The following is a 253,934-nucleotide window of genomic DNA, read 5'->3' as shown; positions in this document are numbered from 1 at the left end:
ACTCTTCAAAAGACTCAGTGTGAACAGATCCTTACTCTATATTTTAGAAATGTTTACTGCCCCATTGAGTGACTGGAACTGCCCTTTATCTTGCTCTTCCGCTTCCTCAAATATCCACCAGGTCTTGCTGCAACTTGTTGTTCACATAGTAGAATAGCCAATAATATAAAATGCCTTCGTAACAATATCTCACATAACCAATGAATGTCAGCAAAGTTTCAGAAAACCATTGCATCTTGTGTACTATTGTCTGTTTGGTCGCAGAATTTTTTTTTTTTTAATAAAAGCAACTTCTTCTCACCCGCCGCTTTGTCGTTTTGTAACATTAAGCCATTAATGCAGTGCAGCTGTGAATCCAGCACTTGGTTGATATAAGAAAATTACTAAAAAAACAGCAGCACAGAGGACAGTATTCTCATCAGTAGTGAGCAGTGTAGCTTTGAATCCAGCAGTGGGGTGAGATGAAACACTTCCTGGAAAGCAGCAGTATGGAGGTCATTATACAGCACTACTGAGCAGTGTAGCTGTGACTCCAGATCTGATATAACATTTACTAGAAAGCAGCAAAATTACTTGGCGATTCTTTCACTTTGCTTCCTCCTCCCTGTTCCTAGTCGTCAATAGACAAATGTAATCTGATCCCTCAGTCAATTGACAGTTTATATTTTTTCAAGCAAAAACACATTTTAGCCATTTATCAGAGGGAATGATCAGTTCAGGAAGCAGGAGAGAAGTGGCTAATTAGTGGAGAAAGAAGCAGATTGATGACTGATGGCTCACTAAGGGTGCTGTAACATTGCGTTTTGGCACCCGTGCAATGGCCCCATCGGGGCTCAAGTCCGAACCCCCCGCTAAACGGGACTCGGGCGTATGCGCCAATGGGGCCATAGACTATAATGGTGCCGACAGAGCGAACGTGCACTCTGATGTGCGTCATTTTCGGGTGTATTCACCTACTCTAGGAAACACTGATGCAGTCTATTACATCTGAGTGTCTGCCTCCAGTAGGCGTACACGCCCAAAAATGATGCACGTCAGCGTGCACATTCACTTTATCGGCACTATTATAGTTTATGGCCCTGCCGGCGAAAACGTCCGAATCCTGCTTAGAGGGGGGTTTGGATGTAAGCCCCCGACGGGGCCACTGAACGGGTACTAAAGCGCAATATGAAAGCTCCCTTAGCGATGTACCACCAAAAATGGCAGACTACAGTTGCAACTTCTTGTATATGACCAAGTAATGGCCGACACTCAGGAAATCCGTGTCACGCCTTCCAGGGCTCCAGGCGGCCGGAGGAGGAACATGACAAAGATCACAGACACTTTTAGCTCCTTTATTTTTGTACCATTTTGATCCCCAAAACAGGCAGCAATGTTTGAGTAAAATGTACAATATTCACAACAGAGCTGGAAAACTTGTGGAAGTCGCCATCTAAATCAATACTGCTCAACGTGCAATTTAAACGGAAATGAAAACCGCTGACAATTAAAACTTGTAGAATTGGAAGTAGCACAACATCCGGACGAGAAATAGATAGACCGTATTGTTTGGACTGGAAAAAAAAAAAAAAAATGTGCGAGTCTGACAGTCTGGAGGCAGCTGCCTATGATGGAGCAGAACGCCGACACAGCGTCCTTCCCGACATCAAGGAACAATGCAGCGGCCCGACACGGATCAGTGTGATCGGAGCAGGGCAGGAGAGAGGAGGCTACCAGGACCTGCACATCACTAAAGCTGTAGGTCTTCCAGGTCATTTGATCAGTCACATGCCTGGGAGGAACTTAAAGACGTGGTAATGTACATTGTGTGCCTGTAGCAGAGCAGTGTGTGTGTGAGGCAGAACTGTGCACGTATGCAGCAAAGCTGTGTGTGTGTATGTAGCAGAGCTGTGTATGTAGCAGAGCTGGGAGTGTGTGTACGTGTGTGTAGCAGAGCTGTGTGTGTGTGTAGATGAGCTGTGTGTGCATGCATATGTAGCAGAGCTGTGTGTATATGTAGCAGAGCTAGGTGTGCTTGCAGCAGTATTGTACATGCATGCACTACGGACAGTGTACATAATGCGTGTGCTGTAACGCTATGTGTATAACATTCATGCTGCAGAGAAACACTAATTATAGATCCATTACCTCCAGATTCTTCCCCAGTGCATTAACATGAATGATAATAATGACCCGTCCACTTGTGTAAACCAAAAGGAAAGTTTTAATTAGTAAGAAAAATGTTTTTCCTACTTTCAGCTGTCTAAACCTTACAGTTCAAAAAATCCAGTATCTCCGGTCATTACACACGATGGCTCAAGAATGAACCGATATCAGAAACCGTGCAGGTCATTACAGGAAGAAGAAAAATTCTATGCGAGTAAAACTGGAAAGAATTAAAGTCTCACCAACCCCTGTCCACAGGATACGATAACTGTATGATCACTGGGGGTCTAACTACTAAGACCCCCACTAATCCAAAGTCCCCTCTGTGAATGGAGCGGCCATTAGCACATACTCATTACTGCTCCATACACTAATGGATTTTGGGACCCCCATTCTTGTGATTGGTGGCACACCCAGCGAGCATGCATATGTCACAGGATAGGTGATACAGTTATGGGGCAGCCCCTATAAGCAGTACATGGGTTCTGCAGACACTACGTGGATGTACCGTTCTCCTGAGCTAGCACCATTCCTACCGTAGATATTAAGGACCGGAAGAACGCCGCCATTATTACCTACATAAGGACGGCCGACGATCCTTTTAACTAGAAGATACAAGAAAAGTCCCATATCTAACTCCCCAGTGTCCGTGCCAGTGACAGCGCCCCAGAGAGGCCGACAGCTCCGACTACACGCTTCAAATAATGGGCCAATATTAATTATGAGGTCATGCCCACCACAACCAATGCTGCAATGCTTTAACCCAGCTAAAATAAAACGTTCAGCAACTTTGCAAATAGTTTAGGGAATCTGTTGCTATTTTTGCACACAGCTCCTATGCAGACCTATGAGTCTCCATGACTGCAGACACACAGGTTGGATCCTGAAGTCCTCCACCATTACTACCTCTGTTTCCTACAGGTGGTGAAGGTAGAAGAGAGTAAAACGATGCTGCAGAATCAGACTGCAGTTTTGCTTGTCTGCAACCATAGAGACACATAAGTCTTCACAGGAGCTGTATACACGGAACGATTGTTTGCACAATTATATATATATATATATATATATATAAAAATGTTTGAAGCACTTAAGAGTTTAAAACAAGTTCTAACCTGCAGCATAACCCGCTGATCAGTAGGTTCCCCACTGCTGGGACCCGCACCGATGACAGACAGGGGAGCTTTTACCCCAGTTACAAGATGGCGTGGCAGGTCGGACGCCCATTCATTCCCTATGGGGCTACCAAAAAATGCGAAGCGCAGTTCTCGGGAGCCCTGTAGGAAGTGAATGGAGCGCAGCTTGGGCCGCTCCATTCTTACAGGAATAAACGTCCCCCCGGTCTGCCAATCAATGCAAGTCTGAGCGGCCGGACCCCCACCAATGTTATCAACAACCCCTTTAAATGTGTCAACTACATTTTTTTCTAATTAAAATCAGCAAGTTTCCCATTTCCCAGTATTTTCTTGTATCCTTAATTCCGCTTTTCACACATGATTATGGGGGCAGCCATCTTGGTCTGTTTTTGCAGCATCCAGAGATTTTCTTTACAGCAGCCACATAGATATAAGAAGCTGCGGTGTGGAGAGTGTAGTGAGCATGCTCTGTGACCAGTGCAGAGATCACTGCGCAGGGAGGACAAGTGCTGTATAGGGAGGCAAACAGGTCAAGCTGTACTGCGGCAAATCTCTAAATTGCTAAAAAATCTAAATTTCATTAGTCTGGAGATAGCCTGACCTGTGACAAAAACATGTCAGATTAATGGTCTGTAAGTCCAGGTCCTCAGGAGCGGCTGCACAGCATCTCACCTGGGACTTGGCACTGGTAATGGGTAGCCGGGCACAACATCGCCATGACATGTGGTCACCATCAGAAAGTCCTGACCGAAACTAGGAGAGAATGAGATTCTGGGGAGCCGTCACAGAGAAGGCTGCGGTGTTTTCTGATAACCCGGCACCTTAGCCGCCTCCGGGACGCCATGTTTAGGACATTTTACTACTTTTAGGTAATGACCCCTTGTAGGATTTAAAAAAAAAAAAAAAAAATAATACAAATTGTGTCTGGTGAAGAGAACAGTAAAGAATGGAAAACTGTAGAAGAAGCAAATGTTCTGGATAAGTAGGAATCTGCGGAGGGTTAATGTCCGGCTCCGGCTTCTCCGTCGCATTGCGGAGTCTGCTGAAACGTCGCGTCGTGTCCCTGGACAGAAAATAAATATGGCTCCTTCCCAACGCCCTTCGTCAGGTCTGGATTGTTGGGGTGATGTCGCTGTATATGTTTAACCACCTGGAACTTTTGCTTGGCCCGGTACGAGCAATACTGGCAGAAGAAGGGCTGCTGGTTTGTGTGGGTGAGGTAGTGATGGCGGAGGCCGGCGGGCCAGCGGAAGCCTCGTTGGCACACGTTGCAGACATAAGGTTTTTCCTCGCTGTGTTTTTTCAGATGGGTTTTGAGAAGGAAGCGGGTCTTAAATGCTTTTCCGCACTGTTCGCAGATGAAGGAGCGCACGTCTCGGTGGCGGGTCTCCCGGTGGACGCGCAGGGCGTCTGCTCTGTTGGTGCAATAGTCGCATTCATCGCACTGGTATGGCTTCAGGCCTGGAAATACAGAAGCACAAGACAATTAAAGAAACCCGATAGGTGGCGTCTGTGTCACAGAGACCTCTGAATCAAAGTCTACGAGCAGCTGCCCCCCTAAAACGTCAGAGCTTCCAACTCACGGACCCGCACCATAATATCCTCAGACGAGTCTACAGAAGTCGCCATTTTTCTAGTCTTTCATTCCCTTATACATTTTTTTATCCTTTATGTCCAACAAAACAGAAATTGGTAAAATTTTGTTTTTCAGTACACAGCTCCTCTGAAGACTCATGGGTTTCTATGGTTATAGGCTACCAACAATTCCGTGAAGTCTGATTCTGATGGCAAATCACCGCCCGTACTCTGCCCCTTACGTTCTGCGGACACGTAGTGACTTACTGAGGCTGCCACATGGCAATTTGATTGCAGGATCAGACTACACAAGGTATGTTTGTAGTCTGTTACCATGGAAACGCATAGCGCTTTATAAGAACTATAGACATAAAATGCGACCTACCGTACTATCATACCATGATTGGCTCTGACTAACAGTATAGTTCAACCTCAGCCATTTAACCCCCTCGGATGTTGCAGGTGCTACTGACTGTGACATCTAAGGAGGTTAGCAGCGGAAGGAAGACACTGTCAGCCGCCACAACGGTGCCCTTGCCGTACAATTGTGGGGTGCCGATGGGCTGTCATGGCAGCCAGAGGGCTTTCAATATTTATTTGCTTACAAGCACCTAAATCGGAATGATGGTCAGCGGCGAATACAAGAGTATTAACCCCTTCATGTCTAACGACGTATACTTATGTCATCGGCCGTGTCCATGCCTTCGATGCAGGCTCTGGCGCTGAGCCCGCATCTTTCCCTGCACTTAATGGCTGATTTAATCTACTTATAGGCACTATAGACGATGTCAGCTTCAAGTACCCTAAGAAGACTATTAAACACAGTAAAAAAATAAAGTTAAAATCTCCCCCTTTTGTCCCATAAATAAAAGAAACAAAAAAAAAAAAAAAATAGAAAAAAATACACATGTTTGGAGTCGTTGTGTTCAGAATGGCCTGATGTATGAAAATATAAACAAAATCAACCAAACACTAACGAGAAAAAAAAAAAAAAAAAATCAAAACGCCAGAATTACGTTATTTTTGGTCGCAGAAACATTGCAATAAGAGGAGATCAAAACATCGTATCTACCCCCAAAATGGTATCAATAAAAAACATCAGCTCAGGGCGCAAAAAATAAACCATCACCCGGCCCCAGATCCCGAAAAATGAAAACGCTATGGGTCTCGGAAAATGGCGACAAACACTACATTTTCATACAAATTTTGGACTTTTTTTTTTTCACCACTTAAATAAAAAAAGAACCTATACATGTTTGGTATCTGCGTACTCGTACTGACCTGGAGAATTATAATGGCAGGTCAGTTTCACCATATGGTGAACATGGTAACTAAAAAAGCCCCAAAAAAAACAAATTGTGGAATTGCACTTTTTTTTTTTTTTTACAACTTCATCGCACTTGGAATTTTTTTCCCCGTTTTCCAGTACAGTATGTTGTAAAATCAATGGTGTCATTCAAAAGTACAACTTGTCCCGCAAAAAGCAAGCCCTCATATGGCTATATTGAAGGAAAAATAATAATAATAATAATAATAATAATAAAAAAAAAAAAAAAAAAAAAAAAAAAAAACTTATGGCTCTTGGAAAAAGGGGAAAAATAAAAAATAAAAAAAGATTGCCCAGGGGTGAAGGCATTATTGAAGCAATCACAGGAAGTGTCGCTGTTTCCTTAGATGCACTAGACAAAGTACTCAAGGGGTTAAATCAACCACAGCGGCATTGGCCAATGGTGCCAGCACAGACCCCGGCGTTACCTGTGTGCTTGGTCATGTGGTACTTCAGCTGGTTCACCCACTTGCACTTGTAGCCGCACTCGGGGCACAGGTAGTTCTTCTCGTCCTTGTGGATGCGCATGTGGTACTACAGAAACAAGGAAACATTGTGCAATTACTCAGGGTCAGACGGGTCAGTATCCATTGTTATTGGGTTGTCCAGGTTTAAAGTTTTCCCTTTAAAGTGGAAACTACAGGATAACATACAGATCGGGGGTCTAATGGGATCCAGTTCTCTGCTTCTGAATGACTGACACACCCCCCCCCCACAGAAAACTTACTTTAAGACGTGAAGGGTCTGCGCAGGCGTAAGTGCAAAGGTGACACTTGTAGGGTTTTTCGCCGGTGTGGATGCGGCTGTGCCAGGTGATCTTCTGCTTATTCCGGGTGCTATAGTCACAGTCTGAGCACTTGTAAACACGAGTAGCCCCGTGGCCCTTCACGTGATGGTCGTACACTAGCTGATGACGACAGGAGAAGGAGCAGAAAGGACATTGCAGGGGGCCATCGTCCGCCTCTCCGTCGGGCAGCCCGGCGCTTTCATGCTCCTCCGCATAGTGATTGATCAGCTGCTGTCTGTCCTTGGAGGCATACTGGCACTGTTGGCAGTGGTGAGAAAAATGGCTTTTCCGATGTTCTTCCATGTCCTCCCTGCGAGAGAAAGACTCCTTGCAAGCCGTGCATTGCAGCTGGAGGTGCCGCTTCTGCAGGTGGCATCGGAGGGTGGCCTGGCTGTGGCAGGAGAACTGGCATAGTGAACATTCATGAGCGGCTTTTTCGTGGTGCTTCCTCAGACTGTGCTGTTTTAATGCAGCCTCGGAGCTAAAGCTTGCCTGGCATACAGAGCAGGGGTAGACGGCATCGCCGCTGTGGCAGCTGGCCATGTGCCGGGCGACGTCATTCTGACTGTAGCCGCTATAGTCACAGAGTTTGCAGAAGTGAGTGGGCGTCTTCTCGTGAACCCTCCTTTGGTGAAGCCTCAATTTAGAGTTTGTCCCAAAGGTTCTGCTACAAGAACCGCAGGATATCCGCCCGACGCCAGTGTGCAGAGACTCGTGAGCTTCGAGCCGGTAACGCCGGGTGGTGCTGAAATCGCAATATCGACAGCGGTGCGGTTTGATACCTTCGTGGCGAATCCGAACGTGCTGCTTCATGCAACGTGGCTGCTTGCAGGTGAAGTCGCACTGCTTGCACTGCAGCTGTAGTCTGTTCTGAGAGTATTTCTGGTGCAAATCTCGATGACGTTTCAATGCCCCGGGTGACATGCATCGAAAAGAGCACAAGGGGCACTGGAGCTCGCCGGGCTTTAAACAACCTTTCTTCTTGTGCGTCTTCATGGCTCGTTCCTGGGTGCAAGTAAAGACACAGGAAGGGCAAGAAAGCCGACGGGCGCTGGTGGAGTCATATGAGCCTTTGTCAACCCCTTTCCTGTCGATCTCTTGCTCTGCATTTTGGTGGTCTTCATCTAGAAGGGTCGCAGGGACGCATCCCACTTCTTGGGTGCTCTCTAGTTGTTTGTGCCTTCTTAGGATTGCCTCAGACCGTAAGCCTGCTGGACTAGGAGCCCTCTGTAAAGCCTGGCAGTTCTGGCTGACGTGGCAGCTTATGGTACATTCTCTGGAGCAGGAGTAGGAACAGAACAAGCAGTGAAACTTTCCCCCTTCGATTCGGTACTTCCCATTGGCAGTCGGAGAGTTCGGGAGGGCACCTGATGAAGGGACCACTGCATTCGTTTTTTCATCATCTAAAGACCTTTCTGGAGTTTTGTCCTTAATTGGATTTTGGACTAAACTTGGAGACGGGGACAAATGTTCGTCAGATCCTAAGGATTCCTCCCCAGAGCCCAAGTCTGCCGGACCATCTGCTAAATCCCTATCCACTTGTTGGCCTGCTCCCTCCACCGACATGGGCGTCCTAAGACAAGCTCTCTTCTTCCTAAGCCTCACGGGGCACTTCTTAAGGACGTGAGTATTGAGTCCCCTCTGCTGCTTAAAGCTGGCTCCGCACTCCTGACACACTAGCGAGGATTTGCGTGGGTGGCATCCGTTCTTGGCGTGTTGGATGATGCTTCCTTTCTTTTTAGTGACGTAGGAACACTTCTCACATTTGTAAACTTGGGCGTTGGACTGGACCACCAGCATTTGGACCCTCCCTTCCAAGACGAGCGTTTCTGCTTGCTCCTTGTCTTGCTTCCTCAATGCTTTCAAGATGGATTCTGGCTTACCGCTTTCATCGTCTGCTTCATCCAGAAGGACAGAGGTGGCTTCAACTTCTTGGATGGTGCCGTCATGAAGTTGGCTGGATTGGCATACTATGGTAAGCTGGACGCCGTCCTTCACCACATCCGCCCAGGACTCCTGCACTTCCATAGGGAAGTCTCCGGGCTGTAGCTCCAGATCAGTGTTCACATGGAGGGGCAGCTCGTCGCCTTTCTCACTCACTTCACAGAGGATTGCATCTTGGTTGTACTGCACTGTTACGCAGACCCCATTGTCATCCTTCTCCGTATCGTCCCCCATGTGCGGATCTGCTTCTTCCTCATAGTCTTGGCCACAGTTTGCATGGTCCTCCCCGGTCATGGACTCGGAGAAGCAGAGAATTTCATCACTGGTAGGGAGAGGATCTTCACAAGCAGAAGACTCTTTGGCCAAAAGTTCACTGGACTCGGAAAGCTCAAGTCTTACCGGAAAGTCCTCAATTTCAATACTGCAGGTTTCCACTGGCTCCAGGGTAATGGCGGCCAGTAAAGACTCATCTGTCACTGAGATACCTGGGTCCCCGGGCGGTTCCTGAAGACCATCCACCTGCATGCACTCAGAGGACTGATCATGCGCCGTCTCCGCAGGGCTGCTGCTCGGAGCCTGTTTTCCAGCAGACGATACACGTTTGCTAGGGGCTGGGGCCTCAATTTTGTAAGGAAATAGCAGATCTACGCTGCTGTTCTCCTGCTGCTTGCTGGCGTACCGCTCCAGCCAGTCCTGATCCCCGGGGACGTATCCGTGGGACTTTCGCTTGTGGAAGAAGAGGCTGGTATTACTGAACGTACGGAAGGAGCAGAGAGCACAGCGAAATTCCCGGTGCTTGGTGTGCTTGCCGTTTTCATGGTTGCGCAGGGTCTGCTTGTACTTGGTTTGATAGCTGCAGTGCTGACATTGGTACACGGTGATCTGCGGGGACTGAGAATGTTTCACCTGCATGTGTTTGTGAAGCTCGGCCTTACGCTTGCAGCCGAACCCACAGACTTCACAGATAAGAGTCTTCCCCTGATGCCGGAGCTTATGGCTGCTGAGCTGGTCTGCCCGATGACAGCGGTAGGAGCACTGGTTACAACGGTACCTGACGGAATAAGGACCGGACATTATACATCTGGAGTAAAAACAAATGCTAAAGAATTAATTTACTTTCATGTTTGTATATTCTGAGACTCCACCAGCAGAATAGTGAGTGCAGCTCTGGAGTATAATACAGGATGTAACTCAGGATCAGTAATGTAATGTATGTACACAGTGAGTGCACCAGCAGAATAGTGAGTGCAGCTCTGGAGTATAATACAGGAGGTAACTCAGGATCAGTAATGTAATGTATGTACACTGTGACTGCACCAGCAGAATAGTGAGTGCAGCTCCGGAGTATAATACAGTATATTATACTGTATCTATCTCAGTATGTGAGGTATTGTGCAGCGCTCACCTGAGGTCCCCGCTGTGTTTCCGCATGTGCACGTTCAGGTAATGCTTCCATTTGGTGATGTAGCCGCACTCTGTGCACATGTAGTTCTTGTCCGTGGAGTGGGTCAGCATGTGCTTAGAGAGGTAACTGATGTCCCGGCACATGAAATCACACTGGCTGCACTTATGAGGTTTTTCACCTGAGAATGGGAAGAAAAATGAGTAGCTTTACGTTTTCAGCTGTAAGTTAATAAGAAATAGAGGACAGGTGGAAAACGAGAGCGAAATGCCAACCAGACTACATAGGGTATATTTGAAGGATGTAAACATGGACACTCATAGGACTGCACAGGAGCTGGATACACAAAACAGTAAGGGCTTTCTTTATATTAAGGCTATTTAAAAAGTTTCTTATCTTTTTTCCCTTTTAGATGCATCAAAAAAAATGAGATGAGAGAACCGACTTGCAGGACCCCGAGTCGTCCGTGACTGCTGGACAAATGTCTTACATCTTCTGTACCGTGACTCCGTTGTTGCGGCTACTGATGTGGCAGATGGACCCGGGTCGATTGATTAATCTCCTGAAATTTCCCTTTAAGTTTATGTCACAATAAATGCAGCTCTTGGGCTGTACCGGTGCTCAGTGCGGAGGTCTCGCTGCTGTCCGGAGCGTTACAGCTTCAGACGCTAAAGGAGGGAAACCCCTCTAGTGACAGCTACCATATAGGTCAAGGGCTGACCCATTAATGAGCCCCAAAATGTGATCAGCCAAACAGGAGACCACCATCTGTAAAAAGTATTTCTGATCTTTTTCTCCTTGTTGTTTCACAGTACAGTTCTGGTCGTCTGGGTTATATGCCGCAGATTTAGGGGAGCAAAATTACCCTGCGCTGACTATCGGAAATAGTCAACTGCCACTGGTTGTCACATGTAAAGAATATGTATAAAATTACCCCCTAAAAGAGACCACCGTGTATCAACTATTGTTGTAGCGCTAACCAGTGCCTCATTACAACTCCTTGGGGCTGATCCGGTTACAGGGGATGCCCAGGACTTTGCCCATCCTTAGTATAGATCATCAATATTAGATAGGTGAGGGTCCCGCACCCGTCATCCTCCGATCTGCTGTTAGGAAGTCCGGCAGCCATGGAGCCAAACAGCACAGCTCCATACACAGCGTAGTGGCAATTGTCAGGTACTGCAGCTCAGCTCCCGTTTACTTCAATAGGAGCCACTAGTGTGTATGGAGCCGTGATGTTCCAGCTCTGTACATTTTGGACCTCTTAATAGCAGATCTGTTGCAATGAGGACTGCCACCAATCGGATATTGATGAATTATCCCATCATCGGTATCGTAGTCCTGGACAAGTCCTACAATCATAAGACAAGAACTAATTACAAAAGATCTGTAAAATACATAACATAAAAGGATATGTCCTGCACCTGTGTGTAGCAGCATGTGACGCATCAGGACCCTCTTGTGTGCTGTGGCAAAGTCGCAGTCTCCGCAGCGGTGGATCTTCTCATTGGCGTGCATTTTGCCCAAGTGGTCGTCATATGCCACCGGATTAAAGCTCTTGTAGGGGCAGAAACGGCACATCAGCTCCTCTTTTCCCGGATGGCCGCACTTCTTGTGCTTACGGAAGACGTGTTTGTTGGAGCACACGAAGTCACAGTCCTGGCAGTGGAAGGCGTAGTGGTTCTTCCGGTGGACTTCCATTTCTTCTCGGCTCTTGAAGAGCAGGGAGCAGGCGTGGTAGCGACACTCTATGGCCTGGATGCCGTGAGACTCCTTCACGTGTCGGAGGAAGTCCTTGCGATCTGACAAGGCTTGGTCACAACCTTGCTGAAGACATCTCATCTTCTGCTCCGTTTTGTGCCCTTTCATGTGATCCTTCAGAGCCTGACTCAGTTTGAAGGTTTCCTGGCACACCGGGCAGGAGTAGGTGTCGGAGTAAAAGTTGGACACTCCTTCGTGAATGCTCGCCATGTGCCGGTTGAGAGCGTTCTTCTCCACTGCGCTGTAGTCGCACAGGGGGCAGCTGTGGACTTTGTCACCGGCCTCCCGCATCATGTGGATCTTCAGCTTATTGCGGCTGGTGAAGAACTTGTGGCAGTTCGGGCACTGGAGGTTCGGGTCGGGGAAGTGAAGATGGAGGTGGTCGGCTAAGTGGGTCCTTTTCTTAAAGCATCGCTTGCACTCCGGACACATGTGGGTTTTATACAGGTGCTCCTTCCCGTTCTCTATGCCCCCTACATTCAGGGAGACAGATAAATGTGTGTCAATGCTATACGAGTTTATTCGGCTCCTGCAACGTGGGGTCTCATACTCATAAAGTGCTTGGAAAAAAACAACAACTGCAATTTATTTCTTCAAAAATTCTATTAGTTCAAGAACAGATTTTTAATTCTGTAGTTTATTGCTCGATGACTAGGTTATCGGCCACCTCTGGAAACTATCAGAGGTGGACGGTTACATAGGCAAGGAGTGTGCGCTTACAAGATTTTATTTTTACTACAAAGCTTGTAAGCGCTGCTCTGAAGCCGTCCGAATCACTGGATACAACAAGCTTCAGTACCCCCTGTGCTCCTCTGAGACAAAGCTGAGGAGATGCGCAGTTTGGGCCAGTAGTTCAGCCGTGCCGCTGGTCTGAACGCAGCCGCGACGCTGGTCTGAACGCAGCCGCGACGCTGGTCTGAACGCAGCCGCGACGCTGGTCTGAACGGACACTCCTCAGGTGCACAGTGTACCCTGGAGAGCTGGAAGCCGAGAGGTTGGGGTACGAAGCGCTCCTGAACGCAGGACATGGGAAAAAAGCTGTTAACTGTCCCAAAAATGTGCAGCTTGCACAGCTGCAGGGCTCGTCACAGTGTGTCAGAGCTCTCATTTCTAATGAACCTGGCAGCTGTCGGTCAGGATGGGACTGTAATCTCTAGTAGTAAATCAAGAAGGTTTTCATTTACTGACAGTGAGCAGAAATCTTAGGAGAAAAAAAAAAAGAAGAACAAAGCAAATGAAAAAAGTTTCACAATTCTACAGAGAATCAGCTTCATTTCCAGGAGACTGGACAGACCCTTTTTCAGCCATTTCTTTACAAGTTATAGAGATCTGCATTTTTTTTTATTTTGCGATATGTAGAAGTTCTGGATCCTTACGTGTAACCTGCTGTCGTATCAGACTCTTTTCTCTGCCGTTATTTTCATTTTCCTCATTGCTGTTGGATTCTGTTTCGCTTTTCCGAGTTGTTGTTTTTCTGCGTTTTCGGCATCTGAGCGACGGGACTGAATTGTGATCGACGACATCTGAAAAACATAATGAGATGTACATTCAATAGAAGCTGATGAATATAATACGAGTATAAACCAGGACCTGATAATCTAGAACTCTTGTTAATCTGGAATAGTCCTATTAACAGATTAGAAGGAGATGGTCATAAGTGCGTACAGAGGAGTTAAGAAAACGACAGATAAAAGAATTACAAACTTCCAGAATGTGCTCACTAAGATTCTCAGTTAACTCATTCAGCAGCAGAAAAAGTTTGTAAATGACAAAGGATGCAAAATGTTTTACTAAAACCCAATGGCAAAAAAATTATTTTAACCCAAAATACATCAATTTGACCATAAATTGTTCCCAACCTTTTGGTCCCCCAGGTTTGTGTTACAAGCTGACGCCAATACACACTTGACATCAGGGGTCCGTCACGCAATTAAGTCGAATGCGATATGAATGGGAGGCACGTTGTAAATATGGTAGATGAAGCATCCACTATATCACTGTACCCGTGTGCCCTTTACTTACTAGATGGTGACACAATCTCTAGGAAGTGATGTGCGGCTGGATGGTCGTCAGTAAGGGGGATGAGGGCTGAGGACGGCCGGGATTCAGACTCTTCTAAAGTAAAATATGGCTCCCCGGGACTAATGTGGGATTTCCGATGTTTGAAGAAAACCTTAGAATTGGAGCTGATGAAGTCACACTGGTTACAGTGAAAGGGAAAATGAGTCTGGAAGTGCTGAGACATCTCCTGGCATCCGGGGAAGAGGAGGCGGCAGGTCCGGTGAGAGCAGGGCACCGGCGTCAGCTTGTGCTCCCTCCGCAGATGAGACTGGAACCTTTTCAAGTCTTGAGCCAAGAATGGGCAGTCGCTCTGCCAGCACCTGAGGTCTTGTGGGGGAGACGGGTGACTTCGGAAATGTTTCTTCAGCTCACTCGGCGTCTTGAAGTCATTCCGGCAGATGGGGCAGGTGAGGGCGTCCGTCTCGGCTCGCTGACAGGTCTCATCCTGCCTGAGGACTGACTCTGTGATGAGGATTTGGGATTCGGTCAGAGATATACTGGCACAATCGGGCGCTGCTGGATCTCTAAGGTGATGGCAGATCTCCTGGGACAGCAGACTGGCAATGGGCACGGCCGATTTACCTGGATGGAGGCAAAGGAAATGGCGAATTACAGCTCAGCCACCAGTAGGGAAAAATCCCGAACCCCCAGATATGTATTTGATGCAGTGTAGACAGTATAGCTGTCACTTACAGATTTTGGCCAGGGGCCGCGGCGACACTACTGGGGCCGCGGCGTCACTACTGGGGCCAGGGACCGCGGCGAAACTACTGGGGCCGCGGCGTCACTACTGGGGCCAGGGACCGCGGCATCACTACTGGGGCCGCGGCGTCACTGCCAGGGCCAGGGACCGCGGCGACACTGCCGCGGCCAGGGCACGCGGCGACACTGCCGGGGCCAGGGCACGCGGCGACACTGCCGGGGCCAGGGGCCGCGGCGACACTGCCGGGGCCAGGGGCCGCGGCGACACTGCACAGCCGTGTGGCTGCTGTGCATGGGGAAACTTAGAAGATGGGTGCAGCCGTAAATCGGTACTGTGTCCCCTTCATTCCCAGAATCAGTGCAGGTCCCAAAAGTTAGAGATATAATACTACTATGTCATTACCTTACAAGATGGAAAAACTCCCTGTACACAAGCTCGTCACATAGTCCATTGCTTTAAACCCTCGCTATAAAAGAATCTGTAAAAGTGGCATTTAATTAACACAACCAGTTGTTCTGCTGTTTTGGGCGCCAATTGCACAGCCGCAAGGTAAACGTGGGGTGACGATCATTTTCTTTTCTTTTCTATGAGCTTTTGCACCTGAAATGTTACCAAGTCCTATTTAGGTGTCTGCATTGTACATGTTCAGCTTTGCACTGACTATTGCAGCTGCTTGTAGGTGGTGCAGGTTTTTTACTTTCTTTACTATAATATAAAACAGTTTACTTTGTTAGGTTAAAGTAGGCCCAATAAAATATTTGTCACCATAGGGGACCTTTTAACAGTCTCTTCCTGTAACTTGGGCTCATACAATAACCAACAACAAAATAAAAGACAAGTGAATATTTAATAATCTCATGGGAAAGTAAAAATAAAAATAAAATACAATACAAATAATAGAGTAAATGCTGCAGCTCTGCTATAGTTGTGTTTTTTTCCAACACTTTATTTTCTTGTCAAAAAAAGCCCCCCAAAAGAGCTTGTGCCTTACCAATGTCATCAGGACATTCCGCACCACAAGTCCCAAATATCGTCTGCTCGTCTGAATTCACCGATGTGGTGTCCATCTGGGACGAGTCTTTGCTCTGCAGATAGATGGACGGTAAATGCAGGGTGTCCTCAGAGGGAGCATGGTCTTCAGCAAAATCTTCTATTTGGCTCTGGACACAAGGAGACGTCTGAAGAACCAGCTGCTCACATGACTGTGTGCTCCAATCAGAAGCCACCAATAGTCCGTCCTCTGACATCTCCTACACAGCGGCGTCTGCTGCGGCATGATCTACTAACACCGCGCGGGAACCTCGTGGAGGAAGACTGAAAAGAAATATCTCAGAGTAACAAGTGACCACAGACGAAAAACATCTCAGGAGGAAATAGTGACAAAAACAATAAAGATTACAATACTGGCTAATGAGTAGAGTATTATAGTAGTTATATTCCTGTACATAGGGAGCAGTATTATAGTAGTTATATTCTTGTACATAGGAGCAGTATTATAGTAGTTATATTCTTGTACATCGGAGTAGTATTATAGTAGTTATATTCTTGTACATAGGGGGCAGTATTATAGTAGTTATATTCTTGTACATAGGGAGCAGTATTATAGTAGTTATATTCTTGTACATAGGAGCAGTATTATAGTAGTTATATTCTTGTACATAGGAGCAGTATTATAGTAGTTAAATGCCAAATCCAAGCGACACTACTCCATCCTCCTCCTTCTGGACCTGTCATCTGCCTTTGACACAGTGGACCATTCCCTCTTACTCCAGATTCTCTCATCTCTTGGCATCACGGACTTGGCTCTATCTTGGATCTCCTCATACTTAACAGACAGGACATTCAGCGTCTCCCACTCACAGACCACCTCCTCATCTCGCCCCCTATCTGTCGGTGTCCCCCAAGGTTCAGTTCTAGGACCTCTGCTCTTCTCCAGCTACACCTTCGGCCTGGGACAGCTCATAGAGTCTCACGGCTTTCAGTATCACCTCTATGCTGACGACACACAGATCTACCTCTCTGGACCCGATATCTCCTCCCTACTAACCAGAATCCCACAATGTCTGTCCGCCATCTCATCCTTCTTCTCCGACAGGTTTCTAAAACTCAACATGGATAAAACAGAGTTCATCATCTTTCCACCCTCTCATTCACAACCCCCATCCGACCTATCCATCAACGTCAATGGCTGTTCACTCTCCCCAGTCCCACAAGCTCGCTGCCTTGGGGTAACCCTGGACTCTGATCTCTCCTTCAAGCCACATATTCAAGCCCTTTCCACCTCCTGCCGACTCCAACTCAAAAACATCTCCCGGATCCGTGCATTCCTCAGCAAAGACTCTGCAAAAACACTAGTGCACGCCCTCATCATCTCTCGACTCGACTACTGCAACCTCCTGCTCTGTGGCCTCCCCTCTAACACTCTCGCACCCCTCCAATCTATCCTAAACTCTGCTGCTCGACTAATCCACCTGTCCCCCCGCTATTCCCCGGCCTCTCCTCTCTGTCAATCCTTCACTGGCTCCCCATTGCCCAGAGAATTCAGTTCAAAACTCTAACCATGGCATACAAAGCCATCCACAACCTGTCTCCCCCATACATCTGTGACCTAGTCTCCCGGTACTTACCTGCACGCAACCTCCGATCCTCACAAGATCTCCTGCTCTACTCCCCTCTTATCTCCTCCTCCCACAATCGTATACAAGATTTCTCCCGTGCTTCCCCCCTACTCTGGAACTCTCTACCCCAACATATCAGACTCTCGCCGACCGTGGAAACCTTCAAAAGGAACCTGAAGACCCACCTCTTCCGACAAGCCTACAACCAGCAGTAACCACCGCTCCACCATACCGCTGCACGACCAGCTCTACCCTCACCTACTGTATCCTCACCCATCCCTTGTAGACTGTGAGCCCTCACGGGCAGGGTCCTCGCTCCTCCTGTACCAGTCGCTGACTCGTTTTGTTAAGATTATGTAAATGCTTTTGTTATGTATATCCCTATCACATGTAAAGCGCCATGGAATAAATGGCGCTATAATAATAAATAATAATAAAATAATAATAATAATAGTTATATTCCTGTACATAGGGAGCAGTATTATAGTAGTTATATTCTTGTACCTAGGAGCAGTATTATAGTAGGTATATTCTTGTACATAGGAGCAGTATTATAGTAGTTATATTCTTGTACATAGGAGCAGTATTATAGTAGTTATATTCCTGTACATAGGGAGCAGTATTATAGTAGTTATATTCTTGTACCTAGGAGCAGTATTATAGTAGGTATATTCTTGTACATAGGAGCAGTAATATAGTAGTTATATTCTTGTACATAGGAGCAGTATTATAGTAGTTATATTCTTGTACATAGGGGCAGTATTATAGTAGTTATATTCTTGTACATAGGGGCAGTATTATAGTAGTTATATTCTTGTACATAGGGGCAGTATTATAGTAGTTATATTCTTGTACATAGAAGCAGTATTATAGTAGTTATATTCTTGTACATAGGGACAGTATTATAGTAGTTATATTCTTGTACATAGGGGCAGTATTATAGTAGTTATATTCTTGTACATAGAAGCAGTATTATAGTAGTTATATTCTTGTACATAGGAGCAGTATTATAGTAGTAATATTCTTGTACATAGGAGCAGTATTATAGTAGTTATATTCTTGTACATAGGAGCAGTATTATAGTAGTTATATTCTGGTACATAGGGACAGTATTATAGTAGTTATATTCTTGTACATAGGAGCAGAATTATAGTAGTTATATTCTTGTATATAGGGGGCAGTATTATAGTAGTTATATTCTTGTACATAGGGGGCAGTATTATAGTAGTTATATTCTTGTACATAGGAGCAGTATTATAGTAGTTATATTCTTGTACATAGGAGCAGTATTATAGTAGTTATATTCTTGTACATAGGGAGCAGTATTATAGTAGTTATATTCTTGTATATAGGAGCAGTATTATAGTAGTTATATTCTTGTACATAGGGACAGTATTATAGTAGTTATATTCTTGTACATAGGGGCAGTATTATAGTAGTTATATTCTTGTACATAGGGGCAGTATTATAGTAGTTATATTCTTGTACATAGGGGCAGTATTATAGTAGTTATATTCTTGTACATAGTAGCAGTATTATAGTAGTTATATTCTTGTACATAGGGAGCAGTATTATAGTAGTTATATTCTTGTATATAGGAGCAGTATTATAGTAGTTATATTCTTGTACATAGGGACAGTATTATAGTAGTTATATTCTTGTACATAGGGGCAGTATTATAGTAGTTATATTCTTGTACATAGTAGCAGTATTATAGTAGTTATATTCTTGTACATAGGGAGCAGTATTATAGTAGTTATATTCTTGTATATATGAGCAGTATTATAGTAGTTATATTCTTGTACATAGGGACAGTATTATAGTAGTTATATTCTTGTACATAGGGACAGTATTATAGTAGTTATATTCTTGTACATAGGGACAGTATTATAGTAGTTATATTCTTGTACATAGGAGCAGTATTATAGTGGTTATATTATTGTACATAGGGAGCAGTATTATAGTAGTTATATTCTTGTATATAGGGAGCAGTATTATAGTAGTTATATTCTTGTATATAGGAGCAGTATTATAGTAGTTATATTCTTGTACATAGGGACAGTATTATAGTAGTTATATTCTTGTACATAGGGACAGTATTATAGTAGTTATATTCTTGTACATAGGAGCAGTATTCTAGTAGTTATATTCTTGTACATAGGAGCAGTATTCTAGTAGTTATATTCTTGTACATAGGAGCAGTATTCTAGTAGTTATATTCTTGTACATAGGGGACAGTATTATAGTAGTTATATTCTTGTACATAGGGGACAGTATTATAGTAGTTATATTCTTGTACATAGGGGGCAGTATTATAGTAGTTATATTCTTGTTCATAGGGGGCAGTATTATAGTAGTTATATTCTTGTACATAGGAGCAGTATTATAGTAGTTATATTCTTGTACATAGGAGCAGTATTATAGTAGTTATATTCTTGTACATAGGAGCAGTATTATAGTAGTTATATTCTTGTACATAGGGGCAGTATTATAGTAGTTATATTCTTGTACATAGGGGGCAGTATTATAGTAGTTATATTCTTGTACATAGGAGCAGTATTATAGTAGTTATATTCTTGTACATAGGGGGCAGTATTATAGTAGTTATATTCTTGTACATAGGGGCAGTATTATAGTAGTTATATTCTTGTACATAGGGGGCAATATTATAGTAGTTATATTCTTGTACATAGGGGCTGTATTATATTAGTTATATTCTTGTATATAGGAGCAGTATTATAGTAGTTATATTCTTGTACATAGGAGCAGTATTATAGTAGTTATATTCTTGTACATAGGAGCAGTATTATAGTAGTTATATTCTTGTACATAGGAGCAGTATTATGGTAGTTATATTCTTGTACATAGGAGCAGTATTATAGTAGTTATATTCTTGTACATAGGGGGCAGTATTATAGTAGTTATATTCTTGTACATAGGGGCAGTATTATAGTAGTTATATTCCTGTACATAGGGGCAGTATTATAGTAGTTATATTCTTGTACATAGGGAGCAGTATTATAGTAGTTATATTCTTGTACATAAGGGGCAGTATTATAGTAGTTATATTCTTGTACATAGGAGTAGTATTATAGTAGTTATATTCTTGTACATAGGAGGCAGTATTATAGTAGTTATATTCTTGTACATAGGAGCAGTATTATAGTAGTTATATTCTTGTACATAGGAGGCAGTATTATAATAGTTATATTCTTGTACATAGGGGCAGTATTATAGTAGTTATATTCTTGTACATAGGAGTAGTATTATAGTAGTTATATTCTTGTACATAGGAGGCAGTATTATAGTAGTTATATTCTTGTACATAGGAGCAGTATTATAGTAGTTATATTCTTGTACATAGGGAGCAGTATTATAGTAGTTATATTCTTGTACATAAGGGGCAGTATTATAGTAGTTATATTCTTCTATATAGGGGCAGTATTATAGTAGTTATATTCTTGTACATAGGGGGCAGTATTATAGTAGTTATATTCTTGTACATAGGGGGCAGTATTATAGTAGTTATATTCTTCTATATAGGGGCAGTATTATAGTAGTTATATTCTTGTACATAGGGGGCAGTATTATAGTAGTTATATTCTTCTATATAGGGGCAGTATTATAGTAGTTATATTCTTCTATATAGGGGCAGTATTATAGTAGTTATATTCTTGTACATAGGGGGCAGTATTATAGTAGTTATATTCTTGTACATAGGGGGCAGTATTATAGTAGTTATATTCTTCTATATAGGGGCAGTATTATAGTAGTTATATTCTTGTACATAAGGGGCAGTATTATAGTAGTTATATTCTTCTATATAGGGGCAGTATTATAGTAGTTATATTCTTGTACATAGGGGGCAGTATTATAGTAGTTATATTCTTGTACATAGGAGCAGTATTATAGTAGTTATATTCTTGTACATAGGGGGCAGTATTATAGTAGTTATATTCTTGTACATAGGGGCAGTATTATAGTAGTTATATTCTTGTACATAGGGGGCAATATTATAGTAGTTATATTCTTGTACATAGGGGCTGTATTATATTAGTTATATTCTTGTATATAGGAGCAGTATTATAGTAGTTATATTCTTGTACATAGGAGCAGTATTATAGTAGTTATATTCTTGTACATAGGAGCAGTATTATAGTAGTTATATTCTTGTACATAGGAGCAGTATTATGGTAGTTATATTCTTGTACATAGGAGCAGTATTATAGTAGTTATATTCTTGTACATAGGGGGCAGTATTATAGTAGTTATATTCTTGTACATAGGGGCAGTATTATAGTAGTTATATTCCTGTACATAGGGGCAGTATTATAGTAGTTATATTCTTGTACATAGGGAGCAGTATTATAGTAGTTATATTCTTGTACATAAGGGGCAGTATTATAGTAGTTATATTCTTGTACATAGGAGTAGTATTATAGTAGTTATATTCTTGTACATAGGAGGCAGTATTATAGTAGTTATATTCTTGTACATAGGAGCAGTATTATAGTAGTTATATTCTTGTACATAGGAGGCAGTATTATAATAGTTATATTCTTGTACATAGGGGCAGTATTATAGTAGTTATATTCTTGTACATAGGAGTAGTATTATAGTAGTTATATTCTTGTACATAGGAGGCAGTATTATAGTAGTTATATTCTTGTACATAGGAGCAGTATTATAGTAGTTATATTCTTGTACATAGGGAGCAGTATTATAGTAGTTATATTCTTGTACATAAGGGGCAGTATTATAGTAGTTATATTCTTCTATATAGGAGCAGTATTATAGTAGTTATATTCTTGTACATAGGGGGCAGTATTATAGTAGTTATATTCTTCTATATAGGGGCAGTATTATAGTAGTTATATTCTTGTACATAGGGGGCAGTATTATAGTAGTTATATTCCTGTACATAGGGGCAGTATTATAGTAGTTATATTCTTGTACATGGGGGTATGATATTACAGATATTATTACATGTCTGCCCTGGTATGTCTGGTATAATATATATATCCTATGCTGTATATAACAAGTCTGTCCCGGGTTTCCTCACAGACAGCTGAGCTCTCGCTGTTACCCGGGTAACCATCTGTACCTGGTCTCTGGAGGCCTCTGGACATCTTTGCTCCACGTTTAGTTTCTGCTCTCACGGTTCCGGTTGATGCCACAGTCTATAGGAGTCTTCAGATTTTTTTTTTTTTTGCCTACAGTTTTTATTCCCCGGTCTCCTCTGTTCCTCTGACACCGGAGAAGACAGAAGTGTTGGAACGCAACCGGAAAAGCTGTGTGAAACGCAGAGGAAGTGACGCATACCATTGGATTAGGGCGAAATCATCTTAGAGAGGCGTGGAACGCAGATGAAAAATTCAAAAGAGGCGTGGAACGCACCGAGCAGGAAGCGGTGGACACGTCACGCTGGAGCAGAGACGGAGCTGTGACCTCTGCAGGCGGGATCCGGCCTCTCCCCGGACACAGGTGATGCCGCACTGGCCAGAGAGAGGTGAAGTCATGTACTAGGCTGGAGGGGCGCAGCCATGTTTTCTGGGGACTGCACTTTAATTAGATACAAATTGTTGCTATTTGTAACATTTACAGCGCTGTTTCCATGGCAATTAGTTTATTTTAACCCATTAAGGATGTAAAATGACTTTTTGGGGGACTTTTTTTTTTATACATATATATATATTTTTTTATTTAGCTTCTTTCATGAATTAAGTATTTTTTTAAGTCTATAACATTTTTTTTCTTTTTTTGGAGCCAGATGAGCGACTGTTTATTTGAGATACTGTGTTCATCTGTTTTCCCGCTACCAGTTTGGGGTCTATATGGCATTTTGATTTTTTTTTTTTTTTTTTTTGCAGGTGACGTGATGAATATAAACTGCTATTCTCTCAGTGTTTTTAGACTTTTTTATTATACCTGTGGTCATGAGGGTTATCTACCATCTGCATTGCAGGATGCAGCAGATTCTACCTAGACAGTTGTAACATCCTTTCCACATTGCTGTCCTGGATGAAAAATGTGCAGAAAATCTGCATGAAATGCGCCCTGTGTGCACGCAGCCGTACAGCGTTCGCCATGTGGTGTAATTTATAGCACTTGTTATAAGTACTTGTTTTTACTATTCTTTTTTTTGGGTCCTATAATGAAGCATTTTTTAGACATTTTTACTCTTTTTGCAGTTTAGATTAGTCTTGTTTATGAGGTGGTTTACGTACTTGTAGAGTGCAATGTGTTACCCCACTGCCGGGCCTGATGGGCTAATGTCCATGGCAAACTCAGGGGCCACATTCAGTCCCTACTGACCTGGCAAGCCATCAGCACCCCACTGCCCAATCTCAGGGGCACGACCGACCGATCCTTCTCCCTCTATCAAACCCCTTAGATGCCGCAGCAGCAATTGACCGCAGCATTTCTGGGGTTACACTGCCGGGATGGGAGCTAACTCTGATTCGGGCTGTTGCAGTCCGGTGTCAGCTGACAACCGCTGCTGGCGATGCAGGATCCTGAGTGGGTGCCCTTCCTTTGTGGTGTATTTTCGGCGTATTCTGGATGAAATGATTTCATTAAAATACGGCACATATATTAAGTCTACTGTAGAAATCCACTTTAAAGTGAGAAAGTGAGTTTTTAAAGGGGTTGGCTTACATTTTAGAAAATAAAAGATGTGAAATTCTTCATTCCAATTCTTCTGTTTCTCTAGATACCCCACATGTCCTGTATTTTTCCAAAATCTCAGTGCACTTGGTTCGCTATTGACGAGATCTTATGTGACGTCCGTCTGCCAGCCGATATTAAGTCACTTGCCACGATCATTTGACAAAGAAGCACCGTGGACCCAATGACACTGGGGTCTTGACTAATGCAGAACTTGGTAGAGACTATATCAGGAAGTTTATTTTTTTCTCCTACTGTAATGCTGACCCTTTTCTCCCGTTATCTTGACAGAATGAAGCAGAGAAGAGAATTGTAACTCCCATCAGCTTCGTCACCTGTCACAATGCCGCTATCAGATTTCCTGGCGGCGCTGAAGGATAACCCTTACTTTGGTGCTGGGTTCGGTCTGGTTGGTGTGGGCACAGCTTTGGCATTAGCTCGTAAAGGTGCCCAGCTAGGAATGGTGGCCTTCAGGAGGCATTACATGATCACGCTGGAGGTCCCCAGTAAAGATAAGAGCTACCATTGGCTGCTGAGCTGGATCTCTCATCACGCAAAACGCACGCAACACCTGAGCGTGGAAACGTCGTATCTGCAGCACGAGAGCGGCCGGGTCAGCACTAAATTTGACTTTGTGCCCAGTCCTGGAAATCACTTCATTTGGTAGGTGCCACCTGACAGGTTTATTATGAAGATAATGTAATGGCGGCTGTAGTTATTGTCAACCAATATGTCCAGAGGAAGCGAATAAAGTGCTAATGAGACAGAAAAGGCTAAAAATCTATAAATACTCAAAAAATGATTAATCAACTGCTGCAACATGTCCAGACAGGAATTCTAAAATGTCTCAATATGTCTTTATCTTAAGGTACCGAAATAAGTGGATTCGCATAGAGAGAAATCGTGAGAAACAGATGATTGACTTACACACAGGCACCCCCTGGGAGTCTGTTACCTTTACTGCAATAGGGACCAATAGGGACATTTTCTTCAATATACTACAAGAAGGTATAAAAAAAAAAAGGAGTCTGATATAATAAAGCTATGATACCTATGTACAAGCATAGAACTACTAGAATACTGCTGCTATATACAAGAATATAACTACTATAATACTGCTCCTATGTACAAGAATATAACTACTATAATACTGCTCCTATGTACAAGAATATAACTACTATAATACTGCTCCTATGTACAAGAATATAACTACTATAATACTGCCCCCTATGTACAAGAATATAACTACTATAATACTGCTCCTATGTACAAGAATATGACTACTATAATACTGCACACTATGTACAAGAATATAACTACTATAATACTGCTCCTATGTACAAGAATATAACTACTATAATACTGCTCCTATGTACAAGAATATAACTACTATAATACTGCCCCCTATGTACAAGAATATAACTACTATAATACTGCTCCTATGTACAAGAATATAACTACTATAATACTGCCCCCTATGTACAAGAATATAACTACTATAATACTGCTCCTATGTACAAGAATATGACTACTATAATACTGCACACTATGTACAAGAATATAACTACTATAATACTGTCCCCTATGTACAAGAATATAACTACTATAATACTGCCCCCTATGTACAAGAATATAACTACTATAATACTGCCTCTATGTACAAGAATATAACTACTATAATACTGCTCCTATGTACAAGAATATAACTACTATAATACTGCCCCCTATGTACAAGAATATGACTACTATAATACTGCCCCCTATGTACAAGAATATGACTACTATAATACTGCACACTATGTACAAGAATATGACTACTATAATACTGCCCCCTATGTACAAGAATATGACTACTATAATACTGCCCCCTATGTACAAGAATATGACTACTATAATACTGCCCCCTATGTACAAGAATATGACTACTATAATACTGCCCCCTATGTACAAGAATATGACTACTATAATACTGCCCCCTATGTACAAGAATATGACTACTATAATACTGCCCCCTATGTACAAGAATGACTACTATAATACTGCCCCCTATGTACAAGAATATGACTACTATAATACTGCACACTATGTACAAGAATATGACTACTATAATACTGCTCCTATGTACCAGAATATAACTACTATAATACTGTCCCCTATGTACAAGAATATAACTACTATAATACTGCTCCCATGTACAAGAATATAACTACTATAATAATGGTCCCTATGTACAAGAATATAACTACTATAATACTGCCCCCTATGTACAAGAATATGACTACTATAATACTGCCCCCTATGTACAAGAATATGACTACTATAATACTGCCCCCTATGTACAAGAATATGACTACTATAATACTGTCCCCTATGTACAAGAATATGACTACTATAATACTGCACACTATGTACAAGAATATGACTACTATAATACTGCTCCTATGTACAAGAATATGACTACTATAATACTGCACACTATGTACAAGAATATAACTACTATAATACTGCCCCCTATGTACAAGAATATGACTACTATAATACTGTCCCCTATGTACAAGAATATGACTACTATAATACTGCACACTATGTACAAGAATATGACTACTATAATACTGCTCCTATGTACAAGAATATGACTACTATAATACTGCACACTATGTACAAGAATATAACTACTATAATACTGTCCCCTATGTACAAGAATATAACTACTATAATACTGCTCCCATGTACAAGAATATGACTACTATAATACTGCACACTATGTACAAGAATATGACTACTATAATACTGTCCCCTATGTACAAGAATATGACTACTATAATACTGCCCCCTATGTACAAGAATATGACTACTATAATACTGCACACTATGTACAAGAATATAACTACTATAATACTGTCCCCTATATACAAGAATATAACTACTATAATACTGCTCCCATGTACAAGAATATAACTACTATAATAATGGTCCCTATGTACAAGAATATAACTACTATAATACTGCCCCCTATATACAAGAATATAACTACTATAATACTGCCCCTATGTACAAGAATATAACTACTATAATACTGCTCCTATGTACAAGAATATAACTACTATAATACTGCCCCTATGTACAAGAATATAACTACTATAATACTGCTCCTATGTACAAGAATATAACTACTATAATACTGCCCCTATGTACAAGAATATAACTACTATAATAATGGTCCCTATGTACAAGAATATAACTACTATAATACTGCCCCCTATATACAAGAATATAACTACTATAATACTGCCCCTATGTACAAGAATATAACTACTATAATACTGCCCCTATGTACAAGAATATAACTACTATAATACTGCCCCCTACGTGATTAAAGATTTCACTACCAGAAACTGCTTGTACTAGTATAAGAATATTACAGCCTCGTGTAGAATACGGGTTTACTTCTGTCCTTGTAATTTTATTTTGTAGCTAGAGAACTTGCTCTTCGTCAGCAGGAGGGGAAGACGATCATGTACACGGCTCTGGGTGCTGAATGGCGACCATTTGGTTTCCCAAGGCGCAGACGCCCCCTGACCTCTGTGGTGCTAGAAGAAGGGATTTCTGATAAGATTGTTCAGGATGTGAAAGGATTTATCGACAATCCCAAGTGGTACAGCGACCGAGGCGAGTACCCGATACTCCGAGATTGGGGAGATCACATTGTGTCAGTGAATCTGGGAAATTCTATTGTCATGTTTTCCTATCACCTTACTATAAATCTCAGGGATCCCGTACAGACGCGGATATCTCCTGTATGGGCCGCCTGGATGTGGGAAGAGCAGTTTTATGTAAGTACAATTGTGACTAATAGGTTGGGATTATGGATGTGACGTACTGGTGACCGCAGGACAGGGGGTCGTTATTTCAGGGGATGACGTTTGGAAAGTTCTCTGTTTTGCTCCCTGGTTACATTGTGTCATGGACGCCGCTGTCTCTATGTTCTTTCAGCACAGCTCTAGCCGGGGAGCTGGAGTATAGCATCTGTCTAATGAGCCTGAGCGACAACAGCCTCTCAGACGATCGCCTCAATCACCTGCTGAGCGTCGCTCCGCAGCAGAGCATCATCCTGCTAGAGGACGTGGACGCTGCTTTTGTTAGTCGAGATCTGGCCAAGCAGAGTAAGTGTCCAGGACTTGTATATCATATTGTTACCTACATTCTCCTGTGTCATATAACAACACATTACATAATGTGTGCAAATGGCACAGTCACTGTGTACATATATTACATTACTGACCCTGAGTTACATCCTGTATTATACTTCAGAGCTGCACTCACTATTCTGCTGGTGCAGTCACTGTGTACATACCACTGATCCTGAGTTATATCCTGTATTATACTTCAGAGCTGCACTCACTATTCTGCTGGTGCAGTCACTGTGTACACACATTACTGATCCTGAGTTACCTCCTGTATTATACTCCAGAGCTGCACTCACTATTCTGCTTGTGCAGTCACTGTGTACATACATTACATTACTGATCCTGAGTTACATCCTGTATTATACTCCAGAGCTGCACTCCCTATTCTGCTGGTGCAGTCACTGTGTACTAGTCCTGGAGCTGTAATCACAGTTCTGCTAGCTGTTTTTGGTGACAGTCAGTAAGCTGGCTGCTAGATACGTTCCTGACTGTTCCTCATGCACTGTCCGTTTTTCCTACGTCGGGGGCTGCAGATTATTTCCGTATCTCTTCTCTTTCAGATCCCGCCGCCTATCAGGGCTTCGGCCGGTTGACGTTCAGCGGTCTGTTGAACGCTCTGGACGGCGTCGCTTCCACTGAGGCTCGCATCGTGTTTATGACAACTAATCACATTGACAGGTGTGATAGTGAAATGTCCCTCATATACTTTGTTGTGGTTTCTAAACACACCATTTGTAAAATCTCTGCTTGCTGCCAGCGAATAGGAACATACTTAGAGGCTGATCGTTTATTCCAGCCTAACATTTCTCACAGCTGAGGGTTTGTTACTATTGTATGCAGTCTGGAAAATCCATAAGACTAAAATGCATGAGCATACGCCTCTCTCTGATAGTTAGTTACAATGTATCAGTCGGTTCAGTGCACTTAATCATCTGCATTTGCAGATCCTTTTGCTTTTTTTTTTCTTGTCTTTTACTGACCTTGTGCTACATTGTTTTATACATGTAATCACTTGCAGAGCTGCATTCAGAGTTCTGCTACCACTTGGAAGGCATCAACATACAAAACCTTCACGGATGTGCCTTCTAGGAAATCTAGTTCTTTTTTGGTACTGGTTCACTGCACCGAGCGCTGCTCTCCGCCATAGAGAATGAATGCAGCCGCGGAGGAGCATGTGCTCCGCTCTGGTGATCGGTGCGGGTCCCAGCAAGGAGATTTTCACCCATGCAGAAGTAATTAGCTACCCCCTTAAAGGGAATATTCTGGAATTTTAAAGGGATTGTCCACTTTCTCACTATTTTTCTAAATGTGCAGCAAACCTGGCTCATGACAAGGGAAAGTGGCGCAAGTGCAGAGTTGCTACATGGAGGCTGCAGATTGAGTCTCGTTGCATGCTGCTCCATCAATGGACCAAATCTGTTTAGTGTGGGGGTGGGGGGCACTTTAACAAAGCACAGAGCAGTAAGGGAACTTAATTAAAGGCAACTTTTTTGGGAAGTGAAGCAGAGGAAGTTTCGGATGGAATCAGCGTGCAACAATTTTAATTCTTGCACATTCGCTGCTCTTCCTTGGTCAGCGGATGAAGTACATCTGGTTCCCTAATCAAAATATTGCTGACTGTTCCCTTTAAATATATTTCCCACTGCTCCAGGTGCCGCTTCATTGATCCCCATCGGTCCATTTGCAATGATCCCAGGTCGTGCACCATCGGTCCTGTTAAATTGTATAAAATGCCTGGATTTGAGTCGTGCGTGGGACCTGACGCTTTTCTGTCTCTGCAGGCTGGACCCAGCGCTGATCCGACCAGGCCGGGTGGATGTCAAGCAGTTTATCGGACACTGCACCCGGTGGCAGCTCGCCCAGATGTTCCAGAGGTTTTACCCGGATCAGCCCGGTTCTGCTGCTGAGGAGTTCGCGGACTCGGCCCTTCGAGCCTTGGAGCAGATCAGTGCCGCCCAAGTGCAAGGTCATTTTATGATGCACAAAAATGACCCCCGGGCCGCCGTCAAGAACATTCCCTCCCTGACTGTGTAACGGACCTCCAGGGACACGTTTTACCAAGGATTGTCCAGTTTTGGCGAAATAGAATCAGACGTTGTTAATTGGGAGTTTTCGCCTCTCTTCAAATACACTGTGTTGCCATTTTCAAAATCATTGCTTGCTGTAAGTGAACGGAAACACTACTGCTTCCACCCAGGGGTTTAGCTTCAGTCCTATCCTGGACCATGTAGAACAGCGTACAAGACGCTGCACGTGGACGTCATCGGGACGGCTCTAGGGGTCAACTCTGGTTTGCTGACAGCAAGCAGAAATCTTGAAAATGGAGAGGAATTCATACACGAAGCCTATAAGAAAGTTGTTTCTTTTATTTTATGATGGTTCAGGTATTCCTACATGTGGACATCAAGAAGGGTGACTGCTGACCGCTCTGCTGAATACACTTCCCCTTTAAATGGTCCAGGCAGAGCGCAGTTGTGTTTATTACACCATCCTTAGGGCCAATGCATTATTAAAGGGGTTGTCAACGATTACAAAAACATGGCTGCTTTCTTTGACCTACAGCACCACCCCTGGCTACAGGTTGTCTAAGGCATTGCAGCTCATCCCCATTCAGCTTAATAGAGCTGAGCTGTAGTAAAACCTGTAGAAAAGGGGTGATGCTATTTTTTGGGGTGGAAAATGTACTATAGTTCTTCTGATAAGCTATGTCACCCCCATGTGCAGGGCATTGCAGAAGCTTAGGTATCCATAGTTACAACCACTCATATAGTGACAGTTCTCGTAACCATAGATACGAAGCTACTGCAGTGCCCTGCACATGGGGTAAGTGACACAGCTTATCAGAAGAACTAGACTACATTTCTAATTGGAGGTATTTGCTAATATTATTATATATTGGGATAGGATCTTGGAGATGGGTTTACCCCTTTTAAGGCTCAGTATAAGTAAGGTGAACAACCCAGAATTCTCTTCCATCCCGCAGCCGATCGGATGGAGAAAGAAACATCGGAATAATGCGGTTATAATCGGAAAAATATATATTTGGATGATCCATTTTAGCAGATAGTAACCTGCAGCCTCCATCAGTAATTAATGACCTCCAGACTATGAGCGCGGCCCTTCGGGGGCTGCGGGGTCCGGAAAGGAGCGTTCTGTTCCAGAAGGAACCATGGCTGCCTCATAATGAGGTTTTATTTATAGACGTGTATCGTCGCCTCGTCAGATAATAAAAGTGCATTTATTATTAACTGGATCCTGAATGTTTTATTTCCCATCCACGTCCTCTTCTCCCCCACCCCCCCTCTAATCACAAAAGACTTAAAGACTCGTCCAGAACTAATTTTTTTATTTTAAATGCCCAATATGTTGAAAAAAAAATAATATTCACACTTGCCTTACCAAAACCCACCAAGGTTTAATACGGCCGGTACTTCTAAATCCTGCCATTCCCATCTCTCGAGAGTGTCTATGATTAGAGAAACTCTTCCAAAACCACCACCATTTTGCAACTTGGGCCCCATTAAAGTGAATGGACCTGCAATACCATAAGCAGCCTGTGCACAGGGGTGGAGCTGTTTTTTTGGGAGAAGAAAGCATTTCGCTGCAGTTGAAAAATCATATCGTCACATTCCTCCATTATTTTGGGCCCCTCTTCCTTTTTTTTTTTTTTTTTTTTATTACTGGGGTCTGTATATTGTTTTCCCTTGCAGGCCACTATGCCACTATTTACTAGCAAGGGTTATAAGGTGTCCGAAATCCTAAAAAAAAAATAAAAGGATGTTTAGAAATCAATAGCGATATAAAGTATATGCATAAATATGCCACAATTTTTTTTTTTTTTTTTTTACTACGTATATAGTATAACTGCCTGTCTTTAAAAAGCAGAGGGATTAGAATTTTGGAAAAGGAAATTCATGAAAAGTTTTGTGTGTTTTTTTGTAATTTACCACTTTACATTATGTTCATGTGTCGCAAAAAAAAACATGAAATCTGAGAAACGATTGGATAAATGGCCTGACCACTGAGACCCCCAGTGATGCCAAGGGCAGGGGGGGATCTGGATAGAGAGAAGGTGGGCTTTCCCGATTTCTGCTCCATTCACTGCTTATGGGACTGCTGGAAATGACCACTTGATAAATACATAGATAATAAGTCGAAGGAAGATGGAGAATGTGCCTCTGCCCCATTCTTGGGTTCGCTGTTGGTCCAAGTGGTCAGACCCTCGGTGATCCTATCCAACGGATGAGGGATCACTTTTATTTTTTGGGAATTAACCTCTCTGGCCCAAAGTTGGCAAGTTATATTGTGAAATTAAAGCTGGCCTCAGGTCCTTGCTGTAAATTGGAGAACCCCAACCTACAGCTCTTGCAAAACTACACGTACCTGTGAGCCATGAGAGCGGCATTAACCGCGCTGGCAGCTGTAGGTCTGCAGCAGATGAAGGTCAGTCTGGACGTCTCGCTGCCATAGGATTCAATGTTAAGATTAATTGGAGGACACAGCAGGGTCTGTGCTTCTCTACGAAAAATCCTGTCTCCGTCGCTGCTTTCATTCAGACATTATATAGCGACAAGACGAAGAGGAGGAGAAACGGACGATCTGGTGAGAAAACTGCGCACGATGACAGATCACATAGTAACGTTTTTATTGATCATTAGTACGGTACTTCCTTTATGGCAAGTATTAATGCTGTAAGCAGTAGGGCTGCAAACATCTGACGCCCTCCTGAGACACAATCAAAATCACATTTACACCAACAGAAAAAGTTTGGGCTTCTCTGGATGTTTTTGGTGCCATTTGTGAAATTATATTTTATATATGCAGCAAAATCCCTTTAATTGAACTCTGAGCCAGAAATCTCACTGTATTTTATATATGATAAAGTTTTACAAATATAACCTTGGAAACGTTTGCGTGCGTCACATTCCTAGCACCGGTTATTACTTGGACCCTTCTTGAAATGGACTAGAGATTGTGGAGGATTGGAAAGTTTCGCCGCGCTCCTGTGCCGAGGAGAACGGCCCAAAATACTCTGCTGCAAAAGTAACAACGTCCTCCGGCTTCCTGAGGAGTAAGAACTGCATGAAGTCCCCAAGGAGAGTCTTCATCTCTGGATGTCGTCGCAGGTACGTCTCGTGATCGGACATTAGTTCTTCCTGTGGAAAGTACAAGCAATGCTGGAGGAATGGGGCAGTGGTCCACCATGAGGAAACATTACAGAAACAATATATTGCATGTTTTCTTGCGGTGGCCCCTCTGTACAGGGAAGTGCAGGTAACAGTAAGCAGCCGCACAGCGTACAGATGGAGGCTGAAAAGGAGGCACTTTTAGCCTCCATCTGGTAAAGTTCGCAGCCCAAAATCATACAGTCATCCATGCAAAAAAAAAAAAAACTAACGTGACAAAAAAACCTACAAATCTCAGCTCTCTGTGGCCAGTTTCTGGCTTACATTGCATGCTGAGCTTTGTAGTTCTCCGGCAGTTAAAGGGGGTATTCTCATTTTAATCTACATGTGACCGCTAGGATTATGAAAATGGTGGAGTTTACCACAATTACTAAAGAAGTGAACAGGAGTTACGGAAACAACGTTTGTCCTAGGACAATCTACTCAGCGGATTCTAGGTATTTCCATGTAAGCCTCGAATGGCTGAGATGGGAACGTCCCTCAGCAGTCCCACGTCTGCGCACCTTTCTCTCCAGGAACTGCGAGTACAGCTGAGCGTCCTCCTCCCAGATTAGGGGCTTCTTTACAAACACTGGTTTGGGATCTTCTTCGTCTGCGAACAGATTTGAGAGCATCAAGTCGTTGTTTTCTACAAAGTGGCGGAGTCAAAATATTACAACTTTGCCTAACTTTAAAGCCACAAGGCACAGTTCAGATGACTTAGGTGGCAGTAAAATTAAGGCGCTGTTCACATCTGCGTTACCGCCTTCGTCAGGAAAATGATAGACCCCATAACAGAAACCCAATAGACCCCATAATAGTCAATGGGGGTCTGTCGTATGCCGTTTACTTCTGTCATTTGTAGCCTGTACAAATTCATAACCCAGACCTGATACTTTGCTGTTTAGTGCAGCCACTTTTGTATCAGGCAAAGGTTCCTTTAGGCTGTGTGCACACATTGCGTTTCTGGCACGTTTTTTTTCCGCGTAGTGTTGTCACACAACCTGAAAGGGTTTCATGGTGCCAGCAAAAATGAATGAGAATCCTGAAGTCTAATGCATACGTTGCTTATTTTTGACGTGCAGATTTGGAGCAGACTTAAATTCTTTTGCTGCAGATTTCACCCATAATAATAAGTGGGGAAAAAAGCATCAAAAACGAGCATATTTTACGATGCGTCTTCTGGCCTAGAGATGCAGAAATTTCTGCACCAAATACATAACGTGTGCACATCCCCTAAGGTTCGCACATCTCTTGATAAAAGGATTAACTCGCTGACTTTCCGGCCGTGAAGATCTCTTAATACCTGGCTCTGAGAGGACCGGCATCTGTGTGATTCTCAGGGTAACAGGAGATCCGACCTGGATGCGACTCGTCATATGTCTGTAACCAAGTAAAGGTAAGAATGAACTGATGGCGACATGGGACACTAATAAAATCAGCACCAGCGAGGTGGGATATACAGTATGTACTCAATAATACAACTAGCACCAGCCAAGAGCCGGGTTCAGCTACCATCACCGGACGCATAATAATACAGACGAATAAATACAGAATTATTATTCATCGACAAGTGAATATAAAAAAAAAAGAATGAGAAAACAGAGTAATGAGAAAGCTGCGGGTGACGGAGCGCGCCCTGAAAATTGTGCGTTGTGTGAGTGGGAGTTTGTGACCGGATCAACAAATGGACATCTGTACATGCCTATAGATTATAAAGGATAACTTGAAAACTTTTATAAAAATTATAAAGTTTTGCATGCGTCTCATCCCTTGCTCTAGTTGTTACTTGGACCCATCTATCTTGAAATGGATTGAGAGTGTGAAGGATCGTAAAAAGTTTAGCTGCTTTTCTGAGAAACACGGACGTGTGAATGGGGTCTTAGGACGGGTGTTGGAAAACGCACCAGTCACATCCACATATTGCAGACATGACTGGCTCTGTGTGCAGCTCCGTGTGCCAGTCTGCATTGTGGACTAGGAGTAGTGCTTGCTGCAGTTTTTTCTATGATCGTCCATGTGTACTGTCACGTATAATGGGTCCGTACGCGGTTTGTGGCACACACTAACAGCGCACAGACCGAATACACACTCGTCTGAACAAGCCCTTACAGAAATAAAAAATAAATAATACAATTGATCCGATATCTGTTACCCGTCGGGTAGGAAGCAGCACTGCCAGGTGATGGGCAGATCGTCTGAGTGAATCGATCGCTCTATGCCATAAACTTCTACGGAGTTTTTCCCGATGATCTGAGGACGGGAGCCGAGCTCTCGCTGTAAAACACAAACCACATACGGTACGCTATAAAGCTCCGCAGGACAATGAGACAGTTACAGCTTGTGTCACACAACTTACATAGGACGAGACGCACAGGTTCATCTCCGCATCCAAGGTCAGAAAATCCAGGATTTTTGGGGTTTTCCTCCTTGCAAGAAGCCGCATGATCAGCAGGTTCGAGGCCTCTGAGATGAACCCAGTCAGCGAACTCAAATTGTAGGACTTTGATTCCTGGCGGGCTTGCTGCGGAGGGAAGCTTAAAGCTCTTATTATTGTACCAAAGGGTTGTTAAAGGGGTTGTCCGGTGTTGCTCACTTCTGTATCTGGAGGGTGACAGGCATTGATGATGTTGCATCCGCATGTACCTGGCCTAAACCTAACGATTACTGGATGCTGTTGTCCTAAAAAACCCAGGATATAATGGATGATGCCCAAAGCTATATTTGACTAAGGGGTCGTGATAGGGGTGACTCTTCCGTTATATAAGTTTGCTGTACTGACATCCCCTTTTTGAAAGTATTTCTAGGGGAAACAATAGTTTTCGGATTCCGTTGCCGTAATTTTTCCCACAGAATATTAACATTTTTTTGCAGCGTATGAAAATCAAAAAGTAAAAAATGTGTCAAAACTATAAATTACCCATATCATGTGAATATATCCTAACCTATAAAGGAATGGCCCCTATAGGGGTGCACATAGTGAGGGGGCGACTCCTCCGCACTCACCTGACCCTCGGTGATGACTCTGCTGATCACCATCTGGTCACCGCGTCTCTTCATGTCAGTTTTCTTATCCAGTGAATGTCCTGTCAGCTGAAAAATGGAGAGAAAACGGTCTATTGGGAGCACTGGACGATGGCGGTATAGAGTCATAAAAAATCTATCGTTTTGTGTATACAGCTCTTATGCGGGTCTATGCATCTACAGACAGCAAACCAACTTTGCAGCCACACTCCTTTTATTTGTTCCTCACTTTTTGCATTCACAAAAGAGGCTACAAAAGAGGCAGAGGTAGAAAAAAAATACCAAAATTTCACTTTTTTTTTGGCTTTTTAATTCCTTCACCCACTGGGCGATTTTCTGTTTTCTATTTTTTTTCCTCCCCCTCTTCCAAAAGCCATAAGTTTTTTTATTTTTCCGTCAACATGGCCGTACGAGGGCTTATTTTTTTGCAGGACGAGTTGTACTTTTGAATGACACCATTCATTCTACCATATCGTGTACTGGAAAACGGTAAAGACATTCCAAGTGCGGTGAAATTGCAAAAAAAAAAAGTGCAATTCCACAATTTTTTTTTATGGGTTTTCTTTATTTTACTTGTTCATTATATGGTAAAACTGACCTGGTAATATGATTCCCCAGCTCAGTTCCAGTTCGCAGATACCAAACATGTATATATATATATTTTTTTTATTTAAGTGGTGAAAAAAAATGTGCAAATTTGTAATTAGCTTTTATCGCCGAGACCCGTATGATTTTCATTTCTCAGGATCTGGGTGACGGCTTATTTTTTGAGCTGACGTTTTTATTGATACCATTTGGATGCCTCTTATTGCAATGTTGTTTAGGCCCAAAAATGTAATTCTGGTGTTTTGATTTTTTTTCGTTACATAGGTTACCGGATAAATTTATTTAATATTTTGATATATCAGACTTTTACGAACGCAGCGATACCAAATATTTTTTTTATTGTTTTATTTTTAATGGGGCAAAAAGGGGGTAAATTGAACTTTTTTTTCATATTTTTAAAAACTTTTTTTTTTTAAACGTTTTACTGTATTTAATACTTTGGTATTAAACTACAGAATTTATAGAATAGATAGAAGTTATCTGTGATCCTGGTCACTGCAGCCGGACGTTACAGCTGCTCTTCATGGTGCCGGCTCAACTCCACTCCAGCACTGAACATTTACATCTCTGCCACTTAAGGGAATCAATGTGAAAACTACAGATCAGGATGAGAAGGCGTTAAGGCTCTGTTCACACTTATGGTTTCCATTATTACGCGATCGATAATGAATGTGTTTCGCTGGGTTGTGATCTTATTTTTGGTCCCAATAATGCATTATTGATGGTGCGGTACCTTGATAAACTCGTGCTGCTGCTGCTCCAGCGTTTCCAGCTGTAGAGAGATATAAGCTGCAAAAATAAAAAAAGTCATAAATCTACGGGAAGAAATGTGCAAATATATACGATAACTCGGCCTTGTGGATCAATATGTGCGTGTGTTCTGCACTTACCGGTGATGGAGCTTCCGCAGGGAACGTCGTCCACTGAGTTGTGGCTGCTGATGTGGACGAGGAAACACTTCTCATCCTCCCGTCCGTCCTGCTCGTAGTAAGTGGACTGGACACTGACGGAGAAGGAGCCGAGCTCAGCCGAGGACTGTAAAGACTCGGAAAACAGACAGAGGCGCAGCTCATCCAGCCCTGGAGAAACATACATACCATCAATCTATGGGGCATGTTGGGAGTTGTAGTCCGGTGACAGCTGGGGGGATCTCAGGATGCACTCACCCACGCTGGACATGAACTCCACGGCCTCCGCATTCGCACGCAGAGGCTTCAGAGGCTCAGAAATCTCTACCTTGGTTGTGCTGCCGCCGGACGCCATCATGGGTGAGACCTGAGAGATAACGGCACCACTTACATAGGAACATAGAAGGGTCTGCGGCCTGACGGCGTGCCATCTGATAGATAAGTATGGACTAGGGAGGTACGGCGTCACACCTCTCCCTCCTTACAATATCTGGGGGTCTCCTATAAAAAGAGACAACACGAGCCCCCAGTAGTGAAAACAGCAGTCGTCTCTTATACTGGAGGGGTAACGGGATAATCTCTGCTGACACCAGAGCAGACGTGTGAACCGTGGCTGTCGTGGAAGCTCTGACTTGGGGCGCGATCACACCACCGATTTTTCTCATACGAGTGCCCTCCATGGTTCTCACTCGTAGCACTCGTACCTATGATATTCTATGGGGTTGTGTACATGACCAACATTTTACTCGGACCAAGAGGGTCGTGGAGAAAAATCGAAGATCTGTCCAATTTTGATAAGAGTGTTGGATCAAAATCAGCGATGCAAATGTACGGGGCCGTGAAAAGAATCGGACGGCATTCGGATGTCATCTGACAGAATGGAGACGGTGGAGACGCTTATTTTTCTCTTTCCACGTCTGAGAAAAACTGATGACGCTCTGATCAGTCTGGTCAGAATAATCAGACCGGTTTTAACAAATGTGGAGACATCGGGTCGTGTGAAACTACCCTAATACTGTATACGGGGCAAGAGGAGAAAATGATGACACTGCTTATAGGGGAACTCTGACCAGTACTGTGTATGGTGCCACGCTGACTGTGATCATTATGGGAAATTCTCCTTAAGAGTAAAACATCTGGCCCCATTATTATCCCCCGGTGTATAACATCCGGCCCCTCACCCCCCAATGTATAACATCCGGCCCCTCACCCCCCAATGTATAACATCTTTCCCCTCACCCCCCAGTGTATAACATCCGGCCCCATTATTATCCCCCGGTGTATAACATCCGGCCCCTCACCCCCCAATGTATAACATCTTTCCCCTCACCCCACAGTGTATAACATCTGTCCCCTCACCCCCCAATGTATAATATCCGGCCCCAATATTATCCCCTGGTGCATAACATCCGGCCCCTCACCCCCCCCCCAATGTATAACATCTGTCCCCTCACCCCCCAGTGTATAACATCTGTCCCCTCACCCCCCCCAGTGTATAACATCCGGCCCCATTATTATCCCCTGGTGTATAACATCCGGCCCCTAACCCCCCGGCGAATAACATCTGTCCCCTCACCCCCCAGTGTATAACATCTGTCCCCTCACCCCCCGGTGTATAACATCTGTCCCCTCACCCTCCCAGTGAATAACATCTGTCCCCTCACCCTCCCAGTGAATAACATCTGTCCCCTCACCCCCCGGTGTATAACATCTGTCCCCTCACCCTCCCAGTGTATAACATCTGTCCCTTCACCCCCCAGTGTATAACATCTGTCCCCTCACCCCGTAGTGTATAACATCTGGCTCCTCGCCCCCAGTGTATAACATCTTTCCCCTCACCCCCCAGTGTATAACATCTGGCCCCATTATTATCACCCGGTGTATAACATCCGGCCCCTCACCCCCCAATGTATAACATCTGTCCCCTCACCCCCTAGTGTATAACATTTGGCCCCTCACCCCCCAGTGTATAACATCCCGCCCCATTATTATCCCCTGGTGTATAACATCCGGCCCCTAATCCCCCGGTGTATAACATCTGGCCCCTCGCCCCCCCCAGTGTATAACATCCAGCCCCATTATTATTCCCTGGTGTATAACATCCGGCCCCTAACCCCCCGGTGTATAACATCTGTCCCCTCACCCCCCGGTGTATAACATCTGTCCCCTCACCCCCCGGTGTATAACATCCGGCCCCTCACCCTCCCAGTGTATAACATCTGTCCCTTCACCCTCCGGTGTATAACATCTGTCCCTTCACCCCCCAGTGTATAACATCTGTCCCTTCACCCCCCAGTGTATAACATCTGTCCCTTCACCCCCCAGTGTATAACATCTGTCCCCTCACCCCCCGGTGTATAACATCTGTCCCCTCACCCCCCGGTGTATAACATCTGTCCCCTCACCCCCCAGTGTATAACATCTGTCCCCTCACCCCCCAGTGTATAACATATGTCCCTTCACCCCCCCTGTGTATAACATCTGTCCTCTCACCCCCCTGGTGTATAATATCTGTCCCTTCACCCCCCGGTGTATAACATCTGTCCCCTCACCAACCAGTGTATAACATCTGTCCCCTCACCCCCAGTGTATAACATCTGTCCCCTCACCCCCAGTGTATAACATCTGTCCCAGTGTAAGAAGGAAGACTTGCCTAGGGACAGGTGCGGAGCTCCGGCGCCGGAACTGCCAGGGTCCTGCCCAGTGTTGCCAGGGAACGGGATTAAGAGTGCACGGGGGACTTCCTGGACAGTGCTGGGGGACAGAGGAGAGGGACGGAAGAGAGGAAGTCAGGTGTCTGGGCTCGCGCGAAAGAGACAGTTGGTTGTGGAGAGCAGACCGGCAGTTGGGGTGAAACAGTCTGACCTGCCGACAACGAGAGAGAGACGTGCTGCCCTGTCCTCGGTGAAATAGAGACGTGCTGCCCTGTCCTCGGTGAAATAGAGACGTGCTGACCTGTCTGCGGTGACGGATGAACGGGTGACACAGCTTGCCGCAAAACAAGGGGCGTGCGGTCTGTACCGGGCCTACAGAAAGTGATCGTTCAGTTACCTGCATCACCACAGTTTTCCAGACATCTGACGGTGACCTACGGGTGAGGACGCACCCGGGATTAGTGATCCTAACGCAGTTTGTTGTACGTCGGAGGAGCTTGCTGCGGCTCTTAAAGGAATTGTGACCGCTGTCGTGTGGTCAAAAGGACTGGGGGCCCAGTGGGTGAGACCCGAGACCGCCCACTGCCGCCAGAAGACGGACACCCTCCGGAGTGAGTGTCTGAAGACGGACGTAGTTATCGCTAAAGGACAGATAAGTGTAAGCCTCCAGTAATCAACCTTCTCTTATTCAGCCTGAACTTTTGGGACTGAGCCGTATTGTTCATCCTTTCCGTGTTATAGTTAAACCACAATCGTTTATTGCCCGATTTTACTGTTTTATTGTTGTGTTACTTAAATTTACACTCCCTGCGTGGAGAAACCAAATCTTGAATTAAACCTCTGCCATACTCTCTGCGTGCTGTGTGCGGCATCCGAGCCTTGTAACATTTGGCGTAGTCGGCAGGATGTCGTCCCCAGACGCAGTTGCAGGCATGGCAGAACAGGCCAGCGCAAGAGCCCCTACAGCTAGCCTGCCCCTGGGCGCCATGTTGAATAATCTCCCAAAGTTTACCGGAGACAACATGATGCTGTGGGATTGGGTAGAACGGGTTAAGAGCATGTTACGGATGCACCCAATGACCCCCGATATGCAAGCAGAGATAGCTTTGCTGGCTTTAGAAGGAGAAGCTAGTAATGTCAGTAATGTTTCGTTCCCCCACTGACCAAAATACAGTGGAAAAGGTGGTACGGATCCTAGAAGAAATGCATGGGGACCCTACTAATGTGGCAGAGTTAAGGATGCGACTGTTCCAACAGGCACAAAGGGAGGGGGAGACTGTGACCCAATATGTCAACGCCCTACAGAGTGCGTACACTTACATCACTAGGAAAACGAACCTAGAAGACGTGGGAGTGGGGCCCCCGGACCTAGTACTTCGGGACCAGTTTGTAGCCTCAGAGATGCGCAGCTAAGACAGGCCTTGCGAGAGCGCTTGCGCACCAACCCGCGTATGACATTTCTGGAGGCGGGGCAGAGGCCCGCGTGAGGGAACAGGAGATAGGGGTAGTGAGCCTGGCAGGGATGGTGCGGGGCAATGCAGTGCCCCCGTCGCCCACGGCCGAACCAGAATAGGCCCGAGAGATGCGGCGGGAGATCCAAGAAATGCGAGAAGAGTGGCACACCCCGAAGACTGTAAAGGACGTGCGGGCCTTCCTAGGACTCGCAGGGTATTACTGCAGATTCGTGAAAAATTTCACGCGCATCGCTAATCCGCTACTGGAGCTCCTTCAAGGGATACCTGCGGGCTCGAAAAATCGAACAGTGAAATTGGGAAGAGAACAGGAGGCCTTCAGGGCCTTGAAGATGGCCCTGATGGAAGCTCCCATACTGGCCTACGCGGACTTTTCTCAGCCCTTCGTTCTTCACACCGATGGAAGTCTCCTTGGTCTAGGGGCCGTGCTGTCGCAGTAGCAGGAGGGGAGAGAGCGGGTGATAGCATATGCGAGTCGCTCCCTCCGAGACTCGGAGAAGAACCCAGACAATTACAGCTCCTTTAAACTGGAGTTGTTGGCCCTAGTGTGGGCAATGACAGAAAAGTTTGCGGAGTACTTGTCGGGGTCTGAAGTGCTGGTGAAGACAGACAACAACCCGTCGGCTCATCTGGAGAACGTGAAGTTGGGAGCCCTGGAACAACGATGGGTGGCTCGCATGGCTCGGTACCGATATAAGATCACCTACCGGCCTAGGGCTGAAAACACGCATGCTGATGCCCTCTTCAGGGTGACCCATGAGGACCCCGACCGTGACCGAGACGAAGAACTGGAGGCCGAAGAGGTGCCCAGCTTCCGGAGGGTTGGCAGCCCGTTGTCCGCTACGCCGGGACAGATCGGGGAAGTGAAAGAAGGACACGTGTTGGGGCGGCCCAGGGACAAGTGGGTACGGATACAGCAAATGGATGGAGAGATTGCGCGGTTGCGACAGTGGGTGGCTTTGAAACAAGTCCCTAACCGTGAAGAAAGGGGGACCCTGACGCCAGAGGGGCTGAAGATGCTGCGGCAGTGGGAGAGACTGAGCCTGCAGGACGGCTTGTTGTACAGACGGGTCCAGGTGGTACGGGAGTTCGGCCCCACATGGCAAGTAGTGGTTCCAGAGTGTGATCGGGACACTGGCCAAGGAAGCACACGAGTGGGGAGCACACTTTGGACCCGAGAAGACCTTCCAGTGGCTGCAGACTGGTGTACCACCCCCAGCTAAGAGTTGCAGTGGAGAACGTCTGCCAGAAGTGCCGGAGTTGTGAGTTGGTGAAAACCCCAGAGCAGCGGGCCCCCGTCCAGACCATTTTGATGGCTGCGCCCTTAGAGGTGTTGATGATCGACTACCTGACCATCGGGCCGGCGCATCTCGGGTATGGACATTGCCTGGTCATGACCGACCACTTCACGAAATTTGCGGTGGTAACTCCGACCAGGGATAAGACAGCTGAATCTGCTGCCCAGGCTATTTGTCGGGACTTCATCAGGGTCTATGGCTGTCCGAAGAGAATTCACTCCGATCAATGAGCTTGTTTCCAAGGACGGGTGATGGAGGAGCTGCACCGGCTATACAAGATCGAGAAGTCTAGGACCACCCCTTACCATCCGCAAGGGAATGGGTCCTGTGAACGCTTCAACAGAACTTTGATCCAGATGCTTCGAACCTTGGAAGAATATTGGAAGGTACGATGGCCGGAGTTTGTGGCCGAGCTGGTGTGGGTCTATAATAACCGGGTACATAGTGCCACAGGATTCACCCCCTACACCCTGCTGTTCGGACAAAAGGGTAGGGAGATCACCGAGCTCGAACTAGATCCCGTGGAGGACTGGCCCCGGACGGGCCCATCTACCTGGGTCCGGGAGCATCGGCACCGGTTGCAGACTCTTCGGAGGTTGGTGCAGCAGAAGTTTAAGGAACATAGGCACCATGAAACGCCTGGAAGAGATGATAGTGGCTGCGATCCCCAGTCTCACATCGCCCACAGCTTCCCACACGAGAGAGAAGGGCCCACCGCTCCGTCAGTCTGGGCCGGGCGAAGTTGGGAACCCCAGCGACTCTCAAGTACCCTGCGCTCCAACTGCGTTAAGCCGGTCCGAATGATCCACGGCTGGTGTGCCGCCTATCCGCTACAATCAGGATCAGTTCATCTGGCAACGTATCATCCAAGAGGTCAGAGAGTGTGAGCGCCTGGTGAAAAAACTCTTGCCCGTGGAATGGCGAGCTCAAAGGGAGCGGGAGTGTAAAAAGGAAGACTTGCCTAGGGACAGGTGCGGAGCTCCGGCGCCGGAACTGCCAGGGTCCTGCCCAGTGTTGCCAGGGGATGGGATTAAGAGTGCACGGGGGACTTCCTGGACAGTGCTAGGGGAGAGAGGAGAGGGACGGAAGAGAGGAAATGAGGTGTCTGGGCTCGCGCGAAAGAGACAGTTGGTTGTGGAGAGCAGACCGGCAGTTGGGGAGAAACAGTCTGACCTGCCGACAACGAGAGAGAGACGTGCTGCTCTGTCCTCGGTGAAATAGAGACGTGCTGACCTGTCTGCGGTGACGGATGAACGGGTGACACAGCTTACCGCAAAACAAGGGGCGTGCGGTCTGAACAGGGCCTACAGAAAGTGATCGTTAGTTACCTGCATCACCACAGTTTTCCAGACATCTGACGGTGACCTACGGATTAGTGATCCTAACGCAGTTTGTTGTACGCCGGAGGAGCTTGCTGCGGCTCTTAAAGGAGTCGTGACCGCTGTCGTGTGGTCAAAAGGACTGGGGGCCCAGTGGGTGAGACCCGAGACCGCCCACTGCCGCCAGAAGACGGACACCCTCCGGAGTGAGTGTCTGAAGACGGACGTAGTTATCGCTAAAGGACAGATAAGTGCAAGCCTCCAGTAATCTACCTTCTCTTATTCAGCCTGAACTTTTGGGACTGTGCCGAATTGTTCATCCTTTCCGTGTTATAGTTAAACCACAATCGTTTATTGTCCGATTTTACTGTTTTATTGTTGTGTTACTTAAATTTACACTCCCTGCGTGGAGAAACCAAATCTTGAATTAAACCTCTGCCATACTCTCTGCGTGCTGTGTGCGGCATCCGAGCCTTTTAACACCCTCACCACCCAGTGTGTAACATCCGGCCCCTCACCCCTCCAGTGTATAACATCTGTCCCTTCGCCCTCCAGTGTATAACATCTGTCCCTTCGCCCCCCCGATGAATAACATCTGTCCCCTCACCCCCAGTGTACATGTCCCCTCACTCCCAGTGTATAACATCTGTCCCCTCGCCCCCCAATGTATAACATCTGTTCCCTCGCCCCCCAATGTATAACATCTGTCCCCTCGCCCCCCGGTGTATAACATCTGTCCCCTTGCCCCCCACTGTATAACCTCCGGCCCCATTATTATCCCCTGGTGTATAACATCCGGCCCCTAACCCCCCGGTGTATAACATCTGTCCCCTCACCCCCAGTGTATAACATCCGGCCCCTAACCCTCCGGTGTATAACATCTTTCCCCTCGCCCCCAGTGTATAACATCCGGCCCCTAACCCCCCGGTGTATAACATCTGTCCCCTCGCCCCCAGTGTATAACATCCGGCCCCTAACCCTCCGGTGTATAACATCTGTCCCCTCACCACCCAGTGTATAACATCTGTCCCCTCACCCCCCCCGGTATATAACATCTGTCCCTTCACCCCCCAGTGTATAACATCTGTCCCCTCACCCCCCCGGTGTATAACATCTGTCCCTTCACCCCCCCAGTGTATAACATCTGTCCTCTCACCCCCCGGTATATAACATCTGTCCCCTCACCACCCAGTGTATAACATCTGTCCCCTCACCCCACCCCGGTATATAACATCTGTCCCCTCACCACCCAGTGTATAACATCTGTCCCTTCACCCCCCCAGTGTATAACATCTGTCCTCTCACCCCCCGGTATATAACATCTGTCCCCTCACCCCCCCGGTATATAACATCTGTCCCTTCACCCCCCAGTGTATAACATCTGTCCCCTCACCCCCCCGGTGTACAACATCTGTCCCCTCACCACCCAGTGTATAACATCTGTCCCTTCACCCCCCAGTGTATAACATCTGTCCCTTCACCCCCAGTGTATAACGTCTGTCCCCTCACCCCCCCCGGTGTATAACATCTGTCCCCTCACCACCCAGTGTATAACATCTGTCCCCTCGCCCCCCGGTGTATAACATCTGTCCCCTCGCCCCCCAGTGTATAACCTCCGGCCCCATTATTATCCCCTGGTGCATAACATCCGTCCCCTCACCACCCAGTGTATAACATCTGTCCCTTCACCCCCCAGTGTATAACATCTGTCCCCTCACCCCCCCGGTGTATAACATCTGTCCCCTCACCCCCCCCGGTGTATAACATCTGTCCCCTCACCCCCCGGTGTATAACATCTGTCCCTTCACCACCCCGGTATATAACATCTGTCCCTTCACCCCCCAGTGTATAACATCTGTCCCCTCACCCCCCCGGTGTATAACATCTGTCCCCTCACCACCCAGTGTATAACATCTGTCCCCTCACCCCTCCGGTATATAACATCTGTCCCTTCACCCCCCAGTGTATAACATCTGTCCCTTCACCCCCAGTGTATAACGTCTGTCCCCTCACCCCCCCCCCCGGTGTATAACATCTGTCCCCTCACCACCCAGTGTATAACATCTGTCCCCTCGCCCCCCGGTGTATAACATCTGTCCCCTCGCCCCCCAGTGTATAACCTCCGGCCCCATTATTATCCCCTGGTGTATAACATCCGGCCCCTACCCCCCCGGTGTATAACATCTGTCCCCTCACCACCCAGTGTATAACATCTGTCCCTTCACCCCCCAGTGTATAACATCTGTCCCTTCACCCCCCAGTGTATAACATCTGTCCTCTCACCCCCCCGGTATATAACATCTGTCCCCTCACCCCCCGGTGTATAACATCTGTCCCCTCACCCCCCCGGTATATAACATCTGTCCCCTCACCCCCCCGGTATATAACATCTGTCCCTTCACCCCCCAGTGTATAACATCTGTCCCCTCACCACCCAGTGTATAACATCTGTCCCTTCACCCCCCAGTGTATAACATCTGTCCCTTCACCCCCCAGTGTATAACATCTGTCCCTTCACCCCCCAGTGTATAACGTCTGTCCCCTCACCCCCCCCCCCCGGTGTATAACATCTGTCCCCTCACCACCCAGTGTATAACATCTGTCCCCTTGCCCCCCGGTGTATAACATCTGTCCCCTCGCCCCCCAGTGTATAACCTCCGGCCCCATTATTATCCCCTGGTGTATAACATCCGGCCCCTAACCCCCCCGGTGTATAACATCTGTCCCCTCGCCCCCAGTGTATAACATCTGGCCCCTAACCCTCCGGTGTATAACATCTTTCCCCTCACCCCCTTGTGTATAACATCTGTCCCCTCACCCCCCTGTGTATAACATCTGTCCCCTCACCCCCCAGTGTATAACATCTGTCCCCTCACCCCCCAGTGTATAACATCTGTCCCCTCACCCCCCAGTGTATAACATCTGTCCCTTCACCCCCCAGTGTATAACATCTGTCCCCTCACCCCCGGTGTATAACATCCAGCCCCTCGCCCCCCAGTGTATAACATCTGGCCCCTCACCCCCGATGTATAACATCCAGCCCCTCGCCCCCCCGGTGTATAACATCCACCCCCCCCGACATGCCGCCTTTACTACCATGTGACAGAGCGGCCGGTGGTGCGGAGCTCCCTGATACAGCACGGTCCTGTAATAGGAGCCACCGGGGTGACAGTCCGTCCATGACATTTCTTCCTCCTGATTCTTCCCCCATCACCTGTGAGTGATATTACTGAGAAGTGGAAGGAACCGCAGCAACTCAGCCACAAAGTGGAGACCCCGTAACATTAGTGGGGGGCCGAGTGCTGAGGAGCAGAAGGCAGAAAAGTCCCCACCGCTCTGCTTACCCCATAACTGCAGAGTCCAGACCTCCTCTGGTATCAGCACAAACACTGCGCCCCCGCCGGGAGCTTCATGGCCGAGCAGCTGCATGCAGCCGTACATCACCAAGCACAATGCTGAGCGTCGGATGGAGTGGTGTAAAGCCGCCAACACTGGACTGGAGGAGACGTGTTCTGTGCAGTGACGGATCGCACTTCTCTATCTGCGTCTGATGGAGGGGTCTAGGTTTGGTGATTCCAGGAGGATGTTACCCCCTGACTGCATTGTGCCCCTGTACAGATGGTGGAGGAGGATAGTGCTATGGCGGATCAGCTCCAGTGATGGCAATTCTTAATCTTTAACACAAGACATTGAGGACAATTGTAGCTTCAGCTTTGTGGGAACAGTTTGGGGAAGACCCTTATCTGCCCCCCATGATGGTGCACAAGCTCCATACAGACATGGGGGGAGAACATGAGCGGCCGCACAGGGGGCACATACTTTCCTCCATATGTTGCACATGGCGCAGCTTTACCTCTGCTGCTCCTGGTGTGCACACAGCCTCACCTCCGCGGTGTCCTCTGCTCTGGCTGCGGGGGCCTCCTGTACTCCGGCTGTGGGGGCCTCCTGTACTCCGGCTGCGGGGGCCTCCTGTACTCCGGCTGCGGGGGCCTCCTGTACTCCGGCTGCGGGGGCCTCCTGTACTCCGGCTGCGGGGGCCTCCTGTACTCCGGCTGCGTCCGCTCCTTGGCAACCAGATCCGTCTCCATATCCACAATGCTCTGGGTCTGTCAGTGTCTGTGCAGCGCCGCCATCTTATGGTGAGAGTCAGAACTGCAATGGAAACATTCTTGCTTTAACCCCTTCCTGCCCATGATTAGACTTTTGCGCAGAGTGGGGTAATTTGTCCTCACAGTGCGGCAGAGCTGCGGCACCAGATAACGTGCAGGAAGTGAACATCAAGGCAGCGGATATGATGAGGCTGGAAGTAAGCTGCGGATCTATTAGCTGCTGATCTCACTCCATGCACTGCAAAGGGTTAACCTGCAATGAAAGTCTGCAGAAAGACTAGGACAGTGTGCTAGAGAACAGAAGTCCAGATCCTGCGGAGCAGCCCCACAACGACGCCATCCTGCTACCACCGCCACCGCCATCACCCTAGCAACACTATCACCATAGCAACACCATCACCCTAGCAAGGCTATCACCCTAGCAACACCATCACCCTAGCAACACTATCATCCTAGCAACACTATCACCGTAGCAACACCATCACCCTAGTAACACTATGCTCTTGCTAATGTCGTCACCCTAGTAACACCATCAACTTAGCAATACCATCTCCCTGGCAACACCATGCTCCTACTAACGCTATCACCATAGCAACGCCATCACCCTAGCAACATTATGTTCCTACCAATGCCATCACCCTAGCAACACCATGCTCCTACTAACACCATCACCCTAGCAACGCCATCACCCTACCAGCACCATCACCCTAGCAACGCCATCACCCTACCAGCACCATCACCCTAGGAACACCATGCTCCTACCAACACCATCACCTTATCAACCTTATCACCATAGCAATGCCACGCTCCTAGTAACACCATCACCCTAGCAACACCATCCTCTTACCAGGACCATCAGCTTAGTAACCTTAGCAATGCTATCACACTATCATCACCCTAATAACATCAGCACCCTAGCAACACTATTACCTTAGCAACGCCATCATCTAATGTCTTTACCACCATCATCCCTCCATTATCATCTCACTGCCAATGCTATCACACTACCACCACCATGCTGTCATGGCACTACTACCACCAGCATCCCTCCCCACGCCATCTTTGACTGTTGTCAATTGTCATGAGTGATAAAGCTGTGTACATACAGTACAGAATGGCGTCTCTGTGTCGCGTAGCATTGGGGGTCTGTGGGGCGCGGCTGGAGTGAATGAAAATCATCTCTCCAGCAAAAGCTGAAGTTATTGAGAACATGGCAGCCGCCCTCCAACGCCCGCCGCCCTCCAGCGCCCGTCGCCCTCCAGCGCCCGCCGCCCTCCAGCTCCCGCCGCCCTCCAGTGCCGTACTGCCTCCTCTCTGGGGCAATGGGGTCATTTATCTCCTTCTTCATTACAGCCGCTCGCACCATCCTGTGTATGACGAAGGCAGAAATATCCCTCATATGGCCGCGCCGCAGACTCATCTGTGTTTATATTCTTTTTTCTTTCTTCTTTATTTTGCTTGTTTTTTTTTATACTTCAAAACACATTTTTCATATATATATTAATATTTATTAATTAATTAATTTATAAATGTAACATCTACTAGTCCCAGAAGAATCGTTTGGGGTCTTTTGGGCATAAAAGTATTTACATAGCTTTTTCTCCCATCTCACATTACCATAATGTCATTTTTTTTTTATTATACACCACAATCCCCCGTCCCATGAGGAATTCTCACCAAGTGCTCCCCGTACTGTCTAGAAGGGACATAAAGGGTTAAAGAGTAACCACAGTTTAATTTTTTTTTTTTTCACCATAATCAATAATACACATGAAAATAAGAAACGTTATAATATATCTTAGAGTAATCCGCTTCTTTCTCCCCGTGGACTGATAAATTGATAACTCAATGCACTGGTAAACTCTGCAGTGAATATTGATTTTCTCATTACTGAAGTAGGAGATGACAGTTGGTGCTCAGAAAGTTCTATGGAGAATTTGCAGCAGAATGTCTGTATCAAACTAGCTGCACCCTCTCTGTATGTATCAGCCTCTAGCTCCTCCCTCTCTGTATGTATCTGCCTTTAGCTCCTCCCCCTCTGTCTGCCTCTAGCTCCTCCCTCTCTATATGTATCTGCCTCTAGCTCCTCCCTATCTGTATGTCTCTTTGCCTCTAGCTCCTCCCTCTCTTTCTGTGTCTGCCTCTAGCTCCGCCCTCCTCATAGAATCTTATGAGCACCAATGGTCACATCCTATCTCAGTAATGGGAAAGTCTATACTCAGTGAAGACAGATTTTAGATTTGGAATCTTTAGAATGGAGGCTCAGTCCAGGAGGAGAAAGAAGTGGGATTTTCTTACAAGATCTATTACAAAGTTACTTATTTTAATGCGTATTAATGATTATTATGAAATAAAACTTTATATGTCAGTTACTCTTTAAACAACCAGTATCAGCGCAAACACCCTTTGATAATGGCTCTTGAGCCTGTGACATCACTGTGCCGTACATGTCTGGGGCTTACACAGATGACTTATATATTATGTGTATATACAGTGGGAAAAATAAGTATCTGATACTCTGACGATTTTACAAGTTTTCCCACCTACAAAGAATGGAGAGATCTGTAACTTTTATCGTAGGTCACTTCATCTGTGAGAGACAGAATCTAATAATAAAATCCAGAAAATCACATTGTATGATTTTTACATAATTAATTTGCATTTTATTGCATGAAATAAGTATTTGATCACCGACCAACCAACAAGAATTCTGGATTTCACAGACCTGTTAGTTTTTCTTTAAGAAGTCCTCCTACTCTGCACTCATTACCTGTATTAATTGCACCTGTTTGAACTCGTTACCTGTATAAAAGACACCTGTCCACACACTCAATCACACTCCAACCTCTCCACCATGGCCAAGACCAAAGAGCTGTTTAAGGACACCAGGGACAAAATTGTAGACATGCACAAGGCTGGGATGGGCTGCAGGACAATAGGCAGCAGCTTGGTGAGAAGACAACAACTGTTGGCACAATTATTAGAAAATGGAAGAAACACAAGATGACTGTCAATCTTCCTCGGTCTGGGGGTCCAGGCAAGATCTCGCCTCGCAGGGTAAAGATGATTCTGGAAAAGGTCAGGAATCAGCCCAGAACTACACGGGAGGACCTGGTCAATGACGTGAAGAGAGCTGGGACCACAGTCTCAAACATTACGGTTAGTAACATACTACACTGTGATGGATTAAAATCCTGCAGGGCACGCAAGGTCCCCCTGCTCACGCCAGCACATGTCCAGGCCCGTTTGAAGTTCGTCAATGATCATCTGGATGATCCATAGGAGGCATGGGAGAAGGTCATGTGGTCAGATGAGATCAAAATATAAATTTTTTGTTTCAACTCCACTTACCGTATTTGGAGGAAGATGAAAGTGGAGTACAACCCCAAGAACACCATCTCAACCGTGAAGCATAGTGGAGGAAATATCATACTTTGCGGGTGCCTTTCTGCAAAGGTGACAGGACTGCACCGCATTGAAGGGAGGATGGATGGGGTCATGTATCGAGGGATTTTGGCCAACAACCTCCTTCCCTCAGTCACAGCATTGAAGATGGGTCGTGGCTGGGGCTTCCAGCATGACAATGACCTGAAACACACAGCCAGGGCAGCTAAGGAGTGGCTCCGTAAGAAGCATTTCAAGGTCCTGGAGTGTCCTAGCCAGTCTCCAGACCTGAACCCAATAGAAAATCTTTGGAGGGAGCTGAAACACAATGTTACCCAGTGACAGCCCAGAAACCTGAAAGATCAGGAGATCTTTATGGAGGAGGGGGCCAAAATCCCTGCTGCAGTGTGTGCAAACCTGGTCAAGAACTACAGGAAACGTCTGACCTCTGGAATTGTAACAAAGGTTTCTGGAAAAAATATTAAGTTCTGTTTTTCTATTGTATCAATTACTTATTTTATACAATAACATGCAAGTTAATTATGTAAAAATCATACAATTGGATTTTCTGGATTTTTTTTAGATTCTGTCTCTCACAGTTGAAGTGTACCTACGTGTCACGGGTGTCTCAGATGTGACAGACAGTCGCCCTGCAGTTGGTTGCAGAAGATCTCTTCGTTTGGCATTACAGACACCTTCCTAGCTGTTTTACTCTAGGACCCATCGGCTACTTCCTTCCTGCTAATTGACACCCTGGCCTGGGTGTTTAGTTTCACTTTGCAGCAGGGAGGTGCCGGTGATACTCACATGTTTCCTTGTGAATGCTTGGAGCTCTCAGAATACTATCTTCCTCTGTGGTGCTAGAAGGACGCTTGGAGTTATCTCTCTGAAGTCGGCTAAAGCTAAGCTACTTTCCCCCTTGTTTGTGCCCCTTGTTGTCTTTAGTTGTTAGTGGGGACTGACTAGTGCTCATCCCCCCTTCCCTATCCAGGGCCAAGCGCTAGGGAAATACAGGGTTTAGGTTCGCGTGCGGCGATTAGTGAGGAACCAATATAGGGACATTAGTGGAGACAGGGTGATATCAGATCAGCCTAGGAGGTGTCCACTCACCCCCCCCTTTCCCTAGAGTCTGGGCTCCCTTCCCCCCTTCCCTTTCTGTTGCACTTAGTCTTTCACACACCTTGCGTGACACTGCGATAAAAATTACAGATCTCTCCATTCTTTGTAGGTGGGAAAAATTGCAAAATCGGCAGTGTATCAAATACTTATTTTCCCCTCTGTATATACACATCCTGGCTGGTTCCCCTCTATAGATGACTCCCTGGGACGTGGAGCGGTCACGGTCTTGTTACTTTCGCCTCCTCTGTGCGCAGTCGTCCGGTTTCCACGCTGATCCTCATCCCAGTAATGAAATCCTCCATCATTTGTGTTCAGATCCTCTCTCTCCGGGATCAAATAATTTACAGACATTTTTATTTTCTCATCAATATTATTGCCGATCAATGAACTGCAAGTTGATTGGTTTGTTTGACACGAGGACAATGCGATTTTTGGCACGCACTTCTCCCAGGTCGGGGTCGGGCAGGACCTGGAACGTCTTTATTAACTACAGAGGGGAAAATAAACAACCATGAAGAATACCCATATCGTCTGTGTGGTATATAAAAATGACTGTCCTTTAACAAAAAGAGCGCCACACCTGTCCTTAGGTTGTGTCTGGTATTGCAGCCCAGCTTATGAGTGAGCAGCAATACCTTACACAACCTGGGCGCTGATTTTTGAAGAAAGCAGCCATGTTTAATCAGAAACAACAACCTTTAAAAGGGTTGTCATTAAATGCCCCTCAGGGCCATGGCAAACTTTCGGCACTCTTCAAATCCCTATGTAAAAGTGTGGGGTCAGCATTGACCATGACATCTAAGGGGGTTAGATTGACAAAGGACCCACTGGGGATTTCTCTAAAAGGGACTAAAAAACTGTAAAATATAATAAAAGAAAGTTTTATATATAAAAACAAACAAAAAAAAACCAAACAATTCTAACCATCCCACCGCTTTTCTCAATCCAGAAATTAAATAAATGAAAACTAAATAAACACATTTGTTAATGCGGAGTCTGTAAATGCCCAGTACACAAAAATATTACAGTAAGTAACCAATACAATAAATGATGTAAAAAAAAAAAAAAAAAAAGAAAAGCAAAAATAACCGTTTTTCAGTCACTGCACCTCTCCCTAAAAAAGGAATAAAGATGTCATGTGTATCTGTATATAGAATCACATGACTTTATTAATAGTGAAGTTGTGTCATAGACAAAACACAAAAAGCATAGAAAATAAAGCAGCTTTATTAAAACATTACGTACCAAAAACACAATGAAAAAAAAAATGCAATTAACCTAATTTGCAAGTTCAGAAACTCTGCAGAAAATCTGCAACAGCAAAAAGTCATCATGGGAACATAACTTTAAAAAATAAAAAATATATATATATACAGTTTGGCTGTAATCGTATAGGAACCTGGAGAATCATCTCACCAGAATGTTGTAAACACAAAACTATGGCAGATTTGCATTTTTTTCACCATTGTATCTCCCTTGGATTTTTTTCCTGATTTTTTTAATACATTGTACAGTAAAATGAACGGTGTCATTCACAACTACAATTCGCCCTGCGAAAAACGAGCTCTCGTACGACGACGATGTGAGTGCAAAAACAAAAAACATATGGATGTTGGAAGAAGGGAAGGAAAAAGCAAAAGTGCAAAAATGAAAATGGCCCAGTCATGAAGGGGTTAGAGGGGTATAACTTATCAATTATTAGCAGCAAATGCACAAATCTCTGGTGGTTTGCTACAATGTACAGTACAGACCAAAAGTTTGGACACACCTTCTCATTTAAAGATTTTTCTGTATTTTCACGTCTATGAAAATTGTACATTCACACTGAAGGCATCAAAACTATGAATTAACACATGTGGAATTATATACTTAACAAAAAAGTGTGAAACTACTGAAAATATGTCTTATATTCTAGGTTCTTCAAAGTAGCCACCTTTTGCTTTGATGACTGCTTTGCACACTCTTGGCATTCTCTTGATGAGCTTCAAGAGGTAGTCACCGGAAATGGTTTTCACTTCACAGGTGTGCCCTGTCAGGTTTAATAAGTGGGATTTCTTGCCTTATAAATGGGGTTGGGACCATCAGTTATGTTGTGCAGAAGTCTGGTGGATACACAGCTGATAGTCCTACTGAATAGACTGATAGGATTTGTATTATGGTAAGAAAAAAACAGCTAAGTAAAGAAAAACGAGTGGCCATCATTACTTTAAGAAATTAAGGTCAGTCAGTCCGAAAAAAATTGGGAAAACTTTGAAAGTGTCCCCAAGTGCAGTTGCAAAAACCATCAAGCGCTACAAAGAAACTGGCTCACATGAGGACCGCCCCGAGAAAGGAAGACCAAGAGTCACCTCTGCTTCTGAGGATAAGTTTATCCGAGTCACCAGCCCCAGAAATCGCAGGTTAACAGCAGCTCAGATTAGAGACCAGGTCAATGCCACACAGAGTTCTAGCAGCAGACACATCTCTACAACAACTGTTAAGAGGAGACTTTGTGCAGCAGGCCTTCATGGAAAAATAGCTGCTAGGAAACCACTGCTAAGGACAGGCAACAAGCAGAAGAGACTTGTTTGGGCTAAAGAACACAAGGAATGGACATTAGACCAGTGGAAATCTGTGCTTTGGTCTGATGAGTCCAAATTTGAGATCTTTGGTTCCAACCACCGTGTCTTTGTGCGACGCAGAAAAGGTGAAGGGATGGACTCTACATGCCTGGTTCCCACCGTGAAGCATGGAGGAGGAGGTGTGATGGTGTGGGGGTGCTTTGCTGGTGACACTGTTGGGGATTTATTCAAAATTGAAGGCATACTGAACCAGCATGGCTACCACAGCATCTTGCAGCGGCATGCTATTCCATCCGGTTTGCATTTAGTTGGACCATCATTTATTTTTCAACAGGACAATGACCCCAAACACACCTCCAGGCTGTGTAAGGGCTATTTGACCAAGCAGGAGAGTGATGGGGGGCTACGCCAGATGACCTGGCCTCCACAGTCACCAGACCTGAACCCAATCGAGATGGTTTGGGGTGAGCTGGACCGCAGAGTGAAGGCAAAAGGGCCAACAAGTGCTAAGCATCTCTGGGAACTCCTTCAAGATTGTTGGAAGACCATTTCTGGTGACTACCTCTTGAAGTTCATCAAGAGAATGCCAAGAGTGTGCAAAGCAGTCATCAAAGCAAAAGGTGGCTACTGTGAAGAACCTAGGATATAAGACATATTTTCAGTTGTTTCACACTTTTTTGTTAAGTATATAATTCCACATGTGTTAATTCATAGTTTTGATGCCTTCAGTGTGAATGTACAATTTTCATAGTCATGAAAATACAGAAAAATCTTTAAATGAGAAGGTGTGTCCAAACTTTTGGTCTATACTGTATCAGTGTTTGACTCACAGCATTGCATGCACCAGATACAATTGTATCTACTGCTCAGCGACTAGATATCTAAGGCTACCTTACCATGATCAGCTTTTGGTGAGTTTTTAATGTTGCAGATTTTCAGCCCAATTTCTGCACCCATTAAGTGAAACTATTTATTTGCATTTTTTTTGAAAATACACACAGTAAAAACTCACCAATAACTCATTATGGGAACTTAGCCTAAGGCTATGTCCACAAACGTGTTTTTTTCTGCTGCAAATCTGCTGACAACTTTTCTCTGGCAGGAAAACAGCTGCGTCAAAAAAAAGCAGGTTTTGCAGCTTTTTTTAAGCATTTTTTTCACTGTCCTTCTGTCTCTATTTAGGCATGTACATAAAGTTCTGTGAAAAAAAAAAAAATCCCATTCTATTTTGCCATCAAATACACAGCAAAAAAAGCAGGTGCGTTTTTTGCTGCGTTTTTAGTGCGTATTTGCAGCGTTTTTCTCACCACCCATTACTTCCTATGGGTGAAAAAACGCTGCAAAAACGCTGAAAGAAGTCACAGTCTCTATTTTCCAAATACGCAAGTAAGGCAGAAAATATGCAGCACACAAAAAGCAACGTGTGTGAACAGAGAATTCTGGTTTCTCATAGACTTTGCTGGTACTGCTAGACGCAGTTGAAAATTTGCAGAAAAATCTGCTGCAAAATACGCAGCAAAACACAACGTGTGTGAATATAGCCTTAGGGTTTACTGCCTCTGAATGGAAATAGGGGCGTCCGCATTCACTGACAGCAAACATGTATCTTGATGATGTCAAGATATTAAAAAAAAGTTAAATAATTTATAAAAATATATATGGTTTTAAGATCTCACCTGAGAAAGTGCCAGGTGCATTTCCAGCTCAGCTACCCGACGGCCTAAACATCCTCTCACCCCATAACCAAAGGGTATGGAGCTGAAGGGGTGATGCTTTACACCCTCGCTCCGCAGCCACCTCCGGGGGAGAAACGTGTCCGGTTCAGGAAAGCTTTCCTCGTCTCTGGAGAGCACATAGTGACACAGGATGAACTGAGTCTGCAATGGAGAAGAACATGATGATGCATTTCTTCCGTGCTGCTTTATAAAGTCGGCGTTCACCTGTTATTTTGTTTTAAATTTTGATGGTGATTTTTTACAAAACTCACATTTTTGGGGATTATGTAGCCGTCTAGAATGATTTCTTCGTCCAATCTTATTCTGCCATTCTCCGGAACCACAGGATACAACCTGCAGTTAAAAAAAAATCAATAAATTAAAAATATATCAATGTTTTTAATGGGTCACGATCGAGACATTTTTTTTTTAACACTTTTGCTTTTTTTCGTTGTTGTTGTTTTTTTCTCCTCTTCTTCCAAGAGCCATAACTTTTTATTTTTTTCCATCTACATGACCTCAGAAGGGCTTGGTTTTTTTTTTTTTTTTTTACAGAACAAGTAGTTTTGAATGACACCATTCACTTTACCATATAATGTCCTGGAAAATAGGAAATAATTCCAAATGTAGTGAAATAGTAAAATAAAAAAAAACACAATTCCACCATTGTTTTTGGTGTTTCATTTTATGGTGTTCATTGTGTGATACAAGAATGACCCGGTGACGTGATTCTTCTTGTGTAGATTTTAGGTTTTTGATTTTTGTTGTTAACAACTTGTTTAAAAAAAAAAAAAGTTTGTTTTTGTCACCATTTTCCGAGACCGGAAACTTTATTATACTTCCGCCAATGGAGCTGTATGAGGACTTGTTTTTGCACGGTGAGATGATATTATAATTGACACTATTTTGGGGAATATATAACACTTCGTTCCCTTTTTATTGTATTTTAGCGGCGACCATATGGGTTAAATTATTTTGATAGATCTGATTTTTACTGACGCAGCGATGCTGAATATGTTTTTTTTTTCAATCTGTAGATTTTTGGATGGGAGAACGGGGATGATTTGATCTTTTATATTTTTTTCTTAGATTTATAGAAATATATATTTTTTTGCTTTCATCTGACTTTTAGTTCTTCTAGGGCACTTGATGCTGTGACTGTTTCATTGCTTGTTCCATACGCTGTAATACTTTAGTATTTCAACACATGGTACAAATAATGATGTACCTATGAAGCCCTGCCTGCTTCTATTAGAGGCACGTGCCATCTGTGTACTACAGCCGGCTCCTGCCCTGTATAATGCCTATGACATACATATATATATCATGGAGTGGGAAAGGGTTAAAGGTGTTGTCCAGTATCGGACTTCTCCATGGGTTGAGTCTCGTATTCCAGCCGGGCTCTACTCAAGCAGCTGCAATACCGCACGCTACCTGTGGACAGGAGTGGCGCCGTTTTCTTAAGAAAGCAGCTATAACTTTCTAATCCTGTGCGTCCCCTCTAAATTACACTATGATTTAATTAGTGTACTCACCGCAGGGTTTCCTTGACAACTGCCTTTAGCAGGGGCATTTTGGAAATATCAGAAGTACTTGGAATATGATCAGGGATAACGCTGATCACCTCCTCATACAGGGACTGCTGAATTTCTGGGTTTCTTGCCAATTGATATAAGACCCAGGTGAGGGTATTAGAAGTCTGGAGAAAGGGAAGAAATCAGGTGGCGTTAGTGTTGCTCACAGCCGGGGGGCGCTATAGCAATCTGGACTCAGAGGTGCAGAGATAGCAGTAGTATCCAGGTCATGGCACCACATAAGAAGACATCAGCATTATAAACGGCACATGGCAGGGGTGACATTTGTTACAAATTTTGCATTAGGGGCCCCGGAGCTTGAATTTAAGCCTCTTCCCATAATTACTACCAGATATTACTCACTGTATCCACGCCAGCCTGCAGCATCTCCGGAAAAGCCCCATAGACCTCATTCACATTCAGATTTCCATTGGTGAGCAGGTGAGTGAGATAAGCACCGCCCAGGTCGTCACCGCGCCGCAAACGCCTTTCAATGTCCTTTATTTTATTATTTATTAAATTTGTCCCTAAAAAAAATCCAGAAATATATATAAATTTTAGTACCAATTAAAAAAAAAATGATGTTAACTAACATTTTGGAGACATTTGTTAAAAATAGTTTCCATTTTTTATTATTTATATTTAAATCGTTCTTATTAGTTATAAATATTATTTATATATATTTTTTTAATCAGCTGCAATACCCTCTCACATACTGGGGAGTTTTATGTTATTTTCCAGAGTCACATGACTCAATGTCACTTACCGTAATTAAATATTATATCCCAGGACTCCAGAAATCGTCCCCAGTATGGCGTCCAGTCCCTGGTCCACCTCGGGAGCCGATCGATCACGCTCTGACTCTCCAGCATTATGCCGATAGAATTGATAAACTTCTGGGTTTCCTCTGGAATCTCTTTTTGCAAACACCCGATACGAGTCTCAAAAATCACAGAACAAATACCTGGACGAATACAAAGTATCAAGTCAAAAATCATTGAAATGAATGGGAAAAGTTTTGGGATTTTTTAATAAGTTTTGCTTGCTAAGCTCCTTCTGTCCTGTAGACTTTAGTGGAGAGGACAATATTCAAGTACACACGTGGTCAAAATTGTTGGTACCCCTCGTTTAATGAAAGAAAAACCCACAATGGTCACAGAAATAACTTGAATCTGACAAAAGTAATAATAAATTAAAAATCTATGAAAATGAACAAATGAAAGTCAGACATTGCTTTTCTGCTTCCACAGAATAAAAAAAAAAAATAAACTCATGAAATAGGCCTGGACAGAAATGATGGTACCCCTGAAAATAATGTGACAAAAGGGACATGTTAAATCAAGTTGTGTCCACTAATTAGCATCACAGGTGTCTACAATCTTGTAATCAGCCGGTGGGCCTGTATATAGGGCTACAGATACTCACTGTGCTGTTTGGGGACATGGTGTGTACCACACTCAACATGGCCCAGAGGAAGCAAAGGGAAGAGTTGTCTCAGGAGATTAGAAAGAAAATTATAGACAAGCATGTTAAAGGTAAAGGTTATAAGACCATCCCCAAGCAGCTTGATGTTCCTGTGACTACAGTTGCACATATTAAGATTCATGGGACTATAGCCAACCTCCCTGGACGTGACCGCAGGAGGAAAATTGATGACAAATCAAAAAGACGGATAATACGAATGGTAGCAAAAGAGCCCAGGATAACTTCTAAAGAGATTAAAGGTGAACTTCAAGCTCAAGGAACATCAGTGTCAGATCGCACCATCCGTCGTTGTTTGATCCAAAGTAGACTTTATGGGAGACGACCAAGGAGAACACCATTGTTGAAAAAAAAATTATAAAAAAGCCAGACCGGAATTTGCCAAACGACATGTTGACAAGCCACAAAGCTTCTGGGAGAATGTCCTATGGACAGATGAGACAAAAATTGAAGTTTTTGGCAAGGCACATCAGCTCTATGTTCATAGATGGAAAAATGAAGCATATCAAGAAAAGAACACTGTCCCTACTGTGAAACATGGTGGAGGCTCTGTTATGTTCTGAGGCTGCTTTGCTGCATTTGGCACAGGGTGTCTTGAATCTGTGCAGGGTACAATGAGATCTCAAGACTATCAAGGGATTCTAGAGAGAAATGTGCTGCCCAGTGTCAGAAAGCTTGGTCACAGTCGCAGGTCATGGGTCTTGCAACAGGATAATGACCCAAAACACACAGCTAAAAACACCCAAGAATGGCTAAGAGGAAAACATTGGACTATTCTGAAGTGGCTTCTATGAGCCCTGACCTAAATCCTATTGAGCATCTTTGGAAAGAGCTGAAACATGGCGTCTGGAAAAGGCAACCTTCAACCACGAGACAACTGGAGCAATTTGCTCATGAGGAGTCTCCAAAATACCTGTGGAGAGGCGCAGAAGTCTCATTGACAGTTACAGGAATCGTGTGATTGCAGTGATTGTCTAAAAAGGTTCAACAAAATATTAAGTTAAAAAGAAGAACCATCATTTCTGTCCAGGCCGATTTCATGAGGTTAATTTTTTTTTTAAATTCTGTGGAAGCAGAAAAGCAATGTCTGACTTTCATTTGTTCATTTTCATGGATTTTTAATTTATTATTACTTTTGTCAGATTCAAGTTATTTCTGTGACCATTGTGGGTTTTTCTTTCATTAAACGAGGGGTGCCAACAATTTTGACCACGTGTGTATATGGAGAATGCTGCGACTAGAAATCCAAATCCCCTTTTTCCCCCAGGTGAGGGTCCTGTGGATAAGCCATAAATCTGACGAGATGACGCTCCGCACTTACTTTCAAAAGCAAATTTATACATCAAGCCGGCAACGTTTTGCACTGTGTGCCCCGATGGGCTCTTCGCTCTCAGCTCCTGGATCTTGTTGATCAGATCGGGGATAATCTCGTTCAGGGGGTCCGCATAGTGAGCTGCCTCGGTGGGTTTTATCATCTTCTGGTTCAGTTCTGAGCGCAGCGTTTGCCATCGATGCCCCTCTCTATAGGTAACGAAAAATTCAGTAGAGACATTACCATGACCAAAGCCAACATACTGGCAAGCACCCACTTACCAAGGGCAGGAAGGGCCATGAGCCAGATGATAGGGATGATAGGGCAGCAGGGTTATGACTATAGAGAGGGCAGAGGTTGTAGTCCTGGGGCCATATGATCAGACCAATACTACTAAAATTAGTTCGGGGCCCTATAGGAGACTTTGCATTGGGGCCCAAGAGCTTCTGGTTGCGCCATTGCAGGGCAGCATGGCCCAATATGTGCCGGACACCCGTCCTTCCTCACCCTCTCTATACCAGAGAGGGGCTTTATGCAGGGGCTAGGCTTTATGCTAATTAGCCTTTTAGAATTTTAACCTGCAGGATTATCTTTCAAGGCAAAAGTCCAAAAGATGATTTAAATCTAAAGACAAAAATAGCGTAACGTGAAGTTTATGGACCCCAATGCAACATCTGTAGCAGGGCCCCCAACTATCATATGTCTTTAGTAGTACTGGTATTCTCATATGGGACATAGAGCCCCCTAGAGTCCAGGTGCAACTACAAACCCTGCACCCACTATAGTTACGCCCCTGGATGCCCCCTTATTGACAGCATCATTTTAAGGAGAATCCCTCGACCCCTCCGCCGCTCATACTCACTCGGTCAGTGGTCCGTAGGAATGTCCCCTGAGGTTCCGGTGTTCCTTCCACAGGTTCATGTGAGCCCTCATTGGATACTTTCCTTCCTGTTTTAATAGGGCCTCCAGGAGATGGGGGCCGGTGATATTAACCATATGCTGGTCTCCAATGCGAGATACCCACATGGGTCCATACTTCTTTTTTTGCTTTCTCTTAAAAAAAAATAATTAAAGTCACATATTAGATCCCGGAGGAACACGGCACTTGTCATAAGCTGGAAAAATAGGGTGACTAGGATATAAGTCATTGGTTACAGACAGAACCTGAGCGGTACAGAATGGCACTCACGTTTTGGACAGGTGCAATGGAGAGAGGTCAGTGTGTGGTCCGCCCTACACAACACCACGGGAGATATGGATGTGGACGAGTGAGTGAGCGCCAAGATATCTCACCCCAACCTTGTCTAACTGCACCCAAAAAAAGTAGATTAAAAAATGTAACTTTTATATGAAACCTCTTTATTGCAGGGTGAACATCCACAACATCTCAGCCCAGCCTAAGATCTAACACATGATCCTGGTCAAAGAGCATCTCAGGCCTCAGATCACCCGGGTACAGCCATAAATACCGCACACTCGTGCACAAAAGCCCTGGCCGGCTGCCATCCAATGCTGATATGAATGATGGGAGGCAGAACGATAATTCACCATTCACATTCTCTATTCTCTGCTAATTTATAGGATACTTAATCTTTGTAATGCTCAAAGTTCTGTTATTTCTCTTACAGAGCTCCAAATCCTCTGCTTGAAGGGGTTATCCCACCATGACATATATCACATCCACGGTACAGGTCATAAGCACATGAAACATTTTTGCCATTTACTGCTAATTAAAAATTATCCAGTGAACAATTATGACATTTACTTACATATTATGCTGCCACCTAGTGTTCAAGGTGTATAGCAATGAGTACGTCCACCAGAACCGGACACAGACAGACGGGGCCCCTGGGCAAGAACAGTAAATGGGCCCTTGCAGTCCATAACTCATCATAATGCACAATTCCACCTGCTGTGGAGCTGGATGAGGCCCCCTGACTTCTTGAGCCCCTGTGCGGCTGCATGTCCACCCCTGATGTCCACCTAATATGGTGGAGGGCTGGTCACACATGCTCAGTCACAGCCAAGAGAAATGGCTAGCTAGTGAAGACGCCATATCTATTGGCAGCCTACCCACAAGCAGGAGGAGCAGTCGGCTCATTAGGAGGACGGTCTCATTGATATACACAGGTAGCACCATAGTATATAAGTAAATGTCAGAACTCTCCACTGAATCGTTAATATAACACAAAGTAAATTGCAAATATTATTCCCTTTTTTATGATCTATAAAAATAGTTTATTTTTATGAATTAGCAAAATGCAAAGTGAATGAAAAGAAGAGAACTGTAAATTCCATCTATACTGTATCTGGTGACTGCTCATCGCCTCCATCATCAGTATCTGGTCACCGCCCATTACCTCCATCATCAGTATCTTGTGACTGCCCTTCGCCTCCATCATTAGTATCTGGTGACCGTCCGTCACCTCCATCTGGTGACTGCCCTTCGCCTCCATCATCAGTATCTGGTGACCGCCCGTCACCTCCATCATCAGTATCTGGTGACCGCCCGTCACGTCACCTCCGTCATCAGTTTCTGGTGATCGCCTGTCACCTCCATCATCAGTATCTGGTGACCACCCTTCACCTCCATCATCAGTATCTGGTGATCGCCTGTCACCTCCATCATCAGTATCTTGTGACTGCCCTTCGCCTCCATCATTAGTATCTGGTGACCGCCCATCACCTCCATCTGGTGACTGCCCTTCGCCTCCATCATCAGTATCTGGTGACCGCCCGTCACCTCCATCATCAGTATCTGGTGACCGCCCGTCACGTCACCTCTGTCATCAGTATCTGGTGATCGCCTGTCACCTCCATCATCAGTATCTGGTGACCACCCTTCACCTCCATCATCAGTATCTGGTGATCGCCTGTCACCTCCATCATCAGTATCTGGTGACCGCCCGTCACCTCCATCATCAGTATCTGGTGACCACCCTTCACCTCCATCATCAGTATCTGGTGACCGCCCGTCACCTCCATCATCAGTATCTGGTGATCGCCTGTCACCTTCAACATCAGTATCTGGTGACCGCCCGTCACCTCCATCATCAGTATCTGGTGATCGCCTGTCACCTCCATCATCAGTATCTGGTGACCGCCCGTCACCTCCATCATCAGTATCTGGTGACCACCCGTCGCCTCCATCATCAGTATCTGGTGACCGCCCGTCACCTCCATCATCAGTATCTGGTGATCGCCTGTCACCTTCAACATCAGTATCTGGTGACCGCCCGTCACCTCCATCATCAGTATCTGGTGATCGCCTGTCACCTCCATCATCAGTATCTGGTGACCACCCTTCACCTCCATCATCAGTATCTGCTGACCGCCCATTGCCTCCATCATCAGTATCTGGTGACCACCCTTCACCTCCATCATCAGTATCTGCTGACCGCCCATTGCCTCCATCATCAGTATCTGGTGGCCGCCCGTCGCCTCCATCATCAGTATCTGGTGACCGCCCGTCACCTCCATCATCAGTATCTGGTGACCGCCCGTCGCCTCCATCATGTCTTCTCGTCACTTGTACACAGATTTTGAAGGATCTTGGCAGGAGATTGTACCAAACATCTTGGAGACCTGACCCCAGACATAACACTTCTATTTTTGAAACCATTCTGACATTGCAGCAGGTTTTCCATAGTTTGCACAGCGCTGTGTGTAATCCTGGGAGAACCCCTTTATGTTTACACTGTGCATCCTATGTGGCATCTTGTCAGCCGTCTTACTATGAGCACAGGCTGGATCATCAATGATGATTTGCAATCTTGTGATCGTCCCATCACAGACCCCTCGGATATTGGACGGGGTCCTGAGTGTGAACCTCTGCATCATGTCGCTCTCATTCTGGGAAGGACATTTTGCACCACATGAGATATGGGAAGGAGATGACGTGAGACGTGAGCCAGACGTCACACCATCCACATGGCTGCTTCTCATTCGGTTTTTGGAATTGTTCTGTATTGGCCCCCGGTAAATAGCAGGATAGTTTATCTCTGGTGGAATTTTTCTGCTGTTTCTGAACGTTACGGATCAGAATATTATATACTTTCCATATGAAGGTATTTTCTGATGTTGCATTATCGGTCTGTACCGACCTTTCTACCCTTTATAGATTGCCGTGCTCTGTGCCAGCTCTGTGTTGATCTTGTGCTTAGCAGTGCCAACCTGTCCCGTCAGGTTAATGAAATAAACAATAGCTAAACAACCCTCCATACAGAACACCTTGTCCAGAGAGACTCCGGTATGAACACTGAATGGCCACTTCACTAGAGACCCCCGTCTAGTAGCACATTGGACCTCCTTCTGCCTTCAGACCTGCAGCGATTCATCGAATCATAGATTCCACTAGGTGACAAGACTGTTCTAAAGGAACATTGGCCCAGGTACAATCTGACATGTTAATGGGACATCTGCATTGTATTTCACTGCAGTTTTCTTGACTTTGCACCGTCTGTTCATCAGAACAATTCTTCACATCCTCCTCTGACCCCTTTCATCGGAACAATTCTTCACATCCTTCTCTGATCCTTTCATCAGAGCAATTAATCACACCCTCCTGTAACCCCTCTCATCAGAATAATTCTTGATATCCTCTTCTGATCCTTTTATCTGAATGATTCTTCATATCCTCCTCTGACCACTTTTATCAGAACAAGTCTTCACATCCTCCTCTGACCCCTTTTATCAGAACAATGCTTTACAATCTCCTTTGATCAATTCATAAATATGATTCTTCACATCGTCTTCTGACCCCTTTCATAAGAACAATTCTTCACATCCTCCTCCGATCCCTTTCTTCATTCACTTGCCTACATCTCCTCTCACTGGATGTTCTTCCTTGATCACATCATTCTTGGTAGGTTCTCCATAATGCGGCACCAGAAAACCCCATATGTTTGGAGGTTCATGAGACACCGTCACTAGCCCCATGACAGATCTTGATTGAAATCATCACACGGATTTTATGCTGCAGCCTGAGGTCACGGCTTAATTTCCGTAAAGTGAAAAGTGAAAGTAGCAAGTCAGTGTATCTTACAGATGAAAATAATGGAGATGGTTAAAAAAGTGCAAAGAGGATCCGTGGGTACAACCCAAAATCTAAAAAGAGCAGAGACATTCCGCTGTGTCCTGTAATTATATATGAAGGCATCGAAAAGTATGTCTACAAATAAGACACTGGCGCTTCTCTTACCATAAAAATGGAGATATATGAAAACTACTGCGCTGAGGCCGATGGAAAAAACGCCAGGAAAAAGTAGATTAGAAGCAGAGAATAGTGCGAAAGTGTGGACATACAGTGGTTGCCAAGAGTATTGGCACCCCTGCAATTCTGTCAGATAATACTCAGTTTCTTCCTGAAAATGATTGCAATCACAAATTCTTTGGTCTTATTCTCTTCATTTAATTTGCTTGCAAGGAAAAAACACAAAAGAGAATGAAGCAAAAATCAAATTATTGATCATTTCACACAAAACTCCAAAAATGGGCCAGACAAAAGTATTGGCACCCTCAGCCTAATACTTGGTTGCACAACCTTTAGCCAAAATAACTGCGAACAACCGCTTCCGGTAACCATCAATGAATTTCTTACAATGCTCTGCTGGAATTGTAGACCATTCTTCTTTGGCAAACTGCTCCAGATCCCTGATATTTGAAGGGTGCCTTCTCCAAACTGCCATTTTGAGATCTCTCCACAGGTGTTCTCTGGGATTCAGGTCTGGACTCATTGCTGGCCACCTTAGAAGTCTCCAGTGCTTTCTCTCAAACCATTTTATAGTGCTTTTGGAAGTGTGGTTTGGGTCATTGTCCTGCTGGAAGACCCATGACCTCTGAGGGAGACCCAGCTTTCTCACACTGGGCCCTACATTATGCTGCAAAATTTGTTGGTAGTCTTCAGACTTCATAATGCCATGCACACGGTCAAGCAGTCCAGTGCCAGAGGCAGCAAAGCAACCCCAAAACATCAGGGAACCTCCGCCATGTTTGACTGTAGGGACCGTGTTCTTTTCTTTGAATGCCTCTTTTTTTTTCCTGTACACTCTATGTTGATGCTTTTTCCCAAAAAGCTCTACTTTTGTCTCATCTGACCAGAGAACATTCTTCCAAAACGTTTTAGACTTTCTCAGGTAAGTTTTGGCAAACTCCAGCCAGGCTTTTTTATGTCTCGGGGTAAGAAGTGGGGTCTTCCTGGGTATCCTACCATACAGTCCCTTTTCATTCAGACGCAGACGGATAGTACGGGTTGACAATGTTGTACCCTCGGACTGCAGGGCAGCTTGAACTTGTTTGGATGTTAGTCGAGGTTCTTTATCCACCATCTGCACAATCTTGCGTTGAAATCTCTCGTCAATTTTTCTTTTCCGTCCACATCTAAGGAAGTTAGCCACAGTGCCATGGGCTTTACACTTCTTGATGACACTGTGCGCGGAAGACACAGGAACATTCAGGTCTTTGGAGATGGACTTGTAGCCTTGAGATTGCTCATGCTTCCTCACAATTTGGTTTCTCAAGTCCTCAGACAGTTCTTTGGTCTTCTTTCTTTTCTCCATGCTCATTGTGGTACACACAAGGACACAGGACAGAGGTTGAGTCAACTTTAATCCATGTTAACTGGCTGCAAGTGTGATTTAGTTATTGCCAACACCTGTTAGGTGCCACAGCTAAGTTACAGGTGCTGTTAATTACACGAATTACAGAAGCATCACATGATTTTTCAAACAGTGCCAATACTTTTGTCCACCCCCTTTTTTAGGTTTGGTGTGGAATTATATCCAATTTGGCTTTAGGACAATTCTTTTTGTGTTTTTTCATTAAAGACAAATTAAATGAAGATAATAATACCAAAGAATTTGTGATTGCAATCATTTTCAGGAAGAAACTGAGTATTATCTGACAGAATTGCAGGGGTGCCAATACTTTTGGCCACCACTGTAGGTATGTGTTAGCAGAATCTCGCCTTCACGTGGGATCTGTTCACACTGCAGTTGCTACAGGCTCGATTTCAAAAAAGGCCGCAGTAAAAATGTGACTTACGTCATGCTGGGCATAAAAGATGTAACCTCCGTAATTACAGAGATATAATTCCCTAGTGACCTGGACTGAAGGCTGATCTAGATTAATGTTGTATCACAGAGAAATGGAGAATGAATCCATGATAGATAAAAAACAAACACACTGAGAATTAAAATAGTGACGACTGGCTACGTGTCAAGACCATTGCTGTATTACAGAGAAAAAAAAGGGAGGGAGGGGTAACTAATTACAGAATATAAAATACAATTATATCACAATGACCACGCTGGTATTGCACGCGGAGTACTGTGCAGTGATATAAAGACATAAAGTCACAATTTTGTTTTCAGAATTTTCAAAACAAACACTACAAAATCATCATAAATAAACGCTGTGCTAATTTGGTCAAAATCGACGTCGGTTCTTTGACTACTCCGGCACACGGGTGACGTCACACACCAGCTCCACGTGCCGACCGGAGCGCTCTACACATCAGCGAGCGACAGACGGAGGACGCTCCCGCAACTCAGCGCGACCAAGTAACGTTCAGTCCGACAGTCATCCATGGACCTCTCTCCTGTATGATCCTCGAAGTGTTGTAACCCCGTATTGATCTACTGGAGGCCGGGATATCATTGCCGCACTCCATGTGTTTATAGCAGGACCTTACAGTGGGTGCGGAAAGTATTCAGACCCCTTTAAATTTTTCACTCTTTGTTTCATTGCAGCCATTTGGTAAATTCCAAAAAGTTATTTTTTTTTTCTCATTAAAGTCCACTCTGCACCCCATCAGCATTGTCCTACATTAATGCACAATTATACCCGACGTCTTCTGCCTTCAGTCCAGCGCACATTTGTCACTGGAGGATACATCTGGGATAGGACGGAAGTCACATTTTTACTGCAGACTTTTTTGAAATACAGACTGTAGCAATTGCAGTGTGAACAGATCCCACATGAAGGCGAGATTCTGTTGACACATATCTCTGTCCACACTATTTTTTTGGCACTCGCACTTTTCTCTGTCCAAAATCTACTTTTTCCTGGCATAAATAAGTTATTTTTGGCAGAGGCAACTGAAAAAAGGAGCTGCCAGAAGTGTTGAACAACATAATACAGTGTCAGAGTAAGAGCCACAAGTGGAGAACCTACCGCTCCTCAAAACTGTAGAGACCCTCAGTGCTGCACATAAAGTAAACTAAGTAAAGAAAGGGCGCGGAATAGTGAGTGCTGCTCTGAAGTATAATACAGAAGGTAACACAGGATCAGTAATGTAATGTATGTGCACAGTGACTGCACCAGCAGAATAGTGAGTGCAGCTCTGGAGTATAATACAGAAGGTAACACAGGATCAGTAATGTAATGTATGTACATAGTGACTGCACCAGCAGAATAGAGAGTGCAGCTCTGGAGTATAATACAGGATGTTACTCAGGATCAGTACAGGATCAGTAATGTAATGTATGTGCACAGTGACTGCACCAGCAGAATAGTGAGTGCAGCTCTGGAGTATAATACAGGATGTTACTCAGGATCAGTACAGGATCAGTAATGTAATGTATGTACACAGTGACTGCACCAGCAGAATAGTGAGTGCAGCTCTGGAGTATAATACAGGATGTAACTCAGGATCAGTAATGTAATGTATGTGCACAGTGACTGCACCAGCAGAATAGTGAGTGCAGCTCTGGAGTATAATACAGGATGTAACTCCGGATCAGTAATGTAATGTATGACACAGTGACTGCACCAACAGAATAGTGAGTGCAGCTCTGGAGTATAATACAGGAGGTAACTCAGGATCAGTAATGTAATGTATGTACACAGTGACTGCACCAGCAGAATAGTGAGTGCAGCTCTGGAGTATAATACAGGATGTAACTCAGGATCAGTAATGTATGTACACAGTGACTGCACCAGCAGAATAGTGAGTGCAGCTCTGGAGTATAATACAGGAGGTAACTTAGGATCACTACAGGATAAATATTGTAATGTATGTACACAGTGAATGCAGCTCTGGAGTATAATACAGGATGTAACTCAGGATCAGTAATGTAATGTATGTACACAGTGACTGCACTACCAGAATAGTGAGTGCAGCTCTGGAGGATAATACAGGATGTAACTCAGGATCAGTAATGTAATGTATGTACACAGTGACTGCACCAGCAGAATATTGAGTGCAGCTCTGGAGTATAATACAGGAGGTAACTCAGGATCAGTAATGTAATGTATGTACACAGTGACTCCACCAGCAGAATAGTGAGTGCAGCTCTGGAGTATAATACAGGATGTAACTCAGGATCAGTAATGTAATGTATGTACACAGTGACTCCACCAGCAGAATAGTGGTGAGTGCAGCTCTGCAGTATAATACATGATGAAGATTTATATAAATAAATAATAATAATTAAAAAGTTAAACTGTAATAAAATGATCAAATGTAAAATTACTGTATATCTGTATATGAATTCTCAAATTTATCATAATGAAAATATTTTCACAGACTAATAATAATGTGATTTGGTAAAATCTGGATACTTGCAGCCATCGCACATTCCCTCTTAATACGAAGCAGTAACTTAATCTCCGTGCACTAATCTTTCCATGGTTGTCATGTTTTCCTTTGACGCTGTTCACACAGAGGGAACAATGATTGTGGTGTGTAACGTTCTCTTACCTCCAGTTCATGCATATAGGGGATGTACCCCCGCAGTATCATCCAGTACAGTGATTCCATTTGGGAGGGGCCGGGTAGGTCGTTAATAGTTTTGAGTCTTTTCCCATGATCAGTCTGCACTTGTGAGACCCCCAGAGACGCCTTACAGGTGTCTGTAGGGAGTCTGCATGTGGTTCTCAGTATGGAGCGGGCCCCCCTCCCAACATAGGCTGCAATCATCTTACAGGACTGATTGTTTCCTCTCTACACCCACATATTAATACCAAACAACCTGCCTCCTGAGTCCACCCCTGGGCTCACTATTATAAGGAGCGTTGTGTAACTCTTAACCCTTCCTATTACAAGTCCAGGGAAGAGGAAAGTTTCAGGAAAAGTTTGTCGAGAAGCAATGTGGCTGCCATTACATGTCCGATAGGGATGGTTGTCACCCAGCTTTTCTCATGGAGCAACCGTCCACCACAGCTATCATGGAGGTAGTCACCCAGCTTTCTTACAGCAAAGTCAGACGAGGAATTCACATTATTAAAAACTTTCCAAACTTGTGTGACTCCAGCCCAGAATGATTAACAGGAGTTCCTTCCCCCAATCCCTATGTTAAGTAATTTTCCAACATATAAAAAACGCTGATTTTTTTTCAGCTGCATTTTTTTGTAGGTGTCCGCACCAAAATACGCAGTAGCAGTCTGCTATGAATATTGCATTTTTGCAGCTTATTTTATGCATGTTCCCCTTTTTTGGTGCAAATTCGATGCAGCAGATTTTAAATGTAGAAACACTGGAATTCTTCGCTTAAAAACACAACTGCATTTTTTTGTGTGTACTTTTTTCACGTTCCTTATAAAACCCTATAGGGGAAAAATGCATCAGAGGATTCAATTCAACAGTGTTTTTAAATGCAGAATGGGCTTGAGTATTCACGAAACCACATCCACTTTGCTTCAATTATTATATGCAGCAAATGTTTTGCACAATAAATCTGCAACAGGAAAAAGACATTAGTTACAAAACCTGAGAACACAGCCTTACATACGGTATACACTTACATGTTCAAGTTCAAAACCTAAGATAAAAGCGAAAATAAGCAAATACCCTGCAATAAATAAATAGCAATAGTGCATGAAAATAATACAGGGTGCTTAATTAACATAATTTTGAAAAAAAAAAAACATTTATTCCAGTTCATCTCTTTATGTTTTTATTTTTGCACTCTGTATGGCTTCCCTTTTCCTTGAGCTGGACATTACATTCATATAGTTCCCCATGACTGCGTGTCCATTAGCCGGGTCTCAGTTCTTCTCAGCCCTTATTCACATTACGTCATTTGACACATCGTAAGATTTTAATACTAGATGTTAGGACCGTCCCGATTAGGGTCACCATCACGTGGTGGGATGGCTTTTAAGTTTTTTTTATCAAAATTATGTTAACTAAGTACCCTATATTATTTTCATACACTATTTGTTATGCGCTGTGCAGCGGGACCCAGCAAGACTAGCACCAAACCAGCAAAGGCGCAGCCACAGACGCACGTGGTAGAAGCTTCCCAGCTAGGCGAGCCCTTGAGTGCCGGAAATACTCTACACCCAGCTCCCAGTAAATGAAAGGGGGCTTTTGTCAGAGCCCTTCCCAAGCCCACTGTAGCTGGACAACAGGAGTCTGGTGATGCGGCTGGTGCTTAGTCAAGAACCAGGTGAGTACCTCTGCAAGAACCCCAGGAAGTGTAACCAGAAGAGAAAATGAGAAAACCCCTGAAAAGATAGCAACACTAATGCTAGCACCACTCACCACCAAGTACATAGGAACTGTAATTAACAGCAAATGACTGAGCAGGGAGCAGGATTAAATAGCCTGCCTAATGATTAGATGTTGAATACCTCCCAATCATCTCCAGACAGCTAATTCCACCACTGCTTAGTGCCAGACAAAGCAGTGTCCTGCGTTGCCTGGCAACCGGGAAAATCAGTGAGAGACACGATGTCCTGCGTCCTCACACATCCTGCAACACCAGAACGCAATGCTCCATAAGATTGGGAGAGTCTCCGTGCACGTGTAGCAGCTCTGCCTCCAGGGTCAGGACAATGGCGGCGCCTGCGACTGGAGTAGCGTAGCACTGGACCTGCTCCATTCCCAGGTGGGAGCACAGAACTACGATTCCTTACAGTTCCCCCCTCCCTAGGAGAGACCTCCAGTCTCTCACCACCCACCTTGTCTGGAAATCTCTTATGGAACTCAGTGATGAGACGATTGGCATGTATATTACCTCTCGAGACCCAGGACCTCTCCTCAGGACCGTATCCCTTCCAATGAATCAAATACTGAATGGAGTTCCAAACTCTACGAGAGTCCACAATACATTCTATCTCAACCTCCTCAGTATTATCTACCAGATTAGAAGGAGTAGGATACTGGGTCACAAGTGGGGTAACCACCTTCTTTAATAATGTCTTGTGAAAAACATTGGGAACCTGCATAGAGGAAGGCAGGCCTACCTGAAAAGCCACTTTATTGACAACCTCGATAATGGGAAATGGTCCTATAAACCTGGGTACGAGCTTAGGAGATGATACCTTAATCTGGAAATTCTTAGTAGACACCCAAACTCTGTCCCCCATTCTGAGTTTGCAACCTTATCAGCCTGCCTCTTCATGCTCTCCCCTGATTTCTTGAGATGGACATGGCTTCCTTCCAAACCTTCCAGATGTGATGGATAGTAGCAGAGACCGCCGTAAGGACATCATCCCTTCCATTAAAACAAGGAGACCTAGATTATAGAAGAAGGGAGACATTCCCAAGCCCTCGTGCTGTCTATTGTTTAGGGCGAACTCTACCAATGCTAAGTATGATCCCCAATCATGCTGAGTATGGGAGCAAAAACATCTTAGATAGGACTCAAGACACTGGTTGGTTCGCTCCATTTGCCCATTAGTTTGTGGATGGTATGCTGATGAAAACGAGAGTTCCGACCCGAGGCGTTTACAGAAAGCCCTCCAGAATCTGGAGACAAACTGGGACCGGCGATCAGAGACAATATTCATAGGAACCCCAAGTAATATTACCACCTGAACAAGGAAAAAATCTACTTAGTCCTGCGTACTTGGCAACTGAGCCAAAGGAACCAAATGGTATTGTTTAGAAAATCGGTCCACAATAACCCACACCGTAGTCATACCCTTGGAGGCAGGGAGATCCGTAATGAAGTCTATGGATATGTGTAACTAAGGACCTACAGGAATTGGCAAAGGGAGAAGTTTCCAAGCCGGGGCAACGCCAGGCACCTTGCTCCTGGCACAGATCTCGCATGTCTTAACATAAGCTTCAACATCCTTACCCAACCAAGGACGGCCACCAATACTTTCTGCTCAACAGGTGACAAGTCCCCTCTTAATGCCTGCGTGTTCCGCTGTGATCGAGTCATGACACTGAGTAAGTCCAACCGCAACTGCACCGGAACTAATAATTTATCATGAGGTGTGCTGGACGGAGCCATCCCCTGAGCCTTACCCATCTCCCACATTGACAGAAGAGACTACAATGCCCCTAGAAAGAATTAAATCAAGTTCCGTAATTTCAGACTCACTAGGACAAAGACTCTGAGAGAGCATCTGCCCGAACATTCTTGGTCCCAGGGAGGTAAGAGATCGAAAAAATTGAATCTGGTAAAAAAAAAAGGCCCATCGGGTTTGTCTCGAGTTCAGTATCTTAGCATTCTGTAAAAAAACAGATTCTTATGGTCAGTAAGCACCACGAATGGGTGCTTTTCTCCCTCAAGGAGATGCCTCCACTCTTCCAGAGCTAACTTTATGGCAAGAAGTTCACAATTGAAAATATCACAATTGAGCTCTGGAGGACAGAATTTACGAGAAAAAAGCTCACAAGTCCTCAAATGTGTTAGAGTGGTGGAACCCTGGGAGAGCACCGCTCCCACCCCTGCCTCAGAGGCATCCACTTCCACCACAAAAGGCCTATTGACATCAGGCTGGACCAAAACTGCAGCGGTGGAAAAGGCCTTCTAAAGTGTATTAAAGGCCTCAATGCCCTCCAGTCTATTGAGGCCATTAGACATGTCTGTCCCCTCATGGGTAAGATTGGAGAGAGGTTTCACCACCTTGGAAAACCCCTTAATAAACCTCCGGTAATAATTGACAAACCCCCAAAAATGCTGCAATCCCTTGTGGTTTACCGGTTAAGCCCATTCCAACACCGCCCTCACTTTCTCGGGATCCATCCGAAACCCCGTGGGGGACAGAATGAGTCCCAGGAATCCCAACTCCTGCACTTTGAAAACACATTTTTTCTTTTTTTGACATAAAGAGAATTGTGACAATACAGCCTAAAATCTTAAAAAGCCAGACATTTAGATTTGTTAATCCAAGGGAAATACTCTATTATCTTTGTGTATTTCTGTCTTGTCAATAAGAACAGATAAGTATTTGTATAACCCTGAATGTTGAATTCTATTCCTTTGGAAACAATCATGTTTACTATGATAATGACCAATTGTACTAAAAGCCAGCTAGATGGCTATTTACAACAGCCCCTGTGATACCAACTATGTAAATAGATTAGCTAAAACAATGATAGCTGAGCCCTGCACCTTTATCTCTTGACCTGTGGATGTGTACTTAAAAAGGACATGTACTTCTGTAGCAGTCAGACTTGGGACAGAGAATCAAGGAGCATCTCAAAGACTTTACAAGGAGAATGAGAGACATCCTTCAGGACAGCAGATGGATTGCATGGCATTACCCAAAGAGACACAGAATTGTATTTTACATGATTCTAGCCTAAGGGTACGGCCCTGACTGGAAAGATATGGATCTTCTCCGTCACCTGGCCCCATGGATATGTTGTTTGGGGCTGCCAGGAGGGACCCACCGGTCGCCTGCAACCCACAGAAACTCTCGCAGAGGCCAGGTTGGGACCCTCGGGTCTCCTGGTCTTGTACCTCGATGGACTGTTAGCTTCCTAAGCTTACAGCTACCTCTTCTCTGTGGGGGCCCACCAGAAGTGGGGGGCCACTGGTTGAGGTAGTCGGCCCTAGAAGTCTCCAAAGTTGCAGCTGTTCTATCCCAGGCGGACAGAGAAGGAAGGGTGAGACTGTGTAATGTTGTACCATCTTGGGTATTTGCTGGGACTGTTCTGTGTGTTTATTGTCCGCTTTGTGGTTCAATATAGTATTGCCACGCTGTTTTACCCTCACCCTGTATTGTCTGAGTAGCGTTATGCACACGGAAGACCCTGGGTCTTCACAATAATGATCCTTCAATCTTTTCAGGACGGTGCGCATATATGGTCACTATGTGCAGCCAAGTCACTGGAGAAGATGAGGATGTTATCGATGTAAACAATAACACAAATACCCAAAAGATCATGGAAAATATCATTTACAAGCATCTGAAGCATAGCTGGTGCATTAACAGAGCCCAAAGGGCATGACACAATACTCATAATGACCCTCAGGGATATTGAAGGCCATTTTCCACTCATCCCCCTCCTTGATGCAGACAAGATTGTAAGCCCCTCGGAGATCCAGCTTAGTAAACCAACTTTCCCCCACCAGTTGGTTAAAGAGGTCAGGGATGAGTCGAAGAGGGTACTGATTACGTATAGTTATGCGATTGAGCTCATGATAGTCAATACACGGTCTCAAGCCACCATCCTTTTTGGCCACAAAAAATAACCCTGCTCCAACCGGGAATTAGAAGGGCGGATAAACCCATTCTTCAAATTCTGCCCTTAGGCAACTTTGCCCACTCAATGATCTTGATGGAACGGTCATAAGCTCTATGTGGAGGTAATTTCTGGGAGGCCTCTTTGGAGAACACCTATGGGAATTCTGCCACATACCACGGGACCTGGGAGGTAGAACTTACTACTTTAGGAGGCTTGATAATGCAAAGGGTTTGGCAGTTAGAGGACCACTTAACATTATCCCCCCTTTGCCAGCCAATAATAGGGATATGAGTGCGAAGCCAAGGGAGACCTAACACCACAGCAGTAGGAAGATCCTGTAAAATAAAAAGGCATGCGTCTTCCTTATGCAGATAACCAGTGGTGGTAGATACCGGTTCAGCGGTGCGATACCCAATACTCTGGGCAAGGGGAGAGTTATCAAGAGAAGATAATGTATAGAAGCATCCAAGGAGATAAGATGTACCTCCAACTCCTTGGCCACGAAAGCATTTAAAAAAATTATCTCAGCTCCGCAGTCAACAAAAGCATAACCCTCCACACTCCTACTGCTAAACGTGATGACAATAGCTAACAGTAATTTCTGTGCTAGGGGTACATGAGCGCCTAACTGGGGATCCCCAAACCCAGCTAGGTGTGGTCGTTTCCCGCCGGCTCCAGATGTGGACACTCACGAACCAGATGGCGCGAGGAACTACATAAAAGACACTGTCACCGACGCCATCTTTGCAGCCTTGACTCCTGAGAGGTACCAACTCCACTAAGCTGCATGGGTTCTCCCTGGGATGGGAGCAGTAGTCCTCCGCAGTAAGGTCCTGCTGATACAATGCCTTAAGATGGGATTCAGCTAAGGCCACCTGGTCTGGTTCATCATAAATCTGCCCCATAGTCTTAAAAAATGAATCCACAGACGAAAGTATGAGGGTAATGAAAATGCCCAAGCCTGAGGATCCCCTCTAAGAAGGGAAATAACAAGACCTACCCAAGTACCTTCATTCCCGGAGGAGACAGGGCGAAGTTGGAAATATAATTTGCACCTTTTCTTAAAATTATTAAATAGTTTCCGATCTCCCTCCAAAAAATCTGTCAGGGGCACCTTAGGTTCTATATGAATGACCCCCTCAGCAGGACTGGGGTTAGAACTCGCCTGTGTTGGGGAGAAATCTCTGAGCCAGGGTCTGACTGTGCTGGTTCATGGTGCCCGCCAAATCCTGGAACATTCCCAGAAGACTCTGCATCTGGTCAGTAAGCTGCTTGACCGGATCCATATTTTAAAAAAATATATATATATATATATAATAATATATATATTATTTATTATTATATATGTGTATACACACACAGGTGCATCTCACTAAATTAGAACATCATCAAAAAGTTAATTTATTTCAGTTCTTCAATATAAAAAGTGAAGCTCCTATATTATATAGAGTCATTACACACAGAGGGATCTATTATATAGAGTCATTACACACAGAGGGATCTATTATATAGAGTCATTACACACAGAGGGATCTATTATATAGAGTCATTACACACAGAGGGATCTATTATATAGAGTCATTACACACAGAGTGATCTATTATATAGAGTCATTACACACAGAGGGATCTATTATATAGAGTTATTACACACAGAGGGATCTATTATATAGAGTCATTACACACAGAGGGATCTATTATATAGAGTCATTACACACAGAGGGATCTATTATATAGAGTCATTACACACAGAGGGATCTATTATATAGAGTAATTACACACAGAGGGATCTATTATATAGAGTTATTACACACAGAGGGATCTATTATATAGAGTCATTACACTCAGAGGGATCTATTATATAGAGTCATTACACACAGAAGGATCTATTATATAGAGTCATTACACACAGAGGGATCTATTATATAGTCATTACACACAGAGGGATCTATTATATAGAGTCATTACACACAGAGGGATCTATTATATAGAGTCATTACACACAGAGGGATCTATTATATAGAGTCATTACACGCAGAGGGATCTATTATATAGAGTCATTACACACAGAGGGATCTATTATATAAAGTCATTACACGCAGAGGGATCTATTATATAGAGTCATTACACACAGAGGGATCTATTATATAGAGTCATTACACACAGAGGGATCTATTATATAGTCATTACACACACAGGGATCTATTATATAGAGTCATTACACACAGATGGATCTATTATATAGAGTCATTACACACAGAGTGATCTATTATATAGAGACATTACACACAGAGCGATCTATTATATAGAGTCATTACACACAGAGGAATCTATTATATAGAGTCATTAAACACAGAGGAATCTATTATATAGAGTCATTACACACAGAGGGATCTATTATATAGAGTCATTAGACACAGAGGGATCTATTATATAGAGTCATTAGACACAGAGTGATCTATTATATAGAGTCATTAGACACAGAGTGATCTATTATATAGAGTCATTAGACACAGAGGGATCTATTATATAGAGTCATTACACACAGAGCGATCTATTATATAGAGTCATTACACACAGAGGGATCTATTATATAGAGTCATTACACACAGAGGGATCTATTATATAGAGTCATTACACACAGAGCGATCTATTATATAGAGTTATTACACACAGAGGGATCTATTATATAGAGTCATTACACACAGAGGGATCTATTATATAGAGTCATTACACACAGAGGGATCTATTACATAGAGTCATTACACACAGAGCAATCTATTATATAGAGTCATTACACACAGAGGGATCTATTATATAGAGTCATTACACACAGAGGGATCTATTATATAGAGTCATTACACACAGAGGGATCTATTATATAGAGACATTACACACAGAGGGATCTATTATATAGAGTCATTACACACAGAGGGATCTATTATATAGTCATTACACACAGAAGGATCTATTATATAGAGTCATTACACACAGAGTGATCTATTATATAGAGTCATTACACACAGAGGGATCTATTATATAGAGTCATTACACACAGAGCGATCTATTATATAGAGTCATTACACGCAGAGCGATCTATTATATAGAGTCATTACACGCAGAGCGATCTATTATATAGTCATTACACGCAGAGGGATCTATTATATAGAGTCATTACACGCAGCGTGATCTATTATATAGAGTCATTACACACAGAGGGATCTATTATATAGAGTCATTACACACAGAGTGATCTATTATATAGAGTCATTACACACAGAGGGATCTATTATATAGAGTCATTACACGCAGAGGGATCTATTATATAGAGTCATTACACACAGAGGGATCTATTATATGGAGTCATTACACACAGAGGGATCTATTATATAGAGTCATTACACACAGAGGGATCTATTATATAGAGTCATTACACACAGAGGGATCTATTATATAGAGTCATTACACACAGAGGGATCTATTATATAGAGTCATTACACAGAGTGATCTATTTCACGTGTTTATTTCTGTTAATGTTGATGATTATGGCTTACAGCCAATGAAAACACAAAAGTCATTATCTCAGTAAATTAGAATACTTTATAACAACAGCTTGAAAAATGTTTTTAAAATCCGAAATGTCTGTTCAGTAAATGCCCTCAATACTTGGTCGGCTCCTTGTGCATCAATTACTGCATCAATGTGGCATGGAGCGATCAGCCTGTGGCCCTGCTGAGGGGTTATGGAAGCCCAGGTTGCTTTGATAGCAGCCTTCAGCTCATCTGCATTGTTGGGTCTGGGGTCTCTCATCTTCCTCTTGACAATACCCCATAGATTCTCTATAATAGATTCTCTATGGGGTTAAGGTCAGGCGAGTTTGCTGCCCATCAAGCACAGTGATACTGTTGTGTGTAAACCAGGTATTGGTACTTTTGGCAGTGTGGACAGGGGCCAAGTCCTGCTGGAGAATGATATTTCCATCTCCATAAAGCTTGTCGGCAGAGGGAAGCATGAAGTGCTGTAAAATGTCCTGGTAGACGGCGGCGCTGACTTTGGTCTTGATAAAACCCAGTGGACCTCCACCAGCAGATGACATGGCCCCCAAACCATCACTGATTGTGGAAACTTCACACTAGACCTCCAGCAGCTTGGATTGTGGCCTCTCCACTCTTCCTCCACACCCTGGGACCTTGTGGAGTGTGTCAATGACTGCCTTCTGGACATCTGTCACGTCAGCAGTCTTCCCTATGATTGTGGAGCCTACTGAAACAGACTAAGGGACCTTTATAAATGTTTAGTAAGCCTTTGCAGGTGTTTTTTGTTAATTATTTTAATTTACTGAGATAACGACTTTTGTTTTCATTGGCCGTAAGCCATAATCATCAACATTAACAGAAATAAACACTAGAAAAAGATCACTCTGTTTGTAATGACTATATATAATATGTAAGCTTCACTTTTTGTTTTGAAAAACTGAAATAAATTAACTTTTTGATGATATTCTAATTTAGTGAGATGCACCTTTATATATGGCTGTTTATTCTGTTATGCGCTTTGTAGAGGGACCCAAAAAGACTGGCAGCAAACCAGCAAAGTTGCAGACACATACGCACTTGGCAGAAGCTGCCCAGCTAGGCGTTTTCTTTCTGAAAATGATTGCAATCACAAATTCTTTGGTCTTATTATCTTCATTTAATTTGCTTGCAAGGAAAAAACACAAAAGAGAATGAAGCAAAAATCTAATTATTGATCATTTCACACAAAACTCCAAAAATGGGCCAGACAAAAGTATTGGCACCCTCAGCCTAATACTTGGTTGCACAACCTTTAGCCAAAATAACTGCGAACAACCTCTTCCGGTAACCATCAGTGAGTTTCTTACAATGCTCTGCTGGAATTGTAGACCATTCTTCTTTGGCAAACTGCTCCAGGTCCCTGATATTTGAAGGGTGCCTTCTCCAAACTGCCATTTTGAGATCTCTCCACAGGTGTTCTATGGGATTCAGGTCTGGACTCATTGCTGGCCACCTTAGAAGTCTCCAGTGCTTTCTCTAAAACCATTTTATAGTGCTTTTGGAAGTGTGTTTTGGGTCACATAACATTGCTTGTTACTGTGGAAACCAGACCCCTGGGGTGCCACATATATATAATATGTAAGCTTCACTTTTTGTTTTGAAAAACTGAAATAAATTAACTTTTTGATGATATTCTAATTTAGTGAGATGCACCTTTATATATGGCTGTTTATTCTGTTATGCGCTTTGCAGAGGGGACCCAAAAAGACTGGCAGCAAACCAGCAAAGTTGCAGACACATACGCACTTGGCAGAAGCTGCCCAGCTAGGCGAGCCCTTGAGGGCCGGCAATACTCTTCACCCAGCTCACAGTAAGTGGAAGGGGGACTTTGGCAGAGCCCTTCTCAGACCCATTGTCGTCGTACAGCTGGTGTCTGGTGACGCGGCTGGTGCCTAATCAATGACCAGGTAAGTACCTCTGCAAGAACCCCAGGAAGTGTAACCAGAAGAGAAAATGAGAAAACCCCTGAAAAGATAGCAACACTAATGCTAGCACCACTCACCACCACAGCACACAGGAACTGCAATAAACAGCAAAGAACTGAGCAGTGAGCAGGATTAAATAGCCCGCCTAATGATCAGGTGTTGATTACCTCCCAATCATCCCCAGACAGCCACTCCCTGCTAGCTTCAGCAGCAGACTGAACATAATTCCACCACTGCTTGGTGCCAGACAAAGCAGCATCCTGCGTTGCCTGACAGCCAGGGAAATCAGTAAGAGACATGACGTCCTGCATCCTCACACATCCTACAACACCAAAATGCGATGCTCCATAAGATTGGGACAGTATTCTTGGACACATAGTAGCTCCGCCTCCAGGGTCAGGACAATGGTGGAGACTGTGACCGGAGTAGCATAGCATCGGACCTGCTCCATTCCCAAGTGGGAGCACAGAACCACAATTCCTAACAGTATTGCTATTTATTTATTCTTATTTATTCACTTCAAAGTATTTGCTTATTTTGTTTTTATCTTAGGTTTTGTCTGTTTAGTGGCCAGTGTGAACATGTGCCTTCATGCTGCATTCACACCAACTTATATTCCAGTTCCATCTCTTAAGGTTCATGTTCAAGCTCAGTACATTTATGCGCTAAGTACCTTCATTTTTATAGTTATACTCTATATAGCAGAAATGCAGTCCAAATTTCATAAGCTTAGTACAGAGACACCATGTCAGAACTAAGTTTCTAACAAAGTATCACAACCGTATTCATTACATAAATACAAAACTAGAACCAGCCTCAGTACATAAATACAGTGCTAGAAGCAAGTGAATAACATAAATTCAGAATCAGGATAATGCTCAATAAAGAGACACAATTCCAGAACCAAGTTTTTAGCAAAGTATAAGAACGGTGTTATTATAAAAAAAAATTGTGTCAGGCTGATTGAAACCAAGAGAAATTGAACCAAGCTCCTAACATAAATATGATAACAGAACTACAATCATATCAGCTACAGTACCAGAACCACATTCAATACACAGATACAGATTCATCTGTCTGAGGCTACAAGATCAAAAAGGCTACATAGAGTGGCTTGTGCCAAATCTGTCCTATCTGGCAGATTCCAGAGAAATCCCAACACCCTTTAACCCCTATACAGGGATTTGGTTTTACAACGGGGTCCAGTGGATTGATACCATGGAAGGACTGCCGTCTGGAAGTGCGAAGGGTCGGCAAGCAGGGTTAAAGCTGAGAAATCATGTCAATTACAAAATCAGGAGACAAAAAGGTAGTCAAAATACAAGTCGGAATCAGAACACGGGAAATACAAAACAGACCAGAGGCGTTAAGTCAGAGCCAACTCAGAGAGCCAATGTCAGTAGCCGCACCCAATCTAATAACTGGCAGCTAGAGTCAGTCTGCTGGGGTTAATATAGAAGGGAACTGCCCATGGCTCCTGGCATATGAAAAAAAACTGATGGAAAGCGCTTCTTCAGCAAATCAACAGATATATCTGAGTGAGGTGAGTGACTTCTCACCTGAATAGGTTGTGCAGCAGCAGGCACAACCCTGGTAATTGCAAAAGTGATCTTCCACGGCCGCAGCTACTCCCTCTGCACCTCCATCCGGATTGAGAATTTAGGAAAAAAGAAACAAAAATTGGGCTTTCAAAAGCACTGCCAAGGAGGCGAGGAAGAAATAATATTTTAAAAACTTTTGAGCTCAATAAAGTTTACATTTTTTTAAGCATTATTTTCTCTTCCTCGCATCCTTGGCAGCACTTTTGGAAGCCCAATTTTTATTTCTTTTTTTCCTAACAAGGCTCCCAGCAAAAAGCTAATTACCTACCAGCTCACTGCAGCAAAACACAGGAGTATTGCAAAGGGAAAACTAGTCTTTGCAATTTGAAACCTAAACACACACCCTGACGGCATCCAGCAGTAACCAGGGGCTGGTGTGGAGTGGGGGGAGGGTATATGCATTTTCCCCACGTTTTTGCTGCAAAAAATGCAGCATTTTACAGTATCAGCAAAGTAAATAAAATATCTGAAATCTCATGCACACGCAGCTTATTTTTTAATTGCAGATTTGAAGTAGTTTCAGATCTGCAGCATGTCCATTCTTTCAATGTTTTTCATCCATTCCGCTGTGTTTGAAAAAAAAAAACGCATAACAAACTGCATCAAAAACATGTGTATTTTATGCAGTATTTTTGCCTCATTTTTTACTTGCGTTTTTGTTGCGGATTTTTCCCCACTCATTAGTATGGGTGAAAAAATCTGCAAGAGTTGACATGCTGCAGATTTGAATCTGCTGCAAATCTGCTATGAAGAAATAAGCGACGTGTGCATTCACTCTGCTGGAACAGCAAAACGCATATTTTCCATGTCAAATTTGTGCTGAAAAAAAATGCATCAAACATGCAACATGTGCACATGGTACAACATTTGCACCACATTTTTAAATGTATCCAGGTCTACTACAAAGAAAGGATATATTAGATAGTGTAGGACTATCCCGAACGGGTTCACCTTGTCACGGTGGGATAGCTTTTATACTATTTTTGATCGAAAACAATGTTACTAAGAACCCTATTTTATTTAAATGCACCTGCTTTTTACTTATTTACAGCAGGGTTTATGTTCAATTAGCTTCTTGTAAGTTTTTACAAAGAAAGGATATAACTAGAGATGAGCGGATTGATATGTGGGACTCCGGTACAGCATTCAGTTCAGTGGTACCTGGCTGCTAGACAGGAGATCTTCGAATCTATTACCTGACGTCAGTTGTGGGGGTGGCACTGGTCTCTGCTCGCTCATTCTTTACTTACAATGTGCAATGACAGTGCGCTCTGTTTCTGGCTCATCACTTCTGACCAGAGCCAATGAGAGAGCGCACTGTCACTGTGCACTGAGAAGAACAGTGCACGGTGACAGGAATCTACTAAGCAGGATTGACAACCAACATATGCTCATTAGAGCAGGGACTAGCCCAGCCCTGAAACGGAGGTCACTGATGACACCCCCCGGGGGGGGGGGGGGTAAAGACTGTGGCAGTGATTGAGGCCTCTGGCCACCGATGACGATTTGTTTGAGTATCCCAACATGCGCTGGGATTCTCAAATGACGGGTCATCAAAGAGGAAGTAATAGAAAAAAAATAAAGCAGAGCAGTGAGGGAAGGATAGGGAATTATAAATTAAAGTATATTAGAAAAAAAGATCAGATTATGACATTACAGTAAATAGCTAGATTATTAAGAGTAAAATAAAATTTAGTTTCGGACCACCCCTTTAATGAATCAGAGCCAATAAGTATAGGTTGCTAATCATGGGCCACTGCTTTGTGCTTGCTCCTCAAGCCAAAATTTGCCAGCCAGCCCCCTGGCAGTAACCGTAGTGTTACTGCAACGCCACCTAGTGACCAGGACAGGGGTTACAGCAGCATGTGTAACAGTTACAGAGTGATAACCAAGGCTATAATAAATACACAACACTGGAGCCAAGCTCACTGCAGAGGTTCACTGCCAGAACTAAGCCCCTTACATACATACTCGCCCTCCCCAGCACAGGAACAGGGGAGGACGATTAAAGAACCGTTTGTTTCTATACTCTGCGATGTAGGGGGTAACGTTTCTCCTTGCGGAGAGTGACCAGCCAGGCCTGGCATGTCAGAGCGAGGAGACTTATACGCCATGCATGCTCCTGTAGGAAATTAAATATGCAGACCTCTAGCGCCACCTATTGGAAGCAGCGATCCTAAAAGTCAATATCGACTCTTTAACGAGCCTTGCTACATGACTTAGGATAAAAGCCAGTTTGTTTTTTTTTTTTTGCAAGGCTCATTAAAGGGTCGATACTGACTTTTCAGGTTTGCTGCTTCCAATAGGTGGCGCTAGAGTTTTAGTCCTCTTTGGGTATGTGCCGCCTGTGGCCCCCGACGCTGCAGAATGGCTGTGCGGCTTCTGCCCCCATTTTATGCAAATGAGTGATGCAATTTTTTTTTTTTTTTTACATGCGGACTTTCCTCATAGATGTTTAATCTATACGCAAAGTCCACATGCGGACCCGCAAGAGAAACTGACATGCTGCGGTCTGGATGTCAGTTTCTGCAGGTGATCCACAGGCGCCCAGAGACGCATCCACTGTGCTGTAACATCTGGACGCTGTGGGTCCGACGCTGCATAGACACGCAGCATCAAACCTGCAGCGGCTCCTGACCGTGAGCACAAACCTTTCCTCTGTGAAGAGACAATTTGCTTTTCTATAATCGGAAAACACAAACTGCCTTTAGGGTATGTGCACGTGACGTCTTTCAGAGACACAGGGTACCCACCAAGCTTTCCAAAGCAAAGACGCTTCTGGAAAATGCTGGAGGTGGTTTTTTCTGAACCGTCTTTATGGACTTTTTTCTCTGTCATTTTTGTAGCGACTGAATCGCTACAAAAGAAGTAAAAAGTGACAAAAGACAGAACATATCTGCAAGTCATCATGACATCACTATGCATATGTTCATACTTTGTAGCAGATCTCTAATGCTTCAGGCAGATTGTAAGTGGAATCCCCTTAATTGTGTCGTGTGCACATGCCAATAGCGAGTGCTTACTCCCCCCAATCCTAGATAGTTACGGCAGTGTCGCCTCCTCTTCCTGCGTCTCATCTCACATTATTTAAATGCTCGTAGGAATGTGATATAAACTGTGTGAGCGGACGGGGCTTTTCTGAAACTGGAAAACCCCTTTAAGGTGCCAAACCCTAAGGTGTAATATAGGACACAGCGGAGCTAGTCCACTAGCTAGTTGCTGTACCCCAGGGGTCTCAAACTCAGCTGGGTAAATGGGCCGCACATAGAAGAAATGTGAATATGATTGTCCGCGTTCTTTGCGGGAAAAGATGATGTTTTTAGTGATACCATTATTTTTCTATATGACTTTTTGAAAATCATCTTTTTTTTGCATGTTTTTTATTCTATTACATGGTGTTTATCATATGGGTTATGGCACAGATCTTCTCTTTTACTTCAGCTCTTACATAAAACAGCATTTTTAGTGGCCAATTATTATTCCATTATTTTTTCATTCTTTATTTTAGATTTTTTTTTTAGGCCGGTTTCATACATCCAAATATTTCCAGTACCGGAAAAACCGGTACCGGAGATATCCGTGTCCCGTGTATCTGTGTGTGTCACACGTGTGGCAACCGTGTGCCGCATCAGCATCCAATGGACGGCGCCTGGGAATCAGTGTACAGGTAGCGCTGTTCCCAAGTGCCGGGTGCTGATCACTGCCCTCATCATGGTTCCCTGCCGGCGCTGAGATCAGCAAGAGCAAGGGACAATGATGAGAGTAGTGGTAGTCTGATCCTGCAGTGTCCCCACCTGTAAAAATAAGAATAAAACAATAAAATTCATTTACTCACCTCTCCTAGGTGTCCCCTGCTGTAATCCATGCAACTGCTGACACAGTGGAGCCGGGGAGAATGAGCTGCTCCGGAGATGCAGCTCAGGAGCGGTGTCCTGTCACTCACTGAGTGCAGCTCCGGGCCGCTCATTCTCCCCGGCTCCACTGCAGCAGCGGGGGACACCTTGGAGAGGTGAGTACATGGATTTTATTGTTTTATTCTTATTTTTACAGGTGGGGACACTGCGGGAGCAGACTACCACTACCCTCATCATGGTCCCTGCTAGTGCTGATGACAGCGCCGGCAGAGGACTATGATGAGGGCAGCAATCAGCACCGTTGCTTGGGAACAGCGTAACTGTACCATTGATTCCCAGGCGCAGGTACTTGTCACACAGATGACACACAGATGTCATCCGTGTGCGTTCAGTGTGAGGCACTTTTGGGGACCGTGCATCTGCAAAAAACGGACTTGTCTCCATGTGGAGCACACGGACATACGGTCCATGAAAACACACCGAGATGTGCACAGACCCATTCATTTGAATGGGTCGGCATGTGTATGTGTCTCCGGTAGGTGTGGAAAGTGTCACCACTCGTACCGGAGATACTGACGTGTGAAAGAGCCCTTAATCTTTTCCTTTTTTTTACCCCCCAATCGGCCCCAAACATTTATAAAGTTTTACAATTAGAACTATATAGTAATTCTGGCCCCCATCCTGTAATAATGTCTTCAATGCGTAAGTCCCCTGTTTTGTAATAATGTCCTCGTTCTGTAATAATGTCCCTCACCCTGTAATAATGTCTCTTGTCCTGTAATAATGTCTCTGGTACTGTAAAAGTGTCCCTCGTCCTGTAATAACGTCTCCTGTCCTGTAATAATGTCCTCCATCCTGTAATAATGTCTCCAATACTGTAATAAGGTCTTCAATCCTGTAATAATGTCCCCTGTCCTGTAATCATGTCCCCTGCCTTGTAATAATGTCCCCAATCCTGTAATAATGTCCCGTCTTGTAATAATGTCCCCTGTCCTTTAATAATATCCCTCGTCCTGTAGTAATGTCTCTCATCTTGTAATAACATCCCCTGTCCTGTAATAATGTCCCTGTCCTGGTCCCATCTTATAGTAATGTCCCCAATCACCATCCTTTTCCCCTTCTTGTAATAATGTCCCCCATTCTGTTGCTCTCTACACACATAAAATAATAATTCTCCTCACCTGACCTCGCTCCCTCAGTGAACAGCATCCTCTTCCTCCTCCACTACCGGGGCGCTAAGCAATGACGTCATGTGCAGCCGCGCAGGGACGCCGACATCAGCTGCTGCCCTCTGATTGGCTGGTGGCTAGTATTGCGGTGTAGAGAGCCGGTCTCATCCGCTGCAGTACATTTCAATTGAGTGTGCATTTGAGGGCGCACATTCAGTTGAATAGAAGCGCTGACGTCGGCGGGCCCCTGGCTCGCTGGACACAATTGTCTCACTGGCTCAAAGACTGCGCAATGGAGCCACAGGGGCCACGTGTTTGAGACCCCTGCTCCAGCCTGAGCTGTAGGCAGTGATGTTTGCTCCAGGTTGGCGGAGACCATCCCAAGTAATCAGCATTAGAAAGACACAGAATGCCGCATCCGAGAAGAGGTTAGAGACTTATTCTTGCTTGTAAAGTGTATAATCACCTGTAACAGGAGAAGCCACAGCAGAAAAATAGGTAAGAAGATGCCTGAGAGTCAAGAAGAGCGCAACACCAGAGACGTTGTGAGAAAGTGATACCGAAACTGATGCAGTTTATAGGAGCAGACTGTCACAAATATAAGCCCAATCTGCTGGTGCAGTCACTGTGTACATACATTACATTACTGATCCTGAGTTACATCCTGTATTATACTCCAGAGCTGCACTCACTATTCTGCTGGTGCAGTCACTGTGTACATACATTACATTACTGATCCTGAGTTACATCCAGTATTATACTCCAGAGCTGCACTCACTATTCTGCTGGTGGAGTCACTGTGTACATACATTACATTATTGATCCTGAGTTACATCCTGTATTATACCCCAGAGCTGCATTCACTATTCTGCTGGTTCAGTCACTGTGTACATACATTACATTACTGATCCTGAGTTACATCCTGTATTATCCTCCAGAGCTGCACTCACTATTCTGCTGGTGCAGTCACTGTGTACATACATTACATTACTGATCCTGAGTTACATCCTGTATTATACCTCAGAGCTGCACTCACTATTCTGCTGGTGCAGTCACTGTGTACATACATTACATTACTGATCCTGAGTTACATCCTGTATTATCCTCCAGAGCTGCACTCACTATTCTGCTGGTGCAGTCACTGTGTACATACATTACATTACTGATCCTGAGCTACATCCTGTATTATACTCCAGAGCTGCACTCACTATTCTGCTGGTGCAGTCACTGTGTACATACATTACATTACTGATCCTGAGTTACATCCTGTATTATCCTCCAGAGCTGCACTCACTATTCTGCTGGTGCAGTCACTGTGTACATACATTACATTACTGATCCTGAGTTACATCCTGTATTATACCCCAGAGCTGCACTCACTATTCTGCTGGTGCAGTCACTGTGTACATACATTACATTACTGATCCTGAGTTACATCCTGTATTATACCCCAGAGCTGCACTCACTATTCTGCTGGTGCAGTCACTGTGAACATATATCACATTACTGATCCTGAGTTACATCCTGTATTATACTCCAGAGCTGCACTCACTATTCTGCTGGTGCAGTCACTGTGTACATACATTACATTGCTGAACCTGAGTTACATCCTGTATTATACTCCAGAGCTGCACTCACTATTCTGCTGGTGCAGTCACTGTGTACATACATTACGTTACTGATCCTGAGTTACCTCCTGTATTATACTCCAGAGCTGCACTCACTATTCTGCTGGTGCAGTCACTGTGTACATACATTACATTGCTGATCCTGAGTTACATCCTGTATTATACTCCAGAGCTGCACTCACTATTCTGCTGGTGCAGTCACTGTGTACATACATTACATTACTGATCCTGAGTTACATCCTGTATTATACCCCAGAGCTGCACTCACTATACTGCTGGTGCAGTCACTGAGTAAATACATTACATTACTGATCCTGAGTTACCTCCTGTATTATACTCCAGAGCTGCACTCACTATTCTGCTGGTGCAGTCACTGTGTACATACATTACATTACTGATCCTGAGTTACCTCCTGTATTATACTCCAGAGCAGCACTCATTATTCTGCTGGTGCAGTCACTGTGTACATACATTACATTACTGATCCTGAGTTACATCCTGTATTATACTCCAGAGCTGCACTCACTATTCTGCTGGTGCAGTCACTGTGTACATACATTACATTACTGATCCTGAGTTACATCCTGTATTATACTCCAGAGCTGCACTCACTATTCTGCTGGTGCAGTCACTGTGTACATACATTACATTACTGATCCTGAGTTACATCCTGTATTATACTCCAGAGCTGCATTCACTATTCTGCTGGTGCAGTCACTGTGTACATACATTACATTACTGATCCTGAGTTACCTCCTGTATTATACTCCAGAGCAGCACTCATTATTCTGCTGGTGCAGTCACTGTGTATATACATTACATTACTGATCCTGAGTTACATCCTGTATTATACTCCAGAGCTCCACTCACTATTCTGCTGGTGCAGTCACTGTGTACATACATTACATTACTGATCCTCAGATACATCCTGTATTATACTCCAGAGCTGCACTCACTATTCTGCTGGTGCAGTCACTGTGTACATACATTACATTACTGATCCTGAGTTACATCCTGTATTATACTCCAGAGCTGCACTCACTATTCTGCTGGTGCAGTCACTGTGTACATACATTACACTACTGATCCTGAGTTACATCCTGTATTATACTCCAGAGCTGCACTCACTATTCTGCTGGTACAGTCACTGTGTACATACATTACATTACTGATCCTGAGTTACATCCTGTATTATACTCCAGAGCTGCACTCACTATTCTGCTGGTGCAGTCACTGTGCACATACATTATATTACTGATCCTGTGTTACATCCTGTATTATACTCCAGAGCTGCACTCACTATTCTGCTGGTGCAGTCACTGTGTACATACATTACATTACCGATCCTGAGTTACATCCTGTATTATACTCCAGAGCTGCACTCACTATTCTGCTGGTGCAGTCACTGTGTACATACATTACATTACTGATCCTGAGTTACATCCTGTATTATACTCCAGAGCTGCACTCACTATTCTGCTGGTGCAGTCACTGTGCACATACATTACATTACTGATCCTGAGTTACATCCTGTATTATACTCCAGAGCTGCACTCACTATTCTGCTGGTGCAGTCACTGTGCACATACATTACATTACTGATCCTGAGTTACATCCTGTATTATACTCCAGAGCTGCACTCACTATTCTGCTGGTGCAGTCACTGTGTACATACATTACATTACTGATCCTGAGTTACATCCTGTATTATACCTCAGAGCTGCACTCACTATTCTGCTGGTGCAGTCACTGTGTACATACATTACATTACTGATCCTGAGTTACATCCTGTATTATCCTCCAGAGCTGCACTCACTATTCTGCTGGTGCAGTCACTGTGTACATACATTACATTACTGATCCTGAGCTACATCCTGTATTATACTCCAGAGCTGCACTCACTATTCTGCTGGTGCAGTCACTGTGCACATACATTACATTACTGATCCTGAGTTACATCCTGTATTATACTCCAGAGCTGCACTCACTATTCTGCTGGTGCAGTCACTGTGTACATACATTACATTACTGATCCTGTACTGATCCTGAGTTACATCCTGTATTATACTCCAGAGCTGCGCTCACTATTCTGCTGGTGCAGTCACTGTGTACATACATTACATTACTGATCCTGAGTTACATCCTGTATTATACTCCAGAGCTGCACTCACTATTCTGCTGGTGCAGTCACTGTGTACATACATTACATTACTGATCCTGAGTTACATCCTGTATTATACTCCAGAGCTGCACTCACTATTCTGCTGGTGCAGTCACTGTGTACATACATTACATTACTGATCCTGAGTTACATCCTGTATTATACCCCAGAGCTGCACTCACTATTCTGCTGGTGCAGTCACTGTGTACATACATTACATTACTGATCCTGAGTTACATCTTGTATTATACTCCAGAGCTGCACTCACTATTCTGCTGCTGCAGTCACTGTGTACATACATTACATTACTGATCCTGTGTTACATCCTGTATTATACTCCAGAGCTGCACTCACTATTCTGCTGGTGCAGTCACTGTGCACATACATTACATTACTGATCCTGTGTTACATCCTGTATTATACTCCAGAGCTGCACTCACTATTCTGCTGATGGAGTGCATTATTTCACTAGCTAGTCAAGGTTCTTCATTTCTGTAAGGTTATTCTTATGGATGTATCAGTACAATGTTTGCAGTCGTCCTCTAGATGCGGAATAAGCTGTGCACAGATTGTTATCTCTATTAATTATTTCACTTTTATCGTTTTCAGTTTAGTGTTAAATATTTTCATAAAAACATTTATATTTTAGCTTTTAAAAACAAATAGATAAAATATAAAATCAATGTTTTTCTCTTTTCAGTTTGTTACATAAAATGTAATTACTCCTCCTGTTTTCAGGTTCACAGTCCAGAGGAGATCCCATGGTAAAGGCTACTGGAAGCGTCTACCGCCTGTACATTCAGACCGCCATTATGCTGCCATTATGCCGCCATTATGCTGCCATTATACCGCCATTATGCCGCCCGCCGGTCATCAGAGAGATTTTCTTTCCAGGAACTCAAGATTGATCGGTTTACTTGGAGTCAGAACGATTCTCGACATCGGACTGATATCGCCACCTTGAGGATCTGGTCGGATCTCATACTTCTTGATAATCTGAGAGTAAAAGTTGACAAAATCGTCAGGTACACGGGTGCGAGGGATAGTAAAATCTGATGTCAACTGATGAAAACAAAGTAAGACCTCTACTTGCCGTCACTAAATGGAAACATTGTGTTTACGAGTTTCCCAAGTCCAGAAATTACTTTTAGATGTGAATATGAAGAATGGACTAATAAACATGCCGACAATAGAGCAGTGTGTGAAGGGGGCCGGCTGCTCATTCATGTGACGGACCCCTTTTTTTTTCTCACAGCCCAATTTCAGATAGAAGGGGCCTGGCTTAGTTCATGAAATTTACAAGCAAGCCAATTTCTGTTCATGCAATGACTGTGACAGCTAAGAGAGTTGAGCAGTTTGAATCATTTGGGGAGCTCCAGCTAGCCCCCTTATATCTATGACGAAAAAAGGTGGCTTACCTAGTTTTTGAATAGATGACAGCAGCAGTACAATAAGTCTGACAATCAGTAGGAGAAGATGATTGGGAGAGATGCACTTATTGATTATCCTTCGGGCACCTTAGTTTTAACCTAACCTTCTGGAAACAAACAGCACCACATCTGTGCACAGGTTGTGTGTGGTATTGCATCTCGGCCACATTCATATCAGTGAATCTGAGCCGCATTACCATGGAAAAGCCAAAGACGTTGTGGTGCTCTATTTGGACGAAAACTGTAATTTTTTTCCCCTATTCCTGGACAACCTCTTTAAGGCATTTGGATACCATTCGGTAAGAAATGGGAGATTTTACAGTATATAAGGGGCCAACCGGAAAATGACCACTTACCCTGGACAGGGCCAAATGCATCTCCAGTTCAGCGATCCGACGCCCAACACAAGCCCGGATGCCATACCCAAATGGGATGGAGCTGAACGGGTTGTTCTTTATCTTCTGCTCCCGGAACCAGCGCTGAGGGATGAACGTGTTTGGTTCTGGAAAGTTGTTCTCGTCCCGGGAAATGATGTAATGATTCAGGACAAACAAGGTCTACAATGAGAAGACAGAAGATGAGTCCAAAGAGGAACCAACTCGAATGTTAGACAAGACTCCAGGTTTTGAATTAGGGATGTAGGTGCCATAGAGGCAGCCAAGGAAGCCACGGAGGCAGCCAAGGAAGCCACAGAGGCAACCAAGGAAGCCACAGAGGCAGCCAAGGAAGCCACAGAGGCAGCCAAGGAAGCCACAAAGGCAGCCAAGGAAGCCACAGAGGCAGCCAAGGAAGCCACAGAGGCAGCCAAGGAAGCCACAGAGGCAGCCAAGGAAGCCACAGAGGCAGCCAAGGAAGTCACAGAGGCAGCCAAGGAAGCCACAGAGGCAACCAAGGAAGCCACAGAGGCAGCCAAGGAAGCCACAGAGGCAGCCAAGGAAGTCACAGAGGCAGCCAAGGAAGCCACAGAGGCAGCCAAGGAAGCCACTGGGATTTGGGTTCAGAAAAGGGAACAGTGCCGACCCGAGAGTCCTACCAGCCTACAAGTAATGGGAAAGTAGATGGTAACTCCAGTCTACTCCATCCCAAGGCGATGGGATCAATCTTACTGCTGACCGATGGGGTCCCCTCTGCTCGTATGGTAACAGCCATCCATACATGGACCAACTTTACTGTCCAGCAGAAGCCCTGAAGCCCTCACCATGACGCTGGGAGGATTTCTGCCATGTTGGGAAGTTTTCCCGACCCTTCACTTTAGGAACTTACGTCTTTGGGGAAGCAAAAGTCTCCAATGATGATCTCCTTCTCAGCAGCTAATCGGGAATTAGTCGGCACCACAGGATACATCCTGACGAAGAGAAGTCAAAGCATTATCAGATCAATAGGTCATTTACATCATTCACATGACAGAGAAAACGGATTCACTAAGGACTGAACTTCCAATCCCAAGTAGGGTTTTCCTTCCCTTCAGCCATTACTTTTGTTTACTTCTCTGTAAGATGGTTTGTTTTTTTTCGGCATGAATAGAAATTTTTTATCCCATATTTCAGTACATTGTACAGTAAAATGAATGGGGTCATCCAAAACTACAAAATGGAGAGAAATGGTGACAAAAGAAAAAAGCGATTCTACTATATGCCCCCCACCTCACCAACCTTCACTCTGCGGTAAAGATGTTACAGTAATAGGATGCTCCATGTCAGTACAATTACATCAAAAGAAAAAAACAACACTATTTTTTTATTCAAGGTTTGTAAATGCTGTTGTATCGCCATTTGAGACCCATAACATTTTTCCGTCCATGGAGCTGTGTGAGGAATTGTTTTTTTTTTTGTGCACCTTTTAGCTATTCCATTTTCAAGATACATATGACACTGATCGCTTTTTATTGTAATTTTTGGTTAAAGTATGACAGTGCTACATTTGTGGCTGCAGATGGAATCTTATCATGTATCTCTATATACAGGGAGCTCCCCCTAGTGGTGGCTGCAGACAGGATCTTATCATGTATCTCTGTATACAGGGAGCTCCCCCTAGTGGTGGCTGCAGACAGGATCTTATCATGTATCTCTGTATACAGGGAGCTCCCCCTAGTGGTGGCTGCAGACAGGATCTTATCATGTATCTCTGTATACAGGGAGCTCCCCCTAGTGGTGGCTGCAGACAGGATCTTATCATGTATCTCTGTATATAGGGAGCTCCCCCTAGTGGTGGCTGCAGACAGGATCTTATCATGTATCTCGGTATATAGGGAGCTCCTCCTAGTGGTGGCTGCAGACAGGATCTTATCATGTATCTCTGTATACAGGGAGCTCCCCCTAGTGGTGGCTGCAGACAGAATCTTATCATGTATTTCTATATACAGGTAGCTCCCCCTAGTGGTGGCTGCAGACAGGATCTTATCATGTATCTCTGTATACAGGGATCTCCCCCTAGTGGTGGCTGCAGACAGGATCTTATCATGTATCTCTGTATATAGGGAGCTCCCCCTAGTGGTGGCTGCAGACAGGATCTTATCATGTATCTCTGTATACAGGGAGCTCCCCCTAGTGGTGGCTGCAGACAGGATCTTATCATGTATCTCTGTATATAGGGAGCTCCCCCTAGTGGTGGCTGCAGACAGGATCTTATCATGTATCTCGGTATATAGGGAGCTCCTCCTAGTGGTGGCTGCAGACAGAAATTTAATTTATGACTTTTCAGTGAATGGATCTCTGCATCAGAAAAAACATAGGCTCAAATGTTATAATATATATTACAAACTAATCACATCATTACTTTGCACCTAAAAAATAACTGATCCAGATCCACTGAACTGAGCTATACAATGATTTTTCCACTCTTCTGGCTGTGACAGCACGGTCACTATACATTGTATGGAGCATTTTTTTTTTTCAGCTCTGTAAACATTACATCCGGCCTCAGTCAGATATTGATGACCCATCCTAAAGACAGGTCATCAATACAGACAATATATTAAAAAAAACAGGTGGAGGACAAAGCATAGGAATTTTGGACCTTTTGATCACGAAAGGAAAGTGGAAGGAATAGTATGGTGGCTGTGGTCCCGCAGATTCCGCAGTGTTTGCCCCACGCTGAGCTATCAGTGGTTCATTTCCTTATCTTGATGTAAATGAGTCCAGGACAGTTCCAGTAGGCGTTGCATGTCGTTCAGGGGACCTGTATGTGGCTAGGAGTTGCTCTTGTTGAGGCTTTTCAGATCTCATATACAGTGTTGGCCAAAAGTATTGGCACCCCTGCAATTCTGTCAGATAATACTCAGTTTCTTTCTGAAAATGATTGCAATCACAAATTCTTTGGTCTTATTATCTTCATTTAATTTGCTTGCAAGGAAAAAACACAAAAGAGAATGAAGCAAAAATCAAATCATTGATCATTTCACACAAAACTCCAAAAATGGGCCAGACAAAAGTATTGGCACCCTCAGCCTAATACTTGGTTGCACAACCTTTAACCAAAATAACTGGGAACAACCGCTTCCGGTAACCATGAATGAGTTTCTTACAATGCTCTGCTGGAATTGTAGACCATTCTTCTTTGGCAAACTGCTCCAGGTCCCTGATATTTGAAGGGTGCCTTCTCCAAACTGCCATTTTGAGATCTCTCCACAGGTGTTCTATGGGATTCAGGTCTGGACTCATTGCTGGCCACCTTAGAAGTCTCCAGTCCTTTCTCTCAAACCATTTTATAGTGCTTTTGGAAGTGTGTTTTGGGTCATTGTCCTGCTGGAAGACCCATGACCTCTGAGGGAGACCCAGCTTTCTCACACTGGGCCCAACATTATGCTGCAAAATTTGTTGGTAGTCTTCAGACTTCATAATGCCATGCACACGGTCAAGCAGTCCAGTGACAGAGGCAGCAAAGCAACCCCAAAACATCAGGGAACCTCCGCCATGTTTGACTGTAGGGACCGTGTTCTTTTCTTTGAATGCCTCTTTTTTTTCCTGTACACTCTATGTTGATGCTTTTTCCCAAAAAGCTCTACTTTTGTCTCATCTGACCAGAGAACATTCTTCCAAAACGTTTTAGGATTTCTCAGGTAAGTTTTGGCAAACTCCAGCCTGGCTTTTTTATGTCTCGGGGTAAGAAGTGGGGTCTTCCTGGGTATCCTACCATACAGTCCCTTTTCATTCAGACGTCGACGGATAGTACGGGTTGACACTGTTGTATCCTCGGACTGCAGGGCAGCTTGAACTTGTTTGGATGTTAGTCGAGGTTCTTTATCCACCATCCGCACAATCTTGCGTTGAAATTTCTCGTCAATTTTTCTTTTCCGTCCACATCTAGGGAGGTTAGCCACAGTGCCATGGGCTTTACACTTCTTGATGACACTGCGCACGGAAGACACAGGAACATTCAGGGCTTTGGAGATGGACTTGTAGCCTTGAGATTGCTCATGCTTCCTCACAATTTGGTTTCTCAAGTCCTCAGACAGTTCTTTGGTCTTCTTTCTTTTCTCCATGCTCAATGTGGTAGACACAAGGACACAGGACAGAGGTTGAGTCAACTTTAATCCATGTTAACAGGCTGCAAGTGTGATTTAGTTATTGCCAACACCTGTTAGGTGCCACAGGTAAGTTACAGGTGCTGTTAATTACACCAATTAGAAAAGCATCACATGATTTTTCAAAGGGTGCCAATACTTTTGTCCACCCCCTTTTTTAGGTTTGGTGTGGAATTATATCCAATTTGGCTTTAGGACAATTCTTTTTGTGTTTTTTCATTGAAGACAAATTAAATGAAGATAATAATACCAAAGAATTTGTGATTGCAATCATTTTCAGGAAGAAACTGAGTATTATCTGACAGAATTGCAGGGGTGCCAATACTTTTGGCCACCACTGTACAATCATTGATCTCAATGACAATGTTTAACAGCCGGATCCACAAGACCACAACCTTGATGTGCAGGCATCTTTAAGATTGGCAGCCTGGAGTTCACATTCCTCATCGCAGCCACATCTCCTCTGTGACCCGATTAATTGGCCGTTAGGAATGGCGTCGTCGTGTGTGCTAGTAGAACAGAATTGACGCTGGTCTTCTTGCCATGGAGAGTCGTGTGAGGCATTGTCCAAATCATCCATACAAATAATAGAGAATATCAACATTTCAGCAACTGAAGAAAATTATCCAGTGAAACTTTTGCGTCTTGCCAGATGTTTATTAGGAGGCCATCTTTTGCTCTCTCCATCACTTAGTTTCGGCCAAGTCTGGTGATAATTACCTTCTGGATCTTGACCTTCAATGTCTTCATTATTTAGGGTGCCCATTACAGGGGCCTCTGACTCATGCGCGGTGTGCCTCCACCCATATTTGGTTATTAGCTAGATCGCGTCCGTTTATGTTTGTACAAAGAATCTATTTACTTCTGTATTTCTTGCCTTTATTGTCATTTGGTTTCTTGGAGGCGTCCCAATGATAAATTTTCACAATTAAGTCCCAATGATAAATTTTCACAATTATAATGTGGTATTTTCCTCGGGTTTTTGGTGTTAATCATCCATACAGACGTCTCCCCATTACTGTTGTCTGGATGGCCGCGAGTATTGCAGCCTTGGTCCATAGACATCGCCCCCTCCGTCCTTAGAGCATTGCGCTGTACGGCAGGCAGCTGTGTCCCTGTTTGGGCGCCAACCTATCGGTCCTGAAAGTGTGAGGAATGTATACAAATATAACAAAACCAACCGCAGCGTCTCCTTAATGATGGCCTTCAGAAGCGGCATCTTGGAGAGATCCTCAGCGGTGGGAATACCTTCTCCTGGGACGATGGAGGTCACCTCCTGGTACAGAGATCGCTGGGTCTCCTGGTCTCTCGCGAGGTGGTACAGGGCCCAGGATAAGGTGTTTGAAGTCTGGGATGGGGGAAATAGAGAATATTATTACAGAGCTATGGAAGGTGCAGCAGCCGGGGATAGCGGGTTATTTTTTTTTTTTTTAATCTTTTAAGTTGGTGCTTTTCCAGTAAGAGGCACCAGACCCAACAATACTCAAATAATGGCAAACAGTACCACCATCCACTGCAAAAATAATATGCACACGATATGGTACAATTCCGTAGAGAAATTTACATTTTACTTTTAATGCTTTCACTCTAAATTTCAAAACGCCCAAATTACCCAGGCACCAGCAGCCGACATAACGTCACCAACATGTCACTCCTTACCGTGTCCACTCCAGCCAGCAGCAGCTCGGCCACGCTGCCGTACACCTCCTTGTTGGTCAGTTTCCCGCTGGACAGCAGATAGGTCAGGTACTCCCCCTGCACCTCCTCCCCGCGCTCCAGCCTCTCCTGGATCTTTTGCATCTTCTGGTCAATTAGTTTATTTCCTTGGAAAGATCATTAAATAGATTAGTCCCAACATTGCAAGGAATCATCGTGTGCAGGATCGGACCTGCTGCTGATCGATGAGGGTCCGATACTGGGATCCCCACAAATAATGAGAACAGGGCTCTAAAAAATGCCTCATCGGAAAGAAACAGTAGCCACTTTATTAATTATATAAGAGATTCCAGGAGCACTGCACTCGGCTTTCTCCAGCAGTCCAATAGACAGTGCATGGAGTGGTGGCATATGTGTGACTGCACGGCTATTTCGACAGTGAGTATTCCACCCCCATTGTTAGGATAGGTCAAGCCCCAACAGCTGGACACCACAGATGAGCAAGTTATCACCTATCCTGCTTATAGCTATTGAAGGGTTATTTCCAACATTTCTAGTTATTAAGATTTATACAGCACAGAGTATTTCAGGAGAGGAGTTGAGAATCTTGTAGCAGGTCACAATCTAGGAGTTCGGGCTTGATCACACGCTGCACTTTTTATTGCCCCGGAAAACAAAACAAAAACACAGCGGTTTACTTTACCAGTAAAATGAATGCGATTTCTGAACCCTCATGCACACGCTGCTTATTTTTTTTCTTTGCAGATTTGAACCATCACTGTATTGTTGTTTTTTTTTCAAATCTGCAGCATTTTAATTTTTTTAATGGGGAAATAAAAGTAAAAACGCATTTAAACCGCGCCTATTTTAAGCAGCATTTTAACGCTCAGGTTTTTACAGCAGAAAAATGTGTTGCAAATACTCAATATGTGCACGTACCCTTAGGCTATGTGCCCACGATGCAGAAATGAAGCAGAAAATTTCCACTTCATTTCTGCATGTCCTTGCCCGTAAAAACGTGTGCGTGCGGAATTTTACATGCGTTTTTCGCGCTTTTTTGAAGCGTTTGGGACATGCGGAATTGCCTTGCGGTTTTTTAATGCATTGAGAAGGCAATTCCGCATGCGTAAACGCACAAATAATGGACATGCTGCAGATTTTTCAGAGCATCAAAAACGCTGCGGAAAATACCGCAGCATGGGCATTGAAATTGCGGATTGTCATTGGGGACCATGGGGGACGGATTACCAAGCGTTTACGCTGTGCAAATTACGCAGCATAAACGCTTGAAAAACCGCATCGTGGGCACACAGCCTAAGAGTTTTTTTGTGGGGAAAAAAAAAAGAAATCAGCGTTTTACAGGACCAGCAAAGTGAATGAGATTTCACGCACCCGCTGCTTATATTTTCCGTGCAGATTTCAAGCAGGTTCACATCAATTCTTTCAGCGGTTTTTGGGAAGCGCATATATTTTACGCAGCGTTTTTCCTATCAACACTCCAGTATTAGCAGGAGATTTCTCTGCTGCAAAAACTGAACGTGTGGATATAATCTCTCAACAAATTGTTACATTTATAATTAAGGCAGCAATACAGATATTTTTCATAAAGAAAGCTTAAGAGCTTTAGAAAGCTTGAGACTATGTACCCATGTGCAAAAATCTTGCGTTTTTTTTCCGCAGATGTCCACAGCACCAAAATATGCATTAGCAAACTTCTCCGACAGTTGTGTTTTTTTTTTTAAATACATTTTTTATTGTGCAGATTTGAAGCAATTTTTTAGAACTTTTACTTGAATGTTTTTATATATATATATATATATATATATATATATATATATATATATATAAAAGGAAATAATAAAAAACAAAAACAAAGTAAAAACATAGTTCTAAGACATGAATGGACACTACAGAGATCTGTAAATTCTTATTACAAGAGGGCCTGTAATGATGTAAATGGGACAACCTTTATGTTTACAGAAAAGGTTTAATCATCATCACATAACAGGATTCTTTACTGTAAGAGCAGCAATATTATGGATCTGTGTCACACGGTTTGTTCATTGCACAGATACAAGAAGGGCCTTGATGCGTTTTCTGAACAAAAATATATTAAAAGCTACTAGATTCTTGCACATGGGGAATTGAAGAAGGGATTTATTCCCAATATTGGAAAATTCCCATGCACCTCATAGGAAGTTTAGCCTCCTGTGGACAAACACGTTCAGATTATATAAATTCAGAGGCATTTTCCCCCAGCTCGCGTCACATCGACCACTTGCCATATTGTAACTCACCAAATTCAAAGATGTTGTCCCAGTTTTTTATGTATAACTTGAAGTATGGAAGAATATTTTGTGTCCAAGCAGGTAAAACAGAGACATAAACTGAATATTTGAGCATAGCCCCTATAGAGTCAATGAATTTCTTGGTCTCGGGAGGAATGTTCTTCTCCAAGCAACCGATCCGGGTCTCAAACAGAATGTATGAAATCCCTAAAAATAAATAAATCATAACATATGGTACAATCCATGGATGTCTTTCCTTTAGTTCCTGCACATTCCATATATAAGAGCTTATCTTGTTGTTAAAAAAAAAAACACAACAGCTTTGTAATGCATCTTATCAGAGAAAGCGTCTTCTTTCTCCACTTATGAGCCACTTCTTCCTCTAAATGACCTGGATTCCAGACTGATACATTGTAGCAAACTAGAAGGATAGAGCTGCTGATGTGCAGCTCACAGAGCATTGTCTGGACTGGATACAATTATATCAACTTCTCAGCTGAGAGCAGAACAATTAGGCTATGTTCACACATCATGTATTTTTTTGAGTCACAAATCTGCAGCAAAACCTGATCTCTCAAGGGAGCTTTGCTGCAGATTTTTCTTGCAGTTTTGGTGCTTTTTTGATGTGTGAACTAAGAATTCTGAAATCTCATAGGCTTTGCTGGCACTGCACAAGGCAGCAGAAAATTTACATTAAAAAAACGCTGAAAAACCATGATGTGTGAACACAGCCTTAAAGGGGTTGTTTACTACTCGGCCAACTACAATATTCCCCCTTGTAGAATGATAACACCTTATACTCACCTCTGCGGCTGGTGCTGTTCCAGAGACCTGGGTCTCGCGGGGCTTGCATGATTTAGTTATATGGCAAGTAGAAGACGTTTTTATTCTAAATAGGGGAATATCATAATTGAGAGGAATTAGGCCGAGTAGAGGACAATCCCTTTAAGTTTTGTAACTCTACAAATAAGTAATTCATTAGCGACGGAGATCTACAACCAGCGCACCTTCAAATGCAAATCTATAAAAGGTGTTTGCAACGTCGTTGACCATGATTCCCGAGGGAGAATTCCTCCGATCATCGTCGAGCGTGTTCAGAAAGTCTGTTACCACTTCATTGACCGCCCCGGTGTACAGCATGGCCTCCGCCGGCTTCAGCATCCTCTTATTCAAGATGGAGCGGAGCGTGTACCAGCGGTGACCTTCCCTAAAGAAAGAGGAGGGTTTTGACACATTATGGTGTGCACACACACACGACGTAATTTTCCAAATTAGAACCAAATTAATGCTTAAAAAGAATGAACATCATCTGCACTGCAATTTTGACTGCAGCTCTGGCTGTGAGTACAATATAAGGACTCTACTCACAGCCAAAGCTGCACTTCCCCCTTCCTGATTTCTTATTCTTCTGCATGTTTGTAACTTAAATGTTTCGGGTCACAAAACAAATTTAAATATTAGACAAAGATAACACAAGTAACACAAAATGCAGTTTTTAAATGAAGGTCTTTATTATCGAGGGAAAAAGAAATCCAAACCTACAGGGTCCTGTGTGAAAAAGTGATTGCCCCCTAAACCTAATAACTGGTTGGGCCCTTAGCACCAACAACTGCAATAAAGCATTTGCGATAACTGGCAATGAGTCTTTTACAACGCTCTGGAGGAATATTGGCTGCTCATCTTTGCAGAATTGTTGTAATTCAGCCACATTACAGGTTTCCGAGCTTGAACCGCCTTTTTAAGGTCATGCCACAGCATCTCAATCGGATTAAGGTCAGGACTGTGACTAGGCCACTCCAAAGTCTTAATTGTGTTTTTCATAAGCCATTCAGAGGTGGACTTGCTGGTGTGTTTTGGATCATTGTCCTGCCGCATAACCCAAGTGCGCTTCAGCTTGAGGTCAGGAACCGATGGCCGGACATTCTCCTTCAGAATTTTTCGGTAGACAGCAAAACTAAAGGTTCCATTTACCACAGCAAGTCTTCCAGGTCCTGAAGCAGCAAAACAGCCCCAGACCATCACACTACCACCACCATATTTTACTGTTGGTATGATGTTCCTTTTCTGAAATGCTGTGTTACTTCTACGTCAGATGTAATGGGACATACACCTTCCAAAAAATTCAACTTTTTTCGTCAGTCTACAGAGTATTCTCCCAAAAGTCTTGGTGATCATCAAGATGTTTTCTGGCAAAACTGAGACGAGCCTTTATGTTCTTTTTGCTCAGCAGTGGTTTTTGCCTTTCAACTCTGCCATGCATGCCATTTTTGCCCAGTCTCTTTCTTATGGTGGAGTCATGAACACTGACCTTAACTGAGGCAAGTGAGGCCTGCAGTTATTTGGATGTTGTTGTGGGGTCTTTTGTGACCTCTTGGATGAGTCGTTGCTGCGCTCTTGGGGTAATTTTGGTCGGCCGGTCACTCCTGGGAAGGTTCACCACTGTTCTATTGTTTTGCCATTTGTGGATAATGCCTCTCACTGTGGTTCACTGGAGTCCCAAAGCTTTAGAAATGGCTTTATAACCTTTTCCAGACTGATAGATCTCAATTACTTTGTTTCTCATTTGTTCCTGAATTTCTTTGGATTGCAGCATGATGTCTAGCTTTTGAGGATCTTTTGGTCTACTTCACTTTGTCAGGCAGGTCCTATTTAAGTGATTTCTTGATTGAGAACAGGTGTGGCAAATATCAGGCCTGTGTTTTGCTGGGGAAATTGTATTCAGCCTCCCAAAAGCTTCCCACAAAGTTAATTTATGTTTTAAGAGGGGAGGGGGGCAATCACTTTTTCACACAGGGCCCTGTAGGTTTGGATTTCTTTTTCTCTAAATAATACAGACCTTCATTTAAAAACTGCATTTTGCGTTTGTTTTATCTTCATCTAATATTTACATTTGTTCTGTGATCTGAAACATTTAAGTGACAAACATGCAAAAGAATAAGAAATCAGGAAGGGGGCAAACACTTTTCCACGCCACTGTATGTTCGCTTTGCACGGTGTGACATCTTCAGTACATGTTCCACTGCAGTGAACGGCGCGAAGAAACTAATCAGAGCAAACTTCATTCACTCTATTCAATAAATGACCATTGAACATACTCAGTAAAAGGGCCGAGAGCGAGGTCTCGGAGTCGCCGATGCACTTTCCACAGCTCCATGTCGGTTCTCATCGGATACTTCCCCTCATGGCGCAGCACTGTCTCCAGGATATCAACATCCACAATATTCACTGATTTTATTGGTCCAAGGAATGATTTCCACATCGGGCCATACTTTTTCTTATAGACAAACTGCAAAACAAAAAAGAAAAGCTGCTAACCATCCGACATTAGTCTTTCCCTAAAATTCAAGGTCAACCCATGCAATCCCTATGTGGCCCAAAGCAGCGGCCAAGGCTCTAAATCACCCTCCTAATTGGGTGCTGAGAATGTAACTTTCCTCTTCTTCATCAGGGACACATCACAGGATCATGTCACCCAGGAGATGGAGAAGAAAAAATGTGCACTATGGGGGATGTGTGGTGCTCATACCTGCAGCCAGTGCCCCTTTTATTTTTGGGGGCCTTCTCTGCCCAATATACCCCTCTGTTAAATACTCCTTTACATAGGGTTACACTGACCCAGCAGGTACTGATCCAATGATGAAGTCCAGTCCATGAGGTCCATGGCGGATATTCTCACTTACTGACCAGATGCTGTTGGGGGTCAGTAGTTAGGGGGACCAGCTTTAATGTATGACACTTTACATCATAGATATAAATATGTTTGTAAAGTTTTAGGTTACTAAATCCTAATGAGAGAATAATAAGACGAGCTGAACTTTCTCATAGTGTTCAAGTTCTCATTATTTTCAGATCTCTGATCGCTGTCAATAAATGAGAAGAGTCTTGTGTACCTCCAGAAGATGAAAACCCCGAGACCAAATACATGTCTTCACATCTGAGGGATTTGTACAATCTACTCTGGGATAAATGCTTTGGACAACAGCCTGATACATTGTAGCAAACCATCAGGACAGGAGAGAGGTTTGCCCTGTGGGAGCAAAGAGAAAACCTTTCCAATCCTGACTGTTTGTTGCAATGTATCTGTCTGGTGTCCAAACAATTTAGTTTGCAGAGAATTGTCCAGATTGGGAATGATTGTAATTAACCCTAAACTCTGTATTTTATACAGTAATTTAAGCTTCATTAAAAAAAAAAAGTAATATAATAACAAAATCAGTCAGCTTCTAGAACAGGACTCTGGATGACATTTGGACTCTTCTGACTCCTTTTAGCCAATAAGGTTCCCATCTGATCCAAGAAATGCAAGGGGACAGCAAAATCAAGACGTGGGAAGTCCGAGGTACTGAATGAAGCTCATGATTCTGCTGATAATTCTCATTATTATTGTAATAAACAAACAAAATCCACAAATGAGAGAAAAAAAAAGGAAGGAGTCAGAAGTCGGCTTTATTGGGACATGATCTGATTTTTGTGATGTAACAACTTTTTTTTTTTTCCCCTAAGGGAAAGAGAAGAGTGACAATAAAGGTTTAGTTTCATTTGTAACAAATGTCACACGACTTCCCCATAAAACATAAGCTGCAGCAATCCATGAATTTACCATGACCAAAGGTCGCCCTGGTGTGTGAACCTATCTGCGCCATTTTCTTTAAATACCTTTTTACAGTCGGTTATTGACAGATTTGCAACACGTCCCCCAATATCTAAGAAACATTGCACCTAATGACCTTCTCTGGTGTCGCAATGCGACACAAGGGTTTCCAAATATCTTGCATTTTCTGTACCTGGTCGCAAAGTCACATGTGAGGGCAACTTATCTAGGAATTGGCAATTTTTTTTTCTCTTTCACAGAAAAAAAAAATTGTATCGCTTATGGATCAACTGTATAGTGACTCATTTTTACAGATGCGTTGCCATTCTTTAACATAGGAAATTGTATTTTATCTTGTACATTTTAAGAATTGCTGCTGTATAAAAACAAAAACAAAGGGATGATTGCTGTAGTTTTGATAAAATCACAGTTTTCTCTGCTCCAGATCTACCAGTTCTTGGACTGCTGCGCTCTGTATAACCCCGCCCCCCCACCACTGATTGGCAGCTTTCTGCCTATGCACAGTGTACACTGGAAGCAGCCAATCCGTGGCGTGGGCGGGGTTATACAAAGCTTAGCATTCAGAGAACTGCTAGATCTGCAGCAGATAAAACTGTGATTTTATCAAAATGACAGCAAGCAGCCCAGTAAGTGACACATCACTAGAATCAGGGTCCCTGACCCTACATTATGCTGCTCTCAGATGAAGTAGCAAAAACCTGGTGACAGATTCCCTTTAATGATATAAGCATAGTTATAATATGTTTGACCATTGGAGTGTATGGATCCGCGGAGCAGCACCAGGACCATCCTGTATATGCAGAGATCATGATGTGAACAACCCCTTAGTCTCCAAGATATCAGTGTGGAAATGTCTGCCCCCTTCTATGAAAGTGGAAGAACAAAAGGCAACAATGTAACAAGTCATACAAAGTAACACCCAGAAAGTGACAACAGAGGACCGACCTGCACTTCATGAGAATACAGCAGGTTTCCCTTGAGGAAGAACCAGTAGAGGTTGGTGAGCATGGAGGGACCTGGCAAATCATCAAACGTCTTCATCTTCTTGTTCCCTTCTTCTACTCCGGCTGCTGCAGCCCCATGTAAGGCCCTGCCCTGGGTGACCCTGGTGCTGCATGTCTGTAGCAGGGGACTGATTCTGCTCTTGATCCCTAGGTAATAGCAGCTCCTGACTGCAGCTTTTATCATGGCTGCAGGAACTGAGCCTCCCATGCACCTTGGTATGGCCGCTCTTTGCTTCTTTCCGAACCTCCTCCCCTCCCACCCCTTCATTGCCAAGTGCACAATAACAACAGCCGCCTGCAGACATGTGAGCACTGGGTGCAGCGGCTGAAGCAGAAAACCAGCAAAAGTTATAGCAAGTGAACCCCTGCAGAAAAAGGGTGAAACTCGCACCATAAACTGATAGGCTGCAGATCTTAAACTCTCAGCTCCCGTCAATTTACAGTAGTGTTCAAAATAATAGCAGAGTGTTCAAAAACACGAGTTAAGCGCAAAATCTTTCTACTAGTTGTTATTTCCAGCATTGGGAACATTGCACGCTGTTTTCTAATTCAAAACATGGAGAGAAATGCAGATAATTTTTAACTACTTTACAGAAAATAACAAAAAATGAACATTGTTCTGTTCTAAATAGCAGTGTCTGCATTTGTCTTTACAAACTCACAATATGTATTTTTGGAGGATTTAGCATTCCTGTGAATCACTAACCTAATATTTAGTTGTTACCCACAGTTTTTTAGAACTGCTTCACATCTATGTCGCATAGAGTCAACCAACTTCTGGCACCTGTTATTCCAGCCCAGGAGGCTTTCACTACATCCCACAGTTTTCTGGCATTTGTTGGCTTTGCCTCAGAAACTGCATTTTTGATATCACCCCACAAGCCTTGTATCGGATTAAGGTCCGGGGATTTGGCTGGCCATTGCATAAACTCAATTTTGTTGGACTGAAACCAAGATTTTGCTGGTTTACTGGTGTGTTTAGGGTTGTTGTCTTGGTGAAACACCCATTGCAAGGGCATATCCTCTTCAGCGTAAGGCAACATGACCTCTTCAAGTATATTAATATATGCAAACTGGTCCATGATCCCTGGTATGCGGTAAATAGGTCCATCACTGGTAAGAGAAACATGTCTATATCATTATGTTTCCACCATGCTTCACTGTCTGCAGGGTGTACTGTGGTTGAATGCAGAGTTTGGGGGTCGTCTGATGAACTGTCTGCAGCCCTTGGACCCAAAAAGAACAATTTTACTTTCATCAGTCCACAAAATGTTTCTCCATTTCTCTTTAGGCCAGTTGATGTCTTCTTTGGCAAATTGAATCCGCTTCAGTACATGTCTTTTGTTTAACAGTGGGACTTTGCGGGGACTTCTTGCTCAGAGATTAGCTTCACACAGGCGTCTTCTAACTGTCACAGTCCTCACTGGTAACTTGAGACTGTCTGTGATCATCCTGGAGCTGATCATTGGCTGAGCCTTTGCCATTCTGGCTATTCTTCCATCCATTTGAATGGTAGTCTTCTGTTTTCTTCCACGTCTCTCTGGTTTTGCTTTCCATTTTAAAGCATTGGAGATCATTTTAGCTGAACAGTCGATCATTGTCTGCACTTCTTTATAAGTTTTACTTTCTCCAATCAACTTTTTTAATCAAAGTACGCTGTTCTTCTGAGCAATGTCTGGAACGACCTATATTTCTCAGGCTTTCAAGGAGAAATGCATGTACAACATGTGCTGGCTTCACCCTATATAAGGGCCTCCTGATTCACACCTGTTTCTTCACAGAATGATTGACCGCTCTAATTCACCTCCACACTGCTATTATATTGAACACTCCCCTGTACAATTAATTATTCACAGACTCAGAAACCTGCAGATCATGAATGCGGAGGCTGGGGGTTTTCTTAGAATCTACTGCACCAACTGGTAAATTGTCTGACATGTGGTGATAGAATTTATACCAAAAACAGTGATTAATCTAGTTACTCATATTGGACTGCTAGTATTTTGAACACTACTGTAGATTGTGGATATATTTTCCAGAATGATCAGATTTCTTACAATCTCATACCTATGCGGCATTGGAAGATCTGCTGTATATTCACATTGTGGGAATGTGATCTGGTCTGAGAATGGATAGCTGTGCACGGACCGGCTGCGGGTTTCCTGACCTGAACTTGACAGCCTCACAGGTATAGAGATACACACACGTCTGAATTTGGCCTAAAGGAAGAGTCTGACGGCCGTATAGCTCAGACGAGGATCGCAACCCAATGCTCGGACTGGCCAGCGGCTCTCCTGTCCTGAGCATGACAGCATGTATTCCTATGTAGCTGTTATGCTTGGGTCAGAATAGCCGACGGCCAGTCCGAGCATTGATGTCCGATCCTCGTCCGAGTTATTTGGCCGTCTGACTCTTCCCCAAAAGTGAGTCGCACAGCCCGGATTTGGTCAATTCTTCTGAGACAAATCCTGGTGCGGATCTTGAATGGAAATGATAAAGGCCCTTCTGATGATTTGTTGTAGTATCGTAAGGTTTTTATTTCAAATCTATTTTTTTCAGAGCAGAAAAGGTAAAAGAGAATTGCACTTCAGAAAATATAAGAAAATTGCGGCTCTCTAGATGGTGCAAAACTATAACCTGTTGGGTGTTGTAGTTTTGGAACAGCTTCTATAAGTAGGGCATGCTGGGAGTTATAGTTTTTCTATAGTTGTATAGTCAGGGAATGCTGGGAGTTATAGTTTTTCTATAGTTGAATAGTCAGGGCATGTTGGGAGTTATAGTTTTTCTATAGTTGTATAGTCAGGGCATGCTGGGAGTTATAGTTTTTCAATAGTTATATAGTCAGGACATGCTGGGAGTTTTAATTTTGTATATTAGGGAAAAGTGGGGACTAGTTACTAATAATGGCACCAGCCTCAGCTACCAGACGCACGGTGCGGTTTTCCGTAGAGAATCCTTTGCGCTCGGCATGATGATGATGATGAAGCCATTCTCGTTGGCTCACGGTGTGAACATATTGATAAATCCGCCAATATAATCACTCATCATGGAGACATGAAGGGCCTGTGGGTTTGTAGTACTGAGCACGGTGTGGTGTCCATGCTGCACCATATTAGGGGTTATAATCCTAATACCGATTTATAGAGCATTTGGTTGAGTGCGATAGAAGCTCGTGGGCTCTAATGCAGAATTTGCCAACCTGCCATGTGCCATTTATAACACTGGTGTGTACCCATGTGGGAGAGGGACCATAAGGAACCAGGGCCCGGGTATGACTGCAACCTCTGCAGTAGCGTCAGTCAATGATTTCTCTAATATGGCTTCATACAATGAAGTAATATGACACTATAGGGCATAAACCCTAACAAGTTGTGCATCCTTATCAGCTGAACTACAATTCCCAGTAAACCCTGACAAACCTGAGTCTTGTAATTCCACAACAGGAACTGCCATTCCCTTAGAAGTGTCTGTTTTGCATCCTTTGAAATTTGCCATTTAATGTAAAGGGTTAAGGGAAGTGGAGCCTGAGGAACAGAAAAGTTACAATGTACTTGGAAAACTTCCAGATGAGGCACCAAGGGTAAAGGCCCCACTACTCCGACAGGACAAAATTCCTAGCAGGCACTACTGGGTTAATCCTGGGACCTGGCTCTCGTCACATGTACATTGTGGAGGGAGGGGCGGCGTATACTGTATATATATATATCTGGCCTATAGGCGATCCCGGATTACGTGTGTAAGGTGTGCTCGCAGCCCTCACGCTTGAACATGAACCTGATGGCAGTCTGGTAGGAAGACAACGTGTAATTAGTCAGGTGAAGCGGTGCGACATGATTAACCCTTAAAGGGGCCCTTTACTTTCATGTGAGCATGCTAGACTCTTTATATACATGTATATATAATATTGCATAAGTATTCACTCCCTGAAGCTGCTCCCATAGGTTGTACCAGCAGGGGGTGTACAAGCATCTTTTTCCATTTAGGTTCTACTATATCAAGGGGGAGGGGGATTAAATTTATGCAAGTAATCTTACATGTAAAATGTAATGTTCTGCAACTTTCTAATATACTTTGTGTTGCAATTCCATTCCAATTGTAAAATCTCGGCTCGTTGTCAGTGAATCTTCTTTACATCCAAAGGCTGCGGACCTGGGATGCAGATTGATACATTGTAACAAAAATCAATAAAATTAGGACACAAAGTGAAATGTAGCAAAATTTAATGGAAGTGCATTGAGGTGAAGGGTGCATTGCTGGAAAAGGGAAAAAAAAAACTCTTTAAATCTCTTAGTTTGCGAGTGTGAAAGAGCTGAGTGTGACCGGAGCGTAAGTGCGAGCGAAAGAAAGTGTGACTTGTTTTTCAGTGACTTGGATTCAGGGAGTTTGGAAGGGAGGACTTTGGACTGAATTGCTGTCTGTATTTCATTAATTCTTTACTTTTCTTTTTACTTAACATTCTGTATATTGCAATCCCCATTAGGAAATGAGCTCCATTATTGACAATGCTATCCAGTGTACATCTTGCCACATGTATGTATTCCTTGAACAGCCGGTCGAGGTTGCATACTGCTGCGCGAGATGTGTGCACGTTGTGCATTTGGAAGCCCAGATACTGGATCTAAATGAGCAGCTGGCAACACTGAGATCCATTGATAATATGGAAAGGAGTCTGCTGCTCACTGAGCAGCAGCTCACTGGGGTAGATGTGGGGGAGGGTGGTAGTCGGGAGCTGCAGGACAGTGAGGCCGCTAGTTGGGTGACAGTTAGAAGGGGGGGTAGAGGGAAGAGTGCCAGGGAGGCTAGTCCTGATCTGGCACACCCCAATAAGTTTGCAAAGTTGGCAGATGAGGGGAGTGACAGTACAGGGGTAGCACTACTGCAGCAAGGCATGTCCCCTGAAAGCCGGAGGAGTGTCAGCTCCAGTAAAGAGGGAAATAGGAGAGTAGGGCAGGCCAGGCAGGTGCTGGTAGTGGGGGACTCCATTATTAGGGGAACAGATAGGGCAATCTGTCACAAAGACAGGGATCGTCGAACAGTGTGCTGTCTACCTGGCGCTCGAGTCCGACACATCGCTGATCGGGTTGACAGATTACTGGGAGGGGCTGGTGAGGACCCAGCGGTCATGGTGCACATTGGAACAAGTGACAAAGTTAGAGGTAGGTGGAAGGTCCTTAAAGATGATTTCAGGGAATTAAGCTGCAAGCTGAAAGCAAGGACCTCCAAGGTGGTATTCTCTGAAATACTACCGGTACCACATGCCACGCCAGAGAGGCAACAGGAGATTAGGGAGATAAATAAGTGGCTCAAGAACTGGTGTAGGAAGGAGGGATTTGGGTTCATGGAGAACAGGGCCGACTTCTCAGTTGGCTACAGACTCTACGCTAGGGACCGGCTGCACCTTAATGGGGAGGGTGCAGCTGTGCTGGGGGAGAAAATGGCTAGAAGGTTGGAGGAGTGTTTAAACTAGGGATTGGGGGGGAGGGTATTCATTTTACAGGTGGGGAAGATAGTGCAGATAGTGACCTATTTTCAAATAAAGAAATTGGGGGTGGGGTTAGAACAGTCAATAAAGTAAGAAGGAATAGAGGTACAGAGAGATACATAAAATGCATGTACACTAATGCCAGAAGCCTCACCAACAAAATGGAGGAATTAGAATTAATTTTGTTGGAAAATAATTAAGACATGGTAGGGATATCTGAGACATGGCTGGACGAGAGCCGTGACTGGGCAGGTAATTTACAGGGCTATAGACTGTTCAGAAATGACCGTACAAACAAGCGAGGGGGGGGGGGGTGTTTATATGTAAAATCATCCTTAAAACCCATCTTGCGGGAGGATATATGTGAATCTAATGAAAATGTAGAGTCCCTGTGGGTGGAGATAAGGGGAGGGGGAGAAAATAATAAATTACTATAGGGGTTTGTTATAAGTCTCCAAAAATAATGGAAGTAGCGGAGAATATCCTCGTAAAGCAAATAGATGAAGCAGCGACTCAAGGAGAAGTCATTATTATGGGGGACTTCAACTACCCTGAAATACATTGGGGGACAGAAACCTGTAGTTCAAGCAAAGGTAATAGGTTTTTGACAACTATGAGAGACAATTACCTTTCACAACTGGTTCAGGACCCAACAAGAAGGGGGGCACTGCTAGACCTAATATTAACCAATAGGCCAGACCGCATATCAAATATACGAGTTGGGGGCCACTTGGGTAATAGTGATCACAAAATAATACGTTTTCATATATCCCTTAATAAGATGTGTAGCAGAGGTGTTACAAGGACACTAAACTTCAGGAAGGCAAATTTCCAACGGTTGAGAGATGATCTTAGTGCAATAAACTGGGACGATATCCTGAGACATAAAGCTACACAAAGCAAATGGGAGACATTTATTAGCATCCTGAATAGGACCTGTGCACAATATATACCCTATGGGAATAAACATGCTAGAAATAGGAGGAAACCACTATGGCTAAATAAAGCTGTAAGGGGCGCAATAAGTGACAAAAAGAAAGCATTTAGAGAACTAAAGCTAGTAGGTAGTAATGAGGCATTAAATAAATATAGAAAATTAAATAAATTATGTAAAAAACAAATCAAGGAAGCAAAGATTGAGGCAGAGAGACTCATTGCCAGAGAAAGTAAAAATAACCCCAAAATATTCTTTAACTACATAAATAGTAAAAAAACTAAAAAATTATAGTGTTGGCCCCCATAAAAATAGTCTGGGTGAAATGGTGGATGAGGTTGAGGAAAAAGCCAATATGCTAAATGATTTTTTTTCAACCGTATTTACACAAGAAAATCGCATGACAGAAAACATGATCAGTGATAACAAAAATTCTCCATTAAATGTCACTGGCTTCACCCAGCAGGAAGTGCGGCGGCGTCTAAAAATCACTAAAGGTGACAAATCCCCGGGCCCGGATGGGATACACCCGTGAGTACTGCAGGAATTAAGTAACGTCATAGATAGACCATTATTTTTAATCTTTAAAGATTCTATAATAACAGGGTCTGTACCACAGGACTGGCGTATAGCAAATGTGGTGCCAATATTCAAAAAGGGGACAAAAACTGAACTTGGAAATTATAGGCCAGTAAGCTTAACCTCTACTGTGGGTAAAATCCTGGAGGGTTTCCTAAGAGATGCTATACTAGAGTATCTGAAGAAGAATAACCTCATGACCCAATATCAACATGGGTTTACGAGGGACCGTTCCTGTCAGACTAATCTGATCAGCTTTTATGAGGAGGCAAGTTCCGGACTGGACCAAGGAAATGCAGTGGATGTTGTGTATATGGACTTTTCAAAAGCTTTTGATACGGTTCCACACAAAAGGTTGATACATAAAATGAGAACAATGGGGATAGGGGAAAATATATGTAAGTGGGTTAAGAACTGACTCAGTAATAGGAAACAAAGTGTGGTTATTAATGGAAAACACTCAGACTGGGTCTCAGTTAACAGTGGGGTACCACAGGGGTCAGTATTGGGCCCCCTTCTTTTTAACATATTTATTAATAACCTTGTAGGGGGCATACAGAGTAATATTTCAATATCTGCAGATGACACTAAACTCTGCAGGGTAATCAATACAGAGGAGGACAATTTTATATTACAGGAGGATCTATGTAAACTAGAAGCTTGGGCTGATAAATGGCAAATGAGCTTTAATGGGGATAAATGTAAGGTAATGCACTTGGGCAGAGGAAATAAAATGTATAATTATATGCTTAATTGTAAAACACTGGGCAAAACTGTAACTGAAAAAGACCTGGGTGTATTGGTGGACGACAAGCTCACGTTTAGTGGCCAGTGTCAGGCAGCTGCTGCAAAGGCAAATAAAATAATGGGATGCATTAATAGAGGCATAGATGCTTATGAGGAGAACATAATTTTACCTCTATACAAGTCATTAGTGCGACCACACTTAGAATACTGTGTACAGTTCTGGTCTCCGGTGTATAAGAAAGACATAGCTGAACTAGAGTGGGTGCAGAGAAGAGCGACCAAGGTTATTAGAGGACTGGGGGGTCTGCAATACCAAGACAGGTTATTAGAGGACTGGGGGGTCTGCAATACCAAGACAGGTTATTAGAGGACTGGGGGGTCTGCAATACCAAGACAGGTTATTAGAGGACTGGGGGGTCTGCAATACCAAGACAGGTTATTACACTTGGGGTTATTTACTGTGGAAAAAAGAAGGCTTAGGGGTGATCTTATTACTATGTACAAGTATATGAGGGGACAGTACAAAGACCTTTCTACTGATCTTTTTACTCTGAGGCCTGAGACGGGGACAAGGGGGCATCTTCTACGTCTGGAGGAAAGAAGGTTTAATCATAATCACAGACGGGGATTCTTTACTGTAAGAGCAGTGAGACTATGGAGCTCTCTGCCGCATGATGTTGTAATGAGGGATTCACTACTAACATTTAAGAAGGGCCGGGATTCCTTTCTTGAAAAGTATAATATTACAGGTTATATATACTAGATTCCTTGATAGGGCGTTGATCCAGGGAACTAGTCTGATTGTCGTATGGAGTCGGGAAGGAATTTTTTTCCCCAATGTGGAGCTTAGTGTTTGCCACATGGGTATTTTTTGCCTTCCTCTGGATCAACATGTTAGGATATGGGTTGAACTAGATGGACTTAGTCTTCCTTCAACCTTAAAAACTATACACAGGACTTAAGAAGGATCATTTGTGCCCGGCAGCCATTAAGCAGATACTTTGGCCTTTTCTCTCCGTTTGTCATTTAATACATTTGATGCAAACAAAACACCATGAAATAATATATATCCACATGTGATTCTCCCATTTAAGAGACAAATCAGCCAATCAAATGAGCTTAGTGAAGTGGCATGACACAGGAAGAGTCAAGATCAGGTTCAGTTCTTTGTCAGGTCGCCATTCGAGGGTGCAGCTGTGTTCACATAATTTAAAGGTATCGGCATGACTAAACGCCAAAACAAATACAGATCCCAGACCAGACCCCTGAAGAAACATAGACCCCAAAACCAGGACCAGAAGATTGGTTCGGCCCCTCCACAACAGTCACAGTCTCTCATGTGGCCCCTCTGGAAAATGAATTGCACACCCCTGCTCTAGTCACATCCAAAGCTGCATTCACAATTCCCTGACAAGTAGAAGTTACAATTTATTTTCCTTCAATGTAAATGTTTCAGGAAATGCTCTTTATGCTGATTCCTCGTTCTTCTCCTCTTCAGACAGCGAATACTTTATCCTGGATCATGTTTCATCTCTCAAGAAACATTGAAGTCCAGAACTCCCTGTAGCGAGAGGTGACGTTCGTTGTGCCCGGGGATGCTGCTCTTACCAGGGATGATATTGCCAAAATGCTGCTACTGAGGGCAGTGATTAAAGAGACATTAAGGAATCAATGGAGGCGCAACAAGTATCAAGAAGTTGTAAAATATTTGGCGCAGCTTGCAGTAAAATTTGGCCACATTTTGTTTCATAAATCCCCTTAGTTCCTTTCTTCCTGTTCTTTCTTATCTAGGATGTATCCTGTTGTGCCAATCAACTCCAGAATCGCAGTGCGGGATGATATGATCGGAGATTACTTCTTTCCTAAAAGTGTAAGTGAAGACTAAGAGCAGCATGAATGTTACAATGTATCAGTGAAGGTAGAATGTATCACTCGGGGGTATTTCCTTCTTTTCAGATGTTCCAATGCACTGAAATAAAAATATCTACAAATATTTATCTGGAGGCAGACCTACAGTATGTGTCTCCAAGGTTTGAATTGAACCCTCGTCCTTTCCATACTTTTTTTTACTGTTTGTAACTAACCAAGAACAGGGAGCAACATCTGCAAGATCAGACTACACAGAATTTGTTTGTAGTCTGTAACCATGGAAACACTTAGCTCTGCAAAGCAGCTGTATACAAATAGCAGGAAATGTATCGAAATTATTTGAAAAGTTGCTTCATTGCTTTATTGTAGATGCACCACAATAGGTATAAAGCCAGGAGCAGCTCGGCCACGCTAGTGTATATATCTCCCTCAGGGTCCGTGCCCACGATGCGTTTTTCAAACGTTTTTGCTGCGGAATTTTTGCAGCGTAAACACTTGTAAAACGCTTGGTAAGCCTTCTCCCATGGTCCCCAATGTAAATCCGCAATTTCAATGCTCATGCTGCGGAATTTTCCACTGCGTTTTTGATGTGCGGAAAATTCTGCAGCATGTCCATTATTTGTGCGTTTACGCATGCGGAATTGCCTTCTCAATGCATTAGAAAGCGCAAGGCAATTCCGCATGTGCAAAACGCTTAAAAAACGCACGAAAAACGCGTGTCAAATTCGGCACGCGTTTTTCCAGGCAAGGACATGCAGAAATGAAGCGGAAATTTTCCGCTTCATTTCTGCATCCTGGGCACATAGCCTCACGGTCAGTTTGTTGCTGGACAGCAGTTAAGTCAGGTGCTCCCCCTGCACCTCCTCACCTCCCTCCAGTCTTTCTTGTATATTCTGCATCTTTTTATCAATCAACTTGTTTCCTATAGAATTAATGCAGACAGCAGAAATCACAATGTCTTACTGACACTTTGATACAATGTTACCTTACATCATGTCTCCAGTTGAACCCAGAGCTGTATTCATAATTCTGACCTCCTCTACAGTTCTGAGATGGATTATGAAGACTCTTCACAGCACATGGCGGCTGCAAACACTACATGTCCCGCAAAGCCGCAGTAAACATACTGTAGCCGCAGAGGCTGCAGCGAGTACCTGTAGCCTGGAAAATAACAGGCTGCAGCTCTGGAAGTTTTTTTAGCGGTATGGGTTATAACTGATGATCACTACAAGATAAGTAAAGTATGGAGCTACAGACATCTTTCTACATAACGTCATTTTTGCAACGGCCCAATGCATTATGGTCCTTGCTACTTGAAACTCACGAAAGTCAAAGTAGTCCCAGCTCTGAATGTATCTTTTCCAGTAAGGTAAGGCTATGTTCACACATCATGTTTTTTTCAGTGTTTTTTGTGCCTAAATCAGAATGAGATTTTTTTTTTTTTTTCACTGAACTTTATGTACATGCATAACAGAAACAAAAGGACAGTGAGAAAAACGCACCAAAAAAAGCAAAAAGGCAAGAAAACAGCAACAAAAATCCTGAATAACCTCCTGGCAAGAGATCAGGTTTTGCTGCAGAAAATGAACGCTGAAAAAAACATTATGTGTGAACATAGCCTAAGATGTCATTGGTCCAGGTAGGAAGGAATCTGACATGCTCATAGTATTTCATCATATCCTCGATGGAGTTGATAAACTTTTTAGTTTTGTAGGGGGGGAATGACTTTCTGTAAACATCCTAAACAAGTCTCAAACAAGATGTATAAAACTTCTGGAAAAAAAATGAAACAGTTCTGAACAGGCTAAACTTAGTCCCTTTAACCCTTCGCCTGGTGTCAAGGAGAGGGGGTTGCTTTGTGCTGCTGTGTTTCGCTCCCAGGGGATTTCCTACATTGGTATAATAAGTGTTTATAGAAAAATGCCTCCTGGACAGTAGTCACGGCAGCTCCATACTGCTGGATGCCATGTAAAATGTTTTACTTGTCTTAAACTTACCTAATGCAGCCATGGAAGTGTGAAAAAAACACCCTAGAACCCACATAATACCACCACATAGTCTCACATAATAATACCGCCATGTACTGTAAAATAATGCTGGTGTTTGCTAGCTGTTGCACCCTTTTCAAAATTTGCCACATTTCAAAACAGTTTTGAAAGCTAAAATGTGTCTAAAATAGAATAACAGATCATCCGCCATTTACTCCAGCTTTTGGTGCAATATACTTGTACAAAGTTTCACTATAAATAATTCCTGCCTATCTCTATTTCTCCAAGGGTTTACCTCACCTTCAAAGGAAAACCTGTAGAAGTTATTTTGTAAGCTGTTCACTGTGACTCCAGATGGCAACGTCTTACTTATATTATCCAGCATCTCCAGGAAGTCGGTCACTACTGTACCTCGTTGATCTTGTCGGTGTAAAGAACGGCCTCCTTGGAATTCAGCATCCTTCTAATGAGCACAGACCTCATGTTGTGCCAGCGCTGCCCCTCACTAAGGAGACGAGGAGCTAAATTATATCCCTTGTATCAGTTTGTATATTATCATGTCAATTATTTGATTTACGGGACATATATGTATGGTTTACTTGTATCAATTAACAAAAAAAGCGAATGAAAAAATTAGAAATCTATATCCCATCAATATTTGATGACTGCCTCCATCATCAGTATCTGGTGACTGCCCGTCACCTCTATCATCAGTATCTGGTGACCGCCCATCACCTCCATCATCAGTATCTGGTGACTGCCCGTCGCCTCGATCATCAGTATCTGGTGACCGCCCATCGTCTTCGTCATCAGTATCTGGTGATTGCCTGTCGCCTGTATCACTTCTTCTCTCCACTTGTACACTGGTTATGGAGAATCTTGGCCGGAAGTTGTTACAAACATCTTAGAGGACTAACCCCAGATCTTCTGTGTATGAGGCTTATGCGGATCCTTCTGTCTCTTCATGTGATCCCAGACAGATGGGATGATGGGAGATCAAGGATCTGTGGGGCCGGATCATCACCTCCAGGACTCCTCATTCTTCTTTACCACTGTTGAGTGGTGCTCGGGTTCAGTGTCCTCACTTCGGCCGAGTCTCTTAGCACTGAACACTGTTAGAACCTTGCTCTTAGGTTTTTTCCTTTGCTGGTCACATGACCTTGTTGGCCTATTTAATCCTGCTCCGCCCTTCTGGCTTTGCTGGACTTCATTGTATAACTACTTTCTAGCTAGCCTGTGCTCTGTATCTAACGCTGTTAGTTTGCTTGGTCTACGGACCTCTATGTTCTATATATTTTGTTTGTTCGTCTGTCTGCTACTATTTCTGTTAGGAGGTGTCCCATTTTCCTCCCAGTCCTTAGTACTTGTAGGGATTCCTTCCCCATATCTATAGGTCTCCGTACAGACTAGCTTAGGACTTTAGCAGGTCTGATCGCAGGATCAGGTCCCCTGTTACATCGTAGGGATAAAGCTGACTTCTATCGTAGGGACAGATCTCCTCTCTTTCCTTAGCTCTGGTAGCAGAACATAACAGTAAGTCCAGCCTGCAAATTCTCTAAGGAAAGATTTTTCTGTTCCATCATGGTGTCGGTTCAGGATTTGGCTCATCGCCTGCAGGGACTCTCTCTGGAGGTGGCCGAGCTCCGTCAGCACGTGAGTAACTGTCCTGGAGCACATTTCTTGGAGCCTAAGGTATGTTTGCCGGATTTATTTTTTGGTAAACACCGAGAATTTTTTTCATTTAAAAATGCTTGCTTATTGTATTTTCGTTTGAGACCCAAGTCCTCTGGGGATGAATCCCAGCGCATAGGGTTCATAATGTCACTTTTGCGCAAAGAGCCTCAGGAGTGGGCCTTTTCTTTGCAACCTAGTGATACATGCTTCAGATCAGTGGATAGTTTTTTTTCTGCTTTGGGACTATTATATGATGATCCTGACCGTGTCGCATCAGCTGAGACTGAGTTGAGACGTTTGAGACAGGGATCAGGTAATGTGGAAAAATATTGTACTCATTTCCGTCGTTGGTCTACTCAAACAGGGTGGAACGATTCTGCTCTGAAAAGTCTATTTCTTGCTGGGCTCAATGAAAGGGTTAAAGACCTGCTAATTGCTTATCCTACACCTGAAGATTTGCAACAGGCTATGCAATTAGCTATACGGGTGGATAGGAGACTGCGTGCAAGGGTTAATGAGAGCAAATCCTCTGCTATGTCAGTTTCTGGTTATGAGAATGTGTGTACTAACAGTGGTGAATCGATTGAGATTGGAGCGATGGCACCTCGCTCTCAAGAAAAAGATCGCAGATTTTCTGAAGGCTTGTGTTTCTATTGCGGAAAATCTGGTCATTTGATTAAAGACTGTGAGCTTCGTATCAAGAAAGAAAAAAAAAATGGTCAGTCATGCCCGTATTGCCTGTTTAAATTCCAAGGGTGTATTTTTAGCTGCTTCCACGATTGCTCAGGAAAAATTAATGGAATTTCGGGTGTTTGTTGATTGTGGGTCTACTCTGAATGTAATTGATGGGGGATTCTTGGAAAGACTCAATTTAAAACCCGAACCTTTATCATCCCCCATTGCTGTGGTCTCTGTGGATGGTTCCCCTTTGAAGAATATTACTCTCAAGGTCTGTGAATTTCCTCTCACTATTAATGGTGTTCACCATGAGAAATTGGATTTGGTAGTGTTGAATAATTTGCCTTCTCCAGTAATATTGGGATTGCCCTGGTTAAAATTTCACAATCCTGTACTGGATTGGTCTACCAGTGAAATTAAATCCTGGAGCCATAAATGTTATGACAAGTGTTGTAACGGGCGTATTGCAGCTTTGGATAGGGGAGAATTGCCTGTTCCTATTCAGGATTTTTGGAGAGTTTTTTCTGAGAAGGGATCGCAGGTTTTGTCTCCCCATAGAGACTATGATTGTTCTATTGAATTTGTCCCTGGAGCGACTCTTCCTAAAAGTCGTTTATTTAACCTTACTACTCCTGAGAGGAAGGCTTTGGAGGAATACATACAGACAAGTTTGGCCGCCGGTCACATTAGGCCCTCTAAGTCTCCTGTGGCGGTTGGATTTTTTTTTTGTAAAAAAAAAAGGACGGCGGTTTACGTCCTTGTCTGGATTTTTGTGAGATTAACAAAATTACTGTACGCAATCCTTACCCACTGCCATTGATTCCTGATCTGTTTAACCAGTTATTGGGGGCCAAGTGGTTCTCTAAAATTGACCTTAAGGGGGCATACAATCTGTTGCGCATGAAGGAGGGTGACGAATGGAAGTCTGCTTTTAACACTCCTGTGGGTCATTTTGAGAATCTGGTGATGCCTTTTGGTCTTACTAATGCTCCTGCATTTTTCCAGAATCTTATTAATGACATCCTTAGACCTTTGATCGGCAAAAATGTGGTTGTGTATTTGGATGACATTTTGATTTATTCGCCGGATCTGGAGTCTCATTGGCGGAGCGTACGTGAGGTATTACAGTTATTAATGGACAATTCGCTTTTTGCTAAGCTGGAGAAATGTGAGTTCGCTGTACAGAGAATTAGTTTTTTGGGCTACATTATCTCCAGCGAAGGTTTTGAGATGGATCCGGTTAAGGTTCAGGCTGTACAGGAATGGCCTAGGCCTATTGGTTTGAAATCGATACAGAGGTTTTTAGGTTTCGCCAATTATTACAGAAAATTCATAAAAAATTTTTCTAGTATTGTCAAACCTCTGACTGATCTCACCAGGAAAGGTGCTGATGCGGTTCAGTGGTCTTCTGAGGCCATTGAAGCTTTTGTGTATCTCAAGGAGAGGTTCACCTCTGCTCCCATCCTTATGCAGCCTGATGTGACTAAGCCGTTTTTGGTTGAGGTTGATGCTTCCTCTGTGGGGGTTGGCGCAGTATTGTCTCAGGATAACGGGGATGGATTACATCCCTGTGCCTTTTTTTCAAAAATTTTTTCGGAGACTGAACTGAATTACGATATTGGTAATCGGGAATTATTGGCTATTAAACTCGCATTTGAACACTGGCGCCACTTCTTGGAAGGTGCGGAATTTCCCGTTCAGGTTCTTACGGATCATAAAAATCTGATATATCTTGATGCTGCCAAGCGCCTGAATGCCCGTCAGGCTAGGTGGGCACTGTTTTTCTCGCGGTTTAATTTCTCCGTTACTTACATCCCTGGTACTAAGAATGTTAAGGCGGATGCCTTGTCTCGCAGTTTTTCTCCCATAGTCGGTGCTGAGAAAGAGAACATTTTACAAGAAGGTGTTGTGATAGCTGCTTTGGACTCCGTTTTGGAAGATGAGATTCTTAAAGCACAGGAGAATGCTCCATCTAACACTCCCCATGGGAGGTTGTTTGTGCCTGGGACCTTTAGGAGAGATTTGTTTGTTGAGTGTCACGAATCTCGGTTGGCAGGTCATCCCGGAATCTCTGAGACCAAGAGACTGGTGGGTCGCAGTTTTTGGTGGCCTGGATGGCAGAAGGAAGTCATTAAGTGGGTGCGTCAATGTACTATATGTGCTAGATCTAAGTCCTCACATACTCCTGCTGCGGGGTTGCTTTGTCCTTTGGAGGTTCCCAGTGCTCCTTGGACACATTTGGCTATGGACTTTAAAACTGACCTTCCCCCCTCTGAGGGTTTTACTGTCATCTGGGTGGTCGTGGACCGTTTTAGCAAGATGTGTCACTTGGTTCCCTTCGTCAAACTGCCCTGCGCTAAAACTCTCGCTAAGGCCTTTGTCAAGGAAATTGTCAGACTTCATGGCGTTCCTACTGACATTGTTTCTGATAGGGGTCCTCAGTTCGTGGCTCGTTTTTGGCGTGCCTTTTGTGACAGGTTGGGAGTTCATTTGTCGTTCTCGTCCGGATATCATCCTGAATCTAATGGCCAGACAGAAAGGAAAAACCAGGATGTTGACCAGTTCTTGCGTTGTTTTGTGGCAGACAATCAAGAGGGGTGGTCTGAGTTTCTGCCACTTGCTGAATTTGCTCTGAACAATCATACATCTTCTTCTGCTGGTTGTTCGCCTTTTTTTTGTTGTTCTGGGAGACATCCGTCGTTTGGGTCGTTCTCCAAGTTGGGATCTGCCGTGCCTGAGGAGGAGAATTTTTCCGGTGATTTGGAGAGAGTTTGGACGGATGTGCGTGGTAATCTTCAGGAGGCCAACAGAAAATCTAAAGACTACTTTGATAGGAAACGACAGGAGGTTTTGTTCGCTGTTGGTGACATGGTTTGGTTGTCCTCTAGGAATCTGCGGTTGAGGATTCCTTCTAAGAAATTGGGTCCCAAGTTTGTAGGGCCCTTTAAGGTGCTTCAGGTTGTCAACCAATCTGCTGTTAGGTTGGAGGTTCCTACCTCCTGGAGAATTAATCCGGTATTTCATGTCTCTCTGTTAAAAAAAGCTGTTGTGTCGGATGGTGACGCCTCTGCCTCTGTTCCTCCGGTGGTGGAGGACGGGGAATATGAAATTTCTCGCATCCTTAACTCTAGACGGTATAGAGGTAGTTTGCAGTATCTTGTGGCCTGGAAAGGTTTCGGACCCGAGGATAACTCTTGGGTGAGGTCAGATGATGTTTCCGCGTCCAGACTTATCAGAGCGTTTCACAGGAGATTTCCTGATAAGCCTGGTCCTAGGGGATCCGGAGGATCCTCTTAGAAGGGGGGGTACTGTTAGAACCTTGCTCTTAGGTTTTTTCCTTTGCTGGTCACATGACCTTGTTGGCCTATTTAATCCTGCTCCGCCCTTCTGGCTTTGCTGGACTTCATTGTATAACTACTTTCTAGCTAGCCTGTGCTCTGTATCTAACTCTGTTAGTTTGCTTGGTCTACGGACCTCTATGTTCTATATATTTTGTTTGTTCGTCTGTCTGCTACTATTTCTGTTAGGAGGTGTCCCATTTTCCTCCCAGTCCTTAGTACTTGTAGGGATTCCTTCCCCACATCTATAGGTCTCCGTACAGACTAGCTTAGGACTTTAGCAGGTCTGATCGCAGGATCAGGTCCCCTGTTACATCGTAGGGATTAAGCTGAGTTCTATCGTAGGGACAGATCTCCTCTCTTTCCTTAGCTATGGTAGCAGAACATAACAAACACCTTGTACTTCTGCGCCCATATAACTACTATAATACTGCCTCCTATGTACAGGAATAAAACTATTATAATACTGCCCCTATGTACAAGAATATAACTACTATAATACTGCCTCCTATGTACGAGAATAGAACTACTGTAATACTGCCCCCTATGTACAGGAATAAAACTATTATAATACTGCCCCTATGTACAAGAATATAACTACTATAATACTGCCCCTATGTACAAGAATATAACTACTATAATACTGCTCCTATGTACAAGAATATAACTACTATAATACTGCTCCTATGTACAAGAATATAACTACTATAATACTGCCCCTATGTACAAGAATATAACTACTATAATACTGCCCCCTATGTACAAGAATATAACTACTATAATACTACCCCCTATGTACAAGAATATAACTACTATAATACTGCCCCTATGTACAAGAATATAACTACTATAATACTGCCCCTATGTACAAGAATATAACTACTATAATACTGCTCCTATGTACAAGAATATAACTACTATAATACTGTTCCTATGTACAAGAATATAACTACTATAATACTGCCCCCTATGTACAAGAATATAACTACTATAATACTGCCCCCTATGTACAAGAATATAACTACTATAATACTGCCCCCTATGTACAAGAATATAACTACTATAATACTGCCTCCTATGTACGAGAATAGAACTACTGTAATACTGCCCCCTATGTACAGGAATAAAACTATTATAATACTGCCCCTATGTACAAGAATATAACTACTATAATACTGCCCCTATGTACAAGAATATAACTACTATAATACTGCTCCTATGTACAAGAATATAACTACTATAATACTGCCCCTATGTACAAGAATATAACTACTATAATACTGCCCCCTATGTACAAGAATATAACTACTATAATACTACCCCCTATGTACAAGAATATAACTACTATAATACTGCCTCCTATGTACGAGAATAGAACTACTGTAATACTGCCCCCTATGTACAGGAATAAAACTATTATAATACTGCCCCTATGTACAAGAATATAACTACTATAATACTGCCCCTATGTACAAGAATATAACTACTATAATACTGCTCCTATGTACAAGAATATAACTACTATAATACTGCTCCTATGTACAAGAATATAACTACTATAATACTGCCCCTATGTACAAGAATATAACTACTATAATACTGCCCCCTATGTACAAGAATATAACTACTATAATACTACCCCCTATGTACAAGAATATAACTACTATAATACTGCTCCTATGTACAAGAATATAACTACTATAATACTGCTCCTATGTACAAGAATATAACTACTATAATACTGTTCCTATGTACAAGAATATAACTACTATAATACTGCTCCTATGTACAAGAATATAACTACTATAATACTGCTCCTATGTACAAGAATATAACTACTATAATACTGCTCCTATGTACAAGAATATAACTACTATAATACTGCCCCTATGTACAAGAATATAACTACTATAATACTGCCCCCTATGTACAAGAATATAACTACTATAATACTACCCCCTATGTACAAGAATATAACTACTATAATACTGCTCCTATGTACAAGAATATAACTACTATAATACTGCTCCTATGTACAAGAATATAACTACTATAATACTGCTCCTATGTACAAGAATATAACTACTATAATACTGTTCCTATGTACAAGAATATAACTACTATAATACTGCTCCTATGTACAAGAATATAACTACTATAATACTGCTCCTATGTACAAGAATATAACTACTATAATACTGCCCCTATGTACAAGAATATAACTACTATAATACTGCCCCTATGTACAAGAATATAACTACTATAATACTACCCCCTATGTACAAGAATATAACTACTATAATACTGCCCCTATGTACAAGAATATAACTACTATAATACTGCTCCTATGTACAAGAATATAACTACTATAATACTGTTCCTATGTACAAGAATATAACTACTATAATACTGTTCCTATGTACAAGAATATAACTACTATTATACTGCTCCCTATGTACAAGAATATAACTATTATAATACTGCCCCCTATGTACAAGAATATAACTACTATAATACTGCCCCCTATGTACAAGAATATAACTACTATAATACTGCCCCTATGTACAAGAATATAACTACTATAATACTGCCCCCTATGTACAGTACAGACCAAAAGTTTGGACACACCCTCTCATTTAAAGATTTTTCTGTATTTTCATGACTATGAAAATTGTACATTCACACTGAAGGCATCAAAACTATGAATTAACACATGTGGAATTATATACTTAACAAAAAAGTGTGAAACAACTGAAAATATGTCTTATATTCTAGGTTCTTCAAAGTAGCCACCTTTTGCTTTGATGACTGCTTTGCACACTCTTGGCATTCTCTTGATGAGCTTCAAGAGGTAGTCACCGGAAATGGTCTTCCAACAATCTTGAAGGAGTTCCCAGAGATGCTTAGCACTTGTTGGCCCTTTTGCCTTCACTCTGCGGTCCAGCTCACCCCAAACCATCTCGATTGGGTTCAGGCCTGGTGACTGTGGAGACCAGGTCATCTGGCGTAGCACCCCATCACTCTCCTCCTTGGTCAAATAGCCCTTACACAGCCTGGAGGTGTGTTTGGGGTCATTGTCCTGTTGAAAAATAAATGATGGTCCAACTAAACGCAAACCGGATGGAATAGCATGCCGCTGCAAGATGCTGTGGTAGCCATGCTGGTTCAGTGTGCCTTCAATTTTGAATAAATCCCCAACAGTGTCACCAGCAAAGCCCCCCCACACCATCACACCTCCTCCTCCATGCTTCACGGTGGGAACCAGGCATGTAGAGTCCATCCGTTCACCTTTTTTGCGTCGCACAAAGACACGGTGGTTGGAACCAAAGATCTCAGATTTGGACTCATCAGACCAAACCACAGATTTCCACTGGTCTAATGTCCATTTCTTGTGTTCTTTAGCCCAAACAAGTCTCTTCTGCTTGTTGCCTGTCCTTAGCAGTGGTTTCCTAGCAGCTATTTTACCATGAAGGCCTGCTGCACAAAGTCTCCTCTTAACAGTTGTTGTAGAGATGTGTCTGCTGCTAGAACTCTGTGTGGCATTGACCTGGTCTCTAATCTGAGCTGCTGTTAACCTGCGATTTCTGAGGCTAGTGACTCGGATAAACTTATGCTCAGAAGCAGAGGTGACTCTTGGTCTTCCTTTCCTGGGGCGGTCCTCATGTGAGCCAGTTTCTTTGAAGCGCTTGATGGTTTTTGCAACTGCACTTGGGGACACTTTCAAAGTTTGCCCAATTTTTCGCACTGACTGACCTTCATTTCTTAAAATAATGATAGACACTTGTTTTTCTTTACTTACAATTTGTATTATGGCAAGAAAAAAGCAGCTAACAGTCTATTCAGTAGGACTATCAGCTGTGTATCCACCAGACTTCGGCACAACACAACTGATGGTCCCAACCCCATTTATAAGGCAAGAAATCCCACTTATTAAACCTGACAGGGCACAAGTGAAGTGAAAACCATTTCCGGTGACTACCTCTTGAAGCTCATCAAGAGAATGCCAAGAGTGTGCAAAGCAGTCATCAAAGCAAAAGGTGGCTACTTTGAAGAAACTAGAATATAAGACATATTTTCAATTGTTTCACACTTTTTTGTTAAGTATATAATTCCACATGTATTAATTCATAGTTTTGATGCCTTCAGTGTGAATGTACAATTTTCATAGTCATGAAAATACAGAAAAATCTTTAAATGAGGTGTGTCCAAACTTTTGGTCTGTACTATACAAGAATATAACTACTATAATACTGCCCCCTATGTACAAGAATATAACTACTATAATACTGCTCCTATGTACAAGAATATAACTACTATAATACTGCCCCCTATGTACGAGAATATAACTACTATAATACTGCTGCTATGTACAAGAATATAACTACTATAATACTGCCCCTATGTACAAGAATATAACTACTATAATACTGCTCCTATGTACAAGAATATAACTACTATAATACTGCTCCTATGTACAAGAATATAACTACTATAATACTGCTCCTATGTACAAGAATATAACTACTATAATACTGTTCCTATGTACAAGAATATAACTACTATAATACTGCTCCTATGTACAAGAATATAACTACTATAATACTGCTCCTATGTACAAGAATATAACTACTATAATACTGCTCCTATGTACAAGAATATAACTACTATAATACTGCCCCTATGTACAAGAATATAACTACTATAATACTGCCCCCTATGTACAAGAATATAACTACTATAATACTACCCCCTATGTACAAGAATATAACTACTATAATACTGCTCCTATGTACAAGAATATAACTACTATAATACTGCTCCTATGTACAAGAATATAACTACTATAATACTGCTCCTATGTACAAGAATATAACTACTATAATACTGTTCCTATGTACAAGAATATAACTACTATAATACTGCTCCTATGTACAAGAATATAACTACTATAATACTGCTCCTATGTACAAGAATATAACTACTATAATACTGCCCCTATGTACAAGAATATAACTACTATAATACTGCCCCTATGTACAAGAATATAACTACTATAATACTACCCCCTATGTACAAGAATATAACTACTATAATACTGCCCCTATGTACAAGAATATAACTACTATAATACTGCTCCTATGTACAAGAATATAACTCCTATAATACTGTTCCTATGTACAAGAATATAACTACTATAATACTGTTCCTATGTACAAGAATATAACTACTATTATACTGCTCCCTATGTACAAGAATATAACTATTATAATACTGCCCCCTATGTACAAGAATATAACTACTATAATACTGCCCCCTATGTACAAGAATATAACTACTATAATACTGCCCCTATGTACAAGAATATAACTACTATAATACTGCCCCCTATGTACAGTACAGACCAAAAGTTTGGACACACCCTCTCATTTAAAGATTTTTCTGTATTTTCATGACTATGAAAATTGTACATTCACACTGAAGGCATCAAAACTATGAATTAACACATGTGGAATTATATACTTAACAAAGAAGTGTGAAACAACTGAGAATATGTCTTATATTCTAGGTTCTTCAAAGTAGCCACCTTTTGCTTTGATGACTGCTTTGCACACTCTTGGCACTCTCTTGATGAGCTTCAAGAGGTAGTCACCGGAAATGGTCTTCCAACAATCTTGAAGGAGTTCCCAGAGATGCTTAGCACTTGTTGGCCCTTTTGCCTTCACTCTGCGGTCCAGCTCACCCCAAACCATCTCGATTGGGTTCAGGCCTGGTGACTGTGGAGACCAGGTCATCTGGCGTAGCACCCCATCACTCTCCTCCTTGGTCAAATAGCCCTTACACAGCCTGGAGGTGTGTTTGGGGTCATTGTCCTGTTGAAAAATAAATGATGGTCCAACTAAACGCAAACCGGATGGAATAGCATGCCGCTGCAAGATGCTGTGGTAGCCATGCTGGTTCAGTGTGCCTTCAATTTTGAATAAATCCCCAACAGTGTCACCAGCAAAGCCCCCCCACACCATCACACCTCCTCCTCCATGCTTCACGGTGGGAACCAGGCATGTAGAGTCCATCCGTTCACCTTTTTTGCGTCGCACAAAGACACGGTGGTTGGAACCAAAGATCTCAGATTTGGACTCATCAGACCAAACCACAGATTTCCACTGGTCTAATGTCCATTTCTTGTGTTCTTTAGCCCAAACAAGTCTCTTCTGCTTGTTGCCTGTCCTTAGCAGTGGTTTCCTAGCAGCTATTTTACCATGAAGGCCTGCTGCACAAAGTCTCCTCTTAACAGTTGTTGTAGAGATGTGTCTGCTGCTAGAACTCTGTGTGGCATTGACCTGGTCTCTAATCTGAGCTGCTGTTAACCTGCGATTTCTGAGGCTAGTGACTCGGATAAACTTATGCTCAGAAGCAGAGGTGACTCTTGGTCTTCCTTTCCTGGGGCGGTCCTCATGTGAGCCAGTTTCTTTGAAGCGCTTGATGGTTTTTGCAACTGCACTTGGGGACACTTTCAAAGTTTGCCCAATTTTTCGCACTGACTGACCTTCATTTCTTAAAATAATGATAGACACTTGTTTTTCTTTACTTACAATTTGTATTATGGCAAGAAAAAAGCAGCTAACAGTCTATTCAGTAGGACTATCAGCTGTGTATCCACCAGACTTCGGCACAACACAACTGATGGTCCCAACCCCATTTATAAGGCAAGAAATCCCACTTATTAAACCTGACAGGGCACAAGTGAAGTGAAAACCATTTCCGGTGACTACCTCTTGAAGCTCATCAAGAGAATGCCAAGAGTGTGCAAAGCAGTCATCAAAGCAAAAGGTGGCTACTTTGAAGAAACTAGAATATAAGACATATTTTCAATTGTTTCACACTTTTTTGTTAAGTATATAATTCCACATGTATTAATTCATAGTTTTGATGCCTTCAGTGTGAATGTACAATTTTCATAGTCATGAAAATACAGAAAAATCTTTAAATGAGGTGTGTCCAAACTTTTGGTCTGTACTATACAAGAATATAACTACTATAATACTGCCCCCTATGTACAAGAATATAACTACTATAATACTGCTCCTATGTACAAGAATATAACTACTATAATACTGCCCCCTATGTACGAGAATATAACTACTATAATACTGCTGCTATGTACAAGAATATAACTACTATAATACTGCCCCTATGTACAAGAATATAACTACTATAATACTGCTCCTATGTACAAGAATATAACTACTATAATACTGCTCCTATGTACAAGAATATAACTACTATAATACTGCCCCCTATGTACAAGAATATAACTACTATAATACTGCTCCTATGTACAAGAATATAACTACTATAATACTGCTCCTATGTACAAGAATATAACTACTATAATACTGCCCCCTATGTACGAGAATATAACTACTATAATACTGGTCCTATGTACAAGAATATAACTACTATAATACTGCTCCTATTACAAGAATATAACTACTATAATACTGCTCCTATGTACAAGAATATAACTACTATAATACTGCCTCCTATGTACAAGAATATAACTACTATAATACTGCTCCTATGTACAAGAATATAACTACTATAATACTGCCCTCTATGTACAAGAATATAACTACTATAATACTGCTCCTATGTACAAGAATATAACTACTATAATACTGCCCCTATGTACAAAAATATAACTACTATAATACTGCCCCTATGTACAAGAATATAACTGCTATAATACTGATCCTATGTACAAGAATATAACTACTATAATACTGCCCCTATGTACAAGAATATAACTACTGTAATACTGCTCCTATGTACAAAAATATAACTACTATAAAACTGCCCCTATGTAAAAGAATATAACTACTATAATACTGCTCCTATGTACAAGAATATAACTGCTATAGTACTGCCCCTATGTACAAGAATATAACTACTATAATACTGCCCCTATGTACAAGAATATAACTACTATAATACTGCTCCTATGTACAAGAATATAACTACTATAATACTGCCCCTATATACAAGAATATAACTACTATAATACTGCCCCCTATGTACAAGAATATAGCTGCTATAATACTGCTCCTATGTACAAGAATATAACTGCTATAATACTGCTCCTATGTACAAGAATATCTTTATTGTTTCTAATTGAGATAAGGTATCAGCATCATTATCCCATACCCCGAGTGTCAGTGCCATTATCCTGCACCCCAAGTGCCCATGTAGGTTACTACTCCAATGCAGGTTCCTTTTCTTTGTAACCTCACTTGTGCATATTACACATTGAACCTTTTCCATTTTTGCTTTTTTGAGGATTTTATTCATATTTATTGACAATTGTACATTTTTGGGGTTTTTCATATCTAGAATCCTGATTTGTCCCTTGACATGTCATCAGAGGTCAGGATTCGGATCCTCCGCTCCCGTATGTGTCATCTCTCCACGAATTCCAGATTAATGGGTTTGCTGGGCACTAGAAGAATTCTCACCATTGGTTTTATTTTTTTTTCTTGGGAGTTGTAGTGAACCTCAAACATGTTTATTATCTGTAAGATATATTATATTGTTACTGCGACACTGCAACATAGAAATAATAACTGCTAAAATCCTTGCTGCTCTCTGAGTGATAAGATTACAGCAGTCTATTTACCTTTATAGAGAGAGGAAGAAGTGGAATGAGGAGAAGAGTGAGAGAAGCACGGGTGCACACAAAGGGGGTGCTGGTTTCTACTGTTTTTTCTTACCATAGTGCTGTATTCACTGCTACACTGCTCAGTACTGCTGTATAATAACCTCCATGCTGCTGTTTTCTAGTAAGTGTTTTATCTAATCCCAGAGCAGGATGCACAGCTACAGTGCTCAGCACTGCCATATAATAACCTCCATGCTACTGTTTTCTAGTAAGTGTTTTATCTAATCCCAGAGCAGGATGCACAGCTACACTGCTCAGCACTACCATATAATAACCTCCATGCTCCTGTTTTCTAGTAAGTGTTTTATCTAATCCCAGAGCAGGATGCACAGCTACAGTGCTCAGCACTGCCATATAATAACCTCCATGCTACTGTTTTCTAGTAAGTGTTTTATCTAATCCCAGAGCAGGATGCACAGCTACACTGCTCAGCACTACCATATAATAACCTCCATGCTCCTGTTTTCTAGTAAGTGTTTTATCTAATCCCAGAGCAGCATGCACAGCTACACTGCTCAGCACTACCATATAAGAACCTCCATGCTACTGTTTTCTAGTAAGTGTTTTATCTAATCCCAGAGCAGGATGCACAGCTACAGTGCTCAGCACTGCCATATAATAACCTCCATGCTCCTGTTTTCTAGTAAGTGTTTTATCTAATCCCAGAGCAGCATGCACAGCTACACTGCTCAGCACTGCCATATAATAACCTCCATGCTCCTGTTTTCTAGTTAGTGTTTTATCTAATCCCAGAGCAGGATGCACAGCTACACTGCTCAGCACTGCCATATAATAACCTCCATGCTACTGTTTTCTAGTAAGTTTTTTTTATCTAATATCAGGGCAGGATTCACAGCTACACTTCTGTATAATATTCTTCATTCTGCTGTTTTCTAGTAAGTGTGTTATAACACCCCAGTGCTGGATTCACATTTACACTGCTAAGTACTGCTGTATAATGTCTTCCATGCTTCTGTTGCTTTTGAACATGTGCTACATAGAGACATGAGAGCAGGAATCCCTCATGTCTGTGTGTGCTGTGCATGGGAGACATCATAGCAGCTAGTCTCTACCCACTAGCTCAGAGACAACTGATAATTTACGACAGAGCCCGCATAGGAGGTAAATGGAGAAAAATGCAGGATATAAGTCACATAATGGCCAGAAATAGTGTTATCCATCATGTACACACAGGACAGCTTATTCGGAACAGTCACATGAAATGACAGGTGCGCATTAGACCTACTTTTTAATATTATGTTTTACTTTAGTTTTGCCTTTAGATGAGCTATGAGTAATGGTATCATTATAATACTATGGCTTCCACTTTTGTTCTTTGGGAGGCAGCCATTGATGAGTACCGCTGCCGCCTCCCAACACTGTCAGAAACTAAAAGTGACTGCTCCGTAGCATGCATGCTCCTTGTTCATGTAGTGCAGACTATCATATGATGAATTTACCCGTGCTAAGGCCAAATACATCTCCAACTCGGCAATCCTCCTGCCAACGCAGGCTCGGATCCCGTACCCAAACGGAATGGAGCTGAAAGGGTGGTGCTTCATCCTTCCACCACGCAACCATCTTTGGGGCAGGAACTTCTCCGCTTGCTCAAAGTTGTTCTCATCCCGGGAGATGGCGTAGTGATTCAGAACAAATTGTGTCTGCAGGGTTAGAGATAGCATTAGGAGAAGTCATTGATCTGTATTCACAGCTACACTGCTCAGTCTTGCAGTATAATGTCCTCCATGGTGCTTTGTCCAAACATGTGTTACATAGAGACAGGAGAGCAGGAATCCCTCATGCCTCTGTGCTATGTATGGAGACATCACCAGCTCAGAGACAACTGAAATTAGAGTTAGAGCCTGCACAGGGGAAAAGTGGTATAAAATGCAGGATACAAGTCATATAATGGCCAGAATTAGTGCTATTTCTCATGTACACACAGTACAGCTTATACTACATAGCCACTGGTGATAACAGGTGTGCATTATATCTAGTTTTCAGTATTGGGTATCGTTCTGTACCGCACCTGGGGGTAAGGGGGGGTGAGAGTGGGTCTGCGATTTTCTTCTAATTTCATACAATAGCAAATACCTGATGCCACCACTAGAGGGAGCACAATACGTATTTTTTTTTACAACTCCCAATGAATAGTAGCTGTATAAATCCCTATGCAGTGAGCTCCCCCTAGTGGGATTAAACATCAAAATTCAGTTTTAGTATGAAAAAATGTATCGCACACGAACGTTAATAATAAAAAAAAAATCTGGTGGATCCCTCAGTGCAGCAGGACTGTCGGTCATCAGGCTGTTATAAGGAATATAGAGGTAAACCATGAAGCCAGTGCATTTAGAGGGTTAATAGAAGGTCCGGCATTTTTCCAGGAACAGTGCCAGGCCCGTGTATGGGACGTGTCTGGTATTGCAGTTTGGCTACACGGATTGCAGACACCATTGAACAGGAGATCACTGAGGTTTTTGCTGCTGACCGCCGCTGTGACTGCCATTGGAATCAGACACAAAGGTCGGACATCTGACCAAATCTCAGACAACCCCTTTAAGCGACTTGCCACAATACCAGCATTACTTACATTCTTTGGAAACTGATAGTCCCCAATGACGACTTCTTTCTCATTTATGATCCTGGCGTTGATGGACACGACGGGGTACAGTCTGCAGAAGAGATTGCGGAGTATCGATTATCTTCCCTACACGGAAGAGCGTTTGCTACAATTGTATCCAGAATTGTGAATGCAGCAATGGATGTGACTAGAGTACGAGATGCACCCTACAATCACACCCTAATATCACATTATACAAGAAGAGCTTATATGTGTTTTATCATTAACACCTTCCTGACCGATGACCCACATGTATGTCATCAGCGAGTTTAGTCCCTGGTGGCCCGGTGGTGGTGGCACAGGAGCTGTTGTCACATGATGACGACGCGAGTCCAGTAGTGACTGACGGCTGTAACAGGTGGGATTGGCGTTCACCCTATCGCCTTCACTGAGCTGATGGAGTGCTATGGCGGCTGGAGGCTTACCAATGGCTCCAGGTTTTGGCCTCTTAGTTTAGAGGAAACATTGGACCTGGTTTGCAAGCGAAATCCAGGTCAGAATTCCATGCATTTTTTGCATGATGACTCCACATTCAGGGCCGTATTTGGAGTTTCTGCTGCCCTAGGCACTGTCAGTGGTCGCCCCCCCCCCCCTGTCACGCCCACCCTCACCCCCTGTCATGTCCCCCCCCCACATCGTGCCCCCCTCGCATCCAATATCCCCCCCCCCCGTTGCGGCCGTTTCCCCAAGTTTCATGTAGCTTCTCCCCCCCCATTCCATGTAGCACATATAAAAGGTTGGGGTGGGGGTGGGAGCGGCCCACACAGACCACAGGGCTGCAGCATTGTATATGGGGGTGGGGGGGGATAGGAGCAGCCCACACAGACCACAGGGCTGCAGCATTGCATATGGGGGTGGGGGGGATGGGAGCGGCCCACACAGACCACAGGGCTGCAGCATTGCATATGGGGGTGGGGGGGATGGGAGCGGCCCACACAGACCACAGGGCTGCAGCATTGCATATGGGGGTGGGGGGGGATGGGAGCGGCCCACACAGACCACAGGGCTGCAGCATTGCATATGGGGGTGGGGGGGATGGGAGCGGCCCACACAGACCACAGGGCTGCAGCATTGTATATGGAGGTGGGGGGGATGGGAGCGGCCCACACAGACCACAGGGCTGCAGCATTGCATATGGGGGTGGGGGGGGGTGGGAGCGGCCCACACAGACCACAGGGCTGCAGCATTGTATATGGAGGTGGGGGGGATGGGAGCGGCCCACACAGACCACAGGGCTGCAGCATTGTATATGGAGGTGGGGGGGGATGGGAGCGGCCCACACAGACCACAGGGCTGCAGCATTGCATATGGGGGTGGGGGGGATGGGAGCGGCCCACACAGACCACAGGGCTGCAGCATTGCATATGGGGGTGGGGATGGGAGCGGCCCACACAGACCACAGGGCTGCAGCATTGCATATGGGGGTGGGGATGGGAGCGGCCCACACAGATCACAGGGCTGCAGCATTGCATATGGGGGTGGGGGGGATGGGAGCGGCCCACACAGACCACAGGGCTGCAGCATTGCATATGGGGGTGGGGGGGATGGGAGCAGCCCACACAGACCACAGGGCTGCAGCATTGCATATGGGGGTGGGGGGGATGGGAGCGGCCCACACAGACCACAGGGCTGCAGCATTGCATATGGGGGTGGGGGGGATGGGAGCAGCCCACACAGACCACAGGGCTGCAGCATTGCATATGGGGGTGGGGGGGATGGAAGCGGCCCACACAGACCACAGGGCTGCAGCATTGTATATGGGGGTGGGGGGGATGGGAGCAGCCCACACAGACCACAGGGCTGCAGCATTGCATATGGGGGTGGGGGGGATGGGAGCGGCCCACACAGACCACAGGGCTGCAGCATTGCATATGGGGGTGGGGGGATGGGAGCGGCCCACACAGACCACAGGGCTGCAGCATTGCATATGGGGGTGGGGGGGATGGGAGCAGCCCACACAGACCACAGGGCTGCAGCATTGCATATGGGGGTGAGGGGGATGGGAGCGGCCCACACAGACCACAGGGCTGCAGCATTGCATATGGAGGTGGGGGGGATGGGAGCAGCCCACACAGACCACAGGGCTGCAGCATTGCATATGGGGGTGGGGGGGATGGGAGCGGCCCACACAGACCACAGGGCTGCAGCATTGCATATGGGGGTGGGGGGGATGGGAGCGGCCCACACAGACCACAGGGCTGCAGCATTGCATATGGGGGTGGGGGGGATGGGAGCGGCCCACACAGACCACAGGGCTGCAGCATTGCATATGGGGGTTGGGGGGATGGAAGCGGCCCACACAGACCACAGGGCTGCAGCATTGCATATGGGGGTGGGGGGATGGGAGCGGCCCACACAGACCACAGGGCTGCAGCATTGCATATGGGGGTGGGGGGGGTGGGAGCGGCCCACACAGACCACAGGGCTGCAGCATTGCATATGGGGGTGGGGGGGATGGGAGCGGCCCACACAGACCACAGGGCTGCAGCATTGCATATGGGGGTGGGGGGGATGGGAGCGGCCCACACAGACCACAGGGCTGCAGCATTGCATATGGGGGTGGGGGGGATGGGAGCAGCCCACACAGACCACAGGGCTGCAGCATTGTATATGGGGGTGGGGGGGATGGGAGCGGCCCACACAGACCACAGGGCTGCAGCATTGTATATGGAGGTGGGGGGGATGGGAGCAGCCCACACAGACCACAGGGCTGCAGCATTGTATATGGGGGTGCGGAAGATGGGAGCGGCCCACACAGACCACAGGGCTGCAGCATTGCATATGGGGGTGGGGGGGATGGGAGCGGCCCACACAGACCACAGGGCTGCAGCATTGTATATGGGGGTGGGGGGGATGGGAGCAGCCCACACAGACCACAGGGCTGCAGCATTGCATATGGGGGTGGGGGGGATGGGAGCGGCCCACACAGACCACAGGGCTGCAGCATTGTATATGGAGGTGGGGGGGATGGGAGCAGCCCACACAGACCACAGGGCTGCAGCATTGCATATGGGGGTGGGGGGGGTGGGAGCGGCCCACACAGACCACAGGGCTGCAGCATTGTATATGGGGGTGGGGGGGATGGGAGCAGCCCACACAGACCACAGGGCTGCAGCATTGCATATGGGGGTGGGGGGGATGGGAGCGGCCCACACAGAACTGGGCTGCAGCAGGCACTGCAGCATTGCATATGGCCCATATGCAATGCTACAGTGCCTGATGCAGCCCATGTCTGGGATTCAGACCCCACTGTGTCCCTCCCTGCTGCTGCCTGCCATCATGTCTGACCAGTGACAACAGTCACAGACTAGTCAGAGACTCAGGCAGTCTGGGCTCTGTCAGGCTGGCACTGCTGCCCGCTGGCTGTACTGTCTGTACACAGCACAGAACACAGTACCGGCGGCAGCTGCTGACTGCGCGTCTGCGCCTAAACTATGATCCCGCCACCCGCCTGCCGCCCGCCATCATCAATTATGCTGCAGAGCAGACTGTCTGCAGAAGCGGCAGCTCCTCAGCCAGCATCATGCACCGGCACCACGGCCCGGGTCGCACATCACAACAGGACACAATTACCGGCGCTGCCTGCTGAGATGAGCCGCCGCCAGCGATGTGCTGCCCGGGCCTCCGCGGGAACTTCAAGTGCCCGGGCTCCTCCTCTTCTTTCCAGATCGCAGCAGCAGAGCAGACTAGAGAGGTGAGGTGGGTGGGCATGACCGGAGGGCGAGAAGGCGCGATCAGGGGTGGATTAAGAGTAGCAAGGGCCCCGAGCAGTTTAGAAGGCGCGGGCCCCCCCCCGCACACACACCTGATGTATCACATGACTTGTCACATGATCCCCTGTGATAGATCATGTGATAGTTCACGTGAAATTAATTTGGCACAATATTAATTATAATAATTTTTTTTAGGCAGTGTGCCCACTATGCGCTTTTTAAGCAATTCCACTGCAGAAACGCTTAAAAAACGCTTGGTAGAAGGTCTGCCATGTTCCCCAATGATAATCCCCATATGCTGTGCACATGCTGCGGAAATTTCCGCTGCGGATTATCATTGTGGAAAAATCCACAGCACTACCAATTATTTTGCGGGAGCTCTGCGTTTTTGCCGCCATTGACTTGCATTGGAAGGCATGTAATCCGCATCCCTGCATCTGTACATGCGGAATCCATGCGTTTCAATGTGCGGATGGTACCCGGGTTTGGAGAAGAGGAGACTCTCCTCCTGGCCCGGGTACCATAGTACCTGTAAAAAAAAAGAATAAAATAAAAAATAAATATCATACTTACCTTCTGATGGCCCCCGGTGTCTTTATCCGATGCGTCCTGGCTTGCCGGCAGCTCGTGATGGTCTGAAAAGGACCTGCCGTGACGTCATTTAGTCATGTGACAGGTCACGCGGCCGCTGACGTTGGCAGTCCATCAGAAGGAAATTATATTTTTATTTTTTACCATTCTTTTACGGTCACACTATATATGCCGGTTGCATGGATTTATATAGTGTGACCAAGTTGTCAAGCACTTTTCTAAGTGATGCTAAAATCGCTTGGAAAAGCGATTGATAACCCGCATGCGGAAATGCAAGTGAAGAACGCTTCACATCAGCATGTCCCTGTCAGGAAAAACACATGTACAATCCGCATGCACAATCCACATGTACAATCCGCATGTACAATCCGCATGTACAATCCGCATGCGTTTTTTCTGCCAGGGAGATGCAGAAACGCTCAGGAAAAATCCGAAGCATTTCTGCATCGTGGGCACATAGCCTTACATTAATTGTATGACTCAATATTGAGCACACGTAGCCATCTATACACAGCAGGAGGCACACATAGCCATCTATACACAGCAGGAGGCCGCACATAGCCATCTATACACAGCGGGAGGCCGCACGTAGCCATCTATACACGGCGGGAGGCCGCACGTAGCCATCTATACACAGCAGGAGGCCGCACGTAGCCATCTATACACGGCGGGAGGCCGCACGTAGCCAGCTATACACAGCGGGAGGCCGCACATAGCCATCTATACACAACGGGAGGCCGCACGTAGCCATCTATACACGGCGGGAGGCCGCACGTAGCCATCTATACACGGCGGGAGGCCGCACGTAGCCATCTATACACGGCGAAAGGCCGCACGTAGCCATCTATACACGGCAGGAGGCCGCAGGTAGCCATCTATACACGGCAGGAGGCCGCACGGCGCCATCTATACACGGCGGGAGGCCGCACGTAGCCATGTATACACAGCAGGAGGCTGCACGTAGCCATCTACGTCATGTTTACGTCATATGTCCGCTTTGACATATGACGTAAATGTACATCATATTTTTTTTTTAAACTTTTATTGTTTTTACTTTTTTTTTTTTTGTCACTCTAGGGTACGTGAACCTGCAATCATCTTGGTCTATAGGAAAATAAAGTGTATGTGTACACAATGTATTTTACATGCAGATAAATCTTTTTTAAGAGAGAGATGCTTCAGGACATGTCGGCGTTATTGTCCTGAAGTGTCTTTTTTACCGTTTCTTGAATGCTTCTTTGTCGTTTTTCTCTGCTGGAATTTTTATTCATATTTCCAGTATTTTTGTGGCGTCTTTTGTACTTTTCACCATCAAGAGACGGGTAGCGCCCTCTGAAGCACAAGTGCTGCCAAAATGCTAAAAAATGCATGTATGCTCGTCTTCTGAGCGTTTTTTGTGCCTTCCCATTGACTTCTACTACAAAGTGTAGAGCGTCTTTAGAGCGGAAGCCACCTGAAGAATGGAACGGCCACTTCTTTAAACCACTTGGCAACTTTGGAAACCTTAAGGGTTAAAAGATACTTAGAAGCCTGAACATGTGAACAGCAAGTCATTTTTAGATTGTGTAAGAAAGCAGGAGGTAAAGTCCTGGACGGGAGGTATGTGTCACCAAGGTGGCTAGCCTCGGTCATTTAAGTCCCGGAGATGAAGGCTCCAGGAACAATAGGTTGCTTAATGGTTTTCTTTATTGGGACTGGATTTTGGGTTCAGGTTTTAGGAGCGACCAGAAGAGCTTGGGTGGGAATGGTCACTCCCATATCACCAGTCCAGGCATTCCTGGTCCAATATAAGGCAGCTGAGCTGTTTTAGAAGCATCTGTATGTGGAAGGAGGAAAATTAACTAGCTCCTACACATGACTTGACAATTGGAACTTAGGGGGTGCAAACACGCCCCAGTTGATTTCCAACCTGGAGGTACCTCAGGGTCTCTTTGATGACAGCCCTTAATAAAGGCATCCGGGCAATGTCGTCTGCTGCAGGGATACGATCCACAGGAACGGCCTCTGTAACCTCATCATGCAGAGAATGCTGGAGCTCCGGATCTTGTGCAAGATGATATAGAGACCATGATAATGTGTTCGACGTCTGCAGAAATTTAGTAGGATTTGGATAAATTATTCAGGAAATAGGGTGAAATGCTCGTGCCCCGTTGAATGCTGCCCACCCCCCACTGACTACAGACTGACAGTAGCCGATTCTGGCTCTCATTAGTCGGTTACTAGGTCTCAAACCAGAAGTGAATGAGCAGCAGAACTTGGCAAATAGAATTATAGTTTTAATTTTTTGAGATCTCTCCTTGTTTTTAGCGAACAGTCTGAAAAAAAACCCTCTGTGATTGAAACACAAATTTCTGCCTTGTTATAATTTTGTCACAATGTATCAGTGCAGGAATTAGATCAGAATAGGTCTTCAACCCCTGGATATAAGGGGCTCCAATTCATCAATAACATTTTTTTTTTGTCTTTTGGTATTCATTAAGGTTTTTTGCGCCAAATTCTACAATATTGCACATATGGATCATGAATTTCATGCAAAACAAACAAAAAAAGATCTATATTTTTCGTCTCTGATCTGTTTTGTGACTTTTTAGTTAAAAAAAAGGTCACGTTTCCCTAAATGGTGTAAAATTTGCTTCAAAATAATTTGCGTTGAAACAACTGCTCCAGCGGGGACTGGATGACATTCATGCTCTATCGTACTCTATCGGACACTTTCGGCCGGCTGTGATTGGTTCCTTTGGGCAATAACGAAAGAGTTTAATGTAAGTTTTTGTTATCACTCCTGTGTTTGGTTTGAGAAACTGCCAGAAAACCTAAATGTGTGATTCCAGCCAAAGAAAAAATAAAACCCCCAGACCAGTAATGTATACGCACAGTGTCCACGCCGGCCAGCAGCAGCTCGCACACGCTGCCGTACACCTCCGCTACGCTCAGCTTCCCGCTGGACAGCAGGTACGTCAGGTATTCTCCCCGCACCTCCTCCCCGCGCTCCAGACGCTGCTGGATCTCACTCATCTTCTTATCCACCAGCTTCTTACCTGGAGGGAAGCAGAGTATATATGTATAAATCTAAGATAGATACAAAATAGATAAATATAATATCTATCTCATATTTATCATCCATCCATCAGACAGAAGAGGCCCCTGTGCAAGAACAGTAAATGGGCCCTTAGCAGTCCAATGTCTCATCATAATGCACAACTGCACCTACTTTAGAGGTAGAAAGGGACCCCTCATGTTGGACCCCTGTGCGACTGCACAGGTTGAACCAATGATATGTCCGCCCCTCTATCCATCCATCTACACATCCAACCATCAATCCATTCATTCACTCATCCATCCTTTCATCCATCTTTGACTAAATTCAAAGCCGTTCATATTATGTTCTCAATAGTTTGCATTATATGGGACATAATATTTTATATTAACAGACAATATTTTTCCCATGTGTTTTCTCTGTCGCATCCATTTTTTTCTCATCCATTTTTAAAAAGTGACGATAAAGAGTCTGACACTTTTTTTTTTTTCCATTGACACTTCACAATAGATCAGTATATCTTCTGGTTTTCTTCTCTTTTGGACATATCCGCATGGAGGACCCTGGGGCCTCATTGATTATTATGGGGTCTGTCTTGGTTCCGTTTTTAGAAAAGAAAAAAAAAATGTTCTGCATGTATAACTTTTTTTTTTCCATTTAAAAAAAAATGATCCAACACGAACCCCATAATGAGTGGGACTCCTCTGCTTCCGTTTGTATAACTGATGCCGTGTATTAAATATTCCGTTTATTTCTAGAACTGATTAACTTCCTGATATATCTTTCTAGCGATCCGAGCTCATTTTACTGATACAAAGCTCCAAATCTAAGGGGACATGTGACCAGAATGGACGTGAATGTGTATTGTTTTTCAGAGGGGTCACTTACTTTATCACTAAATCTCCTCTCTGCCCTAGTTACTTATAGCCGGTACATTTCCCTGTATCTCAGGGATCATTGATAAGAAGCTATATATATATATATATATATATATATATATATATATATATATATATATATATACTAGATGGTGGCCCGATTCTAACGCATCGGGTATTCTAGAATATGTATGCGGCCGACCGGGCGCAATCAGCAGAGCGGTGTTTAAATTTGCCGCCCATCTCGCTGATTGGTCACGGCCGGCCACCGCGACCAATCAGCACAGCGGCGTTTAAATTTGCTGCCCATCTCGCTGATTGGTCACGGCCGGCCACCGCGACCAATCAGCACAGCGGCGTTTAAATTTGCTACCCATCTCGCTGATTGGTCGCGGTCGGCCACCGCGACCAATCAGCACAGCGGCGTTTAGATTTGCCGCCCATCTCGCTGATTGGTCGCGGCCGGCCACCACGACCAATCAGCACAGCGGCGTTTAGATTTGCCGTCAATCTCGCTGATTGATCGCGGTGGCCGGCCGCGACCAATCAGCAGAGCGGCGTTTAAATTTGCCGGCCATCTCGCTGATTGATCGCGGTGGCCGGCCGCGACCAATCAGCAGAGCGGCGATTAAATTTGCTGGCCATCTCGCTGATTAGTCGCGGTGGCCGGCTGCGACCAATCAGCAGAGCGGCGTTTAAATTTGCCGCCCATCTCACAGATTGGTCGCGGTAGCCGGCCGCGACCAATCAGCAGAGCGGCGTTTAAATTTGCCGCCCATCTCGCTGATTGGTCGCGGTCGGCCGGCCACCGCGACCAATCAGCAGAGCAGCGTTTAGATTTGCTGCCCATCTCGCTGATTGGTCACGGCCGGCCACCGCGACCAATCAGCAGAGCGGCGTTTAAATGTGCCGCCCATCACGCTGATTGGTCGCGGCCGGCCACCGCGACCAATGAGCAGAGCGGCGTTTAAATTTGCCGGCCATCTCGCTGATTAGTCGCGGCCGGCCACCGCGACCAATCAGCAGAGCGGCGTTTAAATTTGCCGGTGATATCGCTAATTGGTCGCAGTGGCCGGCCGCGATTAATCAGCAGAGCGGCGTTTAAATTTGCCAGACATCTCGCTGATTGGTCGCGGCCGGCCACCGCGACCAATCAGCACAGCGGCGTTTAAATTTGCCGCCCATCTCACTGATTGGTCGCGGCTGGCCACCGCGACTAATCAGCAGAGCGGCGTTTAAATTTGCCGCCCATCTCGCTGATTGGTCGCGGTGGCCGGCTGCGACCAATCAGCAGAGCGGCGTTTAAATTTGCCGCCCATCTCGCTGATTGGTCGCGGTAGCCGGCCGCGACAAATCAGCAGAGCGGCGTTTAAATCTGCCGCCCATCTCGCTGATTGGTCGCGGCCGGCCACCGCGACCAATGAGCAGAGCGGCGTTTAAATTTGCCGGCCATCTCGCTGATTGGTCGCGGCCGGCCACCGCGACCCATCAGCAGAGCGGCGTTTAAATTTGCCGCCCATCTCGCTGATTGGTCGCGGCCGGCTACCGCGACCAATCAGCACAGCGGCGTTTAAATTTGCCGCCCATCTCGCTCATTGGTCGCGGCCGGCCACCGCGACCAATCAGCAGAGCGGCGTTTAAATTTGCCGCCCATCTCGCTCATTGGTCGCGGTGGCCGGCTGCAATTAATCAGCAGAGCGGCGTTTAAATTTGCCGCCCATCTCGCTGATTGGTCGCGGTGGGCGGCTGCGACCAATCAGCAGAGCGGCGTTTAAATTTACCACCCATCTCGCTGATTGGTCGCGGAGGCCGGCCGCGATTAATCAGCAGAGCGGCGTTTAAATTTGCCGCCCATCTCGCTGATTGGTCGCGGCCGGCCACCGCGACCAATCAGCAGACTGGCGTTTAAATTTGCCGCCCATCTCGCTCATTGTTCGCGGTGACTGGCCGCGATTAATCAGCAGAGCGACGTTTAAATTTGCCGCCCATCTCACTGATTGGTCGCGGTGGCCGGCCGCTACCAATCAGCAGAGCGGCGTTTAAATTTGCCGCCCATCTCGCTGATTGGTCGCGGCCGGCCACCGCGACCAATCAGCGTCGTATTAGTGTGGGCCCGGGAGCGGCGCTGCTTGTGCGGCTCCGTATTAGCGAGGACCGGGGAGCGGCGCTGCCTGTGCGGCTCCTTCTGCTGCGAGAAGCCGGGAGATGAGCGGCTGCTCGCAGCAGAAGCATCCCGGCGCCGCTCCCCGGTCCTCCGTTCACACTTGCTGTCGGGAGATCAGCGGGCCAAGCCGCTGATATTCCGACGTTAGCCGCATGGAGGTCAGCGGTGATGCAGCCGGGAGATGAGCTGCGCTAGCAGCACAGCTACCCCGACCGGCGCCGCTGACCTCCATGCGGCTAACGTCCGCCAGATGAGCCGCTAACGGCCGCCATCTTTTTTCAGAAATCCCGCGGCGCTGATTGGCCACTGCCGGACCAAAGAGCGACGCGGGATTTCCAAGACAGACAGAAAGACAGACAGACAGACGGGATGAGACAATTATATAGTAGATATATATATATATATATATATATATATATATATATATACAGTACAGACCAAAAGTTTGGACACACCTTCTCATTTAAAGATTTTTCTGTATTTTCATGACTATGAAAATTGTACATTCACACTGAAGGCATCAAAACTATGAATTAACACATGTGGAATTATATACTTAACAAAAAAGTGTGAAACAACTGAAAATATGTCTTATATTCTAGGTTCTTCCAAGTAGCCACCTTTTTCTTTGACTGCTTTGCACACTCTTGGCATTCTCTTGATGAGCTTCAAGAGGTAGTCACCGGAAATGGTTTTCACTTCACAGGTGTGCCCTGTCAGGTTTAATAAGTGGGATTTCTTGCCTTATAAATGGGGTTGGGACCATCAGTTGTGTTGTGCAGAAGTCTGGTGGATACACAGCTGATAGTCCTACTGAATAGACTGTTAGAATTTGTATTATGGCAAGAAAAAAGCAGCTAAGTAAAGAAAAACGAGTGGCCATCATTACTTTAAGAAATGAAGGTCAGTCAGTCCGAAAAATTGGGCAAACTTTGACAGTGTCCCCAAGTGCAGTTGCAAAAACCATCAAGCGCTACAAAGAAACTGGCTCACATGAGGACCGCCCCAGGAAAGGAAGACCAAGAGTCACCTCTGCTTCTGAGGATAAGTTTATCCGAGTCACCAGCCTCAGAAATTGCAGGTTAACAGCAGCTCAGATTAGAGACCAGGTCAATGCCACACAGAGTTCTAGCAGCAGACACATCTCTACAACAACTGTTAAGAGGAGACTTTGTGCAGCAGGCCTTCATGGTAAAATAGCTGCTAGGAAACCACTGCTAAGGACAGGCAACAAGCAGAAGAGACTTGTTTGGGCTAAAGAACACAAGAAATGGACATTAAACCAGTAGAAATCTGTGCTTTGGTCTGATGAGTCCAAATTTGAGATCTTTGGTTCCAACCACCGTGTCTTTGTGCGACGCAGAAAAGATGAAGGGATGGACTCTACATGCCTGGTTCCAACAGTGAAGCATGGAGGAGGAGGTGTGATGGTGTGGGGGTGCTTTGCTGGTGACACTGTTGGGGATTTATTCTAAATTGAAGGCATACTGAACCAGCATGGCTACCACAGCATCTTGCAGCGGCATGCTATTCCATCCGGTTTGCGTTTAGTTGGACCATCATTTATTTTTCAACAGGACAATGACCCCAAACACCTCCAGGCTGTGTAAGGGCTATTTGACCAAGAAGGAGAGTGATGGGGTGCTACGCCAGATGACCTAGCCTCCACAGTCACCAGACCTGAACCCAATCGAGATGGTTTGGGGTGAGCTGGACCGCAGAGTGAAGGCAAAAGGGCCAACAAGTGCTAAGCATCTCTGGGAACTCCTTCAAGATTGTTGGAAGGCCATTTGCGGTGACTACCTCTTGAAGCTCATCAAGAGAATGCCAAGAGTGTGCAAAGCGGTGATCAAAGCAAAAGGTGGCTACTTTGAAGAACCTAGAATATAAGACATATTTTCAGTTGTTTCACACTTTTTTGTTAAGTATCTAATTCCACATGTGTTAATTCATAGTTTTGATGCCTTCAGTGTGAATGTACAATTTTCATAGTCATGAAAATACAGAAAAATCTTTAAATGAGAAGGTGTGTCCAAACTTTTGGTCTGCACTGTATATATATATATATATATATATATATATATATATATATATATATATATATATATAATATATACAGTTGGTACGGAAAGTATTCAACCCCTTTAAATTTTTCACTCTTTGTTTCACTGCAGCAATTTAGTAAAATCTAAAAAGTTCATTTTTTTCTCATTAAAGTCCACTCTGCACCCCATCTTGATGGGAAAAAAACACAAATGTAGAAATTTTTGCAAATTTATTAAAAAAGAAAAACTGAAATATCACATGGTCATAAGTATTCAGACCCTTTGCTCAGACACTCATATTTAAGTCACATGCTGTCCATTTCCTTGTGATCCTCCTTGAGATGGTTCTACTCCTTCATTGGAGTCCAGCTGTGTTTAATTAAACTGATAGGACTTGATTTGGAAAGGCACACACCTGTCTATATAAGACCTCACAGCTCACAGTGCATGTCAGACCAAATGAGAATCATGAGCTCAAAGGAACTGCCCAAGGAGCTCAGAGACAGAATTGTGGCAAAGCACAGATTTGACCAAGGTTACAAAAGAATTTCTGCATTACTCAAGGTTCCTAAGAGCACAGTGGCCTCCATAATCCTTAAATGGAAGAAGTTTGGGACCACGAGAAGTCTTCCTAGACCTGGCCGTCCAGCCAAACTGAGCAATCGTGGGAGAAGAGCCTTGGTGAGAGAGGTAAAGAAGAACCCCAGGATCACTGTGTCTGAGCTCCAGAGATGCAGTAGGGAGATGGGAGAAAGTTCCATAAAGTCAACTATCACTGCAGTCCTCCACCAGTCGGGCCTTTATGGCAGAGTGGCCTGACGGAAGCCTCTCCTCAGTGCAAGACATATGAAAGCCCGCATAGAGTTTTCTCAAAAACACATGAAGAACTCCCAGACTATGAGAAATAAGATTCTCTGGTCTGATGAGATGAAGATAGAACTTTTTGGTGATAATTCTAAGCGGTATGTGTGGAGAAAACCAGGTACAGCTCATCACCTCCCCAATACAATCCCAACAGTGAAACATGGTGGTGGCAGCATCATGATATGGGGGTGGTTTTCAGCTGCAGGGACAGGATGACTGGTTGCAATTGAAGGAAACATGAATGCAGCCAAGTACAGAGATATCCTGGATGAAAACCTCTTCCAGAGTGCTCTGGATCTCAGACTTGGCCGAAGGTTCACCTTCCAACAAGACAATGACCCTAAGCACTCAGCTAAAATAGCAAAGGAGTGGCTTCAGAACAACTCTGTGACTATTCTTGACTGGCCCAGCCAGAGCCCTGACCTAAACCCAATTGAGCATCTCTGGAGAGACCTGAAAATGGCTGTCCACCAATGTTCACCATCCAACCTGACAGAACTGGAGAGGATCTGCAAGGAAGAATGGCAGAGGATCCCCAAATCCAGGGGTGAAAAACTTGTTGCATCATTCCCAAGAAGACTCCTGGCTGTACTAGCTCAAAAGGGTGCTTCTACCTAATACTGAGCAAAGGGTCTGAATACTGATGACCATGTGATGTTTCAGTTTTTCATTTTTAATAAATTTGCAAAAATTTCTAAATTTCTGTTTTTTTTTTCCATTCAAGATGGGGTGCAGAGTGGACTTTAATGAGAAAAAAAATTAACTTTTTAGAATTTACCAAATGGCTGCAATGAAACAAAGAGTGAAAAATGTAAAGGAGTCTGAATACTTTCCGTACCCACTGTATAATATGTATATATATATGTCCTCTGCAATCTCGCCCGGCCTTGAACTGTGTTAATATAATCAATCTCCTGTCGGTAGATTATAGACTCAGCTGAAAGGTCTCTCCATATCATAGATGAATGTGGAGGCAGAATCCATGAGCAATAGTTTGCTACATTATTCGTGCACTTATACAATGTATCAGTGAGTCCAGGCTGTTAAATCTCATAGAGGGTAGTCTACATTGGATACAATTGTAGCAAACCATCAGCTGTGAGAATTATTGTATCTATACATGCTGGATGTTTCTTGTAAACAAGTATGTTCTCATTCACTGACAGCAAGTAGAGATTCTGAAAATGGTAAGAAATTGAGGTAATATGTAAATAAATTCTGAAAACGGTACAGATCTCAAAGGTCTCACAGCTGAAAGTTTGTTACAATTGTTTCCAGTCTAGACAATCCTCTGTGAGATAAACTGAAGTTTTGTCACTTGTTTTTTAGCCAGGCGACACAATCCCTGTGTGAACAGGCAGCCTAAGACTGGAAAACTCCAACTCCAGGTCACGTGGAAAAGCTGGAAGACCCGTCCTCCGGTTACACGTCTGTGCCGGGACCTTCATTGTGATTCAGCAAATCTTTCAGGTTATTATGTTACAGCGATACAATGACACACTGTGCGGCTAGAAATATCTGTTAAGAGGTGGAGAAAATGCTGGAACGTCGCCTGTAGTATATTTACATTTATAGTGAATGCTCACAATTCAACATCATTTTATAAACTAAAAGTCCAAAATTCAACACCGATTAATTTTCTAATATATCTTTCTAGCATTCCAAGCTCCATTCTACTGACACAAAGCTCTAAATCTCATGAATAGAATTAAAAACCATGAAATCTACCTGCAGACCCCAAAGGGGAAGGGGGGGCTCCCTGCATACAGAAACTCCTATAATGTATCACAGGGAGCTCCCCTTAGTGGTGGCTGCAGACAGAATCTTATCATGTATCTCTGTATGCAGGGAGCTCCCACTAGTGGTGACTGCTGACAGAATCTTATCATGTATCTCTGTATACAGCGAGCTCCCCCTAGTGGTGGCTGCAGACAGGATCTCATCATGTATCTCTGTATACAGCGAGCTCCCCCTAGTGGTGGCTGCAGACAGGATCTTATCATGTATCTCTGTATACAGCGAGCTCCCCCTAGTGGTGGCTGCAGACAGGATCTTATCATGTATCTCTGTATACAGCGAGCTCCCCCTAGTGGTGGCTGCAGACAGGATCTTATCATGTATCTCTGTATACAGGGAGCTCCCCCTAGTGGTGGCTGCAGACAGAATCTTATCATTTATCTCTGTATACAGGGAGCTCCCCCTAGTGGTGGCTGCAGACAGTATCTTATCATGTATCTCTGTATACAGGTAGCTCCCTCTAGTGGTGGCTGCAGACAGAATCTTATCATTTATCTCTATATACAGGGAGCTCCCCCTAGAGGTGGCTGCAGACAGAATCTTATCATGCATCTCTGTATACAGGGAGCTCCCCCTAGTGGTGGCTGCAGACAGAATCTTAGCGTGTACAGTTATATGAAAAAGTTTGGGCACCCCTATTAATCTTAAGCTTAATGTTTTATAAAAATTGGTGTTTTTGCAACAGCTATTTCAGTTTGATATATGTAATAACTGTTGGACACAGTAATGTTTCTGCCTTGAAATGAGGTTTATTGTACTAACAGAAAATGTGCAATCTGCATTCAAACAAAATTTGACAGGTGCATAAGTATGGGCACCTCACCGGAAAAGTGACATTAATATTTAGTAGATCCTCCTTTTGCAAAAATAACGGCCCCTAGACGCTTCCTGTAGCTTTTAATGAGTTCCTGGATCCTGGATGAAGGTATTTTTGACCATTCCTCTTTACAACATCAGAAAGGCAGAGAAGAAGAATGGTGAGATCAGTCAAGGACAATCCTCAGACCACCTCCAGAGAGCTGCAGCATCAACTTGCTGCAGATGGTGTCACTGTGCATCGGTCAACTATACAACGCACTTTGCACAAGGAGAATCTGTATGGGAGAGTGATGCGAAAGAAGCCTTTTCTGCAAGCACGCCACAAACAGAGTTGGCTGAGGTATGCAAAAGCACATTTGGAGAAGCCAATTTCTTTTTGGAAGAAGGTCCTGTGGACTGATGAAACCAAGATTGAGTTGTTTGGTCATACAAAAAGGCGTTATGTATGGCGGCAAAAAAACACAGCATTCCAAGAAAAACACTTGCTACCCACAGTAAAATTTGGTGGAGGTTCCATCATGCTTTGGGGCTGTGTGGCCAATGCCGGCACCGGGAATCTTGTTAAAGTTGAGGGACGCATGGATTCCACTCAATATCAGCAGATTCCTGACAATAATGTTCAAGAATCAGTGATAAAGTTGAAGTTACGCAGTGGATGGATCTTTCAGCAAGACAATGATCCAAAACACCGCTCCAAATCTACTCAGACATTCATGCAGAGGAACAATTACAATGTTCTGGAATGGCCATCCCAGTCCCCAGACCTGAATATCATTGAACATCTGTGGGATCATTTGAAGAGGGCTGTCCATGCTCGGCGACCATCAAACTTAACTGAACTGGAATTGTTTTGTAAAGAGGAATGGTCAAAAATACCTTCATCCAGGATCCAGGAACTCATTAAAAGCTACAGGAAGCGTCTAGGGGCCGTTATTTTTGCAAAAGGAGGATCTACTAAATATTAATGTCACTTTTCTGGTGAGGTGCCCATACTTATGCACCTGTCAAATTTTGTTTGAATGCAGATTGCACATTTTCTGTTAGTACAATAAACCTCATTTCAAGGCAGAAACATTACTGTGTCCAACAGTTATTACATATATCAAACTGAAATAGCTGTTGCAAAAACACCAATTTTTATAAAACATTAAGCTTAAGATTAATAGGGGTGCCCAAACTTTTTCATATAACTGTATCTCTGTATACAGGGAGCTCCCCCTAGTGGTGGCTGCAGACAGAATCTTATCATGTATCTCTGTATACAGGGAGTTCCCCCTAGTGGTGTCTGCAGACAGAATCTTATCATGTATCTCTGTATACAGGGAGCTCCCCCTAGTGGTGGCTGCAGACAGAATCTTATCATGTATCTCTGTATACAGGGAGTTCCCCCTAGTGGTGGCTGCAGACAGAATCTTATCATGTATCTCTGTATACAGGGAGCTCCCCCTAGTGGTGACTGCAGGCCGAATCTTATCATTTATCTCTGTATACAGGGAGCTCCCCCTAGAGGTGGCTGCAGACAGAATCTTATCATGTATCTCTGTATACAGGGAGCTCCCCCTAGTGGTGGCTGCAGACAGGATCTTATCATGTATCTCTGTATACAGGGAGCTCCCCCTAGTGGTGACTGCAGACAGAATCTTATCATATATCTCTGTATACAGGGAGCTCCCCCTAGTGGTGGCTGCAGAAAGTATCTTATCATGTATCTCTGTATACAGGGAGCTCCCCCTAGTGGTGGCTGCAGACAGAATCTTATCATTTATCTCTGTATACAGGGAGCTCCCCCTAGTGGTGGCTGCAGACAATATATTATCATGTATCTCTGTATACAGGGAGCTCCCCCTAGTGGTGGCTGCAGACAGAATCTTATCATTTATCTCTGTATACAGGGAGCTCCTCCTAGTGGTGTCTGCAGACAGAATCTTATCATGTATCTCTGTATACAGGGAGCTCCCCCTAGAGGTGGCTGCAGACAGAATCTTATCATGTATCTCTGTATACAGGGAGCTCCCCCTAGTGGTGGCTGCAGACAGAATCTTATCATGTATCTCTGTATACCGGGAGCTCCCCCTAGTGGTGACTGCAGACAGAATCTTATCATTTATCTCTGCATACAGGGAGCTCCTCCTAGTGGTGACTGCAGTCAGAATCTTATCATGTATCTCTGTATACAGGGACGTCCCCCTAGTGGTGGCTGCAGACAGAATCTTATCATGTATCTCTGTATACAGGGAGCTCCCCCTAGTGGTGTCTGCAGACAGAATCTTATCATTTATCTCTGTATACAGGGTATAGGGAGCTCCCCTTAGTGGTGACTGCAGACAGAATCTTATCATGTAACTCTGTATACAGGGAGCTCCCCCTAGTGGTGTCTGCAGACAGGATCTTATCATGTATCTCTGTATACAGGGAGCTCCTCCTAGTGGTGGCTGCAGATAGGATCTTATCATGCATCTCTGTTTACAGGGAGCTCCCCCTAGTGGTGGCTGCAGACAGAATCTTATCATTTATCTCTGTATACAGGGAGCTCCCACTAGTGGTGGCTGCAGACAGAATCTTATCATGTATCTCTGTTTACAGGGAGTTCCCCCTAGTGGTGGGTGCAGACAGAATCTTATCATGTATCTCTGTATACAGGGAGCTCCTCTTAGTGGTGGCTGCAGACAGGATCTCATCATGTATCTCTGTATACAGGGAGCTCCCCTTAGTGGTGGCTGCAGACAGGATCTTATCATGTATCTCTGTATACAGGGAACTCCCCCTAGTGGTGGCTGTAGACAGAATCTTATCATGCATCTCTGTATACAGGGAGCTTCCCCTAGTGGTGGATGCAGACAGAATCTTATCATGTATCTCTGTTTGCAGGGAGCTCCCCCTAGTGGTGGCTGTAGACAGAATCTTATCATGTATCTCTGTATACAGAGAGCTCCCCCTAGTGGTGGCTGCAGACAGGATCTTATCTTGTATCTCAGTATACAGGGAGCTCCCCCTAGTGGTGGCTGCAGACAGGATCTTATCATGTATCTCTGTATACAGGGAGCTCCTCCTAGTGGTGGCTGCAGACAGAATCTTATGTATTTCAGTATGCAGAGAGCTCTCCCTAGTGGTGGCTGCAGACAGCATCTTATCATGTATCTCTGTATACAGGGAGATCCCCCTAGTGGTGGCTGCAGACAGGATCTTATCATGTAGCTCTGTATACAGGGAGCTTCCCTTAGTGGTGGCTGCAGACAGAATCTTATCATGTATCTCTATATACAGGGAGCCCTAGCTAGTGGTGGCTGCAGACAGAATCTTATCATGTACCTCTGTTTACAGGGAGCTCCCCCTAGTGGTGGCTGCAGACAGGATCTTATCATGTATGTCTGTATTAAGTGAGCTCCCCCTACTGGTGGCTGCAGACAGAATCTTATCATGTACCTCTGTTTACAGGGAGCTCCCCCTAGTGGTGGCTGCAGACAGGATCTTATCATGTATCTCTGTATACAGAGAGCTCCCCCTAGTGGTGACTGCAGACAGAATCTTATCATGTATCTCTGTATACAGGGAGCTCCCCCTAGTGGTGGCTGCAGACAGGATCTTATCATGTATCTCTGTATACAGGGAGCTCCCCCTAGTGGTGGCTGCAGACAGGATCTCATCATGTATCTCTGTATACAGGGAGCTCCCCCTAGTGGTGGCTGCAGACAGAATCTTATCATGTATCTCTCTATACAGGGAGCTCCCCCTAGTGGTGGCTGCAGACAGGATCTTATCATGTATCTCTGTATACAGGGAGCTCCCACTAGTGGTGGCTGCAGACAGAATCTTATCATTTATCTCTGTATACAGGGAGCTCCCCCTAGTGGTGGCTGCAGACAGAATCTTATCATGTATCTCTGTATACAGGGAGCTCCCCCTAGTGGTGGCTGCAGACAGAATCTTATCATGTACCTCTGTTTACAGGGAGCTCCCCCTAGTGGTGGCTGCAGACAGGATCTTATCATGTATGTCTGTATTAAGTGAGCTCCCCCTACTGGTGGCTGCAGACAGAATCTTATCATGTACCTCTGTTTACAGGGAGCTTCCCCTAGTGGTGGCTGCAGACAGAATCTTATCATGTATCTCTCTATACAGGGAGCTCTCTATACAGGGAGCTCCCCTTAGTGGTAGCTGCAGACAGGATCTTATCATGTATCTCTGTATACAGGGAGCTTCCCCTAGTGGTGGCTGCAGACAGAATCTTATCATGTATCTCTGTATACAGGGAGCTTCCCCTAGTGGTGGCTGCAGACAGAATCTTATCATGTATCTCTCTATACAGGGAGCTCCCCCTAGTGGTAGCTGCAGACAGGATCTTATCATGTATCTCTCTATACAGGGAGCTCCCCTTAGTGGTAGCTGCAGACAGAATCTTATCATGTATCTCTGTATACAGGGAGCTCCCCCTATTGATGACTGCAGACAGAATCTTATCATGTATCTCTGTATACAGGGAGCTCCCCCTAGTGGTGGTTACAGACAGGATCTTATCATGTATCTCTGTATACAGTGAGCTCCCCCTAGTGGTGGTTACAGACAGAATCTTATCATGTATATCTGTATACAGGGAGCTCCCACTAGTGGTGACTGCAGACAGGATCTTATCATGTATCTCTGTATACAGGGAGCTCCCCCTAGTGGTGGCTGCAGACAGAATCTAAAGCAGAGAACCTAACAATTTTTTTTATGACTTAGTTTTTATGCTTTAGTAACATAAAGAACTCATTTAATTGATTTATGATCCCCTGAATGATCATACTCTGGATAGTAGATCCTTTTAATTGGGCTGGGAAAAGCCTAAATGGAGAGTCTCTTCTCATGATCCTGACTTTTGGAACCATAAAAGTAAACTATCTTTCTTCTTATTTTTTTTTTACATGAAGTGATTGGGACAGGTCCACAATGACATGAGTCTTTGGTCTATTCCCGCTCATTACTAGGAGGGGGGACACCACAGTTAAGTACCTGAGACCCCTCCTTGGCCTCGTACTCACCGTAGTCCAAGATATCATCCCAGCCTTTGATGTAACGCTTCCAATACGGCAAAACCTTCCTGGTCCATGGCGGCAGGTAGGTGACATATACTGAATTCTTAAGCATAAATGCAATGGAGTCGATGAATTTCTGGGTCTCGGGAGGAATCTGTTCGCTCATGCAGCCAATCCGGGTCTCAAATAAAATATACGACACCCCTGTAGGAGAGACGAGATATTTGGGCTCACATGTGACAAGTATCTGATGGGGGTCGCAGAGTTTTATGAAATCTGAAACCTTCTAATTAATTGTATGTTTTAATTCCTCATAATCTTGGATATCTCTGGCTATTATCAGGAAAGGGAACCTTCCATATACAGAGGCAGAAAACCTCTACAGACCCAATACTGAAGGTATATAGCCAGTATAGACAACCCTCTGTGATATAAACTGTCTGATCAGGCTGATACATTGTAACAAGCTATCAAAACACTAAAAATATCTGCTGAAGGTTAGTCACAATTGTATCCAGTCTAGACAATACATCACAGCACAATTCTCCCTTCTGTTACTATGTATCAGTGCAGCTATGTATTAGTCTGGCGTCCAGACTGCAAACGATTTTCTGGATTAGATACACTTGTAACAAATGCCAACAATTATATTAGACATGGTTTTCATCCAATCTCTAAGTGGAAATATTGAATATATTGGAGGACTGACTTAGAAAGTTTCCATATCTCATACAATGATTACACTTTTTTTGCAGCTCTGTGATGTGATTTATATTTCAATTATCCATTCACCATTTCATTATCATTTCATAAGGCAGGGAATGGAAACGCTCTAGTTTACATCCTGAGGTTGTACAGATCTCATACTCATCGCAGCTGCAGGTTTGGTACAGTTGTATCCAGTTTAGACAATTATTTGTGAGCTCTCGTGGGAATATCTACACTAGTTACAACTGAAAACTGTTTTCTGTACTGGACCCAATTTCCATGCTCATTTTCCTCATACGCACTATTAGGGCATGCGCAGGGCCATATTCACTGCTCACTTTGACTTGAGCGCAAATCTTATATATGTTCTCATTTATGCTATACCATTACTAAATATTATCATAATACTGTGACTGGATAACATTATCATACTGTCCCTGGATAATTCTACCATATATTGAATAAATAACACCGCAGCACATTTGCAAGGTGTGAACAGAGGCCTAGAAGGAGGTAAAAGGAGGTTTCCAACTTGCAGACGGCCAGCCAAGTAAAACATGCTGGAGGGGAAGGTAAGGAAAGGAAGGAGTCTGCCAATATTTCTGTGTCATCCCTTACAGATTTGCACAGCTATGTGCTGTCTCAGTGTAAACCAATTTGAGTTTTCCGTACTGTCAATTCACACGCTGAAGAATTGGGTACAAACTTTTTCAGGTGCTTAACTGCAGCAAAACCCACGCTTGTTACATGCAGATTTTGGTGTGGATTTGTTTCAGATTTTACCTTTTATACTGCAAAGCGTGAAATCAGCTCTGAATTCTGCACAAAGAACTAACACGTTGCAGATTTTAGCACCAAAATTGTCAGCAATGTGTAACTGTGCGACGCTGCAATGTGCGAACTTATCCTCACGATTTTATAGCACCAGCAAAGTGAATGAGTTTTAAGTTAATCTCATCCCCATGATGCTTTTTTTTTTGTGTGCGGAGTTCATGCAGAATTTGACTTTGGCTGCGTTTTAAAATCGGCAGCTTGTACTTTTTTTTTTTGTGCAGAATCAGCACGGATTTTACCCTTTACAATGAAAACTTGCAACAAATCTGCTACAAAATCCATATGAAACACTGGCGTATTTTGCAGGTATGTTGTGGAAAAATCCACACCAAATATGAGATGTGTGAATTTAGCCTATGGTTGTGTTCCCACATCATATTCCCTGTGGAATTTTCCAAAGCATAAAAACCATAGAGGAATTAGCAGCAGTAAATTTTGCTGTGGATTTTACTGTGGAAAATGTGCGGATTTTATGCACATTTCACTTTATGAATTGCAAAGGATGAAATACGCATTGACATCAGTAATTTAAATTGACACAGATTTATAATTTGCGAAAGACTAAGTTAATTCTCATTCACAATGCCGCTTATGGTCTGATTCTAGCGGACATCCTGACCACAGCGTGTTATTTTATTAAGGTGACCATTTACCATCATCGCCTGAAAATAATGAACTCAAAAGTGATGACCAATATGGCGCTTACAATTAGTTATATGGGGTCTCCATGTTGACGCTCAGTGAATTCTCATACTCATTTATGAACAGTTTGATGCTATTTTTTTTTTTAGAAGGGAACTGCAACCAAGGTACAAACCTGCAAAACTAGGAAGACTGAAATTCCCCATGGACTTGATGGATTGCTGCTGCTGGTGCATAACTGGAATTGACTGGGAATATCAATCCATTTTGCACATAGTAGAGAACAATTACCCTTATCATTGTCGTTTCCTCACCTTCAAAAGCGAATCTGTAGAAAACATTTGCAATGTCGTTGACTGTGTTTCCGGAGGGACTGTCCCTGCGCAGGTCCTGAATTCTCTCCATCAGGTCGGACACCACTTCATTAATGCTCCCTGCATAAATTTTGGCTTCAGACGGCTTCAACAACCTTTTATTTAGAGTGGTCCGAAGGGTGTGCCACCGATGTCCTTCCCTTAGTGTGGAATATAATGTAACAATTAGTATTTTCTATTCTGGTTTTCTTCAAAAATGTGCTGCATATTTGTGAATTCTCCAAGGGCACATAATAATGGAGGCCAAAGCAAAAATCAGAAAGGTCTCCTCTGCAACATCTTCTCCATTACCTTATTTTGCTTCCTTCTCTCTCAAACTCCATGTAGAAAGTGCAGTTATAACTGCCTTGTTCATGCTCTTTTAGAAGCTGCTTTGAACTGCTGCTCTAGGAAGAGTCTGTACTCAGACACTATTTACAAACAATCTCGCTGCTGGAGCATGGGGGAGGGGAGCAAAGAATCGTACACTTGGAGAGTATTAGTAAATCGTGTCTGAGTAAGGATTCTTGCTAGAGCAGCAGTTCAAAGCAGCTTCTAAAACAGCACTTTCAGCATGATGAAGACAGAAAATTAAGGTAAATTATTACAAGGATTCATAACTTTGCAAAGGCTGATCAGTAAGTCAATATAAAAAAGGTTAAGATTCCCTTTAAAGGGATGTTCCAGAACTCATATATTGATGATCATAGGATAGGTCATCAATACCCAGTGACCCCACTAATAAGTTGTTTTCAGCACCCATACTGGATGAATATTCACACTGCACAGAGCAAGAACAGCACAGCTCCATATACTATGTAGTGACCAGTCTCAGCTACTGCAATAAGAGCCCCATGATATACAGTAGGTAATTGTAAAATCCTGGCTGCCTGTAACCACCTATAGGGGGAGCTCACCACAATCTGTATACAGTAAGCTCCCCCTAGTGGTGGATTTAGAATTCCGCCATCACTGTACATTCAGTAGCAGGTGAAGCAGTACAGTGCTGCGCCCCCTCTCATCATAGCAGTGGTGTATTCTCTCTGTACAGAACCACTTAATGCATCTACCACCAGGGGGCAATCTACATAGTACAGTTCGCCCCCTAGTGGTGGTAACAGGCTGGTGTGATTTTGTATTTGTGCTTTGGTGCTCCGGATCTTTTATGAACACAGGAGATTAAATGGGGCAGTCACATAACAGGAGAATATGGAACCTTCTTATAAAGAGCTCTTACTCCGTGAAGGGTCCATACGACAGATTCCTCTGGTTACGATGATCCTTCCAGATGTCCATATCGTTCCTCATGGGGTATTTTCCCTCCTGCCTCAGCACGAGCTCCATAATCTCTGGGTCCATTATATTCACTAATTTGTAACGCCCAATAACAGATCTGAACATTGGCCCGTAGCGTCTGTACTTTATCTATGACGAGACGCGATCAGAAATCGTCAATAATAATCAATTGGTCATACAATCAGAGTGTTATACGAAGTGGGTGGTGGACTATAATACGGACAGCATCTGGGCGAACCTATGGGCATCTCGACCACCCATCATTTATAGACAGACAGGTTGATGGTGTCTGGGTGAAGCAGGCATTAATGTACGGGTCTGGACTAGCATGTGCTGCTACAGAGGCTGGAGATGGCTGTAGAAATGTTCCATTAGAAGTGGTCATAGTGGCCTGGGCTAGATGGAGAAGAAAAGGAAAGAGCATGTCTAGAATCTTAGATGTCACCTGTAGGTGGTGGGAGATGGGAGTGATCATTCCTTTCCACCAAGTTTGCCTAGTTGAAGATTAAACTGTCCCACTGGTGAATCCTCTGGTAGATCCAGGCACTGACATAATAGCGGCGCTGGGATCTTCAGTGCAGCACTTAACTATTGTACAAGCTCAGTGCTTCTCCAGGGATCCAGAGTGCAGGTCTGATTGTCATATGTGGAGCCTGGAAGGAATTTTTTCCCTAATTTGGGAGAATTAGCATTTACCTCCAGGGGTTTTTGCCTTCTACTGTATCAACATGATAGGTTGAACTCAATGGAGTATGAAGCTGTGATAGGCTGCAAATCAGATCTGCAATCCGAACTGTGCAACTCAATAAGAGATATCTCCCCCCTGCATCCAGGGGCTCCTTATAATACACTATACACTGCACCCCCCTGTGCACTGCACCCCCCTGTACACCACTCCCCGTGCACTGCACCCCCCTGTGCACTGCACCCCCTGTGCACTGCACCCCCTGTACACCGCTCCCCGTGCACTGCACCCCCCTGTACACCGCTCCCTGTGCACTGCACCCCCCTGTACACCGCTCCTCGTGCACTGCACCCCCCTGTACACTGCTACCCGTGCACTGCACCCCCCTGTACACCGCTCCCTGTGCACTGCACCCCCTTGTACACCGCTCCTCGTGCACTGCACCCCCCTGTACACCGCTCCCCGTGCACTGCACCCCCTGTACACCGCTCCCCATGCTGCACCCTGTACAGTGAGTGCTGGAGCACTGCACCCCCCTGTACACCGCTCGCCGTGCACTGCACCCCCCTGTACACCGCTCCCCGTGCACTGCACCCCCCTGTACACCGCTCCCCGTGCACTGCACCCCCCTGTACACCTCTCCCCGTGCACTGCACCCCCTGTACACCACTCCCCGAGCACTGCACCCCCCTGTACACCGCTCCCCGTGCACTGCACCCCCCTGTACACCGCTCCCCGTGCACTGCACCCCCCTGTACACCTCTCCCCGTGCACTGCACCCCCTGTACACCGCTCCCCATGCACTGAACCCCCCTGTACAGTGAGTGCTGGAGCACTGCACACTGTAGATTATTGTCATGTGTGGCACATTTTGCATTTGTAAATGTTTATTTTTTGCTGCAGTTTATGGGTCCAGTGGTGACTGTTGCTTGTGCAGGGGTGGGGGGGGGGACCTCATGGATGGGCCATGTAACGCTGCCTCCTACTGGCCAATTACTGCTATGATTAGGCTTACTAGCAATATGAGGAGAACATGCAGACAGCGGGTCTGAGGGGTAACTGGTTTTCACTCTTTGAATTTCTGGGATCCCGGGGAATTCCCTGGTCACAGATTCTGGAGTAGTCACTGACTGCCAGTTTACAGCCGATGTGCAGAAGTCTGGTAGGTAATGTTGGCCAAGTATCCAGCAGTAGTACTACAAATCACAGAATGGCAGGAAATAGAGAAGACCTCCTGATTGTCATCCAGCCCAGTAATCAGATTGATGAGCGAGCAAGTAGACAGACGCACTGGGGGACCGTGCACATTGTGCGTGAGGGGTACGTCACCCCCACCATGGACTCTATTGGGGCAGCTGGTGCTAAATGACGGAGCAGGAGCGCAGCCACATAGGAATCACTTATTACACTTATGCAATGAATAGATCTGACCTGCAGCTCGTGTGTATGGAGCAGGTAGCCCCTGATGAAGAACCAGCAGAGGTTGGTGAGCAGGGAGGGTCCCGGCAAATCATCAAACGTCTTCATCTTCTTGCCCCCCTCTGCTATTCCTGCATGTCTGCAGCAGGGGTCTGATCCTTCCCCTTAAACGTTGGGATAAGCAGCGCACCATTCCTTCTCTGAATGATCCTGGCACCTTTTGCTGATTTTTTTTTGGGCTGGAGCACGGATTTTTGTTAAACCCATAATTAACTATTTGGCCGCTGGGAAGGAATTTCGCAACACAAAAATGTCAGGGAGACGTTTCGATCCTAGGCACGAAAGCCTCACGCTGGGAACGGGCTGCTAAGTGACGACCTGGTGATGGCGCCTGCTGAGCCCATTCCCAGGAGGCAGAAGATTGGATTACACCGGGTCTTAGGCTGTGTGCACACGCTGCATTCTTTCTGCGTGGAATTGGCTTCAAAAATGCAAGGGAATCCTTATGCCAGCAATGTCTATGAGAGCTGTGCACATGTTCAGTATTTTTCTTTTCAGGATTTGCTGTGCGTTCAAATCCGTAGCATATCAATACCTTGTGCGTTTTTGGCAGCGTTTTTCATATAGATTGCACAGCCAAAAAACGCAGGCAAAAAAAGCACAAAAAAACGTACAGAATTTCCGCAGAGTTTTTGCTGCTAAGACATGCAGAAATTTCTGCACCAAGATACTCAACGTGCACACATACCCTTACAGCTTTATATATATATATATATTGGAAACTTTTACAACTTTTTAGTGAACTTTATTTACAAGATCTCTGCTTGTGATCAGTGAATGGAAACATTCTTCTTTATATCCAGGAGCTGGAGACTGCGTCCAATCCTATAACTTCTCACAGCAGAGGGTTTATGTTCTACTGTTCAGGGATACAATAGATTCATTAAGGTTTATAGTTATAGATGGTAAACACGATCCCATCGACTATTGTAGAAAGTGGAAAATCTGGTTCTGCTGAACTTGACCCTGGAATACTTCTATAGCATATGGAAGAAAATAAAAAAACCCTAAAGTAACATCACTCCAGAGCTGATGGTTGTCCTAGAGAGGTCGCAGATCTCCAGAAAGGTGCACTTCGCCCTTGGAGTCATCCAAAACTACTTTTTTTTTGTAATAAAATTCTTTAAATAAGTGATAAGAGAAGATGTGATGGTGTATTAGAAGCAGTCTTTCTATTTTTTTCTCTCTCAGTTTTCTGGATGCAGCCAGCAGTGTAAAGCATGGAGGATTTCATATTGGTTGATATGGAGAAATCCAGGTGGTCAAAATGCAAAAGTTTTTTTCTTGCAAGAACGTAACAATAAAAGATATACTATGACATTAGAAAATGTAAAGTAGACAAGGGCATGGTAACCATTATGAAGCCTCCTTTCTTTACACTGCAGGCTGCGATTAGTGAACTGGAAAATGTTGCAAAATAGAAATAAGCTTCTTATTACAAGGTAGATTCAAAAGGTTTATAAACTTTTATTTCTATTCTTAGTAATTTTTCATTATGTAAACCTCCTTTCTTTACACTGCAGGCTGCGATTAGTGAACTGGAAAAGGTTGCGAAATAGAAATGTTTCTTATTATGAGGAAAATTCCATTTCTTTGTTTCCAGTCTGAATAGGGTTTATTTAATTTGAAGATATTGTATTTAAGCCTTATTTCTATTCTCAGTTATTTTTCAGTTCCCTGGATGCAGCCGGAAGTGTAAAGAATGGAGGGTTTCAATCTGGTTGCTATGGAGAGTTGGAATGCAAATGTTTCTCTTTCTTGCAAGAAATTATCGATAAGAGAAATACCATTACAGTAGAAGATGTGAATGGACGCTGCCATGGAAACTATTATGAAAACCTCCATTCTTTACACTGCAGGCTGCATTTTCCTATTACATGGTAAATGTATTTTTTTTTTTGCCAATCTCCCTTAATTGCAGCTTCCTTTTATTGAAACAAGTTTAAACAAGATCATTTTAATAAACCTTTGATGGTAATCACATAAAACAAACATAATAAAACAAATCATCGTGACAAGTAAAGCAAAGACTAAAAAAAAAAAGAAAGGAAAAACAAAGACGAACGCAGTGATAAATTAGAGTCTACCTCCTGTTTGAGCACCAGAGTATGGGGCGCTTAGGGCCGTTAGGTGTTTGTGGTTATAGTTAAGCAAAAAAAAAAAATTCCGAAATAATACCACCATGACAGTGCTAATATACCGCCATCCAGTGCTGAATTGTAGTAACACACAGTGTGGGTATCCTCTGGGCACTGACTGGTGGTAGTACTTATATACAGTATGTGGGTATTATTTGGGCACAGTGTGACACTTATTCAGCACTTAATGGTAATATGATATTATCACTATATGGCGGTTATATTTTAGCACAGTATGTCACATTATTTGGCAACCATAATATGAAATATATAGGCACTGCAGTGCTGAGCAATGCCATGCCCGTGCCCATAGTGGGCGCCAGGCGGATGAGTTACATGATATGATTTCAGCTTCTGATGAGACGAGATAAAAAGTCTCCGTATTTATATCCAACCTCAGACGGATTTTCTCTCTACAAACCGCAGGTTGATTTTCTTGCTCGGCGATAGGACGATGCGGGCGATGGATTTGACATTTTCCATTTTAGCGTCTGGTTTAATCTCGAACATCCTGATAATCTGCAGCAGAAAAAAAAAATTTATGAATCCTAAATCAGATGATAACTGTGTTTTTTAGCACTACTAGGTGGGCACTGTATAGCAGTGTTATATGTGCACTGCTATTGGGGAAGTGTATGGTGGTAGCTTTTGGCCACTAGATAGCACTATTACTTTTGGATACTGATGCTTTGAGCACTACATTGCGGCATTATTTGGCCACTGTATGGCACTATTACTTATAATAACAATAATCTTTATTTTTATATAGCGCCAACATATTCAGCAGTGCTTTACATACATATCATTGCTGTCCCCATTGGGGCTCGCAATCTAAATTCCCTATCTGTATGTCTTTGGAGTGTGGGAGGAATCCCACGTAAACACAGGGAGAACATACAAACTCCTTGCAGATGTTGTCCTTGGTGGGATTTGAACCCAGGACCCCAGCACTGCAAGGCTGCAGTGCTAACCACTGAGTCACCGTACAGTGCTAACTACTGAGCCCCCCCTGCTGCTGGTCATCTTATAGCAATTATCTGGAAGTCACATGATACAATTATTTGTTTACTGTTTGGAACCATTTAACATATGTTGTTATTATTATCTTATTTTACATGATACCGGTACTGTATTTTGGCACCATATGGTGGTATTAATTACACAGATTATTGTGCTTGTCTTGTATAACGGGGCGATTAATCAATAACATAACACCTTGGTGATTCTTTAACCCCTTAATGACAATGCAATGGTTAATTTTTGGTATTTTGTTTTTTCCTCAACTTCTTTAAAAGAGACATAACTTTTTTAGTTTTCCAACCACATTGCTATATCAGAGCTTGATTTTTTTTTACACGATGAGTTGTAGTTTTTAATGATACCATTGACATTACTATATAATATTATACTGAAAAATGAGAAAAAAATTCCAACTGCATTGAAATGGTAAAAAAAATAATGTTGCAATTTCGCCATTATCTTCATCTTCTGATCTTATTTGTACGCCATGCGATACTAAAGCTATAAAACTATAGTGTGTGTGTATATGTGTATATATATATTATATTATATACATATATATATATATATATATATATGTATATATATATATATATATATATATATATATATATATATACACAGTTGTGCTCAAAAGTTTACATATTCCGGCAGAATTTTTGCTTTCTTGGCCTTGTTTCAGAGAATATGAATGATAACGAAAAAACTTTTTCTCCACTCATGGTTACTGGTTGGGTGAAGCCATTTATTGTCAAACTTCTGTTTTCTCTTTTTAAATCTTAATGACAACTAAAAAGTTCACATACCCTGGTGATTTTGGCCTGATAACATGCACAGAATTTGACACAAATGGGTTTGAATGGCTACTAAAGGTAACATCCTCACCTGTGACCTGTTTGCTTGTAATCAGTGTGTGTGCATAAAAGCTGAGTGAGTTTCTGGGATCCAGATATATATATATATACAGTTGTGCTCAAAAGTTTACATACTCTGGCAGAATTTTTGCTTTCTTGGCCTTGTTTCAGAGAATATGAATGCTACCGAAAAAACTTTTTCTCCACTCATGGTTACTGGTTGGGTGAAGCCATTTATTGTCAAGCTACTGTGTTTTCTCTTTTTAAATCTTAATGACAACTAAAAAGTTCACATAACCTGGTGATTTTGGCCTGATAACATGCACAGAATTTGACACAAATAGGTTTGAATGGCTACTAAAGGTAACATCCTCACCTGTGACCTGTTTGCTTGTAATCAGTGTGTGTGCATAAAAGCTGAGTGAGTTTCTGGGATTCAGACAAACTCTTGCATATTTCATCCAGCCACTGACGTTTCTGGATTGTGAGTCATGGGGAAAGCAAAAGAATTCTCAACGGATCTACGGGAAAAGGTAGTTGAACTGTATAATACAGGAAAGGGAAAAAAAATATCCAAGGAATTGATAATGCCAGTCAGCAGCGTTCAAACTGTGATTAACAAATGGAAAATCAGGGGCTCTGTAAAAACTAAACTACGGTCAGGTAGACCAACAAAAATTTCGGCCGCAACGGCGAGGAAAATTTTTCGGGATGCAAAGAAAAGCCGGATTTTGGTAAGACCTTACCTGTAAAATCCTTTTCATCGAAGGAAGGAAGGGAGACACAGATCCATTACTAGTGGGTAGACAGAGCCCCACAGGATAGTTCACCTCAGATTTATAAAAAGTGACGACCGGCCCCTCCAGCTTAGGCTCCTCCTACTCCCATGATTCTCCAGTCCGTACACAAGCTAAGGAAGAGCAGATAACACCAGCGGAACAACACAACCCCTTCCGAAAAATCAGAAATGCATATAACAGAAAACACACACAGTCCCAGGCACTACTCACTGGACCTGACCACTGCGATGAGCTGGCAATGCTGGAACAGAGCCCTAGCGCGCCGATCCCAGCCCAGATGACCGCCATCAGAGAGGAGTCGCGCCACATCTGGAAAACAATAATACACTTCTGCCCTGGGAGGGTGCCGTGTCTCCCTTCCTTCCTTCGCTGAAAAGGATTTTACAGGTAAGGTCTTACCAAAATCCGTCTTTCAGCAGCAGAAGGGAAGGAAGGGAGACACAGATCCATTACTAGTGGGACGTCCCAAAGCAGTCCAGAACTCAAGGGTGGGAAACAGTGGCAGAATCGCCAACACCCCAACAACTTAGATAAGCGCGCAACAAGCGCCAAAACTAGAAAAAAGAGATAACCTAAACCACCGCCGCCTGCAGGACCCTGCGTCCCAAGGCCGCATCGGCGGAAGAACTCACGTCCACTTTATAAAATTTAGTAAAAGTGTGGACGGAGCGCCAGGTAGCCGCCCGGCAGAGCTGCGCTGCCGAGGCCCCCTGACGAACAGCTCACGACGAACCAACCGCTCTCGTGGAATGAGCTCGAACCTTAACCGGACAAGGCTCGCCCTTGAGCCGGTACGCCTCCAGGATAGCCGAACGTATCCACCGAGTTATAGTGTCCTTGGAAGCCCGCTGACCACGCCGACGACCAGCAGGAATCACAAAAAGAGAGTCCGACTTCCGAAACCCTTGCGTGATGGTAAGATAGAACTTCAAAGCCCGCACCAAATCCAATGAGTGCAAGGCCCGTTCCTTTGGATTCCTTGGTTTCGGACAGAGGGAGGGCAACACGATGTCCTGATTGACGTGGAAACGCGACACCACTTTAGGCAGAAAATCGCCACGGGTACGAAGCACCACGCGATCCGAGTGGAACTCCAGAAAAGGGGGCGAGCAAGACAGTGCCGCCAACTCAGAAACCCTTCTCAAAGAGGTGACCGCCACCAGGAAGACCACCTTCCAAGAAAGCAAGTAAAGCGTAGCTGAATCCATAGGCTCAAACGGCCCGTGCTGAAGAGCCTCAAAGACTAGATTGAGCCGCCAAGGAGCCACAAACGCCCTCCGGGGCGGGAACTGACGTGCAATCCCGCGAAAAAACGAACGCACATCCCTGCGCGAGGCAATAGCTTTCCGAAAAAGCACGGATAGTGCAGATACCTGACCCCGCAAGGTACCAACCGCCAGACCCTTGGCCAAACCACATTGTAGAAAAGCCAAGAAGTTGGGAATGGAAAAAAACCCTCGGGTTCCTTGACGATCCAGAACACCGTGAATAGAAGGCCTTCCAAGTTCTGTGATAAATCCTGGTCGTAGCCGGACCTCTGGCCGCCCGCAAGGTGGCGATGACTTCGGCCGAAAACCCACGACGGGTCAAGATCTCGGTCTCAAGAACCACGCCGTCAAACGAAGCGACTTCAGGTCCGGATGGCGATTGGGACCTTGGGTTAGCAGGTCCGGGCGAAGAGGCAGTGGAAACGGAGGCGCCGCCAGAAGAGACACCAGCGTTGAATACCACGCCCTCCGCGGCCAATCTGGCGCCACCAAAATCGTCGGAATACGCTCTAGTGTGATCCGCTGGATCACCAGTGGAAGTAAGGATACCGGCGGAAACACATAGATCAGCTCGAACTGGTCCCACGGGGCCACTAGAGCATCTACTGCCACAGCTTCCGGGTCCCTGTATCTGGACATGAACGTCGGACTCCTGGCATTCAGCCTGGATGCCATCAAGTCCACTTGGGGAGTCCCCCAGCGGGAGCACAGCAGTGCAAAAACTTCCGGATGAAGACCCCATTCCCCGGGATCCACCTGCTCGCGACTGTGGAAGTTCGCCGTGATATTCAGCACTCCTGGGATGTGAATCGCGGATATAGCCGGAACCCTGGATTCGGCCCAAACCAGGATCCGAGAGACCTCCATCATGAGTCTGGAACGCCTCGTCCCGCCCTGATGGTTGATATATGCGACTGCTGTCGCATTGTCCGTCTGAGTCTGGACTGGCAGACCGCTCAAAGGGACCGTCCAATGTCGGAGGCAGAGAAATATCGCTCTCAACTCCAAGATGTTGATCGGCAGAGACGACTCCTCTGACGACCAGACCCCCTGAACCCAGAGATCGTTCCAAACCCCCCCCCCAGCCAGTCAGGCTGGCATCGGTGGTAATGACCAACCACCGTGGGAGGAGGAAGGATTTCCCCAGGGATAAAGTCTCTGAACGTAACCACCATCCAAGAGACTCTAGCACCTTGCGGGAGATACCGACACAGCGATCCAGCGAAGCTGGCGATCGGTCCCAACGGGTCAGAATAAGATCTTGAAGACGGTACTGCTTCCATTGCCGCCACCATCAGACCCAGAAGGTGCATACACCTCCGAAGAGACATCATCATCGCCGACCTCATAGCCTGGACATGGTGACGAAGGTTCGCTTGTTTGTACGGAGGCAGGGACACCACTGCCCGTACCGTGTCGAAATGCATTCCCAAGAACAGGATTGACTGCGACGGCTCCAATGACGACTTCTTCCAATTGACCAGCCACAAAGTCCTCCAGGTGCTGAAGGGAGAGATCGCGAGCTGTCACCGCCTCCTCCGCTGTGGGTGACACAATTAACAGGTCGTCCAGGTAGGGGAGAATCGTAACTCCTTGCTTTCGAAGGAGCGCCATGAGCGGCGCCAGAATCTTTGTAAAAACCCTGGGCGCCGAGGGCAACCCGAACGGTAGGGCCACAAACTGGTAATGGGCCTGACCTATGGCGAACCGCAGGAAGCGGTGGCGAGCCCTGCCGATAGGGACATGCAAATAGGCGTCGCGGATGTCGATCAACACCAAAAAGTCGTGCTGCGACAGGGCCGCCACGACGGAGCGAAGATACTCCATACGGAATTTCCGGGTCCAGAATGGGGCGAAACTTGTCCTCCTTTTTGGGAACCACAAAAAGGTTGGAGTAAAACCCCCTTCCCTGGTCCTCTGGTGGAACCGGAACCACCACACCCTGCTGCAGAAGAGAGTCGACCTCCCGCAGCAGTGTGGCCGCTAACCTGGGCTCGGACAGGATGCGCGACTGACGAAACCTGTCCGGGGGTCGAGAATGAAACTCTATGAAATAACCTTCCGACATAACCCGCGTCACCCAGGCGTCCGATACGTGTGACGCCCAAATCGACCCGAATTGTAGCAGACGACCTCCCACCCGAGAGCCCTCGAGAGGGTTCCTGGCGTCAGTCCACCTTAGCGGGCTTTTTGTCAACCTCCCGCTTGTCCTGACGGAAATGTTGTTTCCAGGGAGTATGGGATTTCTGGGAGGTCTTTTTTCCGGAAGACGAGGGACGATCCGATCTCCAAGAAGGCTGACCGAACCGACCCCTGGGCCGAAAGGACCGACGACCACTACCGGCACTTGACTTGCCGGACGTAGAAACCGCTGCCTTTCGCTGCGGCAAAGCCGTATCTTTGGCCTTGGCCTTAGCAATCAGCTCCGTGAGGTCCGAACCAAACAGCTGACCGCCCTTGTAAGCCAGACTCAGCAAACCTTGTTTGGATACTGCGTCTCCGGTCCACTGTTTAAGTCACAGAGCTCTCCTGACAGTGACGGCCGAGGATTGAGCCCTGGACATCACCGAAGTAGTATCCAGCACTGCGTCCCTGCCATATCGGGCCGCCTCTTCCAACAACTGGAAGAGCCTTTCCACCTCAGACAGCGGAGTCCCATCTTGCCATGCCGTCCGCAGCTGATCCAACCACCGCAGCGAAGCCTCACCAGCCCACATGGCCCCCAAGGCCGCTCGGAATCCGTGACCCGCGGCCTCGTAGATGGACTTTGCCGCTAACTCCGTCCTTCTGTCCAGCGGGTCCTGAAGACTCGCCTTCCCTTTAACAGGAAGCAAAGAGTATTTGCTTAGCTGAGACAATGGCACATCCACTTCAGGAGAGGGGACCCAATTAGTGATCGTTTCCGTGGAACAGGGATACAGGGCATCAAACAACCGCAACCCTTGGAAATGTTTATCCGGACACAGGCGTTCTTTCTCCACCGCCTTGTTAAGTTCTCCGTGCATCGACAGCGTCGAGCGAGCCCGACACGACTCCTGATACAGCCGGGCCGATTTGCCCGGGCGCCCCGTCACCTCTTCAGACAGTTGTAACTCTTCCCGCCTAGTTTCAACAAAAGCGTCCACGCGGCCCGAAAGCGAAGCAGAGCGACCCCGCCGATTCTCTTCATCAGAATCGGAGACTCACCAGAAGAGTCTGTCGGCGATTCTGAAGCCCCCGACGCACTGCGCGGAGGAGACTGCGCCGCCACAGGCCTGTGACGCTTCTTGCTTCTAGAAGTCGGTTGGGACTTAGCAGAGACCCAATGACCCAGGAGGTCAGACAGACTGTCAATGGAGCGAGTGAGTGCCTCCACCTTAACATCACTGAGACCCCCAACTAGCGTTGAACCGGACGGCGTTGAAGACCTCGGCGTATCAGATACGTGTGACCGATCCTGAAGTGGACCGGGAGAGAGGTCCGCGCCCCCTGGTCCCTGATCCGACATGCCCCCAACACAGTTGCGAGCATCGCGGATAAGGCGGTAATAACCTTACAATGGGTACAGTAACCAAGGATGTGTGAATTCCACTACCACAGCCTGTTCTGGCACAATAAATCACCCGGCACTGAAGGGTTAAAGCTCCTCCTCGGCCTGCGGAGCAAAAGTTAACCTAACAGACTAGAGAGAAGCACCCTCTGATCCCAGAAGGGTGCACCTCCAGAGAGGGTTAACCGCCTGATGGGCCAGACCCCGTTCAGAAGGGGTTAATGCTACTGATCCGCACTACCCTTTTTGTGAGGTGTGCGTCAGAGCCATCTCAGCAGGGAAGAAGCAGCGCTGTATACAGCACACCATGTCAGCTAGGACATAAGGAAAGTGCTCTGCGCTGTAATACCCAAGAAGGAACTTTCTGCCTAAAAGGCAGGAGAGACTCACCAGCTGGCGTAGAGACTGCTCTTCTCGGTGTGTTGAGAGCGGGGAGCAGGGAGTAGGAGACGCTGCACGAGGATGGACGCTGGCTGGAAGAAGAAGGGGCTGGGACATCTCCAGCGCGCGCTTTCCCGGCACTTCCTGTCACGAGCTAAGAAGACCGACAGCAGAGAGACGCTAAGCCACGCCCCCCGCCGTGAACGGAGCGCACAAATCCTCCGTTCCCGCTCCCCTGCCCGCCGAGGATCAAACGCTGCATGCAGAGGAGAAATCCCTGCAAGCCAGAAAAAAACAGCAGTCACCACAAAACACATATACAGTGACAGCGGCTGCCGCAGCAGCCGCTGAAAGCACTCAATAAGAGCACTTACCCAGCTGAGCGCCACAGGGACGCCCAGGGATGTGTGGCACCGTGGCCCTTGCTCCCCCCCACGGCGGAGCGCGCAGGGACCCCACACGAGCGGTGTACGTCTTCGCCATGGAGCGCCCTGTATCCCCCGGGGCCAGCAGGGTTCTGTGGGGACATCCTTAGGGGGTACGCAGATCTGCCAGGGGAGGGTCAGGGTCCCAGCAGCGCTGAGACCCCCTGAGACCTCTAGACCACGGGGGGTCCAGGTCTCCGGAATAAAAATAAGAAAATCTTCTGAGGAGCTGCGAAGGCAGCGACTATCCTCTGCGACCTCAAATTTAAAACTGAGGAACATAGGAGTAGGAGGAGCCTAAGCTGGAGGGGCCGGTCGTCACTTTTTATAAATCTGAGGTGAACTATCCTGTGGGGCTCCGCCTACCCACTAGTAATGGATCTGTGTCTCCCTTCCTTCCCTTCTGCTGCTGAAAACCCAGAAATAACATCAGCTGAAATTCAGGACTCTGAAAACTAGTGGTTTGGCTGTTTCAAGATGCACAATAAGGAGGCACTTGAAGAAAAATGGGCTGCATGGTCGAGTCGCCAGAAGAAAGCCATTACTGCGCAAATGCCACAAAGTATCTCACCTACAATACGCCAAACAGCACAGAGACAAGCCTCAAATCTTCTGGAACAAGGTAATTTGGAGAGATGAGAACAAAATTGAACTTTTTGGCCACAACCATAAACATTACATTTGGAGAGAGGTCAACAAGGCCTATGATGAAAGGAACACCATTCCTACAGTAAAGCATGGAGGTGGATCGCTGATGTTTTGGGGATGTGTGAGCTACATAGGCACAGGGAACTTGGTAAAAGTTGAAGGAAAGATGAATGCAGCACGTTATCAGAAAATACTGGAGGCAAATTTGCACTCATCAACCCAGAAGCCGCGCATGGGACGTACTTGGACGTTCCAACATGACAAGGTTCTGGAGTGGCCATCTCAGTCTCCTGACCTCAATATCATTGAGCCACTCTGGGGAGATCTCAAGCACGCAGTTCATGCTAGACAGCCCAGGAATTTACAGGAACTGGAGGCTTTTTGCCAAGAAGAATGGGCAGCTTTACCATCTGAGAAGATAAAGAACCTCATCCACAACTACCACAAAAGACTTCAAACTGTCATTGATGTTATAGGGGGCAATACACGGTATTAAGAACTGGGGTATGTGAACTTTTGATCAGGGTCATTTGGATGTTTTTGGTTGTCATTAAGATTTAAAAGAGAAAACACAGTAGTTTGACAATAAATGGCTTCACCCAATCAATAACCAGGAGCGGAGAAAGTTTTTTTGTTCTCATTCATATTCTCTGAAATAAGGCCAATAAAGCAAAAATTCTGCCGGGGTATGTAAACTTTTGAGCACAACTGTATATATACATACACAGTGTGGAAAGCTGTTAATTTGCACTTTATTGCATGAAATAAGGATTTGATACAATAGAAAAACAGAACTTAGTATTTGGTCCAGAAACCTTTGTTTGCAATTACAGAGGTCAGATGTTTCCTGTAGTTCTTGACCAGGTTTGCACACACTGCAGCAGGGATTTTGGCCCCCTCTTCCATACAAATCTTCTCCAGATCTTTCAGGTTTCGGGGCTTCAGTTTCCTTCAAAGATTTTCTATTGGGTTCAAGTCTGGAGACTGGCTAGGCCACTCCAGGACCTTGAAATTCTTCTTACGGAGCCACTGCTTAGTTGCCCTGGCTGTGTGTTTCAGGTTGTTGTCATGCTGGAAGACCCAACCACGACCCATCTTCAATGCTATTACTGAGGGAAGGAGGTTGTTGGCAAAAATCTCGCGAATGTGACCCCATCCATCCTCCCTTCAATGCAGTGCAGTCGTCCTGTCCCCTATGCAGAAAAGCTCTCCCAAAGTATGATGTTTCCTCCACCATGCTTCACGGTTGGGACGGTGTTCTCGAGGTTGTACTCATCTTTCTTCTTCCTCCAAACACGGCGAGTGGAGTTGGTACCAAAATGTCCTATTTTGGTCTCATATGACCGACCAGATGACCTTCTCCTATGCCTCATATGGATCATCCAGATGATCATTGATAAACTTCAAACGAACCTGGACATGTGCTGGTGTGAGCAGGGGACCTTGCGTGCCCTGAAGGATTTTAATCTATGACAGAATAGTGTGTTACTAATGGTAATGTTTGAGACTGTGGTCCCAGCTCTCTCCAGGTCATTGACCAAGCCTGTGTAGTTCTGGGCTGATTCCTGACCTTTCTCAGAATCATCCTTATCCCACGAGGTGAGATCTTGCATGGAGCCCCAGACCGAGGAAGATTGACAGTCATCTTGTGTTTCTTCCATTTTCTAATAATTGCGCTAACAGCTCTTGCCTTCTCATCAAGCTGCTTGCCTATTGTGCTGTAGCCCATCCCAGCCTTGTGCAGGTTTACAATTTTGTCCCTGGTGTCCTTAGACAGCCCTTTGGTCTGGGCCATGGTGGAGAGGTTGGAGTGTGATTGAGTGTGTGGACAGGTGTCTTTTATACAGGTAAAGAGTTCAAACAGGTGCAATTAGTACAGGTAATGAGTGCAGAGTAGGAGGGCTTCTTAAAGAAAAACTAACAGGTCTGTGAAATCCAGAATTCTTGCTGGTTGGTCGGTGATTAAATACTTATTTCATGCAATAAAAGGCAATTTTTCTTATTTAAAAATCATACAATGGGATTTCCTTGATTTAATTTTTAGATTCTATCTCTCACAAGTGAAGTGACCTACGATAAATATTACAGATCTCTCCATTCTTTGTAGGTGGGAAAACTTGCAAAATCGACAGTGTATCAAATACTTATTTTCCCACTATATATTAGTGTTTAAAATAAAATTCAGATGTTGGTAAAAAAAAAAGTTTGTCTTTTGTCCAGGGCAGTATTTGCCCTTAGGCACTTGTAGGCACGTGCCTAGGGCGCCGGAATTCTGGGAGGGCGGCGCCTGAGCGTGTTTTTTTTTTTTTTTTTTCCGGGTGGCTCCGCCCCCCCCCAGGCAGTGGCGGGGGGCCCCCGGACTGCTCCCCCAGCAGCGGCGCACGGCCGCTGCTTCTTCTCCGGCCAGGCCAGCACTGCAGCAGTTAACTTCCCTGTGCGCTGGCCCGGCCGCGTCACTGCTAGGAGACACGACCCTGTGTGCGGCCGTGTCTCCTAGCTGTGACGTCACGCAGTGCGCACCCGGCCTGCAGTGCTACTTACCACCGGAGAAGACTGTCTGGAGCCGAGCCGGGGGATGGTGAGTCTGTGTGTGTGTGTATGAGAGTGAGTGTGTGTATGTGTGATTGAGTGTGTGTGTGTGTGTGCAGGCAGATATCATTGTGTGATGTCTGTTTATATGTATTTTTGTGTTTCAAATGTGTTTATGCGTGTATGTACAGTACAGACCAAAAGTTTGGACACACCTTCTCATTTAAAGATTTTTCTGTATTTTCATGACTATGAAAATTGTACATTCACACTGAAGGCATCAAAACTATGAATTAACACATGTGGAATTATATACTTAACAAAAAAGTGTGAAACAACTGAAAATGTGTCTTATATTCTAGGTTCTTCAAAGTAGCCACCTTTTGCTTTGATGACGGCTTTGCACACTCTTGGCATTCTCTTGATGAGCTTCAAGAGGTAGTCACCGGAAATGGTCTTCACTTCACAGGTGTGCCCTGTCAGGTTTAATAAGTGGGATTTCTTGCCTTATAAATGGGGTTGGGACCATCAGTTGTGTTGTGCAGAAGTCTGGTGGATACACAGCTGATAGTCCTACTGAATAGACTGTTAGAATTTGTATTATGGCAAGAAAAAAGCAGCTAAGTAAAGAAAAACGAGTGGCCATCATTACTTTAAGAAATGTAGGTCAGTCTGTGTGAAAAATTGGGAAAACTTTGAAAGTGAGACCCTGGCAGCTTTAGAAGAAGAGCCGCAGGGGGTCCGTTGGGTGCATATATTTTATCTTATTATTTCATAACATTTTGAATGTGCTTTAAATAAATATACAGGGGGAAAATACCAAATTTAATCACTACACTCACAATTCTGCAAAAATCAGAATTGTGAGTGCAGCTCTGCAGGTGAATGCAAAAAAATATCTTGAGGTTTATATCAAAAACAGTAAAAGCAAAGTTTTAGTAAAGTTACTTCTTCTCATAAACAGCCGTACCCGAGACAGTGCCAAGTGCATCTCAAGTTCTGCAATCCGTTTCCCCGCGCAGGCGCGCAACCCGTATCCAAAGGGTATGGAGCTGAAGGGGTGATGTGCCATGCCCTCATCTCGGAGCCACCGCTGTGGATAAAACTTTTCTGCGTCTTTGAAATTGGCTTCATCCCTTGAAATGGAATAATGGTTCAGCACAAAGAGGGTCTGCAAAGAGGAACATAAATCCGGGATTTGAACCCTGGGTAACTGAGCCGGAGACACATCTAAGACACAAAACTTACATTTTGGGGGAATTTATAGTCTCCAATCACCACTTCATGCTCATTAACAACTCTTGCATTTGTTGGAATAACAGGATAAAGTCTGCAGAGAGGGATGACAGCAAAACACCAACTCAGGGTCTCAGTGACAACCCAACGGGCCAGAATGGCGGTAAAGGTTGTCACCCACCATGTGTTACCTTCATACACATTTATTCTCTTATCTGTAAAAGTAAATGCTCCCACCTCAGGGTCTCCTTGATCACGGCCCTCAGTAAGGGCATGTGGGTGATATCGTCCGCCGCAGGGATGCGGTCCATGGGAACGGCCTTTGTGACCTCATCGTACAACAGTTGCTGCAGCTCCAGGTCTCGAGCCAAGTGATACAGGGACCAACATAATGTGTTTGATGTCTGGAAATGGGAATGAAAATTGTGACTATACAGCCTATAACCTTAATAAGGCAGATATCTAGATTTGTTAAGCCAAGAGAAATACACTATTATCTTTGTGTTGACTTATAAATGTATGCATATTTCTGTGGCTGGTCAAGAAGGGCATACGATTATTTGTATAACCCTGATCGTTGTCTCCTCTTGGGTTTGGAAACAATGATGTTTGCTACTATGCTAATGACATATTATACTAAGCTAGCTAGATGTTTATTTACAAGAACCCCCTACTATATCAATTATGTAAATAGATTAGCTCCAACAATGATACCTGAGCCCCGGGAGTAATGCCCTCCCTAACCCCTTACCTGTGAATGTGTACTTGCAAGGACAACTGTAACTATTTTAAGGGACATGTATTTCTGTTGCAGTGAGACTTGAAACAGAGATTGAAAGACACTTTACAAGGAGAAGCAAAGTTAAGACTCTCTTCACACCTTCAGCTTGGTAGTATGGCATTACCCAAAGAGACACAGATTTGGATTCTACATGATTCCGGGCTAAGGATATATGGCCCTGACTGGAAAGATACGGATCTGTTCCATTGACCATCAGAGAGCCCATGGATACATTTGGGGAGACCAGGTTGGGACGATGAAGTCACCTGGCCCCATGGATATGTTGTTTGGGATTGCCAGGAGGCACACTCCAGTCGCCTCGAACCCATAGAGACATTCGAAGAAGGCAGATTGGGACCTGATGGTCATCTATCCCCATGGAAACTCTCGGAGAGGCCAGGGTGGGACCCTCAGATCTCCTAGCCTTGTACCTCGATGGACTGCTAGCTTCCTAAGCTTTCCGCTACCTTCTCTCTGTGGGGGCCCGCCAGAAGCTGGGGGGCAATGGTTGCAGTAGCTAGCCCTGGAAGTCCCAAAGTCGCAGCTGTTCTATCCCTTGCGGGCGGAGAAGGAAGGGTGAGACTGTGTAATGTTCTACCATCTTGGGTATTTGCTGGGACTGTTCTGCGTGTTTACTGTCCACTTTGTGGTTCAATAAAGTATTGCTATGCTGTTTTACCTTCACGCTGTGTTTGAGTAGTGTTCTGCCCACGGAAGACCCCGTGTCTTCACAAACGTAAAAAAGTATTCTGGTGGAAAACTACTATATACATATAAAGTGCCATCACGTCTGTTTAGTTGCAGTACCACTTCTGGCCACAGTCCGCAACAAATACTTTCATAGAAGCCCAAGCAACAGCGCCCCCATGGTGTAAAGTTTTTAAAATGAATCAGCCCCTATTCATTCAGGCTGAAGAGCTCCATGGTAGCTACAGCAGAGGCAAATACTTTTCTTTTTTCTTGTATGTCTTCTGACATGGAGAACAAGCCCCAGTACAGCTCGTCCGGGTGCAGATTACAGCAGCACGGTGCTGATAGCTGCTGTTACCCAAAAATGTAATAGATCAGATCTGATCTCTCTGTGGATAGTTACACTGCAGGGAATGGAGAGCAGTAATGTATACGCACGGTGTCCACGCCGGCCAGCAGCAGCTCGCACACGCTGCCATACACTTCCGCTACGCTCAGCTTCCCGCTGGACAGCAGGTACGTCAGGTATTCTCCCCGCACCTCCTCCCCGCGCTCCAGACGCTGCTGGATCTCACTCATCTTCTTATCCACCAGCTTCTTACCTGGAGGGAAATAAATGAGGAATCAGATGAAGAAAATAATAATTATATGGCCACGTTCACACAGTCAGTATGTGATCAGTATTTATAATCCCAAACCAGGAGTGGGTGATAAATACAGAAGTGGTGATGTGTGACACTGTCTACGTAGCTGTGTATCTAATCCTATCCTGTGTGATACTGTCTACGTAGCTGTGTATCTAATCCTATCCTGTGTGATACTGTCTGTTGAGCCGTGTATCTAATCCTATCCTGTGTGATACTGTCTGCTGAGCCGTGTATCTAATCCTATCCTGTGTGATACTGTCTGCTGAGCAGTGTATCTAATCCTATCCTGTGTGATACTGTCTGTTGAGCCGTGTATCTAATCCTATCCTGTGTGATACTGTCTGTTGAGCCGTGTATCTAATCCTATCCTGTGTGATACTGTCTGCTGAGCAGTGTATCTAATCCTATCCTGTGTGATACTGTCTGCTGAGCCGTGTATCTAATCCTATCCTGTGTGATACTGTCTGCTGAGCAGTGTATCTAATCCTATCCTGTGTGATACTGTCTGCTGAGCAGTGTATCTAATCCTATCCTGTGTGATACTGTCTGCTGAGCCGTGTATCTAATCCTATCCTGTGTGATACTGTCTGCTGAGCAGTGTATCTAATCCTATCCTGTGTGATACTGTCTGTTGAGCTGTGTATCTAATCCTATCCTGTGTGATACTGTCTACGTAGCTGTGTATCTAATCCTATCCTGTGTGATACTGTCTGTTGAGCCGTGTATCTAATCCTATCCTGTGTGATACTGTCTGCTGAGCAGTGTATCTAATCCTATCCTGTGTGATACTGTCTGCTGAGCAGTGTATCTAATCCTATCCTGTGTGATACTGTCTGTTGAGCCGTGTATCTAATCCTATCCTGTGTGATACTGTCTGCTGAGCTGTGTATCTAATCCTATCCTGTGTGATACTGTCTGCTAAGCAGTGTATCTAATCCTATCCTGTGTGATACTGTCTGTTGAGCCGTGTATCTAATCCTATCCTGTGTGATACTGTCTGTTGAGCCGTGTATCTAATCCTATCCTGTGTGATACTGTCTGTTGAGCCGTGTATCTAATCCTCTCCTGTGTGATACTGTCTGCTGAGCCGTGTATCTAATCCTATCCTGTGTGATACTGTCTGCTGAGCCGTGTATCTAATCCTATCCTGTGTGATACTGTCTGCTGAGCCGTGTATCTAATCCTATCCTGTGTGATACTGTCTGTTGAGCCGTGTATCTAATCCTCTCCTGTGTGATACTGTCTGCTGAGCTGTGTATCTAATCCTATCCTGTGTGATACTGTCTGCTGAGCCGTGTATCTAATCCTATCCTGTGTGATACTGTCTGCTGAGCCGTGTATCTAATCCTATCCTGTGTGATAATGTCTGCTGAGCCGTGTATCTAATCCTCTCCTGTGTGATACTGTCTGCTGAGCAGTGTATCTAATCCTCTCCTGTGTGATACTGTCTGCTGAGCCGTGTATCTAATCCTATCCTGTGTGATACTGTCTGCTGAGCTGTGTATCTAATCCTCTCCTGTGTGATACTGTCTGCTGAGCAGTGTATCTAATCCTCTCCTGTGTGATACTGTCTGCTGAGCCGTGTATCTAATCCTATCCTGTGTGATACTGTCTGCTGAGCTGTGTATCTAATCCTATCCTGTGTGATACTGTCTGCTGAGCCGTGTATCTAATCCTATCCTGTGTGATACTGTCTACGTAGCTGTGTATCTAATCCTATCCTGTGTGATACTGTCTATGGAGCTGTGTATCTAATCCTATCCTGTGTGACACTGTCTACGGAGCTGTGTATCTAATCCTATCCTGTGTGATACTGTCTGCTGAGCCGTGTATCTAATCCTATCCTGTGTGATACTGCCTACGGAGCTGTGTATCTAATCCTATCCTGTGTGATACTGTCTGCTGAGCCGTGTATCTAATCCTATCCTGTGTGATACTGTCCGCTGAGCTGTGTATCTAATCCTATCCTGTGTGATACTGTCTACTGAGCCGTGTATCTAATCCTATCCTGTGTGATACTGACTACGTAGCTGTGTATCTAATCCTATCCTGTGTGATACTGTCTGCTGAGCCGTGTATCTAATCCTCTCCTGTGTGATACTGTCTGCTGAGCTGTGTATCTAATCCTATCCTGTGTGATACTGTCTACTGAGCCGTGTATCTAATCCTATCCTGTGTGATACTGTCTACGTAGCTGTGTATCTAATCCTATCCTGTGTGATACTGTCTACGGAGCTGTGTATCTAATCCTATCCTGTGTGACACTGTCTACGGAGCCGTGTATCTAATCCTATCCTGTGTGATACTGTCTACGGAGCTGTGTATCTAATCCTCTCCTGTGTGATACTGTCTGCTGAGCTGTGTATCTAATCCTATCCTGTGTGATACTGTCTGCTGAGCCGTGTATCTAATCCTATCCTGTGTGATACTGTCTACGGAGCTGTGTATCTAATCCTATCCTGTGTGATACTGTCTGCTGAGCCGTGTATCTAATCCTATCCTGTGTGATACTGTCTACGGAGCTGTGTATCTAATCCTCTCCTGTGTGATACTGTCTGCTGAGCCGTGTATCTAATCCTATCCTGTGTGATACTGTCTGCTGAGCCGTGTATCTAATCCTATCCTGTGTGATACTGTCTGCTGAGTCGTGTATCTAATCCTCTCCTGTGTGATACTGTCTGCTGAGCTGTGTATCTAATCCTATCCTGTGTGATACTGTCTACGGAGCTGTGTATCTAATCCTATCCTGTTTGACACTGTCTACGGAGCTGTGTATCTAATCCTATCCTGTGTGATACTGTCTGCTGAGCTGTGTATCTAATCCTATCCTGTGTGAAACTGTCTACGGAGCCGTGTATCTAATCCTATCCTGTGTGATACTGTCTACGGAGCCGTGTATCTAATCCTATCCTGATACTGTCTGCTGAGCTGTGTATCTAATCCTATCCTGTGTGATACTGTCTGCTGAGCCGTGTATCTAATCCTATCCTGTGTGATACTGTCTACGGAGCTGTGTATCTAATCCTATCCTGTGTGATACTGTCTGCTGAGCCGTGTATCTAATCCTATCCTGTGTGATACTGTCTACGGAGCCGTGTATCTAATCCTATCCTGATACTGTCTGCTGAGCTGTGTATCTAATCCCATCCTGTGTGATACTGTCTGCTGAGCTGTGTATCTAATCCTATCCTGTGTGATACTGTCTACGGAGCTGTGTATCTAATCCTATCCTGTTTGACACTGTCTACGGAGCTGTGTATCTAATCCTATCCTGTGTGATACTGTCTGCTGAGCTGTGTATCTAATCCTATCCTGTGTGATACTGTCTACGGAGCCGTGTATCTAATCCTATCCTGATCCTGTGTGATACTGTCTGCTGAGCTGTGTATCTAATCCTATCATGTGTGATACTGTCTGCTGAGCTGTGTATCTAATCCTATCCTGTGTGATACTGTCTGCTGAGCCGTGTATCTAATCCTATCCTGTGTGATACTGTCTGCTGAGCTGTGTATCTAATCCTATCCTGTGTGATACTGTCTACGGAGCTGTGTATCTAATCCTATCCTGTTTGACACTGTCTACGGAGCTGTGTATCTAATCCTATCCTGTGTGATACTGTCTGCTGAGCTGTGTATCTAATCCTATCCTGTGTGAAACTGTCTACGGAGCCGTGTATCTAATCCTATCCTGTGTGATACTGTCTACGGAGCCGTGTATCTAATCCTATCCTGATACTGTCTGCTGAGCTGTGTATCTAATCCTATCCTGTGTGATACTGTCTGCTGAGCCGTGTATCTAATCCTATCCTGTGTGATACTGTCTACGGAGCTGTGTATCTAATCCTATCCTGTGTGATACTGTCTGCTGAGCCGTGTATCTAATCCTATCCTGTGTGATACTGTCTACGGAGCTGTGTATCTAATCCTATCCTGTGTGATACTGTCTACGGAGCTGTGTATCTAATCCTATCCTGTTTGACACTGTCTACGGAGCTGTGTATCTAATCCTATCCTGTGTGATACTGTCTGCTGAGCTGTGTATCTAATCCTATCCTGTGTGATACTGTCTACGGAGCCGTGTATCTAATCCTATCCTGATCCTGTGTGATACTGTCTGCTGAGCTGTGTATCTAATCCTCTCCTGTGTGATACTGTCTGCTGAGCCGTGTATCTAATCCTATCATGTGTGATACTGTCTGCTGAGCCATGTATCTAATCCTATCCTGTGTGATACTGTCTGCTGAGCTGTGTATCTAATCCTATCCTGTATGATACTGTCTGCTGAGCTGTGTATCTAATCCTATCCTGTGTGATACTGTCTGCTGAGCCGTGTATCTAATCCTATCATGTATGATACTGTCTGCTGAGCCATGTATCTAATCCTATCCTGTGTGATACTGTCTGCTGAGCCATGTATCTAATCCTATCCTGTGTGATACTGTCTGCTGAGCCGTGTATCTAATCCTATCCTGTGTGATACTGTCTGCTGAGCCATGTATCTAATCCTATCATGTGTGATACTGTCTGCTGAGCCGTGTATCTAATCCTATCCTGTGTGATACTGTCTACGGAGCTGTGTATCTAATCCTATCCTGTGTGATACTCTCTACAGAGCTGTGTATCTAATCCTATCCTGTGTGACACTGTCTACGAAGCTGTGTATCTAATCCTATCCTGTGTGATACTGTCTACGGAGAAGTGTATCTAATTCTATCCTGTGTGATACTGTCTGCTGAGCCGTGTATCTAATTCTATCCTGTGTGATACTGTCTGCTGAGCCGTGTATCTAATCCTATCCTGTGTGATACTGTCTGCTGAGCCGTGTATCTAATCCTATCCTGTGTGATACTGTCTGCTGAGCCGTGTATCTAATCCTATCCTGTGTGATACTGTCTGCTGAGCCGTGTATCTAATCCTATCCTGTGTGATACTGTCTGCTGAGCCGTGTATCTAATCCTATCCTGTGTGATACTGTCTGCTGAGCCGTGTATCTAATCCTATCCTGTGTGATACTGTCTGCTGAGCCATGTATCTAATCCTATCATGTGTGATACTGTCTGCTGAGCCGTGTATTTAATCCTATCCTGTGTGATACTGTCTACGGAGCTGTGTATCTAATCCTATCCTGTGTGATACTCTCTACAGAGCTGTGTATCTAATCCTATCCTGTGTGACACTGTCTACGAAGCTGTGTATCTAATCCTATCCTGTGTGATACTGTCTACGGAGAAGTGTATCTAATTCTATCCTGTGTGATACTGTCTGCTGAGCCGTGTATCTAATCCTATCCTGTGTGATACTGTCTGCTGAGCCGTGTATCTAATCCTATCCTGTGTGATACTGTCTGCTGAGCCGTGTATCTAATCCTATCCTGTGTGATACTGTCTGCTGAGCCGTGTATCTAATCCTATCCTGTGTGATACTGTCTGCTGAGCCGTGTATCTAATCCTATCCTGTGTGATACTGTCTGCTGAGCCGTGTATCTAATCCTATCATGTGTGATACTGTCTGCTGAGCCGTGTATCTAATCCTATCCTGTGTGATACTGTCTACGGAGCTGTGTATCTAATCCTATCCTGTGTGATACTCTCTACAGAGCTGTGTATCTAATCCTATCCTGTGTGACACTGTCTACGAAGCTGTGTATCTAATCCTATCCTGTGTGATACTGTCTACGGAGAAGTGTATCTAATTCTATCCTGTGTGATACTGTCTGCTGAGCCGTGTATCTAATTCTATCCTGTGTGATACTGTCTGCTGAGCCGTGTATCTAATCCTATCCTGTGTGATACTGTCTGCTGAGCCGTGTATCTAATCCTATCCTGTGTGATACTGTCTGCTGAGCCGTGTATCTAATCCTATCCTGTGTGATACTGTCTGCTGAGCCGTGTATCTAATCCTATCCTGTGTGATACTGTCTGCTGAGCCGTGTATCTAATCCTATCCTGTGTGATACTGTCTGCTGAGCCGTGTATCTAATCCTATCCTGTGTGATACTGTCTGCTGAGCCATGTATCTAATCCTATCATGTGTGATACTGTCTGCTGAGCCGTGTATTTAATCCTATCCTGTGTGATACTGTCTACGGAGCTGTGTATCTAATCCTATCCTGTGTGATACTCTCTACAGAGCTGTGTATCTAATCCTATCCTGTGTGATACTGTCTACGGAGAAGTGTATCTAATTCTATCCTGTGTGATACTGTCTGCTGAGCCGTGTATCTAATCCTATCCTGTGTGATACTGTCTGCTGAGCCGTGTATCTAATCCTATCCTGTGTGATACTGTCTGCTGAGCCGTGTATCTAATCCTATCCTGTGTGATACTGTCTGCTGAGCCGTGTATCTAATCCTATCCTGTGTGATACTGTCTGCTGAGCCGTGTATCTAATCCTATCCTGTGTGATACTGTCTGCTGAGCCGTGTATCTAATCCTATCATGTGTGATACTGTCTGCTGAGCCGTGTATCTAATCCTATCCTGTGTGATACTGTCTACGGAGCTGTGTATCTAATCCTATCCTGTGTGATACTCTCTACAGAGCTGTGTATCTAATCCTATCCTGTGTGACACTGTCTACGAAGCTGTGTATCTAATCCTATCCTGTGTGATACTGTCTACGGAGGCGTGTATCTAATCCTATCCTGTGTGATACTGTCTGCTGAGCCGTGTATCTAATCCTATCCTGTGTGATACTGTCTGCTGAGCCGTGTATCTAATCCTATCCTGTGTGATACTGTCTACGGAGGCGTGTATCTAATCCTATCCTGTGTGACACTGTCTACGGAGCTGTGTATCTAATCCTATCCTGTGTGATACTGTCTTCTGAGCCGTGTATCTAATCCTATCCTGTGTGATACTGTCTGTTGAGCCGTGTATCTAATCCTATCCTGTGTGATACTGTCTGCTGAGCCGTGTATCTAATCCTATCCTGTGTGATACTGTCTGCTGAGCAGTGTATCTAATCCTATCCTGTGTGATACTGTCTGTTGAGCCGTGTATCTAATCCTATCCTGTGTGATACTGTCTGTTGAGCCGTGTATCTAATCCTATCCTGTGTGATACTGTCTGTTGAGCCGTGTATCTAATCCTATCCTGTGTGATACTGTCTGCTGAGCCGTGTATCTAATCCTATCCTGTGTGATACTGTCTGCTGAGCCGTGTATCTAATCCTATCCTGTGTGATAATGTCTGCTGAGCCGTGTATCTAATCCTCTCCTGTGTGATACTGTCTGCTGAGCAGTGTATCTAATCCTCTCCTGTGTGATACTGTCTGCTGAGCCGTGTATCTAATCCTATCCTGTGTGATACTGTCTGCTGAGCTGTGTATCTAATCCTCTCCTGTGTGATACTGTCTGCTGAGCAGTGTATCTAATCCTCTCCTGTGTGATACTGTCTGCTGAGCCGTGTATCTAATCCTATCCTGTGTGATACTGTCTGCTGAGCCGTGTATCTAATCCTATCCTGTGTGATACTGTCTACGTAGCTGTGTATCTAATCCTATCCTGTGTGATACTGTCTATGGAGCTGTGTATCTAATCCTATCCTGTGTGACACTGTCTACGGAGCTGTGTATCTAATCCTATCCTGTGTGATACTGTCTGCTGAGCCGTGTATCTAATCCTATCCTGTGTGATACTGTCTACGGAGCTGTGTATCTAATCCTATCCTGTGTGATACTGTCTGCTGAGCCGTGTATCTAATCCTATCCTGTGTGATACTGTCCGCTGAGCTGTGTATCTAATCCTATCCTGTGTGATACTGTCTACTGAGCCGTGTATCTAATCCTATCCTGTGTGATACTGACTACGTAGCTGTGTATCTAATCCTATCCTGTGTGATACTGTCTGCTGAGCCGTGTATCTAATCCTCTCCTGTGTGATACTGTCTGCTGAGCTGTGTATCTAATCCTATCCTGTGTGATACTGTCTACTGAGCCGTGTATCTAATCCTATCCTGTGTGATACTGTCTACGTAGCTGTGTATCTAATCCTATCCTGTGTGATACTGTCTACGGAGCTGTGTATCTAATCCTATCCTGTGTGACACTGTCTACGGAGCCGTGTATCTAATCCTATCCTGTGTGATACTGTCTACGGAGCTGTGTATCTAATCCTATCCTGTGTGATACTGTCTGCTGAGCCGTGTATCTAATCCTATCCTGTGTGATACTGTCTACGGAGCTGTGTATCTAATCCTCTCCTGTGTGATACTGTCTGCTGAGCTGTGTATCTAATCCTATCCTGTGTGATACTGTCTGCTGAGCCGTGTATCTAATCCTATCCTGTGTGATACTGTCTGCTGAGCCGTGTATCTAATCCTATCCTGTGTGATACTGTCTACGGAGCTGTGTATCTAATCCTCTCCTGTGTGATACTGTCTGCTGAGCCGTGTATCTAATCCTATCCTGTGTGATACTGTCTGCTGAGCCGTGTATCTAATCCTATCCTGTGTGATACTGTCTGCTGAGTCGTGTATCTAATCCTCTCCTGTGTGATACTGTCTGCTGAGCTGTGTATCTAATCCTATCCTGTGTGATACTGTCTACGGAGCTGTGTATCTAATCCTATCCTGTTTGACACTGTCTACGGAGCTGTGTATCTAATCCTATCCTGTGTGATACTGTCTGCTGAGCTGTGTATCTAATCCTATCCTGTGTGAAACTGTCTACGGAGCCGTGTATCTAATCCTATCCTGTGTGATACTGTCTACGGAGCCGTGTATCTAATCCTATCCTGATACTGTCTGCTGAGCTGTGTATCTAATCCTATCCTGTGTGATACTGTCTGCTGAGCCGTGTATCTAATCCTATCCTGTGTGATACTGTCTACGGAGCTGTGTATCTAATCCTATCCTGTGTGATACTGTCTGCTGAGCCGTGTATCTAATCCTATCCTGTGTGATACTGTCTACGGAGCTGTGTATCTAATCCTATCCTGTGTGATACTGTCTACGGAGCTGTGTATCTAATCCTATCCTGTTTGACACTGTCTACGGAGCTGTGTATCTAATCCTATCCTGTGTGATACTGTCTGCTGAGCTGTGTATCTAATCCTATCCTGTGTGATACTGTCTACGGAGCCGTGTATCTAATCCTATCCTGATCCTGTGTGATACTGTCTGCTGAGCTGTGTATCTAATCCTATCATGTGTGATACTGTCTGCTGAGCTGTGTATCTAATCCTATCCTGTGTGATACTGTCTGCTGAGCCATGTATCTAATCCTATCCTGTGTGATACTGTCTGCTGAGCTGTGTATCTAATCCTATCCTGTATGATACTGTCTGCTGAGCTGTGTATCTAATCCTATCCTGTGTGATACTGTCTGCTGAGCCGTGTATCTAATCCTATCATGTATGATACTGTCTGCTGAGCCATGTATCTAATCCTATCCTGTGTGATACTGTCTGCTGAGCCATGTATCTAATCCTATCATGTGTGATACTGTCTGCTGAGCCGTGTATCTAATCCTATCCTGTGTGATACTGTCTGCTGAGCCATGTATCTAATCCTATCATGTGTGATACTGTCTGCTGAGCCGTGTATCTAATCCTATCCTGTGTGATACTGTCTACGGAGCTGTGTATCTAATCCTATCCTGTGTGATACTCTCTACAGAGCTGTGTATCTAATCCTATCCTGTGTGACACTGTCTACGAAGCTGTGTATCTAATCCTATCCTGTGTGATACTGTCTACGGAGAAGTGTATCTAATTCTATCCTGTGTGATACTGTCTGCTGAGCCGTGTATCTAATTCTATCCTGTGTGATACTGTCTGCTGAGCCGTGTATCTAATCCTATCCTGTGTGATACTGTCTGCTGAGCCGTGTATCTAATCCTATCCTGTGTGATACTGTCTGCTGAGCCGTGTATCTAATCCTATCCTGTGTGATACTGTCTGCTGAGCCGTGTATCTAATCCTATCCTGTGTGATACTGTCTGCTGAGCCGTGTATCTAATCCTATCCTGTGTGATACTGTCTGCTGAGCCATGTATCTAATCCTATCATGTGTGATACTGTCTGCTGAGCCGTGTATCTAATCCTATCCTGTGTGATACTGTCTACGGAGCTGTGTATCTAATCCTATCCTGTGTGATACTCTCTACAGAGCTGTGTATCTAATCCTATCCTGTGTGACACTGTCTACGAAGCTGTGTATCTAATCCTATCCTGTGTGACACTGTCTACGAAGCTGTGTATCTAATCCTATCCTGTGTGATACTGTCTACGGAGAAGTGTATCTAATTCTATCCTGTGTGATACTGTCTGCTGAGCCGTGTATCTAATTCTATCCTGTGTGATACTGTCTGCTGAGCCGTGTATCTAATCCTACCCTGTGTGATACCGTCTGCTGAGCCGTGTATCTAATCCTATCCTGTGTGATACTGTCTGCTGAGCCGTGTATCTAATCCTATCCTGTGTGATACTGTCTGCTGAGCCATGTATCTAATCCTATCATGTGTGATACTGTCTGCTGAGCCGTGTATCTAATCCTATCCTGTGTGATACTGTCTACGGAGCTGTGTATCTAATCCTATCCTGTGTGATACTCTCTACAGAGCTGTGTATCTAATCCTATCCTGTGTGACACTGTCTACGAAGCTGTGTATCTAATCCTATCCTGTGTGATACTGTCTACGGAGAAGTGTATCTAATTCTATCCTGTGTGATACTGTCTGCTGAGCCGTGTATCTAATCCTATCCTGTGTGATACTGTCTGCTGAGCCGTGTATCTAATCCTATCCTGTGTGATACTGTCTGCTGAGCCGTGTATCTAATCCTATCCTGTGTGATACTGTCTGCTGAGCCGTGTATCTAATCCTATCCTGTGTGATACTGTCTGCTGAGCCGTGTATCTAATCCTATCCTGTGTGATACTGTCTGCTGAGCCGTGTATCTAATCCTATCATGTGTGATACTGTCTGCTGAGCCGTGTATCTAATCCTATCCTGTGTGATACTGTCTACGGAGCTGTGTATCTAATCCTATCCTGTGTGATACTCTCTACAGAGCTGTGTATCTAATCCTATCCTGTGTGACACTGTCTACGAAGCTGTGTATCTAATCCTATCCTGTGTGATACTGTCTACGGAGGCATGTATCTAATCCTATCCTGTGTGATACTGTCTGCTGAGCCGTGTATCTAATCCTATCCTGTGTGATACTGTCTGCTGAGCCGTGTATCTAATCCTATCCTGTGTGACACTGTCTACGGAGCTGTGTATCTAATCCTATCCTGTGTGATACTGTCTTCTGAGCTGTGTATCTAATCCTATCCTGTGTGATACTGTCTACTGAGCTGTGTATCTAATCCTATCCTGTGTGATACTGCCAGCTGAGCCGTGTATCTAATCCTCTCCTGTGTGATACTGTCAGCTGAGCCATGTATCTAATCTTACCATGTTTGCTACTGTCTGCTGAGCTGTGTATCTAATCCTACCATGGGTGATACTGTCTACTGAGCCGTGTATCTAATCTCCTCATGTATGACATTGTACAATGTATCTATGCTCATGTGTGATACGGTCTAGTTAATCTGAGTATGACATACGTGATACAGCATCAGGCAGCCGCCCAGGACTACATCCCCCATCATGTACTGCGGATATAATGAATGACTTACCGAAATTGAATATATTGTCCCAGCCTTCCATGTAGAGGTTCCAGTAGGGGAAGACTCGCCTCGTCCACTCGGGCATGTAGGTCACAAAGACCAAATTCTTGAACATTTGGCAGATGGAATCTATAAACCTTTGGGTTTCGGGGGGAATTTCTTTCTCCAAACAGCCGATCCTGGTCTCAAACACGATGTAGGAGACTCCTGGAGAGACGAGGTCAGAGAATAGTGATACATATCGCGCTGTCTGCAGCCACTAGGGGGAGCTGTGGAGCTTACTGCCTACTGCGTATACCGGGGCACCCTATAATAACACAGTACACAGTGAGCTCCCCTTAGTGGCAGCAGCCAGAATATTATGTCTTTAACCTATATCTTTTCCTGTGATTTGGAGATGGACTACAAAACCTGCTCCCATCACTCGGTAAGTTTTTGCAAACTGCATTCCAAAGTTCTAACTATCAGTAGCTAGGTGACAGGTTCCCTTGAAATTAATTACCATAAAAAGATACTGAAAAAGCAAACATACACAATAAATAGAATTTTGGGGTGATCTGGAGGGGTGAATGCTGATTAAAGAAGTGTTAATACTTACAATATGTATTTTTTTTATAGAGCAAATTCCCTTTAGGATATTTTCACACATACTTTTTGGGGTGTTTTTAGGGCATTTTTAGAAGGCTGTACCCATCATTTACAGTTTTAACAGAACCAAAGGAGCCTACTGATCCCAAGAACAGGGCTCCAAAATGCCCATCAGAATCAAGCAGTGACCGCGCATGTGTGATCCTCATCCTTTAGTGGACTGCCAAAAGTTTCCAACCTATGAGAGTGCTGGAGACGCTGAGTGTAGTCCCATATAGAATGAATGAAGAGCATGTGCAGGGTTTTGTTACGACCTTACACGTTTAACCTAAAGGTCAGTGTGGTTATGAAGTTAGCAAAAACTTTTTGATCACTTTTTGTTTTATATTTTTGGGAAAGCAATGCAGCCCAAAAAATGTGATTCTGGCTTTTTTTTTCTTTAAAGCGAGTTAAATAATCATATTTCATTACTTCATATTACTTATATACAGTATATTGTGAGCAAGGAGTCTGCTATAGACGTGCCTGTAGTGCATTGCCTTAAGTGTATTGCTTAAGTGTGAGAAATATGAATTATACCTGAATTGAACCTGAAGGGAACTGGATACTTGGACACAGTAAACAATGTTTGTGTTTGTTTTCACTCTCACCCCCATAATCCTTCACTTTTTACAACCACCCCTAATCCCTACACCTAGCAAAAAACTCTTCATCTCTCCCTCCATTCTCCCCATCCACCTCACCTCCTCCTCAGAACTATTCCTCAACATTCAGTTCTATGTCTCTAAGCACAAACAGCCATTTCATGCCCTCTCCTGCTCCCACCTAATAACACTTTCTCTGCTTCTCCTCACGGCTGGTGATTATCTCCCCAAATCCTGGCCCTCCTCACCACATCTCCACAGTCACTTCCACCTCCTATCCACGATCTATCACAAACTCTCACAACCCTTCTAACTTCATACACATCCGCCCAGCCCCCGCTTCCCCAGTCCCACTAACAGGAGTTCTATGGAAGGCTCGCTCCGTCTGTAACAAACTTTCCTACATCCACGATCTTTTCATCACTTTTCAACAAAATTTCCTTCCTCGGCATCACCGAAACCTGGTTCACCCCCTCTGACATGGCCTCTCCAGCTGCACTTTCGTACGGTGGATTCCACCTTTCCCACACCCCCCGCTCCATTGGCAAGCATGGTGGAAGAGTAGGTTTTCTCCTGCCAGATAACTGCTCCATCACCCAAATCCTACTGCCACCCTCCGTTACTCTCCCCTTTTTTGAGGTGCACTGGGTGCGAATCTACTCCCCCTCCAACCTCCAACTGGCTGTCATTTACTGCCCCCAGGACCAGCCACCACCTTCTTAGACCACTTAACCACCTGGCTACTTCATTTCCTTTCCACTGACATCCCCTCTATCATCATGGGTGACTTCAACATCCCCATCGACACTTCCCTCTCAGCTGCCTCTAAGCTTTTATCCCTCACTTCCTCCTTTGGTTTTACCCAATGGTCTTCCACAGCCACTCACAAAGATGGCCACACACTGGACCTCATCTTCACCCGCCTCTGCTCCCTGTCTCACCTCTCCCTCTTTCTGACCACAACCTACTTACATTCTCTACCCTCTCCTCTCCAGGGCAACAATCTCCACTCCACAAACTTGCACACCCTCGCAGAAACCTCAAACACCTTGACCTACACTCACTCTCTGAATCCCTCCTCCCTCTTATAGACATAAGTTCCTTACACAATGCAGATGTTGCTGCTGCTTTATATAACACTACAAAAGCTGCAGCTCTCGATTCGGTCTCCCCCCTCACACATACAAAAGCTCGCACTATCAACAGGCAACCCTGGCACACCAGCCTAACCAAAGAACTGCGACGGGCCTCCAGAGTTGCTGAGCGTAGATGGAAAAGGTACCACTCCAATGAGCACTTAATGCATTCAAACAGTCCCTCACTACCTTCAAGTCCACACTCACTGCAGAAAAACAAACATACTTCTCATCTCTCATATCCTCACTGTCTCACAACCCTAAACAGCTATTCAACACCTTCAATTCTCTCCTCCGCCCCCCCCCAGCGCCTCCTCCCTCTCCTCTCATCTCAGCTGAAGACTTTGCCTCATTCTTCAAGCAGAAGATTGACACCATCAGACAAAGCTTTTGCCTCAAGTCCCCCCAGCCCCTCCTCAGACCTACTCAATCCTCCTGCTCCAAAACCAGCTTCTCCACCATTACGGAACATCAACTTTCCTCCTTACTCTCCAAATCACACCTCACCACCTGTGAACTTGACCCAATCCCGTCCCACCTCATCCCCAACCTTACCACTATCTTCATCCCAATCCTAACCCACCTCTTCAACCTGTCACTAACAACTGGTGTTTTCCCCTCATGCTTCAAACATGCCTTGATTACACCCATCCTCAAAAAGCCCTCCCTTGACCCTCTGACAAGCTACTGCCCCATATCACTTCTCCCTTATGCCTCAAAACTACTGGAACAAAATGTCCACTCTGAACTGTCCACGTACCTCTCCTCCTGCTCCCTCTTTGACCACCTCCAGTCTGGCTTCTGACCGCACCATTCTACTGCAAATGCCCTGACTAAAGTCACCAACGACCTACTGACCGCCAAATCCAAGCGACACTACTTTGTCCTCCTCCTCCTAGACCTGCATCTGTCTTTGACACAGCGGACCATTCCCTCTTACTACAAACTCTCTCATCTCTTGGCATCACAGACTTGGTCCTATCCTGGATGTCCTCATACCTAACAGACAGCACATTCAGTGTCTCCCACTCACACACCACCTCCTCATCTCGCCCCCTGTCGGTGTCCCCCAAGGTTCAATCCTAGGACCCCTGCTCTTCTCCATCTACACCTTTGGCCTGGGACAGCTCATAGAGTCTCACGGCTTTCAGTATCACCTCTATTCTGACAACACACAGATCTACCTCTCTGGACCCGATATCACCTCCTTACTAACCAGAATCCCACAATGTCTGTCCACTATCTCATCCTTCTCTGCCAGATTTCTAAAACGTAACATGGATAAAACCAAATTCATCATCTTTCCACCTTCCCATTCATCCCCCCCATCTGACCTATCTATCAACGTCAATGGCTGTTCACTCTCCCCAATCCCGTAAGCTCGCTGCCTCGGGGTAACCTGGGACTCTGATCACTCCTTCAAACCACATATCCAAGACATTTCCACTTCCTACCGACTCCAACTCAAAAATATCTCCCGGATCCGCATATTCCTCAACCACAAATCTGCAAAAACACTAGTGCACGCCCTCATCATCTCCCACCTCGACTACCGCAACCTCCTGCTCTGTGGCCTCCCTTCTAACACTCTCGCACCCCTCCAATCTATCGTAAACTCTGTTGTCTGACTAATCCACCTGTCACCTCCGTTATTCCCCGGCCTCTTCTCTCTGTCAATCCCTTCACTGGCTCCCTATTGCCCAGAGACTCCAGTTCAAAACCCTAAGGGTATGTGCAATAGCAGATAATACTTCCAGTCACCTGGGCACCACCATCTTCGGTCTGTCTTCCACACGGTCAAGTGTTAGTAGCCGTGAGTCTCGACTGCATACTCCTCCTCACCCTGATGCTCCTTCATCCCATCATGCCGAGTGTCGTCAGACAGCAACTGATCCCACAGTTGGACACTCTGAAGAGCTGTTCACTGGTCCATTTCCATATTTGTGCCCCTCGCCTGCTCCGCTTGAAGTGGTGAAAGAGGAGATCCCATGTAGCGATAGCCAAATATTTGAACAGCCACGGCCACAGGAAGTCGACGCTGGCAATTTGTCACAAGAGGTGGATGATGACGAGACACAATTGCCACGAAGTGAGGAGGAGGACCGTGGTGCGGAAGTGGAAGAGGAGGAGGTGGTGGATGATCTAGTAACTAACCCAATGTGGCAGGAGGACACGCAGAGCGAGGCCAGCAGCACACAGGGGGAGGGAGGCAGAGTACCCCAACAGGCAGGAAGAAGCAGTGTGGTGGCCGCACACAGAAGGCGGGCAACAGTTCCCCGTAACACCAACACGAGGGACGTTGCCAGTACAAGCGGTAGGTCTTCCAGAGTCTGGAATTTTTTTAAAGACTCTGCTGATAACCCCAAAAAGGCCATTTGTACCACCTGCCAGGCCAGCATCAGCAGGGGTGACAAAACTACCAGCCTGACCACCACCAGCATGATCAGGCACATGGCAGCAAAGCACCCGACTTTGTGGGGTGAACCCCAGGGTCCACGACCAGTGTCAGCAGGTTTCACCACTGCTTCTTCCGCTGTTGTGCGTGTAAGAGAACCCCCTGTTGTGCGTGCAAGGCAATCCCCTGTCCATACTGCATGCAAAGATGCCCTCTCCTCTCAGTCTTCACTTGTTATGGCAGTTTTTCAAGAAACAGCATTAACTTCCACGTCCCACCGCAGCGTTCAATTGTCCATATCCCGGAGCTTTGAACGAAAGCGCAAATTCGCAGCCAACTCCCCCACAGGCCACAGTCTTAAATTCGCACATTTCACGACTGCTTGCATTGGAAATGCTGCCTTTTAGGCTGGTGGAGACGGAATCCTTCCGCAACCTTATGGCGGTGGCCGTCCCTCGGTACTCGGTCCCCAGCCGACACTATTTTGCCCGGTGTGCCATCCCCGCACTACAAAAGCACTTGTCCCAAAACAATCTGCCGTGCCCTCAACAACGCAGTTACTGGGAGAGTCCACCTGACAACGGACACGTGGACAAGTGCTTGTGGCCAGGGATGGTACAACTCCCTGACGACACACTGGGTAAACATAGTGGAAGCTGGGACCCAGTCGGACCTTGGGACGGAACACATCCTCCCCACACCGAGGATTGCGGGCCCTATGTCAGTAAGAATTGCCCCCACAGTGTACAGCTCCTGCGCATCATCCTCCTCCTCCTCCTCATGTTCAGCCTCCATCTCAGATATCACCACATTAGTTACAAGCTGGAAGCACTGCAGTACTGCCTCAGCCAAGCGGCAACAGGCTGTGCTGAAACTCATAAGATTAGGTGATAAACCTCACACTGCTTGTGAGTTGTGGACAGCTGTGAAAGAGCAGGCAGATCTGTGGCTGAGACCGCTGAACCTACATCCAGGCATGGTAGTGTGTGACAATGGCCGTAACCTGGTGGCGGCTCTGAGGTGAGGCGAGATCACACACGTACCATGCCTAGCTCATGTGCTTAACCTCGTGGTTCAGCGGTTTCTTAAATCATGCCCCGAGTTGCCAGATCTGCTTGTCAAAGTACGCCGCCTGTCAGCTCATTTTCGGAAGTCGGCTAGAGCTTCCGTCGCCCTTGCTGCGCTGCAGCAGCGTTTGCAGCTTCCCGCACACCGACTGGTGTGTGATGTCCCCACACGTTGGAACTCTACCCTCCACATGTTGCTAAGGATTTGTCAGCAGAAGAGAGCAGTTGTGGAGTACCAGCTGCAACAGGTCAGACTCCACACATAAGACCTCAGGAGTGGACCTGGATGTCTGACATATGTACCATCCTGACAAACTTTGAGGAGTCCACCAAGATGGTGAGTGGCGATGACGCCGTCATTAGCATCAGCATCCCACTTCTCAGTCTTTTGCAACGCTCTCTGCAGAGAATTAAAGAGGAGGCATTGCAGCCAGAGTATGATGAGATGGATCAAGAAGCCGTAGCGGGCGATTACACACAGCCCAGCCTCATCTCATCCCAACGTGCATAGGAGGACAATGGGGGAGAGGAGGAGGAAGAACAGGAGCTGGTATCATGTGCTGTAGATGGTAGTACCTGTACAACTGTCACTCTCTTATTCCTGAGGTGGAGAGGTCTACAAAAATGGGGCAGTACCAGAAGGCCCTTGCTGCAGAACTGTTAAAAAAATTCCCATCTGAACACGCTAGCAGCAGAGGTCACAGTTCGTTGACCAACCGAGGCGTACAGGCGAGAGAGACGCAACTCCAATCCAGCAGAGGCAGGGGAACACTGTCAACATTCTGGCACAGTTTTCTGAGACCTGCCCAGCTTACAGGCCCTGAGGCGCAGGGTACTCTCACAAGGAGTGGAACGTTTCAAAAGATGGTGAGGGAGTACCTTGCCGACCGTACCAGCGTCCTCCGTGATTCCTCTGTGCCTTATAATTATTGGGTATCCAAGCTGGACACTTGGAATGAACTCGCTCTGTACACCTTGGAGGTCCTGGCCTGCCCTGCCGCTAGCGTGTTATCAGTGCGTGTTTTTAGTGCCGCTGGGGGAATTATAACTGATAAGCGCACTCGCCCGTCAACTGACAATGCTGACAAGCTGACCCCTATCAAAATGAACAAGGGCTGGATTGGGCCAGACTTCTCATCACCAACAAATGACAGCAGAGTAACATAAAGTCAAATCCACTGTGTTGTTTCGGGAGGTGTATTCCCATGCACCGCTTCACACCCACACATGGGTATACGCTTCCTCATTTCGGCTGTATTTTGCTCTTCTCCTTATCCTCAGCCTCCACCACCACTATACCACCAGGGTGACCATGGTCCGTGTTGCCAGAATTGCAAGTTCCTCCGTCCTAATTTTTGGCAGCTTTTGCTTGGAAGGCATAAGCAAAGACTGTGGGAGACCCACTCCCCAATAATGGAAATAATGTTTTTCATATGCTGTACTGCATGGCTCTTGTAAGGGGCATTAAAATCGTCTTGTTAAGCTACTGTGACCTCCACGTCTCTTCCACGGGGCATTGATATTGTCTTTTTATTCCACTGTGACCTCCACGTCTCTTCCAAGGGGCATTAAAACCATCTTGTTAAACCACTCTGACCTCCACGTCTCTTCCAAGGGGCATTAAAACCGTCCAGTTAAACCACTCTGAACTCCACAGCTCTTCCAAGGGGCATTGAACTGTTGTTTTTAATTAACTCTAACCTCCACGACTCTTCCAACGGGCATTGCATTTCCTCCTAATTTTAGTCAGCTTTTGCTTTTCAATGCATAGGCGAACACTAAGGGAGACCCACTCCCCAATAATGGGTAGAAGGTTTTTAGTACGCTGTAATCCACGTCTGTTTCAAGGGGCATTGCAGTTCCTCATAATTTTTGGAAAGCCTTCCATTCACTGCTTAGGCCAACAGTGTACAGGAGACCCAGTTGCTATAAATGGAAAAAATGGTTTAGTTAAGGCCCTCTGACCTCCATGTCACTTCCAAGGGGTATTGGAGTGCCTCAAAATTTTTGGTAGTCATTGCACTCACTGTATGCCCTATAACTGTGTAGCCGAACCGCTCCTTTTGTTACAGAAACATATCCTACAAGACATGTGTGGTTGACTGGCCTGATATTGATGTGAATGGTCCCTGTTCCTCCTGCTCTTTCTCCTTTACCACCACCTCATCCATCATTCATCACCTGAAGCTTTGTTTTAACGGGAGTCATAGAACTGGGATAGTAGCAGGAAAACATCCAGCAATCCTCAGAGGAGGTAGGATATGCGCCAAAACGCTGACCACCTCAGGCCTAGCCGCTACTACATACATGCGCTTGCATTCTAAGGAACAGAAAGCTAAGGAGATGGATGGCCTCATGATCATGAATAATTTACTCGTTGTGTAGGAGGCCCACCACTGCTGCTGTCTACCTTCTGAACTTTGTGTTGAAGCCTGATTGACCCAGGACCCGCAATCCTCTATGTCTGGAGGACGTGTTGCATCCCAGTGTCCAACTGTGTCCCGGCTTCCACAATATTAACCCAGTGTGAAGGCGTCAGTGAGATGAACCATCCCTGGCCACATTCACTTGTCCACGTGTTTGTGGTTAGGCTGTCCTTCCCACTAAATGCACTGGGGAGGGCACAGGTAATGTTTTGGTATGTGCGCTTGTGTATAAGGCGCACCGGGACAAATAGGGGCGGCTGGGGACCGTTTATGGACACCCGGCCGCCCCCAGGCGGCTGGGGACCGTGTGTGGGCACCCGGCCGCGTGGCAGCTGGGGACTGAGTATGGACACCCGGCCGCCCCCTGGCGGCTGAGGACCAAGCGTGGACACCCGGCCGCAGGGCGGCTGGGGACTGAGTATGGATACCAGGCCGCCGACGCAGCCATGACGTGGTGGCCAGATTCCGCCTCCACATGCCTAAAAGGATCAATTTCAAGTGCAAGCAAGCTAGCAGTATGGTATTGCAGCCTGGGGGTGGGTGGGTGGCAGGCTGCATACTTGCGCTTGCATTGCAAGGAATGGGGGAGGTACAATTGAACACTGCCCTGGGACAAGGACTTGCACGGGGATAGTTGCAAGTCTGCATCTTCTGATGCGGCAAGGATCACTTCTGATGGGCACACTTTTAGGCAGTGACCTGGGTGTCAGAGATGCTTCCAGGGGTCTTCCCCATGCTGTTCCCATGTTTTTTCAGCACTGTATACATGTGTCACACAGCACTGATGGCTCTCTAACAACAGCGAGGGCCGACTGCTGGCCCTTTAAGAATAGTAAAGGCCGCCTGATGGCCCTATAACAATAGGCTTTGTGACTTTCAGAGTCCCTCCTTCATAAATGAAACACGATGTGTCTGATGTGTCACACACCACATTGCCAGATAAGGTTGTAAAATGTTAAAATGACATTTCCCAGTGAATGCATTTGTCACGGTTGAAAGCAATACAAAAGTGCAAAAACGCATAAAAAATGCTACTTGTGAACATAGCCCAAGGTGTGGAGGAGTATTTTTGTTTTCGGTTATTTATTTTACCTTATACGCAAGTCTTTATCCTGGAAAGGATGTTCCTTAACATATTTCACAGGAAAGCAGTTTCAGTTTCATTTTTGAACGTTTTATTGTGAGTCCGTAAAAGTGGCTTAATACCTCTGACCACGTTGTTGACAGCAGTGACCTGGGGGTCAAAAATGCTTCCAGGGGCGATCCCCATGCTGCCCCCATGTCATTTGAGCACTGTCACTATCGTCTTGGGCACTTTTTAGGCTTTCTACAGACTGCCGGGGCTGCCGCCGCAAAAATGCTCGGGTCTCCCATAGACTAACATTGGGCTCGTCGCTCGGGTCGAGCACCCGAGTATCAAGGTGAGCTCGGCCCGAGCTTCGAGCACCCGAGCATTTTAGTGCTCGCTCAACACTAATCCTCACCCATCCCTTGTAGACTGTGAGCCCACGCGGGCAGGGTCCTCGCACCACCTTTCCCAGTCGCCATCACGTTTTGTTAAAGATCATTGTAATTGTTTTTGTACCCTTTTTCACATGTAAAGTACCATAGAATAAATGGCACTATAATACTAAATAATTATAATAATAATAATATGTTGGTTTTTTTTTAATTTATGGTACAAGAAAAGAAGGTGATATTAATTTTTATCTTAAATTCCCTAGGACAGATGAAGCCTTTTACAATACTCAAAATGACAAACTACTCATACAGGAGCACTAACATGTAGACCTGGGGTGACAGGTCACTTTTAGGGCACCCTCAGGTGAAGAGCCCCTGCGGACCTGAGTCGGCTGATGTGATGTAGGTAAATATCTCTATAATGCCAAATACTTTTGATATTTTTAACGACTGATACCTTCAAAAGCAAATCTGTACAGCTCGTTATTCACATCGCTGACGGTCTCGCCGGACGGGCTCTGCCTGCGCAGGTCCTGGAGTCTGGCCATGAAGTCTGAGATCACCTCATTAATGCTTCCAGCGTAGCTCTTCGCTTCTTTAGGCTTCAGCATCTTCTGGTTTAGGACTGTCCTGAGAGCGCGCCACTTCTCTCCGTGCCTGGAGTGACAATAGATCGACATATCATTTCATACTTGGATATTAATCAAAGTATCGATTCTACTTGGAGAATTGCAAAACTAGCAATCGCATAAACTCCTCTAATACAATGAGTTCCTCTTAGTGTTGAGCATTCCGATACTGAAATATCGGGTATCGACCGATATTCGCTGTATCGGAGTTCCAATACTTAATTCCGATACTTTTACAATATCGAATACCGGAATCGGAAGTTCCCATAATGCCTGCGCTCTGCAGTGTCTCTGAAGGATGACAAGCTGGATGGCAGCGCTCAGCTGCGATCCAGCCTGTCATCAGAATGCCAGCCAAGCGTGGGAGAATTCTCCTGGTCAAGCGCTGACATTACATTATCTCCCTTACATTACAATTAAATGGAATAGCAGGAATTAATATTTTTTTAAGATGTTAATGCCACAGCCATGGTGGTTGTGGCATTACAGTGGTTGCCCAAATCGATGGGAACAGTGCTCACAGTGAAACATGAAAAGCCGGCAATTCATCAGCGGCATATACCGGTTCAATTTATAACAGAAAGAATAGAGCTTCACACATAGATTAGATAGATAGAAACATGTCAGTCACATATATAAGAAGTACAGTGATAGTGTTGGTTACTGTACTTGTCATTTAGTGTTAAAGGATTTATTTAAAAAAATAATAGTGTTTTCATGCACCGTCTCTTTAAGAAAGCCGGCCGGCAATTCAGCATCTGTACCCGACAATTTAGAATAGAAGGAATAGAGAATCATACATAGATTAGATAGATAGAAACATGTCAGTCACATATATAAGAAGTACAGTGACAGTGTTGGTTACTGTACTTGTCATTTAGTGTTAAAGGATTTATTTAAAAAAATAATAGTGTTTTCATGCACCGTCTCTTTAAAAAAGCCGGCCAGCAATTCAGCATCGGTACCTGACAATTTAGAATAGAAAGAATAGAGCTTCACACATAGATTAGATAGATAGAAACATGTCAGTCACATATATATGAAGTACAGTGACAGTGTTGATTACTGTACTTGTCATTTAGTGTTAAAATAAAGGATTTATTAAAACAAAAATTGGCGAGGGGTTCCCCGTAATATGTGACTGACATGTTTCTATCTATCTAATCTATGTGCGATGCTCTATTCTTTCTGTTCTAACTTGTCGGGTACCGGTGTATGCCGCTGCTGAATTGCCGGCTTTTCATGTTTCACTGTGAGCACTGTTCCCATCGATTTGGGCAACCACCTCCCCCAATACATTCTACATTATTGTTAGTTGTTTTCCTTCATGTAGAATTAACCTACAAGGAAAGAAAGGGTTTATTTTCATTCCGATATTTCTGTCCCATTGACTTGCATTGGTTTCCGGTATCGGAATCGGCGATATCCGATACTTTTTGGGTATCGGCCCGATCCAATCCGATCCGATATTTCCCGATATCGGAAGGTATCGCTCAACACTAGTCCCTCTACTATCTCATATTGTTCATGCTGTCCCTCCTATATCCCTGATCCCTTTCTTTTAAGTATCTAATATACTTTGTATCACATCTTCATCCTCTTCAGGATCTCTGCTGCTGTAGTACAATATTCTAGCTTATATCTGAGACCTAATACTTCTGGCAGCTGAGGTTGTATCCAGTCTATATAATTATTTGTGTGATAAACTCATAAGCAGCACAAATCTTTTCTTACAGTTTGTTACATTTTACCCGCACTGATACATTGTATCAGTCTGGAGTCCACAGAAGAATATCTAAACTGGATACAATTGTAGAAAACTCTCACCTGAGAGGCATATTCAGCTCAGTCTAGTCATATATTTAGCCCTTAGATCTAAACAGGAATCTCCATTCACTGACAAGAAGCAGAGGAACTAAATGTAAAGTGTATTGGAAAGTTGCAGACCTTTTATGCTTTTGTCACATTGTTTCCAAACCTCTCCTGAACTGAACTCACTCTGTGAAAGGTCCATAAGAAACGTTCCGAATTTCCCTGTGAAGCCTCCAGAGGTCGATCTCATTCCTCAGGGGGTATTTGCCCTCCTGTCGCACCATCATTTCCAATATGGCTGGATCTGCGATGCTGACCATCTTGTACTTGCCGATCTGTGACTTCCACCATGCTCCATAGCGCTTCTTGTATATTAGCTGATGTATATAGAGAGATTAAATATCAAAGGCTTTATATTTAGAAGGAATTCCGCTGAAGATGAAATCCAGACATTGCTATTAGGGCAGTGTTATGTGCGCACAGTATGTCACTGACATAGCAATACTGTATGGGCGGTATTATATAGGCACTATATGTCAGTATTATCTGTGCAGAATATGGCACCGTTTTCAAGCTAGTGGATGACAGGGCTATGTGGGCGCTATTTACCATCCTTATTTGTCTTCTACTCGTTTCATAGTTTGGCGCAGTCATTGTTGCATTATGTGTGTATTGTAAGCTACTGTTCTTTGAGTTTTGCCTGGCAGAATTATGTGAACACTGTAGGGCACTATTCATGGGGCAGTTTTATGTTGGTGCTCTATGCCACTGATTTCTGACCAATTTATGGCAGTACTGTGTGCACGCCATATTTTTACATCTTACTTTGCTATTGAAACAAATCATATATACGTGAAACTATTTTATTGCTTAGTGCTGGGTTTTCAGCAACTTTATGGCTATGTCCACACAATACGATCACACAGCATATTTTACAACAATTTTACAGCCATCTTAGAAAATCATGGGAAAAAAAAATCATAGTGTAAAAAAACTGCATTGTGTGAACATAGCAAAAGTATCATCTACTTATAAAGTGCTTTCCACATAGTTTAAATGCATTTTCTTTTGCTGTGTTTTATCTGCTTTGTTTTTTTGTGCACAGAAAATATGCAGCATTTAACATTTGATTTCACAAAAACTCCTGCCGCTGAGCATTCGAAGACGCTATTGAACACTGTGCTTTTTGGCAAGTTTCTGATAGGCTTTTATGTGGAGCCATAAGAAACACATGTAAAAAGAGCAATTGCTTTTTTAAGTGAAGAATCCCAATATGCCTGCATTAAAAATACATAAAAAAAATGCTGTGTCAAATCTACAAAAGGGAGAAAACACACACAAAAAATCTGGAGCAAAATCGCAGTACGCGGTTGCATATTTTGGTTTGGACATCTGCAGAAAAATGCAGCAGTGAAAACACAATGTTTCTGCATTTGGCAACATGGCCTTATGATCTCCTCTATGCTTTACACTGCAGCTGTGATTGTTCAGATTAGTTGGATGTAAGCATAAATTTAGCAGGGAAACAATACATAAAGAGCAGATTATAATCTACAGTAACTGAACCAATAATGAGTAAAGGAAGAGTATCGGGAGCTGACGCACAGCACATAGACTGAGCTTTGGAGTCTCATTAGTGATATCTATGTAAATCTATGGACAACAAATAATGTGTTAAAAATAGTGATGAGCGAGCATACTCGCAAGTACTCGGTACTCGCCCGAGCATCTCAGTACTCGAGATGCTCGGAGCTCGCCGCGTACTTATGAGATGCTCGGGCGGGAGCTCGGGTCCCCTCCCTGCATGTTTGGCGCTCTTTAGAGAGCCAATGAACATACAGGGATTGCCTGCCATGCACTGTAATGCCGTAGCCATGTTGGTTGTGGCATTACAGTGATTGGCTGGCCGCACAGCGTCATCGGGTCTATATCAGACCTGGCGCCGCCATGCTCGTCACAGTCACTCCCGATCAGACAGTGTAGGGAGAGCTGCTGCTGAGCTATGGAGAGATTTGCTTGTGTATTAGGTAGTGTAGGGAGAAAAACCGTACATTACACATATCCATCTTAACAAACAGTCCTTCTGAGGACTAATCCATCTGCAGGGATATCAGGCAGGCAGTGTATATAGGCAGGCAGGGTATATAGCAGACTGCAATGCACATAGCACAAGAGGCTCCATTTCAGTTCTGTCTGCTGCTGCTTTTACAGATAATTGTAGAAATAGCCTCAGCTCTCAGGGGCCAGGAATTATTTTTTTTTATCTTAATCCTGATTATTTGCTTAAAAAGCAATCCAGAGAACACAGTTTTTCTGTGCCATTTGCTTGTTGGCACTGCAGAATACAGCCAGGTCCTTTCCATATTACAGAGCTAGAAATCCAGCTATTTAACCACTTCGCGCCAGAGCCTGTTTTTGCCTTCGTGACCGGGCCAATTTTTTCAATTCTGACCACTGTCACTTTATGAAGTAATTACTCTGGAACTCTTCAATGGATCCCCCTGATTCTGAGACTGTTTTTTCGTGACATATTGTACTTCATGATAGTGGTAAAGTTTCTTCGATATCGCTTGCGCTTATTTGTGAAAAAATCGGAAATTTGGCGAAAATTTTGAAAATTTTGCAATTTTCTAACTTTGAATTTTCATGCCCTTAAATCAGAGAGATATGTCACACAAAAGAGTTAATAAATAACATTTCCCACATGTCTACTTTACATCAGCACAATTTTGGAACCAAAATTTTTTGTTTGTTAGGGAGCTATAAGGGTTAAAAGTTGACCAGCGATTTCTCATTTTTCCAACAAAATTTACAAAACATTTTTTTAGCGACCACATCATATTTGAAGTCACTTTGAGGGGTCTTTATGACAGAAAATACCCAAAAGTGACACCATTCTAAAAACTGCACCCCTCAAGGTGCTCAAAACCACATTCAAGAACTTTATTAACCCTTCAGGTGCTTCACAGGAATTTTTGGAATGTGGAAGAAAAAAATTAACATTTAACTTTTTTCACAAAAATGTTACTTTAGACCCAATTTTTTTTATTTTCGCAGGGGTAACAGGAAAAAATGGACCCCAACATTTTTTGTGCAATTTCTCTTGAGCGCGCTGATACCCCATATGTGAGGGAAAACCACTGTTTTGGCGCACGGCAGGGTTCGGAAGGGAAGGAGCGCCATTAGACTTTTTGAATGTAAAATTTGTTTGAATAATTAGCAGATGCCATGTTGCGTTTGGAGAGCTCCTGATGTGCCTAAACAGTGGAAACCCCCCACAAGTGACACCATTTTGAAAACTAGACCCCTTAGGGAACTTATCTAGATGTGTGGTGAGCACCTTGAACCCCAAGGTGCTTCACAGAAGTTTATAATATTGAGCTGTAAAAAAAAAAATTTCACATTTTTCACACAAAAATGTTTTTCATCCCCTAATTTTGCATTATCATAAGGGTAATAGGAAAAATTGCACCATGAAATTTGTTGTGCAATTTCTCCTGACCACTATTTGGGCACACGGCAGGGTTTGGAAGGAAAGGAGCGCCATTTGACTTTTTGAATGTAAAATTTGCTTGAATAATTAGCGGACGCCATGTTGCATTTGGGGAGTCCCTGATGTGCCTAAACAGTGGAAACCCCCCACAAGTGACACTATTTTGTAAACTAGACCCCTTAGGGAACTTATCTAGATGTGTGGTGAGCACATTGGGAGACATAATAAACAAATCAGTAGCAGGTGAAGAATTGGTTTTATTTATTTTTTACGCCGTTCCTCGTGCGGTATAACTGATTAGATTACTTTATTCTTCAGGTCGGTGCGATTACAGAGATACCAGATTTATATCGGGTTTTTATGATTGACAGCTGTCACACACTAAAAGACGCTTTTTTTTGCAAAATCTAGTTTTTGCATCGCCATATTTTGAGAGCTATAATTTTTCCATATTTCGGCCGACAGAGTAATGTGATGGCTTGTTTTTTGCGGGACGAGTTGACATTTTTATTCGTACCAATTTTGGGTACATGACATTTTTTGATCGCTTTCTATTCCATTTTTTGGGAGGTAAAATTAACAAAAACCAATAATTCAGGAATTGTTTTTTGAGGTTTTGTTTTTATGCCATTCTGCATGTGGTAAAAGTGATAAGGCAGCATTATTCTTCGGGTCAGTACGTTTACAGCGATACTACACTTACTGCATATTTTTTTATGTTTTGGCGCTTTTACACAAGAAAAAATATTTTTTTTGCATCGCTTTTTTCGGAGCGCTATAACTTTTATTTTTTGGCTGATGGAGCTGTATGGCGGCGGCTTTTTTTTTGCAGAACAAGATGCCGTTTTCAGCGGTACCATTTTTATTTCCATTTTGCTTTTTGATCGCATTTTTTTCCACTTTTTGTTTGGCGATATGAGGAAAAAGCATAGTTTTTTTCTCCATTTTTTATTTATTTTTATTACGGTGTGCACAGAAGGAGTTAATTAGTGTGACAGTTTTATAGCTCGGGTTGTTTCGGACGCGGCGATACCAAATATGTGTACTTTTTTTGTTTTTGCATAAATATACGGATTTATCGGTTTAATATTTTATTTATTTATTTTTATTTATTTTGTGATTTTTTTTAACAGTTTGAAAACATTTTTTTGACTTTTTTTTTACATTTTTACTTAGTCCCTGTATGGGACATTAATTTTTATTTTTCTGATCACTGATCTCATCCAATGTAATAGACATATATTACATTGTATGAGACCACTGCTGACAGTTTCACACTGTGTCCCCTGCTGGACTCAGTTTGCAGGCTGAGCCTAGCAGGACACCATATATGGCAGATCTGGAGGCGGTCATGTGACCTCCAGCTGCCATAACAATGCCAGTGTTAGAACCCTCCTGTTAGTTTTTTTCTATTTTGTTGGTCACATGACTTTCTGCCTATATAATCCAGCTCCGCCCTTTTGGCCTTGCTGGACTTCAGTGTTACATTTACTCTTAAGCTAGCCATGTGCCTTGTACCTTACTCTGTAGTTTGCTTGGTCTTTTGACCACTAGTACTTTTTGTTTGTCTTTGCTCTGCTACAATTTCTGCTAGGAGGTGTCCAACTATATCCCAGTCCTTAGTTCTTGTAGGGACCCCTCCCTTATATCTATAGGTCTGTGTTCAGACTAGCTGAGGACTTAGGCGGGTCTGTTCACAAGGAACAGGTCCCCCGCTGCATCGTAGGGAATCAGCTTAGTTCTATTGTAGGGACAGTTTTCCTATCTTTCCTTAGTGCTTGTAGCAGTTCATAACAGTAAGTCCAGCCCAAAGAAAAAAATAAAACACTCTTAGGAAAGAAATCCAGATATCAGCATGGTGTCGGTTCAGGCGTTGGCTCAACGCCTGCAGGGACTGTCTTTGGAGGTGGCCGAGCTCCAGCAACACGTGAGTAGCTGTCCTGGAGCGCATTTTGTCGAACTGAAGGTAGGACTGCCAGATTTTTTTTATGGTAAACAGCAAGATTTTTTTTCCTTTAACCCCTTTAAAGCCCATGACGTACTAATACGCGTCAGTGCCCTGGGCTTTAAGAGCCTGACCCGTATTAGTACGTCATAGCGATCGCGTGAGCACACAGGCTGTGCGGGCGCGATCGCCGCCGGGTGTCAGCTGATTGTCACAGCTGACGCCCGGTACTATGTGCAGGGAGCGGTCCCTCACCGCACCCAGCACATTAACTCCCGCAATGCTGCGTTTGAAGTCGATCGCAGCATTGCGGAGGCAAGGCGAGGTGATCGCAATACTCACCTCCACTTCCGGCCTCCAGCGCTGTGTGCCGCGGCTTCCCGGGTGTTGCCATGACGACCCGATGTCATCATGACAACATCCGGGTTACCAGACAGCAGGAAGATTGTTTGGACATGCGCAGTGCATCTCCAAACTATCTTCTCCCTGTCCAGCGCTGACTGCCTGCATGGGACAGGGATGGTGCTCCATACCTATGCTGTGCAGGCGATCAGAATAAAAAAAGTGAAAGTCCCATAGTGGGACAAAGTAAAAAAGTAAAAAAACTCCCAAAAAGTGAAAAAAAAAAAAAAAAATTGTAAAAATATTTAAAAAAAAATAAAAAAAATAATCCACTAAAAATAAAAATATAATGTACCCATCAATAAATATTATTATGAAAAAAAAACCAAACAAACAATAAAAGTACACATATTTGGTATCGCCGCGTCCGTAAAGACCTGGCCTATAAAACTGTTCCACTAGTTAACCCCTTCAGTGAATACGGTAAAAAAAATAAATAAAAAACAATGCTTTATCATCATACCGCCAAACAAAAAATGGAATAACACGCGATCAAAAAGACGAATGTAAATAAAAATGGTATGGCTGAAAGCGTCATCTCGTTCCGCAAAAAACAAGCTGCCATACAGTTCCATCATCCGAAAAATCAAAAAGTTACAGCTCTCAGAATAAAGCGATTCAAAAGAATAATTTTTTCTATAAAACAGCTTTTATTGTGTAAAAGCGCCAAAACATAAAAAACTATATAAATGTGGTACCGCTGTAAACGTACTGACCCGAAGAATAAAGCTACCTTATCAATTTTACCACACCCGGAGCAGAATAAAAAAATGTAAAAAAAACACAATTCCTGAATTGTTGGTTTTTGTTTATTCTCCCAAAAATAGGAATAGAAAGCGATCAAAAAATGTCACGTGCCTGAAAATGGCACCAATAACAACGTCAACTCATCCCGCAAAAAACAAGCTGTCACATGACTCTGTCGGCCAAAATATGGCGATGCAAAAACTAGATTTTACAAAATATGTGTCTTTTAGTGTGTGACAGCTGTCAATCATAAAAACCCGATATGATTCTGGTATCGCTGTAATCGCACCGACCCGAAGAATAAAGTAATCTCATCACTTATACCGCACAAGGAACGGCGTAAAAAATAAACGCTAGGGCTGGGGTTGTTTTTTTTTTTTTTCAAAAGTAAAAAAATAAAAAAAATGATGACGATATGGCGACTAGTGTTGAGCGCAAGTGCTCGCTACTTGAGTTTGCATCGGGTGCTCGGGTATGCACTGAGTATCGCGGGTGCTCGAGTCTCCGCCCCATATTCTTCGCGGCCAAAAAAACCTCGCGGGGATTGCCTGCCATGCACGAGCGATCCCCGCATGTTTTTTTGGGGGTGTCTAATAACCGTGAAACATGCGGGTGGGGACTCGAGCATTTCACTTGAGCACCCGTGATACATGGTGCATACCTGAGTACCCGATGCAAACTCAAGCAGCGAGCACTTGCGCTCAAGACTAATGACAACTTATTCAATATGATGACCTAATGTTATCAAATTCTGTGTCGTACCTCTGGGTTCAAAATGTTCACTATACCCCTTAATAAAATCCTTGAGGGGTATAGTTTCCAAAATGGGGTCACTTGTGGGGGAGCTCCACTGTTTAGGCATATCAGGGGCTCTCCAAACGCGACATGGTGTCCGCTAACAAATTGAATGGAAAATCGGCTCAAATTGTTAGCGGACACCATGTTGCGTTTGGAGAGCCCCTGTGTGCCTAAACATTGGAGCTCCCCCACAAGTGACCCCATTTTGGAAACTAGACCACCTAAGGCACCTATCTAGATGCATAGTGAGCACTTGGAACCCCCAAGTGCTTCACAAATTGATTCGTAAAAATGAAAAAGTGTTTTTTTTTTCCACTTTTAAATTTTTACGAATCAATTTGTGAAGCACCTGGGGGATCCAAGTTCTCACTATGCATCTAGATAGGTGCCTTGGGGGGTCTAGTTTCCAAAATGGGGTCACTTGTGGGGGGTTTCCACTGTTTAGGCACATCAGGGGCTCTCCAAACGCAACATGGTGTCCGCTAACAATTTGAGCCGATTTTCCATTCAATTTGTTAGCGGACACCATGTCGCGTTTGGAGAGCCCCTGATGTGCATAAACAGTGGAGCTCCCCCACAAGTGACCCCATTTTGGAAACTAGACCCCCCAAGGCACCAATCTAGATGCATAGTGAGCACTTGGAACCCTCAGGTGCTTCACAAATTGATTCGTAAAAATGAAAAAGTGGGAAAAAAAATACTTTTTCATTTTTACGAATCAATTTGTGAAGCACCTAGGGGTTCCAAGTTCTCACTATGCATCTAGATAGGTGCCTTGGGGGGTCTAGTTTCCAAAATGTGGTCACTTGTAGGGGGTTTCCACTGTTTAGGCACATCAGGGGCTCTCCAAACGCAACATGGCGTCCGCTAATTATTCAAGCAAATTTTACAATCAAAAAGTCAAATGGCGCTCCTTCCCTTCCGAGCCCTGCCGTGCGCCCAAACAGTGTTTTTTCCCCACATATGGGGTATCTGCGTGCCCAGGGGAAATTGCACAACAAATTTTGGGGTCCATTTTTTCCTGTTACCCCTCCGAAAATAAAAAAAATTGGGTCTAAAGTAACATTTTTGTGAAAAAAGTTAAATGTTCATTTTTTTCTTCCACATTCCAAAAATTCCTGTGAAGCACCTGAAGGGTTAATAAAGTTCTTGAATGTGGTTTTGAGCACCTTGAGGGGTGCAGTTTTTAGAATGGTGTCACTTTTGGGTATTTTCTGTCATAAAGACCTCTCAAAGTGACTTCAAATGTGATGTGGTCCCTAAAAAAATGTTTTTGTAAATTTTGTTGGAAAAATGAGAAATCGCTGGTCAACTTTTAACCCTTACAGCTCCCTAACAAAAAAAAAAATTTGGTTCCAAAATTGTGCTGATGTAAAGTAGACATGTGGGAAATGTTATTTATTAACTCTTTTGTGTGACATAGCTCTCTGATTTAAGGGCATAAAAATTCAAATTTTGAAAATTGCAAAATTTTCAAAATTTTCGCCAAATTTCCATCTTTTTCACAAATAAACGCAAGTGATATCGAAGAAATTTTACCACAATCATGAAGTACAATATGTCACGAAAAAACAATCTCAGAATCAGGGGGATCCGTTGAAGCGTTCCAGAGTAATTACCTCATAAAGTGACAGTGGTCAGAATTGTAAAAATTGGCCTGGTCATTAACGTGCAAACCACCCTCGGGGGTAAAGGGGTTAAAAACGCTTGTTTATTATATTTTCGTTTCATTCCCCGAGGATCTGGGTCTTAATCACAGCGCATTGGGTTTATAATGTCACTTTTGCGCAAAGAACCACAGGGATGGGCCTTTTCTCTACAACCTAATGATCCGTGTTTTAGATCAGTGGAAGATTTTTTTTCTGCAATGGGGTTGTTGTATGATGATCCTGATCGAGTCTCGTCTGCTGAAACTGAATTAAGACGTTTGAAGCAGGGATCAGGTGATGTGGAAAATTATAGTACATACTTCAGAAGATGGTCGGCTGAAGTGGAATGGAATGACTCGGCATTAAAATGTCTGTTTCTTGCTGGTCTAGGTGAAAGGGTTAAGGATCTGCTGATTGCCTTCCCAAAACCTGGAACCTTGCAGGAGGCAATGCAATTAGCTATACGTGTGGACAGGAGACTGCGTGCTAGGATTAATGAAGAGAAATCTACTGCTATGGCAGCTCCTAGTTTTCAGAGGGTCTGCTCGGAATGTGGAGAACCGATGGAGATTGGGGCGATGTCACCCAACTCTCAGGAAAAAGACCGCAGGTTTGCTAAGGGATTATGTTTTTATTGCGGGAAATCTGACCACTTTTTATTAAGAACTGTGAGCTTCGTTTGAACAAAGAAAAAAAAAAAGAGGTCAGTTACGCCCGTATAGCTTGTTTAAACTCAAATAGAGTATTTCTTTCTGGAAGCACCTCATTCCAGGAGGAGTTGATTGAATTTGGGGTATTTGTGGATTGTGGTTCTACACTCAATGTGATTGATGAGGGATTTTTGGAAAAATTTAAATTAGAATCCAAACTTTTGTCATCTCCTATTTCTGTGGTTGCTGTTGATGGCTCTCCCTTGAAATGTATTACTCACAAGATTTTTGAATTTCCCCTCACCATTAATGGTATTCACCAAGAGAATTTGGATTTGGCGGTATTAAATAATTTGCCTTCTCCAGTGGTTTTGGGGTTACCTTGGTTAAAATTGCACAATCCTGTACTGGACTGGTCTACCAATGAAATTAAGTCTTGGAGTCCTAAGTGTTATGATAAATGTTGTAACGGTCGCATTGCTGCTGTGGAAAGAGGGGAATTACCTGTCGCAAGTGTTGCCTCCTCATAGGGACTATGATTGTACTATTGAGTTTGTCCCTGGAGCTACTCTTCCCAAGAGTCGCTTATTTAATCTGACTATCCCTGAGAGAAAGGCCTTAGAGGAATACATTCAGACGAGCTTGGCCGCCGGTCACATTAGACCTTCTAAGTCTCCTGTGGCTGTTGGATATTTTTTGGAAAAAATAAGGACGGCGGTTTACGTCCATGTCTGGACTTTCGCGAAATTAATAAAATTACAGTACGCAATTCCTACCCATTGCTGTTAATTCCTGACTTGTTCAACCAGTTAGTGGGGGCCAAGTGGTTCTCTAAAATTGATCTCCGGGGGGGCATACAATTTGTTACGTATGAAGGAGGGTAATGAATGGAAAACTGTTTTTAACACTCCGGTGGGTCATTTTGAGAATCTGGTGATGCCTTTTGGTCTTACCAACGCACCAGCGTTTTTTCAGAACCTTATTAATGACATCCTGAGACCTTTGATTGGTAAGAATGTGGTTGTGTATTTGGATGACATTCTGATTTATTCACCAGATCTGGAGTCCCATTGGCCGAGTGTACGTGAAGTGTTGCAGTTATTGAGTGATAATTCACTTTTTGCTAAGCTGGAGAAATGTGAGTTTGCTGTGCAGAGAATTAGTTTTTTGGGCTACATTATCTCCAGCGAGGGCTTTGAGATGGACCCGGTGAAGGTTCAGGCGGTGCAGGAATGGCCTAGGCCTATTGGTTTGAAATCGATACAGAGATTTTTGGGTTTCGCCAATTATTACAGAAAATTCATTAAGAATTTTTCTATAATTGTTAAGCCGCTGACCGATCTCACCAGGAAAAGTGCGAATACGGTCCAGTGGACTACTGAGGCCATTGAAGCTTTTGTGTATCTCAAGGAGAGGTTCAGTTCTGCCCCCATCCTTATGCAGCCTCATGAGACCAAGCCTTTTTTGGTCGAGGTCGATGCTTCTTCGGTGGGGGTCGGTGCTGTTTTGTCTCAGGAAAACAAGGATGGAGTACATCCCTGTGCTTTTTTTTTTCAAAAAATTTTTCTGAGACCGAACTTAATTACGATGTCGGTAATCGGGAATTGCTGGCTATTAAACTCGCATTTGAACATTGGCGTCATCTCTTGGAAGGTGCTAAATTTCCCATTCAGGTTTTCACTGATCATAAGAATTTGATCTATCTGGATGCTGCCAAACGCTTGAATGCCCGTCAGGCTAGGTGGGCACTTTTTTTTTTCGCGGTTTAATTTTTCTGTTACTTACATCCCGGGTACCAAGAATGTTAAAGCTGATGCTTTATCTCGCAGCTTTTCTCCCATGGTTGGTACCGAGGAGGAGGAGAGCATTTTACAGGATGGTGTTGTGATAGCAGCATTGGACTCCATTTTGAAAGATGGGATTCTGAAAGCCCAGGAGGATGCCCCATCTAACACTCCCCATGGGAGGTTGTTTGTGCCTAGGAACTTTAGGAGAGATTTGTTTGTGGAGTGTCATGAGTCTCGGTTGGCAGGTCATCCAGGAATTTCGGAGACTAAGAGACTTGTTGTAGCGTCGGCGTCCCTGCCTCCTGCTAGGCAGGGACGCCGTTCCCCTCACCTCTCCACTCCGTGCCCGGCGTCCTCCTCCCTCTCTCAAAGGGGCCGCGTGCATCGTCCTAAGGAGTCCCCCGCCAATGGCCAGAGGATCTCACCATATATAAGGCACCTCCTCCAAAATGGAGGTGCCCGAGCAATGTTGTTGCAAAGCCTTTCAACTCTGCTTCAGCCCTCAGGTCCCGTTGCCAGCTTGTTTTCCAGTGCTGTCCACCTGCTTGCAATCCTGCGGTCCAACAGTCTGCCTACCAGCATCTGCCAGTCTGTCTATGGATCAGTCCGCCTGTGGACCAGGAAGAACCTGCCAGATACCTGCCAGATACCTGCCAGATACCTGCCTGATACCTGCCTGATACCTGCCTGATACCTGTCTACCTGCTTGCAATCCTGCGGTCCGACAGTCTGCCTACCAGCATCTGCCAGTCTGTCTATGGATCAGTCCGCCCGCGGACCAGGAAGCACCTGCCAGATACCTGCCTGATACCTGCCTGTTACCTGCCTGCCTGCCAGCCTGTCCAGAGACTCTTACCCGCTCACCTGGGAGCGCTCACCTGCTACCCGCCTGCTAGCCTACCTGGAGGCTTAGCCGTCACTTGCTGTGACCACTAGCCTGTCCAGAGACTCTTATCCTGCTGTCACTTGCCGTGACCACCTGCCTGTCGAGAGACTCTTACCCTGCTGTCACTTGCCGTGACCTCCCGCCTGTCTAGAGACTCTTATCCTGCTGTCACTTGCCGTGATCCCCCGCCTGTCAAGAGACTGTCCCCGTCACTTGCCGTGACCTCCTGCCCTTCTACACAGAGACTGTCCCTGTCACTTGACGTGACAGCCTGCCTGCTTTCCCTGGGAGCCACCCGCTTCCTTACAAGGACTGCCCCTTTGTATAGTAGCTCAGAGGTTCCACCTCCCAGACCTGTTACACTTGTAGGTCGCAGTTTTTGGTGGCCTGGGTGGCAGAAGGAAGTCATTAAGTGGGTGCGTCAATGTACTGTGTGTGCTAGATAGAAGTCTTCACATGCTCCTGCTGCGGGGTTGCTTTGCCCTCTGGAGGTTCCTAGTGCACCTTGGACGCATCTTGCTATGGATTTTATTACTGACCTTCCTGCCTCTGAGGGTTTCACTGTCATCTGGGTGCTCGTGGACCGTTTTAGCAAGATGTGTCGGAGGAGGAGAATTTTTCTGGTGATTTGGAGAGAGTTTGGACTGATGTGCGTGGTAACCTTCAGGAGGCTAACAAAAAGTCCAAGAAGTATTTTAACAGGAAACGTAAAGAGGTTTTGTTTACGGTTGGTGACATGGTTTGGTTGTCCTCTAAGAATCTGCGGTTGAGGATTCCTTCTAAGAAATTGGGCCCGAAGTTTGTAGGGCCGTTTAAGGTGCTTCAGGTAGTTAACCAATCTGCTGTTAGGTTGGAGGTTCCTACCTCCTGGAAGATCAATCCGGTGTTTCATGTTTCCTTATTGAAAAAAGCTGATGTTTCTGATAGGGACGCCACTGTTTCTGTTCCTCCAGTGGTGGAAGACGGTGAATATGAAATTTCTCGCATTCTTAATTCTAGATGGCATAGAGGGAGATTGCAGTATCTCGTCGCTTGGAAAGGTTTCGGTCCCGAGGATAACTCCTGGGTAAGGGCGGATGATGTCTCTGCTCCTAGACTTGTGGGAGCGTTTCACAGGAGGTTTCCTGATAGACCTGGGCCTGGAGGATTCGGAGGATCCTCATAGAAGAGGGGGTACTGTTAGAACCCTCCTGTTAGTTTTTTTTCTATTTTGTTGGTCACATGACTTTCTGCCTATATATCCAGCTCTGCCCTTTTGGCCTTACTGAACTTCAGTGTTACATTTACTCTTAAGCTAGCCAGGTGCCTTGTACCTTACTCTGTAGTTTGCTTGGTCTTTTGACCACTAGTACTTTTTGTTTGTCTTTGCTCTGCTACAATTTCTGCTAGGAGGTGTCCAACTATATCCCAGTCCTTAGTTCTTGTAGGGACCCCTCCCTTATATCTATAGGTCTGCGTTCAGACTAGCCGAGGACTTAGGCGGGTCTGTTCACAAGGAACAGGTCCCCCGCTGCATCGTAGGGAATCAGCTTAGTCCTATTGTAGGGATAGTTTTACTATCTTTCCTTAGTGCTTGTAGCAGTTCATAACAGTCAGGTCCTGGAAGGTATCAGGGGTCATCGGAGAGGTAAGTAGACGACCCCCTCTCCTCTTACAATCTTCTATGTGCCGCGATCACTATAGATCGCGGCATATAGAAGATAGCAAAGAGTTAACATCACTGGGACCTGATCCAATCGGGTCCCGATGATGTTCCCTGTCAGAGCTATCGCTCTGCACCGCACCCACAGCGATTGCAGGACCCTGGGGGTCCTGAGCGCTGCGGGACCACCCACCATTTTTAAACGTCGGCGCTGCACAGAGCCCAGGCAGCGCCGACTTTTATCTACAGTGGGTGGTCGGGAAGCGGTTAAAACTGTGGTTTGTCGGTCACAAGGATCACATATAATTGTGCTGAAAATACTGCCATTTCTCGCCTCCATTAAAAAAAATTTTCAGTGTGCCAGCGAAGTTATTGACACCAGTTTGCTGTTTAAAATAGTTACCTACAGGCCAGGCATTTAAAGCTGTGCTTTGTCCATCACACAGATCACATATAAGTTTGCTCCAAATTCAGCCATTTGTTGTGAGCGTGGAAGATAATGACCTCCATTTAAAATGGGCAATGCACGTGGCAAGGGACAGGGAAGTGGACATGGAAGTGGATAGAAATAGAGCTAAGCAACAGTACATGTGAAAAAGACTTAGGTATACTAATAGATCATAGACTGAACATGAGTCAACAGTGTGATGCAGCAGCAAAAAAGGCAAATACAATTCTGGGATGTATTAACAGAAGCATACAGTCTAGATCACGTGAAGTCATTATCGGTCTTTACTCCTCTTTGGTCAGACCTCATCTGGAATACTGTGTACAGTTTTGGGCACCACATTTTAAAAAAGACATAGACAAACTGGAGCAAGTTCAGAGAAGAGCGACCAGAATGGTGACTGGTCTGCAAACCATGTCCTATGAGGAACGGTTGCAGGATTTGGGAATGTTTAGCTTGCAAAAAAGAAGACTGAGAGGAGACTTAATAGCTGTCTACAAATATGTCAAGGGCTGTCACATTGTAGAAGGATCATCTTTATTCTCATTTGCACAAGGAAAGACTAGAAGCAATGGGATGAAACTGAAAGGGAGAAGATACAGATTAGATATTAGAAAAAACTTTTTGACAGTTAGGGTGATTAATGAGTGGAACAGGCTGCCACGAGAGGTGGTGAGTTCCCCTTCAATGGACGTCTTCAAACAGAGGCTGGACAGACATCTGTCTGAGATGATCTAGTGAATCCTGCTTTGAGCAGGGGGTTGGACCAGATGACACAGGAGGTCCCTTCCAACTCTACCATTCTATGATTCTATGATTCTATGTGATGGTGTATGCAGAGGAAGAGGCCGAGGGCAAGCTGAAATTGTGCCACAACAAACACTCACATCTTCTCGCTCGACCTTCTTGTTCCAATTAATAGGGGACTGCAGAACACCACTATTGAACACAGAGCAGTATGAAAAGGTTATTGGTTGGATAGCAAATAATTCTTCCAGTCACTTAGCCACCACCACCACCACCACCACCATGTCTTCCACAGTCAAGTGTCAGTAGCTGTGAGTCTGGACCGCATATTCCTCACCCTGATCCTCCTTCCTCCCACCATGCCGAGTACCCAGAGACAACTGATCCCACACTTGGGCACTGTGAAGAGCTGTTCACTTTACCATTTATAGATTTGGGCCTCTCGCCCGGTCCACTTGAAGCGGGGCAAGAGGAGATCGTATGTAGCAATGCCAAAATATTTGAGCAGCCACGGTCACACGAAGGCGACAGTGGGAAAGTGTCACAAGAGGTGGACGATGATGAGACACAATTGCCAGAAAGTTAGAAGGAGGTGGTGGATGATATAGTAACTGACCCAACCTGACAGGAGGACATGCAGAGCAAGGACAGCAGCACACAGGGGGAGGGAGGCAGAGCACCCCAACAGGCAGGAAGAAGCAGTGTGGTGGCCGCAGACAGAAGGCAGGCAACCGTTCCACGTAATACCAACACGACGGAAGTTGCCAGTACAACTGTTAGGTCTTCCCAAGTCTGGTTGTTTTTTAAAGACTCTGCCGATAACCCCAAAAAGGCCATTTGTACCACTTGCCAGGCCAGCATCAGCAGGGGCACAAATACTAGCAGCCTGACCTCCACCAGCATGATCAGGCACATGGCAGCAAAGCACCCGACTTTGTGGGCCGAACCCCAGGGTCCAGGAACAGTGTCTGCGGGTGACACCATTGCTTCTTCCGTTGTTGTGCATGCAAGCCAATCCCCTGTCCATGGTGCATGCAAAGATGCCTCCTGCCCTGCACCTGTCGTTGCGCACTCTCAAGTAGCAGCATCAGGAAGCACGTCCACGTCCTTGTCCCAGTGCAGCGTTCAGTTGTCCATACCCCAGTCCTTGGACCGCAAGCACAAATGTGCAGCCAACGCCCCCACAAGCCACACTACTAAATTTCCACATTTCGCGACTGCTTGTGTTCGAAAAGTTGCCTTTTAGGCTTGTGGAGACGGAAGCTTTCCGCAACCTGATGGCGGCGGCCGTCCCTCGGTACTCGGTCCCCAGCCGCCACTATTTCTCCCAATGCTGTCCCCGCATTACACAAGCACGTGTCCCACAACATTAGCCGTGCTCTCAACAATGTAGTTACTGGGAACGTCAACCTAACCATGGACACGTGGACAAGTGCTTGTGGGCAGGGACGGTACATCTCGCTGACGGCACACTGGGTTAACGTAGTGGAAGCCGGGACAAAGTCGGACCTTGGGACGGAACACATCCTCTCGACGCCGAGGATTTCGGGCCCTAGGTCAATCAGGGTTTCCCCCACAGTCTACAGCTCCTGCACCTCAGCCTCCTCCTCCTCTTCAGCCTCCATCTCCAAAATGACTACATCAGTCACAAGCTGGAAGCACTGCAGCACTGCCTCAGCCAAGCGGCAACAGGCTGTGCTGAAGCTAATATGCTTAGGTGACAATGTGCGCCAATTTTAGAAAGTCACCTACAGCTTCCGCCGCCCTTGCCGTGTTTCAGCAGCGTTTGCAGCTTCCGGCACACAGACTGGTGTGTGATGTCCCCACGCATTGGAAATCTACACTGCAGATGTTGGGAAGGATTTGTGAGCAGAAGAGGGCAGTTGTTCACTACCAGCATCAACAAGGCCGTCGGTATTCAGTTCAGACTCCACACATAAGACCTCAGGAGTGGACATGGATGTCAGACATATGTACCATCCTCCAAAACTTTGAGGACTACATCAAGATGGTGAGCGGCGATGACGCCATAATTAGCATCACCATCCCGCTTCTCTGTCTTCTGAAACGCTCTCTGCTCACAATCAAAGAGGATGCATTGCAGGCGGAGCACGATGAGATGGAGCAAGGAACCATACAGGGTGATTACACACAGCCCAGCCTCATCTCATCCCAACGTGGATTGGGTGACAATGAGGAAGAGGAGGAGGAGGAGGAAGAACAGGAGCTAGTTTCGTGCGCTACAGACGGTCCTACCTGCACAACTGTCATACCATCTGTTCAGCGTGGATGGCCAGAGGACAGACAGGAGGAGGAGGAGAACTTTATATCTATTATTCCTGAGGCGGACAGGTCTACAAAAATGGGGCAGTACCAGAAGGCCCTTGTTGCGGAACTATAAAAAAAATTCCCATTTGAAAAACGCTGGCGGCAGAGGGCACACTTTGTTGGACAACCAAGGAGTACAGGCGAGAGAGACACAACTTCAATCCAGCAGAGGCAGGGGAACACTGTCAAAGTTCTGGGAGAGTTTTCTCAGACTCTCCCATCGCACAGGCCCTGAGGAGCAGGGTTCTCTCACAAGGAGTGCAAAGTTTGGGAAGATGCTTAGGGAGTACCTTGCCGACCGTACCAACATCCTCCGTGATTCCTCTGAAACTTATAATTATTGGGTATCCAAGCTGGATACGTGGAATGAACTTGCTCTCTATGCCTTGGAGATCCTGGCCTGCCCTGCCGCCAGTGTTTTATCAGAGTGGGTTTTTAGTGCCGCTGGTGGAATTATAACTGATAAGCGCATCCGCCTGTCAACTGAAATGCTGACAGGCTGACTCTTATAAAAATGAACAAGGGCTGGATTGGGCCAGACTTCTCAACACCACCGAATGATAGCAGCGTAACATAAACTCAAATCCAGTGTCTTTTCTTGGGAGGTGTATTCCTATGCACCTTTTCACACCCACACATGGGTATACGCTTCCTGATTTGGCTATTTGCTCTTGTCCTTATCCTTCTCCTCATCCTTCACCACCATATCACCAGGGTGACCGTGGTCCGTGATGCAACACCCACATAATTTTTTTAAAGGGTGTTTATGATGCCCGTAAAAATATTTTTTTATCCAGTATGTTCATGTATACCCCCCAGGAGTAAATGTTTGTCAGCCCATACACTTAGTGCATGGGCATTACAAGTATAGGAGACCCTTTCTAATGGGAACATTTGTTATGAGGCCCTCCTCCATGTTTCTTCCAAGGGGCATTGGCGTGCCTCCAAATTTTTGCCAACCCTTGCATTCACTTCATAGACAAACACAGTGGGAGACTCACTTTCTAAAAATGGGAACATTGTTTTCAGGAGGCCCTCTGACCTCTACGTCTCTTCCAAGGTGCATCGGAGTGCCTCCCAATTTTTGGCAGAAGTTGCTTCACTGCATAGGCAAACACAATGGGAGACCCACTTCCTAATAATGGGAAAATTGTTTTTAGCAGGCTCTCTGACCTCCACGTCTCTTGCAAGGGGCATTGGAGTGCCTCCAAATTTTTGGCAGCCCTTGCAGTCACCGCATACGCAATAACAGTATAGGAGACCCACTCATTAATAATGGGAACAACAAAGCATAGCCGGCTGATGGCTCTCTAACAATAGCGAGGGCCAACTGCTGGCCCTTTAAGAATAGTAAAGGCTGCCTGATGGTCCTATAACAATAGGCTTTGTGACTTTCAGAGTCCCTCTTTCATAAATGAAACACGATGTGTCTGATGTGTCACACACCACATTGCCAGATAAGGTTGTAAAGTGTTAAAATGACATTTCCCGGAGAATGCATTTGTCACGGTTGAAAGCAATACAAAAGTGCAAAAACGCATCAAAAACGCTACGTGTGAACATAGCCCAAGGTGTGGAGGAGTATTTTTGTTTTGGTTATTTATTTTGCCTTATATACAAGTCATTACCCTGGAAAGGATGTTCCTTAACATATTTCCCAGGAAAATCCATTTTGCTTTCGTTTTTGTATGTTTTATTGTGAGTCCGTAAAAGTGGTGTAATACCTCTGACAACGTTGTGCACAGCAGTGACCTGAGAGTCAGAGATGCTTCCAGGGGTCTTCCCCATGCTGTTCCCATGTCATTTGAGCACTGTTCCCATCAATTTGGGCAATTTTTAGGCCTCTGCAGACCGCCGGGGGGAGCCGCCTGAAAAATGCTCGAGTTTCCCATAGACTTACATTGGGCTCGTTGCTCCCGAGTATTCCAATGTGCTCGACCCGAGCATCGAGCATCCGAGCATTTTAGCGCTCGCTCATCACTAGTTAAAAGAATTTTACATTTTATGTTATAAAATCTTTGTTTCAAACATTTGACAATTGTTGGCTGTCACTGAATAGAAATACTCTTGTCTTCATTCAGAGGCAGAAATCCTAAAACAGTCCTGCTCTCAGCCATTACAAATAGCTACAATTGTAACCAGTGTAGATAATGTTTTGTGAGCTAAACATACCAGCAGCACAAATCTCTAGTGGGCTACAATGTATTGGTCTGGAGTCACAGAATTGTCTAGAATTGTATCTACTTCTCAGCTGGGTGCAGCACTAGCTATGTGCAGGATTGCTGTATCAGAATGTAACCAAGAGGGTTCTCATTCACTGACAGCAAACAAATCATAAGGCAGTAAGGCTATGTGCCCATGTAGCAGATTTGATGCAGAGCGTTTTTGCCTCTCTCTGCCAGAAAAAAACGCATGCAAATTTACATGCGTTTTTTCTGCCAGAGAGAAGCGTTTTTTCAGCGTTTTCGCATGCGTTTTTTCAAGCACTTTTCCAAGCGATTTTGAGCATCACTTGAAAAAGTGCATGACAAGTTGGTCACACAATATAAATCCATGCAACCGGCATGGATTTATATTGTGTGAACAACTTAGATGCTTTAAATGCTGCATCTATAGTTTAAGGCTATGTGCCCACGATGCAGAAATGAAGCAGAAAATTTCTGCAGCATTTCTGCATCTCCCTGGCAGAAAAAAACGCATGCAGATTGACAAGCACTTTCCAGGCGATAGCATCACTTGGAAAGTGCTTGACAACTAGGTCACACTGTATAAATCCATGCAAACAGCATGGATTTATACAGTGTGAACCGTAAAAATTAAAACAAATAAAGCTATACTCACCCCCGAGGCCCCGGCGTGGCTGCAGCGCTCGTTCCTGTCTGGTTCCCGGCTGCCGGCATATCGCGAGACAGAGCGGTGAAGGGCCTGCGGTCACATGACTGTGACGTCACCGAAGGTCCTTCAGCGCTGCTGGCATTCAGAGAGAAGACGCCGGACAGGTGAGTATAAACTTTATTTGTTATTTTATTCTTTTTTTTACAGGTACAATGGTACCCAGGTCTGGATGAGAGTCTCCTCTCCTCCAGAACTGGGTACCATCCGCACATAGAGACGCATAGAAGCCGCTTGTAAAAATGTACAGTCGCGGTTTCTGTGCGTCTCAATGCAAGTCAATGGCGGGAGTTCCGCTGCACTTCCGCAAAATTAAATGACATGCTGCGGATTTTTGTACACAGCATAAACGCTGCGGAAAAATCCGCAGCATGTGCATAGAACATGCGGAATCCCCTTGGGGACCATGGGGTGCGGATTACCTAGCGTTTCACAAGCGTTTCCGCTGCGGAAATTCCGCAGCATAAACGCTTGAAAAACGCTACGTGGGCACTCAGCCTAAAAAAATAATTAAAAAGTTAAAAATAAAAAAAACCTGTATACTCACCTCTCCGGTCTCCTCCCGGCAGCGATCCTCTCTCCTCGGATTATCTGTGGACATGTGAGGATTACTTTGTTTTTTATTTTTATTTGGATTTTAATAAATGGGTAAAAGAGGGTCGGGGAGCATTTTGTTCAAATACAGGACTTTGCTCTCTGTCTTTTATTTTACTTAAACTTACGGGGTTAGTAATTTAAGCTAGTGTTTTATAGACGCCTCTCCATTACAAACCCCTTCGCTTGATGTAAGCGGACATAATATAGCTGACATCAACCCCAAAATCATTCACCCACTTGCCAACGCACCATAGCAAGTGGGAAGGGTCGAGGCTAAGCGCTAGAATTGGCACATATAATGGATGCGCCATTTCTGAGGTGGCTGAGGGCTGATGTTATTAGTCTGGGAGGGGACCAATATCCATGCCCCTTTTTAGCTTATTAATATGTGCCTGCAGCTGTTTGCTTAGATTTTGCTGGTTATTAAAAATAGGGGGACCCCATGTCATACTTTTTTGGGTCCCCCCTTTTTAATAACCAGTAAAGGCTAAGTTGACAGATGTGAGCTGATATTAATCAGATGGGAAGCTCCATGTTTATTACCCTTTTCCCAGACTATTAACAACAGCCCCCAGCTGTCAGTTTTCCCTCAGCTGGTTAAGAAAAATAAGGGGGACCCAAAGCCATTTTTTCATTTATTTATTTAATTAATAGCTAAATACATGAACATTAAACTACACACTCACTGCACTAATTATATATCTCAATGAAATCTTTCTATCTATATATCTATTATATCCTATTATGACGGTTCACGCTGTTAATTTACTGTATGCGGCTGATGAAAGGTCAGGTTTTCGATGAGATGGGTGCGTAAAAAACTCGCACGCACTCAGACCATGCGTATGCTGTGAGTTTTTTTTTTTCTCGCACCCATTCACTTGCATTGTTGAGTCTCGCCCGCCTTACGTGACCACTCACAGTGTGCTTTGATTTTTTTCCTCACCCCAAATCCAGGTGAGGAAAAACTCGCATATGAACACTGCCTAGTTAAATAATTGTGGAGAATGCGATTTTTTTCTCACATTGCACTCACTGATTTTATGCGCAGATGTGAGCATACCCTAAAGCAAATGGTGAATCATTCCTTGTAGTCTGACTGATTATGACTTGACTAGATGGTGGCCCGATTCTAACGCATCGGGTATTCTAGAATATGTATGCGGCCGACTGGGCGCAATCAGCAGAGCGTTGTTTAAATTTGGCGCCAAAATAGCTGATTGGTCGCGGCCGGCAACTGCGACCAAGCAGCAAAACGGTGTTTAAATTTGGCGCCCATAATGCTGATTGGCCGCCGCGACCAATCAGCAGAGCGGTGTTTAAATTTGGCGCCAATCTCGCTGATTGGTTGGAGTCGGCCGGCGGCCGCGACCAATCAGCAGAGCGTTGTTTAAATTTGGCGCCAAAATCGTTGATTGGTAGCGGCCGGCGGCCTCGACCAATGAGCAGAGCGGTGTTTAAATTTGCGCCAATCTCGCTGATTGGTCGCAGCCGGCCGCCAACCGCGACCAATCAGCAGAGCGTTGTTTAAATTTAGCGCCAATCTCGCTGATTGATCGCGGTCGGCCGGCAGCCGCGACCAATCAGCAGAGCGTTGTTTAAATTTGGCGCCAAAATAGCTGATTGCTCATTGGTCAAGGCCGCCGGCCGCTACCAATCAGCGATTTTGGCGCCAAATTTAAACAACACTCTGCTGATTGGTCAAGGCCGCCGACCGCTACCAGAGCGGTGTTTAAATTTGGCGCCAATGTCGCTGAATGGTTGCGGTCGGCCGTGACCAATCAGCAGAGCGTTGTTTAAATTTGGCGCCAAAATCGCTGATTGGTAGCGGCCGGCGGCCTCGACCAATGAGCAGAGCGGTGTTTAAATTTGGCGCCAATCTCGCTGATTGGTTGCGGTCGGCCGGCGGCCGCGACCAATCAGCAGAGCGTTGTTTAAATTTGGCGCCAATCTCGCTGATTGGTCGCGGTCGGCCGGCGGCCTTGACCAATCAGCAGAGCGTTGTTTAAATTTGGCGCCAAAATAGCTGATTGCTCATTGGTCAAGGCCGCCGGCCGCTACCAATCAGCGATTTTGGCGCCAAATTTAAACAACGCTCTGCTGATTGGTCAAAGCCGCTACCAGAGCGGTGTTTAAATTTGGCGCCAATCTCGCTGATTGGTTGCAGTCGGCCGGCGGCCGTGACCAATCAGCAGAGCGTTGTTTAAATTTGGCGCCAAAATCGCTGATTGGTAGCGGCCGGCGGCCTCGACCAATGAGCAGAGCGGTGTTTACATTTGGCGCCAATCTCGCTGATTGGTTGCGGTCGGCCGGCGGCCGCGCCCAATCAGCAGAGCGGTGTTTAAATTTGGCGCCAATCTCGCTGATTGGTCGCAGCCGGCCGCCAACCGCGACCAATCAGCAGAGCGTTGTTTAAATTTAGCGCCAATCTCGCTGATTGATCGCGGTCGGCCGGCAGCCGCGACCAATCAGCAGAGCGTTGTTTAAATTTGGCGCCAAAATAGCTGATTGCTCATTGGTCAAGGCCGCCGGCCGCTACCAATCAGCGATTTTGGCGCCAAATTTAAACAACACTCTGCTGATTGGTCAAGGCCGCCGACCGCTACCAGAGCGGTGTTTAAATTTGGCGCCAATGTCGCTGAATGGTTGCGGTCGGCCGTGACCAATCAGCAGAGCGTTGTTTAAATTTGGCGCCAAAATCGCTGATTGGTAGCGGCCGGCGGCCTCGACCAATGAGCAGAGCGGTGTTTAAATTTGGCGCCAATCTCGCTGATTGGTTGCGGTCGGCCGGCGGCCGCGACCAATCAGCAGAGCGTTGTTTAAATTTGGCGCCAATCTCGCTGATTGGTCGCGGTCGGCCGGCGGCCTTGACCAATCAGCAGAGCGTTGTTTAAATTTGGCGCCAAAATAGCTGATTGCTCATTGGTCAAGGCCGCCGGCCGCTACCAATCAGCGATTTTGGCGCCAAATTTAAACAACGCTCTGCTGATTGGTCAAAGCCGCTACCAGAGCGGTGTTTAAATTTGGCGCCAATCTCGCTGATTGGTTGCAGTCGGCCGGCGGCCGTGACCAATCAGCAGAGCGTTGTTTAAATTTGGCGCCAAAATCGCTGATTGGTAGCGGCCGGCGGCCTCGACCAATGAGCAGAGCGGTGTTTACATTTGGCGCCAATCTCGCTGATTGGTTGCGGTCGGCCGGCGGCCGCGCCCAATCAGCAGAGCGTTGTTTAAATTTGGCGCCAAAATCGCTGATTGGTAGCGGCCGGCGGCCTCGACCAATGAGCAGAGCGGTGTTTACATTTGGCGCCAATCTCGCTGATTGGTTGCAGTCGGCCGGCGGCCGTGACCAATCAGCAGAGCGTTGTTTAAATTTGGCGCCAAAATCGCTGATTGGTAGCGGCCGGCGGCCTCGAACAATGAGCAGAGCGTTGTTTAAATTTGGCGCCAATCTCGCTGATTGGTCGCGTTCGGCCGGCGGCCGCGCCCAATCAGCAGAGCGTTGTTTAAACTTGGTGCCGCTCATCTTCCCGCTGCATCCCCGCTGACCTCCGTCCTGCAGATGAGCCGCTAACGGCCGCCATCTTTTTCTCAAATCCCACGACGCTGATTGGCCGCGGCCGGACCAATCAGCGACGCGGGATTTCCTGAACAGACAGACAGAAAGACAGACAGACAGGATAAGACGATTATATATATATAGATATTATGGATGCTAATGGCATTCTCGAAAATAACCAGAGGGAGTGACATGTCAAGGATTAGAGGCCATGGTGTAAGGCACTGGCGGACATAGACAGAAGAGGCCATTGTCCTAGAATAGTATATCACCCCATAATTCTTCAGAATGCAAAATTTCAACTACTTTGGAGCTGGATGTGGCCCCCCTTACCTCTTGGGCCCCTGTGCGGCTGTACAGGTTGCCCAATTATATGTCAGCCCCTGAAGTAAGGTGCATGGGGATAAGAGCTCCTGAGAGTTCTTAGATAAGTGCAGCTAGAGTAGAGAGAAAATGCTTCACTACAATTCTCTCCTAAACTGACAATTTCACATAAATAATAATCACATAAAATGTTTTAATTGGCTTTATTTTGTTCATCTAGACATGATGGGAAAATGAAGCAGCAACAAGCTCCACGACTTCGGGTGCCAGGCCTGCAAGGCACATATCAAGATTCTGTTACAGATAACCAAAAAAGGGAAGGCGACGCTCCAGAAAAATATAATGGACTTTTATTGGCCATAGGGCATTTGTTTCTAACACTAAATCTTTTGTCAAGGTTCATTGTTAGAACCTTATTTTATCTATCTATATCAATCTATCTAGCTATCTCTATCTATCCATCTCGTATTTATCATCTGTATATTATCTATCTACTGTAAGTCTACATTTCCACATATATCTATCTATCTCTCTAGATGCAAAAAAAAATGAAGACCGCACTCCTCTTTGGAAAAAGTGAAAAAAAAAGTGATTTATTAGCCTATAAGGGCTGATGCATCGTTTCGGCTCCAAATGTGAGCCTTTCTCAAGCAATCTCACCAATCTGTGAAGATCTGCCAGTTTACAATCCATCCGCCACCATTCCACTATTACTACAAGATATTAATTGCTGGAATCTCCATTTACTCCTAGTCTGTGATGTAATTCAGACTAGTCAGTGACTAAATCTCTTTATGACAATAACAACAGCAGCGACCCCTACAGGTCCCCAGCAGGACCCCTAGATATAGAGTATAAAGAGGGGACATATCAAGGTTTTTGTCACTCCAGATGTCAACAGGCTGCAAGGACATTATGATACCTGTAGTTCCACTCGTTTAATAAATGAACAGCAGGTGTCATAGTAAAATCATGCAAAGGATTTATGGATTCAGTGATGTTACTTGTGCTGCCTTATTGTCAAGACCTAATATTTGCATTTACACATTTGTAGTGAAAATTGTATTAGAACATTATGTATCAATGATGAATAGAAATGTCTTTGTTTTTTACATGCAGAGGATGAAAACTTGAGACAAACTCTGAGAGCTACACAGAAGTCTAGCCTGATACATTGTAGCAAACTGTCAGCCTTATCTGTACATCCGCTGCTGCTGTGTGCAGCCCTCCAGGTGGTCTGCGCATGTACCCACTCAGCAGAGCAGGAGCAGCAAACATTTATGGAAATTGTGATAAATGAAAACATAAAGTCTATTAAAAGTTCTATAACATTTACACACGGATTACTATTTACATAACACAAAACAAAAACCCTTAAGGCCTATCATGTGTTACTGTCATATGTACTACCATGTGTGATACCTGCGCTGAACTCCGTATCTAATCCTATCATGTGATACTGTCTGCTGAGCCGTGTATCTAATCCTATCCTGTGTGATACTGTCTGCTGAGCCGTGTATCTAATCCTATCCTGTGTGATACTGTCTGCTGAGCTGTGTATCTAATCCTATCCTGTGTGATACTGTCTGCTGAGCCGTGTATCTAATCCTATCATGTGATACTGTCTGCTGAGCCGTGTATCTAATCCTATCATGTGATACCGTCTGCTGAGCCGTTTATCTAATCCTATCATGTGTGATACTGTCTGCTCAGCTGTGTATCTAATTCTATCCAGTGTGATACTGTCTGCTGAGAAGTGTATCTAATCCTATCATGTGTGATACTATCTTCTGAGCCGTGTATATAATCCTATCATATGTGATACTGTCTGCTGAGCCGTGTATCTAATCCTATCATGTGTGATACTGTCTGCTGAACAGTTTATCTAATCCTCTCCTGTGTGATACTGTCTGCTGAGCTGTGTATCTAATCCTGTTCTGTATGATACTGTCTGCTCAGCTGTGTATCTAATCCTATCATGTGTGATACTGTCTGCTGAGCTGTGTATCTAATCCTATCCTGTGTGATACTGTCTGCTGAGCTGTGTATCTAATCCTATCCAGTGATACTGTCTGCTGAGCTGTGTATCTAATCCTATCCTGTGTGATACTGTCTGCTGAGCTGTGTATCTAATCCTATCCTGTGTGATACTGTCTGCTGAGCTGTGTATCTAATCCTATCCTATGTGATACTGTCTGCTGAGCTGTGTATCTAATCCTATCCTGTGTGATACTGTCTGCTGAGCCGTGTATCTAATCCTATCCTGTGTGATACTGTCTGCTGAGCTGTGTATCTAATCCTATCCTGTGTGATACTGACTGCTGAGCTGTGTATCTAATCCTATCCTGTGTGATACTGTCTGTTGAGCTGTGTATCTAATCTTATCATGCGTCTGAGAATCAAACCTTACAACTCTTATGTAAAGTTTAGCACATGTGTAGGATAGATGGATATATACCAGGAGCTGCCGACATACTATTGGTGCAACCTGTGCAGTCGCATAGGGGCCCGAGTGGTAAGAGGGCCACTACCACCTCCAAATCAAGTGGAATTGTGCATTTTGAGGAGTTATTGTGCTGCAAAGGGCCCATATGCTGTTCTTGCACAGGGGCCCTATACTGTCTGTGTCCGCTCCTGAGATAGATAGATAGATAGATAGATAGATAGATAGATAGATAGATAGATAGATAGATAGATGAGTGACTTACCTGCAGCTCGTGTGTATGGAGCAGGTAGCCCCTGATGAAGAACCAGTAGAGGTTGGTAAGCAGGGAGGGTCCTGGCAAATCATCTAAGGTCTTCATCTTCTTTTCCCCCTCTGCTATTCCGGCAGCTGCAGCCCCATGTAAGGCTCTGCCCTGGGTGACCCCGGTCCTGCATGTCTGCAGCAGGGGTCTGATCCTGCTCCTGATGTCAGGGAGGTAGCTGCGGACCAGAGAAGTGGATATCATGTCTGAAGTGAGGGCTGCTGTCTCCTGGTGTCAGAGAGGAAATCCCTGAGAGGTCTCCCTCCCACTAGTGACATCCTGAGGAAATCGCTGCATCAGGAAAAGAGGAGTGGAAGATGGGCGCTGCTTATCTGTGGAGCAAAGTCCACCCTGACTGTCCTGAACATCACTTTATCTTGAGGGAATTGTAATATAAGCAATTGTCCATTTCATAGATATCTTTGGGACTATTCTTAAAATGCACCTGAAGGGGTCAAACTCCCTGCTGATATTAGAGCATGGGCGCAGTTTACGGCAGCCTGCACACAATCCCTTTAACCCTTCAGCGGCGGACATTTTTATTTATTTATTTTAGTTCTCCAAGAGCCATAATTTTTTTTTACATAACCGCCTGACGTCTTGTTTTTAGCAGAATGAGTTGAACTTTTTAACCCCTTCATGGCCGGAGCATTTTGCTTTTTCAGTTTTTTGCTCCCCTTGTTCCCAGAGCCATAACTTTTTTTTTATTTTTCGGTTAATATGGCAGTGTGAGGGCTTATTTTTTTGCGGGACGAGTTGTACTTTTGAACGACATCACTGGTTTTACCATATCGTGTACTGGAAAACGGGGAAAAAATTCCAAGTGCGGTGAAATTGCAAAAAAAAAAAGTGCAATACCACAGTTGTATTTTTTTTTTGTTTTTTTTTTTACCACGTTCACTGAATGCTAAAACTGACCTGCCATTATTATTCTCCAGGTCATTACGAGTTCGTAGACTCCAAACATGTATAGGTTCTTTTTTATTTAAGTGGTGAAAAAAATTCCAAAGTTTGCTAAAAAAAAAAAAAAAAAAATGGCGCCATTTTCCGAGACCCATAGCGTCTCCGCTTCTCAGGATCTGGGGCCAGATGAGCAGACCGCCTACGGGGTCACCAATGGGCAGGGTAAGTGATGCGCTTCCGGTGCGGCGCTGTTAAATGCCGCTGTCAGAGATTGACGGCGCCATTTAACTAGTTAACAGCCGCGGGTGGGTCGTGATTCCACTCGCGGCTGTTGCGGGCACAGGTCAGATGTAAGGATCAGCTGACATGTGCCCAGTTTAGCGTGGGCTCAGCGCCAGAGCCCGCGCTGAACTGGGGGTTATGTCGTGGTGCATACTATTGAGTATCACATCATAAAAGGGTTAATGTCACCATTTACTTTATTGTATGTTGTATTAGAAAAATAAAAAAAAAATCTTTGTGGACTAAAAAACAAAACAAAAGAAAACAACAATTCCTCCATGGTTTTTGCTTTTCATTAATATAGTAAAAAATGACCTGTTCAATTTATTCTGTGTGAGTCAGTGCGATTACACCAATACCAAATGTGCAGAGTTTTTTCGTGTTTTACTACTGCTCTTTTTTAATTAATACGTAAAAAAAATATATAAATAAATAAAAGTTTCTGTTACCGTTTTCTGAGACCCATAACTTTTTTTAAAAAATTTTCGCTGATGGAGCAGAATGAGGGTTTGTTTTTTTCAGGATGAGATTTTTATTAGCATAATTTTCATATCACTTTGTGTTAATTTTTATTATTTTTTTTGTTGGAGAGATGGCCAAACAACATCAATTCTGATTTTCCTAAATGTTTTGTGTATAAATAAGGTGATATTTTATTAGTTTACATAGCAACCATGCCAAATATGTTATTTTTTTTTATTGTTTAGGATCTTTTATTTATTTATTTTTTAAAGGAAAAGAAAGGTGATTTAGATTTTTATATTTTGTGTTTTTTTTTTATATTTTTTAAACTATTTTTTTTTTTTACATTTTTCTCTCTCACTAGAGGGCTTGAACCTTCAATAGGGTGCCGCTTTGCACCATAGCCAGTGCCTCCTGAGCTGATTTAGACACTTGCACTTGTCAGAAAGGTGTTAAACGAACCTGTCAGTACAGTTTTCCATATGGAAGTAGCGACTTAGCCGTATAGGCATATGCCACCCAATAAAATTATACCTTTTTTTGCAGAGATCTGATGTGCAAGTCATGAGAAAACTAGTGTAGAAGACACATGCAAATCAGGCTGGAGGTGCACTGGGGGCGTCAGTGCACTGGAATATCTGTTATTGGGGTCACCCCCCCCCCCCCCATCCTGCATCCTGTTCTCAAGGTTTTTCTTCCCAATGTTCAGATGAGTTTTACTTTCTCCCATGTTTCGCCATACTCTGGGCACCACACGACGGGGATACACCTCCTGCAGTGACCTTCAGACTACTAAATATTTATCTAGTATAGAAGAGTATTTACCAAATATTAGTCAATCTACTGATGTAACATGACCTAGGTCACTGGTCACAGCCTCTCTCAGAGTCGGCACACTCTTCTCCTCAAATATTCTGTGCTCCTGGGGGCCCTGCTAATGCCACTGTGTCACTCTCAATCTGTGACCATCCAGAAAATAATGACACTCCTCCTCTGAAATACTCCGTGATGCTGAGGACTTTGCTTCTTCAACTGCCTTTTGGTCCTTGATCTGTCACATACAGCCCTGACCTCACTGACGTCATCACATGGGTGAAAATATCACCCACAACTCTCCTGAAATCCTCTGTGCTGTTGAGGGACCCTGCTCCTCCCACTGTATACCTTTTAATATCTGACCTTATAATAATAATCTTTTATTTTTATATAGCGCTAACATATTCTGCAGCACTTTACATCATCACTGTCTCCATTGAGGCTCACAATCTACATTCCCTATGGAGGAAACTGGAGAACCCGGAGGAAACCCACACAAACACGGGGAGAACATACAAACTCCCTGCTGATGTTGTCCTTGGTGGGATTTGAACCCAGGGCCCAGCGCTGCAAGGCTGCAGTGCTAACCACTAAGCCACCATGTTACCTATAAGATCAGTACTCTCCTCTCCTGAAATCCTCTGTGCTGCTGAGGGACCCTGCTCCTCTCACTGTATACCTTTTAGTCTCTGACCTTGCCTATAACATCAGCACTCTCCCCTCCTGAATGCCTCTGTGCTGCTGGGGGACCCTGCTCCTCCCATTGCATATCTTTTAGTCTGACCTCCCCCATAAAATCAGCACACTTTTCTCCAGAAATCCTCTGTGCTGCTGAGGGACGCTACTCCTCCTACTGTATACATTTTTGCCTCTAACCTCCCCCATAAGATTTGCACTCTCTTTTCCTGAAACCCTCTGTGCTGCGGAGGGACCCCGCTCCTCCCATTGCATACCTTTAAGTCTGACCTCCCCCATAAAATCAGACTGAAATCCTCTAGTCTTTGATAGGTTTTCTAACTCAGTTTTCTGAGGATTATTAAATTGCACTGAAGTGAGAGTGCTGGCCTCTAGCATGTAATCTGACTGCTTCTGTGGTGAAACTACAACTCCCAGCAAGTCTCCTTGCTGAGGTCCAGAGACTACTTTCTGCATGTCATATGTATGGGAGGTGCTGATTCTTTACATCTCTCCTGCTTATCTCACGCTGATCGACCTTCAGACCTTTAAGGTGCGGCCATCACAGCGCCGAGATCCCCGTGATATGTAAGCCTTGACCCAATGCATAGAGCGACTGTTCACACGCAACTGTACAATTACATCTATTACATAGATAGGTGAGGACAGGCCAGCGACTGATACGGTCACTGGGAGCAGGAATGTATGAAGATTGTCCAGCTCAAAGGACAAAATGGGCATATCCTGATACAGGGAGAACAAAAACACTTCTAATGTGGAGCGTCAAGTCTTCTCTTTCCTTGTGTCTCATTCACTTACATGGGAGAGAGCTGCAATACCATTCACGACCACTAATCAATGACTGGAGCAGTTCCAGATCCCATACACTGCATTCTCTTCAATCACCTGATCGTGGGGGTACAGGTAGTCGGAGCTGCACTGATGTGATTTCAACTCTAGAGACTTGAATGTGAGAAAACCTGCAGCACCACTCACAGCCACTACACAACGTATACAGTTGAGTCGGTTCCAGTGAACCACAGTCTCTTCAATCAGCGGCTCAGTGTGGACCTCTAGAGAACCAATTTTAATAACCTGCCCTAAGCATAGGTCATCAGTATAAAAGTTACAAAACATCCCTATAAATGATAACTCTGACTGCCTGATGCCCCCACTAAGGGGAGCTCACAGCATATGAGTTTGTACAGCTCCCACTAAACTCAATACTTGGGTGAGCTCCCCCTAGTGGTGTCAATTGGCATCTAGGAGTTGATCTTTTCTCTCAGACAATGGGGACAGATGCTCATGGAGCTTGCAATGCACTAATGTTGCACTCTATCTTTATAAGCCTCATTCTCTCCTAGGAGGACTTCCTGCGAATAGGTCAGCATATAAGGGAATATACAGTGGGTATGGAAAGTATTCAGACCCCTTTAAATTTTTCACTCTTTGTTTCATTGCAGCCATTTGGTAAATTCTAAAAAGTTCATTTTTTTCTCATTAAAGTACACTCTGCACCCCATCTTGACTGGAAAAAAAACAGAAATGTAGAAATTTTTGCAAATTTATTAAAAAAGAAAAACTGAAATATCACATAGTCATAAGTATTCAGACCCTTTGCTCAGACACTCATATTTAAGTCACATGCTGTCCATTTCCTTGTGATCCTCCTTGAGATGGTTCTACTCCTTCATTGGAGTCCAGCTGTGTTTAATTAAACGGATAGGACTTGATTTGGAAAGGCACACACCTGTCTATATAAGACCTCACAGCTCACAGTGCATGTCAGACCAAATGAGAATCATGAGCTCAAAGGAACTGCCCAAGGAGCTCAGAGACAGAATTGTGGCAAGGCACAGATCTGGCCAAGGTTACAAAAGAATTTCTGCATTACTCAAGGTTCCTAAGAGCACATTCGTGTAGCGCCGGCGTCCCTGCCCTCTGCTAGGCAGGGACGCTGTTCCCCTCACCTCTCTGCTCCGTGCCCGGCGTCCTCCTCCCGCTCTGCTGGCAGCGCGCGCTCCTTCCCGGCCACTGTGCTTAGGGCGCGCGCGCGCTCTCCCTCCCTCTTAAAGAGGCCGCGCGCGCCGTCCTAAGGAGTCCCCGGCCAATGGCCGGAGGACTTCACCATATATAAGGCACCTCCTCCAAAATGGAGGTGCCCGAGCAATGTTGTTGCACTGTTCTACTCTGCTTCAGCCCTCAGGTCCCGTTGCCAGTTACCTGCCAGTTACCTGCCTGATTCCTGCCAGAGTCCTGCCAGTTTGCTGTCTGTTTCCTGCCAGTTATTCCTGCTACCTGCTTGCTAGCCTGAGGTCCGACGGTCTGCCTTACAACTCCTGTCAGTCTGTCTAAGGACCAGCTTGCCCGCTCACCTGGGAGCGCACATTAGCTACCTGCCTGCTTCCTAGCCTGAGGTCCGACGGTCTGCCTTTCTACTCCTGTCAGTCTGTCTATGGACCAGCTTGCCCGCTCACCTGGGAGCGCTCCTCCGCTACCTGCCTGCTTGCCTGCCCGGAGGCTCCGCCGTCACGTGCTGTGACCACCAGCTATTCCAGAGACTCTTGCCCGCTCACCTGGGAGCGCTTCTCCGCTACCTGCCTGCTTGCCTGCCCGGAGGCTCCGCCGTCACGTGCTGTGACCACCAGCTATTCCAGAGACTCTTGCCCGCTCACCTGGGAGCGCTTCTCCGCTACCTGCCTGCTTGCCTACCTGGAGGCTTCGCCGTCACGTGCTGTGACCACCTGCTATTCCAGAGACTCTCGCTTGCTCACCTGGGAGCACACATCCTCCATCTGCCTTGCTAGCCTACCTGGAGGTTCAGCCATCACAGGTCGTACCTACCCTTTACCTAGAGACTGCCCCGGTCCCTTTCCGTGACCTCCAGCCCGTTCACCCAGAGACTGCCCCGGTCACTTGCCGTGACCTCCAGCCCGTTCACCCAGAGACTGCCCCGGTCACTTGCCGTGACCTCCAGCCCGTTCTTCCTGAGACTGTCCCGGTCACCTGCTGTGACTGCCTGCCTTGTCGCCACCCGCTCCCTTACAAGGACCGCCCCCTTGTATAGTAGCTCAGAGGTTCCGCCTCCCAGACCCGTTACAGTTTGCTCGGGCCCTGGAACCCGGTGGCACCCAAGCTCCCTCGCTCTCGGACCTCTGTCATGAACTGTCCCGTCAGAGGTCCCAACAGGAGTCCATCCTGGGTCACCTGCGGAATGTCAATTCTCGCCTGGATACTCTGACTGCTCCACCAGCAACCACCGCCAGTGCCATGACTCGCAACCCGGCAGCTCCGCTGCCCACCAATACCATGGTATCCTACCCCGGACCCCGGCTTTCTGCACCTCCTTGCTTCGGAGGCGACTCCGCCCAGGCTCGGGGCTTCATAAATCAGTGCACCCTGCACTTTGAACTATTGTCCCACCAGTTTAACTCCGACCGGGCCAAAATTGCCTTCATCATGTCCCATCTCACCGGGGAGGCCCTGGCCTGGCTAAATCCTCTATGGGAGAGAGGAGACCCCCTGGTGTCCGACTTGCCTGCCTTCCTCACGGCTTTCCAGAAAGTCTTCGACGAACCCGGACGGAGGACCTCATCCGCATCATCTCTGCTACGCCTCCGTCAGGGAAGTCTCACCGTGGGCCAATATGCCATACGGTTCCGTACCCTTGCCTCGGAGCTGGCCTGGGATAACGACGCTCTGGTATCCGTCTTCTGGGAGGGTCTGTCCGGCCGTATTAAAGATGAACTTGCCGGTCGGGACATTCCTACCACTCTCGATGACCTAATAACTCTTGCCACCCGGATTGACCTACGGTTCCAGGAGCGTGCCAAAGAGGTCACCCGTGAGAGGAGGTTTCCACGTCTAGCTCCTACCTTTCAGAAACCCGTCACTCCCTCCATCTCTCCCCAGGTACACTCTCCTGAGTCTATGCAGGTCGACCAGACCAAGATGGTCAAAACCCGTCAGGACTTACGCCGTGCCGAGGGGAGCTGCTTCTACTGTGGCAGTAAGGAGCACCGGATCCGTGCCTGCCCAGAGAGGTCGGGAAACGCCTGTGTCTAGGTTCGCTCAGAGAGGTCGACCTAGACAAGAATAAATCCTCTCCATCTCTGCTGCTGTCAGTTTCAATTGTCTGCGGGGAGAACCGTTATTTCGAACTAGCCCAACTGGACTCTGGAGCAGCCGGGAATCTTATTTCACAGTCCCTGGTAGAGAAATACCGCATCCCCACCAAACCTCTGGCTGTACCCTTGTCTGTTGCTGCCGTGGATGGGGGTCTCTTACCACGCCCCATCCAACTCATCACCGAATCCATTACTCTACAGGTGGGAATGCTGCATTCTGAGAGTATCTCCTTTCATGTTCTGCCTGGACTCTCTCACGCCCTCTTGCTAGGTCTACCTTGGCTCCAGAGACATGCACCCGTGCTTGACTGGCAGACCGGAGAAGTCCTTCGCTGGGGACAGGACTGCCATAAGACCTGTCTGGTTCCCGTCCATCCCGTCCGTCCTTCTCCTACCCCAGCTAATCTACCTGGACTTCCGATTCCTTATTGGTCTTATGCTGATGTCTTTAATAAAAAGGAAGCAGAGACACTACCCCCTCATAGACCATACGACTGCCCTATCGACCTGTTACCCGGTACTACTCCTCCCCGTGGGCGTATTTATCCATTATCCGCTGCTGAGACCCGGTCGATGTCCGAATATATTGAGGAGAATCTGGCCAGGGGATTCATCCGGAAATCTACCTCCCCGGCGGGAGCAGGCTTCTTCTTCGTAAAAATGAAGGACGGCTCTCTCCGTCCCTGTATAGACTATAGAGGCCTTAACCAAATCACGGTGAAGAATAAGTACCCCCTTCCGCTCATTCCGGAGTTATTTGATCGTCTGAGAGGGGCTAGAATCTTCACCAAACTGGACCTCCGTGGGGCGTACAACCTGGTTCGTATCCGTCAGGGGGATGAATGGAAGACGGCATTCAACACCCGGGACGGCCACTATGAATATCTGGTAATGCTCTTTGGTCTCTGTAACGCTCCTGCCGTCTTTCAAGAGTTGGTCAATGACATCTTCCAGGACCTTCTCTACTCCTGCGTAGTGGTGTACCTGGACGACATCTTGGTCTTCTCTCCGGATCTCCAGACTCACCGGAGGGACGTTCGTCAGGTCCTGCTCAGGCTCAGGCAGAATCACCTCTTCGCTAAATACGAGAAGTGCCTCTTTGAGCAGACCTCGCTTCCGTTTTTGGGCTACATTATTTCTCAGACCGGCCTACGAATGGATCCAGAGAAACTGTCTGCCATCGAGAAATGGCCTCGACCGGAGGGGTTGAAGGCCATTCAGCGGTTCCTGGGCTTCGCCAACTACTACTGCCTCTTCATACCACACTTCTCTTCCCGGACTGCCCCAATTTCCGCGCTCACCCGTAAGGGTACTAATCCCAAAGAGTGGCCGCCCGAAGCAGAGGAGGCCTTTCTTTCCTTAAAACAGGCCTTCTCTTCCGCCCCGGTGCTGCATCGCCCGGACGGCAACAAGCAGTTCTTCCTGGAAGTTGACGCCTCCTCCTCTGGAGCCGGAGCGGTACTTACTCAAAAATCATCTTCCGGGAGGATGGTAACTTGCGGCTTCTTCTCTAAACTCTTCTCCTCCTCAGAGCGCAATTATTCCATAGGAGACCGAGAGTTATTGGCCATCAAACTGGCATTGGAGGAGTGGCGTTACCTGCTCGAGGGGGCTCTTCACCCGGTAATAATTTACACGGACCACAAGAACTTGGCTTACCTCCAGCATGCCCAGAGACTTAACCCGCGCCAAGCCCGGTGGTCCTTGTTTTTTGCTCGCTTTGATTTTGTTCTTCATTTTCGCCCGGCTGACAAAAACGTCAAGGCGAACGCCTTGTCTCGATCCTTTCTGGTGTCTGATCTCGAGGAAGATCCGAAACACATCATCGATCCCGCCAGAGTAATGCAGGTGGCTCCCGTGAGTCTAAATCGTCTCCCTCCCGGAAAGACGTTCATATCAGTACCTGATCGGGAGAAGATCCTTCACTGGGGTCACTCGTCTAAACTGGCTGGCCATGCCGGTCAAAAAAAGACCCTCCAGCTTATTACCCGGCACTACTGGTGGCCTACCCTGCACAAGGACGTAATAGACTTTGTTTCTGCCTGTGTGTCCTGCGCCCGCAACAAGGTTCCGAGACATCTGCCAGCCGGTCGCCTCCTTCCGCTCCCAGTACCTGCTGCCCCCTGGCAGCATATAGCAATGGACTTTATAACAGACCTCCCAGTCTCTGCCGGTTGTACGGTCATTTGGGTGGTCGCTGACCGCTTCTCCAAGATGGCTCATTTCGTTCCCCTGCCAGGCCTCCCGTCTGCACCCGAGCTAGCTAAAGACTTTATTCGTCACATCTTCCGTCTTCATGGCCTGCCCCTCCACATCGTGTCGGATCGTGGGGTACAGTTCACCTCACGCTTCTGGAGAGCCACTTGTAAACTGCTAGACGTCACCCTGGACTTCTCTTCCGCTTACCACCCACAGTCCAATGGTCAAGTGGAGCGGATCAATCAGAACCTGACCAGTTACCTCCGGCACTTCGTTAATGCCCATCATTCAGACTGGGTGGATCTCCTACCATGGGCCGAGTTCTCTTATAACAATCACGAGAGCGAATCCTCCTCCAAATCCCCGTTTTTTGTAGTCTTCGGTCAGCATCCTCGGATTCCTTTTCCTGTCTCCACCTCTGTGGACAACCCGGCTGCGGAATCTCTCGTTAGCAAATTTTCCTCCATTTGGGAGAGTACCCGATCCGCACTCCTTCAGTCGTCCGAACGGATGAAAAGACACGCTGACAAAAAACGCCTGGATCCTCCACAATTTCGTCCTGGAGATAAAGTCTGGCTCTCATCTAAATATGTCCGACTCAAGATACCTTCTTACAAGTTAGGGCCTCGGTTCATCGGTCCTCTGGAGGTCATCAGTCAGATCAACCCGGTGGCCTATAAATTGAAACTCCCGGCCAACTTACGGATCCCTAACTCCTTCCATGTATCTCTCCTCAAACCTGTGGTACTTAACTCTTTTTCCAAGTCTACAGGTACGCCTCCTGCTCCGGTTTCTGCTGAGGACGAGTTTGAGGTAGTGAACATTCTTGCCACCAAAAGGGTAAGAGGAAAGACCTTTTTTCTAGTAGATTGGAAGGGGTTTGGTCCTGAGGAGAGAACGTGGGAGCCCCGGGAGAACATCCATGCCCCTCTTATCCTTGCTAAATTTCTGTCTGGCCTAAAAAAGGGGGGGCCTAAAGGGGGGGGTACTGTAGCGCCGGCGTCCCTGCCCTCTGCTAGGCAGGGACGCTGTTCCCCTCACCTCCCTGCTCCGTGCCCGGCGTCCTCCTCCCGCTCTGCTGGCAGCGCGCGCTCCTTCCCGGCCACTGTGCTTAGGGCGCGCGCGCTCTCCCTCCCTCTTAAAGAGGCCGCGCGCGCCGTCCTAAGGAGTCCCCGGCCAATGGCCGGAGGACTTCACCATATATAAGGCACCTCCTCCAAAATGGAGGTGCCTGAGCAATGTTGTTGCACTGTTCTACTCTGCTTCAGCCCTCAGGTCCCGTTGCCAGTTACCTGCCAGTTACCTGCCTGATTCCTGCCAGAGTCCTGCCAGTTTGCTGTCTGTTTCCTGCCAGTTATTCCTGCTACCTGCTTGCTAGCCTGAGGTCCGACGGTCTGCCTTACAACTCCTGTCAGTCTGTCTAAGGACCAGCTTGCCCGCTCACCTGGGAGCGCACATCAGCTACCTGCCTGCTTGCTAGCCTGAGGTCCGACGGTCTGCCTTTCTACTCCTGTCAGTCTGTCTATGGACCAGCTTGCCCGCTCACCTGGGAGCGCTCCTCCGCTACCTGCCTGCTTGCCTGCCCGGAGGCTCCGCCGTCACGTGCTGTGACCACCAGCTATTCCAGAGACTCTTGCCCGCTCACCTGGGAGCGCTTCTCCGCTACCTGCCTGCTTGCCTGCCCGGAGGCTCCGCCGTCACGTGCTGTGACCACCAGCTATTCCAGAGACTCTTGCCCGCTCACCTGGGAGCGCTTCTCCGCTACCTGCCTGCTTGCCTACCTGGAGGCTTCGCCGTCACGTGCTGTGACCACCTGCTATTCCAGAGACTCTCGCTTGCTCACCTGGGAGCACACATCCTCCATCTGCCTTGCTAGCCTACCTGGAGGTTCAGCCATCACAGGTCGTACCTACCCTTTACCTAGAGACTGCCCCGGTCCCTTTCCGTGACCTCCAGCCCGTTCACCCAGAGACTGCCCCGGTCACTTGCCGTGACCTCCAGCCCGTTCACCCAGAGACTGCCCCGGTCACTTGCCGTGACCTCCAGCCCGTTCACCCAGAGACTGCCCTGGTCACTTGCCGTGACCTCCAGCCCGTTCACCCAGAGACTGCCCCGGTCACTTGCCGTGACCTCCAGCCCGTTCACCCAGAGACTGTCCCGGTCACCTGCTGTGACTGCCTGCCTGGTCGCCACCCGCTCCCTTACAAGGACCGCCCCCTTGTATAGTAGCTCAGAGGTTCCGCCTCCCAGACCCGTTACAATTCGTCTCCATAATCCTTAAATGGAAGAAGTTTGGGAAAACCAGAAGTCTTCCTAGACCTGGCCGTCCAGCCAAACTGAGCAATCGTGGGAGAAGAGCCTTGGTGAGAGAGGCCGCATAGAGTTTACTCAAAAACACATGAAGGACTCCCAGACTATAAGAAATAAGATTCTCTGGTCTGATGAGACGAAGATAGAACTTTTTGGTGATTATTCTAAGCGGTATGTGTGGAGAAAACCAGGCACTGCTCATCACCTGCCCAATACAATCCCAACAGTGAAACATGGTGGTGGCAGCATCATGCTATGGGGGTGTTTTTCAGCTGCAGGGACAGGACGACTGGTTGCAATTAAAGGAAACATGAATGCAGCCAAGTACAGAGATATCCTGGATGAAAACCTCTTCTAGAGTGCTCTGGACTAGTGAAGGGTGAGCACTAAAATGCTCGGGTGCTCGATGCTCGGGTCGAGCACATTGGAATACTCGGGTGCTCGACATGAGCAACGAGCCCAATGTAAGTCTATGGGAAACTCGAGCATTTTTCAGGCGGCTCCCCCCGGCGGTCTGCAGAGGCCTAAAAATTGCCCAAATCAATGGGAAGAGTGCTCAAATGACATGGGAACAGCATGGGGAAGACCCCAGGAAGCATTTCTGACTCCCAGGTCACTACTGTCAACAACATTGTCAGAGTATTACGCCACTTTTACGGACTCACAATAAAACATACAAAAACGAATCCAAAATGGATTTTCCTGGGAAATATGTTAAGGAGCATCCTTTCCAGGGCAATGACTTGTATATAAAGCAAAATAAATAACCAAAAATCATCAGACACATGCATACAGTGATGAAAAGACATGGGAACAGCATGGGGAAGACCCCTGGAAGCATCTCTGACTCCCAGGTCACTGCCTAAGGCTATGTGCCCACGATGCAGAATTGAAGCAGAAATTTTCCACAGCATTTCTGCATGTCCTTGCCAGTAAAAACGCATGCGGATTTTATACGCGTTTTTGAAGCGTTTTTACTTGCGAATTTGCCATGCGTTTTTCAAATGCATTGTGTAGGCAAATCCGCATGCGGAAACGCACAAATAATGGACATGCTACGGATTTTTCCGCAATGATAATCCGCAGCGGAAATTTCTGCAGAATATGCACAGCACATGCGGATTATCATTGGGGACCATGGGGCACGTATTACCAAGCGTTTTCAAAGCGTTTCCGCTGCAGAAATTCCGCAGCAAAAACGCTAGAAAAACACATAGTGGGCACACGGCCTAACAGTGTGCCCATCATAAGTGATCCTTGGCGCATGCGAAGATGCCTCCCGCCATGCACCTGTCTTGCAACAATCACCGTCCATGTCCTTGTCCAAGTGCAGCGTTCAGTTGTCCCTACCCCATTCCTTGGAATGCAAGTGCAAGTATGCAGGCAGCCACCCACCCACTCACAGGCTGCAATACTATACTGCCAAATTTTTGACAGCTGCTTGCACTTGAAATGTGGCCTTTTAGGCTCGTGGAGGCGGAAGCTGTCCACAATCTTATGGCAGAGGCGACCGGGTGTCCATACTCTTTCCCCAGCCGCCACTATTTCTCCCGGTATCGTCTCCGCCTTCCACAAGCACGGGTCCCACAACATTACCTGTGCCCTTCCCAGTGCACTTACAGGGAAGGACCGCCTAACCACAAACACGTGTGTAGCACCCTGAGGATTCGGCTGCTACAGGGGTATTGCACCTCAACCCAGAGGTGTGATATTCCACTCCCGGGTAAGGATGGAGTGTGGATCTGAGCTCAGTAGGCTGCATGCACTACACACATCCCATTTCCGAGGAACAGGCCGACGGTACTCCCACTTAGAAATGTGCAGGTACGACCGAGTCTGTTCCTGGCTGGAGTGGGAGGGGGGGTGGTACATCCCAAGTAGTGTAGGGGCAGATAGGGGGAGCAGCCTGGGTAAAGATAGGAGCTCATTGGGTGCTGGTCACCTGAGCTCACACATAGAGGGTGTATATAAGGTGGGCACCAACTAAGAACAGGGTCAGTTGCAGAGAGAAAGTCAGCGAGCGGAGGAGAAGAGAGACCCAGAGTGAGAGAGGAGAGAGAGAGACCCAGAGGGGGAAACAGAAGAAAGGACTCTAAGACCCCAAATTAAATCCCTGGGTGAAGAGTCGGCATCAGGGTACCGGAACCCAAGCTGGTGGGGGCAAAAACACTCCCCAGCCAGAGACCGGAGACCGTGGGCAGCGTTTGCCACGGTCACCCACCACATCCACCACGAAGGCATACCACGAGGAGGGTCAGGGAACCCAAGGCCAAGGGTCTCCCAACAGAAGGCCCGAGGGAGCTGGACCTGGGTGGATCAATAGTGGGGACGGCCAGAGAAAGGACAGAAGGAGAGCTCAGGGTCACGCTCCGGACTTATTTGGGAGTTGGCTGGATCCAGAACCTGGTGGACGCAGCACGGCTCGGGAGGTCACTCGAAGCTGGAGTGACCAGAACATCAGCAGTGAGTAAACATCCTAAACTGCATAACCCGACTCTGTCTCTGATTGTCGTCTACACTGCATCACCACAACTCCCATCCTCTGCACCTGATCCCCCTGAGGCTATACCCCACCCGTTGGGGGTTATATCACCAAAGCTGCACCTACACCACCAGCCTCAGCGGACCCTGCTGCAGCGGCGGCCACAGTGACCGCAACACAACGGGTGGCGTAGTCGACAATAAAGAACTTATAACATCTGTATGACTGCCACATACAACTCAGTTTGACACCCTGGGCACGGACCGGGTCACAGCCACTCGGAAGACTACAACTCCCATCTGATCCGGCTCCGGGTATTCCCCTAAAGAATATGGCCCAGGGGGCGCGTCAACTTTGGCGTAGTCGGCAGGATTACGTGCCCGCAACACCCGGGTACTGCGTGCCTGAAGAAAAGTGCGAGTTTACCTCAAAAAGAAGTCTCCTGCCGGTTCCGGAGGGTCCTCGTCATCGGACCCCATCACCAGTCGATTCCCGCCGGTTGTCCGCCATTAACAGCGTTTTCCCGCCATCTGCAGAGTTTCCCGCCACTGGGAAGCGATTCCCGCCATTTCCAAAGGTTTCCCGCCTTGGAAGAGCGGACGCCATTATGGGCGTGCCAGAGGGTGGCGAGAGGCCACCTCCCATCGTGGGCCAGGACCGAAAATGGCGCCAAAAGTGGAAACCGCCCCCACCAACAGAGACTGTGATGCTAGAGGTGTCTGTCAGCGTGAAAGAACAGCCCCTGGAGCTGACAGTCACCAAGTGGCCCCGGGACCGCCCTCGAGGTGGGAGGAGACGAAAAGAGAGAACAAAGATGGGTGCCGCTTGGAGCAGTCTGGAGCGAGCGCACCCGGAGGCAAGAAGCCTGGAGAGGAGTAGCAGAGAAGCTCACCCGGAGATGGCCAGAGAGCAGAGCAGCACCGGCCCGCTGGCCAGGAGCCTGCTGGAAGAAGAGCAGAGCAGCACCGACCCGTTGGTCAGGAGCCTGCTGGAAACCACGACCCCACTAGGCCTAGTGGAGGTCCTCGCACAGCTCCCCCGAGACCGGGAGTGTGCACAGACTGCCCTGGAGGGCCTCGCACGGAGGATGGCCCGGGTACAGCGAGAGACATTGGCGGAGTGGAGCCGAGAGATGGCCCAGCAAACCAAGACCCGGAGCACGCCAGCCAAGATGAGGAGACAGACCGCCTCTGAGGATGGCGCGGGAGGACCCAAGGCCGGAGACGGCGCCGAGAAGGGAGCCGAACGCATGGAGGCAGGTAAAGGGGACGTCTATACCCCAAACCAGGACACCGCTTACCTGCCCCAGCTCCCCGTCGCAGAGCCCGAAAGTCCCCCTGCTGTGCCCGAAAACGCCATGTCACCGACGCAGACTAGGCCCCAACCGGAAGCCGCCGCCGCGACCCCTGTGACGCCATGCGCACCGACCCCGAGCGTGGCAAAACAGGAAGTAACACCAGCCTGGTCGCAGGGCCTAGAATTCCCGGGCGTCGCATCACCAACAGCGCCCCCTACCTCCGCGGAGCCTCCGGCCTGGCCGCAAGGCCAGGTAGCCCAGGGCGCCGCCGTCCTGACGGTGCCCTTCACCTTCCAGGTGCCCCAAGCCTGGCCGCAAGGCCTGGGCAACCCGGGCGCCACCACCACCGCGCCCGCACCCATAAGACCAAGAGTGCCGCATCTGGGAGAGGACCTGTTCGCCCAGCATACGTGCCCGGACGGGTCTGAAGCCAAAGGTAACCATAAAGCAAGAGCAGGAGGACGCCGTCGCTAAGGACAGCGAAGCAGAAGCTGTATATAGTTGCCCGTCGGGGCACCGTAAAACTGAAACCGTAAACTGAAACTGAAACTGAAACCGTGAAACTGAAACTGAAACTGTAGTTGCAAATATAGTCCCCGTTGGGACCAGCTGAGTGAACTGTTTACCCGTTTACCCTTAATCCCACAGGCTGAGGACTGTGAGCAGCCATTCCCTTCCCTCCTTAACTGGCCGAGGACTGAGAGCGGCCATATCCCCTGTATATAGTTGCGCGTCCTAAAGCGCCCCCTACCGGTTTTATAGGAAAACCATTTTTCTAGAAAGACTGTCGCACTTTGCCCGGTCAACAGTTGCACAGTGACCGGAGGAGAAACAAGAGACGACGAGAATGTTTTATCTGAAAAGTTTTATATGATGTTTTATTATGTATATGTTTTATATGTTTATAAAAAAAAAAAAATTTGTATGTTTTTGGTGTTATGTCTTACAGCCCGAGGACGTGCTGTGATTTACCAGGGGGGAATCTAGCACCCTGAGGATTCGGCTGCTACAGGGGTATTGCACCTCAACCCAGAGGTGTGATATTCCACTCCCGGGTAAGGATGGAGTGTGGATCTGAGCTCGGTAGGCTGCATGCACTACACACATCCCATTTCCGAGGAACAGGCCGACGGTACTCCCACTTAGAAATGTGCAGGTACGACCGAGTCTGTTCCTGGCTGGAGTGGGAGGGGGGGTGGTACATCCCAAGTAGTGTAGGGGCAGATAGGGGGAGCAGCCTGGGTAAAGATAGGAGCTCATTGGGTGCTGGTCACCTGAGCTCACACATAGAGGGTGTATATAAGGTGGGCACCAACTAAGAACAGGGTCAGTTGCAGAGAGAAAGTCAGCGAGCGGAGGAGAAGAGAGACCCAGAGTGAGAGAGGAGAGAGAGAGACCCAGAGGGGGAAACAGAAGAAAGGACTCTAAGACCCCAAATTAAATCCCTGGGTGAAGAGTCGGCATCAGGGTACCGGAACCCAAGCTGGTGGGGGCAAAAACACTCCCCAGCCAGAGACCGGAGACCGTGGGCAGCGTTTGCCACGGTCACCCACCACATCCACCACGAAGGCATACCACGAGGAGGGTCAGGGAACCCAAGGCCAAGGGTCTCCCAACAGAAGGCCCGAGGGAGCTGGACCTGGGTGGATCAATAGTGGGGACGGCCAGAGAAAGGACAGAAGGAGAGCTCAGGGTCACGCTCCGGACTTATTTGGGAGTTGGCTGGATCCAGAACCTGGTGGACGCAGCACGGCTCGGGAGGTCACTCGAAGCTGGAGTGACCAGAACATCAGCAGTGAGTAAACATCCTAAACTGCATAACCCGACTCTGTCTCTGATTGTCGTCTACACTGCATCACCACAACTCCCATCCTCTGCACCTGATCCCCCTGAGGCTATACCCCACCCGTTGGGGGTTATATCACCAAAGCTGCACCTACACCACCAGCCTCAGCGGACCCTGCTGCAGCGGCGGCCACAGTGACCGCAACACAACGGGTGGCGTAGTCGACAATAAAGAACTTATAACATCTGTATGACTGCCACATACAACTCAGTTTGACACCCTGGGCACGGACCGGGTCACAGCCACTCGGAAGACTACAACTCCCATCTGATCCGGCTCCGGGTATTCCCCTAAAGAATATGGCCCAGGGGGCGCGTCACGTGGACAGGTGAATGTGACCAGGGATGGTATGGAGCCAGTCCACAGCTTTTTTTGCTGAGTTGTATTTCACCACAGCCATATTCTTTAGCTTGGTGAAAGGACTGGCATAGAGGGAAACCGTATCTACTCTGGGTGTCATTTCTCCCAGGAAGCCCTCTAATGTAGCTTGTTGCAGAAGCAATGGCAGCCCATCCAACATCAGCTCGCACTTGTCGGTGATGCTTCGACAAACAAACATCTTTCTTTGCGCCTTTAATTTCATGACTACAGAGTTGGGCAATGGCCTGATCTGCAATGCGGTTTGAGAAATAACATGCATAAGCACGTCCAATCCACATTAAAAAAGCAGCCATAGAGTGTCCGGGAACCTTCCCACACACTTTTCTTAGCCAGGGCTGCTTCTCGGCATGGTTGGACCGGCCCACCAGAGAACCGGAGACTCCTCCGGTGGGCACTGGCTTCTCCTTCAGAAGAGTTCATAGTGCCGAGGTGAGGCCATGATGATGATAGAGGCCACCATCTGCTTAGTTTTCTGTTACTTGGAATGCAAGCGCAAGTATGCAGCCAGCCACCCACCCACCCACAGGCCGCAACACTAAACTGCCAGATTTCTGGGCAGCTCTTTTCACTTGAAATATGGCCTTTTAAGCTCGTGGAGGTGGAAGCTTTTCAAAACCTCATGCCGGCGGCGGCCGGGTGTCCATACTCGGTCCCCAGCCGCCACTATTTCTCCCGGTGTCGTCTCCGCCGTCTACAAGCGCGGGTCCCTGAACATTACTGCTGGTACTTTTCTGTGGGAATTTGCTTGCCTCCTACCAGTCTGGAATATTTCCAGTAAACTATGGTACGACGCCATGGCATTAGCACTGCCTGCAGTACCAGTAGCGAAGCCATCCCCAATTTCCTTCTCAGGAATTTTATTTGGTAGACTGAGTGGCTGCCCAAATACATTAGTTTCTCAGAAGCTGAAGATAGAGTGGCAGTAGTTGCCAGTTTTTCCAGCCTGTTAGATATCAGAGGGTGAACGGCAGCACATTGGATCAGTGGTTAGCACTGAAGACTTGCAGCGCTGGGATCCTGGGTTCAAATCCCAGCAAGGACAACATCTGCAAGGATTTTGTATGTTCTCCCCGTGTTTGCATGGGTTTCCACCTCAGTAAAAAAGCAGCCATAGAGTGTCCGGGAACCTTCCCACACACTTTTCTTAGCCAGGACTGCTTCTCGGCAGGGTTGGACGGTCCCACCAGAGAATCCTCTGGTGTGCCCTGGCTTCTACCTCAGGAGAGTTCGTGATAGCGCTAACTTTGCAGCTGCTATGGGGCTCTTGAGCGGGGGAGGAAGGTTATCCCTCAGAATCAAATCCTCTGGTGGGCACAATGTTTTTCAATCTGAAACAGCTTCTCAGTGGGAGTTGTATTTCACCACTGCCATATACTTTAGCTCGGTGAAAGGACTGGCATAGAGGGAAACCGTATCTACTCCGGCTGTCATTTCTCCATCACCAGGTTCCACCCATTGTCACACGTGACCATGCCTGGCTGTATGTTCAGCGGTGAGAGCCACAGATCAGGATGTAGTGTTACAGCTTTCAACAATTCTGCAGCGCTGGGCGGTTTGTCAATTAAGCATTAAGCATGTTATCTTCAGCACAGCCTGTTGCCGCATGGCCAAGGCAGTGCTGCAGTGCTGTTAGCTTGTGACTGATGTGGTCATTTCGGAGATGGAGGAGGAGGTGCATGAGCTGAACAATGTGATTACATTGAGGTTACATTGGCGACTCTGTTTTTTATACTAAAGAAAGATCCTACTGTTTTTTGTTTTTTTTTACGTTATTTTTTAAGACAAATGAATTCACCGGGAAATGTCATTTTAACATTTTACAACCTTATCTGGCTATGTGGTGCGTGACACATCATCAGACACATCCTCTTTCATTTATGATGGAGGGACTCTGAAAGTCACAAAGCCTATTTTTATAGGGCCATCAGGCGGCCCTTACTATTCTTAAAAGGCCAGCATTCGGCCCTCGCTATTGTTAGAAAGCCATCAGCCGGCTATGCTTTGTTGTTCCCATTATTAACGAGTGGGTCTCCTATACTGTTATTGCGTATGCAGTGACTGCAAGGGCTGCCAAAAATTCGGACGCAACCCATTACCCCTTTGAAGAGACATAGAGGAGCGTCTCAGTAAAAAAAATGTTCACATTATAAAGGAGCGGGTCTCCTATAGTGGTAATGCCCATGCTGTGACTGCAAGGGCTGCCAAAATTTGGGAAAAACTCCACTAACAATTTAAAGACACATAGAGCAGCGCCACAGTAACGAGTACGACATGTTTCCATTAGAAAGGAGAGGGTCTGCTATACAGTTATAGGGTATGCAGTGAGTCCAACGGCTGACCAAATTTAGGAAAAACCCCACTAACAATTTAAAGACACATAGAGCAGGGCCACAGTAACGAGTACAAAAAGTTCCCATTAGACAGCAATTACTGTAACAGCAATTACTTAACAGCAATTACTGTACTTGCAAAGTCAATATTTGCCCAGAAAATGAACTTTAACCCCCAAAACACATTTCAACATCATTGCAGTCCTGCCTTAAAAGGAGCAGCTAACATCATTTTAGTGATTGATCCATTAACACAGGTGTGGGTGTTGATGAGGACAGGGCTGGCGATCAATCAGTCATGATTAAGTAAGAATGACATCACTGGACACTTTAAAAGGAGGCTGGTTCTTGGTATCATTGTTTCTCTTCAGTTAACCATGGTTATCTCTAAAGAAACACGTGCAGCCATCATTGCACTGCACAAAAATGGCCTAACAGGGAAGAGTATCGCAGCTACAAAGATTGCACCTCAGTCAACAATCTATCGCATCATCAAGAACTTCAAGGAGAGAGCTTCCATTGTTGTCAAAAAGGCTCCAGGGCGCCCAAGAAAGACCAGCAAGCGCCAGGACCGTATCTTAAAACTGTTTCAGCTGCGGGATCGGACTACCAGCAGTGCCGAGCTTGCTCAGGAATGGCAGCAGGCTGGTGTGAGTGCTTCTGCACGCACTGTGAGGCGGAGACTCTTTGAGCAAGGGCTGGTTTCAAGGAGGGCAGCAAAGAAGCCACTTCTCTCAAGAAAAAACATTAGGGACCGACTGATATTCTGCAAAAGGTACAGGGAGTGGACTGCTGAGGACTGGGGCAAAGTCATTTTCTCTGATGAATCCCCTTTTCGATTGTTTGGGACATCTGGAAAACAGCTTATTCGGAGAAGAAGAGGTGAACGCTACCACCAGTCTTGTCTCATGCCAACTGTAAAGCATCCTGAAACCATTCATGTGTGGGGTTGCTTCTCAGCCAAGGGAATCGGCTCACTCACAGTCTTGCCTAAAAACACAGCCATGAATAAAGAATGGTACCAGAATGTCCTCCAAGAGCAACTTCTCCCAACCGTCCAAGAGCAGTTTGGCGCCCAACAATGCCTTTTCCAGCATGATGGAGCACCTTGCCATAAAGCAAA

At 45.2% G+C, this 253,934-nt stretch overlaps 7 protein-coding genes and 1 long non-coding RNA gene across 16 annotated transcripts; 2 read left to right on the top strand and 6 right to left on the bottom strand.

Moving 5' to 3' along the window:
- Positions 1 to 1,172: 1,172 nt before the first annotated feature.
- ZNF142 (zinc finger protein 142) lies at positions 1,173 to 22,766 on the bottom strand. The gene is made up of 9 exons (XM_073647403.1): positions 22,561 to 22,766; positions 15,830 to 16,152; positions 14,097 to 14,717; positions 13,451 to 13,597; positions 11,738 to 12,547; positions 10,317 to 10,494; positions 6,908 to 9,962; positions 6,609 to 6,714; positions 1,173 to 4,739 (listed from the first exon to the last, which is right to left on the bottom strand). Exons 2-9 carry the CDS (start codon positions 16,083 to 16,085, stop codon positions 4,279 to 4,281), a joined length of 5,634 nt encoding a protein of 1,877 aa, XP_073503504.1. The 5' UTR covers positions 16,086 to 16,152; positions 22,561 to 22,766; the 3' UTR covers positions 1,173 to 4,278.
- Positions 22,767 to 22,829: 63 nt separating this feature from the next.
- BCS1L (BCS1 homolog, ubiquinol-cytochrome c reductase complex chaperone) lies at positions 22,830 to 31,557 on the top strand. Of its 3 annotated transcripts, none has more exons than XM_073647400.1 (8): positions 22,830 to 22,940; positions 24,414 to 24,785; positions 24,991 to 25,130; positions 27,597 to 27,791; positions 27,892 to 27,955; positions 28,116 to 28,285; positions 28,870 to 28,987; positions 30,091 to 31,557. In XM_073647400.1, exons 2-8 carry the CDS (start codon positions 24,466 to 24,468, stop codon positions 30,341 to 30,343), a joined length of 1,260 nt encoding a protein of 419 aa, XP_073503501.1. In that variant the 5' UTR covers positions 22,830 to 22,940; positions 24,414 to 24,465; the 3' UTR covers positions 30,344 to 31,557. The 3 variants fall into 3 exon arrangements, with proteins under 3 accessions (XP_073503501.1, XP_073503500.1, XP_073503502.1); XM_073647399.1 differs by having other exon boundaries at positions 22,834 to 22,965; XM_073647401.1 differs by lacking the exons at positions 22,830 to 22,940; positions 24,991 to 25,130 and having other exon boundaries at positions 24,656 to 24,785.
- Positions 31,558 to 31,627: 70 nt separating this feature from the next.
- On the bottom strand, positions 31,628 to 48,907 carry CATIP (ciliogenesis associated TTC17 interacting protein). 3 transcript variants are annotated; one of them, XR_012250704.1, is made up of 11 exons: positions 48,609 to 48,907; positions 38,271 to 38,379; positions 37,995 to 38,183; positions 37,838 to 37,893; positions 36,481 to 36,567; positions 35,834 to 35,998; positions 35,630 to 35,751; positions 34,781 to 34,857; positions 33,999 to 34,087; positions 32,693 to 33,465; positions 31,628 to 32,067 (listed from the first exon to the last, which is right to left on the bottom strand). XR_012250704.1 is itself a non-coding variant. In XM_073647397.1 (10 exons), exons 2-10 carry the CDS (start codon positions 38,368 to 38,370, stop codon positions 33,250 to 33,252), a joined length of 1,101 nt encoding a protein of 366 aa, XP_073503498.1. In that variant the 5' UTR covers positions 38,371 to 38,379; positions 48,609 to 48,907; the 3' UTR covers positions 32,401 to 33,249. The 3 variants fall into 3 exon arrangements, 2 of the variants coding, with proteins under 2 accessions (XP_073503498.1, XP_073503499.1); XM_073647397.1 differs by lacking the exon at positions 31,628 to 32,067 and having other exon boundaries at positions 32,401 to 33,465; XM_073647398.1 differs by lacking the exon at positions 31,628 to 32,067 and having other exon boundaries at positions 32,403 to 33,465; positions 48,641 to 48,878.
- Positions 48,908 to 50,735: 1,828 nt separating this feature from the next.
- Positions 50,736 to 72,169, bottom strand: LOC141161898 (sterol 26-hydroxylase, mitochondrial-like). Of its 3 annotated transcripts, none has more exons than XM_073647394.1 (9): positions 71,712 to 72,169; positions 62,874 to 63,064; positions 62,021 to 62,220; positions 59,984 to 60,181; positions 59,581 to 59,744; positions 59,179 to 59,342; positions 57,916 to 57,997; positions 57,605 to 57,805; positions 50,736 to 53,854 (listed from the first exon to the last, which is right to left on the bottom strand). In XM_073647394.1, the coding sequence occupies exons 1-9, from the start codon at positions 71,928 to 71,930 to the stop codon at positions 53,738 to 53,740; spliced, it is 1,536 nt and encodes a 511-aa protein (XP_073503495.1). In that variant the 5' UTR covers positions 71,931 to 72,169; the 3' UTR covers positions 50,736 to 53,737. The 3 variants fall into 3 exon arrangements, with proteins under 3 accessions (XP_073503495.1, XP_073503496.1, XP_073503497.1); XM_073647395.1 differs by lacking the exon at positions 71,712 to 72,169 and adding an exon at positions 71,577 to 71,703; XM_073647396.1 differs by lacking the exon at positions 71,712 to 72,169 and adding an exon at positions 63,201 to 63,413.
- A 21,696-nt stretch (positions 72,170 to 93,865) lies between these two features.
- LOC141161897 (sterol 26-hydroxylase, mitochondrial-like) lies at positions 93,866 to 109,078 on the bottom strand. Its single transcript, XM_073647392.1, has 9 exons — positions 108,750 to 109,078; positions 106,288 to 106,478; positions 104,200 to 104,399; positions 103,202 to 103,399; positions 100,908 to 101,071; positions 100,430 to 100,596; positions 95,990 to 96,071; positions 95,083 to 95,283; positions 93,866 to 94,292 (listed from the first exon to the last, which is right to left on the bottom strand). The coding sequence occupies exons 1-9, from the start codon at positions 109,074 to 109,076 to the stop codon at positions 94,170 to 94,172; spliced, it is 1,653 nt and encodes a 550-aa protein (XP_073503493.1). The 5' UTR covers positions 109,077 to 109,078; the 3' UTR covers positions 93,866 to 94,169.
- A 3,289-nt stretch (positions 109,079 to 112,367) lies between these two features.
- Positions 112,368 to 121,493, top strand: LOC141160901 (uncharacterized). 2 transcript variants are annotated; one of them, XR_012250562.1, is made up of 3 exons: positions 112,368 to 112,623; positions 118,049 to 118,420; positions 120,696 to 121,493. It is a non-coding gene; the product is annotated as an uncharacterized lncRNA (long non-coding RNA). The 2 variants fall into 2 exon arrangements; XR_012250563.1 differs by having other exon boundaries at positions 112,368 to 112,672.
- Positions 121,494 to 134,432: 12,939 nt separating this feature from the next.
- Positions 134,433 to 166,137, bottom strand: CYP27A1 (cytochrome P450 family 27 subfamily A member 1). Of its 2 annotated transcripts, XM_073647390.1 has the most exons (9): positions 164,300 to 166,137; positions 162,125 to 162,312; positions 160,849 to 161,048; positions 158,357 to 158,554; positions 144,609 to 144,772; positions 143,654 to 143,820; positions 137,401 to 137,482; positions 136,271 to 136,471; positions 134,433 to 134,664 (listed from the first exon to the last, which is right to left on the bottom strand). In XM_073647390.1, exons 1-9 carry the CDS (start codon positions 164,393 to 164,395, stop codon positions 134,551 to 134,553), a joined length of 1,410 nt encoding a protein of 469 aa, XP_073503491.1. In that variant the 5' UTR covers positions 164,396 to 166,137; the 3' UTR covers positions 134,433 to 134,550. The 2 variants fall into 2 exon arrangements, with proteins under 2 accessions (XP_073503491.1, XP_073503492.1); XM_073647391.1 differs by lacking the exons at positions 137,401 to 137,482; positions 143,654 to 143,820.
- A 151-nt stretch (positions 166,138 to 166,288) lies between these two features.
- LOC141161895 (sterol 26-hydroxylase, mitochondrial-like) lies at positions 166,289 to 233,158 on the bottom strand. The gene is made up of 9 exons (XM_073647389.1): positions 232,663 to 233,158; positions 205,251 to 205,441; positions 203,081 to 203,280; positions 192,916 to 193,113; positions 181,085 to 181,248; positions 179,413 to 179,579; positions 179,188 to 179,269; positions 178,910 to 179,110; positions 166,289 to 167,004 (listed from the first exon to the last, which is right to left on the bottom strand). The coding sequence occupies exons 1-9, from the start codon at positions 232,903 to 232,905 to the stop codon at positions 166,882 to 166,884; spliced, it is 1,569 nt and encodes a 522-aa protein (XP_073503490.1). The 5' UTR covers positions 232,906 to 233,158; the 3' UTR covers positions 166,289 to 166,881.
- Between the last annotated feature and the right edge of the window lie 20,776 nt (positions 233,159 to 253,934).

Source organism: Phyllobates terribilis, unplaced genomic scaffold, assembly GCF_046119375.1.
Source record: "Phyllobates terribilis strain yellow unplaced genomic scaffold, ASM4611937v1 Scaffold_9__5_contigs__length_417890890, whole genome shotgun sequence".
NCBI classification, from domain to species: Eukaryota; Metazoa; Chordata; class Amphibia; order Anura; family Dendrobatidae; genus Phyllobates; species Phyllobates terribilis.
This window is presented reverse-complemented; position numbering and strand designations above follow the sequence as displayed.

Excerpts from the sequence above, each read along its gene's own strand:
- LOC141161898 (XM_073647394.1), bottom strand. The coding sequence starts at position 71,930 with ATGATTGCAGCCTATGTTGGGAGGGGGGCCCGCTCCATACTGAGAACC. Across the intron at positions 57,998-59,178 it reads GTTGTCAAGGAAACCCTGCG|GTTGTATCCTGTGGTTCCGG; the intron begins GTGAGTACACTA and ends TTTTAACTGCAG. Across the intron at positions 57,806-57,915 it reads GCTACATAATCCCCAAAAAT|ACTCAGTTCATCCTGTGTCA; the intron begins GTGAGTTTTGTA and ends TCTCCATTGCAG.
- ZNF142 (XM_073647403.1), bottom strand. The coding sequence starts at position 16,085 with ATGTCAGAGGACGGACTATTGGTGGCTTCTGATTGGAGCACACAGTCA. Across the intron at positions 10,495-11,737 it reads TCACATGCTGCTACACACAG|GTGAAAAACCTCATAAGTGC; the intron begins GTGCAGGACATA and ends TCCCATTCTCAG. Across the intron at positions 4,740-6,608 it reads CCACATGACCAAGCACACAG|GCCTGAAGCCATACCAGTGC; the intron begins GTAACGCCGGGG and ends CTGTATTTCCAG.
- CYP27A1 (XM_073647390.1), bottom strand. The coding sequence starts at position 164,395 with ATGAAGACGTTTGATGATTTGCCGGGACCCTCCCTGCTCACCAACCTC. Across the intron at positions 162,313-164,299 it reads TCCATACACACGAGCTGCAG|ATAAAGTACAGACGCTACGG; the intron begins GTCAGATCTATT and ends GTCTCGTCATAG. Across the intron at positions 134,665-136,270 it reads TGTATTTGGCCTTAGCACGG|ATAATAAACATGTTTGAGGT; the intron begins GTAAATTCATCA and ends TATATCTTACAG.
- CATIP (XM_073647397.1), bottom strand. The coding sequence starts at position 38,370 with ATGATGGCGTCCGGCGGCAGCACAACCAAGGTAGAGATTTCTGAGCCT. Across the intron at positions 37,894-37,994 it reads CTGCGGAAGCTCCATCACCG|CTTATATCTCTCTACAGCTG; the intron begins GTAAGTGCAGAA and ends TTATTTTTGCAG. Across the intron at positions 36,568-37,837 it reads AGCAGCACGAGTTTATCAAG|CTGACAGGACATTCACTGGA; the intron begins GTACCGCACCAT and ends TCCATTTTTCAG.
- BCS1L (XM_073647400.1), top strand. The coding sequence starts at position 24,466 with ATGCCGCTATCAGATTTCCTGGCGGCGCTGAAGGATAACCCTTACTTT. Across the intron at positions 27,792-27,891 it reads CAAGTGGTACAGCGACCGAG|GGATCCCGTACAGACGCGGA; the intron begins GCGAGTACCCGA and ends TATAAATCTCAG. Across the intron at positions 28,286-28,869 it reads TCGAGATCTGGCCAAGCAGA|ATCCCGCCGCCTATCAGGGC; the intron begins GTAAGTGTCCAG and ends CTTCTCTTTCAG.
- LOC141161895 (XM_073647389.1), bottom strand. The coding sequence starts at position 232,905 with ATGATATCCACTTCTCTGGTCCGCAGCTACCTCCCTGACATCAGGAGC. Across the intron at positions 179,580-181,084 it reads TGCTGGCCGGCGTGGACACC|ACATCAAACACATTATGTTG; the intron begins GTGCGTATACAT and ends TCCCATTTCCAG. Across the intron at positions 179,270-179,412 it reads GTGATCAAGGAGACCCTGAG|ACTTTATCCTGTTATTCCAA; the intron begins GTGGGAGCATTT and ends CCCTCTCTGCAG.
- LOC141161897 (XM_073647392.1), bottom strand. The coding sequence starts at position 109,076 with ATGAAGGGGTGGGAGGGGAGGAGGTTCGGAAAGAAGCAAAGAGCGGCC. Across the intron at positions 106,479-108,749 it reads TGTATTCTCATGAAGTGCAG|TTTGTCTATAAGAAAAAGTA; the intron begins GTCGGTCCTCTG and ends TTTGTTTTGCAG. Across the intron at positions 96,072-100,429 it reads ATCATTAAGGAGACGCTGCG|GATGTATCCTGTGGTGCCGA; the intron begins GTTGGTTTTGTT and ends TCTCTTCGTCAG.